Raw genomic sequence first — 219,802 nt, forward strand, 5'->3', positions numbered from 1 at the left:
CAGAAAATCCTTCTCAACGCTAAATCATTTACAAACCTTAAATCAAGTAATGGAAAACAACAGTAGTGGGGATTAGACCTCAATAAAGGTCGAAACTAGTCTGGGTAGTGGCCAATCCCTTAATGCATAACAGTATACATATCCACAAGGAGATGTATTTTGCATTATGGGAGATACTGGGATAGGAGTGTTGGTAGCTTGCTTCACCTTTGCTACGAGTTGCCTGGTGTTGTACTACTTACCAAGGTAAGATAGTACAACACTATATTCAGTCCTGAAGATATTTTCAGGTGCAAACTTCGTTTGCTCTCACTGGGATAAAGGATTAAACTAAAGTTATTATTTAGATCAAGATAAGATAAGGAATAGTGTCGTGATTGGTTGTTCAGCCGATGATGTCATTATGTGCGTGACATCATGAATTTGGAATGTTTGGAATTTTTCTGGGGAACGTGTGTGTGATGTCACATTGTTTGTTTTGTCCACATATGGAAATTGTGGGTGATGTTTAGAGATAAGGAATCGTGACGTCATTGGTTGATAAGATGATTGTGTGTGACATCATGAATGTGGAATTTTCTGAGGAACATATGTGTCAGTGATGTCAAGTTGTTTGTTTTGTTCGCATCTCGAAAAGTGGGTGATGGTTAGAGATAAGGATTCATGTTGTGATTGGTGGAATACTATGAACAAAATAGGGATAGGGTGTATGGGGGAAGCGACATCAGTGCCCTGCATGTGTGTTATCAGATGAAGATAAGTGACATAATTTGTTAGTTGTAAATAAGTGACGTTATTGTTTTGAATGGAAAAGGAAGATATATTAGTGGATAAGAATTCGTGTTGTGATTGGTGGGACACTATGAACAAAATAGGGGTAAGGTGAATGGGGGAGGTGAAGACGATGTCATGGATGTGTGTTGTTATGAGATGTAGATAAGTAAATGGTTTGTGTATGGGATTGTGGGTGGTGGTAAAGATAAGATAGAGTATGGAATATTTCGAATTTCGCTGGGGGGCCCCCCATCTGTCAGGGACACACGTGATTTGTTTGATTTGCTTATGGCCTTGTGGGTGATGATTAGAGATAAGGAATCGTGACGTTATGAGTTTGGAAATTTCTGGGGAACATATGTTTCAGTGACATCACGTGGTGTTTTGGTTTGCCTATGGAATTGTGGGTGATGTTTAGAGATAAGATATCTTGCAATTTCCCAGGGTGACACACATCTGTGATTGACGTCACGTTTTGTCTTTGGTTGTCTATAGTTGGCAGTACGAATTTTCCAATATAGGTTTTGGGTATTTCATTCCTGATATTAGGTATGGGAATTTTAGTTTATAGTGAAGAGCTGGCAGCAGCATTTAGACATTTTCTGAATAATTAATTATATGCTGGTGTCACTCAAACACAAACACACACACACACACACATACGTTTCTTGTCAATGGATGAGTATGGAAATTTTTTAGTTTAGAGTCAATAGAGATAGTGGCAGCATTTAGACATTTTCTGAATAATTAATTATATGCTGGTGTCTCTCACACACACACACGCGCGTTTCTTGTCAATAGATGAGTATGGAAATTTTTTAGTTTAGAGTCAAGAGAGATAGTGGCAGCATTTAGATATTTTCTGAATAATTAATTATATGCTGGTGTCCCTCAACCACAAACATTTAGACATGAAAAGTCGCTAATGTATCCATGGTGATACTCTAATGTATGTACCCTATGATTATTCTTATGAAAAAAAAAAACTATTCAGTATTTGAACTGTGCTTACCAAAACATATGCGCAGTGGTCATTGAAATTACTAATATCACTTGTTATGTTTAAGTTAAACAAAAAAAAAAAATTAACTTACATTCTCTCCAGAATGGGACATATTGGAACTAGCAAGTTTTCTGAATATTCCAAATTATTCATTTTAACCATATATTCACAGCACAAAACACACAAACGCAAGATCTAAAATTCAGTTGACTTTTTTTTCATTATAGGTTACTGGGCGTTTCGTTTATTTCCTTCGCTGATGGGTATGTTTTTCCCCCCATGCTTCTGGACCTTCTCTGCTTACCAGCATCCTGGAAGAAAAATAAACTCAGCGCTTGCCTTTTCTGTTAATTTCACAAGGTAGTGCAACATTTGTACTTAGACTTGGTATTTTGACTCAATTTTTTTTTTTCAATCTGGTTGGTTGTTTTTCTTTAATTTACTTTTAAAGTAAAGTTTTCAGTTCCCTGCATTTTCTAACCAGAATAACTTGAGCAAAATAAATAAATAAATAAAAATATGTGAATTTATTTTCCCATGCTGTAGATTTTTCATTAGTCTTATCTTGAAGATGACTGACTCATTTTCGCTCATTTCGATCCTCTTTCAGACTATGGGAACTTTAGTTTAGACAGTTTGTAAATAATTAATCACATCCTATTATAAATGTATTGTGGTGTTCTTCAAAGGTATCATTTCCCAGGGTTGTGTTTCGCACACTTACAAATGTGACTAACTGTTTTTAGCATTCACGTGATTGTGACACATATCCTAATCTTTATTCATTCCTGATTAACGACTTTTATAATCACTTCTTGTTTCAAGTAGATGACGCATTTGTGTAGCCAGGAAAGTATGGAATTTGACCTCATGTGAGCGATGAGAACTAAGTTTATTGGATGTCACGTGTTCTCGTTATTGGTTTTCCATTAGTTATGATTTTTTATAAATACACAGTAACGAGGTTTGGAGATTCCTATTGTTATTTTCAGCTATTTGGAATATCTATATGCAGCCAGAAGTTCGTAGTTCCAAGATGAGCTATTCTGGTGAAAATGTAAGTTAATGTTTCTTTGTGTAATTTTTAACATGACAATAGTCATTTGAAAATTTTAACATTAGTTGAATTTTTTTTAGTGACTACATTAGCGAAATTGTTTTGTGTTAAGTTACTAACATATGATTATAAGGTGGTTTTGCAATGGAAAATTAAAAAACATATTCATGAAAATATTTCAAACTGTTTTGTGTTAAGTGAAGTGTCCATAAGTTATTATTATTATTATTATTATTTTTGCTTGTTAGAGTGATTGGGAAAGATTTTGAGGGATGTTTAGTAAAATTGTTCTTGTTGAGAGGCTTATACACTGGTTAAACATGATAACTAATAATTAAGGAATTGACAGCATACACTAGAAATATAAATTAAATAAACTTTAATATATACTTTCCAATATTTCGGCAAACGTCATGTGCCATCTTCATGGGAACTTAAGATTAAGACACGTGCACGCAAGTATTACATAACAGCAAATGAGAAACGAAGCGAGGAAGCTACCATTTTCCTAAAGTCCTGATGGTGCCCCCTGGGAGGCTATATTAGGTGTTCTTGGCCTTTGGGCTGAAGTTCTTCTGATGTATTTTTCCCAAATTTAGGGAAGTCTCATGCATCCAAATTTGTTGAGGTTTGGCATGTTCCTAAGGTCTGAGGCTAATTCCATGAATAGTCTTTCATATTTGAACTTGCTGCGGTGTATTACTATGGCTTTCTTCCGTCTTATTCTGTGGTGAGTATCCAGAGCGTGGTCTGCAAGCCCAGAGTGGCTGTACTGGTGAAATCGGATGTAATCCTTGTGTTCTGAGATTCTGATATTTGCTGTCCTGCCTGTTTGGCCAAAGTAGGACAATTTACAGCTGCAAGGGACCTGGTATACACCAGATAGGTCTAGGGGAAGTGGTTGGTCTTTAGTGGAGTGGATAAGGGATGCCAATTTTCTATGTGGTCTGTAACAAGTGGTCAAGTCATGTTTTTTTAAGATTTTGTTGATTTTTTCCAAGGTGCCTCGGATGTAGGGAATGGTGATGGATTTAGAGTAATCTTTTTTTGTGAAGGGGAGGGGATGGTGGCTTGTGGATAACTCGGTTAAGTATTTTTTGGATTCTTTTGGGGGGGGTAGCCATTGGCTGAGAAAGTGTCATGGATGTGATTTAGTTCAGTGGTCAGGGCTTGATCATTTGAACAGATTATTTTTGCCCTGTTGAATAGTGTCTTAATAAACCATATTGTTGTGAGGGGGGATGGGATTGTTGGTGAATTTATCTGCCTGTATGGGTGGGTTTCATATAAACTGAGAAAAACGAAGTTTCCATCAGGTTGGCAGGTGACTAGTGTGTCTAGGAAGGGGAGGTTATTGATTTCCTCTTTTTCCAGGGCGAACTTGATTTTAGGGTGTTGGTTGTTTAAGTGTGTTAGGAAGGAGAGGAGTGAATCCGGGCCATGTGGCCAAATAGCGAACACATCATCAACGTAGCGAAGCCATATGGTAGGTTTTTGTGGGATTGAGTTTAAGGCTTTCTCTTCAAAAGTCTCCATAAAGAGATTGGCCAAGTGTGGGGAAAGTGGTGAACATATGGCTTCCCCCTCTATCTGTTTGTAGAATTTTTCCTTCCAAACGAAATAGCCTGAGTTCATTGTAAACTGAAATAGGGCTGAGATATCGGGAGGAAATTTAGCTTGGATTAGCTCCAAGGTTTCTTTGAGGGGGACATTCGTGAATAGGGGGGAGACATCAAAACTGATCATTATGTTGGAGTGTAAGGTTTTCTATACTGGCTTTGAAGTAGGCTGAGTTTTTTATGTGTGATGGTGTGTTGCCAGTATAGTGTGAGAGCACTTTGGCTAAATGCTTGGCTAGTTTGTAAGTGGGGGAATCAATACCATCTACTATGGGACATAATGGCACATTTTCTTTGTGTATTTTTGGGAGCCCATGTATGCGGGGGGGTCTAGAGTTATAGGGTTTCAGTCTGTTGGTAATCTCGACATGCCAAGAAGTGACCTTCTTAAGGAGCCTATGGAGTTTTCTAATTTGAGAGTTGGTGGGATTGTATTCAGTAGGGAGGTAAGTGGATCGATCTAATAGTAAAGCCTTGAGCTTACCTGTGTAGTCATTAAGATTGAGTACCACAGTGGCGTTCCCCTTATCCACTTTCGTGATCACTATTTCTTTGTTTCTCTTCAATTCTTGTAGTGACTTGTATTCACTAATGGATATGTTGGATTTTGGAGGTTTTGTTTTCTTGAGAACACAGGCTACATCCAATCTAATATCGTTGGCGATGTGGTTTGGAAGATAGCGAATCCTGCGTTCAATTTGGATCATTAATTCCTTGGCCGGTAATTTCTTAGGAGCAGTGGCGAAGTTGTGACCACGTGACAGAGCGTTGAGTGCTTCAGGCTTCAAGATAACTGAAGAAAGTTAACTACAGTGTTGGTTTGTAGTTTAGGTTTGGACGGTGAGTTCTTTATTAATTTATCAAACTTGTTGATATGTCGGCTCCGTATTCGTTCGAATTCTTTATTAGCCACCGTACACGAGATCATGTAGGACTGACCAAAGCTCGTGATTAAGCGTATGTGAAAGCTCATTTTCTAGCGCTAAAATAGCTCTGTTTATGTCGGCTAGGGAACCGCGTGTAGCGGTAATTTGCTACCAAAGTAAAGCCTGGCTCACCCAGTTGTAGAGACGTAGAGCTTACTGTGAGACAAAGCGGTGTTTAAATTTTACACGGCATTCCTAAAACGCTGCCGGGATAATCAAGTCATCCCTAACTGTGTAAAATTTAAACACCACTTCGTCTCATATATATATCATATATTTTGCTTGTTAGGGTTTTTGGGAAAGATTTTGAGGGCTGATGTTTAGTAAAATTGTGTTAGTGAAAGGATCGCGTCATGTCGAAATTGCAAAATCACCTTATGATTAATAATATTTATTTATTTTCTAAAAAAGATTTCTGAAATCTAGAAAGTACTTTTTTTAAATAGCAATCATCTGTATTTCGGTTTGCTGATGTTGATGGGACTGTGTATAACCATGCACCCATTTTTGTAGAGGTTGATTTGTCAGATACATCTGCAGGAGAAAATGAACAACAGCACACAGGTCATGGCATTAGTCCACATGTTGCTGTCACTGGTGTGGCTGGAGGAATTCGTAACTCCCTCAATTTTTACATTCAGATTCTGTATGTGAAACTAAAGTCTCTACTTCTACTATTAACTCCTCACTCTGGGGGGATTTTTATACTGTCGGTGGGCCGATCAAGATACTCTATCAAATATCAAACTCGTCAAATGGAGTATGAAATTAAATTTTGTGACCTTGAACTCCTCCCACCAGAGTCGTTTTTTGGAATGTTTCAAGATATGCTTAATGAGATTATTGAGCGTTTATTGAGTTTATGAACTTCTTGGTTGGGCGTTAGTGCATCCAGTTTAGAGAACAACATTAACTTACCATTCATGTTGCTTTCTGATTTGACTATCCAAAGGATAGTTGATGTATTTTATGCTATCGCCAAATTGAAACGTGAGTTTCTTTTGGCAAATGATCTTGCTATAGATGTCATACTTATCTATATAAGTAACAAAGGTGGTGGCAGAACCAATGTGAAAAGAAGAATTCTGCTTAGCCTGGATGAATTTGTGAAAATAAAAAAAAAAGCTATTGTGGAAATAACCAACAAAGATAATTTTTGCATCACCCGAGCACTCGTTCTGGGTGTTTCTGCGCACACTGATGATGCCAAAACATACAGACAAGTGCGATTAAATTGTAAAAATATACAAACAAAGAGGGCTTTAACTCTGCACATAATTGCAGGGGTTCAGCTCACTTCTTGTGGTATTCCAGAAGCTAGTCTCTTTCAAAAGCATTTGACTCTGGAATACTAAATCGTAATTTTTTCAGCAGATGCTGAATTTTCTGTGGTGTTTCGGGGGCCAAATGCAAATAAATAGATGTGCCTTTTATACTGCAAGTCTCATTATGATTTTGTGCATAGTATGCCAGCTCTGTTTGGGGATAGCTATTATTGTCCAAGTTGTTTGAAAACATTCAAACACGCTATCAAATTGCAAATGCATAGATGTATTAATGTATGCATCTGCTGTCACACAAACACCATTCATAGTGTGCAGGACCTTTTGGGCAAGTCATGCAATAAATTTTCTATGGCAACGAATGTCTGAATTTGCACATACAAAAGTTGTCCAAAATTCCATCGTTGTGGAGAGTGTTGGCTACTTTCTCTACAGATAAAAGCCACATCTGTCCACCTGAAAATTAATGCCGCCACTGCAAATTAGAACACACTAAATATCAATGTTATGTGCAAAAATCGGAGGTCTCAAATAAGCAAGTTTCTATGATCTATTTTGACAGAAACTATTGCTAAAAATCATCGTCATGTTCCAGTATTGTTTATAGCTGATTTGGGTAGTCACAAACGCTAGTTCTGGGGTGAAAACTGTGTAGATCAGTTCCTAGACGAGTTGTTTTCTGTCAAGAATATCATGAAATGGGATAGAGATGGTAGGATACTTCAGACTGCCAAACCAAAATACAAAACTGTCCATGTGATTGCACACAATTTTCGTGGTTTTGACAGGTATTTTATTTTGGAATATCTTTTTGCCAAAAATTTCAACCCCGTGTAGTGTTTGAGATCGAAGATACTTGCTATCTATTATGATCCATTAAGCATCATATTTCTTGACAGTTTTTCATACCTTAGTGTGGGTCTGAGGAAACTCCCACCCATGTTCGATCTCAGAAGTTCATAAGGATTTCTTTCCTCATAAGTTCCAAATATCCGATTCTCTGGATTATCGCGGAGTCATCCCCGAAAAATCATATTTCCAGCCGGAATTTATGAACAAAAAACTCGTACAGAGCTCGAGACTTGGTATGAAAATCGGCTAGACACTGAAGACTGTTTGAAAATGGAACTATTAGCTTATATGAAAGACGACATGTGTGTTTTGCATCACAGCTGCAATGCCTTTTGCACTCTCTTCATACGGCTCACCCAGATCGATCCGTTTCTTCATGTCATTACAATTGCAGGAATATGTTTGAGAGGATTTCTCCAGAACTTTTTAAAACCTAACACTTTGGCTATACTTCCTGCTTGGGGGTTATGAGGGGGGGGGGAAACGAGCAAAGTCAAAAGACCTTGGCTTGGCTCAAATGGCAGGAACAACAGAACAACATAACCACACAACATGCATGTTCTATGGGGGAGGAAAGTCTGCATCGAACCTTATTTTGTTGATGGCAAATGTGGAAGCATTTTATATGAATTCTATAGCTGCTTCCATCGTGGTTGTCAATGCTACAGACCAAATACTTTCCAACCATACAGAAACATACACATGATTTCCCTTTTTGAGCAAACAAAGGATTGCAAAAAATATTTTTGAAGCAAAGGATTCGATGTGATCTCAATTTGGGAATGCCAATTTAATACAAAAATTTCGGAAAACACAGCCATGAAAAACTTTATTGTTGCTCTTAAAATGCCAGTTCCGATTTTACCTCATAGTGCTCTGCATGGTGGCAGAACTGACTGCTACAAAACGTATCACAAAATTCAGTCAGAAGGGGATGTTATTCGCTATTTGGACTTCAATAGCCTTTATCCATGGGTGATGAAATACCAAGTATTTCCTATGGGGCATCCCGAAGTTATTCTCAATAATTTCGACTATTCTCCTGGGGTATACTTTGGTATTTGCCATGCAAAAGTGGAAGCAACTGTGGAACTCTTTTTACCAGTTTTGCCCATCACAGTGAACGAAAAATGAATCTTCCCCTGTGTGGAATATGTTCTTCCAAAATGACCCCATTGTGCTCTCATACGGACCGATCTTTTGCATGTTTTTGGTGCACTCCAGAATTAGATTTAGCACGTGCTCGCGGTTATAAAGTTTTAGAATTTTAAGAGGTGTGGCATTTTTAGAAAACTTCTTTGCTCACTACACTGATACCTTTCTGAAGATGAAACAGGAAGTATCTGGATGGCCTGAAGGCAAAAACCAACAAGCTTATGTGGATGAAATTTTGCTAAGGGAAGGTGTTATGTTAAATAGTGAACACATTAGTAAAAACCCTGGTAAATGTTCCCTTGCTAAGCCTTGTTTGAATTCTCTATGGGGAAGGCTTGGCATTAGAATGTTAAGGACTCAGATGATTTTCTCTTATGAAGACCTTCTAGAACTTTTTTTAGATAACAGTAAAATTATCCAAGATGTCAGGTTAGTTTCAGAAGAGCAGATGATGGTTGCCTACTATCCTATCGAAGGCACTGTGCCTGAAAATATGAAAGGGAATGCTGTATCTCTTCATTTTTAGCTGCCTACGCTAGGATAAAGTTATATGAGGTCATGGAACCTTTGCAAAGATGGCTTTTGTATACAGATACCGATTCTGTCATTTTCAGTGAAAAACGGGGCAATTACTCACCGTCCACTGGTCACCTTGGTCACAACCTTGGGGAACTAGGCGACAAACTCGACAGTGATTTTATTGTTGAATTTGTTTCCACAAGCCCCAACTCTTATTCCTACAGAATGCAGGGGAATAAGATTGTGACCAAATGCAAAGGCATTACTTTAAATTCTCATGCTGCCACTGATATTAATCTGGAATCTATGATAGCAGGGCAGTAAGGGGTGAGCCACAAAACATCGAAATTCCCAGATTCTCTTTTTGAAAACATATCACTAACATCAGCCACGTCATCTTTAACAAATAGTTCATTTGTCAGTTGACTGTTTTTAGCATCTCTGGCATTATTTAGCAGGTTTTCAATATAAGCCCTATAAGGATACATGTCTGATGACACATTCGCTAGTTTATCTTCGAGAAAAAAGTCAATTTTACTGAACAGTGAATGGACAAAATTGTTCACGACACCAAATGAAGAATCTTCAATAGGTTTACAATCTTTGTCAGTGATGCGCACACGAACGCATGGGTATGATTTTCCCAAATCCAAGTATTCTTCAGATGTACCTGGTATGCAAAATTCCACAGGACCTCCACTGTCAGTACTGGATATTGGTTGATAGGTGACATAATAACTTCTTTCCACACACAAGTTGACATGAAGTTGATAAAAAAGATCTAACTCTGACTTGATATCCTCAGCAAAAGATGACATCTCTCTTGCGCTTTTAAGTATTCGTTTTCTTCTTGCTTCCTTGATCTCTCTGAAGTAATCGGCTCTGAACGTTTTCAGCAATGGCTTTCCCAGCTTTTGATGCTCTGTTTATAAAGGATCGACATACATTATCCCTCTCAATACATCTCCTATCATATGCTGACCGGCGTTTAAGGCTTGACGACCGACAAATTGAGCTGCAGGTTTTAAAAGGTGGCCTTAAAAAGAAGGCACTTCTGAAAATGCTACCTAATCTGTGTCCACGCTGTATTGGGGCCCCCGTAAATACTTGAGCCCCACCTGCCTGCAGTGTGTAATATCTGAGATAATCAGTCATCCTTCACTTGTCGAAAGTGTAATTCAACTATTGTCTTGCCGCCGCGAAATTGAAACAATTCGCCACTGTCAGAACGAATTTCAATGCTGATTGACTGAAATGTTTGTTTTCGTAACGGAGGTGAGCAAAAACGAAGGAACACTTGGTGCTGTACTGAACATCTCTTAACAAAGGTGCACATGTATCACCAACTATCTCTTCTTGGATTAAATCAGAATAAACAAAATATTCTTCTATACCCCCTCTTTATATCAACTGGATATTTCCGAGTGATTGTGCCTTTCAATTTAATACCAATCTGATTAAAACCCAGTATAAGGTCCAATCCCAGAGCCTCCTTGGGAAACAACAGATTATAATCTTTTGGGACTGTCAGAGAAATGGTGTTGTTTTGGTTCTTTTTCCAGTAATCACAGAACTCACATCAAACAATGCTTGAAGAAGTTCAGAGGGTGAATTGTAATTGCCATGGGGAAACTTGTACACTTTGTGAAATACTTCTTTAGATTTTTCGAAAACATTATTTCCTGTGATGTTGTTATCGTCTATAGTGTTGACTCCTCCTCCAACTCCACGTATCATATTAAACTCATCGTAACCGGAATCGACGTTATTAAATTCTCCCGTAGGATGAATTTCAGCAAGAGCATCTTCCCATTTACCTTTAAGTCTGATCTCGTGTGGTAATCCACTTGAAATTTCGTTTGCATGTTAGTAGGAAACATTTTTATACTGGCGTTACTGGAAAGGGTTAAGTAAAAGATCTTTACGAACCCAAGAATTATACGATGAGGGATAACCGAGCCACTTAACAAAATACTGAAGCTTTCCTTTCTGTTTGCGCTGCTTAAGTACTTGTTCGATTAGATACACGTCTTCCGGAAGTTCATTGGGTATATCAGCCTTTTGCAGTTGGGGTTCATAGAAAGTTTCCTCACTTTCTCTCCGTCCAGACCGCGAACTCTATATATACTACAGGGTTTCTATTAATAACCTGAGCAATAGTGAACAATTCTCGTGTCCAGTTATACCAAAACCCTTTTCTAAATTTGTGGGTATCATCACTTAAAACCACACTATCACCTACGTGAAATTTTGGTCTGGTAGTCTCCTCTTGGCTTCCATACAAATATTTCCAAACACGATCCTCGTTGTGAAGGTTAACTTCCGAAGGAGCCATACCGATAGTACGGTGTGGTGTGAAGTTATATATATGTATAAGGGTCGGCAAAACTTTCGTATAACTTTTACTTTTAGTATACGTCATTCATTTGTAGATCTTTGTTTTCAATGTTCTGATAAATCTTTCTGCGATGGGTGCTTTCATTTCGCTCCTGGTCGTGTAGAAATGAATATTATGGTTATTAAACAATGCACTAACTTCTTGTTGCAAAGTTCTTTTCCTTGATCTGTATTTATGTAACATGGCACTTCTTTAAAAATAGACTCGAAAGCATTAACAGCAGCATCTGCTGATTTTTTCTTCAGTGTTCGAACCCACGCAAATCGGGAAAAACAATCAATGCATACAAGAAGGAAACACATGCCCCCATTCTCTTTTGCATGGGATGACATATCTGCCAAATCACATTGAAAGGTGTGTAAAAGTGTTGGGACTTTGATTTGATTGCGTTTAAACTTTCTTCTAATGGGGTTATGTCTCACATATGTAGGCTGTGTTGCTAACCAACTTTTCACAGTTTCATTTGGCAAATTTGTATGCTTCTGTAAAGCTTTGATACTTCCAAAACTAACTACTGTATTAGGATTATAGTAATCTGGTATGGTAATACTAGTATATGTATTACCATACCAGATCTGGTATGGTAATACATATTTTTATACTGGTAAATTATGGTATTATACTAGTATATAGTATAGGTATAATAGTATAGGTATAATACTGGTATTATACTAGTATATGGTAATACTTCCCATACTAGTATAGTAATCTATACTAGTATGGGAAGCAGTATCGATATCAGTCAATTGCACATGTCTCATCAGAGAAATATTATGACAAGAAAAACACCACAGGTAGTGGTGATGTCTGAAAATTCCTATTTCTGTATATTCGATTCAGAAAAACATTGTAAATAATATCTGAGAAATAAAATGTGTAAACTTAAATGAACAAATGGTGTCGTTGATGTGTTATGCAAATTTAAATAATATCACTTTTGAAATCACAGTGAATTCACACAGTTTATTTATTTATTGAACTTTAGGATCTTAAATTTTAGACAAATCAAAATATTCGGATGAGTTATGAATATGCAAAAAAAAAGTGTGTGTGTGTGTGTGTGATTGAGGGGACATCAGCATATAATTAATCAGAAAATATCTAAATGCTGCCGCCAGGTCTTCACTCTAAACTAAAATTCCCATACCTAATAACAGGAATGAAATATCCCAAACCTATATTAGAAAATTTGGACTGCCCACTATAGACAACCAAAGACAAAACGTGGCGTCAATCACAGATGTGTGTCACCCTGGGAAATTCCAAGATATCTTATCTCTAAACATCACCCACAATTCCATAGGCAAACCAAAACACCACGTGATGTCACTGACACATATGTTCCCCAGAAATTTCTAAACTCATAACGTCACGATTCCTTATCTCTAACCATCACCCACAAGGTCCTAAGTGAACCAAACAAATCACGTGATTTTCCTGACAGATGGGGGGGACCCCAGCGAAATTTCAAACATTTCATACTCTATCTTATCTCTACCATCATACGCAAACCATTTACTTATCTACATCTTATAACAACACACATCCATGACACTGACGTCACTTCCCCCTATCTTGTTCACAGTGTCCCACCAATCACAACACGAATCCTTATCCACCAATATATCTTCCTTTTCCATTCAAAACAATAACGACACTTATTTACAACTAACAAATTATGTCAATTATCTTCATCTGATAACAACACACATCCGGGACATGGACGTCGCTTCCCCCATACATCCTACTCCTATTTTGTTAATAGTGTTCCACCAATCACAACACGAATCCTTATCTCCAACCATCACCCACAATTCCATAGGCGAACAAAACAAACAACGTGAAGTCACTGACATATTTTCCCCAGAAAATTCCACTTATGACGTCACACAGTCATTTTATCAACCAATGACGTCACAATTCCTTATCTCTAAACATCACCCACAATTCCACAATTCCAAACAAAACAACGTGACGTCACACATTGAACTTGTCTGAACTCATGACGTCACGCACACAAGATGTCTTCAGTTGAACAACCAATCACGACACGATTCCTTATCTTACCTTGATCTTGTCAGAAGTGTGTACCCTTCTACTAACAACAAGAAATAAAACTTACGCTATTAGAAAATTCATGTAAGAAAAAAGAGGACTATATATAAACTATTACACTTTTTTTATAATGTTAATCAAGTTGCTTTTAATTTATCATCCTACATGTTTATCCGCCGATTTTTCTATCGGCATCTTCAGGGAATACAAATTAGTAAGCTATATGAAGGTAACAGACTAGGTTATAACTGATGGTTCTAATTCATACAAAAATTAGTATTGTGCGAGACATTGCGCGTGTCTTGGGAACGTGAATTATTTGTTATGACACATGATGTAATTGGCATGAAAATTCATTTCTTTGATGTTTAGTGATCTGATTAAAGGTTTCCAAATTTCTGGTAGGGTTAGACCTTGATTTTTGTTTAGGTTTCTAGTTGTGCGGGCTACTGTAGCTACTTCCTTGAAGGTTCTTGAATGGTAGTTCTCTTCTATATAGGGCATATGGCTCTTATCCCACTCAATGAGATGGTTGGTAGAAGCAAAATGGCAAGAAAGGCCTGAAATGTCTTGTCTGTTGTTTGTGATATATCCTATGTGTTCTTTCTTTCTCGTTTCGAAGCTTCTAGAGGTCTGACCAACGTAACTAATACCACATGATCAAGGTATATTATATACTCCAAAGTACCTATAGAAGGGATGAGGGTCTTTCGGTGATCTTAGAAATTTCCGAATAGAGTTTTAAGGAACGTTTAAATAAAGAAAGTGCTAAAGCCTTACTTCATGGACCAAATGGTTGCGACTGTCTTACTATTCCAAAAGTTTGGGAAATTGTTATCCTCAATTGTATTAAATAAACTTATCTGTTATAATAAAAATAATCAGTTAAAACCTTTTATTCCCTTATAGGAAGTAGGCGAGATCTTTTAACCCTATTAAGCTCTTGAACTGCCCGGAGATAGCTGGTTCAAGACTATCACTCGAGTGGCAACTGATGAAGAGACAAGAAAACGTGCTGCCATCTCTTGGTATCTATCCCTAACAGAATATATTACTGTTGTTGAAAGTTTTTCCACTTGGTTATACCATAAATTAAAGATATCAAGAAATTATATACTTCGTTTAATCCTTTATCCAAGTGTAAGCAAAGTTTTCACCTGAAGTATAATCAGGACTGGGATAACTCGTGGTATGACTTCACATCACTTGCCTTAGTGTTTTACATTATGGGAAGGGACATTATCCAGACTAGTTTCCAAGACCTTTATTGAGGTCTAATCAGTGGGCGCCAGACCCAAAGTGATACCAAGGTTGAAGTAGTGCAGAAGTCATATTCTTGACTTCTGCACTACTATAATAATGTGTATGACACCTAAAGGTGTCACACACATTATTATAATACTCTAGATTAGAGATAGTTAGTTGTTGAAAGTTTTTCCTTGGTTATACTATAAATTAAAATACCAAGAAATGATATAAAAAATATACCAAGTTTAAGCAAACAGAGTTTCTACCTGAAGTATTTTCAGGATAAAGGATTAAACCAAGTATATAATTTTTGGTATCTTTAATTTTTAAAATGTTACTGTCTGAAATTTTGTGGGTTTACGGTCGATTTTCTTGTGTTTACTGTACCAAAATCGCGAGTATCCGGGGGAAAAAAAATCCGCTTGTCTGTGCTAGAGATCAGCTAACTTGAGAACCGGTCGAAGAAAGACATAAAAAAAAGGTTCCTCCAGTCGGTGGATAGATTTGAACATAAGTCTAACTTCGGGAAGCTTAGCGCAGAGGATGCAAGCATCGTTTCTACTGAGTATATTTTATTAAACCAATAAGAAATAAATACATAGCAGTAAAAATAAATACAGCAATCCCTTGATTAATGCATTCTTTAAAATGGGCATATTAATCGAAAATGCGGTAATCAAATATAATAACCTATAGGAAAAAGTATAATCATTCCTCAAATTTCTTTTTTGACCCTTACTTTTTTTTTTATAAAAGAATTAGGGTATGACTCAGGGCCTAGTTAAAGGAAAAATCATGAAGCTGAAAGTCAATAAAACATATTCAAAATACAAATTCATTATTCTACTTCTTAACAAGGAATTGAGCTAACGTAGTTAGGCTGGCATTCTTTTTTCCCCCCATACAACTATCGGCATGGCCCTATTGCCTTTTCTACTCTTCTGCAAATTTTACTGGTTCTCTCTTCATCAGGGTCAGCTTGTAAGCATTGCTGCTTAAAAACTTCGACTGTACGAAAAATATTTTCAAATTGTTTCTGTGAAACCTCTTTTGGCTGATTGTCAGTGGTTAAATTTTCTTCATATTCTTCAGGATCCCATGTGCATCTAATTTTAGCAGGTTGGCATCATTCAGTTCCTCAGAATGAGATTTAACTCTTGGACGTTAGCATTGTCAATCTCATCGAAACCCAGTTCACGCTTGATGTTGGCAATTTCCTCAACATTATCATTTTATCTGAAAAACCTCTAAAACCATTTACACAATGTGTAAGAATGTGCTTCCAAACAGCTCGCATATTGCTAGCAGTAATTTCGTTCCAAAAGTGATGAATATTTTCAATAGCAGATTTAACATTAAATCTTCCAGAATTCTACTAGTCATATCATTCTCTCCAGATGTTGCTCTCCAAAAGTCTTCAAAAGCATTTGCTTCTAAAAAAACTGCCTGTTTCATCGACATTAAATATTTGTTGGTCACAACAGCCTCCCCTTCTTCCCCAATTTTCTTCAAAATCTCTGGATAATTTGCAGCCACCTCTTATTTGCGCTTGAATTTTGCCTGTGATTCGAAAATTATGTAGGCTATTTTTCTTTTTGAAACGCTCAAACCACCCAGCACTAACGGGGAATTATTCTTTTCGATCATTGATAGCCCTTTCTTTCAAGGTTGCAGAGATAATACTTTAAGGCCAGTGCTTAGTAGGATCCGTTGTTGGTTACAATCTTCGATCCATATAGAAAGAAATCTTTAATTCAATTATTATAATATAATACTTTGATTTCGAGTGGTCTGCTGCATGATGAACTTGAAGCAGCCTTACCTTTCTCTTTGTATTCAACAGCTTTTGCTTAAAATTGTGTATTCTTGTCCTATCATTGCTGGGGACTAATCTTCATATTTCTTTATTATTTCAAGTTTTTCTTCTAGTGAGATTACTTTTCGAATCCACTTCCACTTTTTAGCTCACTAATTCTTTAACTCGTGATTAAAGGTTGGGAAGATACTTTAAAATAATATAAAAAAAGTAAGGAAAATAGACACGGGATATGATCAGCAAAATTCTACGTAATTAGCAGACGACAAATTTTGGGGTAAATTTGGAACAGTGTACGTGGAAATAGTGTAGTACTGTATAGTGGCGCACCAATCGAATTTTAAAGGCGAATTTGAATTTAGGTATAGAAAAACATATGAAAAACAATATGACACACTAATTGAAAACGCATTAATCGAGGGATTACTGTACATCATCAATTTACATATGCTTTAACCTCCTTAAGGGTTACTATTTGTTACAATTAATGCATTTTGTGAATTTACTTCTCTTAGTCATTAGCAGTGAATAGTTACGTGACACTAATTACATTCAGATTTCAACTCTTAATACCTTTGTTTTACTGTTATTAACAATTTAATTGCTAGCTATTTTAACACACCATCATTTGATTACACATGATTTCTTAAAGTTCACTTAGCATTCCAGAAATTGTCTTAATAACTGAAGCTCTCTCTCTCTCACACACACACACACACACATAAGGTTCTTTCTGTTCAGCTATCTGAAAGGTAGCCTTGGTTAATTTGATGCAAAGCGAATTCCTAAAGACTCATTCCTCTGCGTTCATCTTTTTCAAAAGAATGGAGATCCTCGTGACGACTTGGAGGTATCCACGGAACGTTGGATTCACTGCCTGTTCTGAAATACATATTTCATACCTGTATGTCTAAAATAATAAACATAGTTATAATAATTAATTGTTTGTACTCTGGTAAAGATTTTCTCGTTTAGCCAAAATATTAGATTTTCATTTATTTTTGATTCTGTGGCATCCGCTGTTTCACAAGACTCCAGATTTCTTCTGCTTTTTTTTTACAATAAATCATCATATGGTAAAATGTTTCTGGCTTGCTTTCACTGAGCTACTCAGGCTGCCTATATGTTATATTTTAATTTAATTAGCTTTCACGAAAACGCGACTATACGTAGAGGGATTCCAATTAAAGCTGTTTTTTTAATTCAATTCCTATTATTGTTTGATAATTGTATTCATGATGTCTTACGATACATAAGACGAAATATTTACATAAAAAAAGTTATTTACTGTGGCACACGTATTATTCTATAGTTACGAAATTAATACACAAAGAAAACCTATGTGCAGTCAGTATAAGTGATCATGAAAAAATAGGTCAAGAAAGTGTGAGCTGTTCTAGCAGCTGCTTCTGCAATGTCATTTCCTTTAATTCCAATGTGGCTGGAAATCCAACACAATCGAACATCGAAATTAAGGGTCGTTATTTTGTGCAAGAGTTGAAGCACTTCAAGCACTGGATGTGGATTACACAATGGAGAGGAAATAGCATGTAAAAAACTGAGTCTATAAATTATACACTTCTGGTAGGAGTTTTCTTTGATATGCACAAGTCCGAGCTGAATGGCATGCAATTGTGCTATATAATTACTGCAGTCTGATGGGATCTGGTTAAAGATTGTAATGTTAGGGAACATGGCAGCACAACCAACAGAGATCTCTGTTCGTGAACAATCAGTATAGATATAGATAGACAAGAAATTAGAGTGGGCTGCTCTGTATGCATTGAACAATGCATACAGAGCAGCCCACTGTATACATTGAACAATTGAAGGTAGACGGATGAGGGTGTATTAGATTTCTTTAGTTCATAAAGTGAGAGGTTGCAGGATGGAAGACAAGCCTGTAGTAATTATATAGCACAATTGCATGCCATTCAGCTCGGACTTGTGCATATCAAAGAAAACTCCTACCAGAAGTGTATAATTTATAGGCTCAGTTTTTTACATGCTATTTCCTGTTACAGATGAATGCTATTTTGTTTGGTTCAGGCAATGTTGTCAGCACTCATGCCAATAGCTTCTACAGCATCTTTAACGCACATACCAAAAGGACGAATGATAGTCTGGAGTGTGATACAGAACCTCCCGATGTAAAGAAATCTGAAAGGGGTCTATTTTTGGGCATTTTTTTTTAATGTCTATTTTTAAGAGACATTTTCGTCTAAGTGACAGACGGGGGGAGGGACATTTGAATCAGCAAAGGCTTTGAATGGGTGATGTGCGAAAAGCACGGGTAGCTATAATCGGAGATCTTTATGATAAACGGGATTCAACCACCAGAGCATGCTTTTCTTGCAGAACTGTTAACCTGCCATAATCAAGCTTTGAGCATACAAGTGTACGATTAGCTTGATTATGGCAGGTTTACAGTTCTGCAAGAAGAGCATGCTCTGGTGGTTGAATCCCGTTTATCATAAAGATCTCCGATTATAGCTACCCGTGCTTTTTGCACATCACCCATTCAAAGCCTTTGCTGAATCAAATGATCCTCCCCCCCCCCCCCCGTTCGGTAGAGGATAGAGTGAGGAGGATATCAATGATTTCTTGCACTTATCCAGAAGATGGCGAATATGTATAAAGAAAGTGAAATTTCTATCCAAGATGAGACCAAGAGACTTGGCCTCTGGAAGTAAGTGGATACTAACTTATTTCATTCTTAAATCAGTATCCTGGTGGACAGTGGGTTTCCGACGTTTTTTAAGCATATATCCTGAACCCATGACGAGACACGATCGATTGCTTGTTGAGGTTGTCTTTCAATGACCTGCAATATGCAGGTCATTGAAACTTCTTGATATGGTCGAGAAAACGTGCTACACACAGCTGGATAGAAAGTACTTAATAAAAACAAGACCGAGATTAAACAGGTCCTTTAATATGCCAAATCTCCAGGCTGTCATAAGCTTTTTTTTTTCCATTGTCGAAGAACACTGAATCCATGTTCTCATTTCAGGAAAGCATCTTATGTTTCTAAATGGACCAAACGGTCCAAGGTTGACAGTTGTTTACAAAAGCCACACTGTGTTGAAAAGAAGACTATTGCTTTCTAAGTACCAGAGAAGCTTTGCGTTTACTATTTTTTTCCCCCAAGAATTACAAAGACAGCTAGTCAGAGCACTGGGACGACAATTGTTGACCTGGACCCTTGCTTGGGTTTGCAATAGCAAATGCAATCGATTTGCGCAAAGAGTCCGGAAATTCTTCCTCTGCAAATATTGGTGTATAGTAAGAAATGGCGATCTATATAAGATGATGGGAGATGTTTTATCATCTCATAATGAATGTCAACAGGGCCGAATGAGCTGGGGTGAGATAGCAAAACAGTTCTTTTAAGGTTCTCTTTAGCTGATTGTCAACGGCTATGCCGTTGACACAAAAACTTAATCGCCGTTTTTCTCGGTGCTCTTTCTATATTAAAATTAAAATTTCAAGATATGAGGCTGTTGCTGAGATTCCGGCAAAGTTTCTGCAATAGCTTGGAGAGCAGCAATAACATTCATTATGTTCCAAGGAAGACAACTGGTGCGTTCTCTATGTACCTTTCATGTTCCGGATTTTATTAAAGATAGTTTTTGCACTGACTGTTAGAATAATCAATGATGTAAATTGGATCTACAATTGTTTTGATTCTGGCGTCTCACATGTCATGATTTGGCCCGAGCACGTCTAAATGCCATTAAGTTTGTTGTGGTAGGGTATCTACGAAATATACCCCATGATTTATCTTTTTGGCTGCTTGGCACTCTCAGTTCCACCAAGGTTTTGGATAGAATGGAAATCGGAATGATTTTTAGAACAGCTGCGGTTAGTGCATGGACAATATCACATACTAGGGTAGCATGTGACACAATGTCACATCTTTCCCTAAGTGTCTGACTGTTTCAGTATGAAATTTCGCAAGATAGGCAAATGTATTGTAGTCAATCTGGTCCATTTTCCACATTGATATCTGGGTAAGAGAACATGGTTCCTGTGAAAACAAAGTGTACTGATAAGAAGAAAATGACCTCTTCCATATGTTTTCACCATCTCTTGTGAGCAGTGGAAAAGTGGCAAGGGAGCATATTGTATTGTAAAGTCGATTACCTAATAAGAGTGGGTAGTATACTGTAAAAGTATACTGATGTCTGCAAAGCTAAGGACGAACTAAAATTTTACATGTATATAAAAAAAAATTTCATGATTACAATCAAACGTGGACAAATTTGTCACCATTCTAATAAATTACATTACATAAAAACGTGTAAATTTCTTACAAATTAAATTTCAATGCGTTATCAAATGTTATAAATTTCCAAAGAACATAGTAAAGGAATTAATGTAGTGCTTACAGAAAACTATGTGGAGAGACATTTTAGTATGGAATGTCTACCCCGAACTGCGATGCAACTCTCAAGTCGTACCATGCTTAGCACCAAGTGATTCAGGAGTTCTAAGGGCAAACTGGCCCACTCTCCTCCTTCAGAGCAAGGATAAGGCCTTGTTTTCCGGAGGAAAATTTCAAGTAGCAGTGCAAATGTATCTCCATGTTACATCCCAAATGTGTTCAATGGGGTTGAGATCTGGGGAGCATGCTGGCCACTCTATTCGATTAATATAATCGGTTTACAGAACTATCCACTGCTCGTGTATGATGTGGTGAGGCAGTCATCCACAAAAATGAATTCTTTGCCTACAACAGGATGGAACAATCGAACATGATACTGAAGAACTTCGTTGCAATATCGTTCACTAGTATATCCTTTTTTACCCATTACTTGTAGCTCAGTGCGACCATTAAACATAATGCCTCCCCAAACCACAACTCCAACACCGCCGTATATATTCCTTTCAAGAACATTCTCGCGATGATAAGCAGTATTACCTTCACTCCAGATCATAGTCTAGAAACGGAGGAGACTAAAACAACTCTGCAAACGTCTCGAACACATTCCATTGGTTTCAAACGCAGCCCAGAGCCTGGATACATGTATGCATTGCAGTCACAGAATTATTGGCAATATCAATAATTCTGTGACCTTCAAGTTTTCTAATTCTTACCTGTGTAAAACCATCTAGATCACTGTTTTTCAAATTGTGGTCCGCGACGATGGGACAGGTGATCTGCAGGCAAACTTAAATTAATTACCGTATTTTTCGGACGATAAGACGCACCCAAATTTATCAGACGATTTTTAGAAAAAAAAATTTTTTTATTATATAAAGATATTTACAAATTCTTACTTAATTTTTATTTATTGTTACAATCATTTGTATTAGCAATATTCAGTTCATCTTCACTCTCGGTACTATCTCTCGTCTCGTTAATGTCACCGTTCGTATTACTTTCGTGTGAACTATTGTTGTCACTCCCTTCAAAAACTGCGTCATCTTCGGTACCATCCATCGCATTACTTATCCTGCATTTCTTAAATGACTTTCTAATCGTCTCTTCTTTCACAGCTTCCCATGAATTTTTCATCCAGGTGCATACTTCTGAAATTGTTGGCCGTTTCATACGTCCTGTTGCTGTAACATCGTGATTTAGCTTTGCCATCCATTTGTTCCATTCTTCCCGCATAAAATTTTTGAATGGTTTATTAATAGATCCATCCAAGGGTTGTAATTGACTTGTAAGATCTCCAGGAATGACAGCTAATTCTGTATTCATTTCTTTTAGAAGCTTCTTTGTTGATTCTGTTTTATGCGCTCTGAATTGATCCCACACTAACATCGCAGGCTTTTTTTAAACAACGCACCTGGACGTTTCGCCCATAACTTTTGTATCTATAATTTCATTCCTGTTTCGCCCATCCAGCCTTTATCTTGAACGGGGATAATGCCACGAGGAATTTCATCTCTCGGTAACATTTTTATCTTGGAGATTAACATCGGTGGGTAGTTTTGTTCCGTCCGCGCAACAAGCTAAAACTATAGTGTAGTGAGTTTTATCGTGACCTGTTGTTTTGATCACTATTGATTTGGTGCCTTTTGAATCTACTATTCGATTTGAAGGAACATCAAAAGTTAGAGGCACTTCATCCATGTTTGCAATTTGATTAAGCTGAAAGTTAAATTTTCTTCTCGCTGATATGACAAATCTATGGAATTCTATAATTTTAGCTTCATAGTCAGCCAGCATTTTTTGGGCTAGAGTGGTTTTTGTACGCATGCATAACCTGTGTCTTTTCATAAATCTAAAGCACCAAGACGGTGATCTGGTAAAATCTAAAATTCCATTAGCAGTTGTCCATCGTTTCGCTTCAAAATTATCATTTTCATAGAAACAGATATTCCCATGTTTCGATTTGTTACCCAATTTTACATTTGTACTTCTAATGCTGGCCATTTTTCTAGGTGCGAATGGAATGTTTTTTGTGTTTACATAGCAGCTTTAATTGTTCCTCTTGTTTTCTCTACTCAGGAACTATTTTTTCTGTTGATGGCGGACCAAAATGTCTTTCTACTGCTGTTTCCATATTGTTTTGCATAATTTATCACGTTATATGAAAGTCTTTTTTGTTTTACACTATTTTTTCTAATTTTCATAAAAAAATAATTCAAATGAACCGTACAAAAGCGCATATGTTAACACACTAATGACGCTCTAAATCGGTGATTCACCCACATGCAGCGAGATAACTTAGGTACCTACCTGCAGTGGCGTACTTACTAATTTTATTAACATATTGCGCCAGTCATTGAACTTCGCTAACAGCTTCGGTACAGTGTAAAGATTCGTATTTTAATGTTACCTTCGGACCATAAGACGCACCCTAATTTTCAGTCGATTTTTCTGGAACTGTTGACCTGGATAAGGGGTGGAAGCTCTACTACTCTGGTGTGAGCCCGACAATGTCTGCTCAGGCGGGTGTGGGGATACTCACACGTCCCCAGCTGTCAGACTGAGTTGCTGAGTGGATCCCGTTGGGGGGACCGGTATGTGTGTTAAGGCTTCAGATGAAAAACCATGATTTGGCAGTGGTGCAAGCCTATGCACCTAATCTGGAATCAAAATCCCAGATGCTACCATCAACGCTCGTAGGCCTAAGCAGCTATACCACGTGAAATGGGAAGCATTGGAAAATGAGGCTGTGAGGAAGAATTTTGCAGATGACAATTCCTGCAGTTTCCAAAAAGAGATTCCCAAGCATACTGCAGATGTTGAGGAGTGGAAGCTGTTCAGAACAGCTGTCATTGCCTCTGCACTCTCGTGCTGTGGCAGAAAGCGGCTCGGCATGGCAACGGGCAGTGAGAAAAGGACACCTTGGTGGAACCAATTAGTCCAAAAAACTGTCGGGGCAAAAAAGAAATCCTACTTAACATGGCTTAGGGTCAGGTCACCTGAGATGCATTTGCGGTATGCTGAAGCAGTAAAGACAGAAAAGCAGAAGGTTTGGGAATCCTTTGGAGAAAGATTACACTCATCCTATGCAAATGCAAAGTATTCTGGCAGACCATCCGCCGCCTTCGAGGGAGGAAATCGTGCACAGCAAGGGCAGTTAAGGCCTCTGATGGTGCACTTTTAACAACCGTGAAGGATATCCTCCACAGATGGAGAGAATACTTTGAGAGCCTTCTTAACCTGGGTGGCACAGCAGTTGTGAACATCCAAGAGGTGCAGACCGGGGCAAAGACTAGTCTCACAGCAGAAGAGGTCCATTTAGCAATAAAATCGCTACAATCGGACAAGGCTGCTGGCGATGATGAAATTCGGCCCGAAATGCTAAGACTTAAATCGAGACGGTGTTCTCTGGCTGACTCGAGTGTGTCAGGCTGCTTGGATATCTGGGCGAGCACCAAAGCAAAGGCAGACAGGCATAATAATACCAGTCTTCAAGAAGGGAGACCAGGATTGCAGTAACTATCGTGGCATCTCTCTGCTCAGCCTACCTGGGAAAGCGTATGCTAGGTGCTTGGAAAGACGGTGCAGGAGCATAGTTGAGTCAAAGTTCCAGGAAGAACAATGCTTTTCATCCTGGTAGAAGCAAAACTGACCAAATCTTCACTTTAAGGCAAGTCTTTGAGAAATCTTGGGAATATGCCAAGAATGTCTACATGTTTTGTGGACTTGAAGGGTTCATTGGGATAAGCTTTGGCAAGTAGTACAGAAGTATGGAGTGGATGGCCAACTATTAGCTGCCATCAAGTCCATGTATGAACGCCCAGAGTTTTGTGTCAGGGTAAACATCACAAAGTCTGAACCTTTCAGTCTCCGTTGGCCTCTGCCAAGGGTGTGTTCTGTCACCTCTCCTTTTCATATTTATGGACTGGATTGATAGGCACAGCCGAGGCAGTGAGTGTGTCAGAATTGGAAGATGTAGCATTGGACGTCTGCTTTTTGCAGATGACCTAGTTCTGCTTAGCTCTTCCATAAATGACCTCCAGCAGACCCTGGATAGGTTTGTAGCTGTTTGTGAAGATGCCGGAGTGGAGATCAGTGTGGCCAAAACTGAAACATTTGTGGTCTCAAGACAACCATCCCAGTGCACTCTACATGTAAGTGGAGTCTCAATGAGGCAGTATTGAAGCAGGGGTTTAGCCAGAAGGCAAAGCTAGCTGTCTTCAATAGTCTATGTCCCCATCCTCACCTATGGTCATGAGAGTTTGGTAATGACCGAAAGAATGCGGACACGAATCGAAGGGGCTGAAACGAGGTTCCTTCGAGGGGTTGTGGGGATGACAAGACTCGACAGAGTCAGCTCTGCAATTCGAGAAACCCTCAATACTCAACCGCTGCTTCTCCATGTTGAGAGATCAGTTACATTGGTACAGGCACCTGGTCAGAATGCCACAAGAGGCTCTCTCAGCAGGCCCTCTTTGCCAAGCCAGAGGGCGGGAGGCCACGTGGAAGGTCACTTGGAACCTCGCTGGATAGATTATATCCAAAACCTTAGGTGGATACGTTTGGGAATACCACCAGAACACCTGAGCTTGGTGGCAGAGGATCGTGACCATTGAAAGATCCTCTTGCAGCTGTTGCCCCCACAACCAAATTAGGAAAGGTGAGCCTCGAAGATGTATGTACAAGAGAAACATTAATGCAAGATTACATATTTAACTAAATATTTGGATAGACTATAAACGTTTTGTACGATACTTTATGGGTTGTTTTCTTAAGTATCTAATAAGTGGGTTCTAAAACGTTTAGTCTTAGTATGCATGACTATAATTTTTTTTTATTAAAATATAAGCACATATTTAGCTGTCAATGGCGCCTTTTTTATTTGGTAAACTAAATGTCGTATATTTGTAAAATATATATGTATGGAGACTACCACAATATGGCTGAACAAGCACCCATATTGAGTGACACCATGAGGCAGGCTGCCTCTGTGCTAGACCCTGTTGATGGTACTTTTTGCTTCCACCTTGCTGTTTTGTCAGATTTGAAGTAAACGTATTATCCACATTTCAACCAAGGCTCAGTACATCTTCAGAAGTGATATTTGGACAAAGCGTGTCGTGAGTTGAGTTAACTTAATCCTCTTCACTCGACCTGGGAGCATAGGTCTTCCACCACCATTTTCCACCGGACTGTTTTTTGCTTTCAGTTTTTATTATTTCTTTCAGTATGTTCTTTTCCATGTTTCTCTTGGCCTTTCTCGTCTTCTTTTACCCTGTGGGTTCCAATCTAGAGCCTGTTTTACTATTATTTTATCTTCTTTCCTCAACACATGCCCCAACCATGTCCATTTCCTTTCACTTATCTGTTGCAACATGGGTTTCTGGTTTGTTTTCTGCCATAGCTCAAATATTTCTTCGTTTGATATTTGTTTTGGCAAATATATTTCCAGTATCATTCTTAAACACTTGTTTAGGAAGACCTGGGCACTTTTAACTATCTTTTTGTTTAACATCCAAGTTTCTGATCCATGAATTAGTATTGCCTTTACATTTGAGTTAAATATTCTCATTTTAGTTTTTAGACAAATTCTTGTTTATCCAAATATTTCTAAGTTGGTTGAAAGTTGAATAAGCCAGCTGTTTCCTTCTATTTATATCTTCAGTAGTTCCTCCTTTTATCGAGACTATTGAACCAAGGTATATAAACTGTTCTAGTTCTTTAAGCAGTGTTTCTGCTATTGTTATTTGTTTTGCATTTATTTTCATCAGCATTGTTTTTTTTTTATCCTAAGACCAACTTTTTTGGCTGTTTCTACAAGTGTTGTTTTCGTTCTATATGTTGTGTGAAAGTAAGCAGATATCTGCAAAATCTAGATCTTGGAGTTGGTCTGGAAACATTGTAGTCCTGTATTTCCATGAGATACTTTTCTCATCACCCAGTCTACGACAATTTAAAACATAGTAGAGGAGAGTATACAACCTTGCCTTACTCCTGTCTTTGTTTTAAATGGTTCTGAGGGGATTTCCATGTATTACTTTAATTTCAAAATCTGCATACATTTTTAAAATTATTTTTTTCTGGGAGTCTGTAATTTCTAAATAATTTCCATAGGGAAGATCAGTTTATATCTGTTGAAAGCTGTTCAAAATCGATAAAATTTAAATATAAGCTTGCCTGCCATTCTAATGATTGTTCTATGATAATTCGTAAAGTAGCAATGTGGTCGGTGCATGATGTATCGGCTCTAAATCCTGACTGTTCTGGTCTTAGTTGTTTTTCTATTCTCTCTAGTATTTTACTTATAACACTCAGCAATGTTACACCTCTCCAATTTTTGCATTCAGATAGGGTCTCTTTTTTGGATAATTTAACCAGTATTCCATTCATTAGGCCTCTTATTTCTGCCATATCTCATTTAGGAAGGGATATAATCTCTGCTATACGTTTAGGATTTGCTTTTAGTACATCGCCTGCTCCTGGTGATCTGAGTTATTGCTTTTGTAATTTCGTTCAATTTATATCTAATGATGCATTTTGCTCATTTAATTCTAGGCTCTGGTCACCACCAGTCATTTCTTGAAATTTCTCTGAGAATTCCATCCATCTATTTACTGTTCTTTTTCATTTAATAATAATTTTCCTTCTTTATTGTATATAGGAACTATCCATTTGTTTCTTTTTTTTCACTTAATTTCCTTGTAATATCATACAACTTTCTAGTATCATTTATATATGCAGCATCCTCTGCCTCTTGTGCTAATTTGTCTATGTATTTTCTTTTATCATGTCTTGCACTTCTTTTTTATTTATTGTATATAGGAACTATCCATTTGTTTCTTTTTTTCACTTAATTTCCTTGTAATATCATACAACTTTCTAGTATCATTTATATATGCAGCATCCTCTGCCTCTTGTGCTAATTTGTCTATGTATTTTCTTTTATCATTTCTTGCACTTCTTTTTTATTTCTTTAATTGCTCTCTATCTTCTGCTTGTTCTTGTTCAACATTTTTGCCAATCTGTAAGTTTCTCTTTTATTCTATCTCTCTCCTTTATTTTTAATTTGGTGTTTTCTGATATCCATTCCTTGTATGTATTAGTTCGAAATCCCAATATCTTTTCTGATGTGCTCATTAGTGTCTTTAATCTTAGTCCATTTTCCCTCTATGTTATCTCCTCTTTTTTCGAGTTTATCCCATTTATCCTGTAGTGTTGTTATAAATTTATTTTTAATCTCTTTGTTTTTGAGTTTTTCAATTCTAAACCTCTTCCTATTGTGCACCGTTTGTTTATTTTTAAATATTTTTACTTTCATGGTATCCGTTAGGAGAAAGTGATCTGAATATGCCCCGGCTCCTCTTTTAACTCTTACATCCAGGAGTGATTTCCTCCAATTCCTTGATATAAGTACATGGTCTATCTGGTGCTATCCATGTCCACTTGTGTATTTTTTTTTGTCAGAAGACTCCCTGCTATTACAAGCTGATTGAACATACAAAGTCTATAAGTAATTCTCCATTTTAATTTATTTCTCCTTCTGCATACTTTCCCATAACAGTTTCTTTATTAGTATTATCATTTCCAACCTTAGCATTAAAGTCTCCAATTATAAGTTGCATATCTTTATTTGTTTCTATACTTCTCTGTAGCATGTTATAAAAAAATATCCTTTTCTTCCTGGATTGCATCATTTGTTGGTGCATATATAGCAGTTGTGATGTTCTGCTTGCCGGCTTTAAATCTAGCGTTTAGTATTCTTTCGGATATTGGGTTAGACTTCATTAGTGCACCATGAGCTTCCTTTGTCATCATTAGTGCAACTCCCTTTGTGTGGTTATTCGTATTTTGGTTCCCAGAGTAGATTAAGTAGTGACCAGTTTAATTTGATTTTTCCAGTTCCTATCCATCTCGTTTCGCTTAATCTCATTATTTCTAGTCTATTTTTCTAGAACTCTCGAGACTTGACATGTCTTCACAGTTTCGAACATGGTTCTAACCAGTGGTGAGCTATGGAAATTTTAACAAAGGGCTCGCATCGTCGAGCAAAAGCCGTATTTCACACAAAAACTTTTAATATAGCTTGTGTACAAATTCCAATCAAAAAGTATGAGGGCAATCAACCTCTAAAGGCTATCATTTTTAAACAAATATTTCATGATCTAAACATGAAATATTTCCACACAATCAACTGTGTTAACTTATATAACATAAGAAAAACATTTTTTAACTATCAAAATATAATAAGGATGAAATCTTTTATAAAACATTTGATTGGCTACCAGAACAGAGAAGGGTAAAGATAGCGAATGCGCTTATATTATTTTCAAACTTGGGCGCATTCGTTATAGATGAGTTGAAACAATAATTCCAAATAATCTATACACCCGAATAGACTAATTTTTGTGGTTACCGTATGAGTTTGTCGCTGAATGTTTCAAAAAATCTTTTTTTTAAAAAAATAAAAAAGTAAACAAGAACAAGGGGCTCGCAAATTTGAGAAAAAATTTAAGAAAGGGCTCGCGCAAGCCCCCTATAGCTCACCACTGGTTCTAACATTCCAACATCCCAGTCTAAGGTTGCCTTTTGGTAAGGTGTCTGTCACTTTCTTCTGCACCTCTGCTTCCCCAGAAGTGCCTCGTGTTCATGGCAGTTCGTGTTCTATTTTCTTCATCCGGTATCACATCTTGGAAGGTTTCAGTTTGTATAGCAAAGATTTTTTTTCTGAGACTGGGTTGCTAGCCCTGCGCTCAACCCTCCCCATTTATCCAGGCTTGGGACCGGCCTGTGAAGTTTTCACTAAGCATGGCTGGGTTGTCGTGAGTTAACCCCAGTATTTATATATTTTTCGAAAACGTGTTTTAATAATGGAAAAGTGGCTTAGAACTAGGACTTTGCAAAGAAAAGCAAATGAAACAGGTTATGCTAACAATAATTGTGATACATGTGTTGTAACGGTGATTAAATCTGATATTAAAGTAGAAGAAAAAAGTAGTTCAAAGAAAAAATAAAGTAGGAAATATAACAGTTCATATATGTATGAAATTCGGGTTTACTTGGTGTGTTATCGAACGAGTGCATGAAACCTGCAAAACTCCGACATTTAGAAACTAAACATTGCGATGTGAAAAATAAGCCAATTGAATTTTATCAGCAACATCAATAATTCGCACTCTCAATAATGACAATAGACAAAGGGATCCAGTGGGAGAAATGTATGGGCTTTTGTTCGGATGGAGCACATGCCCTTACAGGTAAGCATAGTGGGGCTATTTCTAAGGTCAAGGAAGTAGCTCCGGATATGAATTGGGTACAATGTTTCATTCATTGGAAGCAATAGTTAAAGCTAACCGTGAGTTAATTTTATTAAGGCTCGACTAGTAAATAACAGGTTATTTTCAATACACTGCGATGAAATGGGCAGTGAATATATATACAACTTTTGCTTCATTCTGAAATTCGCTGGCTCTCCAGGGCCAAAGTACTAAGAAGGCTATTTCAATTAAGGCAAGAAGTTTTGTTTGTAAATGAACGTAATTCTGATTTTGCATTACTCCTTGTTGATGAACCATGGTTATCAACACTATCCTATCTTTCAGACAAAATTAAATGAACTAAATATCTCCCTTCAGGGAAATTCTTCAACTGTTCTTGATGCCTACGACAAAATAAAGGCATTCGAGAAAAAACTGGTGTTATGGATTAGTTATGTAAAAGATGGACAATTTGCACCTTGTCCAATATTGGAATCCTTTTTAGTAGAAAATGATATTTTTGTTGATTCTGAGTTTCTGGCAAGGGTTTGTGACCACCTCAAAATTCTGAAACATATTTTCTGAATAATTAGAAATTTTTTTTTTTTAGAAATTTCTGTGGGTTCGCGATCCATTTCAGGTTTAGTCACGAGAACGATCTTTCATTATCAAAAAAAGAAGTTGAGGTTTCAAGTGACAGTGGGCTTAAAATGCAATTCTGTGTGATCTTTGGCTCGATTCTGGATCTCGCCTTCAGTGAGAAGTGAATTTCCCGAATTATCTGAAGCAGCATTGAAATCAGTCATGCAGTTTTCTACAACCTATTTTTGTTAGAAAGGATTTTCATCGCTCCTTCAAATAAAAACAAACTACAGAAATCTTAGTGTGTGTGGTGATCTTCGACTGAAGTTGACCAATATTTTGAGCCAGATATCTGGGAACTCTGCAAGGGTCGAGAAGCTCAACCATCTCATTAAAAGTAAGTAATAATATAATTATATCATATTATGTTTAATAAAAATTAAAACTTTGTTCAATGATGATATAATTTTAATCGTGTACTTCGAATTTAATTGTTTCCATATGTATTGAAAACATACTTTTAGATTTGTTATAGATGGCACAGTTTTTCCCATGTTAGTAATCCCCACATAGGTTTTTTTTTTAAAAATTACATAACTTAGTGGCCTGTAGAATTGTTTTAGGCATTTTACTGGTCCTTGGGCTTAGAATGGTTGAGAAACACTGATCTAGATGATGTCTTGGAGACAAAACATTTAAGTTTGCAACTTTGCTTCTTGACGAAACGCTCTTCCTTCAAACACAATTTGCATCATTTTGTCTTTTATCCTCTAGAGTAATACTATGTAACCTCTTTGCAAAAGAAAGAAAATTTGCACGTGTACCTGCTTCCTACTCAAAATCATTAGTTCTGCAAAGTGTTACAAGCTGCGTCGAATTTGTGATTGCAATCTTCAGAAATAGATTTTGGATGCCAGTGTATTTGCTCCATTATTAATAATGGGTACAGTCATGGTCCCACAATTAGGTTCTCATTGAATGGAACAACTTTCTGAGTGGGTCGTACATTATGTGATGATGCGCTCAACAGATAGTTACGGTCGTAAAGTTCAGATATGGTGAAGTTATCATATGATGGGAAGACATGCGAGTTGCTGTTGACATCTTTACCGTTGCCTTCTCAGCATGAGGATCTCAGAGCAGGTGTGGTGGTAAGTTTCTTCTTGCATCCTAATATATATTGTTTTTTGATTTTTTTTGCATTTCTTTCTCATCTTTCCACTTCTGATATTTATGGGAGTATGCTGGGCGATCTAAGATAACTGTTATCAGACAGAGGCTTAGGAGTATCAAATGTAGGAATGGTTTCTGGTGGTTAGAACCACTGCGGATTATGATGCACTTCATACCTATCAACACCCCCCCCCCCCCCGACCTTTCAAAGCTCTGAACATATCTCATCAAGTACAGTACATCTAGAAGATCCTACTCAGATCTCTCCCGAATAGTTTTTCAGAATGTTGCTCATGTTTCCACGAGGGCATCGCCAGAATGTAGTTTCTTCACTATTTTGGGAAAACCTGCCAGACCTTCTATACTCTTTTGAATGAAGAGTGAAATTTTACCTATTGGCTTTTTGCCTGCAGTATGAATGAATAGAAAAATTAGTGCATTTATACTAGCATTGTATTTTTTTTTTTTTTTTTTTTTACTTGCTTTTGTTGTCGAAAGGTTCATCAATAGTATCAAAACTATCCAAGACTAGTAGTGCAAGACTACTAGGATTTCCCCTTTCCGGATATCCATGGATTGCACCACATGGCAGCAAGATGTTGGATCCCAGTGAGAGTAATCTGAAAGATAGAATGGAGTAGAGCAAAAAAAAAAAAAAAAAAAAAAAAAAATACATGAAGAAAAGCAAAGAAAAAGAATAAAAAGGACAAGTACTATTACCAGGAATTCCATTCCACCACAAATAGGTGCCTCTCATGGAGAGGAGGAAGGTCAAAGTGTGTCATACCTGATTATAGTGTGAAAGGGGTTAGTTTCTGTTAAAGACGTGACTGTTCTGCCTCCAAATGACAGTTATCATGCTACTGCCCTGGGATGTTTCATCCAGACAAGGCTACAAGTTGAATTGCAAAGTAGAAAATTAGGACTAACTGAGAAGGATACTAGATTTGATTTCATGGTTTTAGTTGCTTGATGGGAAGAATACTGGCCAGGAAATCAAGTTTCTGGGAGAAGATAATGGGAAAAAATAGAAGTTGAGAAGGAATGTAGTCAAAGGAGTTAGATTTTTCTCTGCATGCCTGGAATGACTTGCCTTTGGAGGTAGTTATGTAGATGATATGTGGCTTCCTTTGATGAGTTTCTGACTGTCTTAAAGTATCTAAAGTAATAAGAAATTGCATGTGTTCTGCTCAATTTGCTGGATGAAAAATGCAAGTTGCTGAGAAACTTCCATCCTGTATTAACTGTACGACTGGCTTGTACCCTTCCCGCAAGTCTCAAAAAATGAGCATATCAAGATGTAATTTACCCTTTCTGATTCAACCATGAAGTGAATTTTTGAATGGAATAAACTGAGACTAAAGAGTTATTTGAATGAGATATCATTTTCAAAGAAAATGTCAACATATCACCAAAGCTTTTGGATCTATTTCAGAAAGTTTTTTTTCAAGATTAATGTGATTTGCAGAAAAGGAGACATGTCCAGGTCAGAAAGTTTTTCAACACATGCAATTTTATTTTCTGCTCTGAAGCCACTGGACCATAGTAACCCAAAAAAGCAGTTTGTGCTACAGCATTTTTTGATACAAGACACTCAGAATACCACTGCTTCCTTTGAAAATTGCAATAAGCTAAACAGAAGGCCATCTGGTAGAATTTAAAAATTTTATTACTAAATAATTCATGATAAAAGCATTTCTCAATCAAATGTAAAACATACATATTTGGATTCTGCAACTTGAAATGTAACTGAATCAGAGAAATTAATTTGAATTTTAATCTGATGACAAGTATTATGAGCTTATGGAGTCATCCGTATAACAGCAGAATATATAGTCCAACCACAGAAGCAAGACCTATCATTGGCAGACTGCCAAGAAGAGTCAATTCATGTGATGGGGAGAAAGAAATAAGGTGATGTACGAATTGGTCACCAACATGCGAAATCACATGCTTTGTACGTAAAATTTTCCAACTGTTATACAAGCAAAACAATTACCACTTTAAAAACTACAACGATCATAAAAGAGAAGTTAATTTTCCAACATGTAATAATAAACACTCATCCCACAATACGGATTGATTACCCTATTATCGGAAATGGATTCTCCTTCTTTTGACATACACAGAAGTGTCTCATATCTGTGGGTGTACTATACCATAATGATTCCCTCCATGCTGTGATGAATGCATAAAGGGAAAAATATATACAAGTATAGCTGCAGAACATAGAATATGATTTTCTATAACATGGCTCCTATGAATAAGCAACATAGTTATTGTTGGGCTTTTAGTTTTAAAGAGTCTATTGGCAGCCACACAATGCACACAGGTTAGTTAATAAGCTGCTGAAGACTTCAAAGTTAAACTGTTAATTAACAAATAACCACCAAATCTTTCACTGAACATAGAAAAGATCTCTCCACTTTCTGATGGGCCTGTTAAATAAAGCAGCGGCTGCTTTTTTTTTTTCTCTTTCTCCACCTCCACTCGCCTCATTCCTTTGAAATAACCTTCCTCATGAAGTGTTCTACACAAATATCTGAAAATGATGAAGTATTTTATATGAAAAAAGTATGGAATGATTTGTTATGGGCTTTCACAACTTAAGTGCAGCCAGATATAGCAATACAGCCCATCAGCAAAAGCTTTTCTGGCTGGTTTGCCATAAAAAAAAAAAAAAAAATCCGAACAGAAGGAAAATATTGCCATCATGAGTCCAACTCAACCTTGAGATGAACTTACACCATAAATTAGAGTATGAATACATGCAATTAGTTATTAAATAGACTGGAAAACATTTAAGTTGGTAACAATTTTTGTTTCAAGTGAAATATTTAAGATTAAATGTACATCTATACATTTGTGGGATTCAAATTTACTAAACCAACTTTTCTTTTAATTCCATCCTTCACTGTCTCCTTCCCCAGAGACTACATTAAGCAAGTTAAAAAAAAAAAAAAAAAAAAAAAAAAAAAAAAATTATTTCCCCCCGAAAACCTCTTACTCACATTTTATACCCTCTGTGTGTGTGAGATTCATGTTATGTACATTTGTGTACAGACTTTTCTGTATTCTTCAGAGGCACATACTGACTTGAAGTTACTTTTCTAAATTTCCATACGAATTCAAGAATCCATCTCCTTCAGATGACCAAGGCAAAATCAGCTTTACTTGGACCATTGTATTCTATGCCTCTAGTGGCTTTCTACCAGAAGCATACTGGAACTTTGAAAAAACTGCATAAGGAAAAAGGCTTCTGGTTCCTGATGATATACCAGTTAAGTTCAAGAGAAGTGCTCCGAGTATATACTATATTATACTCAACAGAAATCCACAATATAGAATGAAATAAGAAGCACATATGCAGCAAATTCAAAAAGAAAGCTGTCTACCATTAGATTATTAACCTCTTCTGTTCAGTGTAACAAGGGTCACCAACAATCAAACTAATCAGTAACCACCAATATGGATTCTGTCAATCAAATACACAGATGTTTGGCTGCAACACCCACCTCTGGTCATGTGCAATACATTTCCAAGGCATTGTGATAGTTTCACATCAAGGGCCTCTCGGCTAACTGCTGTCTTAGGGTATACCTTCCTCCCTCTGTATCGCCAATTTCCTTTCATGTCATTCACTACATGGTGTTCTTTCTTCAGTTTCTTATTTATGTATTCTCAGGGGTCATAGCATCACACCATCACACTAAACAAATAAATCTGGATTTGGTTACTTTTCTGGAGTGAAAAAAAGTTCCATACTTGAATTATAAATCAATGCCTACAGGTATTGGAATTTACAGCTGCAACTACTTTACTTTAGCACTCCTTTTAACTTACTGAGATAACTAAATTTTAATCATCAGTTATAGATAATTAATAGAAAAGTACATTTGCTACTTTGCAGTTGAATATGCCTTTTATTTTTTATATAGGTCCATTGCAGTAAAGTTGCTAATATGTCATGTTATATTGCATTGTGTTAATTCAGACTTATTCATATTCAAAATTTAAATAGTCAAGATAATATACCTATTTTTAACAAATTTCAACAGTCAATTCATTTGGGAGAATAAGAATAGCAAAATCAGATCCATTTATATGATTTTTTTCTATCTTAATTATTATAATATAAAAGAAATGTTTTTTTTTTATATTATATTATTTTATATATATATATATTTATATTATTTTATAATATAATTATATTGGACATGCTAAAATGGAAAGCACTTCACTTATGGGGTTTGGGTAGATTGTCAGGTACAGCTGCTGAATTTTTATTATGAGCTCCAGCTGCTCATAATAAAAATAAGCTCTTGGAATAAGATTTTTGTTGGCATAATTTTAGTAAATCTTATTTTTTATGAGCGGATATACTAAAACATTTGCTATAAATTGGAAATGGGTCTCTTTTGGAGTATTTCCATTTGTTTTTAGTTTTAGTCATTGGGATAAATTTTTTGTCTTCATAATTGTTTTTCTCAAATAATTTCTTATTCTCCGATTTTCTATATTGCATTCATACACAATCATTTTGAACTTTTTAAATTCCTTGCGGGTTTCTTGCTTTGTGTCTCCCCACTTTTTTGCGCATGGCAATTCCTTTTATTACCGAGTGTATTGGTACATTTAATTTTATCTCTTAAACTTTACAAAAATAAAACTCATTGATATGCCATGTTTAAAGTAAAAAAAACACTTAAAAACAAAAGATAAGAATAAACAAAATGAAACCTTAAAAACTATCTTGACCAGGTGCAGATTGACTTGAAATTGGTTAAAAATAAAAGTAAGGCAAATACAAGTCTTATTAAGAAAGATAATGAGTAGTTCAAAGAACAATCACATTGTTGTTGTTCTTTGCAAGTGGAAACATCATTCCTTAGCAAGGAATGGGGGGGAGGTAAGAGTTATGTAAATATTCATAATTTTAAAGTTAGCAAACATGCCAAATTCAAAAATCCATACGTTACATTCAATTGAATAAATGACCAATACAAAAGTGGCACATTCACAACTTTACAATGAATCAAACATTAATTACATTGGGATAATAACCAGTGTTAAATTATGAATATGCCATATTCAACACTTTACAATGTCTTATTTTCTTTCTAGAAAGAATACTAATGTATAAAGAAGTGAATAAATTGGGTACTTTATGGTGGACAATGTTGAGGAAAAGGAGCACATTCACAAAAATGCAGAAACTATCATTAAACTTCCTAGAAGAGATAAATATTTGACGTTTTGCTACCATCTAATGTGCCATTGAATGATACCAAAAATTTAAAATAATAAAAAAAATTTTTTTTTTTCACATTTGCTAATTTAGCATGGTGGCAACAACATCACCCACTTTTTCCTCTTATAAATACACAATCTTTTACTGATACCAATAGTTGTCCTTGTTCTTGTATAAAGATCTAGGTTTGTTCTATTACCTCTGATAATGCTCAGCTTAACAGTCAAGGCAGATTTCTCTTTCCAGACCGACACCTCTAGCCTAGATTTACTGGCAGAAACACTCGAGGATCCTCTGATTCAAAAAAAAAAAATTCGAATCTTGCTTTCATTCAGTATATCTACTTTCTGCAGTGCATATATACTCCAGATATTTCCATGGGCATTGTTCAGCAGAACTAGTATCCATTTTGCTCCTCCTCCTATTTCTGCTAAACTGACAGCAACAGAACCAATTGCTACCCAACATCCTTTTAGAGATGAACTGCTGGCTCACTTAACCCACTCCTCCCAGTGGGTCAATATTCTCCCAGTACTACAACTAACATCAACTGATTTGCTATAGGCTTTGAACATTACATGTAACAGTAATGTTAAAAAACAAAATCAGCTGATACCATTTATTCAGACTACCATTCTAAGGTTTGGCTGTTTCAAATGCTTTAACATCGTGAATTTTTTAATATTATAATATTAAATAATATATTCTCCAGCAGTAATTTGCATATTTAATTTGAAGTTCACAGATGTTGAATTTTAGTTTGAATGGTTCCTAATCTGATTGTTATGTTATGGAGATGGCATGAATATTACTTCTGCATGACTACTATTTAGTACTGGCAATCAAAACATGTTTCCCTCTGGATACTAACAGTTCCAGAAAGATGTTGAGCTCAAAAACAAAAAGAAATTTCAAATGCCAAACATTCTCAATTTTGTATTTTATTGACAACATACAAATTTAAATTTGGTGAGTGAAATAAAAACTGATAAACTGACATATCAACCAATCAGAAGCTAGATTATTAGTTTCAAACAATGATGTTTAAACTGATACAAAATTTTGTAATGGCAAGAGCTTTTATCATTTCCATAAAACATAAGAAATAGGCATAATACTTATTAGAATATCATTCATTTAATAAAGGAACTATCAGTAAAGTAAATATACAAAAATGTTTATAATTGTAGAGACATCAATGCTTACACGGCCAGAAGACTTGTGTATCAACAGCAAAATGGAAAACATTTTTGCAAAGGATAAAACTGAACTATTGTGGAATTCATGATTCCCCAGTTAAGATCAGGCTTAAAAATATTAAAATTTTTTGATGGCCCCATCTATGTCATCTATATGTTCCTTCAACGAATTCCACTGATCTATCGTTAAAGAAATACCTACAAAAGAAATTTGAAATTACTTACTAAACGAACAGTAAACTACAAAATGAATTAAATGTGCCACTATCTTTAACCACTTTTCAACAAATATACCATATGTGATGGTGTGTTTATTAAATGAAATAACTCCAATAAATAGGTATTATCAAAAATGAAGGCATTGATTTTAATAATTTCCTTGAAATACAGTGGGTGATCGGTTAACGAATACTTTCGTGAAAGATTTGTATGTTCGGACAATGAACACAAGAAGAAGCGACGGTGTGTGTAAGATTTGTAGAACTGTATTTTACTGCCATCTATGAATGGTTTCTGGAATGAGACTTTGGCAGTTGTATACATAACCTTTTTTGTGCGCTAGTTGATTTCTGTTCTCTGAATTTTTGTAAGTGCTTTTCTGAACTTTTTATTAAAAAAAAAACTGATAATATTATGGGGCCTAAAAAGAGTGGAGTGTCAAGAACTGTGCTCACCATAGAAACCAAGCAAGAGATAATAGCCAAGTGGGCAGAAGATGTCTGATGTTGCTAGGTAGTATGGCTTGAACAGGTCTACAGTAGGCACAATCTTAGCTAAGAAAGATATAATCAAGAAAACTCAAGCAGCTAAAGGAGTAACGAAAATCACATCTGAGAAACAAAGATGTGCCATCCATGAAAAAATGGAGAGATTGCTTTTAGTTTGGATAAAGGAAAGGGAAATGAAAAGAGATGTAACTAGTATGACTATCATTCAAGAGAAGGCTAGAGAAATTTTTGAAGAACTGAAGAAACAAATTTCATATTCATCACATGAGGAGATAGAATTCAAGGCTACCACTGGATGGTTTGCAAAGTTTAGAAGGAGATCTGGAATTAAACATGTGGTAATGAACAGTGAGTCTGCTAGTGCAGATAAAGAAGCTGAGAAGTTCTGTCTCAAATTTCAAGAATTCATTAAAAAAAGAAGGATATTGTCCACAACAAATTTTCACTTGTGATGAAACTGGTTTATTTTGGCAGCACATGCCGAACTGTACCTACATCACGAAATATGAGAAAAATATTCCTGGGCATAAACCCATGAAAGGCCGATTGACGTTACTTTTGAGAGCTAACGCTAGTGGTGATATGAAGCTTAAATAGCTTCTTGTCTATCACTCTGAAAACCCTAGAGCATTCAACAAAAATTCCATAATTAAAGAAAGACTGTCAGTGATGTGGAGATCGAATGAAAGGGCATGGGTCATGCAGGTTCTTTTCAAAGAATGACTGTTTAAAGTTTGTGCCCCAAGCATCAAGGATTACCTTCAGACCAATGAATTGCCATTGAAAGCACTGTTACTATTGGACGATGCACCAGGACACCCAAAAGACCTTGAAGATAATTTGCTGGAAGACTTTCTCTGGTTGACAGTTCAGTTTCTGCCTCCAAATACCACTTCGTTGATTCAGCCAATCGATCAGGAGGTTATTGCAGGTTTCAAGAAATTGTACACTCGCGCACTGTTTCGTCAGTGTTTTGAAGCATGCCAGTTCTCTTTAATGATGATATTAAAAACATTTTGGAAAGAAAAATTTGATATTCTTGAAGCTATCCGGCTCATTCAAAAGGTGTGCTCAGAAGTCACTCAACAACAGTTGAATTCTGCTTGGCAAAAGCGGTGTCCATCCTGCATTCAGGGAGATGGAGATGATGTCCCTGAAATTATGGATGAAATTGTGACACCTGCTAAAGATCTGGAATTGGAGGTGAATGAAGATGACATTGAAGAGCTCATAATGGAACATGAAAATGATCTGATGACAGAAGAACTCCAAGAACTCTTGAATGAAGAACACCAAGAAACTCAGAGAGATGTGTTTTCTTCCGAAAAAGAGGAAGATGAAAGAGGACCAATGCCGACATCTGCTATTAAAGATCTTTTGAAGTGGGAGGATGTCAGAACAATGGTCTTAGAATGGCACCCACACCAGGTTGAGGTCAATAGGCTTGGGGATCTCTACAATGACAATGCTATTAATCACTTCCGAAAAATCCTGAAGAAGAGAGAAAAGCAATTGACATTGGACAGATTCTTTAGCGCCCCACAAATGGAAAAAAAAACATGACTGATGAAAATGCAAACCTGTGTATGTATGTATTATTGTTATTATAAATAAACGTAGTAAGAAATTATATAATTTTTTTTTTATTTTTTGGGTCTCCAGAACGAATTAATCAAATTCCCATAAAAATCTATGGTAAATCGATGATCGGTTAACGAATATAGTCTTTGAACGGATCATGTTCGTTAACCGATCAACTACTGTATTAATCTTGTCCAGTGAATAATTTTATACTAATCTGAGCTGTGTTTAGTAACAACTTAATTTATTTTTATTTCGTATAGTGATTCAACGGCCATGAGCTCCTTTTACAGGGAGGTATGGCACTGCCATACCCCCCCCCCATTTTATACCTGGGCTCAGGACTGGCATAGCTGACAATTCAGACCTACGGCTAGAGGGATTGTCTTAGGTATTCCTGACTGTATCCAGTGTGTTCACAGGGCTGGTTTGCCTGTTTGCGGGATGAAAAATCCCGGCTAAACTGGGGAGAAAAACCCTGCTGTCCACTCCCAAGACCGGCTAACTTCGCTATGGCTGAGAAAGATCCTTAAGCTCCTCTCGTTGCCGACAGGAATTGAACCCAGGACACTCCTTCCCCAGGCATATGGTTGCGAAGCGCAAAGCCACAAGACTAAATTTAAACAACATAATACTGCAACTGTTTGCAATGTGTTATGTAAAAAATAAAATAAAACCTTGATTAACACACAGTAATAATATATTATATTATAGATTTACAACCTTTTGTAGGTGGGAGGTTCATAAAAAAAAAAGTACATTTCCTTACTTTTTTTTATGTATTGCTAATGAGTTTTGTTATTTTTATTTATATTTTAACACAAGGAACATCCAAGCTGCATTCAACTTTCACTTCCTTCTATTTCTATCAATTGCAGATTATGACATCTTACAGAGGAAAATTAATTATATTGTTTATTTTTGGTGGGTGCACACATGCTATAGTAGTATTAGTATGAACAGTTGTTTTTAAATAGTAAAATTTCCAGACAAATAACCAAAGAAAGAAAGCATGCATTTCTTGACCAAGCTAGGTTTGGCTGAAATTCTAAATATGCAAAAATCTGAATGAACAGAGGTTTAATGCTTTCAATATTTTGTCTATCACAGACATCTGGGTTATAATACAACATAAGAACTGTAACTAAGTGTACACGCCACATACAGAATAACTGGAAGAATTAAACTGAAGTCCTAAAGATTGGTGCCCTTTATGAATGCTAACAGATACATATGGCTGTTGGACAGGACATTTAAGAACTGTTTCTAGTATCTTCATAAGTTTCACAACTATATTTGAGGTTAGATCTTTCAGTGATCCCCAAAATTTCTCGTGTTTGTATTTACTACACTAAAGCACAATCAGCCATAATTATAGCAGTGAATATGTTTAATAAGTTTCCAAGATTCTACTTCTTTTCCTGGAAATTAGGGGAGGAAGTTGATCTTAGGAGAGCAGTGCAGAGATTATAATTCTTTAAAGTTACAGCTATTCTTTTTGTGGGGTAAGAGGATTATTTATATTTACACAGTTTTATAATACCATATTGTTGGGAAAAGAACTTTGGGGGGGGGGGAAGAGAGGAGATGATGGAAAAGTTTGTAAATGTATCTACCTTGATTGGTAGGTTTTCTGTAAACTCAGAAAATACCATTAGAAAGATGTGATTAAAGTATCTAGAAAAAAGATTTATTATGAGCAATATATCTGAGGGGTCATGTGGCCTAATGGAAAACACGATGTATCATAGCCAGACAGGTTTAAGAATAGCTGTATAAAAGGATGTTTTTCAAATGTTCTATATAAAAATTGGCTAGGAAAGGAAAGATGAGTTCATTTCCCTCACAACTGAACTTGCCTTTATTCACTGCATCTTCTTATGCAATGGCTACAATAAAAATATACACACAAACAAAATAAAATACTTGCCCTTTTTTATCCACCTATCAACATATTGATTGCAGTAATGCAATTACTATTGCCTATAATCAAGAACACCTCAGAAGGAATAGTTAGAACTCTACGCCCAAACTTCGTGGGAAGAAATTATGATGTGATACAGCATTTTTCCTGAAAAAAAAGTCAGCGTCCATGCTATACGACGTAGCAGCAGTTCGGATAGCAAGAAGGTCCTACAAACTATTATGACAGTAGTTATTTTGACTGAACTAAGTATTTTATGTCCATGAGCAAATCCTCACAGTGATGAACAACAAATTAGCAAACATCACATCAGATGTCTCTAGGTGCTCTGTATTAAGTGATGAAGCTCTGGCTATTATGGTAGTTCCACACACGCGCAAGACAGACCTGCAAACTAATCTTGACATCAGAAGGGCTAAGATGAAGTTTACAAATCTTGTTTTGGAAGACCAAAGTATTTTTAATAAGTAGTTGAAGAATTTCTTATACAAGCAGCAAGTAAAAAGTTTTGATCTTTGAGTCAACCAATGCAATCAATAACAGACCTTAACTGAACATCGGGTTTGTTAATCTCAGGTAAACCCTATAATCCTGAAGAATGTGCATGGAAGGTCTTAGTTTTTTTTCTTAAATACTTTATCTCAACCAGAAACATTGTTAATGAGAATATTAAATGATTAAAAATGGTGCAATTAACCAAACTGCAAAATTATGCAAGATATCAGCAATTGCCTTAACCTATGTTATGTCATTAGGTAAATCCCGGTTGAAGCAGCAGCAGTATTTCCTTTTCTAAATGACCAGTTTACACAAATACTTTCAAAATAGTTATTGGATTTTTCAACATCCATAGCTAGATCGTTCAAAACTGTTCCTAAGAAGCTAATTATATTTAGCTCTTTTCTATTATCCTTACTTCTTTTTGAAGATAGCAAGCCAAAATCTGAATTACACCTAGAACAACAACAATAATAATATTATTATTACTATATGGGCACTTCTATGGAGTCTGAAGACTAATTGCGGGAGGTCCAATCTATCATACCTCTCCTTGAATCCATTAACAGACAAAGCACTCGCAACTGACCCTGACAACCTATTCTACTCATTCACAACTCTCCAAGCAAAAAATCAAGTCCTCACACACCTCTGTTAACCACCTTTATTCAGCTTCCATGGATGACCCCTTGTTCTGGTGCTTCTAGCCAAGTACTGAAGTATTTCCCCTGCATCTATCCTATAAAACCATTTAAGCAACTTAAATGTTTCTATCATATCCTCCCCCTTCTCCTGTCAACCAACTTCCGCAATCCAGACATCAATCTATCCTAATAGGGGTCATTCCACAAGCCATTCACCATCTTGGTCACTCACCTCTGAATCCTCTCCACTGTTTCCTCATCCCCAAGAAACCAAGGGAACCAGACTTGAGCACAGTAATCCAGATGTGGGTATATTAAGGCCATATGAAGAGGAATGACAACTTCCTTATCTCTACTTGTTAATGTGTTCAATAGGCAAGTAATTTTATGGGCTATCTTAATCTTAGCAATAGGCCTCTAAACTTTTACTGTCTACCACTACCCCTAAATCTCTAGCTTCATCTATTTCCTCGAGAGCCGTGCCATTAATCTGGTACACAGTTTGTAATAATTCTTCTCACAGAGCAGTTTCTTCCTGGTCTTGTCGGCGCTATGAGTCCACACAATCCGCAAATCACTGAGACATCACTGCCTGTGAGCCAGAAATACTATTTCCATACGTTATATGTGCATAGTGACACAGTGAGCGTCTTTAAGGGCACTCTCACCTCTTCCCAACTAGCAATGGAAGTCAGATAGCCAATTCCCTACGATAAGCTCGTGTGTGTAGGTGCACAGGTGGGATGGCAATTCCCCATGTTTCTAAGAGTAGCACTTGACTAACTTTCTACGGGATACTCAAACATGCCAGACCTGGTCTTCCACCAGGAGTTTTGCTAGATTGCTAAACTACCTCTTGTATAACCAGGCTCCTGGTAAATTACTTGCAATCAAGAATCAACTAAAATCTGGCTAGTTTTATCTATTATCCTGTAATATCTTTATAAAATTGCTCACCAAATAATAAATAAATTGTGCAATCTTGCACTCATCAGGCTTCTCCTGATTATTATTTTCTATAGATAGTAGGCAATCTCAACCAGCTAGACCAGAGCTCCATCCCACATGTCCATCTCAAGGAGAGTCACGTTTACTCCCAAAATGCATAACTTTACATTTCACGACATTAAACTGAACACCCATTAACTTTTTCCCATACTGACATCTTATTTAAATTGTCCTGCAAGCCATCCACATCACCTTCTTTAACTATGACTTTACCTAATTTTGCATCAGCAAACTGCTGAATATTTCCATTCAGGTTATTTCCTATATCATTTATGTACAAATTAAACAGCAATGGTCATAGCACTGAACCTTACGACACACCACTAGTCACCCGTTTTTGCCTCAAACCTGCCCCTCCATATACCACTTTTTTGATGTATGTTCAGCAGCCACCCTCTTATCCACTTAACCAGTGTCATATTTTTCCCCATTTGTTCTAATTTGAGTAACAGAGTTCATGTGTATTCTGTCAAATGCCTTTCAAAATCATTGTGTAGACATTTCCTTTATCCAACTCAGCTGTTATTCAAAAAGTTAGTAAATTACTATGGCATGACTGACCCTTCAGAAAGCCATGCTGACTCTTATACAATGTCATATTTTTATGTACTCAATCTTGAATTCTCTTTTTTACCAATTTTTCTAGTACTTTTACCACCATGCCTGAGATAATGATTAGTTTATAATTTGCTACTGTAGTCTTAGAACATATCCCATCTAATCCACAGCTGAATTTACATTGAGATTCTGCAATATACTAAGAACCTTCAATTCATCCACCTCTGTTCCCACATTAGTGTGTCCTCTAGGTTAAAACAGTAACCTTGCTAGGATGATATATCCTTGTGAAGTGGTCACTCAGTAACTCAACTATTTTATCCACTTCTGTCTTCTAAGTCATACTTCCTATTACTTGCCACATAACGAAAGAACTCTTTTGGATTTCCTTTGACCTGCTTGGCTGATTCTTCTCATAATCCGATTTTGTCTTTCTTGCCATGCTGGTCACCTTTCTCTTCATATACCCTCAGCATTTTTTTCTTTTGCAGCTCGTGCTTAATGATATTACTGCATCTAACTCCTACCCGATTAACCTTGTTACCCTAGATATACAATTTTATACTGCTTCCTCTAGATCAGTGCTTCCCAAACTTCTGGATGTCTGGGCCCCCTTTGGAAAAATTAAAATATTTCATTCCCCCCTCGAAAAAAATCGTAATATAGACATATATTATTAGAATATTTATTGTATTTATATGCACATGAAATGCAAAACGATTAGTAATAAAGAATTAAAAACTTCAAAGAAATTTAATAATTTAATATGATGGATGTGTTTCAATACTGCTACACAAAAGGTCAATATCAGGTGAAATATTTGAAACTGCAATTCTTAGATTTCTGCTTTGAAATGAAACATATGAATAAGCATATATTTACTAATATTCATTAAGTGCCAAAATACACAGGAAGCAAAATTTGTGAACCTGCACCAATGTGATTTTTTTCCATTAAAATATAAAAAATAACAAAAAATAAATAATAAAAATTAAATATGTTTCTTTTAAGATAAAAAAATCTACTTAGTCTTAAAACATTTTAAATTTGTTTTCATTATTTCATGGCCCCGCCTCAACAAAACCTATGGTCCCCAAGGGGGCCATGACTCACAGTTTGGGAAGCGCCGCTTTAGATAACCCATAACTATATCCCATGCATGACTAACATCCTTACCAACTGCAGTATCTATGCCATGGTATAGATTTAAGCTTCTTTCTAAGAATGTCATAATTACCTGCCTTCTAGTTCACAAATACCCCTTCTTGATAGACTATTCCTTATGTTTTACAATCTCCTGAGTTAGGACCACATGATCACTTTTACCTTGATTATGGATAGATCTTCTGATCCTATGTCCAGATCCAATACTCTCCCACCCCAAGTCCCCTCCATCACATGCTGCCTTAAATAATTATCTCTCAGCATATCTGAAAAGCTTTTATAGAGCTACATATCTGTAATAGTTTTGCAAATTAATCTTACCATTAGCAGCTAATAATTTAAATTTGCAGTCTTATTGAAAACAGTAAGCTGATTTATCTGCTTACTACTGTTTTCAGTCTTTAGCAATATGCTTCTCTGATAAGTTTATTATTCATTCAGCAGAATAGGTTTATAAACTTTATTTCTAGGTAATAAATTATGTCAGATGTCCTGCAGTTGTTACCTAGTTTGTATTATATTACTTCCATTAAACGACATTTTCCAGTTAATACTTCTTAATTCTCTTAACTTTGTGATTATCAATTCTTCTCTTCTCAATTTCAAAGGGCAAGGGATAAGTACAAGTGAGAGGGTTCCAGGAAACTACCACTAACCCAAGACCTTATTGTAGCTTTCCAGAAATATTTAACTAGGGCTACTAACAAGTCCACCAATACATAAAATGTACAAGGGTGGTCTGAAAAGTTCTCGGCCTAACAATGAAAAAATGAATTTATAATTTCAAAATTTTTATTTTTCAACATATCCCTCAAGACTAATACATTTATTCCAGTGATGCTCCAGTACCATTATCCCGTCCCTGTAGTGGTTCTCAGTAAGATCTGCAAAATACCCCTCTACAGCTGCAATCATCTCTTGATTTGAAGAAAAACGCTGACCAGCGAGTAAGAGTTTTAGTTTTGGGAAGAGAAATTAAACCTTCTTTTACAAAGAATTTTATAACTGCACGATGCTCAATTTTATCCATTTCAAGGATAAACTTTTGCCTCAGACAGTTGTATAAAACAAACTATTTAATAGAATGACTTGCAATTTCACATGGATGCTTATAACAGATGTACCAACTTAGAAAAAAAAAAAAAAAATCTTGCCGAGTGTTGCTATCTATGGTCGAGACCGAGAATTTTTCAGACCACACTTGTATACAGAAAATATCAAATGACCTCAAAGTCCAGCATACACCAAATTGTGGTTGTCCAATTTGGTGTATGTTTTAACCATATTTAACCAGTTTTAACCATATTTTTACTGAAGAAAGCAAGACTTTATCACAGAAATTTTTGCAGTCTCCTTAACACTGCGAAGATCGTGGCCAAAAAAATTGCAGCTTAGGTCGCGTGTATCCGAGAGATACATTCATTGCTAGTATGTGCTGAAATGCTATAAAAAAAAACCATGATGGTTTATTTTCAGTTACAATCTAGAAATTATTGAACAAAGAAAGAAAAAAACTTAACCAATACTATAATGACACCAGAGTTCACAGTATCTCTCAGATACAATTTACTATCAAATATCACAAACCTTTACATTAAACTGATGGCATAAACAGTGTGGAATATCACTCGTAACATATGTATGCACAGCTAGTCATGACCTCCAAGCTATAACTGGATATGTGTAAGAATATTTATATTAAAAGAATTTGTTTGTATGTCAGATCAGCCATGACCTCTGCAGGGTTAAATTTGTTTTCACATTTACTTTTGCTGATAAACAAGGATGTTCAAGACATGCTTATCTGCATTGCTTGTAAGTCACTTTGGAAAGGAGACAAATGAATGCTCTAAACACCAGTTTTTGTTGAACTTTAAAACTGTGGAACCTCACATAACAATTTCTTTTTATGGAACCCCTACATAAATTTTCATAAAAATATTGGGCATAAATTATAACAATGAATACATGTAAAATATTTTAACCAAAATACGGCAGTTATTTTTTTAAAAAAGAAATTTAATTTATGCTGCTTATGCATATCAGTAAATAAGTTTAATAACTGCAGTAATATCAATGCCTTTGGTGCACAATACTAAGCAGGAGTCATCCTGCCCAGAAATAATTAACTCCTGTCTCTCTCATGCACGCACAGTTTCAGAAAGTTTTGCCAGTGAGTCTTATACTTGACAAGAAATAATATTCTTGTTTTTTAATCCTTTATCCAAAGTAAATAAACAGTTCACATCAGTTGCTTTGGTTAATACAAAACCATTATGAGATCAATCACTATCAAGACCAAATGTCTATCTTTACAGGTCTCATCAGTGGGAACTACCAAGTAAGATAGCAAGGCCAAATAAATAACCTGGTGGTAAAATTTTCTATATATATCTGATCTACAGTATTATTTAATACTATGATGATATGCCACTTTACTATTTGTTGAAAATGTATAACTTTATCATTATTTAGCCTTGGTATATAACTAGGGTTTAGCTCCCACAGATGAGACCATCTCAATTAAGGGCAAAACTAATATGGGTCCATATAGCATCCAGGAATGCGTTAGCAGAGTTAATCTCAGGTGGTATGGTCACTTAAACAGAATGAGCGAGAAAAGATTAGCAAAACAAGTGTTCTCTGCCAAGTTGGCAGGAAAATAACCCAGAGGAAGACCAAGATATAGGTGGATTGATACGGTACAAAGTGCCTTAGACGATAGAAATATAAGATCTGGTAATGTTGGAGTCTTGACAAGTAACAGACTGATTTGGAGGAAAATTGTAGATAGGACGTTAGTAATGATGTACATTTTTCATGTAGTACTATCATATCCTGTACACCCCTTGAGGGCACATGGCAGAAATTTAATGATGACTAATATGGGTAGTGACCCTTCCCATATACCTTTGCAGTATGGAATATGGAAGAAACTGGTGTGAATTCAACCTCTATATACAAGAAGACGTCATGAAGATATTTTACATGTAAACTTTGTTTACTTATACTTCAGCTGACTTATGTTTAATTTTAAAAAGTGTTAAAAGAAAAATATTTTTTTTGTTACATATAAAATATACACACTTTTGCCAGATATTTTCCTCGTTCATAGAAAGTTTTTCAGAAACTACACCTAATACAGGTTATAAATGTTAGTATTCTCCAGGGAACACCGAGTTTTGTAGAACCCTATGATTCTGAAGAACACAGATTAAGAAACCCTGTTCTGAACTAAGATCAGTACTTTTTAATTGCTGGTTTCATTAATGGCTACATAAAGCTTAACAATATTTTAAAACCCAGAACGACTGTAAATATTAAATATCTTAACTTGGATGTTTTGCATTTTCTTTCCTTCTTTTAACTATCATAATCATTTCTTATTAAAGTACTTGCACAATGATGAAAGCAATGTATAGTGTGGTTGAACCTCACCCCTCTGTTCCTAGATTCCCAACCACTTAGATTTTATCTAAGTCACAACAGCTATGTCACCAAATTTGTATAGTAGTACCTATAACTTTTAAATATATGGATTTAGTTATAAGAAATCAACCTCTTAGATTTTATCTACATGGTAAAAGCCAGGACTAATTTGATTTAAAGCTGATTCATGTAACAAAGAATATGCGAGTCCCAGCTAAACTTGCATATTTTACTGAGGAGATGAGGACTTAAAGCTGAATTATAGTTAAAATGTTTTGTAAGATTTATGGTAAGTTTTAGTCAGAAAATTTCTAGTTTTCTTTCAGTTTCACAACCCAAAGCACTATTCTCAATTGGAGTGTATTCTAAACAGATGTTTCATTTCTTAATGGTTGTTGTGCTGAGTAGATTAACTTAAAAACATATCTGCATTTGCTTCTGTTATTAAATGTGGACGGCAATAATAAATTTCTAAACCTACTACTGCAGTTCAATCAGTATACCGGCATTCTCCTATTGGGCATAGTTAGGATTATCAGTTTGTTATGGCATATCTTTTGCTACATGATATAAGAGAAGCATCCCTGTATCAGAATTTATCATTTTATAAAATTTATAAAAATGATACCATGTTAAGAAAAACTAGTATCATACAAATATACTATAATTAGTTCTACATAAATTGTACTCTGAATAGTAAATATATTGCACATGTTAAATTGAAATCTAATGAATCCTAAGTTATAATACTTAATAAATATATATATACATACACACACATCAGTGGCGTTGCATGCCCATTTCGGTTGGGTGTGCTGTCGTGTGGGTTATGCAACCCATGCTACAAATTTCATGTCAATTTGTATGCATGTGCAACTGCAGAAAATTTTCTGGAGGAGGAGGGGGGGGGGGCAAAGCTTGGCAAATAATTACATCAATAAACGTCTTTTAGCATTTTTTTTAATGTAATTATTTGTCGATGTAAACTATAAATACATTATTTTCATTTTACATAGATTTTAATGATCTTTAATTCCTGGGGAAAAAAAAGTATTCTGAAGGTTTTAGCACAATTTCATATATAAAAAAATTGACCGGCATTTCATTAAAAATTAACTAATTAATTAATCCCAAATCCTAAATTAAATTATTTCAGTTTAAAAGCCAAAAAATCATAAAACTTCATTTAATGAATTCGTGAATTCATTTAACTACCTAGGATGTATGATCACATATGAAAATGAAAAAGATATAAACGTAAAAATTGCAAAATATTTAAAAATAACAGGTGTAATTAACTCTATATTTAAACCAAACCTAGTTCAAAAACAAACCAGGCTAAAAGTATACAATACATTAGCCTTACCGGTCTTAATGTATGGAAGCGAAATCTGGACAATAAAACAAAAAGGCAAACAAAGATTAACAACAGCAGAAATGAAGTTTATGAGAAAAACTGCAAAGTATACCCTATTTGATCACAAAAGAAACGAAGATATTATGAAAGAATTAAACCAAGAACCAGTAATAGAAAAAATTAAAAAATATAAACATAAATAGATGGAACACGTTCAAAGAATGAAAACAGAAAGATTAACAAAACAAGCCTTAAAGTACAAGCCATTAGGAAAAAGAAAACCAGGACGTCCTTTTAAACGATGACTTCTAAGGCCGGAACAGGCCATGCTAGGCCTAAATCCTTGATACGTATGATGATGATGATGAAAATCATAAAACTAACAAGTAATATAATACTAAATTACATACACTTTATGCTTCAATGCTGTAGATATTTTCCCATATGACCCCTCCCCCCCACCATCGATTAGAGTTGTATGACAAAATTTAGTAGACTTCTGTCTTTTCGACTCCTCCTCTACCCACCCCTCCTTTTCACTGACGATCGTCAAGTAATCTATAAATTTACAATTCACACTTCACTCAGTGACTCACCAGACACAGAAAGCAAATGAACTGGTCATTTTATGGCTTCCCTGCTGTAGGGCTGAAACTGGCCAACCCGTAATAAAATTTTAAGACAGACAAAGCATCCCATGGTCAATGGTGTAAGGTTACATATCTCAACATCACTTTTACAGTTATAATTTGTGTAATTTTTTTTTAATTGATCCCTGGTGGGAATCCCCCCCCCCCCCCGCGTGGACGCCCATGACTGTATGATTGCATTTTTATCAATGTATGAAAGTTTTGAGAATGCATAGTGCATCAGCGTTCATCTTAATTGGCCCAATGCAATTAATTGCAAGATAACTTTGAATATTTCTGCATAGAGTGGGGAAACAATCTGTTTGTTTTAGGATTTATTAGAAAACAACGAAGGAGAATGCTATATTTGGTTGGTATATTTGAAATACTCAAAGATGAAAATATGTGAACCATCATTTATAAGACGTGAGAATAGGAGATGAAAGGAAAGAATAAGTGCGAGTAGAAATACTTTCGTTAATGGCAAAAGAATTATTAATAATTAACATTTGTGATATGTGTGTCATATAAGTTGCTGGGTAGAGCAAATAACACGATCCTATAAAGTCAAGACATGAATAAGTGAATTTATGATGGCATAATTAAAAAAAAAAAAAATTTATCAGGAGACAGAGTATGGCAAGAATAAATATGGTTTGATGGAGCAGCAAATCATCTCGTAAAATTTGTTGCACTGTGTATTTCTCTGATTTGTGTATATTTTGCTCCGTTTTCTAAGAATATTCTTTTGTTTACTGAGACTCAGTATACAAAACATCCGATCATTATCAGAATTATCCACACTTTCGGGAATCCTACATTCATTAGTTTTTTGCTTGTTTTTAGTATCAGCGGTTCTTCTATCTTATCAATCTCACATATGCTAGTATTTTGTTGTAGATCAACAGAGTCTTATAATACACACAAGTATTCATTTTTATTCAGAAATAGATAATTTTTTACTGTCTGTTGTTTCCGAAGACTAGAATAAAAATGTCTCTATACTGTTAAAAAAACTCTGCAACCTCAACAGATGCTATACTGCATAAGCAAGAAAAACAATTAGCTTTTTTCTCCTAACACCAACTTTCAAATTTTCAGTTCCAGAAAACATGTTTAACAGCTGTTTGTAATAAAGCCATTGAATACAGAAAGCGCTCAACTCATGACAAGTGACACCGTTCAATTGGATTGGATGACACAATAACCAATCACAGCCTCTAGGTGGTATTGTCTCTGAGCTCACCCAGCCTCGCCTTCTGAGCAGTTTAAAAATATTAGAATGCTAAGAATTTGACCCACTGTGCCTTCTTTAAGGCACAGTGAGTCAAATTTTCAAAGGGCTCAAAGGTGTTTATGAGAAGGTCACCACATAGTATTTTCTGCCATGGCATAATTGGGTCCTGCTTCATTTAAGAGTGAATGAATTTTGTATATGTATTTTGAAAACACACTCGGGCTATTAACATGAATGTGAAGCAATGTTTACGCATCGAAAAGTGACCTCTTCATGAAGAACTACTGCTTCATTATCCTTGTGAAGAGGGCAATGAAAGATTAGTAAATTGTGTTTAATTTTAGGAATCATGCGAAGTCTGCAAACAATTAAGGGAGTCTTTAGTGGGAATAAATGCAAAAATATAATATCGGTGATACTGATATTTCATGGATGAGCACCGCACACCTAGCACGCCCGGAATATTTGCTCCTTATATATATATATCCACTTTTTCACCTACATGCTATATTTTAAAAAGACTAGGTATTTTATGATTAAACATAATTTTTACTTCAGGAATTGCATCAGCAAATTAAAGCAATAATATAAAAACTGAAGATAAAAATAAATATTATACAGAACAGAACCATATCGTTTGAATGTTACACAAGTATTAAAATTAAATTGATGTACTTAACAGTTTAATGGAACTTTTTAAATGTATCAGCATCAAATTTAACACATATTAACTTGCCTTTTTTTCCTGGTTTCATATCACCATCTGATTCATAATATTCCCTGATATCAATCATCACTTTCCCACGAAATTCTCTAACGCTTGCATATCTCATTTTTGAAAGCTACACAGAAAGGAATAATATCAAATTTACAAACGTCAAAAACACCAAACAATTTAAAATATTCTCTAGTAAAAGTTGTCAAAAATTATGCAGCTACTAATTCATAAATTTTTGAAGTAGTATAGAGGTTTCATCAACTCTTCATTTTGAGCAAATTACATTTTATTAAAAATCAATTGCATAAAAGTAATATCAGTAAAAAAGCATGCCCAAACAAGTGTCATCATCATCACCTTAATCTAGAGGTTCCAACATACCAGCAGTGCCACAATGCAAAGGGCATTTGGTGGAGACAACCTACTCTTAACACAAATGAGAATCACAGGCATGTGCTGGAGGAAGTGTTAGCCTCTGAAATGCAGTCAATGCCAAACAGCAATAAAATTTGAGATACTGAGCCATTCACCACAGAGAATCCTTATGGAGCTGGGTGCCTTTCTGTATATCATTCAGGTGGGTCAGTGTTTAACAGCAATGAATTATGTTGCACAGCATTCCTGCTGTGCAACATAATTCAATGGTCAATGTCTATGAAGATCCATCCTTCCTCCATAATGTCTGGTTCGCGGATGAAACGCATTTCCATCTAAGCAGTCACGTAAACAGACATACCTACAGGTTTCCTGGTTTCTCAAGACCTGAATTTGTCCAAGCGTCCACAGTGAGAAGGTCACCACAATTGGATCCTACTTCATTGAAAGTGGTGTAACCGTGACCTTGAACAGTGAATGCTACATCAAGAATGTGTTGGTTCTGTACACCCAGGATTTGCATAGGATGTGCTGTGCAAAAACATTCTATTTCGTGCATAGGTATTCCAACAGGATGGAGCAACCTTCCACACATCACATGGCTCTCTAGAGCCTATTATCTGAACTTCCCCAGGAGGATCATTACAAAGTTCACAGAATTCCCGTACCCTTCATATTCCAATCTCTCATTGCTTGATGTCTTCGTTTGGGATATGTTGAAGGAATGGGTATTCCACCATGATCTGCCTTCAAACCTTGAACTAAAGGATAAAATTACACAATATGTCCAGCAGATGTTGTTCTTTGTTCTCCAAGATGACAGAGAATGTTCGCATGTGCTACAAAACCCATCTTGAAAGACAAGGTGCTCAACATTTCAAGCATGTAATCTGCCATAGTTAATGCTTTATTTAACCAAGATTCCACCAATAGTTGTGGATGTACATATCAGGTATAAAACATATTTGTTAATAAACCCATTTACTCTATTAACATATCATTCTAGCTATTCAGTACTATTTTTTTGCACCATACTGTATAAATGTTACGACAAAAGAAATTACAAAAAGTGATGCTTCGATAAACATTCTGCAAAAACAGATTAGTTGTGACACTACTGCAATTCAAATATTTTGTATGCCTTGTCTTGTTCATGTTATACTCAGTTTTTTAATAATCACTTGAATTAATTTTTTTTTTTTCAATAACAATCCCACAAACATGAAGAAACAAAACCTATAGCACATTAGTGACATGTATGTGTAACTGTGGACTGAGAAAGAAGAAATCTGTAGACATTTTTCTTGAAACACTAGATGTAGTTGTTAGAGAACACTGAGAAAGTCTGTTTCCAAGAGCAGAGGCATATAGAATAAAAAGAAAATGGATGAAAAGACGGATGCATAGAGTATCTGATGACTTTCATTTAGATACAAATTTTTACATGTATCTTTATGGAAAGTGATAGAATTAAACTTATATCCCCCCCCCCACCTTATTTACAGTAACATAATACAGTTCCATTTAATATTGCAAAATTTAATTTTATAGTTATAATTATATTCAATTGTCTCCACAAAGAGAACAGAAATTGCTTTCATAAAATCATTTTACAAAACATAGTTACAAACTGTATTTTAATATCAATGTTTTCATATATTGCTCAATTTCAATCATTTGTAATGGTGACAGGCATACAAAATTAACAGTTTATGTTCACAAAATGCACTTAAATTTGGCCAACATATCAAGAAATAATTCTTTTACTTAAGTAGGCTGAAATTATATAATGAAAGTATTTTTCTTACCTTATATGTTATGGTTCAAGTAATTAATCGGTTTATATTAATGATCATTGGCTATTATTAATACAAACCAAATAATGAGGTTAAAGTAAATAATTTATGAGAATTAATCACATGAACTGTAATTATTAATACTTCTCAACAACTATTGATGGTAAATGTAATAATTTTCAATAAGCTAAGTTTGGGGGAGGGTGGGGAAGTACCACATGCCTCCCGACTTTGGAAATTTATTTTTGTTGGTTTTTGATGTACACTTAAACCCATGTTGAACATTGTGAGCAATTACCATATTTGCCGGCGTATAAGACGCACTTTTTTTCTTTGAAAATAGGTCTGAAAAACAGGGCGAGTCTTATACGCCGATACTCAGTTTTTTATTACTTTCATTTCTGGATATTTCTCTGTTCTGAGTTATGCAATTTCTTTATTGCTTCCTTGCAGTGTGTATGTGAGAGCATTCCAGTTACGTAGAGCAGTGTTTCTCAAACTTCAGACATCCACGTTCATATGATTGGTGCAGTATTAACAAACGATCGTGTTACTAAATGACACAGACAAGCCGACAGTTGAGTTGAAATGCTAATTCTCTTCAACCGAATTCCTTATATAATATCTGAAACACATTCACTATATATTTCTTCGTTTTAAAACATTCACTCAAACAAAACCATATGTTGCACTGGTTACATATGGTTTTGCTTGAGTCATACAGCATTTTCTGTGGGAGGGAGACATGCGATTCATTAGTTAGTGCCATTTTTATCCCAGTTGTCTCTAATTGCACTGTTTGCTGAGAAACATATTGCACAGCCTGCATATGTCTCTGTACTTTATTCAGTGATACAATAGGAACGTTTTACAATCTCGAACTTCACGGATACAATGAATTTTATTCTATGCTTAATGATGCATAGCCGAAAATTGCCATGGACCCCCTGAAGACCTTTCACATACCCCCAGGGGGGTACGCGTATCACACTTTGAGAAACACTGACATAGAGTTCAGTGGATGCACATGCGCTGTCATCAATGATCACAGCTGTGTCCTGTTCATTTAAACTTTCCAATTGTTGTCGCAGTTGTGAACTGTGATAAATTTCTGCTGTTAAATTTTCTCTAAATTTCTTGGCAAATTATGGCTGAAAAACATAGGCATTGTTACAATATTGCATACAAGCTACATGCGATTGCGTATGCTAAAGAACATGGAAACAGGGTTGCAGAGAGACATTCCGGACCACCCCCAATGAGAAAATCATAAGGATTTAAAAAAAGCAACTCATAGTAAACATAACCTATGAAGTAGAACTGCAAAATGGCCAGAACTTGAGGCAGAACTGAATACTTGGATTTTAGACCACACAAAAGCAGGACTTTCAGTGTCTACAAAAATGATTATTCATCAAGCGAAAGCGATAGCCACTAACAGAGAGATCGCCAACTTTACTGGATCAACATCACGGTGTTCAAGATTCATGAAGAGAAACCAGCTATGTATGCAGACTAAAACAAAAATATCACAAAAGATGCCAGCTGAATATGAAGAAAAAAATGATTGAATTACATCGCGTTATTAACGCAAGGAAACGAAATAGGAAACATGGAAGAGGTTCTGCTGACTTTTGATGTGCCCTCAAACAAAACTGTAGATTCCAAGGGCACTAAAAGTGTTACTACTGAAACTTCGGGGCACGAAAAAACTCACTACACGGGTGTTTTATCCTGCTGTGCTGATGGGAGAAAATTTCCGCCACTATTGATTTTTAAAAGGACGATGCTACCAAGAAAAACTGCTTAAAGGAGTGTTTGTACATGGTGATGCAAAAGGCTGGATGGATGAGGAATAAAGTTATGGATAGATAAAATTTGGTCTAGGCACCCTGGCAGACTGTTGAAGAAGCCTGCCATGCTAGTATGGGATCAGTTTCGTTCTCACAGAACAGACGATGTTACAAATAAACTCAAGGAATTGAAAACTCAGTTAGCTGATTCCAGGAGGTCTAACTAGTGACCTCCTTCAACCTTTAGATGTCTGTATTAATAAACCATTTAAGGGATTTATGAAGGAGAAGTGGAATAGCTGGATGCAGTCTTCAGATTTTGAGGTTATGCCATCAGGAAGAAGCCTAACATTTCGCAAGTTTGTGAGTGGGTCAAAGCTTCATGAGATGCTGTGAAAACTGAGACAGTGGTTAAATCATTTAAGAAGTGTGGAATTAATAATGCACTGGATGGTACAGAGGACAATTTGTTGTATGAGGACCCAGGTTCTGATTTAGAAGAGGCTTCAAGTGTCTCTTCATTTAGCTCTGGAGATGAATTTCTGGGTTTTGCGATTAAAAGTGGGTACTGTTTCCTAGTTAGATTAGGCATTTGTTGAAAGTAGACCTACTTATTACTTTATATTTGAAATACTGTAAATTCATTATAATATTCAGTGATAAAGTTTTTTTCCTAAAAAATGTGTACAAAAAAGGGGCGCGTCTTATACGCCGACAAATACGATAATTTAATTATGCATTGATTAAGTGAAAACTCATGCAATTTCACGTTTTTTCCCCCCTTTTTGGTTGTTTTCATTATGAAATTCTGAGTATGGTTTACATAGAAAATTACATGCGATTCCCGGCTTCACCTCCCTGCCCTGGAAGAAGTGCTTAGTACTGATTACTACATTAATGGGAGAGGTTGCTTTTTCTTATTTACGTCAGTCGCTAGTAAGTGCATACATTTCTCCACATTTTCATTGATTTTACGTACCCATAAGTGTAATGGAAGATTTAGAAATAATGAGAACACGATTTAATGACCAAGTTAATATGTTGAGATCAAAAAAAGGAAAAAATAACCAGTTATTCACAAGAGAAGAGTATTATTCATTTTTAGCAAAAGTTAAAAAGAACAAAGAGAAGGTTTCCGGCAAAACAGTCGAAGATTATCAATGGTTAAGATACGATATTGTAAAAATCAGAAATGTTGAAAAACTCATCATACCTTTAAAAGAGGTAAACCGTGAGTAGACATATCGGTACACAATAAATAACGGAAAAAACTCACGTAGAAAGATTATTTATTAGTATAATTTTCGCCTGTGTGTCAATAGGCATCTTCAGTACAGTAAGCTCAAAATTAAACACTAACTGACAATTCCAAAAAGCGCCACCTGAGTAGCTGGTGTAAGATAACTAAAAAGGTCAATAACTTTCCTAAAAAAAAAAAAAAAAAAAAAAAAAAAAAAAAAAAAAAAAAAAAAGTTTCGTCCTCCATCGGCCATGGAGGACGAAACAGAATGATGAAAGAGCTTAAAGAGAAGTATAAGAACATCACAGTTGAAATTGTTATGATATATTTGAATCTTTGCGAACCCTGCAAAAGAAATTGAGCATTCCAAAAATGGCTCGTTGTTAAACCAATTAAAAGCAGTGAATTTAATTCTAGATGTCAGATTGATGTAATTGATATGCAGTCACAAGCTGATGGCGTTTATAAATTTATAATGGTTTATCAAGACCATCTTATGAAATTTGTTCAACTTAGAGCTTTGAAAACAAAACGAGCTGAAGAAGTTGCATATCATCTATTGGGTGTATTCACAATATTTGGAGTCCCATGCATCTTGCAAAGTGACAATGGCCAGGAATTCACAAATAAAATTACTGAAGAAGTCTGCAGAACATGGAATGAGTTTAAGGTTGTTCATGGAAAACCATGGCAAAGTCAATCACAAGGCTCGGTTGAAAGAGGAAACCAAGACATTGAAAAAATGTTAGCCAAATGGCTTGAAACAAATAAAAGAACAAAATGGTCGGAAGGGATAAAATTTACTCAATTTATGAAAAACAGAGCACATCACTCTGGAATAGATCACAGTCCCTATTGAAAACATACTTACCAGTCTAGGCGCCCTGGTGGACTGTTGAAGAAACCTGCCATGCTAGTATGTGATCAGTTTCATTCTCACAGAACAGACGATGTTACTTCACTTCTTCCAAAGTAAAGAAGATCTTGAGATTATATTACAAGATCAAACTAATAAGGATGTTGAATGTCAGAAAATAATCTCAGAGAGGGAAAGCAGTATTAGGACAGAGAACGGTGACAATGTGGAAGTGGAAATAGATGATACAAGTGAAGACTTATCTGTTGGAGATACAAACAAAAACTGAAATAAGAGTGTTAGCCAAATCGAAGGAAAACAACATTCTTCTGAAACAGGAATGATCGACAAGGAAGATAACAAAATGAAAAATATAACTAATGTTGAATTAGAAAATAATGAAAAAAGTATGGTAAGTACTTCTTTTACACTCAATGAAATCACAGAAAAAATTCAAGAATCTCGAAACTCTGCTAAGCAGTCACTTAAGAAGCAAGCTGAAAAATGTTACGGCTTTCAATGACTAAATTTCCAATTGCAAATGTTCGAATAAGAATTCCAGATGTAGATAGGACTAAGACTGATAACCAGAATATTATAGCTATTATAATTTCTATTGAGAATGAAAACCTATATAAATTAGGAAAAAAATATGGTATATTAAACCAACTCTATTCGAGGAACGAATTTATCGTCTGTAAGGAAACTTTTATTTCAGTTAATGAAGTTCCTGATATTGAGATAAGTCTAAGAGAATATGCCCACAAGAATTCTAATTTAGGTGGTCAAGGTTTTCAATATTGCAATTGTACAGCCCACTAACTGAAATCGCTGCAATGTAAAAAGTCAGAAATCCTTTGTAATTCCAAGTGTCACAGAGGTCTTTCCTGCAAAAATAAGTTAACCAGACAACAATATAATCATATAATAAGGTATTCATCTCCTATTTTTTTCTGCTATTAAATAAAATATTTTTTTATAAAACATTACATTTACCAGACTTCTTTAAGAATTATTAATAATTACCGGTTCATGTGATTAATACAATAATAACCGGATTTATTACATTATGCTTAACATATACATATGCAGGCATTCAGGTAGCAACACAATTAATAGAAACAGCTGTTGAAGTTGTTTTGATTTTGTTTTTGAGATTGGAATGAGAATATGGTTCCTTTTTAGGGAAAGAGAGTAAAATGTTAAAAGAATGGAATTAGTGATCTACAAATTTATCTGAAGGGGTTTTCTTTCAAACGGAGAATATTACCAGAAGATTAATATTAAAAAAGTTGTACCGTTAAAAAAAAAATACTTCCTTTAGTAATTTGGTCTATTGTTTGTTTTCCTGCATCCTGAACATCCTGCATTTGTTCCAGTCGATTGATAAATTTGAAGACAGAACATTATCCCAAGACAAAGCGGTTTTCTTCATTCAGTGTGTATTACACAATACAGGAGACAAGAAGGAAACTATTAGACAGAGAAAGGAACTGATTTCAAGAGAATGAAAGAATGATAAATTTTTTTTTTTTTTTTTTTTTTTTTTTAAAATAACAATAATAAAAATCTCATACCAATAGAGAAAATATTAAGTGTTTCTGATTCATCAGTAATTTTCTGAAGGAGAATAAATTTTTCTGATAAGATGTTTACACTGAAAGAAAAGCTTTCATTCCTTCAATTTCAAGAAAGATTTATTAGATAAGTATGCCAACTTTAATATCAGAGTGAGATGACTTACTTTGGATCTGAATGTACTGAAATGTGGAAAGCCAAAGCTATTAATTTCTAGAAAGGATTAGCAAGGAATTGTTTAGAAAACCTTAAACACAATATTTTCTTTTTATTTCTGAAATTAAGCGTAAATCTGTGTGTCCACGTGAGAGAAAGTTTTTTAAACACATAAATTACTATATTTTGTATATTTTAATATTAATTAAAGCATTTTTTGTATTACAATTATCATGTATTATTTATGAGACTTAAGATAATTGAATGTAATATGAGGTTTATTTTAAGGTTTGAGGAAACCAATACATACCCTTTTAAAAGTATATTGGAAAGAAATCAAATAATACTTATGGAATGAACCTCTTAGGTGCATAAACACAAAATTATATATTTCATTTTCATAGATGGTAGTTGGGTGGAGCAGTTTTTCCATGAAAGCACCTGTACAAATGATAAACATACCATGTGACAGTGGCTGAAGTGACTGGATGATGGGAAAGATCAGCTGAATCTCTCTCATCAAAAAGTTTCAGAGATTTTGTGTACTACTCTAAACACACGAACAACATTCTATAGTTGAGCAGATTTAGAATTTCTTAGTAAAGGAGAAGTTTTTTTTGGAGGAAGGGGAGGGAAGAAGGTGAGGAAGCTATTGACATGTGTTTATGCTAGGAAATGCTAAAGGTTCTTCTGAGAAGAGATTGATCCTGTCTGATATTGTGTATTATACAGAGTTCAGAGACACAAATCAAGACTGTCTTGCAAAAAGGAAAGACTACATTTCAGTAGCACTGAAGGTTATCCTTTCCCTACTGTAGAATGATATGGAATTTAGTATTTAAGATTAGAAGACTTGAAGCCTAAAAAGTTTGTAAAATGTGTAAGAGAAATGAAATGTACTGTCATCAGCAAGACTATGAATAAGTTCACTGGTCACAGAGAGGTCATTTAAAAGAATTCTGAAAAGAAGTCCAAAAAGGAAAACAATCCACAATTAAATGCAGTGATCAACTACAAATTAAAGATACCAAGAAATTATATACTTGGTTTAATCCTTATCCAAGAGTAAGCAACAAACAAAATTTGATTCGTTTGCTTACTAAGGCAAGCAATGTGAAGTCATACCACCTTTATCACGAGTTGCCCCAGTCCTGAAAATACTTGGCGCAAACTTTGTTTGCTTACACTTGGAGAAAGGATTAAACCAAGCATACAATTTCTTCGGAGATCTTTAATTTATAGTATAACCAAGTGGAAAAACTTTCAAACAACTACTGTCCCTAATCCAGAGTATTATAATAAGTTGAGACACCTTTTGGCAACTTGTATATGAAAATATGACTTCTGCATTACTTTAACCTTGGTATCCCCTCTGGGTCTAGCCCCCACTGATGATACCTCAATAAAGGCCGAAACTGATTGGGCAGTGACCCTTTCTATAATGCACAGCATTATACATGTCCACAAGGAGAAGTGTTTTGCATTATGGGATAATAAAGCAAGTGATATGTAGTCATACAAGTTGCCCCAGTGCTGAAAATACTTCAGGTGCAAACTTTGTTTGCTTACACTTGGATAAAGGATTAAACCAAGTATATAATTTCTTGGTATCTTTAATTTATAGTATAACCAAGTGGAAAATTTTTCAACAACGATCAACTACAAAGCTGGTTACTCAGTTACACAGGGTATAGATGGGTGAAAATTTACTGAGCAGGACTCAGTACAAGACATGATCAAATGCTCTGAATATGTAAAGAACAGCACATTTCTCCAAACCTTTATATAAGCAGAGGATCTAGAGCAGCAGAATCCATAATTTTTTTAATGTGGCTTCCAGCCACAAAAGGTTATATGCAAACCTACAGTACATTTGTACCATGGGTGGGCTAAGGATTTTTTTTTTTTAAATCAATTTTACATTTTTGTATTTGTTACATGGTTCAGAAACTATGCTCTTGAGACCAAACATGGAACAAATACAATAATGTGAGCACACCACCTTAGAAGCCACTTCAGGCTTCTAAGGTGGTGTGCTCACATTAGGTGATAACATTCATTCCTCATCTAAAGACAATCATAAACATCAATGCCTATGGGTGAATTCAAACCTGAAGCCTGTTGGTTGCAGAGCAGATACACCAACCAATTGGCCAACAAGGCTGGCATACCATACTGGGTGTTGCTATTAACTGGCAAGCCCTTAAGTAATGCAGTTGACTGTTAATGACTTTCTCCATTATTCTGGAGGGTAATGAGCCAGACTTTTTTGGGGAGAATGAGCTGAATGTAGGCCTGCTCTACCAAGTATTTTGATAAGTGTAAGATGAGTACAGTAGAGTGTAGAGAAAACAGATGCTAGTTCTGGGGCACAACTTTACAATATATTTTTGCCAGGATGGCAAGAAGACCAAGATTTAGGTGGATTGATTCAGTAAGAAGTGCCTTAGAACATGAGATCTAAGATCAGTAAAGTCCTGAGAGAACAGATTTGGAGGAAAATTATCGACAGGAAGTTAGCAATGATGTAAACTTTTCATTTAGTGCTATCATAATATCCAGTATTCCCCCCCCCCCACACACACACACCACAAGGGGATATATCAGGAAATGACAATGGTTGAGGGATATGTATGCCCAAAACCACCTTGATCAGAGCCTTTCTTCTTTGAATAAAAATTGCCTCAAAGACTGAAAAAAGGCAGAATTTGAAACTTTGAAGCCCAAAAACATGCTTGAGACCAAATAAGAATTTGAATTTTTATATATGATCTTGACAGGCGGCTAAAAAAGCAAAATTGGTCCCATTCTGTTATTTTCATCCCATCAGCATATAGTGTTTTGAAAGTGGGGAAAACCAACTTTTTTTTGGAATCTTTCTGGGTATTAAGTACATCCTCATAGTAATTTTTTAAGGATTACGAATGTCTGCTATATGAACAAATGGAAAAGTAAAAAATTAATAGCCACTTAAAAAAATAACCTGGTTAACTACAAAGATGACTTGATTTATTCACGGAGTGGCACTATTTTTTTGCCACATTATTTGGCAAGAGTCAATGTTATCATGGTGGGGTAAGCATGCAAAAGCTCATTGAAAATTACATTTGTCACCAAAACCAGTGTCAGCCTTTTGTTCTAGCAACATTGCTTAAAGAAAGATCTGGGAAAAAAAAAAAAAAAATTGACAACAATGTATCACAGCTACATTCAGTCAATAAGAAAAATTGTCACCATAAGCCAGCCTCGTTGGCCAAGTAGTTAGTACATCTGCTATCCAACCAATACAACAGAATTTGAAACATGCAGTTTCAAGCATGGATGTTTGTGATTAACTTTAGGTGGTAGATGAATTTCATCTAGTGTGAGACCACCATCCCACTTAACAGAGATAAAACTTTTTCTGGTCTCAAGAACAGGGTTTCTAGAGCGAGTAAAAAATTAACAAAAATATAAAAATCCTTAGCACACCCACAGTACTAATGTTCAGCAATTTACAGTCTTTCGTGGTGGGAGTTAAAGTAAAATTAACTAAAAGAAAACATAGGCACTTCAAACTGTAGTGCATGTGTTCTTTACAAATCCTCAGGATAAGAAATTACATTACACATAAGTTACTGGGATAAAAATCAAATTCTATATTTTGAAAGTTTTATTCTACTTTTGATTTAAATGCTGGTGATTTGCTTATTATTCACCACTCAAGAGGTCCGAAAAAAAGGACTAAGCATGCTAAAAGATGCCACAAAAAAAATTGCGGTTTTCTTTCTTTTCAAAAGACTGTCTTAGCTGAAGGAATGAAAACAACAGAATTGGACCAATTTTGCTTTACATCCAAGCATCAAGAATATCTTTCATAAAATTGAAATTTTTTAGTCTCTGATATAACTTTTTAAGCTTCGATTCCTGTCATTTTATTATTATTTATTACATTTTTATTTTATTTTACACAGGAAAGAGTGCAAGAAGTTTGTTGACTAATCCTACTACTGATTATACCACCTAATTTTTTCCCCTTATTTCAGTTTCTATAACCAGGGTGTCCCATAAGTTTCTAGATATTTCAATAATTCATAAAAATTAGAAATATTGGTATATTAGAGTGGGGTTCGCACAAAAGTGAATCGCAAGGAGGGGGATTCTTTTTGGTGGGGTGAAAAAAAATTTACTTCAAATTTTCACCGATAGAGGTGCTGTACCACATGCACCATTTGCAAATATGTGCAAATGAGAGGTCTATGAAATGCAGTGTGTACTGCTGACAGCTAAGTAATGAATGCAAGCAAATTCCCAGTCATTGGGGGGGAGGGGGGACAGAATTATTTTTGTTAAAAGAAAAATTTGTTGCTGTGATGCTTACTTTGGTGGTGTGATGATTATACACCATGAAGGATGTAGAATAGTGACATTTTCACTATGCCCGTGATTCTTGCAGCTTCCCATGCACTGCTTACACCGCTTGTTGATAGTGCCGCTAGGACATTCATTTGTGATACCACAATGCTGGTACAGGCATTGGATAACACTGGTTTTTAAGTATTTTTACTTATTTCCATCTCTGATACTGATTGTGTAATTTTTCAGAGCGAGTTAGTTGACTAACTCTTAAAAAAAAAAAAAAAAAAAAAAAAAAAAAAAAAAAAAAAAAAAAAATTGTGACCTGCAAAAATCTTTGAGGGCGATCTGACAAATTTCCAGGTTTTCTCAAAACCTCGTATTAGAGACTGTATTCTGGCAGGAGTGATAGGACCTCGACCTTTCTTCATTCTTTTCTGCATTCGAAACTTTCAAAAAACTTCCGCTACCGATTTCCCACTTGCATATGACAACTTCACTAACAATATCTTATCCACATGGATAGGCTTATGTGTTCGTCACACATGTTGAATTGGATTTAAATGGTATTGATGCAAACACAGATTGATAAGAAAATAACTATTTATTAACTTGAAAGCTAATATTTTGCTGGTATTATATCCAGCATCTTCAGAGCACACAAAGTTTGTTACAAATGCGAGACGACCACAATTCGATGTAACAGTGGGGCTAATATAAGTAATTGCAGCATGCAACACAAGACTAAAGTCCTAATACGGCGCCATCTAAAAAAAAATAATAATAATTAAAAAAACAGTAGTCCAAATAGTCCTTGAAAGTTTTGGAAAAAAAAAAAAAAAAAAATTTATTTGATCTTAGGATGACTGTCTCCCAAATCTTTGGTAGATTTATACAGCCATACTTGTTAAGGTTTGGAGTATGTTTTAAGGCTTCTGTTGATTCCAGGAACAACCTCTCTGACTTGTAGAAGCTTCTGTACAATACTTTTGTTTTTTTCCAATTGATCCTGTGTGCTGGGCTATCCAAAGCATGGCCCGACTTGCATAGCGAAAGTGCTGGATATATCTCGTGTTCACTGAGACAGATGTCCACAGTTCTTCCTGTCTGTCCATAGTACGCTCGATGACAAGAAAGGGCACTTCATACTCCTGGATGTGACAAAGGAGTGAATTTGTCCTTAGGTGAACAGATGAGAGTTGCTAATTTCACATCATTGTTAATTCCGTAAACTAATTACCAGTCCTGAAGATGGCAACGTGACGTTGCCGAAATATAGAGGTTATTTATTAAAGTTACCTTTAATTAATATACTTTATATGCGTTGTTAATTCCGTAAACTAATTACCAGTTAGATCTATGTATTGTATTAGTTTAATCCAAAGAGTCTAATTTAGGAATTGTTAGTTTGATGCATCCTAATTTGTAAATGGTCTAAATTTCCAAATGAAAATAAGAAACCCTTACTTAGTTGCCAAGTAAAACGAAAACTCGTTGCAAAGGTGGAGCAAGCTACCAACATTCCTATCTCAGTATCTCCTATAGCTTGCTCGACCTTTGCAACGAGTTGCCCTGGTATTGTACCACCTTACCCCAGTCCTGAAGATACTTTCAGGCACGCAAACTTTGTTTGCTCACACTTGGATAAAGGATTAAACTAATTTTATTATACTCTAACCAATTTTATTATACTCTAACCAAGTGAAAAATAAACTTTCAACAGTCTTGCATCTGTGGGCATACAGTAACCAGGTTTGACTTGTAAACTTCTTATTCATTAAAAATGAATTACCCTGATATATTTCATCATCATCATCATCAAATTCCTGCCATGTACCCTCAAGGGGTGTACAGGATATGACAGTACTACATGAAAAAATTACATCATTACTAACTTCCTATCTACAATTTTCCTCCAAATCAGTCTGTTACTTGTCAAGACTCCAACATTATCAGATCTTATATTTCTATCGTCTAAGGCACTTTGTACCGTATCAATCCACCTATATCTTGGTCTTCCTCTGGGTCGTTTTCCTGCCAACCTGGCAGAGAACACTTGTTTTGCTAATCTTTCCTCTCCCATTCTATTTAAGTGACCATACCATCTGAGATTAGCTCTGCTAACGCATTCCTGGATGCTGACAATGTCAAGTTCTTTCCTAATATCCTCATTTTTAATATGATATTGCCATTGATGCCATCTGTTCACGCCTCTAATCTTTCTCAGGACTCTCATATCTGCGGTCTCTAGTCTTTGGTCAAGTGTTTTACTTCTGACCCAGCTCTCAGATCCATAAGTTAAAATTGGTTTGAACACAGTCTTGTATACAGCTAATTTAGTGTTCCAACTAATTTCTTTCTTATTCCATATGAATTTATTCAATTGACTTCCCACGATACCAGCTTTGCTGATTCTGTTGTCTATTTCTATATTTAGTTTACCATCTTCAGTAAAAATTGTGCCTAAGTAGCTGAAATGTTTTACTTGTTCCACAGGTTCTCCATTCACAACACAGTTGACATTTTCAACAAGTCTACCTATTTTCATTGTCTTTGTCTTTTTATTGCTGACCTTCATACCATATCTTTTACAACAGCTATTCAATTTAGTCAGAGAATCTTGCAGACTTGTAGCAGATTTATTTAGAAGTATAACATCATCCGCATAAAGCAAAGAGCTTACATTAACATCTCCAATTTTGATATCAGGTTTAATACCACATTCCTTCATAATGTGATCCATATAGATAATGAATAACAGAGGGGATAATGTACATCCTTGTCTCACACCAGATTTAACATTAAACCATCTTCCTGTACTTCCTTCAGTTCTAACTGCTGACTCACAACTCAAATAAAGACTAAGTATTGCTTGATATAATGCCCCATTGACACCATATAACTGCAGCGTATTGAATAGCTTCTCTCTTGGCACCTTGTCATATGCCTTTTCCAAATCGACAAAACTTAAATACAGATCTTTGTTATATTCCCATGATTTGTCATAAAGTGAAGATCTGATCCTGACAGCCTCTATTTGACCTAAATCCAGCTTATTCTTCACCAAGCTTTTCTTCCACAATTCTTCTGAACCGTTTCTCAAGTATACTTGCATATATCGTAACAGTAACACTCAATATGGATATACCTCTGTAATTCTCACATTCAGTTTTATTTCCCTTTTTATATATGGGTACTATGAGAGCTCTACTCCAATCATCGGGAATTCGTCCCTCTGTCCAAGCTTTCTGAACTATGCAGTGCAGCCACTGTAAGACTTTTATACCACCATACTTCAGCATTTCTGGTCGAATATCATCTACTCCTGCTGCCTTTCCACATTTCAAGCCTTTGATGGCTTTTTCTACTTCAAGTATGGATATGTATTCCTGACTGCATGCCTGGTCAGTGTTTTTTTATCACTGTGCTGTCATCACTGCTTGTTTCATTTAGAAGTTTTTCAAAGTAATTACTCCATACTTCAAGGATATCTTTTTCTCCTGTTTTCATTTCACCTTTATCATCTCTAATTCCTTTTACAGCACTCTTTCCTCCATTCTTAAGCTTCTTCAACAACCTCCAGAATATTTTGCCACCTTCTTGATATTTATTTTCTATATTCTTGCCAAAGTCCTCCCATGACTTTTGTTTAGCTAGTTTTACACACTGTTTAGCTTTCTTACATTTGTCTCTGTATTCTGTAAGAGTAAAAGCTGACTTATTTGCCAGGAACATTTGACATGCTTTCTTCTTTTCCTTCACTGCCTCTTTAACTTCCTGTGTCCACCAGGGAGTTCTGATTTTTTTATCTTTGCACACAACCTCACCACATGCCTCTCTGCCAGAATCAATCAATGTTTCCTTCAGAGTTTGCCACTGAATCTCCAAGGTTTGATTCCTGTTCTCAAACTCTTTCATTTTCTTTTCAATAATATTTCTGTATTTTAGTCTACAGTTTACATCTGAGAGCTGCTCAACTTTTATTCGCTTTAAAACTTTCTTACATGTTATTCTTTTCAATATGAAATTCAATTTTATCCTGCTCAAGACTAAATAGTGATCACTTCCAATTTCAAATCCTCTGTACACTCTGGTGTCCTGCACCAGGGAGAAAACATCACTATCAACAATAACATAGTCAATGAGACTTTTCTTATTCCTAGCCTCTTCTCTCCATGTGAATTTGTGCACATTTTTATGTTGGAACATGGTGTTAGTAATAACCAGTCCATGTCCTGAGCAGAAATCCAACAGATATTTGCCATTATTATTAGCTTTGCTCTTTTCTCCAAATTTTCCCAAAATATTTTTGTATGTCTCACAATCATTTCCTACTCTACTATTTAGATCCCCAACAAGGACCAACTTTTCCTTTTTCATTGTGTCAGTTGCTTTTTCTAAAGCCTCAAAAAATTCCTCCACTTCTACCTTAGTAGAACCTTCTGTGGGACCATAGGCACAAATAAGTCTCATTGTCCAGTTCCCCATTCTCATATTTGCCCACATTACTCTACTTGAGACTGACTGCCATTCAAGAAGATTAGCCTCGTATTTTGTGTTGAATACTATGGCTACTCCTTCTTTTCCTTGATTGTTATTGCCTGAATATAACATTTTGTATTTATTGCTCAGAAAGATCTCACCAGTTTTGGTCTTTTTTGTTTCAGTCACCCCTATTATGTCGATCTGGTACTTATCTAATTCCTCAGCTAGCTCCATTTCTTTGCCATTCAGGCTTCTTACGTTGATAGTACCGATCTTTAACTCTGGTGATGTTGAGTTGGGGTTTGTTTTCAGATTTGTTCCAGTAGCTGACTTTTCGCTGTTCGCCCTGGTTCCCTGGCGAAAACAACGGGGGCCTTGTTTAACCGGGCGACGCCCCAGCCGGCATGAAATTTTGTCATGTTGTACCATCATTTTTTTATTTTGGTTTAACCAATAAGAATACAATTTGGTCGGCTAAATCCCAAATTGCCAGCCCATCCTCGTTCGTTCAGTATCAAAGTAGATACCCAACAGGGTGCACCACGAGAAGGTGAGGATTGGACATTAGGTCAGAAGCCCTGGTCGGTTCTCCGCATTCCTTTAAAGGCTATGTGGAGGTCTCCTCTCAGTTATGGCTGACAGCATCTTAGGAAGAACACAAAAAAAAAAAAAAAAAAAAAGAAGAGCTCAAAACGCTTCCAATATCTTTTCTATGAACTGAGAAATACTGGTACATATTAGGCACATCATCATCATGCACAGTCTATACGTTGTTGTGTAAACTCTGTATGTGATTGCTGACATAAGAGGTTGCAAATGTTACATATACATTAATTACTTCCAGATGTCACAAAGTAAAAGTCCTTAGGTTCTATTAAGTGCTATGTAAGTGAATGGCCTTGGAAGACTCCTTTAACAATCTGACGAAAGTATTCTATTCTAAGTAAGGCATAGAGGAAGCTTGCCAATCTGTGTCCAACAAGTAAGTTTTTCTTCTCATTTTCAAACAGTACCTACATTTTTTTTTTTTTTTGTATTATGGATTTCGAAACTTCTCCCAGTTTGACATACGTGCAAATTTTCTCCAAGAACAAGGAATCTTGTATACCCCAGCCATTCTACCATTTGTAGAATGAAATGTCTCTAGGGGAACATAAAACTTTGAAGTGTTAAAAGATTCGAAGGTTGTTCCGATGTTGACTGATTTTAATAACAGAGTTATTTTTCTTAATGCGTTGCTGATGTACAGTAAGGAGACCATGCCTTAATTAATTTGAGGTAACACAGAACAGGTCACTGGAAAATAAGTATCTTAGTAACAGCTTTGGGTAGCCATTTTGGAGGAACTGCCCAAATAGGATTTAAAGTTTTCTTTCAATTTCATTGTTCGAATATAGTTAAAATGTCCACTTTTTAAGGTATTTTTGTGTTGAGGGTGATAGAATGAACCTGCATGTAAATACCAGTCCATGTGGGTTTGTTTCCTGTAAAAATCTTATGTTAATCCTCTAGCATTGTTTTGGTTAACAAGTGTTAGATCTTGAATGATGGCTCTATCGAGAATAGAACTGCACCATTCAAGATTTAACAAGAACAATATCAAGCAAAAGCACGCTTGTACTCTTAGCAAAAAACAGACATATTATGTGAAGATGCAGATATTAACTTTGCTTATAAAGGGAATTAAAATATAAAGGAAGAAGTTTAATCTTAAATTAAAATGAAATCGAAGAAGGAAATAAATATTAAAGTGTACTATGTTTAAAGTTATTGTCTAATATAGATGGAATCTTAATGTGTCAAAAATATCAATATTAAACTGTGCCATGTATAAAATCGTATCGTCGTGCAAACGAAAATTCAAAGGTTGCAGTTTGACCACCAAAGATGACGTAACGAACGATGAGTAGGCATTTGTGGAAGGCACTCAAAATTCGAGTTCGCCGAAGAGAGCGATCCTTGTTCAGCGAGGAGGTGACATCATTCGGTGACAGCAAATAGGAAAGCATCGTATACAAGTTTCGAGTACAAAAGAGGTTGCTATAGAAGAGTTTAAAAATGAACTCACATGGCTTGAGACTCTCTTTTTTTGGCTCCTTTTATGTTTCTGGTTTTGGTTCCTGTGGTGTTCCCGGGTCGCGTGTGCCCTCCACGTGGGTTTCTGGCTTGTAGTTCCGAAGCGGATCAGCATGGCTGATATCCGATAAAACGTCTGAAGACGGCATAGCGGCAACGTGTTTCCAGTTGCTGAGTGGCGTGAACCGAAGAAGTTTAGCACGAGATGATGGCAGTGTTTCAGGTTTTGGCCATCCGTTTGGTTCTAACCGATGAGAAAGCAGCAAAGGATTCCCTTTGAAGGTAAATGTGTTAAAAGCAGTGACACGAAAAGTTTGCCCAGAAGAAACAAGGGGCTAATTCGGGACGAGCATGTGACTCCACGTGGCGGTAGATCACCGTACAGACGGACAATCCATAACAAAGAACAGACGGAAAGATCGAGAATCGTCTAATAAGGTGGTAACGTACAAATCTTCATTTTATGTATTATCTATTAGTGACGAATGTGTAAAATGGACAGAGATTAGAAAAGAAGATAGTGAGATTTTAGAGACAGTTTCCTGTGTTATGTTGATTGAATTGGACTGGTAGTCTACGTTCATAAATTGTCTAAACCCAAGTTAACGTGTATGGGCCGTTAGTAGCTGTAATCTAGTTTGATATCGAGAGCCATGTTTGTGATTTAGATGAATCATGAGCGTGTATAAATAACTTGCCTGTTTGATTACCTTTGCCTTGCTTTACCTGTAATTTAGTATTGATCTTGATTAGCTTTGAATATGTGTTGTTCAAATTGTAAAGTTCTTAGATAATTAATAAACATGCTTTCCCATGTATACCTGGGCTTGTCTGAGTAAGAGATTGAATTTTACCACTCACAAAAATATCGAACCTATGCTTAGAGGGAAAAGGGGAAATTTAAGATTGTCAAGGACATGACTGTATACAAATTTACATACCTACTTAAATTAGATAAAGTATTACATGATTTCTGAGGTTTCTCTGGATAAGAATTTCTATCTTAGAGCTCTGACTGGCATAGTATAAATAAATAAATTTTGTCAGAGCTCAAAACGGGAAATGGTCCCAGATGGTCAGTTTAGAAGTTATATCTCAGTAGGCACAAAGGAGAACAATAGAGGTGAATTATAGGCGAAAACGAAAATACCTGAGTTTGTCTGAGTAAGAGATTGAATTTTACCACTCATGAAAATATCGAACCTATGCTTAGAGGGAAAGGGGAAATTTAAGATTGTCAAGGCCATGACTGTATACTGAGAACTCTGAAATTTACTTACCTACTTAAACTAGATAAAGTATTACTTGATTTCTGGGAAGGTTTCTCTGGATAACAATTTCTATCTTAGAGCTCTGACTTGTGCAGCATAAAGAAATAAATTTTGTCAGAGTTCAAAACAGGAAACAGCCCCAAAAGGTCAGTTTAGAAGTTATATCTCAGTAGGCACAAAGGAGAACAATAGAGGTGAATTATAGGCGAAAACAACTACTTAATACAAGGATATCCAGGAATGGTAATTTACTATCCTGCTCTATTTCAAATGCGAATTAGATTTTCGGCTGGTTGGTTTATAATTTCTTTGGCACAAAGATAACACAGGTCATACTGTGACATACCAAAGGTTACAACTAAGTAGTTACAGAAAATTGTAATCAATGTCTGTACAAAAATCTAGTTCTACAAAGCAGCATCTACAGATAAACAGAACTGCTGCAGAGGGCACAGCAACACACAAGGTCAGAGGTTATTACGATAGTACAAAAATAGTTAACAATATAAGTTAATACACAAAATATGCAATACCAAGCCAAGGAATGCAGTATTTACATATATGTAAAATTATAACAGGTGCTTTTACAGTAGTAGAAAAATAGGCAAAAAGGGATTATTATACATGATGAAAATTAAATTTAGCAATACATATAAACAGAATTACTAGAAGGTATACACAAATAGATAAGGTGTCCTACAGCAATACATTATTAGTCGAAAAATAAAGTAGTAAATAAAATGTATATATAAAATTTAAGTTAAACAATGCAGTATCTGCATATAAACAAAAATACTGAAGAGGTTTCAGCAGTACATAAATAGATAACAGTACAGGTTAACATATGCATACATAAAACAAGTCAAGGAAAGCAGTATCTACATATAGTAAGATTACGACAAATGCTATTATACTAATACATAAAGAGTCAAAAAGGAATTATTATACAGCATATATGCATAAAAATTAAGTTTAGCATTGTGGTATTTACATATTAACAAAATTGCAACAGGATGAGACAAATATACAAGACCAAGCCCTACATTAATACATAATTGGTCAAAATTTAAACTAATGAATGATATGTATGTATAAAAGTTAAGTTAAGCAATACATTATTTACATATAAACAAATTTACAGTCGTGTTTGTACAAATTGATTCTTTCTAAAAAATTGAAAACATCATACAATCTGCCTGAGTCTGCTAGCATTTCCATGACTGTACTCTAGTGGACAAAACTGTGGAAACCTTTTGAAAAAGTGCATTTTTGAGGTTTAATGGCTCATAACACCACTTTTTTTGGTGTAATACCATAAAATTATATATCAGCGGAAAGATAATTTAATCAAGAATTTAATGCAACAAAGTTTGTTCAATTATCTGTATTCTATATTCTATGAAAAGTTATAGCCAAATAACCAGAAAAAAGAAGCACAACTTGCTTAGGTTGATATGAAGTAACTTTCCTTCATTTGAATGTAGCCAATGAGCATGTGTTTAGAGAGCCAATCAGATGTCATCTTGTTCTGGCAATGAGCCAATAAGGTCACAGTAGGATTCAGTTAATGTCATGTATTGGAGCTGAGAGAAGGACAATTGTCAGTGTGTTATGTGATTGCTACCAAGTTGGTTGGGTTTTTTTTTTTTTGTGTGTGTTCTTTCATTTAGTGAGCTTGTAAAGTGTAATAAAATTAAAGAAATGGCACAAAGAGTTGACTGGTCACCCAGAAAGCGATGCAAAATAGTACTATTAAGTGAACAAGGCTACAGTTATGAAGAAATTAGAAGAAAAATTGGTGGAAACTTAACCAAAGGTGGTATTTCAAAAGTTTTGAAGAGGTATAAAGAGACTCAGTCACTACAAAACCAGACTGGTAAAGGCAGGAAAAGGTGCACAACAGCAAGTGATGATAGAAGAATTGAGAGACTGTGCCTACGTGACAGAAGAAAATCATCTGGGTGTATACAAGATGACATGGCGCAATACAATGTGAAGTTGAGTGCAAGGACTGTTCGGCACAGACTGCAGGAATTTGGTCTAAATGCTAGAATTCCACGAAAAAGCCATTTTGATCTCTCAAACAAAGGTTGAAAAGATTAAACTGGTCTAAAACCCATGTTAACTGGACAGCGGAAAAATGGGACAGTGTCATTTGGATTTTGATGAGACCAAAATCTCCTTGTTTGGTAGTGATGGCATAAAATATGTAAGGAGAAGAATCGGAGAAGATTTGCATCCTGATTGCATTACACCTACCGTGAACCACCCACTTAGTGTTATGATCTGGGCTTGTATGACATCAAAAGGTGGGCAGAATTTGCGTGATTAATTATTATTATTATTATTTTCGGGCTACTCCAGGGAGTCCTTAGACTCATCGAGGGAGGCCCTAAACATCATGTTCACACAACTATATGACATTCTCACAGTAATTATCATACCTTGCCTTGAACTCGCTGTCATAGCACCCACAACAGACTCTGGCAGCTTATTCAACTCATTTACCACTCTAAAAGTAAAGAACCCAGCTCTAACACCCCTGCTAACCACACTCTTGTCTTTATCCCTTATCCAGTTCAGCCGTCACCTTGTTATAAAACTTGAGCAAGTTACTCAGGCATGATCTACCCTTTACAAAGCCATGCTGTCCCCTGTACGGTATCTCATTTTCATCAATCCATTCCTGTATTTTTCTCTTGACTACTTTCTCCAAGACCTTGACAACAACTCCTGATATGCTGATCAGTCGGTAATTTGCAACCATAGTCTTGGATCCTCCTTTATGCAGTGAAACTATTTTCCCCTCTTTCCACACCTTCGGGACTAAACCAGACCCGAGACTCAGATTAAACAATATGGTCAAGGGCACTGATAATTCCTTAGCCGCTTGACGCAAGACCCGTGCCAGTATACCATCCAATCCCACAGATGTATTCACATTAAGGTTCTGTAATAGACTATTCACCTCCACTTCATTCATCACAATTCCCGTATAAACTAATGGCTCCTTCATTTTTTCAATGTCACCACCTGGATGATATACTTTTGCAAAGTGCGTGCTCAGTAACTCCACTATATCGACTGGTTCAGTGACCTCCTTACCATCGCCATTCCTTAAAATCATTTTGCCATGTACGGTTTTTTCCTTGCTTGCAGCATATTGAAAGAACTGTTTGGGATTCTCTTTTGCTTGCATAGCTAGTTTCCTTTCATAATCGGCTTTTGCTGTTTTTACCACATTCGTTACCCTTCTAGCCTGCACTTTATACCGTTCGTGTGCCTGCAGGTCACCCCTTTCTTTAAATTCCCTCCAGAGTTGTTTCTTTTTTTGCAGCTCAAGCTTAATGGTGTTATTCATCCATTTAACCCCTACTTGTTTTACTATTCGGACCCTAGGTATACAATCAGCCATAACCTCCTGTAAATGCTCCTTGACCACTTCCCATGCTCTATCGACGTCCAGCCCTTGCAGTTGTACATGCCATGGCACTGATCCAAGCAATCTCCTAAGCTTGTCATACTTGCCAGCACGGTAATTCCACATATACCCTGTCTTAATCAAAAATTCCACACCTTTAGCCACCTCTCAGGTCAAGACCTTATGATCACTCTCACCAATAGGTGGCAACATGGTCACATTCATTACAGTCAAATTGTGAGATGCTATTACCAGGTCAAGCACTCTCACACCCCTAGTATTTTCAATTACACGCTGTCTCAGATAGTTATCCCTTAATAATTGAATAAAATCCATTTCCTTCCTCACGTGTCCTCTCCTCCTTCCAATCAATGTTACCATAATTAAAATCCCCCATAATAATTACCCTACTTCCACTCATTTCATCAATTTGTTTATGCATACTATCTCCACCATCTATTCCATCACCTGGTCTATAGCAGCACCCAACTGTATATTTTATTCTGCCAGTCTCAATCTCACACCAAATAGCCTCAAATGAGTTCCTTTCACTATCCTGCAATACAACTTTCAATTCTCCTTGGCTGCAGTTCATCAGCTATCATCAATAACACCCTCCCCCCATTTTATTCTCTCTGTCCCTCCTAAACACACTATAACCTACACATTCTATCCCACTAACTATATCATCTTTCGTCAGCCATGTTTCACTAATGCCAATAACCTGTGGCCAGGAAGAGCCAATCAAGGCCAAAAATTCTTCCTTCTTGTTCCTAATACTCCTGGCATTAGTATACATGAAATGCAGTGATCTCTTTGTCCCACCCCTATCTTGATGCGTTATTCTAAATGTCCCATTTTTTGTCCTTAGTGCTAGCTCAGGTACATTATATACATTTTTACACTCAACTGTCTCACTGATGTCTGCATATCCACTCTCCCCCATCCTTGGTAGTTCTAGTTTCCCTGGTTCTGCACATCCATTTTCACTTCATTCAGCAACACTTTTTCTAGTCTTCGCACACCAAGTCCATTCAAATGCAGGCCATCCATCTTGTATAAGTCCTTTCACCCATCAAACTCATTCCACATCACACTGCCTGCATAATGTCATTTGCGATTATGGCCCTCCTTCTAAACTCCTTTCTGTCATACCGCGGCAACAGACTCACCATTCTAACTCTGTCACTCTTTTCTTTCGCTACCTTTAACAATACTTTCAAGTCCTCTCTCATAAAAAATTTATCACCTTTCAATTCATTCGTACCTGCCACAATTATTAATTCTTTTACCCTCTGTTTTTGCACTCTAATACTCTCACTTGCATCATTAAATTTCGCACCCGGTAAGTACGATTTAGTTACACTCCCATCTATCACTCCTCTTAATAACGAGTCACCATACAACACTCTTTCCTTCATTTCAGAAACTCGCCCACTCTTACGCTGGTTATTTACGTTAGCCGAATCACTCTGGAAACAGTTTTGCAGGTGCTCTAATTGCCGCTGCGCATTTTGTATCACTGCGCGCAACCTAGCGATCTCACTTCCTACAAATAATTCCTCATTTTTTTTATCATTCAAACCATTTTCTCTCTCTGTATAGTTGCTCTCACTCTTTCTTAGCTCACCGCTCTCATTGCCATCTTGTACATCGCAATTCTCTATCAAGCCACTATTTTCACTCACATTCTGGCTTTCTTTAACCATAGCTGTCTCACAACCTGACACATAATTCAACTCCTCACTTTGCTTACACTTTCTGCACATTCTCCCACCACTATCACTTTCAATCCAAACTCCAGCCTCATTAGGGAATGCATACATTCCACAAACATCACATTGGACAAATTCTCTCACATTATAGTTTTTGAACAATGGCATCGTATTTTTGGACGCCATTATCTTACGTCGCATTGGCGCCATATTCAAATCTATAAAACATATCGTTAAATACTAAATTAAATAACGGAATTTACACCAAAATCACACAGACACCACAAGCTACCAAAATTAGACAATATTACGTTACGATTTTAACCTATATTCTAATTTTCATTCAAGATTATACTTAGCTTTCGGGAGCTCCCTGAAAACACGACCAACCGTCTGGCCCTCTATCAGCACTCCTAGCAGCATTTATATTAATGGGAATATAAATGCCAAAAAATACGTAAATGAAATACTTGAGCCCAAACTGAAGCCTTCTGCACGTGATCTTTTCCAAGATAATGAAGCATTTATATTTCAACAGGATTCAGCTCCATGTCATGTTGCTGCTGTGTGCAAAATGTGGTTTCAAGATAATCATATTCCACTGCTGGAATGGCCTGGGAATAGCCCAGACCTTAACCCAATCGAAAATCTATGGAGCCACTAAAGAAACTTGTTAGTCAGAAGCAACCCAGCAATGAAATTCAATTAATAGAAGCAATAATTCAATCTTGGTTTCACATTATAACAGTTCTCATTACTATAAAAAACTTGGTTCACTCCATAGGAAGGCGTTGTAAGGCCGTAATTAATGCTACAGTTTAAGTATTAACTCATATTGTGAGAATTTTTGTACATCTTATTTTTTCTATGTTTCACTTCTCTTCTTTATAACTGCTGTTCTAATAAAAAATCCTTCATAAAAGTTATTGCATTACATTCTTGATTAAATTATCTTTCTATTGATATATAATTTGTGGTATTACTCCAAAAAAAGTGGTGTTATGAGCCATCAAACCTCAGAAATACACTTTTTACAAAAGTGTTTCCACAATTTTGGCCATTAGTGTATATGGCTTAGTAAGATAGGTGAAAATTTCATTCCTCTCTTGTGTAAATTGTTGGCACTCTACCAGAATATGATAAATAGTGAGATGTGTATTGCATATTTCACATATGGGAGGGTCTCAGCTCTCGGTAAATAAGAATACGTTAGGTGACTGTGACCTATGCAGAGCCAGCAAAAACAACCTCCTCCCTTCTCTTTGTACGTTGACTAGAATGCCAGTGCTTAATTTCAGGTAATTTGTTTGTCAATGTTTCCTGCCATGCTAACTCCAACTGATCAATTAACTTTGATCTTATAAGCTGTCTGTAGTCTGTATATGGAACTGTCAAACAGTATGTGGAGAATATATGAGCTGATATTGCAGCTGCAGCTTCATTTCCCTTAATTCCGATGTGGTTGGGAATCCAGCAGAACTGAACATCAAAATTAAGGATTTTGTGAAACAGGTGTAGCACCTCAAAGTACTGGATGTGGATTATACATAGGAGAGGAGATAGCCTGTAAAGAGCTCAATGAGTGTGTAAATTATACACTTTTGGCAGATTTATTTTATATGTACTAGTGCAAGCTGAATGGCATGTAACTCTGCTGTATAATTACTGCAGTCTGGTGGGATCTCATCATCAAATTCCTGTCATGTACCCTCAAGGGGTGTACAGGATATGATAGTACTACATGAAAAATTTACATCATTACTAACTTCCTATCTACAATTTTCCTCCAAATCAGTATCGTCTAAGACACTTTGTACCATATCAATTCACCTATATCTTGGTCTTCCTCTGGATAATTTTCCTGCCAACCTGGCAGAGAACATTTGTTTTGCTAATCTTTCCTCACCAATTCTGTTTAAGTGACCATACCACCTGAGATTAGCTCTGCTAACGCATTCCTGGATGCTGACAATGTCAAGTTCTTTCCTAATATCCTCATTTTTAATATGATATTGCCAGTGATGCCATCTGTTCATGCTCCTAATCTTTCTCAGGACTCTCATATCTGCAGTCTCTAGTCTTTGGTCAAGTGATTTACTTCTGACCCAGTTCTCAGATCCATAAGTTAAAAATGGTTTGAACACTGTCTTGTATACAGCTAATTTAGTGTTCCAACTAATTTCTCTCTTATTCCATATGAATTTATTCAGTTGACTTCCTAACATGCCAGCTTTCTTGATTCTGTTGTCTATTTCAATATTTAATTTACCATCTTCACTAAAAATCGTGCCTAAGTAGCTGAAACGTTTTACTTGTTCCACAGGTTCTGCATTCACAACACAGTTGACGTTTTCAATGATTCTACCTATTTTCATTTCCTTTGTCTTTTTATTGCTGACCTTCATACCATATCTATTACAACAGTTATTCAATTTAGTCAGAGAATCTTGCAGACTTATAGCGGATTTATTTAGAAGTATAACATAGTCCGCATAAAGCAAAGAGCTGACATTAACATCTCCAATTTTGATATCATGTTTAACAAGTTCGCTGCCAACTACGAGTATACTTATATGGCGCTTACCGCCGGCAACGAGATTACCGTACTGACCTTGAAGTGAAAATGCTTGGCTTGTGGAGCTAGCATCAAAACCGTGTATTCTCATAGATGGTATATGCTCTTGCACAAGCCAACTACGAGCATACTCGTATGACGCTGACCGCCGGCAATGAGAGTACTGTACTGCCAAAGTAGCGTGGCAGCAAACGTGTTAATACCGCTTTCCTTCATAATGTGATCCATATAGATAATGAATAACAGAGGGGACAATGTACATCCCTGTCTCACACCAGATTTAACATTAAACCATCTTCCTGTACTTCCTTCAATTCTAACTGCTGACTTACAACTCAAATAAAGACTAAGTATTGCTTGATATAATGCCCCATTGACACCATATAACTGTAGCGTTTTGAATCGCTTCTCTCTTGGCACCTTGTCATGTTTTTTCCAGATCTACAAAACTTAAATACAGATCTTTGTTATATTCCCATGATTTCATCACTATTTGTCGTAAAGTGAAGATATGATCCTGACAGCCTCTATTTGACCTGAATCCAGCTTGTTCTTCACCAAGCTTTTCTTCCACAATTCTTCTCAACCGTTTCTCAAGTATACTTGCATATATCTTGCCAGGAACACTCAGTAGGGATATACCTCTGTAATTCTCACATTCAGTTTTATTTCCCTTTTTATATATGGGTACTATGAGAGCTCTACTCCAATCATTGGGAATTCGTCCCTCTGTCCAGGCATTCTGAACTATGCAGTGCAGCCACTACATGACTTTTATACCACCATATTTCACCATTTCTAGTCGAAGATCATCTACTCCTGCTGCCTTTCCACATTTCAAGCCTTTGATGGCTTTTTCTACTTCAAGTATTGATATGTATTCCTGACTGCATGCTGGTCAGTGTTTTTTTTTATCACTATGCTGTCATCACTGCTTGTTTCATTTAGCAGTTTATTACTCCATACTTCAAGGATATCTTTTTCTCCCGTTTTCATCTCCTTTTACAACACTCTTTCCTCCATTCCTAAGCTTTTTCAACAACCTCCAGAATATTTTGCCACCTTCTTGATATTTATTTTCTATGTTCTTGCCAAAGTCCTCCCATGACTTTTGTTTAGCTAGTTTTACAATGTTTAGCTTCCTTACATTTGTCTCTGCATTCTCTAAGAGTACAAGCTGACTTATTTGCTAGGAACTTCTGATATACTTTCATCTTTTCCTTCATTGCCTCTTTAGCTTCTTGTGTCCACCATGGAGTTCTAATTTTTCTATCCTTGCAGACAACTTCACCACCTGCCTGTTTAGCTGAATCAATCAGGGTTTTCTTAAAGGCTTGCCACTGATTCTCCAAGGTTTGGTTCCTGTTCTCAAACTGTTTCATTTTTTCTGGTGGGATCTGATTTGAGATAATGTCAGGAAACACAGCAGCACAGCCAAGAGAGGTATTAGTTCTTGAGCCATCAGAATAGATGGGTAAGAAATCAGCATGTGCTGCTATGGCATTGGTGTAGACGATGGGGTTGTTGGATGAGTTGAGCAGTGGAGACGGAGAGCTGTAGAGCAGGTGCCCTCCCTCGATGAGCCCTTAGACTCCCTGGAGGTGTCTATTAATAATAATATATATTTTAATAAATTGCCACACTAGAACTTAAGCTTCATGGTAGAAGGCCGATAATAGCAATAAAATATTTTCAGTATTTTACCTAAGTTATTCCAATTTTTAACATTATGGTTTGAAAAATGTAGTTTTTTTTTTTTGCTTTTGGGGGGAGGGGAGACGACTATTTTTTTTCCTCTGAATCGACCAATGGATTATCATCTGGCATAAGATAATTCAAAGACATGTTCCTTGGTATGCAAACCTGCCATGGAGGGATGCTATTATGTTTAGTGTAGCTAATGTTGTCAACATTTATACCAACAGCTTGCACAGTTGGTATAAATGTTGCCACGCACACCAAAAGGACGTATAGCAGTTTGACATGTGTGATATTGAGCTTCCCAATGCAGAGAAAAGATACTGGTCCATGTAGGATGATCTGGGAGAGATTTTATTCTTAGGCCATAATTAAGGGACAACTGTTTCCATCGAAGTTATAGAGCCAGTTCATTTGCTTCGACATAAAGTCTTTGAGTGGGTGATGTGCGAAAGGCACCAGTAGCTATCCGTATACCCATGATAGATGGAATCCAATCATCGTAGGTTACTCTGTCTTGCAGAACCATAATCCAGCTTTGAACATAAAAGTGCACGATAAAGATGGAGCAATGAAGCTCGAATAGAGGATAGAATGCGAAGGAGGATCAAAGTTTTTTTGCACTTTTCTCTTAGTTGACGAATGTGTGCTAGAAATGTAAGTTTTCTGTCAAAGATGAGTCCCAAGAACTTGGTTTCTGTAGCTACTGGAATAACAGTATGTCCCATTCTTAATTCAGGGTGATGAGTGTGTTTTTGACAGAAGTGTACACAGACACTTTTTTCTGTTGAAAACCCAAATCCATTATTAAGAGCCCACAGAGAGACATGATCAATTGTGTGTTGAAGTTGTCTTTCAATTACCCTCATGTTACATGAGTGACAGTAAATTGTGAAGTCATCAACATATAGAGCATTGTCTACAGTGGGAGGAAGCTGTTCAATGATTGAGTTAATTTTAATAGCAAAAAGGGTCACACTTAAGACAGAGCCTTGGGGAACACCCTGTTCTTGATGATATAGTTGAGTAGCGTTCTTCTCACTCTGACTTGGAAAGTTCGCCTGGACAGAAAGTTTTTAATAAATACAGGGAGGTTTCCTTTGAGACCTAGGTTATCAAGGTCTTTTTAATATGCCATATCTCTAGGCTGTGTCATAAGCTTTTTCCATGTGAAAGAAAACTGAAACAAGATGTTCTCACTTCAGAAATGCATCGTTCAACTTCTAAAGTTGAACTATGTCTACGGAAACCACGCTGTGTACGGGAGAGAAGACTGTTGCTTTCTAAATACCAGAGAAGTCTAGCATTAACTATTTTCTCTAGTATCTTACAAAGACAGCTGGTCAGAACAATGTGTCTATAATTATTTGCATGTGTTGGATCTTTTCCTGGTTTTGGGATAGCAATGACAATTGACTTATGCCAAGAATTTGGAAACGCTTCCTCTTCAAGTATTCTATTGTATAATAACAGAAGAAGATCCATAGAAGATGGTAGATGATTTATTATTTCATAATGGATGTCATCAGGCCCTACTGCACTAGGGTGAGATTGTAGGAGTGCTCTTTTTAGTTCCTGCTTAACAAACGACTGAAGAATGTTGGTAGAAAAATGAAGCCTTTGTTTCTCTTGCTGCTCTTTCAGTATTAAAAATTCAGGAGAATATGAAGCTGTTGCTGAGATTCTAGCAAAAGTTTCTCCCAAAGTGTCTGCAATAGCTTTGGGATCAGCAATAACACTTCGATTGTGGTCTAAGGTAGACAAACAATGTGTACTATATATGCCTTTCATTTTCTGGATTTTATCCCATACAATTTTTGGACTGATCATTTGATTAATTGACATAGTAAATTGGATCCATGATTGTTTTTGACTCTGACATCTCACATAACGTGCTTTGGCACGAGCACGCTTGAAAGCTATTAAGTTTGATATGGTGTGGGGGGGGGGTATCTACGAAATATGCCCCATGCACTGTGTTGATCTTTTTTGACTGTCTGACATTCTGCATTCCACCAAGGCTTTGGAAAGAATGGAAACCGAGATGATGTTTTCAGGATGGAGGCTGCTGCCACCTGAACAATGCACTCTGTTATATACTTTACTGCTTCGTGTGCTCAGGTGTTTTTCTGATAGCATCAGCATTAAATTTTACAAGATGAGAAAAACTATTCCAATCAGCCTGGTCCATTTTCCATATAGGTATTCATGTGGGTGAACATGGTTCTTGTGAGGACATTGTGTATAGAACAAGGAAGTGATCGCTTCCATATATGTTCTCTTCAACGTCCCCATGTGAGCAGTGGAAGAATGGAAGGGGGTCAGATTGTAAGATCAATTGCAGAATATGAACAGGTAGGCATATGAAAGAAAGTATTAACTTTATTATTTAAAAGGGAGAGATTATTATCATCAAGGACTCTTTTGATGATCTGACCTTGTCTGTTAGTGTTGGCAGTACCCCACAGAATATTGTGACCATTAAAATCAAAAGTATGGGTTCAGGCAGTTGCAAGATAAAATTGTCAAGATCAATTTCATTTAACTCAGCACTCGGTGATAAATAAATTGAACATACTGTAACAAGAAATCCCACAGAGAGCCAAATCGCTACTGCTTTCAGAGTAGTATTAAGTTGGACATGGTGGAAAGGAATATGACTGTCCACTAGGATAGCCACTCCTCTATGAGCAGGACCACTCCAGTTCTGTCGTTACGTACAACAGTAAAATTCCTAAAGGTACGGTCCTCATTGGGTCTTAAGTATGTTTCCTGTAGACAGAAACAGAAAGGTTTGTGTTTCTGCAACATCTTGATATCATCGATATTCAGGCAAATCCCACGACAGTTCCATTGTCTTGATTTTATTGACTTGTCTGGTTTTCAGGATATTGAAGACTTACCTTTGTCAGATTTATATTTATCCATTGTTTTAGGGAAGTATGGATGGCCAGTGTCCATCTCTTCCTCTGGTGGAGTGTTCAAAACACCAAATGTGTTAGGGTCAGTTTGTAGGTTTAGTTTACTTTCAATGGGTACCGAGGTATCCATTTTTTCTGTGCAAGTGCCTGGTGGTTTATCTTTGAGTGATATCTCTGCCATAATTTTTTTGACAGGCGAGTTTTCATCGACTGGGACCATTGTTGAAGTTGTCTCGGGAGTAAGGCCATAGGTCTTGTGATTAATGCGCTCAACAGAGAAGCAATTGCAATCGTAAAGTTCGGGGTTTGAAACAGACATACATGTTTGAGTTGCTGTTGGCACTTTTTTAATTGTTACTTTTTCAGCATAAGAGGATCTCAGAACAGGTGAAATGGTGGTCAGCTTTCTTTTTTGCATCATGATTATCATGCTCTTTACTACCACATCGGGCACAGGTAGTAGAACCATGACAGGCAGTTTGGGCATGTCCATATCTCTGACATTTAAAGCATCTTGGTGTTAGGGATGTACATTCTAACAGGACAGCTGAGATACCCTGCTTTTACAGATGTCGGAGGTCTAGGTGTATCAAAAGTAAGGATGATGTTCTTGGTTGAAACCATGAGACCATACCTACATATCAAGATGCACCTCACACCTGTCACTCCTTGATCTTTAAGCTCTGAACGTATCTCCTCATCAGGAACATCAAGGAGATCCCATTCTGATATCACTCCTCTACTAGAATCGAGTGTTCTATGAGGTGTTACTGCGATTTGTATTCCACCTATTGTCGTTACTCTCAGTAGTATCTCAGAATGTTGCTGACACAGTGTTTTCACCAGAACGCAATTTCTTAACAGTTTTGGAAGGTCCTGGCAGTCCTTCTAAACCTTTTTAAATAAAGAAGGGTGACATTTTTCCTATTGGTTTTTCACTCGTTGCATTAATGATTAAAAAGGTTGGTACATTTATGTTAGTATCCGATATCTTTTGTTTCTTGCTTCTGTTTCCATATGCTGTATCTGCGGTATCAGTACTTGGTTAGGGTCCCCCTGAAACATTTGAGGATGAAGGATTCATGCTGAAGGAGTTTTTTTTGTTCGGTGCCAGAGCTCCCCACCCACCATGGAGCCACACACTGATGCCCACTACCCAGCAAGAAAAGACTGCACTCAGGAGTGGAATGCCAGGGCTAGCCTGGACACTATACCAGCACTAGAGTAGGTCTAGGATCCCAACCCCAGACCATGGGATGAGAGACTTACTGCAACACCATTGACCCATGTAGGCAAGCCCAATAGCCGATTGATCCTGGCTGGGCCATCCAGGACCGCCCATCTTGCCGAAGCAGGGGCCAAAATACTGCAAGACTACCAGGATCCCCCCCCCCCCCCCTTCTGGATGTCCACAGGTCGCACCGCATGGCAAACATGCTGTTGGATCCCAGTGATGGTGGTCTGGAAAAAAGGATAGCGAAAAAGACTCAGGAGAAGCTGAGCCAAGAATACGGGGAAATAAAGCAAAGAAAAGGGGAAGAAGAAGGGCCAGTACCATCACTGGGAGGTCCCCTCCACCACGAACAGGTGTCCCACATGGAGGGGTAGATTTTTGGATGGCGATTATTCAAGAATGATGTATAAAATCTTTAATGCCTTTCTGGGTGTGCTGCCATAGAAGCAAAGTATCTTCAACAGATTTCACAAGACATATGGCTTTAGGATTGTCTGTGCTATGGCTTCCTCCTGAAATATTTTTCATATGTAAATTAGCAATGAGAGCTAATAGAGGTGAGCCCATTGCAAAACCATATTTCTGGTAGTAAAACCTCCTTTTCTAAATAAAGAAAGAGTATTGGAGACAATGGTCGAAGAGATATGTACAGCTACCTTCCTTACACACAGGATATTCTTACGTTGGCATTACATCAGTAATGCCAATCATATCCACATGGTACTTTTCTAGTTTTGCAATTTCTATTTCCTTTCCATTAATATACCTTATGTTGATGGTTTCAATCTTCAATTCCTCTGAAGACTGCTTATTCTTCTAGATGACGAATTGGAGTTTATACCAGTAGCCGACTTTTCACTGTTTGTCCTGGTTCCGTGATGAAAACAGTTGGGGGAGATTGTTTAACCAAGCAATACCCCCAGCCTGGCATGAAATCTCATGTTGTACCATCATATATTTGGTTTAAGCTACTAGAGAGTACAATTTGGTCGGATAAATCTCAAATTGCCAGCCCACCCTCGTTCATTCATTACCAGTGGATACCCACTAATGGAATGTAAGTAACCTCAGTTGGTTCTCCACATTCCTTAAAGGCAATGTGAAGGTCTCCTTCCAATTACCAGGCTTTGACCTTTCAGAATATAAATTGTGCACTGCCTCTTGAATTTGAGAGTGAAAAAAAGTAGCTGTTGAAAAGATGGAGATAACATATACAATTTGAAAAAGCAAACAAATAATTGCCAGCAGAAAAATACTGAAATTTAAGATATTGAAGTACATGTAAGCAGAGCTAGTATTCTAAGATGGCATGGTAGGTATAGTCATTTAAATAGAAAAAGATGAAAGATTAGCAAATCAGTATTTGAAATGAAAGAGAAGATTAAGGGATTAAGATATTAAGTGATGCAATTAGAACTTATAGAAGATAGAAAACTGGTGAAAATAACATGGTATGTATGGCTTGACATATACACTCAACTACTTGTCAATGACAAAACAGAAATGTTGCCAGCTGGAGTATAGCTGCAGACTGGACAGAACAGAATAATTTTTAACTAAAAATAATTTTCTAAAATATATTCCTAACTTTAAAAAAACATATGCAGCATCACTGATCAGTTTAAGGAACACCTGAGATGAGACATTTAAAAAAAAAAAGACAGTCTTGAGCAAGCATGTGGAAGGAAATTAAAACTAGAGAGAAAGTATGTATTAAGTGTTTTAAAAGTGAGTGTGTTAGGCGATGAGAACGCAACAAATACTGATGATAAGATGGAAAATGATCTTATTAATGTTGAATAGGAAGCTGTGGAAATAGAGGAGAACAAAATGGATGTTAATTAAAAACTAGCACACTTAAATGTTATCCTTCATAGAACAAAGAACGAAATTGAAAAATTGCAGAAGTGGCAAGAGTTAAGCAGGGTTGAAAAAAGAAAGAAGCAGATGATTCAAAGGAATAATAAAACTGACCAAAGTTAAGGAGACTCAATGATCAGGGGGAGTACTTAACAAAAGTATGACAAAATCTTGTTTCCCAGGTGCAAAAATTCATGATATTAGTCACACCATCTGGATGCAAAAAAGGTAAGTCAAAAGAAATGATGGTCTGGGGTGGCAAATGATCTGAGAGGTGAGAAGTAGTCTATAAGGGAAGATGTAAAGGCATTGTTAGAAGAGGCAAAACTGAAGAGCGAGAAGGTCAAGACGCTAAGATAGAGGCGAACTGAAGAGAAGGGCATTGATAGCTAATGAGTCTATACATATTGTGCAAAAGTAATGATGTTGAATTTGTGGATCTGTGGTCTCTGTTTGACATAAAGGAGTTATAGGCATGAGTAAGACTTGGCTAACAGCAAATTATGTAGTTACAGGGATTGAATGTGAAGGGTTTAGTATTTTCAGGAAAGATAGGATGGGGGAGAAGTACTACTGATGAAAGCATATGAAATGCAATCGAAAAGAATAGGAAATAGGTGGGAGGGTGGCTGTTTATTACTAAGGTAGCCCATACGATTACTTAGCTATTGAAGAATACGTTAACAAGTAGAGATAAGGAAGTTGTTGTTCCTCTTTATAAGGCCTCGATACACCCACAAATGGATTACTGTGTTCAAGTCTGGTCCCCTGGGTTTCTTGGAGGATGAGGAAGCAGTAGAGAGGATTCAGAGGTGAGTGACCAAGATGATGAGTGGCCTGTGGAATGTTCACTATGAGGATAAATTGAAGGTGTGTGGATTGCAGAAGTTGGTTGATAGAAGAAAAAGAAGGGATATGATAGAAACGTTTAAGTTGCTTAAAGGATTTTATAGGATAGATGCAGAGGAAATGTTTCAGCACTTGGCTACTAGCTAAGTGCTGGAAAATCCCTGGTAGTTGAATAAATGTGTGGTTAATAAAGGTGTGAAGACTAGATATTTTGCTTGGAGAGTGATGAATGAGTAGAATGGATTGTCAGGGTCAGTTGTAAGTGCTTTGTCTGTTAATTGGTTCAAGGAGAGGTATGATAAATTGGGTCTTCTGTGACGAGTCTTCGGACTCCATGGTAGTGTTCATATAATGATTTGTCAAGCTCTATATACGTTGCTCAACACCCAATGAAAGGTTATTTGCAAACCTATAATACATTTCATACTGTGAGTGAGAAGAATTTTTTTCTTCTTATTTTATCAATTTTATATATATATATATATTTTTTACACAGTCCAGAGACCAAAGCTGGAACTTTATCAAGCCAATTATGGCCTCCAGTAAGCAGGGCAGTGGTCTCATATGAGGTGATGTAATTCATCTTCCACCTCACACAGTGTGTGACAGTGCTTGGACGTGCCTCTTATCGCTCCTCTCTTTTTAGCCTGATTTTGTGCAGTATCAAACAGGAGAACTGTACAGATCTAGTACTAAATGATAGCTTGTTCAATGTTCTTTCTAATAGTGACTAATTTACTCCACAGTATAATAATTCTAAGCATGTATGAATGATTTTTGATTCTACCCTTGTGGAGTGAATAATGCTGGTGAGAGTGTATCCATTGTTCAGCTAACCTTAAAGACAATGTTCCTCTCACAATAGGATTAACTATAATAGCAACGGCCAGCACCTCCCCCACCCCAAAGCTGCCCCTGGGAAGGACAAAGATCACAAGAAACAGTCCTCTGAAGCTCAATTCAATGGAAGTGCAACTTCTAGAAACAAGCAGCAAAACTGTAAGTACACCTTCTTAAACTTTATATTTTAGAAAAACTAGAAGTTCAAGTGAGAAATTATAGTATTACAATTTGAACACCATTAACACTACAATAGCAGCATGGGACAAACTCGAGTGCATAAAAGCCCTCTATTTAATGCAAAAGCAAGTGGTAATTTAAGAAATTATTTAAAAAAGGACATAGCTGCCATGAGTGAATTAATGAATTTCAATAAAATGAAAAATGAAACAAAAGTATCAAAAGAACTACAGCCCATTGCAACCAAGCAGGTGCAGGCTAATTAGCTCAGCCTACTGAGCTATACTCACAAGGCATTAAAAACAATGCTAAAAAAACAAAGACATACACTGACTTGCTACATAATGAAATCTCTGAAAAATGCAGACATGTTAGTAGCAAATCCCAGTAAGAAATATCTTCCAAAGCTAATTACGAGGGTTGTTTGAAATGTTTGGTAAAAAAAAATAAGTTAATATTTTTTTTGGAAAAAATCACATTTATTTCTCAACACAGTCTCTATCTAGTTCTATACATTTGGTGAAGTGAGTTTCCAATTTTTTCATCCCATCTAAAAAGTAGGATTTGTCAAATCGTGCAAAATAGTCATTGACAGCCTTGATGACATCCTCGTTCGAAGAAAATTTTTTCCCACCGAGTGAAATTTTTAAGTTTGGGAACAAGTAATACTCACACGGTGCCAAGTCCGGAGAACACAGTGGATGTGGAACCAATTCGAACCTCAATTCATGCATTTAGCAATTGTGACGGATGATGTGTGAGACAGTGTGCTGTCTTGATGAAAGAGCACTTTTTTGTGCCAATCTTGACCATTTTTCTTCAGTTCTTCTTTTAAATGGTCCAACAATGACACATAATAGACTCCTGTTATAGTCTTACCCTTTTCCAAATAGTCTATCATGATAATTCCTTGGGAATCCCAAAAAATAGTGGCCATCACCTTCCCAGCTGACAAAACAGTCTTTGCTTTTTTTGATGTTTTTTCACAGGGCATTGTCCACTGTTTTCACTGCTGCTTGGACTCAGGTGTGTAGTAGTGGATCCAAGTTTAGTCTATAGTCACAAATCAACATAAAAAATCCTGTGAAATGCGATTAAACATTGCCAAATGCTGCGTCGAAATGTCTTTTCGCATGAGTTTTTGATCGACAGTCAACAATCGCAGTACCCATCACGCACACAACTTTTCATGTGCAAAATTTTTGTTCAGGATATTATACACCCATTCATTTGAGATTCCTGCAATCTCATGCACTTTCACTCAGCAGTCTTCCATAACGATACCATGGATTTTGTGAATCATTTCCTTCGTAGTGCCCTCAGTCAGACATCCGGAGCCAGGGCTGGATTTAGACTTGCTGAGGCCCTAAACTATACAAAACCCAGAGGGCCCCCTACTGTTTTAAATTACATCAGCTGGTCTTTTTGTTTTTTTATTCGAGGCCCCGGCAGATTGCGAGGCCCTAGGCTGTAGCTTTTTTTAGCTTATACGTAAATCCAGCACCTGGAGCGCATTTCATCTTCGATGGACTTAGGACCACATTTAAACTCAATTTATCCAAAAATAAATCTTTAATGCTGGTGCAGAGTTCCCATGAACTGCATCTAACTCAGCTTTGATCTACAAGGTAGTCCATTTCTTCAAATAAGTGTTTTATCACTGCACGAAATTCGTTTTTCTCTATTTTTATGAAAAATAGAAACATGGTCATTTTAAATGTTTGCCAAACGAGAACTATGTGTTGTATTGCACGTGGCTAAAATTTTGCCAGGGATCATGAAAAAGATGATATGTCCTGACACTGTATGAACGAACGAATTGTGTTGCCATCCATTGGATATTTATCAAACTTTTCAAACAACTCTCGTATATATGATATTCCCAGCAAAATTCAGACAAACAATGCAACTGACTTAATATGCTTGTAGAACGAAGTTCAGTGGGGATACAAAGATCGCACAAAAATTCATGACAAAAAAAACGATAAAGAAAAACCTCATTACTGAAGTTGATCCAATGGCGATAATAAAACTGCTGAAAACCAGTATCAAATTACAGCAATCCCTCGATTAGTGTGCTAATGCGTTCTTTAAAACAGGCGCATTAATCAAATATAATAACCTATGGGAAAAAGTATAATTCGTTCCTCACATTTCTTTTTTGAACCTTAAATTTTTTTTTTATTTTTTATAAAAGAATTAGGGTATGTCTCAGGGCATAGTTAAAGAAAAACCATGAAGCTGAAAGACAATAAATCATATTCAGAATATAAATTTTATTATTCTACTTCTTAACAAAGAATTCAGCTAATGTAGTCTGGCAGGCATTCTGTTTTTTTTTTGTTTTTTTTTCTTCATACAACCAATGGTATGGCTCTATTGCCTCTTCTACTCTTATGTAAATTTTACTGCTTCTCTCTTCATCAGAGTCAGCCTCTAAGCATTGCTGCTTAAAAACTTCGATTGTACGAAAAATATTTTCAAACTATTTCTGTGAAATTTCTTTTGGCTGACTATCAGTGGTTAAATTTTCTTCATATTCTTCGGGATATTCCCACTGTGCATCTAAATTTAGCAGGTCGGAATCACTTGATTCTTCAGAATGAGATTTAATTAACTCATGGACGTTATCATTGAAGGGAAGAAAGAAATGAAGGACGTATGAATTGGTAGCCAACACGCGAAATCACGTGCTTTATAGATAAAATTTCAAAACTGTTATACAAGCAAAATAGTTATCACTTTAAAAACTACAATGATCATAAAAGAGAAGTTAATATTCTGACGTGTAATAATAAACAACTCATCCCAGAAGACGGATTGATTACCCAATTATCGAAATGGATTCTCCTTTTTGTGACATGCACAGAAGTGTCGAAGGGTCTCGAATCTGTGGGCGTGCTATAGCAGACGACATAAATTTTGGCAGTAAAAATTTGGAACATAGCATACATAGTGTACATGGAAGTAGTGTAGTATGCCATTAAAAATAACTTTGTAAAATGTTTTAAATCGGTAACTAAATTATTTCATTCTGGTGAGTGATTTTTTTTAAATGGTTAGCCATAAACAAAATGTATTGATCGAAAATTTTTAAAATCTAACATTTATTTTTAAGATGTATATAGGCGCACTAATCGAGGGATTGCTGTACTGTGGAGAATTTGCCATTGACTACATAAGCAATTCTGAGGTGGTTTAACTGCAAAACATTCCACCATCATACACAAGACTGCAGGAGTAAAACCATCTGTCCTTTCTGCTCTAAGGAACACAAGCTCAGCAAGCACCCATGAAATGAGCAGATGAACTGTATAAACTGCCAAAACCAAAAACGACTGCAAGCACAAGGCATTAAGCAAAGACTGCAAAACATAACTACTACAAACAGCTCAAAATTCAAAACAGATTATGGAAAGCAATAATAAAGTGAGCAGAAACAGTACTACTTACCTGGAATGCCTTGAAATAAATCAACTCTCTATCAAAGTTGTAAATAACTAAATCGAATTCATAAACAGAAGCAATATAGGATCAGCATTAATACAAGAACTTTATAACATCAACAACAAAATGTGAGGCTTTCCAACTAATTATGAAATATTTTCCAAAGAATCAGAAAGAACACAACTTCACAGGTGGCCAACCCTGAGGTTGGAGCAACATTCATTTCTCAGTACAACAACAAGAGCTCAGTACTAACTGATGGATTTAGACCTCAATCAAGCACCCTAGACCAATGGTAGCGAACCTTTTTATGTGCACGTGCCAAAAATTTACCAATTGATTTGCTGACATGCCAGGCAGATTTTAATAGGGAAAAAATTAATCTAACTTAATTTATTTATTTATATATAAATTTATAATGTTATTCAGTGTAAAATTGATTATTGTATTATTAAATTGATTTTCATTATGTTGGTTTGAAGGAAAAAAAAAAAGCAGTAGTGAGAAATATTTATGCATTGTAACACACCATCGAAGTTAGCTGAGCAAGGGAAGCAGCAGAAGGATGTAAACTTGTCGGCAAAACGCTTACCATGTTTACTCGAAAACAACTCTTCCTCATGTATAACTAGCACCCCTGATTTTACTTTACGAGAAAAGACATTAAAAAGTGCTGCATATGCCTCACACACGAAAAATGTTTAGACATGTTCATGTCGAGGCAATAATAACTCACTCCCTGCGGTTAACAACAGTCCTCCCCAACAGCTATTATACTGCAGATGCAAGAAAAACAAGTAGTTTTATTGTATCCCTGATTAACGTACGGAGGCTTTTGCAGTCTGTGTAATATATTTCTCAACAAATAGTGCAATTACAGACAGCTGGAATAAAAATGGCGCTAACTAATAATCACATGTCTCCTCTCACATAAACTATGCTGTATAGACTCAAACAAAACCATAGGTTGCACCGGAAACACAGTATTTAACTAAAAAGTATTGTCCAATTTTTCAATTACATTAAATAAGTGTTTGTTTTATTGCATTTGAAATTCTCGATGTCATTATGACAGATCACAAAAGCTAACTTCAAATAAAATTCTACCACGAATTAAAACATGCCATATAATGCGTGTGAGTTCTTCTGCCAGCTCAAATAAGCAGCAATAAAATTCAACCAAGGGTTAAAACTTGGTGTGAGTTGAGCCCGCTGATAATGAGAAGTTCTGTCGGAACGACAAATGACACCCCTTTGTGAATGTGTTAAAACTAAGAAATATATAGTGAATGTTCTTATGACAGTTTTAGATGTAATAGAATTCGGTTGAAGAGAATTAGCATTTCAACACAACAATAGTAGGTTGCCTTTGTCTTTGGGTCGTGCGATCATTTGTTAATACTGCACCAATCATATGCACGTCTTCATAGCTGCTCTCTTGTGTAAAACAAAATTTAAATTGTATGTATTGTAACAATTAAAAAAAAGGTTGAATAATTTATAAGCGTATAAAAGGATATCACCTGTAAATCGTTGGCTTGCCAGCAAAATTCTTGGACATGCCATAGGTTCGCAATCTATGCCCTAGACAATCATGGGGGTTAAAGAGTTCACAGAAGACAGTTAACAACAACAAAAGACGTACTACTGATCTCACTTAATGTACAAGGAGCTTTCGATGCAAAGTGGTGGCCAGCCATAATTACTGGATTAAGAGATTTCGAATGAGTAACCATGACACTGAAAATTACAGCTATAAGAAAAGAATTAGCACAAAGAGGCTGTCACAAAGTTCTTTCTGTGGGCCTGGCTTCTGGAACATCCAGTATGACCTTAATTAAAACTTCCTTTCACTACTGAAATAAAAATACCTTTAACTGATAATGATTCGGGAACACAATTGCTTACAGTTAGAAGTTTAGCCAACAAAGAACTCTTAAAATTGTGGAGTGGGATTGTAAGAAGAAAGTTACCTTCAATAGTACCAAGTCTAAAGTGCTCCATATCTCACATAAAAAATCAAAACTTACAACAGTCTTCCTAAATGGGGAAGTTCCATGGTAGCCAGTGAGCTAAAATATCTAGGAGTAACAAGAGACAATAAATTTAATTCCAACAAGGACATCTCATATGTTACTGAAAAAAAAAAAAGCTTACAAACAGTAAACTTTCTAGCAAAGTTGACAAGGATAAATTAGGGGTTAGGCCAATGAGTACTGAAAACAATACACACTAGAGCTATACTACCATTGATATCTTATACTGCATCCACTTGGAATGCACTAAATATGAAAAAATAAAATGAAAGATGGACTAAAATCGAAAAAAAAAAAAAAAAAGCCTAACAACAATTATACGTTCAATGCCTTATAACCATATAAATAATTAAAGGATACAGGACAATATATTTTGAGGCAGCTTGCGTTATTGCTAGTCTACCACTGATCAGCCTGAAAATGCAAGATTTATCTTATATATATATGAAGTCATTTCCAGAAGATAATGGAAATGCCAACATTAATCCAAACAGCTACAAACTTCTGCTTCACTAGAGTAGGTGGCCTCATCCAGCAAAGAAAACATTAAGAAGGCAAGTTCTGAAAGTGACAAATTCCATATATACACTGATAGGAAACAGAAGGAAATGTCGGTTGTTCTTTCAATGTGTATTATATAGCCAGTATGTTATACAAAAAACGTTGCTCTAGACTGCATCCCCTCTGTTCCAACAACTAACCCGAACAACTGCTATAGTTTATTCACTTACATATCTACCGGAAGTTGGAACTCAATGCCCTCATTAAAAGACTGCAACAATTTACAGTAACAGCAGAAGCAGCACAAAGAACAAGAATAGCCATCTAATGTTAATACAGCAGATAAGAAATCTGGTATCGAATCTCACTCCAGAGGGATGGGAAATCAAATTCTGTTGGGTGAATGTGATGGGACAGATCAGCTGGCTAAACAAGTGGCTATAAACAAATGCTAGAAATAAGTTACTAAAAGTACTCCAAACCTCCTATAAAAACGCTTGCAGAAGAATTAAGCCTAATGGAAAGCATCTAAAAATTGATCAACAACAAAAGAATTCTTGCGAAGTATTATAAGTGCACTCTGGCTGAAAATATGTGCATCTCTCCAGGTTTAACCACACTATTAATGGGACATGCAAAATTAAGACACTACCTACACAGATTCCATATTCTGGAATCACTATTATGCATTTGTTGTATACACCTTCAACAGACTGTCAATTACTTGCTCTGTGACTGTAGGCTACAGATGAGTGACCAGCATCAAAACTGACTTATCCAAAAGTATTACTCATCATCAAATTCCTGCCATGTACCCTCAACGGGTGTACAGGATATAATAGTACTACATGAAAAAAATTACATAATTACTAACTTCCTATCAACAATTTTCCTCCAAATCAGCCTGTTACTTGTCAAGACTCCAACATTACCAGATCTTATATTTCTATCATCTAAGGCACTTTGTACCGTATCAATCCACTTTTTCTTGGTCTTCTTCTGGATCGTTTTGCTGCCAACCTGGCAGAGAACACTTGTTTTGCTAATCTTTCTTCGCCTATTCTGTTTAAGTGACTGTACCACCTGAGATTAGCTCTGCTAACGCATTCCTGGATGCTGACAATGTCAAGTTCTTTCCTAATATCCTCGTTTTTAATATGATATTGCCATTGATGCCATCTGTTCACGCCTATAATCTTTCTCAGGACTCTCATATCTGCAGTCTCTAGTTTTTGGTCAAGTGTTTTACTTCTGACCCAGCTCTCAGATCCATAAGTTAAAAATGGTTTGAACACTGTCTTGCATACAGCTAATTTAGTGTTCTGACTAATTTCTCTCTTATTCCATATGAAATTATTCAATTGATTTCCCACCATGCCAGCTTTGCTGATTCTGTTATCTATTTCTATATTTAATTTACCGTCTTCAGTAAAAATTGTGCCTAAATAGCTGAAATGTTTTACTTGTTCCACAGGTTCTCCATTCACAACAGTCAACTAAAATCATATAAAATCAATAAAACCATATCTATTACAACAGCTATTCAATTTAGTCAAAGAATCTTGCAGACTTGTAGCGGATTTATTTAGAAGTATAACATCATCCGCATAAAGCAAAGAGCTGACATTAACATCTCCAATTTTGATATCATGTTTAATACCACTTTCCTTCATAATGTGATCCATATAGATAATGAATAACAGAGGGGGTACATCCTTGTCTCACACCAGATTTAACATTAAACCATCTTCCTGTACTTCCTTCAATTCTAACTGCTGACTTACAACTCAAATACAGACTATATATATCAGATTTATTTAATTTTGCAAATAAGACCAACTTCCAATCATTGTAACATAAATTACTGATAATGTTTGGATTATATATAGTGTAAATATATGTAGATTTAAAAATATAAATATAGATGTAAATGTAGGAATACATACACATAATGTAAAAATATAAATATGAATATTGATACGCAAATGCAAATTTAATATACTGTGTAGGTTAATCAGTTACTGAGAAACATATGTAATATATGCACTGGAGCATGTAGGAAATAAATTAGCTCCTGGTAGGGGGTTACTATTAGGAGGAACAGGGAGGGGGTTTGCTCGCGCACTTGTGCACACCAGAAAATAATGAAAATCACTCGATTGAAGATAACCTGATATGTAGCTGTGAAATGCTGATGTTTATGCTTAACTCCTCTGCCCTAATCTCTCTCATTGAAGTAAATCATAGTGTTGATAAACAATCATCTTTAATCATTAGATGGTTTGGGAATGATGACTAAGTAATTACAATGATAAATAATGGTTTATCCCATTCACAGCAAGACACTAGAATCATTTTGCTTTCAAGTATTATCTTAATAATCAGAAAGCAAGAATTTACCTGAAACATATTTCCAGAATCATCATTACGACTGCTACTAGAAGGGTTTTTTTCATGTTTAACTCTCTTTGGAGGTGGATTGCGCTACAAAAAAAAATAAACACACACAATCAGCTCAATGGATTAAAATATTCCCAAGTAATTTGACAGCATTAACCACTGGAGTTTTTTTAATTTTTTTTTTATTACACACACAAGACCAATGTTGTATTTGAAATTACAAATCAAGCGCATTCATTATATTAAGTATGTACACAGATGTGCAAAAATTCATATAAAATATTTGCAATTTTGAGCTTTATACTTTGAAGTGGTTTCACGTGTCAAGAAAGTTAATGCAAGTGAAAAATTAAGTGAGTTGTTAATTCTTGAAAGTTATTGTGAATTAACTATCAAAGAAGAGAGTGTATTCATTCTTACAAATAAACATGCTTAACTTTCCAAAAAGACAAAATTTCATGTAACAAAATAAAACACTACATACCATATTCACTGAATATAATAAATCCTCAATATTCAAATAGCAGCTGATCGCGTTATTCACGCGATTGGCCGCCATCACAAGATATTGAATTTTTTAGCGCCAATGCTTCTGCAATTAAATTATTTCCGGTGAAATCATGTCCTAAGTTCTCAAAATCTTAATCCACCCACATGCAATCCAAGATAGAGTAGAAGTCAGCACTCTTATTCCCACATTTTTTCAATTTCTATGCATATGATTGGTGTGGTATGAACAGAAGATCACACGACCCAACAAAAAAGGCAAACCGATGACTGAGATGAAATGCTGATTCACTTCAACAGAATTCCAAAATATCTGATAATGCCGTAACAACATTCTCTATCTATTTCGTAAAGTTTTAAACTTTTTTGTGTGTGAACTATATGTGAGACTTCTAAATTTCTTTTTTTGTAAAGTAAAATCAGGGGTGCGAGATATATACGAGGGCAAGTTATTAGTAAATATGGTACCTCTAAATCTTCAGAATAAAACTAAACTTGTCATATTAGCTTGAAACTAGAATTTAACTTCAGTCTAACTTAGTTTCAGTGAACTTAGTTTCATAACACAGGTGTTACACAATTTCATAACACAGGTGTTACACAATTTACTGAAGCATTAATATACCTTGAAAATGTAAATACAAAGCATCCAATTTATAGTTTTATCTAATACAATGTCAAACCTTACTAACGACTCTTATTAATAATCAGTTTTCTTTTTATCCTATGTAAGTGAGTTTTCAGAATCTGGACTTCTCAGCATATTGTGATTGGCCATTTTTCCTACTGGAAAATGAATCCATCACTTCAGCTATTTGTGAAATACACATCATGATAAATTTTACTGCTAATAATAATTACAGAAAGAAGAATGTCTTGAGCATTAAAGTTATTAAATTATGAGTTTTCAATGCCTCATTCTGCAGCTGTGGAAGTTCACTATACCAATTGTGTAGAAATTATACTTGTCACTAAAGAAAACACTGACAGCTGTCTGCTTTTATCTATAGCCCTTTTATTCACCTATTTGGAGCAGGCAAGGCTGTTTTATAACTATGAACTTCTGCATGTCTATGTCAGAATATAGTGTTAGTAGTGACGTGTCCATATTCTGAGCAGAAATCTGGCAAATACCATTAGCTATGACCTTCTCTCCAAATTTTCCCAAAACATTTCTTTATGTCTGGTAGTATTCATTTCCTACTCTGTTATTTAGATTTCCAACAAAGACCATTTTTTTCGATTTTCTTCATGTCAGCTACATGTTTTAATTATTTGAAAAATTCCTAAACTTCTTCCTTAGGAGTAAACATTCTGTGAAGACATGGGCATAAATAAGTTTCACTGTCCATTTCCCCATTTTGAATTTTGCCCACATGACTACTCGTAACTGCCCTACTTAAAAAGTTTACATTCATGTTGAATGCAAATCCTTCCTTACCTTGATGCTATTGCCTGAACATAACATCCTATAAGTATTTAATAGAATTTTACCTGTTTAAGTCTTCATCTCAGTAATGCCAATTATGTCCGTAATACTTGTCCAATTTTGATTTCCTTTCCATTAATATTTACTAATAATTGTCTAGACCCCCCCCCGTTATTTGAAGTTATGGAACATTCCAGTTTTGTTAATAACAAAAACCCAGTGTACAGATAGTATGAAGCAGTATTTCACCATAGCAGCTACATACAGGTGGTATGGCAACACGACGTGAACTCAGTGACTTCAAGAGGTGTCTTCGTGGGTTGTCACATTGATGACATGTCCATACGTGCCATTGCCACTCAAATGGGGCATCCAAAATCAACAAATGGAGACATTATAGCATCACTAGCACAGGAAAACATAAGAATGGCCATAAAAAATGACCGACATTGACAGGAAGGTGTTAAAACGGCCGGCATGCAAAAACCATCACAAACCAACTGTGATGAGTTCCAGATGCCAGTTACACCGTGGTTAGCACTAATATTGTATGAAAAGAACTCCATTTATTGGGTTTCCATGGAAGAGCAGAGGCACACAAGCTGAACATTACAACAATGAACAAGGCAGCTTGTCTGGCTTAGAGCAAAGAGCGTGTGAACTGGACAATTGACCAGTGGAATACAGTATTTTGGAGCGATGAATCAATGTTCACCTATTTCCAGTCTGATGGTAGGGTGTGGGTGTGGAGACAGTCCGGTGAACACTTGTTACCACAGCAGGTTGTACCCACAGTAAAGTTTGGTGGTGGAGGAGAAGTAAAGGTGTGAAGTGCATTCAGCTGGTATGGAGTGGGACTATTGGTCTTTGTCCATGGTTCCATGAAGGCAGCTCAGTACCTTGATATTCTGTATAATCAGAAGCCTACACTGTGGAATTTTATGGAACAGACCCGTGTTACTATCAAGACAATGCCCCTTGCAACAAAGCTGCTGCTGTTATGGAATGGTATGAAGAGATGGGTGTTAAACAACTGCCCTGGCCTGTGCAGAGTCCTGACCTTAACCCCACTGAACACCTGTTGGATGAATTAGAACAGTGATTGAGTTCCAAAGCAGCACATCCTCAATCTCGCTAAACTCAGTTTCTGCTTTGATGGAGGAACGGAGACAAATTCCACCTGATTTCTGCTGCAAATTGTGGAAAGCCTCCCTCAAAGGAGATGGTGATCAAAGCCAAAAGGTGGACATACCCAATATTAGAGTTCACCTGCTGGTATCAATTGTAAATTACTAGTGTCCAGAGAATTATCGGTAGATAATATACCTTATCTTGATGGTTCCCATCTTCAATTCCTCTGAAGATTGCTTTGTTCTTCTAGATCAGGGGGTCGGCAAACTGTGGCTCTGAAGTAAAATTGAAAATGAAAATAAAACTATCATAGTTTCATTTATAAAATTTTTAAAGGATTTTATTCAATTACATTTTTCTCCGTTTGATATTGACACGGCTAATTTTGAAATACAATTGCTGGACTTGACAAGCAAAGACTTATGGAGCTCCAAATTTATATGTCTTGGTACTGAAATAGAACTGGAAAAAGAAAAATGCAGTCTAATTTCACAGTGCAAGCAGACTGCTATAAAAGAACTACAAGAAGGCAGACTCAATGATTTTCAGTACTTGGAATAGTCTTCCAGGCTCATATCAGTTGAAAAAATTTGTGGTGTTCTCAGTATCTTCGGGTCTACATATTTATGTGAGCAATCGTTTTCTAACATGAATTTCATTAAATGTAAATTGAGGAGCCAAATTACTGATGCCAACTTGGAATCATGCCTTAAATTAAAAACGACTAGTTACAAACCGGACATAAAGAAACTTTTAAGGAAATGCAAGCTCTGATTAAAACCAATTAGAGCAATTTTTCGTGTGATTTTTTCTTCATTTAATAAAGATAATTAATATTACTTCAAATTTTCCTTATTTGTAAAAATATATTTATGGCTCTCAAATAATTTTTAAATTGTTATGAGGGACAGGTTTGGCTCTTAAGTTTGCCGACCCCTTTTCTAGATGAGTTTGTTCCTTGATGAAAACAGTTTTTTTTTGGGGGGGGGGGGCTTGTTTAACCAAGCAATATCCCAACCGGCATGAAATCTCATGTTGTACCATCATATTTATTTCTGGTTTAAGCCAACTGGTCAGTTTCGTCCCAAATTGCCACCCCATCCTTGTTTGTTCAGTACCCAGTAGATATCTACTAATGGAGAAAGTTTATTTTTCACTTGGTTAGACTATAATAAATTTAGTTTAATCCTTTATCCAAGTGTGAGCAAACTGGTGTTGTACTACCTTACCCCAGTCCTGAAGATACTTTCAGGCACAAACTTTGTTTGCTCGCACTTGGATAAAGGATTAAACTAAATTTATTATTATCTACTAATGGTCATAGCAAGTGAAGGTGAGGATTGGACATTAGGTTAGTAGTCCAAGTTAGATCCCCGCATTCCCTTAAGGTGATGCAAGATCAGATCCCAGTTACTTGGCTTTGACCCCTACTAACCTACTCAGTGAAACTAAAAGAGGAAACAAATGCTTGTTACATGTTACTTTACATCCATATTGTTACAGGTTTATTTATTTTTATTATTATTATTATTATTAATATTATTATTGTTTCTGCTGTCTTTCCATCTTTCAATCCACTGACAAATTAATGGTGGATTATCACAAGTTTCAACTAAAATTGTTGGCATCCATTTCACGTCATTTGCTTTTTTTTCTGAAGTACAAAATTTTATACATTTGCTTTTTAACATAAATTATCAGTAATGGATAGGATTTGAATAGCAGTGAAAAGAGAATCCGAAATAAGTGTTAAAATAGTGAAACAAAATATCACTTGCTTGGTATTACTTTTTCAGTAACTAATGATAACGAATGACCTGTGTAATATGATTTGATACATTCCAAAAAGCAAAACTCATAAATATTTTGAAATTACAAACCACATGAATTTTTCAACAAAACATCCAAAGATCAAGTCTTATAGTGTCTTGTTAAAAAATTCATATGCTTCGCAATTTTAAAAGACTTTTGCTATGTAGGATGGTTTTTGAAACCATAATTCAATCAAAAGTTCCTGTAGCATTATATGCATAATACATTATAATTTAAATTAATGCATAATATATTATAATTTGAAAATATGTAAAAAAAATTAAAAGCTTAATAAAAATTTTATTCTATTTTCATAATTAAGGTGTGAAAAGTAAGATATTCTGCAGGGAGATAACACACTGTATATAAGCATACAACAACAACAACAAAAAAAACGTGTTCTGTAATTGGGATGCCCTTTCTCTTCATTGAAAACACTAGATCTGAAAATCTAGATCTACAGTGGTGCCACGGCGTTCCTGACACCACTGTGTAGATGAACTTTCTGGTTCTTTGCAGAAATCAGCGATCTCTGCATAGGCATGCAATTGCCAATACTGATCCTTTTCAATTTCATGTGCACAGTTCAATGATATATGGGTTGAGAACAGCCTTCATTAAATACTTCAGTCAATTACCGAACAAAAGTTCTATTTGTTTGTATAAGCCAGTGGTGTTCAACCTTTATTACTACACGAGCGACTTTTCTATAAAAAGTTATTCGGCGATCTACTCTCTTATATAGATCACGTTCCCCCAACCTGATATCTGATTATGCACAAATAAACAACTAAAAAAAAATACACAACTAAAAACTTTATTTGTGTATTTAAAAATTTATTTATTGCTTTTAATACAACAAAAAAAAAATATATATATATATATATTGGGTTAAAATATTTATTTCTCTATTTTAGAAAACCAAAGTTAGAAAAAAGAACATATTGATTATAAACTCATGTTACAAGAAATGCTGGTTGATTAAAAAAAAAAAGTTAACATGAAATTTGGCATTGTTTGGACCTTGCAATATTTTCAGTCAAGTTGATATGAAGAAGTGGCCAATCGCAGACAATCATCCAAATGATCATTTGTAATTTGGTATCTTAATTGAAAAAAAAAGTCATATTTGAAAAAGCGGATTCTGACAAGTATGTCGATCTGAAACACAACAGAATTTTTCGCGCAATATCAGTTAATATTGGGAATTTTTCAAGTGCATACTTCCAAATGACGTCATTGTTTATTGATTTTAAATGCAAACTATTCTGAATGTTTATTATCTCAAGTTCTACTTCCGCTTGGTTTATATCAAACAGCCCATTTATTTTATTTGAAATTTCTGTGATGTTCAAGTTTTCTTGAAATGAATTATTGATAAAAGATACAATCATTTCAGTTTTATTAAAATCTTTAAATATTGAATTTATTTCTTCCTCAACTAATTCTATTTCATGAATAAATTCTTTTAAATCACAGCAAAGTATTTCTTGATTTTGTTCAAAAAATTTTAATAAATATCTGAGATGTCTAAATTCATGGTCATTTATATTTTTCTTTAATAAAAGTAAGTATTGTTGGAAACTTTTTCATTGAACTTAACATGTCAATTAAATTTTTATCTCTACCTTGTAACTCTAAATTTAAATTGCTTAATTTTGTACAGAAATCTACTAAAAATGATAAGTGTAACAACCATCTTTTATCACTCTTTTTATATCGTTATTTTTTTATATTGTTAATTAATACAAGAAATGTTTCTAAAAATTGACTTCTGCTGAGCCAGCAAACATTACTGTACAACAGAAGTTCCCCATCATCATCTGCCTGTAATTTAAATAACTGCTGTTGCAGGGCTTTTCCTTGAACAGAATTTACAATTTTAAATGTGATATCCAAAACATCTTTTGTTTTTAATCTTTTACTACACAGTACTTGTTGGTGAATAATACAGTGGTACGTTAAAAAATCTGGATATTTGTCATCGTTTTCGCATAATGAAATGAAGCCTGATTTATTACCTATCATTGCAGGAGCACCATCAGTAGTAATAGACAAGTTTAAAAAGCGGAAGTTTGTGTTGTTTCACAAATTCATCAAATGCCGAAAAAATGTCTTCTCCCCTAGTCCTTCCCAATAATGGTATAATTTTCAAAAGGTCTTCTTTACTTAAATAATCTTGAAATACCATGCAAATAAATACCATTGACTGAGCAATATCAATGAAGTCGTTTGATTCATCAAATTGTAATGAAAACGCAACACACTGGTGAATGTCTGACATTAACCTGGCCTGGAAACTTTTCTCCGGCAATTGGAACTCTTCCTTTCGGCAATTTGAAACCTTGTCTGTGGTCTAGATGTAGTCGCTCTCTCTCTAGCAACGTCTCGAACTGAGAAGCTCCTTTCTGGAAGCAGGAAACTCCTCTCTCTCTTCGGTGACTCTGGACTGGGCAGCCTCCTCTCTGACAGCAATTCTGGAACCGAGACCCCTTCTGCTTGCTTCATTCCCTTTTTATTAGGCCTCCTCTGAGACCTCGCATGAAGTTTGGCAACCCCCAAAGAATCGGTATGAGTCTTTCATCTTAAGTTTCAAGTTCGGCATGCCTTTTGTTCTCCTCCGCTTTCTTTTGATTGTAAGTTGCCAGCCATCGGAAAGTTGTTTGAACTCTTTCTGACTGATTTCGGAGATGTTTACACTTAGAGCCTGCAAGCCTTTCTCATACATTCAAGTTTCAATAACAATCTTCTAATGCCGCAATGTACAGTTTCGGCAACAAAAACATTGCCTTTGTTTTTAACACTCTAACATATTCTTATTAAAGCAGTATATACAATTAGTTTCAAAAGAGTTATTTACAAAAACATCTAATACAAACTATACCGAGACAAACAAAGTTTATTTTTTTTACAATATTCACATGGGACTTAACCTAAGTAAAAAATCTATGTAATATGCTTTGGAATATTTAATATTTAAGCTACGATCGAGTTTTTACACTTTGTTTATAATGGTATTCATTCGGCTCGCTGTTTGACTTCCACTGATCCAAATTAATTAATTTACCCAGACTTATAAGAAAATTACTGATTTGACAATTTTAATGAAAAATAAATAAACAATAGCAATACACTTAAAGCGAATAAAAATTAATACAAAATAATGATAAATAAAATATTATGTTTTCAGTTTTAATTAAATTTGTAAGTAAGGAGGAATACACAAGAGATCGACGGGTTGAACACCCCTGGTGTTCAACCCGTCTCACCCTTCACCTTCTCAGACAATGGTGATATCATTCCTAATACTGTCTTAGGACCACAGTTATGACTCTTCAACAAGAAATGTGTGGGTTATTTTTCCACTGATATCTCACCTTTTGAGAAACCAATCACTCCTGTTTTCAAAATCATGGCTCCAGCTAAATAGGCACCCACAATAAACCCTTTATTGAACTCCAAAAGATCCTTTGTTTTTCTTAATGTGATCAACACTACTGACAATTTACTGACCAGCAGCATTTTTAAATAGTTGCCTAGAACTCATGGTGATGCACATGACTAGGTATTTTGCATGTACCATATTTTTCCGTGTATAAGATGATACTTTTTCCTAAAATTTTTAGACCAAAAATTGGGGTCATCGTATACACTGAGGAGTAACCAGTTGAGAGACCTGGGGTTGCTGGTGAAACTGCTGGTACCTTGTCTATGCAAACAGGCTTTCGCCAATCACTAGCCTCTGCCGATTGATATCATTAACGGCTGATTCTGAATAAACCAATCAGAACTCTGAAAGAATTCATACGTCTGCAACTTACTGGCAGGATAAGTTTATGAATTAACAATATTTTGAGCACTAGCCCATAAAAATGTCTGAAAATAAAAAACAATAAAGAAAATTATATGCCTGGAACTGAGAGCATGATGCATAATTCCTCATGTATGCATCTTAAAAATATTACCTAATTACTAAATATACTTTGGATATTTTTAAAAATATCAAATGCGTTCTGTTTAAAATATCGATTTCTTAATTTTGGGTTCGAAAAAGAAGGGTTCGTCTTATACACGGAAAAATACATTAAGTTGTGCAAGTGATATTCATATACATGTGCATAAAGGTTTCTAATTCAGTATGTGTATTAGTGTCATTTATTGGGATTAAATCTAATATTAAAGTATCAAAGCAATCACTTAAATTTAAGCAATATAGAAATTCTAACAGTGTAAAATATATATCAGGAAAATGTACTATTTGCACTATGTATATGATACACCAAGTAAAATATTGACATTAACTCTGTAATGGCATTCATTATTATATAAACATTGAAACAAAATTTTATTAATCATAACTTACATCAGAGGGTCCTGAATCTGAATCACTACTACTGTCACTCACTCTTGGCTTTGACTTCTTACTTGACATGATAACTGCAAGAAATAAAATTTTATTAGAGCCAAGATTCAGGATATTTGTTATGCATTTTTATATGAAAAGGCTGATTCAATCTGATCAGGAAAAAAAAGCTTACTTGTATGTTTTATACATTAATAAAGTTATTAATATAGTTGAAACATTCAGCTTCTCTCTGTCAGGAATGTGAATATGAATCTCCAAAATTCCAAAAAGGTTTGTTCACACCTTAAGTTTTCTCACACCCTGTGGATTCTGTTAAATGGAGGGCTTGTGAGATTGTGTTTTAGTATTCCAGTTACTTTTTTTTTAATGTTGAGACCATACACGAGAGGTTGGTTAATCAACCTTTAGTACCGTGTTTAGGTAGTAGATCAGGAAAGGAGACTTACTTACATTTGATTTAAAAGCCTGTATATTGTATTGTATGAAGGACATTTGATTCTTTACTCTGGATGTGACTGCAGTGGTAAAGAAGGTGTTGGGTTTTTGATACACAAATCATCACAAAATTCTGTCATGGAATTCAATCCTATTAATAGCAGAATTGCTCTAGTCAGCATAAGAGGAAAACCACTCAATATCACCATCATACAAGTCTATGCCCCAACCACAGCCCACAAGGACTCTGAAGTAGAAGAATTTTATGGTCAACTTAATGCAACAATCACTGGAGTGAATAGAAAAGACCTTTTGATTGTACAGGGCGATTGGAATAGACATCAGCAAGGATTATCTAACCTAATCTGTTAGGTTTGTCTAACCTAACAGACAGAAAGTTTTCAAGTAACAGTTGGCTTGCATCAAGGGTCAGCATTAAGTCTGTTTCTGTTTAACATTATGATGGAGGTGGTGACGGAGGAGGTGAGAGAAGATGCGCCTTAGGCAATGTTGTATGCAGATGACATCTTGCTATGTGCAGATTCAAGAGAAGAAGTGGGAACTAAACTGGAAAGATGGAGAAAAGTACTGAAAGAGAGCGGTATGAGACTGAGCAGAAGTAAGACAGAGTATATGTGTTGCACAGTGGGCGGCAGCCATGAGACAGACCTGGAACTGGAAGGAAATGTCATCAGGAAGGTGAGGGACTTTAGATACTTAGGTTCAACAGTGGAAGAAGATGGAGGAGCTGAAGATGAAGGAAGTGGCATGCAGGATATAAGCGGGTTGGAGTAACTGGAGGGAGGTGGCGGGAGTGTTATGCGATAAGAGGGTGCCGATCAATCTGAAAGGCAAAATCTATAGGACAGTAGTGAGGCCAGCTATGACGTATGCTACAGAAACTGTGGCCCTGAGGAAAAATAACATCAACAGGATGGAAGTAGCAGAGATGAGAATGCTTAGGTGGATGTGCGGTGTGACCAGAAAGGATCGTCTGAGAAATGACTATGAGGGGAACAGTGAAAGTTACGAACTTAGGAGCGAAGATACAGGAGGCAAGGTTGAGATGGTTTGGTCATGTGATGAGGAGGGAGGACGAATATGTGGGAAGAAGGGTCATGCAGATGGATGTGCAAGGAAGGAGGAAGCGTGGACGGCCAAAGAAGAGATGGAGGGAGCTGGTAGATAATCACATCCAAGACAGGAGGATGTGGAGGAGACTCATTATCAACAGTGACCCCACTTAAATGGGAGAAGCTGCAGAAGAAGAAGAAGTAGGTTTCCACTTTGAAAAATCAATAACAGAAGTTTGAAAATGAAAATTGATTTATCTTGCAAAACAGTTAACAAGTGTAGTTAGTGCTCCCATCCACCTTACAGAAATTGAAGATATTGAAGTTAAGGATATTTTATTGTTAGAGGGCTGCTACTTTTATCAATTTTGTCTTTTTGGTGCATTCTGGTAAAAGAGTTAATTTTTTTATTATTATTAATGTTTTAATTTCTATAACAAAAGGAAACCTTTTTAACAGTAATTAAAACAGCCAGATTCAAATTATGTGCAATACTGTATGCTCATATAAACTCTGGCATGCTTAATTATGCCACTAGTCACTTATTTTTTTCCAGCATGTTACCTAATCCACCTGTTCCAATACCTACTAATTAACAGTCCTCCATGGCAAGAGTAACTTATTCATTTCATACTCTAATAATATTGAGAAATAAGATTAAAAATGTAGTAGAGAAGATATTGAGGCATGAACAAGTTGGTTTTAAAACAGGTAGGAGTATTGTGCATCACTTTAAGGAACATCACTGAGTAAATAAAGAATTTAGAAGCCCATTATACCTAATTTTATAGATTCTGCACTGGCCTGGTTGGCCGAGTGGTCATTGATTCTAAAATGTTCAATCATTTTAGAATCTATTTTTCTTTGGCACGCAGCTAGAGGTGCATTTTCTGGGTGATTTCCAGCCACATCTATATTACGGCATTTTTTTTTTTTTTAACTGGATACTTCATGAAACCTAATCATATCCATTTTGAAAGGTCCTTAAACCTTGCAGTAATCTAGAGTTACCATCAGCAGCCTCAAGATATTTTACATACATTACAAAATGCAACTTCTTTTTCATAATGAATTGCTTAAGCTGTCTTTGAAAGTACATCTTACATGATTATTTTTATTTGATTGCACAATAGAATTATTTTCTCCAGTGATTCTGCAATTTGCCTTCATTTTTGTTCTTTAATTTTTTTTTTATTTATTTATTGGAGATAATTTGTGGATTCATGGTTTCTATAGATAACACAATAAAATTCATGAAAACAAGAAAGTATGTAGTGCTCACCGTGGAGCCAAACTCACTTTGATGATCTGTTATTTGACTTATCCTTGAAATATATATATATATTTTTTTTTTAAATAGCAGTATTAAATAGCCTCTATCATGTAAAATGTTCCAAGTATTTAATTAACTATGCTAATACTTGTAAACTGTGAAAATATTAGGAAAATACTTTATATTACAACTACCCACCCACACTTAAGGATTAAAGATGTTGAAAGAACATGATGCATAGTGTACTACATACTTAAATTGTGCCAATTTTTACTTATGCCTATAATAATCACCATTCATTTGTTAGCGAAATTATATTGTGAGAAAAGCACAATTTTTTTTTAAATAATAGATCGTCTCTTAGATACTGAATATATACAGTATGTACAATATATGGTTTTCTCAGGGGGCTCACATTGGTGAGCATGGGCATGGCAAACCCAATATATCCAACTAGACCTGATCTTGCTTCGTACAATATGCACTTGGTATAATATATACGTAGAATGGTCTTTTTCTCTTCTTTCCTCTACTCTCTCTCTCTCACTTCTCCCCCACCCCCAGTGCTTTAGAGCAATTCAAAAGGTGAGGGAGGCAACTTTCCTCTCAAATTGCAGTTTCCACTATCTACTAAAAAAAAACATTCACACAGTATCTATCATACCTCGCCTTGAACTCATTCACAGTCATAGCACCCACAACACACTCTGGCATCTTATTCCACTCATTCACCACTCTCCAAGTAAAAAACCTAGCTCTAACACCCCTGCTAACCACATTCTTGCCCAGCTTCCATGTATGGCCCCTAGTCCTCCCACCACCAGTCCTATTCTCAAAAATATCTTCTGGATTAATCTTATAGAAACCCTTCAGTAATTTGAATGTCTCAATCATATCGCCCCTTTTCCACCTATCAACCAATTTTTGCAACCCACAAATCTTCAACCCTGTTCTCATAAGGTTCATTCCACAGACCTGCTATCATCTTGGTCACTCGTCTCTGGATCCTCTCCACCTCCTCCCCATCAAGGAAACCCTGGCACCCATATCTGGGCACAGTAGTCTAGATAGGGTCTTATCAAGGCTCGATACAGAGGAACAATAACTTGTTTGTCTCTGCTTGTTAAAGTATTTTTCAGAAACAAAGTGATTTGATGAGCTGATTTAGCCACTTTTGCGATGTGCCCCCTAAACTTCAACACCCTATCCACCAACACTCCCAAATCCCTGGCCTCAATCTCCTGGAGTACAGTTCCACCAATGTGATATACTGCTGCTAATCTTTTCACCCCAACAGTGTATGCATAACCTTACACTTTGCCACATTAAATCGACATCCATTTTCCTTAGCCCAGTCCTCCAAACTATCCAAATCATCTTCCAAAATTTTGACATCCTGTGCACTCACAATTGCTCTACCCAACTTTGCATCATCAGCAAACAAGTGAACACTTCCTCTCAGATCCTTTCCTATATCGTTAATGAACAAATTGAAAAGTAGTGGTCCAAGAACCCTGCAGCACACCACTAGTCACAAGCAGTCTTTTGGACTCAACTCCTGAATAAACCACTCTCTGGTATCTCTCCATCAACCACCCTCCTATCCATCCCCATCTGCTCCAGTTTACTGATTAGAGTTCCACGTGGTATCCTGTCAAAGATATACAATTTTCAAATCAGGACACTCTTTTTGAAATACAATTTTCAAATCGGAACATTCTTTTTGAAATACAATTTTCAAATCAGGACATTCTTTTTGAAACACCCTGTACTTGGGACATAGAACAATTGATTGGATGAAATTCAGAATCCCCTGTACAGTATTATTACACAAGTAACTCTGTGAAGTTTACAGACCTCATCAAGAAGGTAAATCCTAATTCTTCCACCACCAGACCTGTTCTGAAAAACTTCCTCTGTTGAGTTTACAGAGTCCATAGAGGAAATTACTGAGATTTTTACATCAATTCTCTCACAATCTTCAATTCATATGTCTCAATCATATCACACCTTTTCTGCCCATCAACCAATTTCTGTAATCCACAACCTATCTTTAACCTATCCTCATAAGGTGCATTCCATAGATCTGACACTATCCTAGTCACTTGCTTCCAGAACTTCATCTATTCATCCACAGTGAAGATAGGTCTTATTAAAAAAAAAAAAAGGTATTAATAACCTGATTATCAAGCCTGGTTGGCCAAGTGGTTAGCAGTGTTCTCCAGCCAAAAGGTTATGGGTTCGAATGCTGTCAAGAGCATGGATGTTTGCGATTGTCCTACTAATCATTTATTATATCTACTATTGTAAACCTGTATCCTGGAACAGTATGACTTTTGATGTCTTTGTGCCATATAAAAAAATAAAATCTGTAATCAAGTAATCTGATGATCTGTTTTAGTCACTTTCACAATATGCCCTCTAAGCTTCAACTTCCCATCTCCCAACACACCCAAATCATCAATTTCATCAATCAATTTAATCAATTTCCTGGGGTATACATTTCCATCAATACCATGCATACACACAAATGGTAATCCTTTTACTGCAAAATTCATAACTTTATACTTTCCCCACATTAAACTGACATCTGTTCATACTGCCAGTCTACTTAAATCAGCCCATAAAATTATAACAATAATTACTGAATATTTTACTACCCAATTTTGCATATCAGCAAACAAATGAATATTTCACATCAGATTGTTTCCTGTATCATTATTGAACAAATTAATAGTAGTGGCTCAAGTACAGAGTCACTAGTCACGTGCCATCTACTCGACCCTACTGAATAAACCTTTTTCTGGTATCTCTCAAACCACCTTATCCACATCACAAACTTCGTGTCCACCCACTTGCAATTTATTTAAAGGAATTCCATATCAGGTTTATGTAGCAGTATTCTGTCAAAAGTCTTTGCAAAGTTAACAGTATCACCATGTACCCATTACCTTTATCCAACTAAGCTATCATTGTATCATAAAAGGTGCAATTTACTGAGGCATGATCTACCGTTCACAAAATCATGTTCTTCCCCCCCCCCCCCGCAATACATATCTTAATACTTTGATCACCACTACCATTCTTGAAGTGTTGATTGGTCAGTAATTTATTTTTGTTACCTTAGTCTTGGGCCCCCTTCATGCAATGGAATTATTTTCCCGTCTTTCCACTCCCTTGGCACTAACCCAGAGCTGAGACACTGTGGTCAAAGGCACTGCCAATTCCCTAGCACCTTCTCTTAATAATGAAGCAGATATACCACGTAATCCCATAACTGGATTCACATCAATGCTTTGTAACATCCTATGCACTTCTAGTTCAAGTATTTTAATATAAGCTCCTACTTCTCTTATTACTACAACATCTCCACCTGGATAATATACCTTTGCAAATGATCACTCAATGATTCAACTGTTTCATCTGCTTCAGACACTTCCTTGACACTTGCATTCAAAATTACTCTCCATGACTATTCTTCCTTTTATTGCCACATATCGAAAGAACTCTTCTGGATTATCTTTGGCCTGCACTACTAATTTCCTCTCATACTCTAATTTTGCCTTCCTTGCCATATTAAACACTCTTCTGGCATGTGCTTTGTTGCCTGCTGACAACCTTTCCCTCTGAATTTCCTCCATAAATTTTCTTTTTTTAGTTCCTGCTTAATAATTATATTCATCCATTTAACTCCCACTTGATTTATCCTCCTGATTAGGTATGCAGACTTACATTACTTCCTCAAACACTCCTCTATCACCTCCCATCCTTGCAATTTCTCATGAGATGGCATTGCTCCACCAAGAAATTTCCTGAGTCTGTCATACTTACCAGTCGTATTTCCCATTTATCCCCACTTAAAATGAAAATTCGCACATTTAGTCATGTCCTAGGTCAAGACCACATGATCACTCACCAAATGGAGACATGGTTCATCTTAGTTGGAGACAAATCCTCTGATGCAATTACTAGATCTAGCACTCTCAAAACCCTGGTACCTTCCATTGCGTGCTGCCTTGTAATCATTCCTTAGTAACTGTATAAATTCCATTCTTTCTTCCATCTGATGCATGTTCCCATAGCTGAAGTCCCCCAAAATAATTACTATCCTCCACTTAATGCCCTTATTCGGCTGCTAACCACTTAGCCAACCAGGCCAGCCTGGTTGGCAAAGTGGTTAGTGTATCCGATCTCCAGCCAAAAGGCTGCAGGTTTGAATCCCAAATTGGGCATGGATGTTTGTGATTGTCTTTAATTTAAATACAAAAAATACTAGTGCTGGTGGCAGTAGATGGTGTTGGTATCGATGATGATTGTAGTTAAAGTGAGTGGTGGAGACTGCCCTGCCTCAATGAGATTTTGAACTCAATGGAGGTGTCACATAATAATAATAATTTGTGATTGATACTATTTGCATCATTCTTCAACTTCTCCCTAGTCTATAGCAGTAACAACTGTATATATTTTGCCCTTTGGTCTTTATCTCACATCAGATGACCCTGAATGCACTATTTTCACCAATCTCTGGCTGAACTCCTCTTTTTGGCTACAGTTCATCAGCAACTCCCCCCCCCATTCTTTTCTCTCTATCCTCCACTGAAAATATATCCTTCACATTCGATCCCACTAGTTCTATCATCTTCAGCCATGTCTCACTAATGTCAGTAAGTTATGGCTAAGAGGAACTATGAATATCAACACCCCCCCCCCTCCCTTGTGACAACTGCTCCAGCATTAGTGTACATAAAATGCAATGGCCATTAGGTCCCTAGCTATCCTTACAGTTTACACTACAACTATCCCATTCTGGTCTGTTACCAGCGATATTAACTTTTTTTTTTTTTTTTTTGTACATTATTATAAAACAACTACTTCACTGGTATGTACAGACTAATTAGTACCACCTTGACCCCCATGTTCTAGTATCCCTTGATTTTGCACCTTTATTATCATTCAATAACTTTTTTCCATACACCAAATCTATTCTACTGCAAGCTATACACCTTGTATAAATTATTTTATTCATGAAACTCATTCCACACATCCTATCCTCCACATCATTCTTCCTGCATAACCTATACACTGATAAGATGCAAAGATAAGAAGAAACAAAGGAAGGCATAGTCGAGGTATGCTAACAGAAGAAAAGTGTAGTGTAAAAGCACAAAAATGGATATTGAAAGAGAAAGTCAATTATCAGTATTTTCTGTATGTAAAAAAAAAGGGAAATACACTACTTGAGCAACACTGTGGGCAAATGATAATGGAAATCTGTGCACAGATTTAGAGCTGGGTTCCTAAAAAATGGGTGAGAGTATCTGGAGGCAGGTGACCAAGATGATTTCAGGTCAGGTTACAAAAATTGGTTGTCAGAGAAAAGAGGAGATATGACAGAAACATGCAAAATGCTAAAAGGATTATTGATTGGATGTAGGGAAAACTTTTCAATATTTTCAATATATGGAAGGAGGGAAAAGAAGAGGCCAACATTGGAAGCAGGGTTAGCAAGGATGTGAGGTTTAGATTATTTTTACTATGAAGATGGTGAATGAATGAAATGGGTTGCCAATGCGTCATCATTGAACCACTTTGAAATACTGTCTGAATAATGGTTACATCTAGTCACCTGCAGCAAGTCTTGGATGCACCAAGAGAGGAATGAGAGGCATTATCACACCTTCAAGGAGTCCAAGGACTCATTGAGGGAGGGCACTCCATTCTAGTAACTCATCATATGGGTCTCCCATATTTACCATTTAGCCCATGGTTCACATGATTAATAAAATGGATGGAACATTTCAATCCTCAAAGACTTTATCACAATATTTCCAGTGCATTAAGGGGATCTACTACACTGAATTATACACCTCTTCCCATTCATATTGTGAAACAGGGGCTTCATGTTCTAAATAACTGCACTCCCCTTGAAATCTGTCTAAGATGTATTTTAAGTTCTACAAAGGAATTAGAGCTATTTTCTGAATCATTACCACTGTAAATTATTAAACCACTTACCATCAATGCCACGGTAAGTTCGGTGAATCCTAAGGTAAAATTAAGAAAATCGCTGGCTATGCGTTGATTTTAATGCAATGAGAAAAATCTGCAGTTGTGTTCAATTAATTTTAGAAAAACAAGCTCGATAATTAAGGAATCACTTAAATTACTGGGTAACCAATTATAGCCTTGTCATGTTTCATAACAGGTACTATTCACACATCTGTTAAATTCTTTTGTTAAGTCAATGCTTTGCACGCATTTCAGTAAAAACATATCGCTCAACTTAAAATACTGAATAAACAAGATTTACACACACCTGAATGCCTAGTTTAAATATAATACTTACTAAGCACCACTAAATAATAATAATAAAATCAAGATAGACGACCGACAGACTTTCGAAAGCACAATTTATTTCAAAATACACGTCTTAACTGCACAGTATTACTTGAGGTGGGAAACACGCTACACTTGCTTTAGAAATAATAAGAAACTGACGCCTAGTGGTAAATTAATCGATTGGTAAGCTAGCGAATTCAAATCCATACAGCGAAAAGTATTGTTGATTTAGATCCCTGGTGCGAACAACTTCGACTTAAATACATATATTTTATAGTCTGTTTTTTTTTATATTATTTCTTGCTTTAATCTTAAACTTGTTCCTCGTTACTTTGCAATACTTCCATATGTTCGTTCTAACCAATTGTTTTTTAAAAAATTCGACTGGGCTTTTTGTAGAAGGTTTCTGATTTTTCTTGTGTATTTCCCACCTTCTTCTTCTTCTTCTTCTTCTCTCTTCCATCATATATGTGGATGATGAGGCCGAATCAACTCTTTTCACGTCTGTCTGTCCCTGGAGAGTCTGAACAATTCTGTCCAGTTTGGTGTCGCTTATTGTGATTTGGTTGTCAGGTCCTCTTTTATTTTGTGTATCCATCTAATTCTGGACCGCCCTGTGGATCTTTTACCTACCATCGTTGTATACAGGGCTTTAGTTGGAAATCTTTCTGTTCCCATTCTGGTCACATGGACAAACCATTTCATCAGTCTTCTTTCTTGGATTTATTTATTATTGTTAATTTCTTGTTTTAGTCGTTTCCTTATGTCTTCATTTCTTAGTCTCTCCAGCAAAGATACTCTAAGAAATCTTCTTAGTCAACCCATTTCAGTAGTTAATAATTTTTTCTCTACAGCTTTTTTGGATTCCAGTATTCACTTCCATAGAGAAGTATTGAGAGGACCATTGTCTCATAGATTCTTACGTTTGTTCCTTGTTTGATGTCTCTTGACTTCCATATTTTATTTAGTCGTCCAAAAGTTTGGGAAGCTTGACTAATTCGTCCGTTTATATCTTTGAGTACATTTGTACCGTTTGGTCTAAGGATTTTTTCTAATTACTTGCTAATTCAAATATCATTTTTGAACCCGTTGAATTAATAGGTAAATCCAATTCTGATCTTGAGTCTGTGTTATATTTTCATTGTTACCAGTTATTCTTAATAAATAATAATCAACTAACGCCTTTTATTCCCTTATAACAGTAAGCGAGACCTTTAACCCAATTTAGCTTTTGGAAACAGGAATGAGCAGCTCAATCTCCATCGGTAGCCAATCAGAGATAGCTGATCCATTGCTATCACTGATTATAAGCGACAGCCGATGAAGAAACTGGCAAACAAGTGCTGCCATTTATGGTACCAAACGCTAACTGGATATGTTGCTGTCTGAAATAATGTTGGTTCTACAATCAATGTCCTTGAGTTTACAACCCCATCCTGTTGTCCCTAATCCTAACAGTATCATTACTGTCTGAAATGGTTTGAATGTTTGGGTTGATTTTCTTGAGTACAGGAAGAAACTCTAGGTTTCTGGAAGAAAAAACCTGGTTGCTTGTGTTAGAGATCTACTAACTATGGAACCGTAGACAGAAGACTTAGAAAAAGTTCCTCTATTTTGAGACTAGATTCGAACTTATGATGGTCTTTCTTCTTGCAGACTAGTGCTGTTTTCTTGACATCTCATATCATACTGCACTTCTCGCCAAATTGCATACAAATTCATCATACAGTTGAGTAGTGATTTTTCTCTTTGTTCCTTATTTTATGGAAACCAGCATAGTAAACCATAGGTGACTACTTCATGTACTTAAGCAGATATATAATTTATATTTCGAATGTACTTAGGAGGGGAATGGGAAAGTTCATTAAACTGCTGCATGCTACACAAAATGTCTGAAACGTTAATTCATTTTAGGTTCCTCAGTTGCACTGGCGCTGACACAGTTTGATTCCTACTGTCTCCCTCCTCTGCATGAAACATTCAAGAGGTCTGATGGCCGGCAGGTCCCTCCCACTATGAGGACCAGTGGTGGATTTAAGGTTTTATAGGGACCTAGGATTTCGATCTGTGGCCAAGTGAGTTCTTGATACTCCTTTCCTCATTTAGTAGGATGCTACAAGTGTAAATATTGCCAGTAGACCACCTTGGTCTACAAGATTTTTTGCTGGTAGGCCCCTAGTCCTGCGGAATTATATATACTGCTCTCAAACAATTTCAGCCGACAGGAGATCCCCGCTCCAACATGGAAAATGTCAAGGAACAGATCCGGATACTTAATAAGGAGCAGGCCCCTAGAAGTATTAAAGCACATAATGGAAAAGCTTGAATCTGACTGGCCAGGTTTTGTAAAGCAGTACATTCAAACTAATGACCAGGATGGTGAGGAGGAAGAGGAGGAGGTATCACAAGGAGAATTCACTACTGTTCTGTTACCAAAATCCCCCTGTCAAAGCAACTCACAGGGAGAGCAACAAAAGATGCAGAACCACAGAGGACCAGATGGATGAAGACTCACCAACACCAGATGTCCAGAGGAACACTGAAAAGGTTGCACCTGTTATATTAAGGGACAAGGACAAATGGGCCACTGTCTCATCAGCTCTTAGGGCACATAAAATCTCATATTCCTGGGCTAAAAACCAAGATGAAGGAGTCAAAATCCAACCAGACTCAGTCACTGAGTACAGAAAATGACAAAGCTAATGGATAAAAAAGTGTTCCTTATCACACATTTGCTTTACCCAGTGAAAAGAATCTGGTACTTCGTGGGTAATCACAGGCGTCACCTCTGAAGAAATCACTGCTGACCTTATGAGTCAGGGCCTGACCCACAGTCAAAGTAAGCAAGATGCTCAGGTCAGATAAACGGCCAATGCCACTGGTGCTGGTAGAGATTGACAAGATGCAGAAAAAGATATATGAACTGACCGCTATCTGTGGCCTCAGAATTTTTACTGAGCCGCTAAGGAAAAAGTCGTCAGCTGGGCAGTGTCATAGGTGCCAAAGATTTGGCCATGCCCAAAAACTTTGCAAGGCCAATTTCAGGTGTTTAAAATGCGCCGAGAGCCACCAGACCATCAAATGTACCAAGTCAAGATCCACGCTAGCTAAATGCGTCAAATGTAGAGGACCTCACCCCTGCCAACTACAAGGGGTGCATTACACACCCAAAGAACCGCGGGTCAGCAAAAGCTGCCCTTCCAACACCCTACAGCGACGCTCAACACAGCCGTACAGGTCACACCTCGGTTTAAATAATCTCCAGTTCGACAACTCAGGTAAGAAAACAAGCTGCAGCAATAACCAAAACTTTTGCCGAGGCCGCACGAACTAAGGCTGTTCCATGCCATGAAACAATAAGCTCTAATCTAACCTCAGTATTAACTCCCCCACTAGCTACCATGTCACAAGAATTCAGCATGACAAATCCTTTGTTATCCTCCACGAAAAGATTCCTAAAAGGTATCCACTCAATTTCGACAGTCCTCAATAATGAATAAAAGAAAATACCAGCCCAACACTCTCATGATCACTGCATGGAACGCAAATGGACTGAACAACAAAATTCTGTAACTGCAAGAATTTCCTCACAGTCACAATCCTGATATAATATTATAAATGAAACACATCTCAGGCCAGCTAATAACCCCAAATTACACAACTAATGTACAAAACAGATAGACTCACCAAGAATGGAGGAAGTACAGCCGTATACATTAAAAACTACCTAAGCCACAATGCCTTGACCAATCCACAAACCAAGAACCTCGAGATAACAGACGTTGAAGTTCATACTAACAATGCTGAGAGTATCAAAATCTATGCTGTATACAATCCACCCAGCATTCCATTACTTGTATCTGGCTTCGACTCCATTCTCGGCTTCACAGACTCCATCATCATGGCTGGTGACTTTGATGCCAAGTATACAGCCTGGTACAGCTTCACAATCAATGACAAAGGTCGCACTCTAAACCATTACTCAATGCAAAATTCAATTGTTATAGCCGGACCCACGGAGTCCACCCATCACAGCTCAGCTGGAAGCTCAGATGTACTTGACATAGTCATCCTCAAAAATATCCGATACCAGTAACAGTTGGTAACATTAATTGAACTTTCTTCCGACCACAACCCCATTCTGCTTAAACTTGGTACACAAGAGCAATTCTCTCCTCCACACTCTTTCATATCTTGGGATAAGCTCTCTAGAATTCTTCCAGACCACATTGGCCCAGTCCCTGTTAATCACAATAATCAGGAGAGAGACCTTGCTGAAACAACTTAACCAGTCAAATAAAAAAAAAGCAATAAAGTCAGTCACTCAAACTACTGTCTTTCACCGTAGTGGGTGGACCCCGAGGAAATCATGGATCTTATCAGATTGAAAAACAAAGCCAGAAAGAGGTACCATAACATAAGAGCCCCATAAGATAAAACAACTCTGAACAATCTAAATAGACAAGTCCGTGAAGCTCTGCAAAAAACATCGAAACCAATATTGGGAATCCAAGCTGACGAAGCTAAACCCAGAGGACAACTCCATCTGGAAATTCTTGAGAACCCTCTGCACTAAAAGGCAACTTATACTTCCAATTCAGAACAAGAAGGGAATAGCCCATAATGACAAGGAAAAGGCCGAGGCGCTGGTAGACAGCTTGGAAACTCAATCTAATCCCTCTTATGAAAACCACAACATCAAACTTATTTACAAGATTCTCCCCCGAGTCAAGCAGGTCATAACACAATAGGATGACTCAGAACCTATTGTGTTATGGTATCTATGATATTTATAACTTTTCGAGCAGAAGTTATAAATATCATAACCCATTTGAACAACAATAAGGCTCCAAGTCCAGATGGAATCACAAACAAAATTATCAAACTACTCCTCAGAAAAGCCATTGTGTATCTAGTAAATATAATCAATGCCATCCTCAGACTCAAGTATTTTCCCTTAACATGGAAGATGGCATATATCACGCCAATCAAAAAGATTGGAAAGAACTCTTCGCACCCCGAAAGCTATAGACCTATCAGTCTTCTGTCCAGATTTGGAAAGGTTGCGGAAAAAAGTCATCCTTACAAGGCTTCAATCAGCAAAGGAAAAATTAGGTATTATTCCTAATGAGCAGTTCAGATTCAGAAAAAACCATAGCACCGTACAACAGATACAATGACTTGTCGAATTCATCACCATAGGTTTCTACTGGAACCTCCACACAGCTGCAGTCTTTATTGATGCTGTGCAAGGTTTTTGATAAGTTGTGGCATCAGGGTCTTCTCTACAAACTCATCATATTCAATATACCAACTAATCTAGTAAAAATAATTGATACATACCTCAAAGACAGATTCATGGAAGCAAAATAATTGAAACTGTGTTAACCAGACACAATATCCTGGCAGGTGTGGCGCAGGGCTCAATTCTCTCCCCCCCTGCTATTTTCTATCTACATAGCAGATCACCCTCAAAACCGAAGTTCAACAATCACTGCGTTATATGCAGGTGATACTGCATTATCTCTCAGCCCCAAACTAGCTATTAGAAGACTCCAAAGCAGTATTTATACATTAGAGAAATGGTTGATGGACTGGAGGATCCAAGTTAAACCACAGAATAGTTCAGCCGTGCTGTTCACTAAAAAGAAGTTTCAGACCAAGGAAGACATACATCTGCTAGGAGTCAAGATTCCTTGGCATAGCGAAGTCAAATATCTTGGCGTGATGCTTGACAAAAAAACTACAATTCACCAGTCATATAAAACACATAAGTTCGAAGACATCCAGAGTAATTGCGCAGCTCTACCCATGATCAACAGAAGAAGCAAACTGGATACTCGGAACAAACTATTCATATACAGGATGGTAATACGCCCAGTCATCACTTACGCATCTCCTGCATAGAGCCATATCTCGAATACAAATATTCAAAAGCTGCAGAGAATATAGAACAAATGCCTGAGAATGACGCTGGATGCTTCATGGTTTATCAGAAACTCTCAGGTTCACAGAGAAGTCAACATTCTCTACATCACATCCCTCCTCCATGACCTAACAGAAAAGTTCTTCACCAAGACAAACAATCATCCAAACCTACTGATCAAGCAAGCTTCAGACTGCAATGAAGCTTAATTCTGCAAACACAAAAGACCCAAGTCAATTCTAAGCTCAGCTGAACACAGCTAATCTCACTGCCCTTCCAGGGCGGGCTTAAAGCTCAATAACTCTCCATTCAAAGAACTTCCTTCTCAGACAAAGGGGAACATCAAAAGCATTTATGCTTCACCCATAAAATCAGTATCGTTCTGGGTTCTGCGAATTGCATTACTCAGTGGGAGACCACATAGAATAGCAAGGTTTTTGAAGCCCTTCGTAAGAAGACTCCTTCATTTTGTTTTATTATATTTTTTGGAGATTGAACTGCCCACTCAGTTTCCAAAAGTTGGATATAGCTAAATCGGCTTCGCCTATTCCCTTTTAGGGAATAAAAGGCGTTAGCTGAGTTTTTATTTATTTATTATTTATATTTCTTCTAGCCACATCGATAATCGGTAAAATATTCTTCACTTGTGCCCTGCTGGTTGGCAGCTTGGGAAACCGTCCCAACCCTATAACGTTATAACGCCTCTGGTGAGACCCATCACTCTTTTAATAAAAGACTTAAGTGGCTTGATAAGACTTTATTCTAAAAATATTTTATCTGGTATTTAACAACAAACAAAGATGATAAACTTTTTTTTTTTGTTTCGACTAGTTTCGTAAAATGATAAATTTCACTAAATTTATCATTTTACGCTTAAAAAAAATAGAAAGTACGTAAAAAATCAGTTAACATGTCTTATGAAAATATTTGAAGTCGTTTAAAAACAATGGAAAGCGTGGATTCTGTGTTACTCTGGCTGCTGGTTCGTTGGTTGCTACGTACTGTTCTTAGAGTGTGTCGTAACGGATGAATAAAGATAAGAACTTGATGTAAAATCATCCCTTGTTTGGCGTTATACTGTACAGGATTCTTCCTGATTTCAGCTGATTCACTTAACGCTCCTGAGTAAAAATGGTAGTCTCAGTGGAGCATTGTAGTTTGTTGCCATTCTACTTGATGTTTTGTTCTGTTGCATGTGCTAGCTGTGATTTACGTTTTCTTTCATTCTCAACATCATTGAAGTGTTCCAATTGGCATACCTGTCCAATGTAGATGACCACAATTACAATTGATCTTGTAGACGCCTGGTTTATTTTTTTACGATGTGGAAGTTTAAGAGATGTAAGGTGATTAGAGATTTTGTTGATTGGGTAGATCTTCAAGTTTCGTTGCCGAAGCAATTATGCAATTTTATTTGTGACTGATTGTATATGTGGAAGAATATCTGCTTTGTTTATTTGTTCTTTTGATTGTTTTGTATGTATAAATAGAATTTTTTTCACTAATATTCTGTTAAGTTTTATCTGCATTGATCGAAATTTTCTGAGGTGTAATAATAAATAACTCATCCCACAAGACAGATTGATTATCCTATTATTGGAATGAATTCTCCTTTTCCTGACATGCACAGACGTGTCGAAAGGTCTCGCATCTCCGGCCGTATAGTATCTACATCATTCACTGTAACAGAAACTTACAAATATCCGAACATTAAAAAATATTATGCTTGAATTATTCTACTCAGAAAGTATACCTTCAGTTCGATTGCTGCTGTTACTTCCATTTTTCCATCCTCAGTATGTACAATTACTGTTACACATAATAAAATAAAACAAAACTCCATATTCTCCCATTCTGTAAGCTATACACACACACACACACACACACACACACACACACACACACATATATATATATATATATATATATATATATATATATATATATATATATATATATATATATATATATATATATATATATATATAAACTGGTTAGGGCTCACTTTCAGAAATGGGTTGAGAGTAAATCTCTACTTTGCAATGAACAACATGTGTTTACTAAGGGAAGGTCATGTTTTTGTAATTTGTTCACATTATATAACAATGTTACCATTGCACCAGTCAAGGGGAATGGATACACCATGACACTTTTTTGGATTTTGCTAAGGCTTTTGGCAGAATACAGCATGCAGACTGTTGCATAATTGGAGAAAATGGGTTTGGGTTGTAGAATATTAGAATGGATAAGAGGATGGCTGACTGACAGATATCAAAAATTGGTACCACAAGGATCAATGCTTGGTCCACTGTTATTCAATCTGTACATTACTAATATTCGGAAGAATTTGACAAGCAACGTACAGCGATTTGCTGATGATGCAAAGATAGGTGGGGATCATCAGGTATGCTGCTGATATGCAGTACTTGGAGAATGATTTGAATAGGCTGGAATTCAGGGCATGTAAAAATGGGTGTCAGTTCAATGTCAGTAAATGTTAAAGTCATTTACTTCTGCGTGATTAAATATCCAGTGTCGAATTATATTGGTGGGATAAGGCTAGAAGAAACCGATGAGGCTTGGGATCTTGGAGTGTTAATGCATACGAAGTTGAAGTTTAGGGTGTCATGGGGGGAAAGATTGCAAATACAACTCAAAAGATAATTGCAATGCTGAAACGAATATTCACATGTAAAGATAAGGATGTAATTTTGCCTGTTTACAAGGCCTTGATAAGACTTCACTTGCACTATTGTGCGCAGGTCTGGTCTCGTGGTTTCCGTTCTGATTCTGATATATTGGTGTATAATGGAGAGTATTAAAAAGATATCAGGATTGATAAATAGTCATTATGAAGACAGATTGAGAATATGTAGACTGCAGACACTAGCAAACAGGACAAAGAGGGGTGATATGATTGAGACTTACAAACTGCTGAAAGGATCATACAGAATTTCAACTGATGAAATTTTTCAATTTATGGAGGGTGGGGAAAGGACGAGAGGACAGCCTTGGAAGCTGAGAAGGGAGGCCACTAAGAAGGGGGCGAGTTCTAGATTTTTCTCTCAGAAAGTGGTGCGTGATTGGAACGGATTGCTATTGGATGTTGTGAGTGCAAGCAGTGTGAATGAATTCAAGAATAAGTACGATGGTTGGTGTGTGTAGTACGAGACTCCCTTGAGGTCTCTCTTAATAATAATAATAATATAGCAGTTGAATCATAAAGTTCCCTGAAATTGTCTTTGTATTCAGAGCTTGAAACAAACAATTCATCCACACTAAGAGAGAAATCCTATAATTTCTAAATTATTCTTTCCTCTCTTATTTTCTCACTTCCTCTGTAACATCACAATCTGAGGTATACATAATATTTCTCACTGGAAACTTGGATTTATTTCTCTGATAACGTTTCCTCCTCTATTCAAAACCTTTTTGCCCTGTCGGCCTTTTCTATTACTTTAATATGACTGACTCTATTTCTTTCTCTAATTATTTGGAATCATATCTTTGTGATTCGTATACTCTCATTACTGTCCCGAACCGTTCCTTAGATCACTTAGTACTATTTACCATTCCCTTTGGTTTCTAGGAGCTCAGTTTGAATCCCGTCTAGGACATGATCCTTCATAAGGAATTTGTCATCTAACGATAAGCTGTTCGATCTAATGTCGAGGAATAAATGAGTTCCTCCTTTGGGATTGTCATCTCATTTCATATGCGAACTAGCTATAAAAACACACTGGCGTCATAACCTCAATCATAACAGTAAGTTTTCATACCCATTCACTGTTATTTGTAGGCTTTTAGCCACACTTCCATCCATACAATTACAAGGTATACAATACCTTGGGATATTGATGTTGGGATGAAAATACGGAAATATTTTAGTTTCAAACGCATCAATGATGCAAAGCACCTTTATAATCATTTAAAAAAAATCAGCAGTGCAGAATCTTGTTCAGTTAACAGATATAATTTCCTCTCTTCACCATTTTTTATTAGCTGCTCAGATGTACACTAATTGAACACTATTCCATAATAATGGTAAACTAACACGTCAGAAACTAAATTATTGGTAGTTCACTTATAAATTCAGAATGCCTTTTAAGGTTGGTATTCCAACGAGTTGTATAGATACGAGTCTTTCTCGTAGTGAAAGACTCGTATTTATATAACTATAAAAGAGAGAGAGAGAGAGAGAGAGAGAGAGAGAGAGAGAGAGAGAGAGAGAGAGAGAGAGAGAGAGAGAGAGAGAGAGAGAGAGAGAAGGCCGTCTCGATATTTTAAATCCAAACACCGGTATTACTGTGAGCAATAATGTCAGTTAAATGGTCGATTATTTTTATACAAAAAGATTAAAAATTGGAGTTACTAGTGAATTTTCTCAGGAACTGATCAAAGAAAGCCACAGAAAACTCACTCTTGTTGCCAACACTGCCAACCTACATCGGCATTAAACATCCTTCCGCTATCGAAGCGAGTCCCATCTCTATAAGGCTAAACAGAAACTGTTATATGCGTTTAAATTTATTTTGATTTTAGTTTTATTTAACTATTAACACGTTCATTGCCAATCACGCTTTATCGCGTGGACGTCGTTAACTAAATAAAAAAATAAAAAAAAGTTGGCCACCACACGAAATTCCAATTTTCAGCTTGGCAATGAACGATATCGCGCGATCACGCGATGCGAGCTCTCACCAAACGGCCGATCACGGGTTATCGCGTGGACGTCGCTAACTAAATAAAAAAGTAAAAAAAAAATTGGCCACCACATGAAATTCCAATTTTCAGCTTGGCAATGAAAGTGTTAAGTTTGGAATTAGGTTATTAATTTTAAAAAACAAATCGATCTAAATTATCGTTATAGATTTGATTGTAGTCGACGAATAGAGATCTCATTTCATGGAGTTTGTACGACGTGATTCTTAGTTAGTCTATCATTGTGAACGGTATGTATCATTGTAAAAGGTATTGTTTTCCACTCATCTACCGGAATTTAAACAAGCATCTCAAAAAAAAAATTACGATGGCGTTTTCTTCCTTTCAAGTGTTTGTAATTGATTGCGATGTTCATCATATATATTTTTTAATAAAAAGGGTTGATAGTATCAATATTCATGGGATTAACACTTTGGCTGACTGTGCGAAAACATCAATCAGTTCATCACTTTATTTAACCTATTGGAAATCACTGAAGTGGAAAAGACAATTACACTCCATTTTTAATAATGTAATGAGCTTTAATGGAAGTACTCTACTTCAAAGCAATGAAGGAGAGGAAGATACAGGCAACATCATACTGTGATTATTAATGGACAGACACTTCCATGGCGTCCTAAAACCCATGGTAGTAGACAAAAACTATCAACACACTTTCTATCATACCTTTCCTTGATATAATTAACAGACAAAGAACACACAATGGACCCAAGCAACCCATTCCATTCAGTTGCAACCCTTCAAGCAAAAAACAAACGGATAACCGCTTGTTTGCCGACGCTAGCCAAGTGCTGAAATATTCCCATTGTGTTAATCTTATAATATCTTTTAAAAACTTAAATGTTTCTATCATTTCCCTTTTTTCGCTTATCAAGGAACTTTTGCAACCCACAAACCCATAATATATCCTCATCAACTTGGTCACTCGCCTCTCGATGCCCTCCACCACTTTCTCATCCCAAAGAATTCAAGAAGACCAGACCTGATCATAGTAATCCAGATGTGGTGGTATGAAAGCTTCATAAAAAGGAATGATAACACTTTTAATTATGATTGATAGTGTGATTTTCAAAAACAAAGTAATCCTGTGAACTACACTGGTTACTTTAGCAATATGCCATGCAAATTTCAAGTCTATATCTACTACTATCCCAAACTCACTGCATTCAACAATTTTCTGGAGTATAGCTCCCTGAATATGGTACATACGTGGTAATCTTTGCAATCCAAAATGCATAAATTACACTTTTTCACTATCCTGTAAGATCTCTACGTCACATTGATTCACTATTACCCTGCCCTACTTTGCATCATCAGCAAGAAACTAAACATCTCACTTTAAGTAATTTCCTGTATATACAAATGAAACAGTATTGATCCAAGCACAGAGCCTTGCAACACAACCACTAGTCACATCTCCTCTCCTGATTTCTGTTCATCAATGTACTGGATTTTGGTACCTGTCCATCAATCAACCATTTATCATATTAACAGTTTCGTATCTATTCTTGTATGTTTCAATTTGCGAAAGAGTTACATGTGATATTATCCTCTCAAACGCCTTTGCAAAATCCAGAAGTCATAATAACCTTTACAGTGAATCAGCTGTCACCATATTATACATTTATAGTAGATTATAAAACATCACCGAACCTTTCCAAACCCGTGCTTCCCCTTAGATTATACTATTCTTATCCTACAATTCTTGAATTCTCTTTTATCAAGCATTAGCATTTCCAGTTCTTTTATTACAATTAATTGAATGCTGTTTGGTCAATTATTTATTGCCAGAGACTTAGATCCTCCTTTATTCAAATTAATGACTTTCTCATCCTAGTTTCTTGGGAATTGTGAGAGTTTAGGTGCAAATATAAAAGAGCCTGTTCAAAGGGCATCACCAGTTCCCTTGCTCATTCTCTTTAAACATGAAACGATATTCCTTTCAATCCAATAGCTATATTTGCAATCAGACTCTGCAATATGATATATACCTCCAATTTATCATCTACTGTTCTCATTTAAGTCTCTGTTACCACTACCAGAACAAAATATTGAATTGGATGTACACCCTTGCATAATAGGAACAGGTCAGTCTGCAGGCTCAACAATTTCAATTGCCTTTGTCGCCTCTCTACTATTTGCAATCATTAAAATTATACTTCCATAGTCACTTTTTCACTACTTTCCCGAATATATATATATATATATATATATATATATATATATATATATATATATATAATGAAATTCATTAAAATACGCAACATGTTTCATCTGGGTAGCCGACTTCTTCAGGAGCAATAGGACATAGAAAACCAATAAAAAACACTGTAAAGTAACATTGAGTCACTGTAAAACTATAAATTATAAAAATATAAAATCGACTATAAACTACAGTTATCTTGAACTGGAGCTACAGTCCGTGTTAAAGTTCTATTGCTAGAAACATGTGCGCGTGTGATTTCACGAATGCGCCAATATCTGACAGCAGAGCTAAAAGAGTCAGGCAAATTATAGTTGAGGTTACTGTTTATATGAGGGTCCATGACAATCTCTTTAGACCCGATTATTCGGCGTTCTACCTCGTGGCATATGTGCAGGTTCGAAGTTGTTGTCCAGTTTATCTCATGTTGGCGGTCTTCATTATTTGTGTTAACCGAAAACAGGACATGGCTTCAGAGGGCACTAGCTCTAGTTCTTTTGTAAGCGATGTCTCTTTGGTGTTCCTCGAGACGTAGGAGGTTGGACTTTTCCGTTTGGCCATAGTATGGTTTCCCGCAGGCACATGTGATTTTGCACACACCTGGGAATTGTAGATGGTTGTGAGCTTGTTTGTGATTGCTTAAACTTGATCTTAGTTTCGGAAGAGTAGAGAAACAAGTTTGTATGTTAAACTTTCTTAAAATTCTACTCAGTTTCTTGGAGAGCGTGTTGATGTATGGCAAGGGGATACAGCCTTTGGGGTTGTCCTGTATTTCTACGTTCTTTTGTTGACGAACATACTGCGTTACTACGTTGTTTTGTTGACGGTGGTATAGTTGTTTATTGATACTTTCTGAAGAGTTGCCATTGTTTTTTAAGGTTCTTTTAAGATGTTGTAGCTCATTTTTTAGTTCCTCTTCATCTGACAGCACAGATCTAGCACGATATGCTAGAGTTGAAATGATACCCATCTTCTGTGCCTGATAGTGATGTGAGGACGCATGCAGGTATCTGTCTGTGTGTGTATGTTTTCTAAAGATGGAGATTTTTATGGACTCAGGAGTTTTAATAAGTTTAACGTCCAGGAAACATAGAGATCCATTTTCTTCCATCTCCATGGTTAATTTGATGTCTTGATGGAAGTGGTTTAAGTGATTGAGAAAAGTGTGAAGATTCTGAATACCGTGTTCCCACATAAGGAATATGTCATCCACATATCTAAGAAAAATGTTTGGCTTAAAAGTAAAAGAGGAGATTGCCTTTTGTTCAAATTCTTTAAAAAAGATGTTCGCTAGTATTGGAGAGAGGGGCTGCCCATTGCTAATCCTTTAACCCTAATCCTTTAACCTGCTTGTAAAATTTACCTTAAAATTCAGTAGCCAGAGTTAACACAGTGAGATAGCAGAGAGAACATCTTTGAAATCTTGTTACTTAAAATATGGAGAACTTCTTGCGTCGGAATGTTTGTAAAGAAGGCTACTACATCAAAGCTCATCATGATGTCAGAAGACTTGAGTTCTATATTCTTAATTTTAGAGACAAAGTCTGTTGAGTTTTTTATATGAGAAGATTTCCCTGCAAAAGCTTATAAGTATGATGCCAGATATTTTGATAACCTATTGGTCGGTGAGTCAATGCTATCTACTATAGATCTCAGTGAGTGGGTAGTTTTCTTTGTGTATCTTTGAGAGACCATATAACCTAGAAATGAGTGGATGTAATGAACGAATAGAAAGGCGTATGTTTCTTGGAAGTTCTGTGGCTTTTTGTAGAAGGTTATTAGTTTTGTTGTGTATTTCTCTCGTTGGTTCTCTATCAATTTCCGAATAAGTATCCGACTCTAACAACGTTAAGATTTTTTCTCGGTAGTCTGTTTTATTTAGAATTAAAGTTTCATTCCCCTTGTCAGCTTGTAAGATCACGATGTTTTTATTTTTCTTTAGATTTTTGATTGCAAGCCTTTCACTAGGGGAGATATTATCAGAAGGAGGTTTCGCATTATTGATCGTAAAAATTGCTTCCATGCGTAGTAAACTCGCGTCCGCGGTAGGAAGTAGTGAAGCTGCTTTTTCGATCTTTGTTAGAAAAAGTTCTTTGGGAATGCTTTTAGGTGCAGGGACAAAATTGAGACATTTTCCGTGAATTTGTTCTTCATCATGATTTAAAAGTATGACGATTTGTTGATAACTAATTTTTTAAGTCTGTCATGAAGATTATTAAGACTCGGCTCTTCTTGTGTTGACATGAGTGAGTTCAACTTTATTTATTTAAGTTTTGGGATCTTAACGTGCGGCGAGTACTTATTTCCTTAATGTAATTCCATGACACGTGGTCTTAGCAGGCAGTTAATTGGTTTTCTAAATATGCTTTTTCTGTGAAGAGGACAGATAAATTGCGTTTGGTATCGCAAATCCTCTACGCTAAAAGCTCTAGTTTTGCTTTCATCTAAATTCGGTGTGCTCTTTCTGTAGTAATGACTTCCCTAAATTGTAGGAATTTCGGAATAATTGAAGAAAACTTACAACGTTTTAAGAAGATAAGTCTGCCGAGAGCGAGTCCAATGCTTCTGAGTGTCCTTTGATAAGCCTTCGTAAGTTGAAAATTACCCTAGTCATAAGGGATATGATGACTTGAAGTGTTGACTCGGAATTGGGACATGTTCATGCTTTTACACACACACACACACACACACACACACACACACACACACACACACACACACACACACACACACACACACACACACACACACACACACACACACACACACACACTGCTGCCACAGCACCCATTACAGACTCTGGCAGCTTATTCCACTCATTCAGCACTCTAAAAGTAAAAAACCCAGATCTAACACTCTTACTAACCACACTCTTGCCCCAGATTCCATGGATGTCCCCTAGTCCTCCCACCACCAACGCTGTTCTCAAAAATATCTTCTGAATTAATCTTATAGAAACCCTTCAGTAATTTGAATGTCTCAATAATATCTCCCCCTCCTCCGCCTATGAACCAATTTCTGCAACCCACAAATCCCCTACCTGCTCTCATAAGTTTTATTTCACAGACCTGCTATCATCTTGGTCACTCGATTCTGGATCATCTCAACCTTCTCCCCATCAAGAAGAAACCTAGGTGACCAAATCTGGGCACAGTAGTCGAGATGGGGTCTTATCAAGGTGCGATACAGAGGAACAATAACATGCTTGTCTCTGACCGTCAAAGTATTCTTCAGCAACCAAGTGATTTGATGAGCTGATTTGACCACTTTTGTAATGTTCCCCCTAAACTTCAACTCCTTATCCACCAACACTCCAAAATCTCTTGCCTCATCAATTTCCTGGAGTAAGAAGTATTCCCTCGATCTGTGGAGGATATCCTTCTCGGTTGTTAAAAGTGCACCATTAGAGGCCTTACGCTCCCTTCCTGTGCGCGATTTCCTCCCTCGAAGGCGGCGGATGGTCTGCCAGATTACTTTGTTTGCATTGCATAGGATGAGTCTAATCTTTCTCCGAAGGATTCCCAAATCTTCTGCTTTGCTGTCTTTACTGCTTCAGCAGCAGCTTATTGCGCCTCAGCATATCGGAAACACATCTCAGGTGAACTGGCCCTAAGTTATGTTAGGTAGGCCTCCTTTTTTGCCCGGACAGCTTTTTGGACTTTTTGGTTCCACAAAGGAGTCTTTTCTCACTGCCCTTTGCCATGCCGAGTCGCTTTCTGTTACAGCATGAGGGTGCAGAGAAAGCTGTTCTGAAGAGCTCCCACTCCTTCTCAACATCAGCAGTATGCTTGTGAATCTCTTTGAATCTGGAGGAAATGTCATCTGCAAAATTCTTCCTCACAGCCTCATTTTCAAGTCTCTCATTTCATGGGGTATAGCTGCTTAAGCCTAACAGCGTTGATGGTAGCATCTGGTTTCTGAAGCAGTAGAGTGCAGACAACAAGGTTGTCTGCACTCTAAAAGTTGACAGTTCTGCCCCTCTCCTCACATGAACGTCCAACACTGAGGAAAATAGGTTTGCTGAGACTATAAAGAGGTCAATCAGAGACCTTTGTCCAACTGTATCCCTGTACCGGGTATACTTATGGACTTCTCGGTGCTGGAAGAAGGTATTCATTATGGACAATCTGTTAGTACAGCAGAAGTCCAATAATTTCAACCATTTGCGTTAAGGTCAGGATCTTCATTTCTGCCAAACACACCCCTCCACGTTTGGTCATCTGTACCAACATGTGCATCGAGGTCACCCATTGGCAGGACTGATTCCATGTCTGCCATCCTGTCAAAAGCAGCATCCACTTCCTCTAGGAAGGCAGAGTATTCTGACTCCAGATTAGGTGCATAGGCTTGCACCACAGCCAATTCATGGTTTTTCATCTGGAGCCTTAACTCACATACCCAAGCCCCAATGGGATCCACTCAGCAACACAGTCTGACAGCCGGGGGCTTGTGAGTATCCCCACAGGTGCCTGAGCAGATATTGTTGGGCTCACACCAGAGTTGTAGAGTTTCCATCCCCCTCATCCATGTCGACAGTTCCAGAATTTCTCCTCTCGGTCGAAGAAAGCTCGACTAAGTCTAGCTGGTAGCGCTTGGCTTCCTCGACCAGTTCCAACTCCATCTCTGTCAAAGAGAAGTTGTTCCAGTTGCCTAAACCCATAGTCTGGTGCTGTTGTCGTTGCCATTTTCGTCCTTTTGCAGAACCATTTTTTTGCGCTGCCCATAAACACCTTCCCAAACAGGTAGCAGGTCCATTGATGGAATTTTCTCTAGCTGAATGCTGAGGAGTCGTGTCTATGGGCGACTGTAACATATTTTTCGAACGGGTTCTACCTAAAACTCGAACGCGTCCCTTGGTAACCCACGTGATCGACGATGCGGTATGACCATTGTTGATGGCCTGACCATGCTACAGAGTTTTCGTAATGTCCTGTTAGCACAAGACGAAATGACACAGCAAAGTAGGAAAGATTCCCCTCGAACACCCTAATAGCAATCGGGGGTAGAAGCAAGAAGAGAAGAAAGATAGAAAAAGGGAGGAAGAGGAGGGACCAGGCTACAGATAATATAACAGGTGTATATTACTTGAAGTAAGGCATGGTCCAGCATCAGGTACCTCGGGTTTGCCACGCCCGTACTCAGTAAGGTGAGTCCGTAAGTCGATTAATAATAATATTAATAATATTATTAATAATAATAATAAAATAATAATACCTATGTGGATGGAGGTTACACCTGTAACCTCCATCCGGCGCGTTCTCTGGTGGTGGATCGGGGAATGCTCGTCACAGTTTACTATGAAGGGTAGGACGGAAATAAAATACCTCCTGCGTACCAACCGGATAGCATCTCTCTCATAGGCCGGTCTGGGGGCATCTAAGGTGGCAGCCCCCCCCCCCCCCACCACCACCAGACTTGGGTGCTGAAGGCAAATTCCCTACACACCTTTAAGCAGATAGCCGAACTGCCTAAATGATTAACGACAAAGCGAGGAAAAAGTTGCATGAGACACGGAACATGGAACATTAAAAGTCTAAATGGAAAAGCAAACGAATTGATAGATGAATTTAAAAAAAAAATCTATATTGGATCTGCCAGCAGTCACAGAAACAAAAAAGAAAGGTCATTGTTGCCAGAAAATGGAAGATGGATATATACTTTTTTATTCAGGGGTAAACCCAAGAGAATGGGGAAAACGAGGGGTAGCATGCATAACTAAACCAGATCTCAAAGAATATATTACTAAATGGCAACTAATAAATGAAAGGTTGTTGACAATCACTATAGATTTTAAATCAGATAACCAATTATTCACTGTAATTGTTGCACATGGCCCGAATGATAATGCTGATAAAGAAATTAAAGATGAATTCTTCGAACTCTTACAAAAAACAATTGAAGAAGTTCAGGGGCATATTATATTACTAGACCTTAATGGCTGGGTAGGGAATCAAGTAGATGAGGAAATGAAACAAGTGTTGAGATCACACGGAGACATAACCCGGAATAATAAAGGAGAAAAAATAATAAATCTTTGCCTTATAAATAATTTAGTATAAAGAAATCCATACGTTTGCCAGGGAAGAGCCCAGTAAAATGATAAATATAATTGACTATGCCATCATAAGCAGATCGTACTGGAAGTATACAAAAAATGCAACAGTCTATTGAGATCCTGAAATAGGCAGTGACCACTACTTATTATTGGAAACGACCCATAAAATAAAAGTTGAAAAATGTAGAAAAAGTAGCAAGGAAATAAATGTTAAGATAAAGAATTACAAACTAAAGAAAGAAGAAACAGCCATTGAGTATAAAAGTAAAATAGAACCGAAGATGAAAGAAATAGAAAAAGAGATATATGAATACCAAGATGTAGAAAGCATAATAGGTTCAAAACACTTCTTCTAGAAACAAGCAAAGAAATTTGTGGTCTATCATTAAAAATAATAAACAGAAGAAACATAAAACACCCTGGTGGACTGAAGAACTAAAAGAAGAAATTAAAAAGAAAAAGCAGTTGTGGAAGAGATATATAACATCAAAGCTGCAGGTTGATAGAGAACTATACAACAACCAAAGAAATAAAGTTAAAACCTTAGTGAAAGAAGAGAAAAGAAAATGCTAGGAAGACTTTGGACATAGCAGGGTTTTTCATCCCGCATACAGACAAATCGGCCCTTCAGAACACACGCAATATACAGACAAAAAATACTAGATGTGGTGGTGGGCGGTAGATGGCTGTGACGTAGATGATTGGTAGTAGAGGTTCGGTGTAGTGGTAGAGACGGAGAGTTGTACAATGTCCTCCCGCGATGAGTCTTTGGGCACCTTGGAGGTGTCACGAATAATAATATTTTAGAACAAAATTTTAAAGGAAACCAAAAACTCTACTATAATGTTTTAAGAAGAATGAGATCAGAGAAAGAATGCCCCATAAAGTTTATCAAAAATAAGGATGGAAAGTTACTCACAAATTCCGAAGACATCATGGAAAAATGGAAACAGTACTTCCAAGAATTATTGGAAGTTGCAGTACATGGAAAAAATAAAACCCTAACAGCAAGATATGCAAGCAAAATAAAAGATCAAATTAGAAGTAGAAATTCATGCAAATGAACTGTTAGCCGCAATGAAATAAAGCTGAGCAAATCAGCAGGTCATGACCAAATAACACCAGAAATGGTAAAGAAATTAGGAACGAAAGCATAAAATTTCTTTTACACCTATTCAATGTTGTATGGAAAAAAGAAAATTATTTCCCAAAACTGGGAAGTAGCAATAATAATTCTCGTTTAAATTAAGGGGATATTAAATCCCACATTATTTCAAAGCCAAATAAGAAACTCAAAGATAGAAATCAGAGAGTTTCATACCGAATATATAGCAAACTATAAAAGTTTCGGAGGATTGTAGCGTACGCTAAAACACGTGGTTCAATACTAGGGCAACTCGTAGCAAAGATGGATAAAGTTCTGATCACTATTCTTAGTATTTCCTATAATGTAAAACACATCTCCTAGAGAGTAGATTTACCTACTCACTGATGAGACCTTCATAAAGGTCGAAACCGGTCTGGGTTTCGACCTTCCACCATAATGTATAACACCATACATATCCTAGGAGATGTCTTTTATAGTTTGCTATATATTCGGTATGAAACTCTTTGATTTCTATATTTGAGTTTCTTATTCGGTTTTGAAATAATGTGGGATTTAATATCCTTAATTTAATTAATTTTACCTCGCCGAAATGAAGCCTTTTTGGCTCTTTATTTTAGTAATAATAATCCTTTTATTTAATAAAGGATAACCGTAAATGTGAAAACAGTAGAGGGATTTCGCTTTCAAGCGTTCCAGGGAAATTGTATGCCCATATTTTAGAAGAGAGGCTTGGGAACGGAATATAGGATACACTGGACATAATGCAATATGGCTTTCCAAAAAGTAGCACACATAATCTTATCTCAGAGAAAACATTGGAATATGGAAAAGAACTACATCCATATTTTCTAGATTTCGAAAAGGCCTTTGACCGAGTTCCCAGACACTTAATATGGCAAACATTAAAGGAAAACAAGATACATGATAACTTAGCAGCCATACAAAGCCTCTACAAAAGTAATAGAAATTACGTAAGAACCTGTAATTATAGATCAAAAGAATTTGAAACAAATTTAGGAGTGAGGTAAGGCTGTATCCTCAGCCCTCTTCTTTTCATTATAGTAATGGATGAAATTTTAAAGGCATGCCAAACAAAAACAAAAAAAGTTCCACCTAGGATACAGGAAACTGAAAGAAACCAGGATTTCACACATGGGTCCTGCAGATGATGTAGTGATTCTAGCAAATACAGCTGGAGATTTGCAGTACAACATCAACATTTGGTATGAAGAAACAAAGAAAAGGAATATGACCAGTGGCCGCTCGTGGCTTGAAATCGTGGGGGTACTGCAATTTTTCGAAATATACATACACACTGTAAGTACAGTGTAAACGTGTTTGGATAAAATATCAAAAAATCAGCTAACGCCTTTTTATTCTCGTATAGGGAGTAGGCGAGGCCGTTTAGTCCTATCTAACTTTTGGAGATTGAGTGGGCACTTCAATCTCCACTGGCAGCCAATCAGAGATAGCTGGCCCAAGGCTATTTCTAATTAAGCGGCACACAGTGAAGAGAGACGGCTCAACAAGTGCCGCCATCTCGTCGTCCCTAACCCTAACACAATATATTTAAATGTCTGAAATAATGTGGGTTCTCCCGTCGATTTTCTTGAGTTTACGGGACGAAAAACCCCAGTCTCCGAGATAAAAAACCAGCTTGCCCGTGCCGGAGATCGACTAACTCGGGAACCAGTCGAAAAAAAATTTCCTCTAGACGCCGACTAGATTAGAAACAAATTCTTCTTTCATGCGGTAAAGCGCCATGGTGTGCAACCGTCACATCCACTCAGCTACTCAGACTCCCCATAAAATATCAAAATTATGGTAAAAATTAAAAAAAAATTAAACATGAAAAAATATTGTTTATTATTGATAAAATTATAAATTATACAGTTTGGTATAATTGTAAATTACTTATATATAAAATATATTCTTCTTGTTTTGTTTCATGATAAAATAATATTTATTATCGATAAAATTATACAATTTAGTATAATTCAAAATTACTTAAAAATAAAATCTATTATCATAACCCCAATAATGTTCTAAAATAAAAAAATCGTAACAAATGTTATGTCTTTAATTGTAATGTCCAAATATTTAAAGAGACAGAGTAAACACAATAAGCACTATGAACACTCTTCTACTTCTGCAAACTGCATATAAACAACACTGGAACTACGCGACGGATAGTGGGGCATTATGCTAATAGCTCGTCTCACTATGACATGCATATGCTTGCATGCATAGCAATATGACACTGTGGTAAATACAGTGCTGCTAGCGTCCTGCGCCCTCCTAAGTGCTACAAGATGGATTTTTATTATTTTTTATACAAAATAAGAGAATTGTATAGCATTGTTGATGATAAAATTAAATATTACAAGCAAATATAAATAAATATTATATATCGAGAAAAATTGGGGGTGCTGCAATTCCGCAGTGCCTATGCTTGAGTCACCCCTGAATATGATCATAAATATAAATAAAACGAAACAATGATCATATCTAGAAACCAACCAAAACACATAATAAAAATAGAAAACCATCAACTGGAACAAGTTCACAATTCTTGGGATCATATATACGAGAAGATTGTAGACTAGACACAGAAATTAACAACAGAATAACTGGGGGAATAAAGCTATTCTATGCAATGAAAGGCCCACTCCTAGATAAGAAAGAAGTTACCCAGAATACCAAAATGGCAGTATACCGTTCAGTGTTTGTACCAACATCAAGATACAGTTGCAAGTCTTGGTGTTTAACAACAGAAAGCACAAATTAACTACAAACAATTGAAATGAAATATCTTAGGAAAGTGGCACAAAAAAACAAGACTAGATTGAATAAAAAATCAAACTATAAGAGACAGCTTTCGAGTTGCACCACTGAACCAATTCATAACACAAGTCCAAATGAGATGGTTTGGACATCTTAGTCCAATGGAAGAATAGCAAAAACTTATACGAAAGCCAGAAAATAGGAAAAAGAAACACAGGCAGGCCCAAGAAGGTTGGCAAAAGAAAACAACAAGCCTTGGACAGAACGGCATGGAAATCTCTTTGGCAAAATCTCGATCCTTAAAATCACAAAGAGATCATAGACGAATAATAATAATAACTTAGTTTATCCAGTGATAATTTTTTATTTGTATTCATTTTTGTTTATTCATCTATCACTTTCATTAATGGATTTTCAGGTATGATTCCACCAGCTTGCTTTTTCCATCAAATCCTTTTTCATTTGGGTTTTTTATTGAAGGACTGAAATGATATCCCGCGTTTCTTTAAGATTTCTCTTAAAGAATCTAGGATGTTTATTTATTTTTTTTAGCATATTTTATTGTGCAGGTTTAAATATTTATATATAATAATATTTTTAGTTTATTTTAGAGCTCTGAATTTGGTTACTCCGTTATTTATTTTATTTTATCTAGATTATCACTTGTGTTTTTGTTAAATTTCGTGCCTGGTTTTCCATCAGCAGTTTCCTCACAATTTTCTGTTTCGTGAAAAAAAAAAAAAAAATTTAAAAAAAGGGAAAAAACATTTGTGGGTTTATTTAGTGTTTAGGTCGTTGGCCCACTGTCTATCGTTGGTTCTCTTCGATATTCGTTTCGTATCAGAGAGTTCCAAGATGACACGTAAGTTTCTATCAGTTTTGTTGTAAATATTATGATCTTTATTAAATGTAGTTGAGCAATAATTAGGAATAGTTAGAAGCCTAATCGTCAGCTTGGCATCCATCATGGTGTGTTAAGTAGGTTGCCATTGAAGTTTTCTGTTTTCGAAGGGGATAATCATTTTCTACTTGGTACTTAACTGCAACATTTTGTAGACCATTCATATCAAGAGAGCATTTTGTTTTGTGTTAACGAGGTTTAATAATTATACTGACTTTTTATGTAATCCCATTGATTAGTTTGTTTTGATATCAAATATTGATTCATTTCTACCTAGTGCAGTGCTCTAGTAGAAATCATGAGAAAGATTCAAATCCTATTCATTGTTAATCAGTTCAACTTGCCTTGCGTGAAAAACAAATTTTCCACACAACAGCTTTTTATTTTACTTTTGTAATACATATAAATAGTCCAGTAATATATTTAAAAAAAAATTATTGCACTGAACGTTCGTATTTTAATAAAATACGATATGGGAATGCGATTATGGCATAATCGCATGCCCATAATCCCAAAATATGAAACGGAAATTTGGGATGATGTAAAATAAAATTTGAACTTAACGGTAAACGTTTTTAGGAGATAAAACAGCAATTTGAATTAAACGTTGATTTCTCGGAAGAATTAGTTCAAGACAACATAAACCCATGACTTAGTTCCCAAGGTATTGTCTAAAGTCATTAACTCTGTCCCATGTCAGTTAGCATTTTTAGTGCTTTTAATGCCTAGTTAAAAAAAAAAAAAAAAAAAAAAAAAAAAACTAGGCCCATATTATGATTCTGAAAGTGATTAAGATCTTATAACAATATAAGGTCTTGATCACTTTCAGAATTTTTTTAAAGTTACAAAGGTTTCATTGTTTCTCTCCTTGGTATAAAGTGATATTTAATATTCTTTCTATTAACTTTTTTTTTGTCAACGCAGAGCTTTTAAGACACGTTTTGTTGTTTTTGTTATTAAGTGCTGAGCTATTTTGGCCAACTCATGTTTACATAAAAAAATTGTAACATTTCCCTCATGTATACATTCTCACCAAGCTTACTGTTTACCCCCCCCCCCCAACACATACCTAATCTATACATAACCATCTACCACCTACTAGTATAATTTTTTATTGGTAAGCTACATCTACTAAGGTCAGTTTGCTTGTAGGAGGGTCCCAGAGGGTGGGGGTGGGGAAACTACTCATAGTGGCTAACTTGCCTTTTTAATTAAAGAAGCCCATATAAAGATTCTTCTCAACACAATGAGAATTTGAACTAGTGTATTTTCCATTCAAAGAGCAGCGTTGAATGGAAAATACAACACTGCTCTTCCTATGGATGCACAAACTTATAATATTTGAGTATGTTTTAACCATGCATACATTACTGCTCTTATGTTTCATAAACTTGCGAGATACTTCCATCATAATACATGGTTCTTATTTTTTTCTTTGATTAACGTTTCTGTTGACCGGTTTTCATGGTTAAAAAGAAAAAGTATCTTCTTTTAACATCTTGCTGAATGAGACAAAAATCAGTCATAAACAATTGAGTGAATACCTTTTTTTTTTTTTTAAATATTTAAATGATTTTCCATTAAATAGTCCCCACCAACCTTATACATTCTTTAATTATGGCTTTCTAATACTAGCTTCTTTATAATAGCGGCACTATTTACTATTATACAATCATCAATTTCTTATCCTTGCAATGTATCTTTTATAAACCGTGCTATTCTAACATATAATGGTATATAATATTTTGTGAAGAATGTACATGTGAAAGGGAAATAAAGATGTTTTTGTGTCCAGTTTTCTTTAAATACTCAGTGAAGATTTTAATACAGTTCCTTGTTTAAAAAATCACTAACTAGTCAGAACAATTATGCAGCTCATCTTTGTTATTTACTTGTTACTTGTTATTTATTATTATTGGGTTTCAGTGAAGTTATTCATAATGGAAAGAAGCCTCACTATCATACACAAATCTTGTTGAATTATTTTATATTCCTACACTATTTCTGCTTTCAATATGCACTCATAACCTTGCATTCTACTTGCCAATCACTTTATGCAGAAAACTTTACCACCACACAGTTTCATTATACACCTTTCAGGACTTGCCTCTGTTTCTGCATCAATCATTTTCATTCTATGAAAAAATTTCTTGTGCATTAATCCAGTATTAATCTCTCACCAACTTATGTATGATGTGAAAAAGGAACTATGTATTATTAGCTTTCATGAAAGAGCAGCGTTAAAACTTGGTATGCATGAAGCTTCATTAGCTGTCTCTGATGGGCTAATTGACATTAATTTGTAAGCCTTTCTTATTAACACATGCATTTGAGAAATGTCATGAGTAGCTACTTGAGCATATTTTTAAACAACTGATCCAAGCCACAAAGTTGTATAAAGCAAATCATTAATTTATTTTATCAACTCTCATAAGTGTTTCGTGGTATAAACTACACCAAGGGGAGAAAAATAAAATGAATGTACTAAACTCACTAATATTTTGCTAGTTTTCTTACCTAACATGTTCAGAGGACAAAATTATATTTGTTTCAGGCATATAGCACTCATCTAAATAGTTAGTGGGTACTGCTCATACCATGTGTTGTTATGAATAACCAACACCTAAGCCCTTCAATGCGCATTTTATATGAATACTAGATTATATATAAAATCTTTCTTAATGAAAATAAGAGATATTTTTCTTTTCATCTTTCTTTCAAAGTACACCAGTATAAATTACTCTGTTCCTCTAAGCTGGCATACTTTGGACAGACAGGCAGATCAGCAATCGTCCACCTGGAGGAACACAAGTCATACATCTGCAACCACGACTATGGTCAGTCAGGCCTTGCTGACCAAGTCTTGGATACAACCCATAAGATCTCATGGGAAAAAAAAACACCATGCTCCACCACAGCAAATTCAAAAAAAAAAAAAAAAGAGAAACTATTCTTAGAATCAGCAGCAGCAGCTCTCAGAAATCAACCAAATCTTAATAAATATGGTTGTATTAAGCTTCCTAAGATTTGGAAAACACATCACCAGAGTTCTCACCCTACATTCCAGGCCACCTACAACTGCCCTTAGAGGGTGCTCCACCTAGTTAGGACTTTAGTGTCACCCATGTGGTTGGGCGTAGTATTGTTTGTTATTTGTTTTTATGTTACATTAGTTCTTTTGTAATCCCTAAAGATGTCTCGGTGACTGAGATGAAATATAGGAAGTATTAAATTCTGTTTTAATCCTTTCTGAGTGTTGTAAAAAATCCATTAAACCTCCAACATGAAGATACTTGCATCATATATATATATATATATATATAAATACTTGTAGACAGAAGAAAAGAGGAATGATGTGATAGGTCTATGAAATTTTAAGAGGACATCATAGGATATTGGTTGTTGAAATTTTTCATTATATAGAAAGGTAGGAAGTGGGCAAGGGGACATCTGTGGAAGTTAAGTTTATATGCAGTTATGAAAGGGGTAAGAGCTAGATTTTTCTCTCGTGGAACAGTTTGCCTGTTGGTGAGCACATCTAGTGTGAATGAATTTAAGTGAGGGGTATGACAGCTGTGTGGGTGATGTATGACTTCCTTATGAGTCCTTGGAGGTCTAATAATAATTTCTGAAAGGTGTCTGCCTGAAATCCAACAGGTAAAAAACTCTAACAAACAGGCACCATCATTAAGTTGAAGCTGTCATTTGATTTACTGAACTAGGCATGTCACAGCTGAAAAATGATGAGATAATTGAGCTGTTTGGATAAATAGATATGTTAAATTAAAAACAACAAAGAAATAATGTTCTTGTCTTAATCCTTCAAGTGTAAGCAAACAATGTTTGCACATGAAGTTTCTTCATGACTAGGCTACTTGTATACAGAAGCTATTGACAACATGATTGCCTATTTATTGATAAAGGCTAAAACTGGTGGGTAGTGGCACCCTCCATAATGCCATGGAAATTAGTTTCTATATACAAGTAGCCTAGTCATGAAGAAACTTTGTGCAAATTTTTTTACTTGCACTTGGATTACACGAGAATATTATTTCTTGACATTTTAATTTAAGTTATAACAAAGTGAAAAAAACTCTGTACAAATAGATATATTACTGCTTCATTGAATTGTTACTGAACATAACTTAGTGATTATGTTCAGTTTCATTTTTTTTAAGTGATCTAAGAATGCAATGTTATTTAATAAACTTTCTCTTAAGGTGGCAACCAGCGGGAGTTAGCAAGACAAAAGAATCTTAAAAAACAACAAGAAGCGAAGAAAAGACAAGATTCAGATAAGAAAGATGGAAATAGGGGTCTTTCTCTTGAAGAGAGACGGCAAAGGTTAGTTCCATTATTGGTGTAGCTTGTGAAAGAACTGTGTTCATATTTTCATTTCATTGTTTAAAAAAAAATATATTCACACACACACATACACACACACTGGTGTGACCTGATTTGCATTTATAAATTTAAATTGTCACATTAGATGCTACCCAAATGTGCATGCCCTGTATTCTCAAAATTTTTCAGTACACATGAAATAATGATGTTGGCCAAATGTTTGCAAAAAAGAATATAAAATAATGGATCAGGAAGAACTGAAGTTATTAAATTAGAAACACCTATGTCAATTATAATAAATGGACCTGAACAGGAGGTTGTATATATTCTTCTTGAGATAAGTAAATATACTCAACTTATATCCAATTGGACTAAACTCTGGAGTCCAAAAGGTTGTTAGTAGCCCTGAGCATATTTTGTGCAAGTAGATATTAATAATTCTAAAGGTGATTATTTAGGATTGAACAAACATTGCAGGAACTGAGTAGTTTTTTTAGAAAGTATAATAGACAAATAATTAGGTCTTTTTTTCTTCTATTTACCCAAGTATGAGCAAACAAGTTTGCACATGAAGTAATATCATGACTGTCTACAGTTTTCAGATTACTCTATGTACAGTATGCCTGTTAAGTAATCAGGTTGATTTTTTACAGGACAGTCCTTTTGAATAAAGTTAACAAATGTGTTTATAGTTTCAACTTCTAGAGTTGAGTAATCGCAGGTGCAACTTTTGAGTCAGATGATGGAGCAATTTTCGTGTGGCAGCCATGGAGCATGTTAGAAGTTGTCATGGAGCAGAGAGCTGTGATAAAATTTTACTGTAAATTAGGAAGAACGGATACGATTACCTATATGAGTTGCCAAAAGGTGTCTCATCTTATTATTGAATTACTCTGGATTTAGAGAAAGATGTTGGAAGTTATAGGTAAATATGACTTCTCCATTACTTCCATCTTAGTATCACCACCTCTGGGTCTGGCTCCCACTGACGAGACCTCAATAAAGGTTGAAACCGGTCTGGGTAGTGGCCCTTCCCTTAATGCATAGCATTATATTTGTCCACAAGGAAATGTGCTTTGCATTATGGGAAATACTAAGATAAGTGATGAAAGCTTAGTCCACCTTTACCACGAGTTGCCTCAGTCCTGAAGATATTTCAGGCACCAACTTTGTTTGCTTACACTTGGATAAAGGATTAAACTAAATTTATTATAGTCTAACCGATTAGGAAAAAACTTCCAACAAGTAATCTTGTTAGATACCCTGGCATACTTTAGCAATCTGCTGTGTAAACTTCATCTCCCTCAATGTAGTACAGAACTTGTAATCTTTATATCCCAAAATGTGCGACTTTACACTTTTCCACGTTAAATTGACATCCATTATGCTTTGTCCTATCAACCTGTTTAAATCATTCCGCAAGCTCTATACATCACATTGATTAATGATTACCCTGCCCAACTTTGCATCATCAGCAAACAACTGAATATCTCTCTTCAAATTATTTCCTGTATCAATTTATGTACAAATTGAACAGCAATGGTCCCAGCACAGAGCTCAGTAGCACACAACTAGTCACCTGTCTTTTCCTGTATTATTATTTCGGGCAACTCCAAGGAGTCGACAGACTCATCGAGGGAAACCTTAACATCATGTCAAGAACAACTATTCGACATTCACACAGTATCTATCATACCTCGCCTTGAACTCATTCACAGTCATAGCACCCACAACAGACTCTGGCAGCTTATTCCACTCATTCACCACTCTCCAAGTAAAAAATCTAGCTCTAACACCCTTGCTAACCACATTCTTGCCAAGCTTCCATGTATGGCCCCCTAGTCCTCCCACCACCAGTCTTATTCTCAAAAATATCTTCTGCATTAATCTTATAGAAACCCTTCAGTAATTTGATTGTCTCAATCATATCGCCCCTTTTCCACCTATCAACCAATTTTTGCAACCCACAAATCTTCAACCTATTCTCATAAGGTTCATTCCATAGACCTGCTATCATCTTGGTCACTTGCCACCTCCTCAGCATCAAGAAGAAAAGTGGAGTAATTTGAATATCTCAATCATATCACCCCTTTTCCACCTATCAACCAATTTTTGCAACCCACAAATCTTCAACCTATTCTCATAAGGTTCATTCCATAGACCTGCTATCATCTTGGTCACTCGCATCTGGATCCTCTCCACCTCTTCCCCATCAAGAAGAAACCCTGCACCCATATCTGGGCACAATAGTCTAGATGGGGTCTTATCAAGGCTCGATACAGAGGAACAATAACTTGTTTGTCTCTGCTTGTTAAAGTATTTTTCAGAAGCCAAGTGATTTGATGAGTTGATTTAGGCACTTTTGCAATGTGCCGCCTAAACTTCAACTCCCTATCCACCAACACTCAGAAATCCCTGGCCTCATCATTCTCCTGGAGTACTGTTCCACCAATGTGATATACTGCTGCTAATCTTTTCACCCCAACAGTGTATGCATAACCTTACACTTTGCCACATTAAATCGACATCCATTTTCCTTAGCCCAGTCCTCCAAACTATCCAAATCATCTTGCAAAATTTTGACATCCTGTGCACTCACTATTGCTCTACCCAACTTTGCATCATCAGCAAACAGGTGAACACTTCCTCTCAGATCCTTTCCTATATCGTTAATGAACAAATTGAAAAGTAGTGGTCCAAGAACAGAACCCTGCGGCACACTCCTGAATAAACCACTCTCTGATATCTCTCCATCAACCACCCTCCTATCCATCTCACCAACCCTATATCGATCCCCATATGCTGCAGTTTAGTGATTAGAATTCCATGTGGTATCCTGTCAAAGGCCTTAGCAAGGTCCAGTGGAATCACTGTAAACCCATTACCCTTATCCAGTTCAGCCGTCACTGTGTTATAAAACGTGACCCTTCACAAAACCATGTTGTCCCCCATACAGTATCCCATTTTCATCCATCCAATCCTGTATTTTTTTCTTGACTAATTTCTCCAAGACCTTGACAACGATTCCTGATATGCTAATCGGTCAGTAATTTACAACAACAGTTTTGGAACCTCTTTTATGCAATGGAAGTATTTTCCCCTCTTTCCACCCCCTCGGGACTAACTCAGACCCAAGACTCAAATTAAACAAAATGGTCAAGAGCACCTACAATTCTTTAGCCGCTTCACGTACGACACGAGCTGGTATACCATCCAATCCCACACATGTATTGACATTGAGGTTTTGTAATAGACTACTCGCCTCCACTTCATTCACCACAATTCCCATATAATCTATTGGTTTATTCATTCCTGCAATGTCACCACCTGGATGATATATTCTTGCAAAGTGCTCACTCAGTAACTCAACTATATTAACTGATTCAGTTACCTCCCTACCATCGGCATTCTTTAAAATCATTCTGCCATATACATTTTTTCTTTTACTTGCAACATATCGAAAAAACTGTTTAGGATTCTCTTTAGCCTGCATGGCCAATGTTCTTTCGTAATCCTTTTTTGCTTTTCTTACCACACTCGTTACCCTTCTCGCCTGCGCTTTATACCGTTCATGTGCCTGCCGGTCACCTTTCTCCTTAAATTCCCTCCATAGTTGTTTCTTTTTTTTGCAGCTTAAGCTTAATGGTGTTATTCATCCATTTAACCCCTACTTGATTTATTATTCGGACTCTAGGTATACAGTCAGCCATTGCTTCATGCAAACACTTCCTAACCACCTCCCATGCACTATCAACATCTAGCCCTTGCAGTTTTACATGCCATGGCACCGATACAATCAAACTCCCAAGCTTGTCATACTTACCAGCCCGATAATTCCACATGTACCCTGTCTTAATTGTAAATTCCACACCTTTAGCCACCTCCCAAGACAAGACCCTCTGATCACTCTCACCAATTGGTGGCGACGTGGTCATATTCGTTACAGCCAAATTCTCAAATGCAATTACTAGGTCAAGCACTCTCTGACCACTAGTATTTTCCATTACATGCTGTCACAGATAGTTATCCCTTAATAATCGCATAAAATCCAATTCCTTCCTCCCATGTGCCCTCTCCTCCTTCCAATCAATGTTACCATAGTTGAAATCACCTAATAATTACCCTCCTTCGACTCATTTCTTCCATTTGCTTATGCATACTATCTCCACCATCTATGCCATCACCTGGTCTATAGCAGCACCCAACTGTATATTTTGTTCTGCTAGTTTCAATCTCACACCAAATAGCCTTAAATGTACTATTTTCTCTATCCTGCAGTTCCACTTCTATTCTCCTTTTCTGTAGCTCATCAGCTATCATCAATAACACTCCCCCCCCCATTTTATTCTCCATGTCAATCCTGAACACACCATACCCCTCACATTCAATCCCACTAGCTATATCATCTTCTGTCAGCCATATTTCACTAATGCCAATAACCTGTGCCCTGGAAGTGCCAACCAAGGCCAAAAATTCTTGCTCCTTGTTCCTAATACTTCTGGCATTAGTATACATGAATTGCAGAACCCCCATTTGTCCCCTCCCTATTTTGACGCCTTATACTAACTATCCCATTCTGATTCGTAGTCTTTAGTACTATGAATCAGAATGGGGGGGAGACAGTTGAGTGTATTACACACATTAATACACTCAACTGTCTCCCCCCCCCCCTTAATAACTCTAGTTTTCCTGATTCTGCATATCCTCTTCCACTACATTCGACAACACCTTTTCAAGTCTCTGTACACCAAACCCATTCAAATAATCCATCTATCTTATATAAATCCTTTTGCCCATCGAACTCACTCCACACATCCACAAATTCCACACCCCTTCTCCTGCATAATTCACGCATAAAGTCATTTGCAATTATGCTTCTCCATATGCTACGTTTTAGTATCTGTCCATCAGCCACCCTTTTATCCATATCACCAGTATCTTATCCATTACCATCTGCTTCACTTTGCATAAAAAAGTTCCATATGGTATCCTCTCAAACATCTTTCAAAACCCAGCAGTATCATATTGTAGCCATTCTCTTTCTCCAACAACTGAGCTGTCACTTATTATAAAACATTAGTAAATTACTAAGACATGACCAATCCTTAAAGCCATGCATGCCAGTCAGAGTATTCTTATTCACCTATTCACGAATTCTCTTTTTGACCAGCTTTTCCACTACTCCTGAGATACTAATTGGTCTAATTTGCTACAACAGACATAGATTCTTGCCCTCCTTCCACTCTTGGGACTTTGCCATAGCTGAGACTTAAATTAAACAGCATTGTCAAAGTTCACTTGCATATTCTCTTAAAATGCAAGCCAATGTCTAATAAAACTCAGTAAAATTATTTACTTAACACATTCTCGAGAGGAAAAGGTAAATAAACTCATGTTCTACTCGAACCTCATGCAGGACATGAGAATTTGTCCAGCTTTCTGTTTAGGTATCTTAGTATACATTGATAGTTTAGTACTAGAATGAAAGCAATCCTATATAGTGAAACAAGTCTACTCCCTTAAAGTACCATACTGCACAGATGCAAGCAAAACAAAGTAAATTTTTTATTGTAGCACTAAAACAGCACATAGACAGTGTATATTATTTGTGAAAAATAGAGCACTTAGAGTATTTCAGATATTAGAAACAGCTGGAATGAACACATACTGCCATAGTTTCAAACCAAATTAAAAGTTTTAATGTAGCACTAAAATACAATACAGTCCTGCTTGAGGCCACCACTCCCATGAGACACAGGCTGTTGTGAATGTGTTAATAATATAAATGTGAAAGTAATTGAATATTCTAAATTAGTTATATCAGATATCTTAACAACAGGCATAGTAATAATAAAAATTTAATTAAATAAATTAAGCTTATTCAAATATTCAGTGAACATGTAAAAAATGACTGAATATTACAAACTTCTGAATGTACTGCATCTGTATGTTGCTGTTTAACAGAGGTGCCAGTATGCTGTACTGTTGCGTTTATGGTGCAAAGACATCAAAGGTCATACTGTGCCAGGACACAGATCACAGTAGTAATATGGTAATTGGTTAGTAGGACAATTGCAAACATCCATGCCCCTTGGTGGGATTTGAACCTGCAGCTTCTTGGCTGGAGAGGAGATGCACTGGCCACTCAGTCAAAAGGCTGCAACCCCCCCCCTCCCCAAACAAGCATCGCTTATAATGCTCGTTCATTCATTTCCTACTTTGTTAACTGTGTTCCTACACAAAAAGAGGTAAAGAAATTCACTCAGAAAAAAAAAAGTTGAGTTAAGTTATTATTGTTATTAATGGTTTCAGATCAGTTCAAGATATGAGCTTGTAAGGGATTAAAAAAAAGAAACTAATTACATGATAAATTTGGGCAATGCCAAAATTTCAGGTTATTTTAGTACAGTATTTTAAAATATAAACATAAATTCTGGATTTCCATTTTTATAATTTTAGATATCTAGTTCTTTGTTTTCTATTATTTACTGGTGGAATTTTCATGTTGACATTTTGTCTGCTTTATGTATGGTTCCTGCCCGTCATACAGTTTTGCCATCATACAATTTCTCACCATTTCCTTTGTTTAGTGACCTCTGATAAATTTAGGAAGAAAATGTCTTTTCAGTAGAAGATCCTGTTGTCTTGCTCATAAAATAATGGGTATTTATTATTTTCTTGTATAATGAAACCTGTGGGATATCTACTATTATAGAATCACGTGTACTAAAAATTGATTTATTATACAGATATTTTGCCTTGGGTATTGTAAGACATCATTGGGTATTTGAATAAAAGAGGGATTCTAATGAGTTATATCGGAATCCCTCTCTATACAGTCGCATGTTCACTGGTTACAAACTATTGGGCTGATAATAAAATTTTATCATTTTAAGTTAAAAAAAAATTCAATTTATGGTGAGGCATTCAACATAGATGAGGTTAGGTCAATGAAGTAGAGCTTCAGCACTTTTCTTGTATAGACATTTGTTTATACATGAATCTGTGTAACAATTTGGCATTTTCCATTTGAATCCTGTAGCAATATTTTCAGTCCTGTGGTGTGTGCTAGACCAGATCTGAAGTTTGAGCTGGATGTGGTTTTGATGTTCAGAGATGTTTGTTGACAGATCTGCCTTTTTGCTGATTTTTTTTTTTTTTTTTGTAGTAAAACAAGTTGCATGAACATGTACTTCGTATTATACATGAATCTGTGTAACAATTTGGCATTTTCCATTTGAATCCTGTAGCAATATTTTCAGTCCTGTGGTGTGTGCTAGACCAGATCTGAAGTTTGAGCTGGATGTGGTTTTGATGTTCAGAGATGTTTGTTGACAGATCTGCCTTTTTGCTGATTTTTTTTTTTTTTTTTTTGTAGTAAAACAAGTTGCATGAACATGTACTTCGTATTTGCCAGGTTCTGTGTGACTGCAAACTGCAATGATATCTATGTACCATTGCTAGGTTAGGTGATAGTGTGAGCCCATTGCCATTCCTCCACTTATTTGTGTGCATCATACTTCCAGATATTTATACCAGATATGATTGCAAATTTGAATAAGTCCACTGTGTCTGCTGGAAATTTTGAGGCTAAAATTTCTATTGTCTCATTGCGAAGAAAGAGACTATGTCAAAGCCTCCATGTCCATATGTGTTAGTTTTGTCTTTTATTCTTGCAAGAAATTCTGTGGAATTTTTTTATTGGTGAAGCTAATTGCCAATGAGGGAATGGAGAAGGTTGGATAGAAATCTTGATCTTATATGGCAGAACTTCTGGTAGAATCCACAATTGATCTAAGTGGACAGTAATTTTTGGAAGTCTTATATTCTAATGTAGTGGTTCCCAACCTTTTCCCACTTGTGTACCCCTTCTAAACCCATTTCTATAAATTGTAACCCATCATCAAATTCCTGATATATACCCTCAAGGGGTGTATAGGATATGATAGTACTACATGAAAACTTTACATCATTAACTTCCTATCTACAATTTTCCTCCAAATCATTCTTGTTACCTTTCAAGACTCCAACATTATCAAATCTTATATTTCTATCTTCTAAGGCACGTTTTACTGTATCAATCCACCTATATCTTGGTCTTCCTCTGGGTCTTTTTCCTGCCAACCTGGCAGAGAGCACTTGTTTTGCTAATCTTTCCTCTCCCATTCTGTTTAAGTGACCATACCACCTGAGATTAGCTCTGCTAACACATATCTGGATGTTCACAGTGGCAAGTTCTTTCCTAATATCCTCGTTTTTAATACGATATTGCCATTGATGCTATCTGTTCATGCCCCTAATGCCCCACAGATATGCGAGTCAGGACTCGCATATCTGTGGTCTCTAGTCTTTGGGCAAGTGTTTTACTTCTGACCCAGCTATCAGATCCATAAGTTAAAAATGGTTTGAACACTGTGTTGTATACAGCTAATTTAGTGTTCCAACTAATTTCTCTCTTATTCCATATGAATTTATTCAGTTGACTTCCTACCATACCAGTTTGTTGATTCTGTTGTCTATTTCCATATTTAATTTACCATCTTCACTAAAAATCGTGCCTAAGTAACTGAAATGTTTTACTTGTTCTATAAGTTCTCTATTCACAATGCAGTTGATATTTTCAGTGTTTCTGCCTATTTTCATTGTCTTTGTCTTTTTAATGCTGACCTTCATACCATATCTACTACAACATTTATTCATTTTAATCAGGGAATCTTGTAGCGAATTTATTGAGAAGTATAACATCATCCACATAAAGCAAAGAGCTGAGATTAACATCTCCAATTTTGATATCAGGTTTAATACCACTTTCCTTCATAATGTGATCCATATAGATAATTAATCACAAAGGGGATAATGTACATCCTTGTCTGACACCAGATTTAACATTAAACCATCTTCCTACTTCCTTCAATTCTAACTACTGACTTACAACTCAAATAAAGACTAAGTATTGCTTGACACCATATAACTGTAGCGTTTTGAATCGCTTCTCTCTTGGCACCTTGTCATGTTTTTTCCAGATCTACAAAACTTAAATACAGATCTTTGTTATATTCCCATGATTTCTCAACTATCTGTCATAAAGTGAAACTCTGATCCTGGCAACTTCTATTTGGCCTGAATCCAGCTTGTTCTTCACCAAGCATGTCTTCCACAATCCTTCTCAACCATTTCTCAAGTATACTTGCATATATCTTACCAGGAATACTCAGTAGAGAAATAGATCTGTAATTCTCACATTCAGTTTTATTTCCTTTTTTATATATGGGTACTATGAGAGCTCTACTCCAATCATCTGGAATTCGTCCCTTTGTCCAGGCCTTCTGAACTGCACTGCAGCCACTGTAAGACCTCTTGAGCATTTATACTTTCGCATTTCTGGTTGAATATCATCTATTCCTGCTGCCTTTCCACATTTCAGCTTTTGATGGCTTTTTCTACTTCAAGTATGATTTGTATGTATTCCTGACTGCATGCCTGGTCAGTGTTTTAGCACTCTGCTGTTAGTGGTTTGCTTGTTTCATTTAGCAATTTTTTGAAGTAATTACTCCATACTTCAAGGATATCTTTTTCTCCTGTTTTCATGTCACCTTTATCATCTCTAATTTCTTTTACAACACTCTTTCTTCCATTTCTCAGCTTCTTCAACAACCTCCAGAATATCTTGCCACCTTCTTCATATTTATTTTCTATGTTCTTACCAAAGTCCACATGACTTATGTTTAGCTAGTTTTACAGTGTTTAGCTTTCTTACATTTGTCTCTGTATTCTTTAGAGCACAAGCTGACTTATATTTGCCAGGAACTTTTGATATGCTTTCTTCTTTTCTTTCACTGCCTCTTTAACTTCCTGTGTTCACCATGGAGTTCTGATTTTTCTATCCTTACAGACAACCTCACCACATGCCTCTCTGGCTGAATCAATCAGTGTTTTCTTTAGGGCTTGCCACTGAATCTCCAAGGTTTGGTTCATGTTCTCTTTTACTTTTTCTTGAATATGTTTGTGTATTTTAGTCTACAGTTCACATCTGAGAGCTGCTGAACTTTTATTTGCTTTAAAACTTTCTTACATGTTATTCTTTTCAATATGAAATTCAATTTTATCTTGCTCAAGACCAAATGGTGATTGCTTCAGATTCAAATCCTCTGTAAACTCTGGTGTCCTGTACCAGGGAGAAAACATCACTATCAACAACATAGTCAATGAAACTTTTCTTATTTCTTGTCTCTTCTCTCCATGTGAATTTGTCCACATTTTTATTTTGGAACATGGTGTTAGTAATAACCAGTCCATGTCCTGAGCAGAAATCCAACAGGTATTTGCCATTATTATTAGCTTTGCTCTTTTCTCCAAATTTTCCCAAAATATTTTTGTATGTCTGACAATCATTTCCTACTCTGCTATTTAGATCCCCAACAAGGACCAACTTTTTCTTTGTGTCAGTTGCTTTCTCTAAAGTCTCAAAAAAATTCCTCCACTTCTACCTTAGTAGAATTTTCTGTGGGACCATATTCAGAAATAAGTGTCATTGTCCAGTTCCCCATTTTCATATTTGCCCACATCACTCTACTTGAGACTGCCTGCCATTCAAGAAGATTAGCCTCGTATTTAGTGTTGAATACTATGGCTACTCCTTCTTTTCCTTGATTATCATTGCCTGAATATAACATTTTGTATTTATTGCTCAGAAAGATCTCACCGGTTTTTTTTCTTTTAAATTGTACCCCTTGTTTTTAAAATAACTTTTTAAATACTGACACTTGTTCAGTGCCGATCTTAATGTAAAATATTGGAAATGAGGCCATTTCCACCATTACTGATTATTTTTCGTGCTACCCCTGAACAGCCCATCACATACCTCTGGGGTTCCCGTACCACCAGTTGGGAACCATGTTCTAGGGAGTTGGTCTATGTATTTTGATGCTTTCTTGATCTGTGGATGCTATTTTGTCCAGTATCTTGGTTTACTGAGTTGACTTTTGGTAGGATCTGTATTAATCTGGGATTATGTATTTTGATCAGAAAAGAGTAATAGAAATTTCTTTTTCCGGTCATAAGATTTGGAGGCCAAAGGACTTCAGGACAAAGGAAACACCACTGTAGGCCTAGACTCCAAATTATTGACTACTTCACCAACCTAACCTCAATCATAGTTGCTAACTCACCATTCCTGTAGTGTGAGAAATTGTCATCCCTAACTGTATTAAATAAACTGAATTTTTTTTATAACTTATCCAGTTTTATTTTCACCCCAATAGTTTGTAACCAAGGAACTATGACACACACACACACACACACACACACATATATATATATATATATATATATATATATATATATATATATATATATCTCGCTCTCTCTCTCATATATATATGAGAGAGAGAGAGAGAGAGATTCCAATGTATTTTATTCATATTCCTTATTGTTGTTCTCTGTCCACATTGATATCTTACAATATGTGAGACAAAATATCTGCATAATAAATCAGTTTTTACTGTGGCACATGTGTGATTCAGTAATAAAGGTATTTATTAGCCTCCCCCCCCCTCCAGTAGTGTATATTTCAAAATTGAGACAGTCAAAATTCTGTGTTATTGTATACTAACTCATCTAGATTTTCTCTTCTTTTTTTTTTTCTCTCTCCTATAGCTAACATAACTGAGAATGTTTTCATTCATGTCATTATAAATGATGTACACGTGTCAGTATAAGTCTAAAATAAAGATTAGTAAATGCCCCCATTTAAAATCTGAGATTTTTTCTTTAATTGATGCAGAGCAATACTAAATACGTAATAATAATAATAATAATAATATTATTATTAAAAAATCTACTTTAGTCCTTAACTGTTCAGAATACATCATAATCGTAAACTATCATTACTTGAAACTCTGTAGTTCATGGGGAAAAATAAATTATGGATCAGTTTGATGGTTAGAATGATGATCCTGTAAAAATAATCCTAATTTAAAATTCTGAATATTTTTATGTATTGTTTGTTAGAATGTTTATTAGTTTTAGTTTCATAACACGCATTGTCGGCACTTGCAATGTGCCTGTCATTGAAATTGTCTTGTCAAAAATGATATGTAAAGCAGTTAAAAATTTATGTACTTACCGGATTTGAATAGTTATGTTACTTTAAACCAGGAGTGGGGAACCCCTCGCCCACGGGTCTCTTTCAATTCGCCCCTTTGCTGATGTACACATATGTACATCAGCACACTACATACACTATATACGAGTTAAAATTTGCCAGTTGCCTGCGGAAGTTTTTAAATTAGCAATTTTCGCCCTTGATACTAAAAAGGTTCCCCACCCCTGCTTTAAACAAATCTATTGTAATTTAAGATATTAAGTTTTGTGTTTTTATGAAGACATTCTCTTGTCGCTAACGGAGACAACGTGTCAACCATTATACCTAACTTCTTGCTTACCAGTTTCATGGAGTGCGCATGCTCGCCGAGAAGTTTGATGTGTGATTGACAGCTGACAAGTTCGGTATCGAAGCAACGGGAGAGTAAACAAGAAGAGTGTTCTCAGAGAAAATTAGAACACAGGCTAGCAGACATTTAGATTAGGAGGAAATTGAGTTATTTTTTTTTATGTGACGGTCGGAGGAAAATTAATAGTATATTCTGAAAGAGGAATCATGGAACTATGGAGTTTCAAAGTGGATAAGTATTGATAAATAAAAGGGAAATATTGGAGGTAACACTAACTGGAAGATTTATAGTAGGATCCGAAAAGGGAATCGTAGAACTTTAAATTCTTTTAAAGTGGAAGAGTTAAGACTGTCAATAAACATTAGTGAATAAAAGAAGTTGCTATTTATGTTCTAAAGGAATGTTCGAGAAAACTCTGATTAAGAAGTTTCATCTGTATTAAGGACGCCGGATCTAACTATTATTTCTATTAAAAAGAAGACGGAATTGAGTTAGGAAGAATTAATGTGTGCTACATGAGTGATGAGAAAGGATCCTGTGAAAATGAAGAATAAAGTCATATATCTTCGGAAAAGGGCCTTAACAGAGAGAGAGAGAAACTAGCTATGAACATTTTGTCATTGTGGAAACAAAGTGTTTAGTCTAGTCTTAAGTGTAAGTTTATTTTTAAAAGGCTTTGGATCCAATTAATTCTGTACTTAGTTATAGTTATGTAAAGTTGTTTGAAGTGTATATATATTGTTTGTGTTTTATTAAATGTGTTTATTTTGTATTTTGGTCTTGAGTCAGTGATTTATTTGGATTCTGAAATAAATAGTAAAAAAGAGGTCATTGCACCAATCGGAGTGAACCCTTGTGCAATAAATAAATATAATAAAAGCACTCCGAAATTAAAAATAATTGTTAGAAATACAGAGATTAAATAAAATAAATAAAAATCCTATATATAAACAATGGAGCAGCCGGTAGGATTAATATTATGATAATATCCTTTAAATAAGTGGCGGTCTGTACAAAAGCACTGTGACACTGCAGCACCCCCAAGGAAAAAATGAAAAATTTAAATTTTGTTTGTGTTTATAAATAATAACAATGCTTACAACATTATATAAATGCAATGTAACATGTTACAGCTTATGTTTTGACATTGATTGAATAGTTAATAATTGGAATCGTTCGATTAACGCTTTAGATTACGAAACAAATACACTATCTAATGATCTAATGCAGTGTCAGTATTGTCACGTTCGACCAATCGCAGCCAGTCTCGCCGATTTGTGTTTGTGATTGCACGTTACAAGTCATTCCGACACTGCTCATTTGAGCAGTGTATCGTATGCTTGCGCGTTATTTTTGTGAGATATAAAACTTTCATTATTGGTGTTTGTTCGTGGTGAGGGTGAAATATTTTTAATAAAGCAATTTTTTAATATGTAAATTTATTTATTAATTTACATATTAAATTTATTAATATGTAATTAATATTTATTAATTTATTGCCCCCACAACCCAATTAGGAAAGGTGGGCCTTGAAGATATATGTATATATTTATTAATAAATTGGTTACTGATTAGAAAAAAAAAGAATTTTTTTTATTTTATATGCAGCACCCCCACTTAAAATTTTTACCGGCCACCACTGTTTAAATAAAAAAAAATCTCTAATATTAACAATCCCAACTGCTAAAGCTTGGTGTGATAAGTTCAGAAGCCAGCCATAGTTATCCACCTAAATGCCAATACCATCTTGGGTGTTTATTTCCTTGGAATTGGATGCATTATTTTCCATAGGTTTGATGTATTAACATCTAATGTAGTTTGCTATAGTGAATTTCTTTTAACATAGCACTGTTTCTGTGGATCTTCATGACTAAGTTTTTTTCCATCGGTATTAACAACACCAAACGAACTATTTTATAAAACTATGCTTTATTAACTGCTTATATTTCACTGAATTTCAGGCATCAGTGCACAACACAAGATGTATTTTCACTTACTCATTGTCACAACATGTATGTGACAATGAGTAAGTGAAACAATATAATTGTAATGAACAAAAGATCTAAATTCCTATTTTGGTTCCCTCTAATGTCAAAAAAAAATTACAACTGTGGGAGTTGCTTTTAAGACAGCAGTCTCCCAAATTTTTGGCAAATTAATGCAGCTGTATTTGTTCAGGTTAGGAGAATTCTTCTTAGACTTTTTGAAGGAATATATTGTACAATGTACAAAGAAAGTATAAAATCTCTCACGATGTGCTACTTCGTAACTTATCGTGTTCGTTTTTACATGTTTTTTTGTTTAGGAGAATGTACTTGGAGAAATGTTAAATTTTGACTGAAATAATCTTTCTTGTAATGAGCCTCGGTTAAAATAATGTGACTCATGATGTCATTATGTAGCATTATTAACTCATGTTAAATCAGTAAGTCTAATTATAAAAATAGTGAAGAATTCCAGGAATTGTCATACATGGAAATTTCCAAATAAGTGCAAAGAATGACATCATGTCCAAAGGTCAATATGTGACCATAGTGAAGAATTGCCATGCATAAAAAATTCCAAAGATGTGCAAAGAATGATGACAGCATGTCCAAAGGTCAATATATGACCATTTTCGAGAGACATGTGCACAGGGAAAGTCCAACCGTATATAAGGCAGGTCGTCAAGAAGGAAATTTGTCTTTGGGTTTTCTAAGCCTTCTCTTACATTGGTCTGCCATCACGCAAGACTTTTCAGGAATTGAAAGAGAAGCATCATTTGTCTTAGGTATCTCAGGCCTTCTCTTATCTGGATCCACTGTCATGCTAGGTGGTTCACTGTTGGAAACCTAAAGAGAAGTGTTATGGATTCCAAGTCTTCTACCTGGGTCTGTTGCCATGTGAGGTGTTGTGTCAATCATCTCGAAAGGAAAGAGCTGAGCATCACAGCCAAGTTAAGGGTCTTGTACAGCAAGGAATAATAGACCATTTGAACAAGGAAGAAATTTAGTGGAAAAATCAGGACCGAGTCTGCAGAAAGAAAGACTAGACTTATATACAAAAGGTTAATGTGAAAGACGTTGTGCTGAACAAGAACGTATGTCAAGTGTCTGTTTATGAGATAATGTATGTTAATGTTCATTTAGGCTTAATCAAGGTATGCCTTAAATTCAGTTAATGTTATGATAGATTGTGAATTAGATTAGGAAGAATTGAGACTAGCAAGAGAATTGTAATGACATTGTATATATTATTATTATTATTATTATTATTATTCCGGGCAACTCCAGGAGTCGACAGACTCATCGAGGGAGGCCCTAATATCATGTCAAGAACAACTATTCGACATTCACACAGTATCTATCATACCTCTCCTTGAACTCATTCACAGTCGTAGCACCCACAACAGACTCTGGCATCTTATTCCACTCATTCACCACTCTCCAAGTAAAAAACCTAGCTCTAATGCCCCTGCTAACCACATTCTTGCCCAGCTTCCATGTATGGCCCCTAGTCCTCCCACCACCAGTCCTATTCTCAAAAATATCTTTTGGATTAATCTTATAGAAACCCTTCAGTAATTTGAATGTCTCAATCATATCACCCCTTTTCCACCTATCAACCAATTTTTGCAACCCACAAATCTTCAACCTGTTCTCATATGGTTCATTCCACAGACCTGCTATCATCTTGGTCATTCGCATCTGGATCCTCTCCACCTCCTCCCCATCAAGAAGAAGAAACCCTGGTGCCTATATCTGGTCACAGTAGTCTAGATGAGGTCTTATCAAGGCTCGATACAGAGGAACAATAACTTGTTTGTCACTGCTTGTTAAAGTATTTTTCAGAAGCCAAGTGATTTGATGAGTTGATTTAGGCACTTTTGCAATGTGCCGCCTAAACTTCAACTCCCTATCCACCAACACTCAGAAATCCCTGGCCTCATCATTCTCCTGGAGTACTGTTCCACCAATGTGATATACTGCTGCTAATCTTTTCACCTCAAAATGCATAACCTTACACTTTGCCACATTAAATCGACATCCATTTTCCTTAGCCCAGTCCTCCAAACTATCCAAATCATCTTGCAAAATTTTGACATCCTATGCACTCACTATTGCTGTACCCAACTTTGCATCATCAGCAAACAAGTGAACACTTCCTCTCAGATCCTTTCCTATATCATTGATGAACAAATTGAAAAGTAGTAGTCCAAGAACAGAGCTCTGTGGCACACCACTAGTCACAAGCCGTCTTTTGGACTCAACTCCTGAATAAACCACTCTCTGGTATCTCTCCATCAGCCACCCTCCTATCCATCTCACCAACCCTATATCCATCCCCATCTGCTCAAGTTTACTGATTAGGTTTCCATGTGGTAACCTGTCAAAGGCCTTGGCAAGGTCCAGTAGAATCACTGTAAACCCATTACCCTTATCCAGTTCAGCCGTCACTGTGTTATAAAATGTGAGCAAGGTACTGAGGCATGAGATACCCTTCAGAAAACCATGTTGTCCCCCATACAATATCCCATTTTCATCTATCCAATCCTGTATTCTTTTCTTGACTAATTTCTCCAAGACCTTGACAACGATTCCTGATATGCTAATCTGTCGGTAATTTAGAACAGCAGTCTTGGAACATCCTTTATGCAGTGGAACTATTTTTCCCCTCTTTCCACCCCTTGGGACTAACCCAGACCCAAGACTCAAATTAAAAAAAATGGTCAAGGGCACCGACAAGTCTTTAGCCGCTTCACGTATGACATGAGCTGGTTTACCATCCAATCGCACAGATGTATTGACATTGAGGTTATGCAATAGACTACTCACCTCCACTTCATTCACCACAATTCCTCTATAATCTATTAGTTCTTTCATTTCTGCAATGTCACCATCTGGATGATATATTCTTGCAAAGTGCTCACTCAGTAACTAACTCAACTATATTAACTGATTCAGTTACCTCCCTACCATTGGCATTCTTTAAAATCATTCTGCCATATACATTTTTTCTTTTACTTGCAACATATCTAAAAAACTGTTTAGGATTCTCTTTAACCTGCATGGCCAATGTTCTTTCGTAATCCTTTTTTGCTTTTCTTACCACACTCGTTACCCTTCTGGCCTGCGCTTTATACTGTTCATGTGCCTGCTGGTCACCTTTCTCCTTAAATTCCCTCCATAGTTGTTTCTTTTTTTGCAGCTTAAGCTTAATGGTGTTATTCATCCATTTAACCCCTACTTGATTTATTATTCGGACTCTAGGTATACAGCCAGCCATTGCTTCATGCAAACACTTCTTAACTGCCTCCTATGCACTATCTACTTCTAGCTCTTGCAGTTGTACATGCCATGGCACTGAACCAATCAAACTCCTAAGCTTGTCATACTTACCATCCCGATAATTCCACATGTACCCTGTCTTAATTGTAAATTCCACACCTTTAGCCACCTCCCAAGTCAAGACTGTATAATCACTCTCACCAATTGGTGGCAGTGTGGTCATATTTGTTACAACCAAATCCTCAGATGCAATTACTAGGTCAAGCACTCTCCTGACCCCAAGTATTTTCCATTACATGCTCTCGCAGATAGTTATCCCTTAATGACTGCATAAAATCCAATTCCTTCCTCCCGTGTGTCCTCTCCTCACTCCAATCAATGCGACCATAGTTGAAATCTCCCATAATAATACCCTCCTTCCACTCATTTCTTCTATTTGCTTGTGCATACTATCTCCACGAACGTTTCCATCACCTGGTCTATAGCAGCACCCAATTGTATATTTTGTTCTGCTAGCCACAATCTCATGCCAAATGGCCTCAAATGTGCTCTTTTCTCTATCCTGCAATTCAACTTCTATTCTCTTTGGCTGCAGTTTATCAGCTATCATCAACAATACTCTTCTCCCCATTTTATTCTCCCTGTCATTTCTGAACACACTATACCCATCACATTCAATCCCACTAGATATATCATCTACAGTCAGCCATGTTTCACTAATGCCAATAACCTGTGGTCTGGAAATGCCAACCAAGGCCAAAAATTCTTCCTTCTTGTTACTAATACTCCTAGCATTAGTGTACATGAATTTCAGACCCCCATTAGCCCCATCCCTACCTTGATGCCTTATACTAACTATCCTATTCTGATTTGTTGTCCATATTCGGTCGCTCATATTATACTTATTCATACACTCAACTGCCTCCCTAAGGTCTGCATATCTACTCTCTCCCCCTCCCCCCTTAATCAATCTAGTTTCCCTGATTCTGCACATCCACTTCATTCAACAACACTTTTTCAAGTCTCCTTACACCGAATTTAAGCACGTCACTGTCATACTGCGGCAAAAGACTAATCATCCTAACTCTCTCACTCTTTTCTTTTGCTACCCCAAACAATTTATTCAGGTCCTCTATCATTTCCATTTTATCTCCTTTCAAATCATTCGTACCTGCCACAACAATTATTTCTTTCACCCTTTCCTTTTGCTCTCTAATAGACTCAGTTACGTCCTTGGTGGTCGCACCAGGTTGGTACAATTTTTGTCAAATCCACTACTAACACACCTCGTACTAACGAATCTCCATACAGCCCTCTCTCCTTCATTTTGTTTACTTTCACATTCATACTCTTATTTTTCCTATCATACTTTTTATTATTGGCTGGTACACTCAGTAGACTTTTGTTTATATGCTCTAGCTGCAGCTTTGCTCTTTGTATCGCTCCGCTCAACAACGCGATCTCACTCATTGCATCTATCTCATCTTTTTTATTTTCTGTTAAACCATTATTTTGCTCTGTATTGATACTGTCATTCACACTTTCTACATTCACGCCCTCACAGTTCTCTGGTACAGCCTCGCCATTTCTTGTCATATCACTATTTTCTTCATTCTGAAGTTGGACAAAAATATCACACTCACGACCTGAAATACACTTTAATTCCTCATTTTCCTTACATTTTCTACGCACATTCACTCCTTTATTATCATCTAACCATACTCCAACCGCACTCAGTAAAGCGTACATTTCACAGTTAGTACACTGAATAATCTCCTTTATATTACAGTTATTGAATAAAGATGGCGAACCATTATTACTACCCGCCATTTTCCTTCTTACAGGAGCCATACTCACTTCTATTGTATTTTATCAAATTAATAATTAAAACACACAAACAGACACACTAAGATATGCAAAGCGAACAAAACTACGTAATATTCAAGTAAATTTGCCAACGATAACTTAAAATAACACTTAACTTATTAGGAGCTCTCAACAAACACTACAGACTACGAATCCCTCTAGTGGCAACCTCGATTATATATTATTAAAAGAAACTTGTATTATTACTTTTAAATAATTTTCAAATTTCACTGTGGTTAATATGTATGTTTCTTTTAATTATGATCTCACTACATGTTTTGTTATATAAAAAAAAATTGTATATATATGCGAATCATTCTGTAAATATTTCCTTTTGACTTAATTAAATGGTTTGTGAACAACACATTGGACTGATTCTGTCAATGCACTATCCTAAAAAAATTCGAACCTGCATAAGATAGAAGTTTATGGAATTTATAATTAAGCCACAACTAATTTAAGGTAAGCATTGATATGAGCGGGGAATACAAACAATATCTGTTTTGTCTTTGGTTTAAAATCTTATAATTTCTCACTCAACACAGTCTAATTGGCACAGTCGTAAAACATAATTTGTTAGACTATAGAGCATGGGAAATAGGATATAGTAGAAATAGATAGTGGCAGCCAATAGTTAAGGCAGTTGTCCATTCCCAAATACTAAGTAAAGAAAACAAAGACAAAGTAGCCTAATAGAAGACAGAACATTATATAACAGATTTGGTATGAAGCAAGGTGACAGTGTTTGTGAATGACGTTTAGAAGCTTCTAAAAATAAAGGCAAAGAGATTGGTGACATGATAGTGGTGTTATTTAAACAGTTGGAGTTTGAACAGCTGTGCTTATGCTGACCTACGTATTTCTGCTTTATGTACTAGCTAATTGGCTTTGTTTTGATTAACTGGACTAAAGTCTATCAGCTTTAGCTAATCTATCAGTATTATTCTGTAACAAACTTTGCTTTGATTGTCATCATTATATTTAAGCATATTTATTTTAGTCTTTCCTGGTATGTTGATATGTATGTATCAAATTGAGTTATTTCATGAAAGCTTTAAAAAAAAAAATACGTCATATTGGCTAATTTGACAATTTGAGATTCTAAACATTTTTCGGCAGGATAGGAAGGGAAACCGTGGTGGCGGAGTACTGCTTATGATAAGTGATGACCTATGTCCTCTAAGAGTGGAAGATTTGAAGGCAATGACACTAATGATTTTGAAAGCATATGGTGTGAGGTAGAGGTGGGCAAGACAGGATATTTAGTGGGGTATTGCTACAGACCAAGGAGCACAGATGGTGGGGACCAGGAGATGTTTAGACAATTGAGTTTGGCAAGTGCAAGAAGAATGATTGTTATGGGAGATTTTAACTACAGCAGTATAAATTGGGGAGAGGAAGATGCATGTAGCAATAAGGGAATGGAATTTCTAGAATTCTTAGGCAACATGTAATAGAGGGAACAAGAGGTTCAGGAGTTTTGGATTTGATCATAGCATCAGAAGAGTTGATAATAACTGAGATGACATCTCTCCCACCAGTTGGAGAGAGTGACCATATGGTTTTGACTTGGAAGATGAATAGACATGTAGGAGTATCAAAGAGACGGGAACATATGTGGAATTATAAGGCAGGTGATTATAATAGTCTTAGACATCAACTTGGGGAAGTTTCATGGAGGGAGGAATTGGAAGGATGGGATATTATTAGTGCTTGGGAAATTATAAAGGAATATTTGTTAGCAACAATAGTAAGCTGTATTCCACGAGTGAAGAAGAGGACACAATTTGGAGTAAAGTGAATGACAAACAATATTAAACAGGAACTGCATGCGAAAAAGAGGCTATGGAAGAGATATAAGGAGACAGGTGAAGAGAAGATGCATGAAGAATATAAGACACAGGCCAGGAGAGTGACTAGTATGGTAAGGAAGGCGAAACTGGAATATGAGAAGAGATTGGCCCTAAGAGCCAAAGAAAATCCTAGGGAATTTTTTAGCTATGTGGCCAGTAGAAGGAGAAATGACTGTGGAAAAATGACATTGTGGGATAAAAATGGGAATAGAGTGACTGATGCAGAGGACATAGTGGAATTGTTCAATGAGCAATTTTATTGGAGTATTTCATCCTGAAGGAGTAAATTTTAATACTAGAGGGATAGGGCTGGTTCAAGGTTTAGAAGTGCAGGAGGAGAGTGTGTTCCAAATACTGAGTACTCTGGATGTCAGTAAAGCTGTGGGACTGGATGGTATTTCACCACAAGTTTTGAGAGAATGTGCTAAAGAACTGACAGTGCCTTTGACCTGGCTTTTCAATGAAAGTGGCTGCTGGAAAGGTGCCCAGGGAATGGAAGGAAGGAAAGATAGTGCCATTTTGCGTAAGGGCGGTAGCAGACTGGAAGTGTCTAATTATAGGCCAGTTTGTGTGTCATCAGTAAGATCTTGGTGAAATTAGTGAGGGACCGTATACAACATGGATTTGTGAAGGGGTACTCTTGTTTTAGCAATATGCTAGCCTTTTATAATAAGGTTACAAGAGCAGTAGATGAGGGAAAGGCAGATACTGCCATTTTCTTGGACTTAACAAAGGCATTTGACAGGGTCCCACATGATAAGCTGATGTTTAAGTTGCAGCACATGGGTCTGGATATCAGGTTGGTCAACTGGATTCAGGATTGGCTGTCTGATAGGTATCAGAGAATTGTGTATGGTGGGGCAGTTTCAAGGAGGCAGAGGGTTACAAGTGGGTTCCCACAGGGCTCAGTACTGGGACCTATATTGTTTAACCTTTATATCAACAACATTGTCAGTGGATTGCAGGGGGATATTCAGTGTTTGCGGATGATGCGAAGCTGGGAAGGGTTATTAGTAATAGTGCAGATGTGGTAGCCCTGCAAGAGGATTTGAATAAGCCAGACAGATTTGCAAATGAATTGGGGGTGTCGGTTTAATGCAGCAGAATGTAAGGACTTGAGGTTTGGGACACATCGATGGGACTGCATACTCTATGGGAGGAGCTATACTGGAGGAAGTAGGGGAGACGAGATCTGGGGTTGATTATTGATAGAAACCTGAAATTTAGGGGACATCTTGCAAAGGTGGTGAAGGTAATACAGAGGATTGCTGCAATAATGAGAAGGACACTGACCTGCAGAGATAAGAGTTATCATTCCGTTGTATAAGACTCTGATCAGACCACACTTAGACTATTGTTCTCAGATTTGGTCTCCAGGATTTGAAGGGGATAAATTAACTGTGGAATGGATACAAAGGCAGATAAAGACTGTTTCTATCCTACTTCTATCCACCAAACTGCAGAGTTTGGTGGATAGAAGTAGGAGAGGTGATATGATTGAGACTTTCTGTGGAGAGGTGGTTACAGGGTTGACCCTGGGGAGTTCTTTCGCTTGGTTGAACAGTGGGAAGGAGTGATGACAAGGGGCCATCTCTGGAAGTTACGAAAGGAAACTGCGAGCAAGAGGGTGAGGAGTAGTTTCTTTGCATGGAGGATGGTTGAACTGTGGAATGCATTGCCTGATGGTGGTGAGAGCGAGAACTGTCACTGAGTTTAAGGAGTGGTATGATAGACTTTGTGTTTCCTAGGAGGGACCTCCCATGATGAGTCTTGATGGACTTTGTGTTTCTTAGGAAGGACCTCTCGCGATGAATCTTTTGACTCCATGGAGGCCTGAATAATAATAATAAACAGTGGTTCTAAATTCCAAAGGAAAAATTCATTTGGGAGGGATAAGTAAAGGGACACGTAAAAACTAATTTTCGATTATTTGTTAATTTTATGTTTTCAGTCTGCTTTCTAGTATTCGTAAAGCGATACTGTTTACCATTAAAATATGCATGAACTAAGGGAGATCTACTCCTTTGTGGCTGATGTTCATATACATGCCTAGACACTTTTCCATATTTGTATATATGTTAGCAGATATATTTAGATGTGCTTGCTGTTTTGTTAACAAGTGCTACCACATTGAGTGTTTATTTCTTTATCATTCTGTAAAACAGTTAAATTTCTTATTGGGGTAGGTGGGTGCTTATTTTTGAAAGACCATACTTAATGCAATTTTGAAATCGTATTGAAGCAGTTTATTGTATGGAAATGTCATTCCAGTGAAGTATAAACATACAAAAAATAGTTATGGCATACTCCTTGTCCAGAGGTTCTAGATGTTTATGTACAATTATTCTTTGCACTACCATTTTCAAATACTGTTTTGACCACTTTCATACATTATTGACCACCAAGTGTTGTATAGTTTTATAAGTTGGCAGTTACAATACTTTTATTCTTGCAGGGATGCAGAAGTGATGCGCTTGAAACAGAAGAAGGCTTCAGAAAAAAGTGATGACAACTCTTCCAAATGATGTGAAATTATGTATATTCAGACTGATTTTATAAGAAAGCAAAATGTGGAGCAACTTCTTTTTTTTTTTTTTTTAATCTTCTCCTAAAATCTGTTTGCTTACTAATTTTTCAGTTTCATGCACTTATTCAGCTTGGTTGTCTGAAGGTTTGCTGCTCCAAAAACATTGTGAATTGCTACTCTATTTTACTAAGTTACTCAGTAATATTAGATATGGTATGATATATAATTCAGACATTTTTTCCAGAATTTTGCATCTGTACATAACTTCTACAGTTTCCTCAATTGGGAAATAAGACAGCTCTGCAGTAGACAACTAAATGATATTTTCATTTGAAAGTTATGTATCTTGATTTAAATAAATCATCATGCTTCTTTTGTAGGAGAATTTATAATTTTTATTTCAATATTAATAACTTATCTATTCAGCAATCCTAGGTAAAAAATGTTCACAAAATTTATTAAAACAGTCACTATGGACAACTAAAAACTTCATCCCCCCCAGTTCTCATTGTTTAGTTACAGGGAAGCTTAGAAGTAAAATTTATTTCCTATAGGTAAATAAAGTAAGGGCTAATATTATAGGCACAAATAATCCTTTGCAGTCATTCCGGTTCACTTTTTAAATTGTAACTGCATTCAGAACATTAAATAAAATCATTAAAATATTAAAGTGCACACAACTTATTTTTAATGGTATTAACAGTGCCAAACAAAGTTTTATAAAAATTTCTTTATTAATAGGCTTATATTTTGCTGGATTTCAAACCAGTATCTTCAGAACATAAAGCAGCATGTTATAGTTCACAAAACTATATTTTATATTATACATGTGACAATGACTAAGTGAAAATTCAAACTGTAATGGACAAAAGTTCTTAAGTCCTAATTTGGCATCCTCTGATGTTGTAAACCAAGTATTACAACTATGTAGGAGTTGATCTTAAGATAACTCTCCCAAATATATGGCAAACTAATGCAACCATAGTATGTTTGCATTAATGTAAGATGCTGGTTCAAAAACCATCAAAATATAAGCCAGTTAATAAACATTCTTTATAAATTAGTACATTTGGTGTTGTTAATACCATTTGAAAATAAGTTATAATATTCAACACCTAAGCTTGTCTATTAGATTAAAGTACACACAGTTTTTATCTTTATCGAATGCAACTTAATGTTTCTCAATTTCACATTGGAGAATTGAGGATAAAATTGCATCGTTTCACTTCATTTTCGATTATTTGTTAATTGTTTCACTTCGTGTAGGTGAAATGTAAAAAGACCATGCTGGTAGGTGTCATATGAGTCTAAGGACTTCAGGTCCTTTTCAAGAAAATTAGGAGTAGGACAGTATTCATTGGAGTACACGATGTCAGTGAAAAACTTGTTAAAGCCAAGTTAATTGTTCAATATACTGAGACATTTTGAGCATTTTACATTTCCACTTGCAACATATGACTTTCTCATTTGAGAAATAACTATTTGACAGTATAGGATTGTTGTAGGAATATTTTTATTGAGAGTAGCACTGATTGGAAGCCATTTCATTAGGTCTTCTGACAAAGAAGTGATTTTAAGTAACTAAAAAAATTTATGCAATACTTTGTCTGTCACTCATTTCTGCATATGCTGACAAGATGACAGTATTGTGTATTATCAAGTGGTTGAAATGGTGCTAGAGAACAATTCATCCTCATAAGGCACCTGTTTATGGTGGAGGATACCTCCCAGTGATGAAGCTTGCCCTTTTCAGTCTTCCTCTTTTTTCTTGACTAAACAAACATATGTAACCACAGTAATAAGTTTTAATAAGTAAATACAGTAGGCCCCTGTATCCACAGGGTTTGGTTCCATTGTCTTCCGCAGATAGTAGTGAACCACTAGTGAGACCCAGATTTTTGCACATGTATAGCAAAATTGAAGCAGGAAATGATTAGTAAATTGACTTAGTCTCACATGCTAGGACTTTAAGGTTCTTTAGTGAATATGTTATGTAGTTAATATATAATGTATACACTAAATTGTATGGCTAAATAAATAATAATAAAAAGAATTTTTTTTATTAAATGAGGTAATTTCTAGACTACCACTTTATCAGTACTATCCAGGGATGCTATCTACCACATTTGGGCACATGTTCCATTGCTCCTCGATAATAATATTACATATTTATTTAAAATTATCATGAAACGATTTTTACATCTTCTACAAGGAGCAATGGAATGTGTGCCCAAATGTGGTAGAAAGCACCCCTGAGTAGTATGGGTGAAGTGGCAAACCAAAAAAATTGCCTCATTCGATAAAACTTGTCTTTAGACAAATAAAATTTAACCCACATAATAATTATGTAGAACGAAATGAGAAAATATGCTAATGAAAATGTAATTGTTAATAAAATCTTAACATTTTTATTCTTACTAGGAGGAATCAACTGAGATCAGAACACCTCGTTGTGTTCAGCTACATATTTATTCATCTTCCGAATCTTTGGCAGTCAGCTGCTTGCTTGCCTACTGAGCAAATGATGTGGATGGCTGAGGATCATCGATAGTAGAAGCTTTGTCGATTTTTTTAAAAAAACATTGTTATTGGAAGCTGCCATTTTTGTTTCTTCAAAGGTTCCAAAGCTTCTGTTATTTTGCGAGTAATTTTTATGCTGCACTCCATTATTGAATCATAATCCATTATCTGTTCCTTTAATGTTTGAGCCATTTGAAATATCGTGGCAAATTTTCCAAGTGTCCACGCTGGTGGTTCTTGTTCACTTTCATCCTCATCATCGTTGTCTTCTGTAGAAGATTTGGCAAGATCTTCCAACTCCTCATTAGTGAGCACCCTCACAATGTCCATATATGTAATCATGCAATTCTTCTGTCATATCGTCAAATCCCTCTCCACCTATTTTCCGTGCTGTGTTAATTATTGTTATGGTGTCTTGGGAATTATGAATGGCATCACTCCACAAATTCTTCTAGCATGCAGGTACCATTTCTGGTTTCAATTTGTCCATTGCTCCCTTGATGAATACAATTTGCATCTGCAATTGTGAATGATTTCCAGCATTCCATGACTCCAACATCAGCAGAATCCTCAACCATTGCACGAATCACATCGAAAATCTGCCAAGCGTATGAGGCTTTGAAGCATCTACTGACACCTTGATCGAGTGTCTGAAGCAATGAGGTCATATTAGGTGGGAAGAAAACCACTTGAACATTTTCATCTTCGGTGACTAGTGACTCAGGGTGCCCTAGAGCATTGTCTGTTATCAATAAAACTTTAAATAGTAATCCTTCCCTCTCCAAGTATTTTTTCACCTCCGGAATTAAACATCAATAGAACCAGTGATGAGCAGGGGCTCGTGTGAGCCCTTTGCTAATTTTTTCTCAAATTTGCGAGCTCCTTGTTCTTCTTGTTTAATAATTTTGTAGAACTGGAAAATGCCACCATGGAATGTATACATGCTACTATAATTGCTACTTTAAATTCGTATGGATTTTCTGATAACTATATAAAAAATCACTTTATTGCATTTTGTTCTGATGGGGCTAGTGTAATGTTAGGAAACAAATCAGGTGTTGCAATCAAACTTCTACAAAAATTTCCCAATGTTGTGATTTGGCATCGTTTACACTTAGCATTAGACAATTCGATAAAAAAAAACATTAAAGAAATAAATCATTTTGAAATATTTATGGATAAATTATATGCTTTTTATTATCAATCGCCAAAAAATCAACGAGAATTAAATAAGATTGTAAAAGATCTTGGTATCGAAATTTTAAAGCTCGGCCGTGTGTTTGGACCATGATGGGCAGCTTGCAGTTTACAAACGGCTCTTGCTTTGTGGAAAAATTACCCAGTTTATGCAAGCATTTTGCATCGAACGATAAATATAAGGACTTTTTAAATGGACCTCTCAATTTGGAATTTTTAAAAGATCTAGCATTAATGATTGATATCCTACAGAAATTATCATATCTGTCAGAAGCTCTTCAAAGTTGCAATATAAGTATTATAAAATGTTTAGAGGCTCCGTAGCTCATGACGCGAAGAACCTATTATCAGTGCTTTTCAGTTAAAAGTGAGTTATCTGGTCTTTTAGGGAGGTGGAAGGCTAAGTTAGGCCTTTTTGCTCGGCGATGCGAGCCCTTTGTTAAAATTTTCACTGCTCACCACTGGATAGAACCATTCTGTAAATAACACTGACGTGACCCATGCTTTCGGATTTGATTGCCAAAAAACAGACAGACAGCTTTTGTTTTTGTGTTTAAGAGCACATGGATTCTGTGCTTGGTAAACAAGATCAGCTTTAATTATATGACCAGCTGTGTTGCCACAGTACTAGCATCAATCTGTCCTTAAATGCTTTAAAGCCTGGTGCTTGCTTCACAGTTTTATGGATGTAGGTCCGTTGAGAGCATTTTCTTCCAAATGAGGCCAATTTCATTGAAGTTAAAAACTTGCTTAGGATGATAACCTTTCTCTGCAATAATTTTTTTAAATTCTGCTTTGAACAATGCAGCAGCTTTCTCATCAGCTGATGCAGATTCTCCAGTAATTTTTATGTTTTTTAGATTAAACCTAGTTTTGAATCTATGCAACCAGCCCTTGCTTGCTGTAAATGACTTTCTTCCTCTTCTCTTTCGTCTTGCGGCCGCATGTCTTCATATAGGATCAGTGTTTTTTGTCGTAATGTGTTACCGTCAATCAATAGGAATCCTTTTTCTTGTCATGTCTTCCACCTACAAATTCAAAGCTTTCTCTACCTTGAGTAATGCCTTATCACGCACTGTACCCGTAACTTTTGCAGATTTGGGCACAATGGAAAGACGCATGAATTTCTGTTCTTCTTCAACACTTCACGTATCGAAGATTCATTTTTATTATTGATCTTGGCAACGGTTGCAATTGACTTTTTTCTACTTCAATCATATTGATAATCTTTGATTTTTTTACTAATATGAGCACTTCATGTCTTCTCTTCGGTTTTGAAGTTTATTTGTTATTTATTTATTTGCTTGAATTTAAATGCAATTTTTAATTGCAATGACAGACAATTGACTGCTTTCTTCAACAATTCGAGTAAAACTAAACATGAACAAACACGCACATTTAAGTCCACATGCCTAGCAAAACAAGCGTGTTTTGACAAGTTTTCAGTCTGCACATATGCATGTTTCAACCGGCACGGCACTCAACCATTTCACACACTTTTTTCGACCACGGATATAGTGGGGGGGGGGGGTACTGTATTTCATCCTAAGTATCATAGGACATCATCAGTACAGTTAATTCAAACAAAACTAGGAATAACAGACAAGGTGCGTGATTACAATGGAATCCCAATATGCGTGCAGCAGTGTGTTATAGAATTAAATTAAAATATATCTGGAGAAAAAAATAATTACATTAAAATAAGATAACATATATAAAAATTATTTTACACAATTTTGCATGACAATTTCCCATACTTTATGGATAGCGAGAACATCATTATGGTTCAGATTTGGTCTGTGAAGTAGGACTTCAGCACTTTCTTTTTATAAATGTTCATGTTTATATAAAGATCTATGTAGAAGTTTGGTCTTTTTCCAATGGATCTTATGGTTTGGGTTTTCAACTCTGTGTTGTGCGAGGCCAGATTTCTGCAGTTTGATAAGATGGATATGGTCTTGATGTTCCAAAATGCATTTATTAACAGATCTACCTGTCTGTCCATAGTAAGACAATTTACAGGAACATGGAACCTTGCACATGCCAGGTAGCATCAGAGGTGAAAGTTTGTCTTTAGGAGAAGGTAACAAGTTATAGATCTGGTTGATTGGTTTGTAAATAGCAGCAACTTTGTATTCGTAATTTTTGAAAGACGTTCGGAAATGCCTTTGACATAAGGTATGGGAATCCTACAGGCTTGTTCTTGTCTAGGTTGATGTGTGGGGAAGTGACTGATGATTTTTTGAATTGTTTTAAGATTGTATTCATTTAGTATGGCTGTATTTTTGATCATTTCTAATTCTTGGTTTAGAGATTCTTCAGAGGAGCAGAATCTGTGTGCTCTGATTACTAATGATTTATTGATGACAAATTTTTGAGATGGATGATGAGCAGAAGAATTGTGAATGTGGCGACCTGAAAATGTTGGCTTGTGATAGACAGAAGTGGAGATGGAACCATCTTCTTTTCTTTGGATGTGTAAATCCAGAAAGGAGATACCCTGTGGAGATTCTTTTTCTAGCATGAATTTGATGCGAGGACGAAGGAGGTTTATTTCGAAACTGATGCAGTTCTTGTTCAGAATGATCCCAGACAGCAAAGAAGTCATCAACATATCGTAGCCAAATTTTTGGTTTAGGTTCAAACGTGAAAATATTTTCTTCAAGGTATTCTAGAAACAGGTTGGCTAAGTTTGGTGATAAGGGGGGGACCACATTGCTGTTCCTTCTTCTCCTAATGACAAACACTCGCCTCTGATGCTACCTGGCATGTACGAGGTTCCATGTTTCTGTAAATTGTCTTGCTATGGACAGACAGGTAGATCTGTTAATAAATGTATTTTGGAACATCAAGACCATATCCATCTTATCAGACTGCAGAAATCTGGCCTCAACAACATGGAGTTGAAAACCCAAACCATAAGATCCATTGGAAAAAGACCAAACTTCTACATAGATCTTTATATAAACATGAACATTTATATAAAGAAAGTGCTGAAGCCCTACTTCACAGACCAAATCTGAAATGTAATGACATTCTTGCTATCCCTAAAGTATGGGAAATTGTCATAGAAAATCGTATAAAATAATTTTTATATATGTTATCTTATTTTAATGTAATCTATTTTTTTCTCCAGATATATTTTAATTCTATAACACGCTACTGTATGCATATACGAGCATATTGGGATTCCATTGTAATCATGCACCCTAACTGAATATCCTATGATACTTAGGATGAAATGTTTACTTATTAAAGCTTATTACTGTGGTTACGTGTTTGTTTAGTCGTGAATACTCCACAGGTTTCATTGTACAATAAACTCTTTTTTTCTTGGCTTTTTTCAAGATTCTTTGCACTGCTTCTCCCGAATCCTGTCTTTCAGACCACCATCACTAGGATCCAAAGTCCTGCTGCCATATGGTGTGACCCATGGATATTCAGAAAGGACATTCTGGTGGTCTTGCACTACTTTGACAAGATAGGTGGTCCTGGATGGCTCAGCCAGAATCGCTTCATTAATGTACTTTCATGCAAGGGTCAACAGTGTTGCAGTAAGTCCTACCCAAGACCATGGGGTAGAAGACTTGCTTATGCATCTGGATACCCCAGCAATTTGCTTCCTGCATAGTGAGTGTCTGTGTGGTTCTGTAGTGGGTAGGGAGCTCTTGCACTGAACAAAAAACCCCTTGAACATGAATTATTCATCTTCAAATTTTACTTAGGACTTCACAAGGTCCTAAGTAAGTGATGCTGCAGATATACATTTGATAACAAAGTCAGAAACACAGCATGTGACACCAGTATAAATGTACCAGTGTTTCATATCATTCATGCAACAGGTGAAATGTTCAATTGGGAAAATGTTATATTTTTTTACAAAAGGGGTTAAGATAGACTTCCTTTTCCCAAAACAGTTAAGGATATCACTAGCACAATTTCTCATAGAAACATCATGTTGCAACACTCAGAATAACGAGAGCAACAAGAATGGATAAAATACTAATCAGTGACATCCCACAAAACAACTTTTTTGGGCAATAATATCAGTGTGATCTCATAAGTGTTCCAGATGAGGAGATAGTTTCAGAGCTGAAGGATCAAGGAGTGACAGGTTCTGATGTATATGAATGGTCACCTCATCATCATCCCTACTTTAGATACACCAAAAACTTCAACATCTGTAAAAAAAGTTTATTTCATCTCTCCTGTTAGGCTATACATCTCTAATCCTTTGGAATGTTTGAAATGTCAGAAATATGGGCACTAGTAAACTGACTGCTATAGCTCTACTGCCTGTGCCTTATGTGGCAATAAAGAACATGATAAATCTTGCTCTGCCAAGAAAGCTAAATGTGTCAACTGTCAGGGATATCATCCAGCCTATTCCCATGCATGTCAGAAGTGGAAGGACGAAAAAGAAATATAAAAGATACAAACAGAACAAAATATATCAGATCAGGATGCAAAAAGGAAGTTAGCTGCTGCCACCACCACTACATCTCTCCTGAAATCCTTTTATATTGAGAATGTGGCAGTTAAGAAAACATCAAAATCATCTCAAACATGCATGTCTATTTTGCCATATTCGAACTTTGATCGTGAGTGCTTCTCTGTGCAGAGTGCATCAGTCATATGAGCTACAGTCTCACTCCTAAAACAACTCCAAAAATGATCTCATTTGATTAGTACTCACTTGTGAAGTAGTTTATGAGAAGAACAACTCTGAAAGATAAACCACCTGATTTTCCCTCCCTCCCAGAAAAAAATTGGATGATTTTGTATTTGTTGAAACGAAATTAAACTCACTGAATGATCCTGACACATCATATGATGTATTGAGCATTTTTCCAGAGGATCCCTATCTCTGGCTGTCTATACTTCCCTAAATCAATAGATAAATATAAGCCTGATAAAAGTAAGCTCTCAACTTCTCTGAACTTGGAAAGTCTACAAAGTTATGAGGATAGGTAAATTTATACAGTGGAACTGACGTGGGTTTTGCTGAAATTATCAGCGATATCAGGGTTCTGCTACAGAAACATAAGACATCCTGTTTCTGTCTGCAGTAAACATATTTATAGCTCAGTGAGAATCCTCACCTTAAGGCATTTCACCCTTATTCATAAGGACAGAACTGATGGTGGTTTTGCTTGTGGTGGTAATGTTGCTCTTAGTGGGCAAGCATACTCCTTTTCAACGTGCTGTTGCTTAACTGTTGTGAAAGCATTCACCTGTCACTAGATTTTCTAAATACAGTATGTTCCATTGATTTATATCTGGATTCTGAGTTGAATGAGATTGGCTTAGCCTATGACTAATAGACAACACTTTTTGCCATAGTGCTAACACTAATAGACAAGGCTGTATCATTGAGCATTTGCTTGACAATAATGACTGTCTTCTTAATAGACTATTTCTTCTTTCATATGCTTACCTATTCATATTATGCAATAGATCTTACAATGCTCTCTTGCCATTCTTCCAATGTTTATGTGGAGTGTTGAAAAGAACATACAACTAAACAATCAAATTCCCATAATTTGCAATATGTCCTCACAGGAACCATGTTCTTCTACATGGATGCCCATGTGAAAAATTGACTGGAATACTTGTTCCCATCTTGCAAAACTTAATGCTGAAGCAGTCAAATACCTATCAGTGAAGTATATAATACCATATTGTCCAGGCAGCAAGAATAGCATTTCCAAAAAATCTCTATTTCTACTCTGTCCAAACCTTGGTAGAACTATGAATGGCAAGTAGGGGAAGAAAAAAAAAAAAAAAAAAGCTTGGAGTATATTTTGTAGTACCCTCCCTCGTCAAGTTCTCATTGCTTTCAAATGCTCAGCCCAAAACACGTTAAGTTAGATGTCAGTCATAAAAGCAATCTTGGATCTAATTTACGTCATCTATTTAATTGAACAAGTTCAGAAATGGTATGGGTTAAAATCTGGAAAATTGAATGGTAGATAATGATAATGGTAGACAGTTTGTCTGCCCTGAATCATAATGCATGTATTGTTGCTGAATACAAGGCTATTGCTGGTATTTTGGGACACAATTTTGCCAGAATCTTAGCAATAGCTTCATATCCTCCTGAATTTTTAATATTGTAGGAACAAGAAAAACAGTGCTAAACTTTTCTACTGTTAAGATATTTAAATATCTTAACATGATTTTGTTTACAGACAATATTAATAGTTTAGTTAATTGAAAATGAAATAAGATGTATAAAATATTTGTTAAAACAATATTTTACTGTAAGAAAACTATAGCAGCAATGCTTAGTTTTATTATTAGTGGATGATTAGAGAGGGCTTTAAGCCTAACTGTGCCTCATAACTATGTTATTGGTGGAAACAACTTATCATTCAGCATTGTGGACGATTTTTTATATGGAGTGCAATGAAATAATCAAGGGGGAAATAAATGTATCCAGTCTGCTATTACTGAAAAAAAAAAAAAAACTACTTTGCTGTTTGTGATATCCAGCTATCGTAACATCATTTCATTCAGTCGCAATTGAGAGAAATAGTGTATTCTCTGTGATATAAAACGAACAACTGATGGACATGAGAGAGAAGATATGTATAGAAAGACATTTTAAAAAATAGAATGGATAGGAGAATATAAGGGAGATGTGGAAATAATTCCCTTTAAGAAATAAAGAAAAATATAAAGAATGAATAGTTTGTATTTTTTGGATTCTTTATTTGTTTAGCTTTATATTAAGAAGTTTACATCTTCACCATTATAATTTTTTGAGTGAAGATTAAATGGAAAGCCATTCTGTTTGTGAAACTGACAATTGTTCAGTTTTATGAAGTAAACTATTAATGTTTTTAGTAGTTGTTTTAGGTAGTAACTGAATATGCTGAAAGTAAGGCATGTATTGATGACACAAGTATGAGTTGTCATTTTTCTTGTGTGATTGTGTGCGAGAAAATTAATTGCTGCTGCTGTTTCTCTTAGTGAACTTAAGGATTGATGAAGAACATATGTTTTGATTTTTCTAGAGCAAGATAAAGTTCTCCATTATGTCTGTTTGAGTCTCTGACTAAAATATCTTAATTTCTGGCTTTGTAGATATCTTGTATTCAATGCTAGGAGACCCAATACTTTAAGGTTATCAATGTGTGTGAGTAAAAGGGTTGTTTTAATACAAATTTATTTTATATGTTGTTTATATTTTATTTTTATATATATATATATATACACTTTGTTAATAAAATATATAAAAAGAAAACTTGGTTTTCATGTAAGTAGCCTAGTTAAACACCAAATACATAGGCCTAGGGGGGGAAAACCTCTAAAAGTTAGGGGGAAATGTATACATAGACACTTTTAAAATTAACACTACAAGTCGGCTAAAACTGCAACTAGCTATTTGTTACGAAGGAACAAAAAAATAGCACTGTTTACTCTAATCCCAGTGCACCAGGGCCTGATGACCTTCATTAGTTGATAAAAACATTTTCCATCAACTTTCACTGGGTCTCCTTCTCTTACTATACAATAGAATTCAGTACTTGGTTTCCAGATTCTTGGTGTAAATCGGTTATTGCCATCCGACAACCACGAAAAGATCCATTACAAATAATTATCAACCTATTGCTCTGAACCAACTGTCTTAGTAAGATATTGGAGAAAATGGTAAATGTTAAGATATTTCTCGAGGTTTTTTTTCTTAAATGCGACACTGTTATCAAAGTTAATTCGTTCATGTTGATCACTTCATAATTTACTATCATTCTTGTAATATGATGGTAACTGGAAGACATTATCAACATTCAATCAGCTGTCTCTTCAAGGGCTCTTAATAATTGTTTCAGGTATTCAACAGTAAAGTGTGTATATGCCATTCTTCATCCTGATTTAAAAAAATGGGACAAAGTATTATTCCTGTAGCACACAATGTCAAGTTCTTGGGACTTGTCTTTGATAGAACACTTGCATTCCTTGCACACATTTGTCAATTTATAGAAAAGTGCAAAAGCATTGAATATCCTTTACACATTAATGCTACTGAATTGGTGTGGATTGATGTTGCCTGTTCCACTTTTATCATGCACTTGTTTGATTATGGATCCAAAGTTTGTACTTATGCAAGGAGAGTACACTCAGATGATTGGCCCCTATTCATCAGGGTATATGAATAGCTATTGGTACTTTTCACACATCACCTACTCAAAGTCTGTCAAAGCAAACGAATCTGTTCTAATGCCTTGATGGAAATAATTGTCTCTTAACTATGTCCTAAAAATATCTTCCAGAACATTCACCATGCACTAATGTTTTATTTTATTTTTTTCTGCATTGTTACATATGGCAGCCTGTCATGCTGACATTGTTACTAGCACCCATTATATCATTCCTCTTTGCCAGGTATACACTCCATCCTGCAACTTCATTCTGCCAACTATAAAAGTCTCATACTCTATCATCTATCTATCTGCAATTGTTTAACATGCACAGAGCAGCCCATTCTTGCCTATCTACACTGATGGTTCAAGATCTTAGATCTCTGTTGGTTGTGCTGCTGTTTTTCCTGATCCTATTTCCAATTATATCTCACTTGATAGCAGTAATTACACGGCAGAGTTGCATGCCATTCAGCTTGCTTTTGGGCATGTATAAGAAAACTGCTGCTACTGCCAAAAATTTATAATTTTTACAGATTCATTGAGTTCCTTACAGTCTATTTCCTCTCCTTTTGTACAATTCACATTCAGTGTGTTCAACTGGATATGGATTCAGCAATGTTAATAATTAACCAGATCTTATTATTAAAACAATGTTTTTCTGGCATGTTTTGCTCTATATGGCTGAAAGCATCTTCAGGAAGATATTTAACACAAACAAAAAAACTGAAATGTTTCTTAACTGTCATTATTTCTATAAATTGAAAAATACTGTATTGATAGTTTAATCATGCATATCATGTGCAGTCTATATGCTGGTGTGTAAACTGTGCGATTGCTGGCACAGGAGAGGTCATGAATGTTACATAGGAGTATACTAATTAATGACTTCTAGATGTCATTGAAGCAAGGCCATGGTTTCTATTTAGAACTCCTTGTGAGTGAATGTCCTTGGAAGCCTCCTTAAACAACCTAATAAAATTATTTGCTTCTAAGTAAGGCATGACAGAAGCTCATAAATTTACTGTGTGACCTGTAAGGATGTGTGCTGCGAGTCCACTATTTTTCTTCTCTAGTTTTCTGCATAGAATGTAGGGAATGTAGGAAACTTCGTAGAGTGTTAACTGGTTTGAAGGCTGTTCTGATGTTGACTGATTTTAATAGTTAGGTTATTTTTCTTTGTTGCAAAAGAAAAAAAAAATTACTATAGAAACTTATTTTCTGATGAACCATCCCGTGAGAACCCAGAAATTAATTACCAAGGCACAATCCTTACCATACATGGGCAACATCAACAAAAATATCACAAGTATTAATTAAAATCAGTTAACATCAGAATGGCCTTCAAACCAGTTAACACCTAGCAAAGTTTCCTTGATTCTGCTAAAGACTGTTCAATATTACAAATATACTGGAGCATAGATTCCTTGATTTTGTGGAAAGGTGTACATAGGTTGAACTGGGAGAATTTTCAAAAACCATAAATATAAATATGTAAGTGATCTTGAAAACAAGAGGGAAGTAAAAAAGTAGACTTAGAGCACACATCTTCAAAGAAAGTCACACAGTAAATTGACAAGATTCCTCCATGTGCCTTACTTAGAAACAATTTTGTCAGGTTGTTCAAAGTCTTCTGAAAACATTCACTCACACTGAATAGAAACTAAGGACGTTTACTTCATGCAATGTGAAAATCAATTATTATATGTAACATTCACGAACCTGTGCAGTGCCAGCAGTCAGTGTATACTCTGCATGGTGTGCTTAATGATACACCTGATTAAACATTCGATCCAGTAACAAATGAGCCAAACATGTTTAATTTATACAGTCATTTCATTATAAATTCTATTTGTGTAGATAATGATAATTATTATTACGTGATACCTCCAGGGAGTCCAAAGACTCATTGAGGGAGGGCACCTACTCTACAACTGTCTCCACCAACTATACAACAAACTGCAACTACCATCATCTATACCAATGCCATCTACTGCCCACCACTAGTATTTTCACAATCACAAACATTCATGCCCACGGCAGGATTCACATCCACAGCCTTTTGGCTGGAGAGCAGATATGAAAACCACTCGGCCAGCCAGGCCAAAAATGGGAAATCCTCATTTTGTCCCCAAGGGATAAAAATGGCCTTTTGATTTTGCAACGGCTTCATCATTGGTTATTCTTTCAGGCTCATTTCTGAATAACATGATAGAGACCTGCAAGTTAGTAAGGGCCAAGAATCAAAAAGTAGTAACTGTGCTTTGTAATTTTTGGAAAGTGATAAAGGAAATATAGGTTACTCCATCTTTACCATGATTTCCTTTGGTGTTCCACTGCCACTATGTCCATCAACGAGAAATGAAAACCATATGTATATACACCTGAAACAAAAGTTGGTGTCAGGTGTATATGTTGGTTTTATTATTACAAATACTAATAAAAATTAATTATTATTAATAATAAAACTTATTATTTGACACCTCCAGGGAGGGCTGCTGCTCTACAACTCTGGCTCCAACGCCATCTACTGCTGACCACCACTAGTATTTCCACAGACAATGACACATCCATGGCTGGAGAGCAGATACGCTAACCACAATAGAATAACAATTAATAAAAAAGGATAGTTTTGAAGTTAATCTCAGATATGAAGTTAATTTTTCAAATACAACAAAAACAATCAGGAAATATTTGATGGCACAGGGATGCTGCCATAAGGAATTCGTTTTTAGGCAGGAATGAAGTTTTGCCATGAATATATTTGCTGTTTTTCCACAAAAATAAAACATTACATAGAATTAAACATAATTAATAAAAAATGTAAATCAGCTAACCCTTTTTATTTCTTTCTAGCAAGTAGGCGAGGTCTTTTAACCCTATCCAGCTTTTGGAGAATGAGTGGGCAGTCAATCTCCAGTGGTACCCAATCAGAGTTTGTTGGCCCAAAACCACTATAAGTAGCAACTAATGAAGAGACGGGCAAACAAGTGCTGCTATCTCTAATGTGGGTTATGCAGTCGATTTTCTTGAGTTCATGTGACAAAAAACCTGAGTTTCCGAGAGAGAAAAAATCCCCCCCCCCCTCTTGCTTGTGTCAGATGTTGACTACCTAGTTGTCCCCCCCCCCCTCTTATCTTGTTGGCGATGATAGGCGATAGATGGGGTTGATGATAGTGTTGTAGTCGGAGAGTGGTAGTAGTGGAGAGGATGAGATGTATTTAGCGGAGTCGAGTAGTGTGCCCTCCAATGATGAGTCCTTGGACTCCCTGGAGGTGTCACATAATAATATAATAATAATATTGAATATGAATAACAATGGCAAGTGTGCAGTCACTATCAGGTTGGCTGCTGTATGTTACTTGTCAATCCGAGTGTCTCATGAATTAGTGAAGACCAAACTCAATGCAAAATCGCTTGCTTTTTGTTGCTCTGAGGGGATGTTTCATTATTTGAGCTGATTCTTTGAACAGACCACTTCCCAACGGGCACCATACTGCAAATGCAAGAAAAAGAAGCTTATTGTATCACTAAATACAGTACAGATACAATTAGAGTATGTATTATATGCAGCGACAAAGGTGAGGCATTTGGAATTATAAACGACTACCCTCCCACAGAATAAATACGGAAATACTCGCTTTATAATTAAAATTTACTCGAAAACATTCAAATTAGTATGCTGTATATATTTAAAACTTCTTTAAAAAAATGCGCCCATTCAACGCAGCAGGGACAATATACAGTCAAGCTCAAGCGAGTACCCTCTCGAAAGGAAATTAGTGATGAGACATCGCTCTCGGCGTGAGTATTTTCCCCATCTCAATGGCTTTAACAGGCCCTTAAGGCCCACAACCTTCCAAGCATGCTTGGATTTCGCAACCGAAGTACGAGGATAGGATGGTCACCCCTATTCCACATAAGTATTCCTGGCTGTATGCCTGTGTTCACAGGGCTAGTTTGCAGGATGAAAAACCCCAGATAAACTGGCGGAAAAAACCCTGCTGTCCACGCCCAAGACCGGCTAACTTGGCTATGGCTGAGGAAGATCCTTTAGCTACTCACGTCGCCGACGGGAATCGAACCTAGGACATTCCTTCCCCATATATATGGTTGTGAAGTGCAAAGCCACTAGGCTAACCACGCGGACAATTTTAGAACCACGAAATTTACGAAACCACTCCTATTTGCTATTATATATTTCATTTAAAAAAAAAAGTTGCCCACGATCGGTTAAACTAATTTCGCTGCTTACTAACAGGTTGCGATCCACAGTTTGAAAAACACTTGTCTATAGCGACTGAGTTAAGGTGGCTCCACTGATAGTAATGTAAGATATTACTAACCATATACTGTAGTACTACCTATCAACAGTTTTCCTCCAAATTCTGTTATTTCTCGGGGCTCCAGTACATTAGGACTATATTTTGATCTTCCAAGATACTTCGTTTAATTCTGCCAGTCCACCTGTATCTTTTGTTTACGTAGATTCATAAGACAGTGTATAGTAGGGCATTACAGTTACACTTTTATTCTAGTATGCTATTCGGCTAACTGATGCTATTAAAATTAAACCGAAAAGGGAGAAAATGAAAATAAAGACACTGACGATTTGGTAGAAAGTTTTGTTGTCATACGTGGTCAACAATATACGAAACGCTTTTCATTTAAAACAGCATAATCCATGCATGGTTTATTTTTAACTAGTTTAAAATGTGATAAATCGTCTTCACAGTCCAGTATCAGTAAGTTAATATTAGTTTCGATAACAGACAACTAGGCGTTATACCTGGCATATAGCCATAGCCAACTTTAGAATTTGCTTCAAAATACATCCATGAAGGAGTTTAAAAGATGAAGTGATTATTCCCGTTGTAGCATCAGGGATGCTTCGTAATACTCCCATTATGTGTTGTGGTGTCAGCGGTAACCCTTTCCTTCCCCCAGTCGATGTTCCCATAGTTAAATTATCCCATAATTATTGTTTGGCCTACTCATTGTGCTCATCTGCTGAAACGTGGATCTTCCCCCCATGGTTATGCTATAGACAATGGGGAGTAGAGCAAGTGACATTCAATGATGCGTTACTCTGGAGCACATAGAAATCTACAACTCGCACAGAGAAGCAGTAGATTTTATTAATTGAGTAATCTTTTTAAAGCAATTTTGATTCTGTGTTGAGAATATAAATTGTTTCCGTCACTAGAAATAATGAATATAACTAGTATATCAATCAGAAAATCTGCGGTCGAAACTAATAGCTAAATTGATAATACATGTAATTTAATAGTTTTTATCCTGCTGTGGGCCACACAAAATCACGTTAGCGGCCGCATGCTACAGACCATAGGTGGCCAACAGCAGGCCACCTATGATCCGTAGCATAGTTGGCGAACCTATGGCACGCCGAGAATTTTGCTGTCACGTCAACAATTTATAGATGATATCCTTTTATACGCTTATAAATGATTCAACTTTTTTTTTGAATTGTTACAATACGTACAAGTTAAATTTTGTTTTACACCAGAGAGCAGCTATGAAGATGTGCATATGATTGGTGGTATTAACAAAAGGTTGTGCGATCCAAAGACAATCTTACAATTGTTGAGTAATGCTAACCCTCTTCAACCGAATTCCATAACGGCATAACATTTACTATATATTTCTTAGTTTTAACACATTCACGACGGGGTGTCGTTTATCGTTTTGACGGAACTTCTCTTTATCGGTGGGCTCAATTCGCACAAAGTTTCAACGTTTGGTTGAATTTTATTGCTGCTTGTTTGCGTTTGAGCTGGCACAGGAAATCCCACATGCATTATATGGCATATTTCAATTCGTGGTAGAATTTTATTTGAAGTTAGCCTTTGTGATCTGCCATAATGATATCGAGAATTTCAAATGCAATGCAACAAACACTTATTTCATGTTATTGAAAAATTGGACAAGTGTTTTTAGTTAGATAATGTATTTCCTGTGCAACATGGTTTTGCTCTAGTCTATACAGCATAGTTTCTGTGAGAGGGTAAATGTGATTCATTAGGGCCGTTTTTATTCCAGCTGTCTCTTTTTGCACTATTTGTTGAGAAATATATTACACGACTGCAAAAGCCTCTGTACTTTAATCAGGGATACAATAAAACTACTTGCATCTGCAGTATAATGGCTCTTGGGGAGGGCGTGTTGTTAACCACAGGGAGCGAGTTATCGCCTCGACGTGAACATGTTTAAACATTTTTCGTGTGCAAGGCATATGCAACAATGTCTTTTCGTAAAGTAAAATCAGGGTGCCAATTATACGGGAGGGCAAGTTATTTTCGAGTTAATATGGTAAGCATTTCGCCGACAAGTTGACATCCTGCTGCTTCCCTTGCTCAGCTAACTTCGATGGTGTTACAATGCTTAAATATTTTTCTCACTATTGTTTTTTTTTTTCAAACCAACATAATGAAAATCAGTTTAATAATACAAGAATCAATTTTACACTGAATAACATAAATCTACTCTATAATATAAAATAAGGCTTTTTTGTAGCGTTTTTTGTCAAGTTATTTGAAATGTTTTGAAACTCAGGGCTACTCTGAGTGTCGAGTCATCAGAATTCAAGGAGAACGCCTACCAGTCCAGAACTCAGGGGGTTGGGTGCTGAGGGAAGGAAACCCCCCTTTCGAGTCTTCAAAATTCGAGGAGAACCAGCCTACCAGTCCGGAGCTGGGGGGGGAGGAACCCCCTTTTGAGTCATCAGAATTCAAGGAGAACTGGCCTACCAGTCCAGAACTCGGAGGGGATTGGGCCATCGGTGCCAGGGGGAGAACCCCCTTTCGAGTTTTCAAAATTCGAGTCATCAGAATTCAAAGAGAACCGGCCTACCAGTCTGGAGCATGGGGGAGGTGCCTTAGACTTCAGGGCGGAGGAATCCCCAAGTTTATATATATATATATATATATATATATATATATAAATAAAATATTTATAAAATTTTATAAATAAATTAAGTTAGATTAATGTTCTATTAATTTTCCCCTATTACAAACTGCCTGGCACGTCAGCAAATCAATTGGTAAATTTTTGGCACGCACCGGCTCGTCAGCCATTTTGGCACTCGCACATAAAAAGGTCCACCACCGCTGGTCTATAGCATCACCCAAAAACATTCTGTTCTATTTGCCTATCTCAGCAGACTGCCTCAAATTTGCCATCCCCCTCAGCCTTAAAATCCTTTATCTTCTAATTTTGTTGGTTGTAATTTTTCTGCTCCTATGATCAACAATACCCTACTCCTGTCTGCCTATCCTCACTGCTAATACAATACACTTTGCACTATCCATGTCACTAGGCAGGTACACAGGCTTGAGGGCAAAGGGAGCCTGAAATTGGATATAAAAAAGCAACATAATATTTTCATTTTCAAATTTTGCCGCCGTGGGGGATGATTCATAACGTTTTTGGTTAAAGTTAAAAATTAACCTATCTCTATTGTATTTGTTTTTTGTTTTTTTTTTCTTCAAAAAAAAAAAAAAAGCCGGGGCAGAAATAAATCTTGCACAAAGCCCATGAAAAGCTAGTATGGCACTGCCTGTAATTATCATTTACAGCAGTATTTCCCAACGGTTTTTGGATCATGCCCCACAATGCCTCAAAGATTTTGATGTCTCCTTGCCGACAATGATGAGTGTTTTTAAACCATGTCCTTCGTTTTTTGCCTCTTGCTCCTTTGCCAATAATATTTCCTTCTAAAACTGTTAGTATCCTCTGTCCTGCTGAACCTCTCAGTACATGCCCTGCCAATCTCATCTTTCTCTGGATCATTTCCTGTGATAAAGATATGTGTTCTCATTCTCTGTAGGACATCTGTATTTGTCACATGTTCTGTCCATGTGGCACTCTCCTATAGCACCATATTTGAAAGGCCATTATCTGTTGCCTTACTCTCTTCTTGAATATCCAGGTTTCACTTCCATATATGAAAATTGGCCACACTAATGTTCTTATCATTCTTTTCTTTGTCTCGATATTCACAGAACTTCTGAGCAGATCTTTATTTTTCCAGAATGCATCCTTAGCTATGGCTGTTCTTAATTTTATTTCTTTATCTTGCTTTCCATCTACAGTAAAGTTAGTGCCTAAATATTGTATTCTGTTGTATGTTCAATTTTCATATTGTTTATGAATATTTCTGGCTCGGATCTGCTTTCTTTTGAGATTTTCATAAATTTCGTCTTTTTTACATTTATATCTAATCCAAATTCTTTACCTTCTTCAATTAGTATCTGCAGTAATTCGATTAATTTGTTCTGTTTTCTGCTATTAGAATGGTATCATCAGCATATCATCCCTCCACACACACATTGTTATAGTATATCTTGCAGGACCTTTCATACTGTGTATCCAACGTTGACAAAAGTAATTAATATTCAGCGTCATTCAAATTTCGGATCCTACCACATCAAATATATTCGTGGTCTCTAAGTCTGGTAATAAAAGATGGGATGTACTGCATTTCTTGCACTGTACTCGATGTCAAGATTCCACACTCAGCTGACGTGAGACTTCCAACGTGGAATGGTAGTTGGGTGTCACATCAGTGGTTTTTCTGATCCTGACATTGCTACCACTATCAGTATACCAAAATCCACCGTTGCTTATGTCATTTGAAGATGGAAAGGTGATAGTGCTAACACAATAGGAAAAACGTCCTGGGAAACCACCACCGACACTTACTGATCGAGATCGACTAGCTGTTTCGGAATGTTCGAGCATCGTGCTTGTCATCAGTGGCAGACCTAGGAGTCAATCTGGAAAATGGTGCAGAGACAACTGTCAGTAGAACTGCCCACAGAGTTGCATGCCTTAGGTTACCACTACAGAGCTGCTGTGAACAAGGCCACACACATACTCCCCCCCCCCTCTTCAACGCCAAACGACATTTGGACTAGTGTCTTTCACACTGTTCTTGGACCCTAGATGATTGGAAATAGTTATGAGGAGTGACGAATAGCGCTGCCAAATGTTTCACTCCGATATTCAAATTTGCACCTGGAGATTACACAGAGAACAGTTCCAGCAGGACTGCATTATTCCAAATGTCAAGTTTGATGGAGGCTTGGTCCATTGGAGAGTTCCATCCAATGTTTCAGTTGGATGGAACTTGGTACCAAGTCCTCCCAACTTAATGCTTCCATCGCTGTGGAAGTACTTCGGCAGACCCTTGCATCTTTGCGCACAATACTCCATGCCATGCCACACTGTGTCCACGACTGGTTTCCACAAACGTTCAAGTGTTGAACTGGCTGGCTGACGGTCCAAACCCATCGAATATCTTTCGGACAAATTAGAAGACAAAATTCGTTCCAGACCACAGCGGCCATCATCAGCCTCAGCAATGGGGATGGTTCTTTGTGAGGAATCGAAGCATATTCCTGTTGCGACGTGTCAGAAATTGGTTGAAAGCATGTTTCCTAAGAGTAGTTACTGTCATTCGAGCCACAGATGGTCCCACTCGTATACTAGAAATATAATTAAAACGCAATTTTATTTGGGCCACAACTAGATGTCCAAATACTTTTATTAGCATAGTGTATATGTGTATATAAATATGTACCAAAGATGCTTTAACTGGAATTTTCTAGGAAAGAAAGGAATTATATTGTTTTTTGCCAACAAGTGGTATTTTCTTCTGAGAGCACAGTGTAGTCCTATCGAAATAATGTTGGCTTTCATAGCACTAGGCTCTTCTAAGTTCGATTTTAGTCATCTATTTAAGGACCCCTTTTTAAGCCGTTCTTCAATTCTATCAAGTTACTGGATCTTTTGCACGTGCAAATGAGTTTTGTTTCTTCCGGAAACTCAAGAAAATCAACTGAACAACTCGCAATGATTCAGGCCAAAATCGTACATCGCCTTATTTCTTTTCCCCCTTCAACATGAATTGACTCTTCTTGGCAGTCTGATTCCTCTTATGATTCACCTACTCTGGTGAATAAAAGGCATCAGATTATATTTTTATTTTTTCTGTAAACGTATCACGGAAGATGCCACATTGACAATAACTGCTATCCAAGGTTTAGGGCTTTGTGGGAATCTGCAATGCTACTCTGTGGAAGAATTAGGCTATACACCTTTCATCTTCAGATATATACAGTTGGCAAGGCAATTTAGCTATACATTTTTGAAGGTTCTAGGCACCCAATCGAGACGCTTTGCAGTCCAACCTAGCTCACCTAATGCAGGGGCGTAGCTAAGGAGGAGCGGAGGGGGGAACCGCCCCGGGCGGCACTTTGAACCTTTTTTGAAATTTTGCAGTTAATTCTAAAATAGTCTCGAGAACTCAGTTCAAAATATTGTAATATAGTACAGACACGAGACCGTTCCACGCTTCTGAGCATGTAAAAAGGAGAATTCATTCCCATAATAGGGTAATCAACCCGTATTGTGGGATGAGTGGTTATTATTACACGTCGGAAAATTAACTTCTCTTTTATGATCACTAGTTTTTTTAAAGTGGTAACTATTTTGCTTGAATAACAGTTGGTAAACTTTACGTATAAAGCAAGTGATTTCGTGTGTTGGTGAACAAATCGTATATCGCCTTATTTTTTTTTTCCCCTTCAACATGAATTGACTCTTCTTGGCAGTCTGCCTACGACAGCTCTCGCTTATGTGGTCTGATTATACTACTGCGAATTTTCCTCACAATTACTGTGTTGCTAGTTGTGAGAGGAATTTTTCTAAATAAAATTGATTAAGAATTACCCACTTTTCTATAAAATAGACTTCGCCAATGTAATCGACGATTTTGCGAACAGAAAAATAACATTTTCGAATGTTGAAATTAAAGTTTTACTTCAAAAATAAACGTAGTGTTTTAATTTATTTCCCTATACGTCGTTTTCACTTTTTTGTAGTATTTTTGGTATGTAGAGGGGCGGCAAACTCAGGGACTGCCCTGGGCGGCAAAAGCTCTAGCTATACCACTGACCTAATGCTATGTAATTTTGATAGAAATCGGGAAAGGAGAGAATTTCCCTCCTTAATTCTCAGACAATTAGGCCACAGTACCAATCACTCTAGAGGCATCTGCAGAAGCAAGAATAGCAGACAACAGACGCTGTTTCCTGGTTCATAATTCTTGCACTGAAACCGTGAAAGTTGTACGATCGACGTTTTAATTTGCAGGGTTGGAAATCCGAGTTTCTGGTAGGGAAATGTCCTACTCCTCTATCAGATCCTGAGGGGTCTCGTGACAGTCCCAAGCCTGGATAAAGGAGGAGGGTCCGTGAGATGACTGTCGATGATCCTACCATAAAGAAAAAAAAATGTTATCTAATGTCTATACGATCAACAGATAAAACATGCCTGCTCGGACGTCGCGCAGATGGACAAGGTCCACGACACCAATCGAGCGATCGGAATTGCATCGATATGTGGGATATCGAAAGGAAACAATAACTGAAACTAAGAGAATTGTTATCAGTAGGAACATGGAATGTACGGACACTTTGGATGTCAGAAAAACTAGAATTTCAGGAAATGAAGAGATATCAGTGTAATATACTAGGACTGACAGAGATGTGATGGACACAATTAGTGGAAATAAATGAATGTGAAGTCATATGGTTAGACATGACATCAAGCACAATGGAGTTGGTTTCCTTTTTAACAAAAAAAAAAGCTAGAAAGACAATGTGAGGCTACAAATCGGTCAATGAACGAATCATAGTAGCAAGATTTCAAGCAAAACCATTTACTATATCAATAGTACAGATATATGCACCCACATCTGAGAGCACAGATGAAGATATTGACTTATTCTACAAAGATCTGACAGAGACAATAGAAACAATACCAAATCAAGATGTACAAATTATTGGAGATTGGAATGCCAACGTGATTTGCACTGTAAAAAAAGAAATAAAGATTAGGATTGCAAATGGAAGAATAAATCTGAAGGGCATCGATAACATCTGGTAAAGTAAAGTGATCAGCCTACAAACAAAACTAAGAGTGCTGGAAACATACACGTATTGTATGGATCAGAAACGTGGGTAATAAATAAGGAATCAAGAAAAAGAATTTTGGCATTTGAAAGAACTTGTTATATGAAACTTCTAAGAATAGGATGGGTACAGAAAATCACAAATTAAGAGCTCTGTCGGAAGATACAACTTAAGGAGAATCTAATGCAGATGATTATAAAACGGAAGCTGCAATTATTTGGACATCTGCAGAATGAGTGAAGTCTGGAAGATAAAGACATTCATGTTTGGTATTATGGATGTTAAAAACAGAAGAAGTAGATCATAGAGAGAATGGATAAACGACGGGTGGAATGGATGTAAACCACATGATCGTTTTCCCCAACTGGAAGCAATGTAGCCATTGTAGTGGACAGAATCTGATCATATAATCAGATCCAAGACTCTCATACCTTCAATCCCCTCCATGATATTCTTCTTAAATTATTGGAAGTCCCCAATAATTACTAGACTTGCACTCGTTGTACTAATCTACTGATGCATCTTTCACATCATGCGTGTCCTATAGCAACAATTTATATTTTGTCATAATCTCACACGTGACTCAAAAGAACTGCCACCTACTTGTTTGACTCCTACTCTTTTTGGCTGCAATTCATCTATCACTAGCAGTACTCCACCCACTATCCTGTCTACTCTATCCTCCCTGAAAATACTGTCAATCACATTCGATTCCTGTAACTGAATGTGCTATTAGCCAACTGACAACTATAACGCCTAAAATATGTGGCAAGGTTGCATTAACCTATGCCCAAAACTCCTCCCACTCGTTCCTGATACTTCTGCCATTTATAAAGTATATAGAAACTGCAGCCTCCCAACCACGTTTGCATCCTGAATTGACCACCCATCCTCTATTGTTGCCTTGAAAGACTAGATTCTGCACTCTTTAATCATTCACCCTAATTTCTTGACTTTGCACTTCCAAACTTTCAGTGAACAAAGCTCTCACTAGACGTCTAACTCCGAATCCATTTAAGTGCACTGCACAAATCTTTCCGTTCAACATGTCTAGATCATTCTATTTACACAATCTGCATATTCCTGGATTGATTCATTAAGCTATCATCGTTTTCCTCCATCACAGCGTGGCAGTGGACATATATCTGTCTATTTCTTGCTCTTCATTCACGCTTCTTCGAATAACTTTCACATCCTATACATCCTCCCTCATACAAGACATCTGACGTCTCAGATCATTTAGTCCATAGCAAACCTATGGCACGTCAACGATTTAATAAAAACAGGTAATATCCTTCTATACGCTTATAAATACAACTTTTTTAAAAAATTATTACAAACGTACAAGTTAAATTTTGTTTTACACGAGAGAGCAGCTATGAAGACGTGATTATGATTGGTGCGATATTAACAAAAGATCACGCCACCCAAAGACAGAGACAACCGACAATTTTTGAGTTGAAATGCTAATTCTTTTCAACCGAATTCCATAACATCTGAAACTGTCATAACAATATTCACTACATATTTCTTAGTTTTAACACATTCACGACGGGGTGTCGTTTATCGTTTCGACGGAACTTCTGATTATCGGTGGGCTCAGCTCACACAAAGTTTCAACCATTGGTTGAATTTTATTCTTGCTTGTTTGCGTTTGAGCTGGCAGACGAACTCACACATGCATTATTATATGTATAGTGACCATATTTTTTTGGAGAAAATAAAGAACAAATCAGAAATTGTTTCATAATAAATAAATAAAACAGGTTGGGTTTATTTGTTCACTAAAACTAAAAAGCTTTATATAGTTTATTGTAAAATATAAGCATATACATAGCATTTTAAACAATGATATTATTACTTAAAAAATTTAATTTTGATACTTTTCCCAAGAATGAACTTTTTTAATAAATCAGGTTTGTGTTTTAAAAATTCATAAAACTGTATTCAATTCATGTCAAAGTTGCATTTGGTATAAACGAATGCTTTCAATGTTTCGATTTTTAATTGGGTTTTCTCACAGCTCCACATATTGTTCAGTAGCGAAAATACTCGTTCAGTGAGGGCATAAGCAAAATTCAACGATTTTTAAAATGTTTTTAAAAGATACATGTTTATCTGCGAAATATTTAAAATTGTCGGCGGGACTCGTCATTTTGTTGCCATTCTTCGATCTTTTCACTGGTGCCATGACTTTTAATACACGAAACTTCATCAAATAGTTCGCCGTCATTTATATTTAATTCCAGTGACTGGAAATCAACAAAACACTTTCCTCGATCTTCGCCCACAGAGGGATTTCTCGTAGTAGAACCCATTCAAATACATTCCATTTCCACGAAACAGCTGTTACAGTGGTACCTCGACTTACGAACCGCTCGACATACGAACTTTTTTTTTTTTTTCATATCCCATTTTGACCTCTAGATACAAACCGTGATGCTTTTCTTTTCAAATGAACTAAAGCCTGTTTTACATATACTTTTCTTTTTTTAACTTTTTAAGCACGTTTAGCTGAGCGCGCGATGAACTGTCTCTAGTGTAACTAGAGACGGTTCAAAAATAAATACTACGTTGTATTTATCTGAAATACGACGAACGCTGCACGTATTTGCTTTTTTGTGTATCTATTTCGGTATTTGTTTGTGTAAACAAACAATACATTTTGAAGATTTTTTTTTTTACGTTTGTATTTATGATATGTACTGTATGTATTTGTTTTTATAAGTGACGTATTTTATTGTGGCTTCGCGTTTATTTTCTGAATAATCTACCAGATAAGTGTCATTTCAATGGTCAATGTATTATTTTCAACATAGGGTCAAAGAAAACTAAGAAAGAAGAGAAGAAGAAAATAACAATAGAAATTAAGAAAGAGATTGTGGGAAAATATGAGAAAGGAGTCAGGCAAAGTGATCTGTGCAAGCAGTATGACTTGTCCAAATCCACCATAGCTACAATTGTGAAGAAAGCAGATTTTTATAAGGAACTGAATGTGGCCAAAGGAGTATCTATCGTGTTATCTCGAAGAAATAAAGTTATGGAAGAAATGGACACTTTACTACTCGTCTGGATTAATGACATGCAACCGAAAGGAGATAGTATATCTCAAAACATGATCTGTTTATAAGCTCAAACTATTTACAAAGATCTTTCGCAGAACTTGCCATCCACTAGCAGTAGCAAAGCCATCGATGAAGAGTTTAAAGCTAGCAAAGAATGGTTTGAGAAATTCGAGAATAAAACCGGTATCCATAGTGTTGTTAGACATGGAGGTGTTAGTGTTGACAAAGAAGCCGGTGAAAGGTTCGTGAAGGAATTTCAGAAACTGATGGAGTCAGAGGGTTACAGACCAGAACAAGTTTTCAACTGCAATGAAACTGGGCTTTTCTGGAAGAAAATTCTTTTGTGAGTGGATGACAGAAATCTTTGCTCCCACAGTGAAACGGTATCTACAAGAAAAGGTTCTGCTGAGAAAGTTCTTCTTATAATGGACAATACTCCAGCACATCCACCACAGTTGGAAGAAGATTTGTATGAAGAGTTTAATTTCATCAAAATTAAATTCTTGCCTCCTAATACCACACCCCTCCTACAACCAATGGATCAATATGTCATTTCCATCTTCAAAAAGCTAAATATCTTTTCCAAAGATGTTTCGAAGTTATCACCGACATAGAATTAACCCTCAGGGCTGGAAGAATCACTTCAATATTCTTTGTTGTTTGCATCTTATTAGTCAGTCATGGGAAGATGTTTCTGTGAGAACTCTAAAATCAGACTGGAAAAAGGTATTGCCCGACTGTGTTCGAGGAGATGCATTGGAAGGACCTGAAAGCGAAATTGACATTGTAGATACAGTTGTCTCCCTGGGCAAGGCTATACATTTGGAAGTTGATGAAGCATACGTAGAGGAGCTGGTTGGTAGAGGGACACAACTTTGAGCTGACCACTGAAGAACTACAGGAGTTAAGAGAGCAGCAAAAAGAAAGGGATGAGGAGGAAAAGCAAATGTCTTCAGAGGGCGAAGAAGACAGCAACAAAAAGGGAGCAATTCCAACAAGTGACATAAAAAATCTTGTACCACTGGGGCGAATTGCAAGAATTGGTTATCAAGTGACATCCAAATCAAGGTGTTGTTTCTAGAGCCATCAATATCTTCAATGACAATGTCATTAATCACTTTTGAAAGGTGTTAAGGAAACGACAGATTGTCAACATTGGATAGGTTTTTTAAACCTCCCTCACCTAACAGACAAAAAAAGCAACTAATGACAACAAATCGAAAACTCCTGAACCACAAAACCAGCCACAAGAAAATTGATTTTTTTTACAATTTAATGGAAGATGATTTTCAAACTAATCATATAAAACCAAACATTTCATAAATAAAAATTAATATGTAATGGTATACAAAATGCATAGTTATAGTATAAAAATGCTCCTCCTCACTCCTCCATTTCTTTGCATTTTTTTCATTTAGTTGAGAATAGTTTTTTTAATTTTTGAATCTGGGAACAGATTGATTTCCCATAAGATATAATGGAAAATTTGGTTTCGAGATACGAACCGTGGTCAGGAACGAATTCTTCCTAAGTCGAGGTACCATTGTATTTTAATAATCAATGCAGGTGTGGTAAAATTTATGAATTGCATCTTTAAATATGTTGGCATCAATATTCAATTTACTATTTCAATTCACAAAATAAAGGACAAACTGGCCATTTTAGAAAAAAAATAAATCTAAAAGACAGAGCAGTGAAATAAAGAACTGTCCTCTTAAATAAAGGACGTATGGTCAGCGTCCTAATTATATGGCATGTTTCAGTTCGTGGTAGAATTTAATTTGAAGTTAGCCTTTGTGATCTGTCATAATGACATCGAGAATTTCAAATGCAATAAAATAAACCCTTATTTCATGTAACTGAAAAATTGGACAATAGTTTTTAGTTAGATATTGTGTTTCAGTGTAACATATGGTTTTGCTTGAGTCTATACAGCATAGTTTCTGTGGGAGGGGAGGGGGGAGACAATAATAGTGCAATTAGAGACAGCTGGAATAAAAACGGCGCTAACTAAGGAATCGCACTATTTGTTGAGAAATATATTACACAGACTGCAAAAGCCTCTGTACCTTATTCAGGGGTACAATAAAACTACTTGTTTTTCTTGCATCTGCAGTATAATGGCTGTTGGGGAGGGCGTGTTGTTATCGCTTGGGGCGAGTTACTATCGCCTCGACGTGAACATGTTTAAACATTTTTCGTGTGCGAGGTATATGCAAAACTTTTTAATGTCTTTTTTTCCCCCGTAAAGTAAAATCAGGGGTGCGAGTTATATGCAAGAGTAAATTATATTCGAGTAAATACGGTAAGCATTTCGCTGACAAGTTGACATCCTTCTGCAGCTTCCCCTGCTCAGCTGACTTGTACGGTGAGTTAAAATGCATAAATATTTTCTCACTACCGTTTTTTTTTTTTCAAACCAACATCATTAAAATCAATTTAATAATACAATAATCAATTTTACACTGAATAATATAAATTTATATATAAATAAATATAAATAAAATAAAATTATAATTATTTATAAAATATTATAAATAAATTTTCTATTCATTTTTCCCCTACTAAAAACTGCCTGGCACGTCAGCAACTTGATTTGTAAATTTTTGGCACACGCACATAAAAAGGTTCGCCACCACTGATTTAGTCCAACCAAAACAATCAATTTTCTTCTTGAATTTCTGAATTCTAACAGCATTTCTAATTTCAATTTTTCTCATCAGAGATACAAGACTTTTGTACCCCTTTCATGAAGTAATCCCCATATCTTAGAAAAAATTATCTGTTTATGCACTTTCCTCGTTTATTCTTACAATTTATTTTTGGCTTTGGACTTATTTTTTCTGTCGTCAGTTCGATTATCTGATCTACAGCCTTTTCCACAGCCTTTCAATTTCGTGTAGGTTTTCTGTTCTTCTGAACCTCCACAATCGCACTTTGTGTAATATGTAAATATTACTGCTATTTACATTTTCCCGTTATACTTTCATGTAATCTGCTCGCTCTGCATTTTCTCAAAACATTTATTACACATTTCCTCACCCGCTTCACTCCTTTCACAAAACTTTCAACTAACGCGAGAAGTGCACCTCACAAATTAGCTCACCTAACAAAGAGGCCTTCATTGTTCTGCTATGCATAGGTGCCAAGCAATTGACATTTATGTCTTTAGGGGTGAAGCAAGATGCTTTTCATATTCCCCGCTATCTGTTGTGGTTACAGTGAGGGTAAAATTTATGAGCAGTTTGCTCGCACTGAATGGCGTGGAAACTATGCATCGCTATAGGATGCTAATATAGCTTTTGGTCTTCTATATTTGAATATATGTCCGTTGCCTGGTGCTGCAGCTTACTGAACCAAATCGTTGGGGTGAGTGGACGATTTTAGGAAAAACTTGGATGCTAAGGATTGTAGAAAAGAGAAAATATAGGGAATATTTGTGTCTCTGTGGAGTTGATTGTTTCTAACATACCACGGGGCGTTCAGAATCATTCTCAAGCACTTGTTCTGCACCCGCTGTATTTTGGTAATGTTAGCATTAGAGGTATGGCTCCAGGCTGGAGAGGCATAGGTGATTATAGGACTAATCGTCATCTGGTATAGTAGCAGTTTGATTCTGTTGCTGAGCTTGCTATTTCTATTAATTAGCGGATAGACCTGAGCTATGGCTTTAGACGCCTTTGTGCACGCAGACTTGATGTGCTGGTTGAAAGATAGCTTTTTGTCGAGAATTACACCCAGGTAATTTGTTTTTGTCTGCCAGGGAATTTTAGGATTGAATAGTAACACATCTCCTACATGAGACATTGGCCTTTTTGAGAAAAGAATGGCTGAGCTTTACTGGAGGTTGACTTCCAATCTCCACTTGGAGAACCAACCCTCCAGCTTTAGAAGGTTTTCTTGAAGCTTTCTGGTAATGAAATGGGGTCTGAGAAATCTGGTTAGTATTGCCGTATCGTCCGCATACAGGGCCAAAATGGAAGTCATCGGATTGTGCAGGATGTCTGACATGTATATAGAAAACGGCAATGGAGCCAGTAGAGATCCCTGCGCACTCCAGCAAAGATGTGGCGCTGGGACGATGTAGAACCGTTGATTTTTACTTGCATTGATCTATTCTGAAGATATGAATGGATTAAATGAACTATTTTTAGTGAGGTACCGGCTGAGATAAGTTTGTGCAGGAGTCCAAAATGCCAGATTTTGTCAATTGCTTTGGATAGGTCTAGGAAAACAGCTCCTGTGCACTGAAGTCAGTTGTAGCTGGTGGTGATCTATTCTGAAGATTTGATCTATATTGATCTATTCTGAAGATATGAATGGATTAAATGAACTATTTTTAGTGAGGTACCGGCTGAGATAAGTTTGTGCAGGAGTCCAAAATGCCAGATTTTGTCCATTGCTTTGGATAGGTCTAGGAAAACAGCTCCTGTGCACTGGAGTCAGTTGTAGCTGGTGGTGATGTATTCCGCAATTCTGTGGATTTGCTGGGTAGTACTATGGTGTTGCCTAAAACCAAACTTCTTTAGGGAGGATGTTTAGGTCATTTACTGAGGTTTGGAGTCGTGAGAGGATGACCTTCTCTACAACCTTACCCAGATTGGAGGTGAGACTGATTGGACAATAATTTTGCGGTAGGCGTGGGTCTTTGCCTGGTTTGTTCATATATAAAACAATTGATTTTCTCTCCCTTCGCGATCTCACACACTTGTATGGATAGTTTCGGAATAGGTTCCTCTTGCACAGTTAAAAAAAAAAAAAAAAAACTGGCATTTTTGATATATATATATATATTTTTTTATATTACTACGTAATGTAATGGTCAAGTATCCAAATCAGTATTAGCTTCACCATCAATTAACTGAATTTCTCTGAAAGGGAACAAACGTTCGAGTTTTCATTACTAACTCATTTTTTTTTTTTTTTTTGCTACATACATCACACTGAAAGAGAATCGTGTAGTGCGGTACATAACCTTAGGCGAATAGATTGATGTGAAAAGCTTTTAAATTGCTTCCTAAATAAGTTCACACTGGTTTCCCTATGAATTTCATATTTCGTTCTTAGATAAGTACATTAAAAATAACGTTGGACTTCATGCGTCCAATAAGCCGACAGATCTCCAGCGGACGATGAACTTCATATGTCATCATCTACAGTCAGTCCTAAACATCGAGAGCGGGATTCGAACTTGCAGTCTGTTGTTTGGAGAGTAAATATGCTAACCACTCTACTAACCCGAAAGGTGATTACTTCTACTATTGCATCTTAGTTGGATGTGGAAAATGTATATCTTTACAGGCATAAGTAGGAATTAAACAATGACCATTGCAAGTTCAGTATTCTACACTTACGAATAAAAAAAAAAATAATAATAAAATAAGCATTATTTTCGTTTTCTTGAAAAGAAGTGAGTATTATGAATGCCTACTTGGTATGTGTTCCAGAGTACGAGTATAATAGACTTAAGAGTTAATTGCGTTGTCAAGAGGGGGAAAGTATTAAGCTATTGCAAACTCATTGTCTACTACTCCCCTCCATTTTTTTCCTTGAAGATGTAATATTCCTAGTATATATAAGCATGGTAAATATATTCCACACAGTAATTAGTTTATTTGTTTTAATAATTAAGTTTCCCATATAGGTTTTAGTAGTTTTAACTTATCTTTGAATTTATAGATCAACTTTGTGTTGCTTTTTTAACATAGCCATGAATTGCGAACAAATATTTGTAGAAACTCCAGAGTTTTGGTGTCTCATTTTGAGTCCGTTGATCTACGGAAGTGCATTGTTATGTAAAAAGACAGAAAAAGGAACCCTGTTGCCTTAGAAATTGGTATTTATTATTATTATTACAAGAGATCGCTTGTAATAGAGATCTCTAGAGTTAAATACATATCAAGAAAGGCCACATATCACTCATATCATATGACATTTCCTCTCTTAAATTCACTTAATTTATATCTGCATTCACAACCTCCAGAGGCAAGCCATTCTAGTCAGGAACTGCTCCACGAGATCCTTGTGCAACCCGTTCAGAAGCTTGTGGATTTCTATCGTATTACTTCTCTTTCTTGTTTTATAGCATCTGCAGATCATAATTTTCAATCTCTTCTAATATTCTCCTTCGCACCCTGTTCACTGTATCTGCACTCGTTCCTGATGAAGTTACATCAAAGGCTTTGTAGAGAGAGAGCGACAAAATATCACTTCCATATCATTACATTTCAAATTTTCGCTGAGTTGTGTTCGCAGTCTTGCTATCCGGCACACTTGAACTTCAACTTCCCATCTGCCAAATCTCCAAGATACCTAACCTAATCAGTTACTTCTACCACAGTCCAACAATATAATATGACAATGGTTATCTCATTACACCAAAGTGCATAACATTGCACTTTGATTGCCCAGTGTATCCGTACATCATCAAATAGCTGTATTCTCCTGTTGAATCCTTCTATGTCATTAATATAATGATTATATAAAAATAGATCAAGGACACACCTGCGGTCATCTTTTTGTAGAAAATCATGAACAAATTTAAACATATCACGATTTAATTAAAAAAGAGTAAGATAATAACAAGATAAATGAAATAAATTCCGTGTGATGATACAGCGCTCCCCCTTTTTACGGGAGTTCACGGTACCATCTAGTCCCCCCCCCCAATTTTATCCGGGATCTGGAACCGGCATAGGCTGACGAATCAGACCTATGGCTGGGTCAGTATTCCTGACTGTAATCCATGTGTGTCCACGGACCGGTTTGCCTGCTTGCGGGATGAAAAACACCAGATAAACTGGCGGGAAAAACCCTGCTGTTCACGCCCAAGACCGGCTAACTTGGCTATGGCTGAGGAAGATCCTTCAGCTCCTCACGGAGTTGACGGGAATCGAACCTAGGACACTCCTTCCTCAATCATATGGTTGCGAAGCGCAAAGCCACTAGGCTAACCGCGCGGACAATAAGATGAACAGGACAGCAAGTCTTCAGTGGTTTAGTCCTCTTAAAAGGAAATATTTGGGGAATTAGAAATGGAAAGAAAGCCATCTGCAGTGATCAAAGGACAGAATGAAAGAGGATGTGAACGTACTGAAGGAAGATATGATGTGGCTGAATATGATTGAACAGAATTCAATTACTAAGCATTAGTATTCAGTAACATTAAATTATCCATTCTCTTCTTCTCAGTTCAACTTTAGGCGTTTCGTAGTACTGTTACTTTTGCATTACTGCGTATTGTGTAAATTCCTTGCTTTTCCTGGACGGGCTTCAGTTACATCCTATAAACTGAAGACAGGTAGAAAAATAACCGAACATTTTACTAAATGAATTTCAGTTTTACACAATAATTTGACCTACTTAAAACGAATGGAACGTTTTAATTACGTTCTTACTCATTAATTTTACTTTCTCCTCTTTTCTTTCCCTTTGATATCGTGTTATATATATATTTCCTATGCCATCTGTTAAACTGCATTCTAATAGTTTTTTATTTATTTTTTATTTTTTTTTTTTCAGTTTACGAATTCATTCGTTTTCTGTATTTTGCAATTTCCAATTTTGATTATTATTGTTCAGTGGCGCACTCAGGATTTAATCTTGGAAGGGGCCGAGTACTCATAACTTAATCTTGGGAAGGGGGGAGCCGAGTTGAGCAGAAGTTTTGAGAATACACACTGCACATTGCATACGACCTATGACTAAGTATCTGCAGTGATCGTCAATACAATGATACCCGTGATCTCTGGCCCGGCTCGGGCAAACAAAGTATCGCTCGAGCACTATTTCGTTTGCTTTGCGTTCACAACGGCCGTGATTCCCAAGAGCCAGAGGGTATTCCCACCTCATGCGACTGCTAATTCATAAATACAGTAGTATAGAAATAGAAGACATGACACAACAGAAATAAAAAAAAAAATAATAAATTTCATTAGTAAAAGATTTTTGAAAAATTTTCTAGTCTTTTTTTTCCCCTTTTTCTTTTAGGGGGAGCCAGGGCCCCTTGGCCTCTTCCCTGGGTGCGCCAATGTTATTGTTACACTCTCCGTTTTACTTAATGTTGTCATCTCAGTAGTTTCGTTAATGTATCTAATTTTTTTTTTTTAGTTTGATGCATGCGCTTCATCTGCATATTATTATTATTGGCGATTATATTATCATATCGTACATCGTTAGGGGAAGAAAAGGATGCTGCTAGTAAGGATAAATATATTGGCTTGTAACATAGAAGGAATAATACAAGCTAGTGCACTGCAACAGTAAAATGTAAATTTTATAGCCTCCGTAGCGCAATTGGAAGAACGACGGTATTGCGCTCTTCGATTGGAAAAGGACTAATTTCGATTCTCATCATGACGGGAGGAACCTTTATATGAACTTTTTCAATCGAAGGTAAGTTAGCCGATCTCATACGGAGGTAGCAGGGTTTTTCATCCCGCATAGAGACAAATCGGCCCTTCAGAACACACGCAATTTACAGACAAAAAATACTAGCAGTGGTGGTGGTGGATGGCGCTGATGTTGGTGATTGGTAGTGGAGGTTTGGTGTAGTGGTGGAGACCGGGGGTTGTGCAGTGGGTGTCCTCCCGCGATGAGTCTTCGGACTCCTTGGAGGTGTCAGAAATGATAATAACAATAATTATTATTAAGAGAGACCTCTAGGAAGTCAGGGACTCATCGAGGGAATCCATACGATTCGCACCAGCTGTTATACCTGTTCTTGAATTCATTCACACTGCTTGCACACACAAATCCAATGGCAAACCATTCAAGTCATGCACCAACCTATGAGAAAAAATCTAGCTCTCTTCCCCTTTTTAGCGGCATTCATTCTCAGCTTTTACAGATGCCATTTTCCCATTCTCCAAAAAATATGAAAAATTTTAATCTACCGATATCCTGTATGATCCTTTCAGAAGTTTGTAAGTCTCCATCATATCTATCCTTTTTCTCTTGTTTGCTAGCGTATGCAGTGTACAAATCTTCGATTTGTCTTCATAATCAGTATTTCCCAATCCTGATATCATTTTTAACACTTTTCTTTGCACTCTCTCCAATATATCAGAATCACAACGGAAATCAGGAGACAAGACCTACGCACAACTGTCCAAGTGAGGTCTTATCAATGCCTTATAACTAGACAGAATGATATCCTTAACTTTAGATGTGAAAGTTCAAAGAACTGCAATTATCTTTTGAGTTGTATTTGCAATATTTACTACATGATCCCTGAACTTCGATTTCCTATCTATTAACACTCTAAGATCCCTAGCCAGATCAGTTTCTTCCAACATAATCCCACCAATATAATGACATAATCACACCAAAGTGAATGACTTTACATTTACTGACATTGAAGTGACATACATTTCTCATTCCCATAATTCCAGCCTATTCAAATCATTCTTCAAAAAACTGCATATCAGCATTTCTGACTACCCTATCTATCTTTGCATCATCAGCAAATAGCTGTATAATTTATTACTAATGGAATAATTCTTTGTAGACTTTTATTTTTGTGTCTATAAAATGCTCTTATTTTTCCAGATTAGGCTCTTGAAATTTCGAGATATTCTACTAGGTTTAATTACTTGTACTTAATTTTATGTAACGCCATAGTTGTTTATTTCTATTCCCAAATATTTTATATTGTTCAATTATTTTGCTTTTGATATTTAATTTAGATTGCATCAGTACTTTAGCAACTGCCATGGTTTTAGTTTTTCTGTTGTTATATCATTTTTTTCAATTTTATTTTCTTCTGCATTATTTATCTAACTAAATATATAACTCAATATATTAAGTATTTACCAATGCATTTTAATTAGTTCTAAAGTATGTTTCAGTGTTTGTTTCACTTTTAATTTTGTTATGTCGTTTAATTGTTTTATAAAATGCTTTAGTTAAATCTCATCTCATCTTCCTTATACCCTCTTTTACCTTGCGGTGTCGAGGGTCCATTGATCATCGGACCTCACTCCGTTTACAGGATTTAGTTAAATTAATAGAACAAATGGAAGAAGGGTATTGTATTATAATAACTTCTCTATTTGCTTTATAAATATTACATCCATTGTTGGTCTTGTTTTTCCCTAAATCCTTGTGGCCCATTCCATAATTAAAATTATTATATTTTCATTAAATTCTGTGCATAAATTTAATGCGGTCCAAAACAGTTTTATTCCTCTGTAGTTCTTTGGATCTGACTATTCTCTTTTCATGAAAAGTAGGCTCTTCGGACAGTTATTTGGCATATTTTCTTTCTTTAAATATTACATTTAGAATGTACATTCTTCTGTTATTTGTTTCCTTTCTATATTTTAATAGTCTTTATATATTCCAGCTTATCTATTTTTTAGTTATTTCAAAAGATAAGAATTTCTTCATGAATATCTTTATCTTTGGTTATATTATCCCTTTATTCTTTTTTGTTTATACATTTTCAAAATACATGCATAGAAACGAAACTCTACAGTCGAATTCATTTCACTGGAAGAAAATGTATATCTGTAAATCCTGCAGGATATTTATACATTAATTTAATCAATTAATTTGATGACAAATTGCTACAGGATTTTTACTTTACTTTTTACATATTGCCCAGAAAGCTCTTAATATAATTTCAAAACTCTGTAATCTTAATAAAGTATTCGTGATATTCGAGCAGTCACGGGGAATATTTTTATGTTTTTCATATTTCTAACACACCAAAAGCGTTATTTCAAAAATATGGAAAAGACGAATAACTCCATATAATTTGATTATTTTCATATGCAGTTGAAATTGATTTCAATTTAAATTTTAGCAGTCAGGTGCACTCTTTGACATTTCTGTAATGCCCAGACATTAATTATCAAACTCTGCCAGTTGCGTGTTTTATTTTTCTCTCCTTTTCTTAGATACGGAGCAGCAAACTTTATAAGTATACATGTATCTATATTTATACGATAAATGAAAAGACGGAATAAAATTATTGAAATTGAATTATGAAGTCGTTTCAAACAGTGACAGTAGTAGCAGGATGAAACTTGTAAGATTCAGAATAAATAAAAGTGGCTAATTATTGCTTGAGTCTTAACTGACAAGTTGTGAATAATATACTGGAAACCTTTCAAACAATACATGCAGAAGAATTCGAAAAGCAGGTCGCTTTTTTATCGATTTGGAGTAGATGAGTGCAAGAATCAGAGCACACCGCTGATTTATCTGATTACTTATATAATCAATAATTTTTCGAACTCTAGAGACGTGACCAAGATTTCTCTAGAGGCACGTCAGGTGGCTTCTGTTTTTGAACTAATATGCAGTATATGAGCAGCAGCGATGCCTTGATGTAGCATTTTTGCACCGTCTAAATGCTCTGTGAATAACCAGAGCTTTTTCTTGTTAAATTGTAATAGTTTTCGCTATTACAATTGAGCTGTCAGATCATGTGCCAAACGTGCTTGTGGTGCGCATGCGTAGCGTATGGTGGCCATCTGTCAAAGGTTTCCCAGAAATATTAATCTCCGATATCAATATAAACTACGAGTATTTTTGTTCATTCCTGGAGACATTCTTAAAAGCCACAAGAATGCATTTTGTGGATATTGGAGACTAACAGTGTGACACGAGGAATAAGAAAGATATTGTAATTTTATAAGCATGATTGCACGCCTCCACGAAGAAAACGACATACACTACTCATGCATATTCTAAAGAAGTCGATTTTTGGGGTTTCTGGTTTTCATTTGTGAAGGGTAGTGCACAGTCAATCCTGTCTAGGGATAACCCTCACTTAAACAGGTGGAATCGAAACGCCAAGACATCGCACTTTTTTACTGTAAAACGATAAACCTTTCTTCCACTTGGGAAATCCATTATGACAGCTTGGATAGATCGTTGGTAATCAGCACACTTTGATCACTTTTTTTTTTTTTTTTTGGTAAAGGCGATCAGCAGTAATCATATATATAAATATCGCAATCGGAAAAAAAAAAAAGCACTGCTGGACTTTTAGATTTGAACTTTTCAAACGGTGAGATGTAGTTAATGTTTACTAGCGCTTTTCAGTTAAAGATCGCCATGAAAGTCTATGACTTCTTTAATATTTGGCTTAAACTATCTATGTTTCTACGATTACAATGCATTTGCACGGTTTGCAGAAGCACTTTCTGATATATAGTGTTTCCTTTTAGAAAGAAAAACGTACTAAATTATTAAACAACAACGTCTCAGTCTGTAATACTGAGCACTACAGACGGTAGGACTACTGTACTGGTCGCAAATCACAACATGATCCGGGTTTTGTACATCGTCCGCTCTCCAAGCTGTTCTGCTTTTATTAATTCCAAAATGAATATATTATCAGAAGTAACCTGTTCAATAAATTTCGCTTAAAATTGGATTTAAAACAAATCCAGGTTTCTTTACCATATCATCCAATCGTAAACTTGCCTTATTTCTTTCAAAGTGTTGTTATCCCCTCAGTCTTCCAAGGCAAGTCAATATACTCACGTTAATCTTTTCTGGATTGCAGTACAGACCATAATACCTACTTGCATTTATTTTTCCGAAATAGGAATTGTAATAAAAGTGCTTTATTGATATCTCAAGACCTCCCAGGAAAGCTCCTGTATTTCCCCCGGGAAGTAACGTCTCACAATATAAACCTGTAGCTTTTATGAATATTTATTAATATTATTAAGCGAAATTTGATTAACTGCAATCTTACCTACCGGTAATATTAATTATTACTTCGTTTTAAAAGGCATTGTGTTTATATGAAATCACTCTTAGATCCGGATTGAAAGGAACAATAGCAATATTTGTACTAAATATTATAATTAGGCAGCATAATAACAGTGAAAAGGAGAAAATATGAGGGATCCAGTTGGACCAACTCAGTTTGAAAACAATTTAATGTAAAACCTTAAAAGTATTGTAAAACACAATGCTTCCCAACTCTTGCAAATATACAAGTGATCAATATTCAGTCAACTCAAAATAGCGGTACGTAATTTTTGTGTCAAATGTTGTCATGTTTTCATGTATTTCTTATATGGAAGTAATTTATTTAAACCATTGATACTTTATGGGTATCACTTTCCTTGCGTGCAAAAGGAGAAACATCAAAGAAACGAGAAAATATTTATTATTCGTGTTTTAAGATGAAAATATTTAGTAGATGGACTCAGGAATACACAAACACTCCGACAGTATTATTTGCAAGCATAAATTTGATACAATAACCTGTACAATTTAAACTTATTTTCTAATACATTTTAAGAATTGCCTTCTCTAGTATCGAATTAAAGTCATTGAAATTTGTTAAATACGTAATTTCTTATACAGTTTAATAAAGAGACAGAGATACTTATTTAAAAAATAATCTGTATCATAACATTAAAATCAGTTATTAACAAGGGATTTATTAAATGGTGTCATTTTATTATTAAATTGTTAGTTCTGATTGTCCGAGTGGTAGCACTCTTTTCCTTTCCATGCTATGGGCATTGTGTTTTAATGAATATTTTTGTGTGCCGAACGAATTTCCCCGTCAGTGGAAGACTACTATTCTCTTCTTATTCGGATATTTGAGGTGGCATGAAAAAGTTCTATGTTTCTGTAGAGCAGTTTCCAGATTATAGTATGGAATAGAGTATGGATTCACACACAAAAAATATACACCGAACGGTTAAATTTTAAGTCCTGAAGGCAATCAATCCACGGTTGGTGGAAGAGCGTTAGTTATAATTACCAGCATCGGCATACTGGTAATTATATCGACGATGACTTCTGTGGCGCCCTTCACTTGCTTTAGGTTGTAATCTTGAAATCCGGGCTAAGAATACTTCATTTCGTGTAATAGATGTGGTGACTAACAACTATATGAAGTACGGTAAACCAGTCATGTATTGACCTTCCCAAATGTTCTCCGCCTTTGACATGGAGCAATCATAAAGGAAGTAGCCAATGGCATTTATTTAAATATTATTTAATCTGGATGAGCTACATATTAAAAGAATAACAATTAGAGTATGTTTAATAGTGTAGAGATAAATTAATTGAATATGGAACTGTGCAGCGTTTTAAGGGTTGTATTTAATATTTGCAAAATTGAAACACCAGGCTCCTAATCAGATAGAATAATGCTGAATCAAAAAGAAAAAGGAGACGGTTGTGTTTTCTTCCACAGATCGAATATCATGAACCACTAAAAAGCTTAAAACTGGCTTCTCTAGCAGAAACATTTTATTCAACTCGGTTATTTTAAGCCTCTTGGCGGTAACCACTTTTCTAATGATGGACTCGCTACTTTTTGAGCTCCAGAACATGGACCGTTACTCTTAGTAAACAGAGAACTATACCGTTTCGTCCTCCGCACTTGTTAGCTGTTACCAAGAATAGCTTGGATTTCATGTCTTTTATAACGAGAGTTTTTATTTTTTTTTCATCAGATAGCCATCAACTCATACGATCTCTTTAACTGTAGTGTGGGTTACACTGGACTTCGCTCAAGTGTTAATTAAGACGCTGACTATGGCCAAAAAAAAAAAAAAAAAAAAAAAAAACCCGAATCTTGTGAATCAAACAGGCTGAACATTTAACGTCGCATTGCATGCCTTTGAGACGGACAGATTTCAAGCGACCGGTTTTGTGTGTCAGTTTTCAGTTTACAGCTCACGTCTAATGCTTTTTTTTTTTTTTTTTTTTTTAGAGGTGATAAAGGATTTTTTCAACCAACGTCAACAAAAAATTCCAGTATTACATTGAGTAGTTTGTTCAAATTATTTTGAAAGCTTATTCGCTTTCGGGAAATTCCAAGAACAACGAACTTCTAGAGATGAAAATTCAGAATATATAAAATAAAAATAAAAAAACTTACTTTATCAAAGCAAATACCCTTAAGGAAACATGTCTGCAGGGTAGAGGGATTCACAGTGGCCTTTGCTCAGAAAAACGCTGGTTCGAATCCTATTTCAGACTGTGAAGAGTTTATGAAGGCTTTTCAATCGAAGGTAAATTGACACTTCTCGTGTGGATATGCCATGATTTTTCGTCAAAAACATCGAATCCTGAAAAACAGCCAAACTGTTTTTCAGGATTAAAAAATCCTTAAAAATATAGTGAACGCACACAAAGTATGACGAAACTAGGATTAGTTAATATCAATAAAAATAATATTGTTTCTATTTCGTATTCCCTTTCATATTGCTAATGTTTATACATGTTAATAATAAAACATATTTAAACATTTTCATTTCCCATAATTAGGAGAGTCCTAAATAACAAGCAACTGGATTGCTTGTTGGGATTTAGGACTCTTTATGTAGGACACAAACTAAAATATAATTTTTTTTTTTTCACACTTTTGTTTACCCACATGCAGGTACACATGGAACTAAATCCTAATTTATTTTGAGTTTAAACAAGAAGTTCCCTTCATTTTGGAGAGTAATCTGTATTTCTGTTCAAGAAAATTCTGTGGCAAAACTAATTTTCAATATTCCGATTTGTAGCGCTTACTTAAACGTACGAGACATTCAAGTTCATAACACAGGCGTCGAACAACTAAGTAGAAGCCAAAAAAGAAGACCAAAAGGTACATTTCTCTTAAGTACAGTAATACCTCGATTAATGCTCAGGATGCGTTCCTAGAAGACAAAGACAAATTTCACTTTAAGTTATTTTTATATTAACTTTAGCTTCGTGGCTCTTGGTATTTTGGAATGATACACAAGCAATGGTTTTAATTTGAAATCACTATTGACGTTACCGCCCAGAACTGTCTTTTGTCGTTACCGCCCAGAACTGTCATTGAACTGTCTTTTGCAGCTTCGAATCCTGGTACTCACTTTTGTTCGCGCGATATAAATGTGCACTTTGGCATTCTCTTCCAAAAAAGAAGTTTACGTTTATACGGTTGTGGATTTTCTTCTCGGTAGAACGTGTTAATCAAATATGAGAAACTTTGGTTTTATAGTGTAGCAGCTAGATTAACTAACAGAGACGTGATTACAGTTATTACATTAAGGATTATACTGTATTTAAAAACAACAGCAAAGGTAAGTGGACTGTAATTGCAACGAGTGCGATTCGTTAGACCTAACAGCCGTTAGAATCGCCATTGTTAGCAAATCTATTTCAGATCCATATACTTGCAGGATTTACTTGCGTTTATACGCAAATCGTTAATGATGAATGTGTTAGATTTGGACGCCCTCACAGATTCTCTGGATGAAGAGCCAGCGCTTATTCTTGTAAATAAACTTCAAAGGAAGTTTAAGTTCAAATGGCCATCAAACATGATAGATTCTGACATCATTATGGACTCTCTAGATAAAGGACTGGCTTTCAGCTTCATAAAGACACTCCTTAAGAGGTTCGAGCTTGAATGGCCCAGCTTCCCAAATTTTTACTCTTTACCCGAGACTGAAGATCAAAATGAAGACGCTCCTCAAATGGAGGAAAAATTAAATCTAGTAATCTCTGACTCTACTCATTCAGATCAAGGAGAGAGGCACGCGCGCAAAAAACGCAAAACTCTCGCCTCGGAGTCAGCAAACGAAAATGGCATGGATGAAGATGCCCCAACAGATTCCTCTGCCTCCACCAATGAAAAGGTGCCTCCAGTCATTCTTAGGGAAAAGCAGAGATGGACAGCCTTAAGAACCACCATGGCCAACCTGCAGATAAATTACTCCACTGCCAAGAACACAGAGGGCATCAAAATTCAGTCCACTACAGTGACTGACTATAGAAATTTAACCAAGGAGTTGGATGTAAGAGGTATACAATACCATACCTTCACACTTACCTCGGAGAAAAATTTAAAAGTGGTACTCCGAGGAGTATCTGAAGATATTGAAACAGTTGCTGACCTCAACATGCAAGATCTGCCTCCCATAAAGGTCAGCAGAATGTACAGATCAAACAAGACCCCTATGCCTCTGGTATTGGTGGAAATACACAATATCTATAAAAATATTTATAACTTGAAGACAATCTGTGGGCTTAAGGTCTCACCGGAGCCACTTAGGAAGAGGGCCTTTCTGGGCAGTGCCATAGATGCCAAAAATCTGGTCATGCCCAGAAGTTGTGCAAAGCTCAATACAGATGTTTAAAATGTGGTGACACCCACCCCTGCTCCAAGCCAAAAACCACCCTGATTAAATGTGCTAAGTGTGGTAGCCCCCACCTGCAAATTACAGAGCATGCATTTGCCACCCAAAAAACAGGCAAACTGAGTTAATCAGTCAATCTACCTCACTATCAGAAACGAGAGCCCCAGAAGCTCAAGTTCATCAGGCTCCTATTAGTTTGAACAAGATGATAGGCGTTCACCCACCATCAACTGAGCCCCCCAATAAAATAAATCTTCAACACCAAACAAGAACATATGCTGATGTGGCTCACACCCAAAAAGCAGACCATGACCACAATATACCAAATTCACATTCAAATATAACAGACATCACCACCTCTTCTCTTGTAAATATGTTACAGGATTTCAGTAACGCAAATCCATCACTAAGCACTACAAAAAGTTTCTTACAGCAAACACAGTCCATTTTATCTGCATTCTCCAATGCATATGAAAAAAATTTTACCCCAGATTCTCTAATGATTATTGCATAGAATGCCAACGGCCTTAAAAATAAAATACTAGAAGTGCAGGAATTCAATGACAGATATAATCCGGATATATTATTAATTAATGAGCCTCACCTGAGACCAGCTGACAATCCTAAATTCAAAGGATATCAACTCTACAGGAATGATAGGCTGGATTACAGAGGTGGTGGTACAGCCATCCTCATCAAAAATCACATCAACCATCATGCTGTAGCCATTCCTACAACCACTAATCTCGAAGTCACAGGTATCAATGTCATCACAAACTCTGTCGGAAACATAAAAATCTATGCCCACCATCAAATACATTGCTGACCACAGATCTGGATGCTATCCTCGGCGTTAAACTACCAGAGATTTAACCGCAAAACATCACGCCTGGAGCAGTAGGTCTATAAATAGGAATGGCCGCATCTAACTACACAAGCTCAAATTGCGCAACTGTGGCTGGCCCCTCAGTGCCAACTCACCACAGTCCCACTGGCTCAGCCGACGTCTTGGATATAGCTGTCCTTCAGAATGTCAACCTACAGTACACCCTGGAATCATTGAATGGATTATCATCAGACCACAATCCTATTCTGCTCCAACTGGGTTATCAGAGGGGACTTCCCCCTTTGCCTCACACCTTCATTCCCTGGGAAAAACTATCCAAAATGCTTCCAAACTACATTGATCCCATCCCTCATATTAATTCCAAGGAAGAAATTGATTCTGCAGTCAATAAACTTACTGATCAAATCAACACAGCCATAGCATGTCACCTCAAATTCAATTGCTTTCAAGCCTAAACGACTATCACATGACATAATGAACTTAATCAGAGAAAAAAATAAAGCACGAAAAAGAAACAACACCAGAGCACCCCAAGACAAAAAAATATCTCAACAAAATGAACAGTGCAGTGAGAGATGCACTTAAAGCCCACAGAAACAAACTATGGGAAGACAAATTAGCCTCCATATCACCTGGTGATCAAACCGCTCGGAAGTTCCTGAGAAACATCAAAAACAAATCTCTTCCTCCTCTCAAATCTGACCTGAACATTGTTTACACAGATACAGAAAAAATCGAAACTATAGCTAAAAATTTTGAAAAACAGTGTAGCCCTTCATACAATAATCTAAATTTCAATATTTACAAAGTCCACCGCCACGTCAGACAAGTGTTAAAACGACCAGATACCTGTATCAGCCAACTCACACCTACTTCCCCAGCTGAAATTTATGATTTATGACATTATCAAGAACTTAAAGAACAAAAAAGCTCCAGGGCCTGACGGCATATGCAACAGTTATTAAACTGTTACCCCGAAGGGTCATCGTATATCTTACAATAATAATAAATGCTATGTTCAGGTTTAAGTACTTTCCCTCTGCATGGAAGTTGGCAGACGTAGTTCCTATATACAAGCCTGGCAAGGATCCTCAGCAGCCTCAAAGTTATCGTCCCATAAGTCTGATTTCTAATTTGGGCAAAATAGCAGAAAAAGCTATCCTTTCCAGAATTCAACTTTCAGTAAAAAAATTAAACATCCTTCCTTCAGAACAGTTTGATTTTCGCCAATTTCACAGTACCACCCAACAAATTCATAGACTAATCGAATTCATTATCACAAGTTACAATTGGCGCCGATACATCAGTTTTTCTTGACTTAAGAGTATCGTCATGCTCTTCACTAAAAACTCAATATCTCCCAAGATTCCCTGGAAAGCAGAAGCCAAATATCTGGGTGTACTGCTGGACAGAAAACTAACTTTCAGTTCACATATAAAAGCCTCAAGAGTCATTGCACAGCTTTACTCTCTTATCAATAGGAATAGCAAGCTGGATACCAAAATAAAACTGCTCCTTTATCAGTTGATGATTCGACCCATTATTACTTATGTGTCCCCAGCCTGGAGCCACACCTCAAGTACAATTACCCTCAAACTACAGAGTGCGCAAAACAAATGTCTCTGCATGATCTTAAACGCACCATGGTATATCAGAAATGTCCAACTCCACTGGGATACAAATATCCCCTACATCTATTCTTTCCTGCAGTCTTCAGCAGTAAAGTTCTTCTCAGCATTCTCATCACATCACATCCAAATGAATTAGTGCAACAAGCAGCAAATTATGATGAACCAGACTTCTCAAAATATAGGAGACACAAGGCCATCCTACTTCCAAATGAAGATCTTTAAATCGCACCCACTCAGGCAGAGCAGTTAGCTCATAAACGTTTCCTCACACAGCAACCTTATCAGATAGCAGGGATTATAAAAGCATTTTGCTTCACCCTTATAGTCAGCAACGTCTTGCGTCTTCCAGAAAAGTCCCGTTTCATCAACATCAAAAACTGGATCGGGAGGATAATTTCCTCTTTCAATTATGGCATTTAAAGTTGCTGGAAAGGTTGATCAGCTTCAGTATCTGCACTCGCCGCTTCTCCGGTGATTCGAATGTTGTAGAAGTTGCTTCTTTTTTAAATCTATCGAACCAACCTCTGCTAGCTGCAAAGTTTTCGCTCGTATCCTTGATTGAAAAATTAATTGGGCAGACTTATGCAGGACTAGAGTTGACTCTCTATAGGAAACAACACTAACTGCTGAAGACAGCAAATCATAAAATATACATATGGGTCTCTATGAGTTTGCTGTAGTGAGATTTGTGTGTGTGGTTATTCTTCTTAGGCAAGGTTATAGAAATACAACTGATAACTATTAGCCAAAAAATGACAAGTCTCATAGGATTGGTGTAATTTATAAAAAATTAAGAAATTAAATGCAACAACAAAACAAGTCATTTTTTTTTTAATTCTTACACCTTACACATAATTATGAAGAAGCTATTCTTTCCTTTACATGCTTAAAATATACTACACTAACATTTATATAAGGACTTCTCACAACTCCAGTGTCTTTTTACTTGGTTGAAAAACACCACTTATTCACTGATTTATTTGGAATAAAATCCTGCAGAAGGGCCTTTCATATGTATATTAGCAATAAACTATTCACACTGGAGGAATTTGTTGAAATTTTTTTTTTTTTAAAGGTTCATTTGACTAAGACGTCAAATATGTGAAGTATTTGCTGGTATAATAGCTATGATCCCAAGCGCACTCTTGAAAGAAATCGAAACCTGTCCTTTCAAAAAAAAAAATGTTCTTGTATGTTTAAATGTCTTACCACAATTTTCAACTCGTAGCACTCAAATCAAATTTATCGAAAATGTTTATTATCAAAATATTTGCCGCTACATCTATTCCAATATCTTCAGGCTAGGTAGACGTATCCGATACCAAGACATCTTTGGTAATTTCTGATTCACTTTCACCCAGCACTTTATTTCTTCAACATTCTAATACCTTTCTGCATACATTGGCTGAATACCATTCTGGACACCTACACTATTCAAATCATCTAAAAATTTCCTTTCACAATATTTAACTTCTCATTTCTTTTTTGGCGCATTTAAAATATTGTCTAGATGGTCTTTCATTTGATTAATAGCAAGTTTTTCTTTTGGAAAAACTTGAACACAATTAAAAATTCCAAGAGAAAATGGATTCTTATTGCAAAGGAGTATTGTCTTAATTTTCCTTAACACGCTTTCTAATGTTTCAGCATTCAAATTCAAATTCAAATTCAAATAATGACAATACAGTATACTGACACACAATCTTTTAGAACCCAAGCACGATGTAGAAGAACCTATAGCAGGTTTTATGTCATGTATCAGGTATAGGATGCAGGTGACAGTTGTTAAAGAAGTTTATTGACATTTTAGTTGAGGAGTTGGAGGTTTTAGTTGTTGGCAAGTTCTCTGGGATAGTCTACTCATGAAATGAGAAGGAACCATCATTCCTCCACAGAAAGTGGAAAAATGATGGTTGATAGTCAGTGGTGCAGCATCCATGAATGCAGAGATGAAACTGCATCTGGAAGTTGAAGTGATTCAGTGAGCTGAATTGCTCTCCCCAGGAGATAGCATTAAAAATTTCACAGAAGTTTTGGGAACACTACCTCAAATATATGAGCAGTATCCTAGGGACAGGCAAAAATGTGTAATTTTCTACAAAATGAAGGTTAATATCAGTCCAAGGATTTGATATGATTTAGTCTGGTAACTTCTGTATTACTGAAAGTAAGGGTATATAAGCTGAGATCCCTTTTCTGAGAGAAAAGCAACACTATGTTTTTAGTAAGACTAATGTGGTGAAGGTTATCCTTGCCTTATCAAAAGATGTAATGGAGATCAGCATTTTAAGACAATGGTTAAAGATGATCTTAAAGTTTGAGGTACTACCTCTAACACATCTGTGCATTGCATGGTTCGTCAAATGAGCATTTCACCAACTCCATCTGTTATAATTCCTACTAATCAATTAGTATTCCATGGCAAGAAGTTCGTTTCATTATTGCAAAATATTCTACAACTGTTGAATTTTGGAGAGGAATTATGGAAACATCTCTTTCAGTTTTATATTTTTATCTATGTATCTCATAAGAACAAGATCTTCATTTGAAATATCTATGAAGCATCAGGATGGGAAACCCTCGCCCGCGAGCCTATTTCAATTTGCCCCTTTGCTGATGTACTCATATGTATATCAGCACACTACATACACTATATATATATATGAGTTAAAATTTGCCACTCGCCCACGAAAGATTTTAAATTAGTAATTTTCACCCATGTTACTAAAAAGGTTCCTCATCCCCTGATCTAGATGATTCACTCTACTGGAGTCTAATTTCTTTAACTAATTTTTGCCTTAATGACATCTGACGTTTTTAATATTTTATGTATTTTTTGGTACTGTTCTATTACTGTGCCTGTATCTACATCATGTTTATTAGTAGAGATGTTTTTCAAATCAGCAAGTTAATTTAATTTGCTATGTAGTAGGCTATATTAAATAAACACTTGAGGCCTTCAAACATTTCAGAAAACCATCTTTGGCAGCTAAAAGTTATATTTTCTGGGCGATTTCTACTCAAATTTATATCACTGTTTTTGTAAGAATCAGATGACTCACGAAACCAAAGTGTCTTCTGTCTTCTCCAGTTCAAAAAGCAATCTAGAGAATCATGTCAAGAATGAAATAAATAGTGCCTTCTGAATGCAGCAGCAAGACATCTGCTGTTGAAAGCTGGAATTCACATTTTGAAAAGCTGTTTTGTATACAGACTACAAGATGCAACATTGTCTTTATAACTCAGCCACTTGAATTCTT

General features: G+C 36.2%; 2 protein-coding genes across 4 annotated transcripts; one reads left to right on the forward strand and one right to left on the reverse strand.

Moving 5' to 3' along the window:
• Positions 1-38,270: 38,270 nt before the first annotated feature.
• Ssb-c31a (single stranded-binding protein c31A) lies at positions 38,271-118,167 on the reverse strand. 3 transcript variants are annotated; one of them, XM_090406222.1, is made up of 5 exons: positions 118,034-118,167; positions 108,904-108,977; positions 99,662-99,745; positions 54,042-54,147; positions 38,271-38,746 (listed from the first exon to the last, which is right to left on the reverse strand). In XM_090406222.1, the coding sequence occupies exons 2-5, from the start codon at positions 108,970-108,972 to the stop codon at positions 38,667-38,669; spliced, it is 339 nt and encodes a 112-aa protein (XP_090262348.1). In that variant the 5' UTR covers positions 108,973-108,977; positions 118,034-118,167; the 3' UTR covers positions 38,271-38,666. The 3 variants fall into 3 exon arrangements, with proteins under 3 accessions (XP_090262348.1, XP_090262350.1, XP_090262349.1); XM_090406224.1 differs by having other exon boundaries at positions 118,004-118,139; XM_090406223.1 differs by lacking the exon at positions 118,034-118,167 and adding an exon at positions 117,703-117,995.
• A 23,378-nt stretch (positions 118,168-141,545) lies between these two features.
• Positions 141,546-170,419, forward strand: LOC150098159 (modifier of protein aggregation 4). Its single transcript, XM_090406420.1, has 3 exons — positions 141,546-141,686; positions 145,946-146,069; positions 169,963-170,419. The coding sequence occupies exons 1-3, from the start codon at positions 141,680-141,682 to the stop codon at positions 170,030-170,032; spliced, it is 201 nt and encodes a 66-aa protein (XP_090262546.1). The 5' UTR covers positions 141,546-141,679; the 3' UTR covers positions 170,033-170,419.
• Positions 170,420-219,802: the final 49,383 nt, after the last annotated feature.

Source organism: Typopeltis vanoorti, chromosome 16 (assembly GCF_054136105.1).
Source record: "Typopeltis vanoorti isolate ZY-2024b chromosome 16, IOZ_Tvanoo_1.0, whole genome shotgun sequence".
NCBI classification, from domain to species: Eukaryota; Metazoa; Arthropoda; class Arachnida; order Uropygi; family Thelyphonidae; genus Typopeltis; species Typopeltis vanoorti.

Coding starts and splice junctions, on each gene's coding strand:
- Ssb-c31a (XM_090406222.1), bottom strand. CDS start 108,972: ATGTCAAGTAAGAAGTCAAAGCCAAGAGTGAGTGACAGTAGTAGTGAT. Junction 99,746..108,903: donor CAGATTCAGGACCCTCTGAT/GTAAGTTATGAT, acceptor TTTTTTTTGTAG/CGCAATCCACCTCCAAAGAG. Junction 54,148..99,661: donor ATTCTGGAAATATGTTTCAG/GTAAATTCTTGC, acceptor CTTTCTGTGTAG/CTTTCAAAAATGAGATATGC.
- LOC150098159 (XM_090406420.1), top strand. Junction 146,070..169,962: donor CTTGAAGAGAGACGGCAAAG/GTTAGTTCCATT, acceptor TTATTCTTGCAG/GGATGCAGAAGTGATGCGCT.